Consider the following 243,793-nt stretch of genomic DNA (forward strand, 5'->3'; position numbering starts at 1 on the left):
TTAGCCACAGAGAGGCACAGGCCTAATTAATATTTTGACTAAAACATGAGTAAAATATATACTCTCTTTTATTAGGTGTTGATGCATTTGAAATTTAAGTAATGTCAGTGCCCAGAAAGAGACTTTATGACGATAAACTTGTGATAATATTTTTGGAATATTGCTTGTTTTCCCCCCAACAGCAACCATGCCGGCTGCCATAAGAGTTGTTGAATCAGTGAATCCTCCATCTGATCAGTGGGTTGAGTGTGTGCCTGCAGTTGATTCACATCAGCCCGATTATCCCGAGGTTTGTACTATAATGGTTAAATAAGATTGTATAGTGTCTTGTGCCAGTAGATTCTAAAATTCATGTTCAGCAAGCAAAATATTCAAACATTTCTGGCAAGAAATACTTTTCTATTTGGGATATAATTTGAAAATGGAGTAAAATCTGTCAGTAATGAAGTTGTATATGCTAACTTTCCTTCCTTAAAGAAATAATTTACAGGCCCTGTTACTCAATAAACATATTTATTTATTGCTGATATAAAGTTTCAGAATTTCTTATATAAAAAATTCTGTGTCCCTTGCATAATGTTTCATTTGCATAGCGTGTGTGTGCATACTGTCTATGGTACCATACACTTGAAACAGAAGGACTTCTATGCTGTACTACTGAGGTTTACCACCTTATCTGGGGTGGAAAAACTGACCTGTGCCAACAAAAAATTAATTTTTTGAGATTCTTTTGGAATAGACCTGACTAAGCACCACAATGCATTTGAGATTTCACATTTTTCTGGGGGACAACCACCAGACCCCGCCAGGGCCTTTTCAAGATCTTTCAAGTTTTTTTTTTTTTTTTTTTTTTTTTTTTCTCCATAGCTCACTTTCATCACTCAGTTCATTCACAGATTTGTCCGTGCTCATGATGAAAGGGCAACAGCATTGGCTTAATCATTTGTGAAGCATAGGATTTAATAAAAAAGTAGGAACTTCTGTATTAAGGTTGTAACATGTGGATCTATATACATTTTGTGTTCCAGGAGAAGCAGAATGATATCATTCACAGTATCGAACAGCTGAATGACAAAGTTGATGCAGTCCATCCTTGGACCATCCCTGAAAGTGTCGGTTCCCAGACATACCAAGAGAGAGAACAATGTGGACACTGCTTCACGATTATCCGAAGGTTGGCCAGCTAAACCAGAAGTGTGTGTGCTTGAACCAATTACAAGCAGTGCCTGGAAGTAATGGGGCTTCCAGTAAAGTCACTCAAAGAAGTGAGTTAATGTTTTCTGTTTATTAGAGCCTCTTCACTTCAATAAAGTTTTGCCTTTTTACATAGTGTATTATAAACATGCTGTATTTATGGAAACTAGTAACTAAAGGGCCTTTCACATTGCATGCTTTATACACGTCAGGCAACAACTCCCAGTGTGTCATCAGTCATGTTGTGTCAACGCCTCCCTACACCCTGACGCGACGCATGCAGCAGGGGGGTGGAGATTTTCACTCTGATTTTTTTTGTTTTTTTTCCAGAGGAAAGCTGAATGATCGCCATGTTGTATATGTGTTGATGAACCAAGAAAAAGCTTTAATATAGCAATTTGATTTCACAATCAAATTAATTTTTGGGTTAAACATTTGCAAGGATTTTTCTTCAGAAAACTGCTCTATATAAATGAGCAGTCCTGTGACACGTTTCTGTTTTGTAGAGATCAGTGGTTTCTTCCACGAGTCTTCCATGTTTGGACCCAACACGTTTCTAATGGACAGTGCAAAGCTTTGTCACATTTCAGAGCGCCAAAAGTTGGATTGGGTTGCACTTTGAATGTCATTCTGTTGACAAGCAGGAATGCGCACACTCCTGGTAGAAGCATCTGTTTAGCTCAGCTTTTGACGCGGCACTTCTCACGCCTGTAAAAAGCTACGTGTTTCATTGAAAATAATGCTTTTTAGACCGATTTGTGATGCCTCTGACACTTCCAAGCATGCGGTGTGAAAGGCCCTTTACACAAATAGCGGTGCGTGGGTACAGAGGATTAATCATTTTTGTCTGATCTGCTTTCACCAGTGTGGTATACCTCGCTGATAACTAACCTGAGAAAAATTCTGCAAGCAAATAAACAGCTTGTTAAAAATATAGGGCCTGTCCAATAAGGAGTTGAGTTGAATACCAGTTATGACCATGCCGCTCAAATTATACAGTATATGAACAGGAAAGTATATATAATTGCTTATGACTAACAATGGAAATGTTCAACTTGCAGCTCAAGAGTGCTAATGACAGACTTGATGGCGAGGACAAGTGAACCAGGCACCAGAGGAATGCCCTAATCAATGCCTTGACTGCATACACCCCTGGAATGGAACAAGGGAAGAATACGGTAACGAGCATTGTCAGGGGCTGCTTGTACGCTACAGCTCCCGTTTATCTTTGGCAGTGCTTCAGCAGTCAGGGCAAGTCAGGAACCGTCAAAGGCAGCCTTGCCAGGGACGTGCAATAAATATCACAATCATCATTTCTACAATTGTGCCATAATCCAAAGATTTCCTATCCAAGCAGAAGAATTATAGATGGGACCATCCTGAACTTCTTCCTGACCCAGATTACAGGTTTGAGAAACTAACAATCTTGCAAATCTGTCTTTTTTTGGGGGGGGGGGGTGACACCCAGTCACAGTAGAGAGGCACCGTGACATCTGGTCTCTCTCTGGCTGCTAATGCAACATGGCAGAATCCCCTACAAAACAGATTAATTTCCATGTAAATCTAACATGTCTATCATATATTATGTAAAAACTACTGAAAAACACTTCGAAAACGGAAAACGCTGTTTTCACAACCTGATAACACAAGACATCTCGCAGACATCAGTGTGCACACACATCCTGCAGTCGATGGTAACTTCCACATTTTTCAGAAACTCATGCATGTGCACACACATGATCTCCTTTGGATGCCATTAAAATGTCATTGAGTTTATCCTACAACACCAATATAAACATACAGAGGCGAATATATTAGAGATACACAGATAACACAATAAAGGGCATATATATATATATACACACACACTTTGCACTGGGATACCAATTAAGTAATTATTATGAAGATAATGCTCATACTGCTGAGGGTACTTTAGCATTGTGTTTATATTTCATAATATCAAAGCTTATGAGCAGATTAGCAGCAGCATTTAATTTGCCTTGTACATGGAATATTTTTGATAAAATTTTATTTTACTTCTGGAGAAATTTTTCTCTGGTGATCAAACATTAATTTAAATTAATAATTTTTTTTATTATTTTTGTATTTTTTTTTAACATGAATTTCCTCAGGAAATTTTATTGTAATGTGTTTGTGTTAAAACTGTTCAATTTTGCTTTAAAAATTGTGTTCAATTATATTGTCGTATCTGACTGTCATACTTCTATGTGATAAAAAACTTAGTGTTTTGTCATGTGAATTTCCTCAGGAAATTTATTGATTGTAATGTGTTTGTGTTAAACTGTTCAGTTTCGCTCTTAAAAATGTGTTCAGCAAGTTGCATTGTCGTATCTGACTGTCATACTGAGTCTTCAAATCTGTGATTAAAAACTTTATATTAATATTTTTTCATAGGAATTTTCTCAGGGAATTTGAGTGTGTTTGTTTTAAAACTGTTCACAGTTTTGCTCTTAAATAAAAAGTATTATTAACTGTATGTAGATGTAAGCTGAATTTATTTTTGCTCCTAAAATGTGTAGTTGGTTGTACATCAATAGATGAATGTTTTTTAGGTTTCATTATTATTTCTCAAAGATTTATTCATTTGTCTGAACATCTTTTGGAGTAGTCGGTGGTATGCCATGTAAGAAATCTTTTGTAAAGTTGAACATTTTTCATTTTATGTGCTTTTTTTATTTTTGAGCATGATGTTTAATTCTGTAAAGATGAATTCCATCATTAAATCTGTCAGTGATTTCAAAAGTTTCTGCATTATTGATTTTATATGTGAGTTCCATGAATACATTGCAAGTTACTATTTGAATAAAACCTGTTGAATTTTAAAACATTTATAAAGTTTGTTTTACATCATTTTTAGTTCTCAATAGGAAAAATCACAAAAAAATTGTAGATATATTGAGCAGGAACATTGCACGCACATCATATGAACAAAGAATGAGGACAGGTAATGTTAGCATTCGAACATTCTACAAATGTTCATTTAATGTTCTGGTTCAACTGTTCACATGTTTGAACATCTGTATAATGTTCATTAAATGTTTGCATGCAAACATTACCTGTCATTCTTTTTTCATCAGATGTTCATGACATGTTTGCAAACGTTCAATGAACATTCAAAGAATGTTCAGTTTCCGGGTGGGGAGTGCTCTGGTCATGAGAGGGAGAGGTCATGATCCCCTGAGCTCCTGAAATTTTTGCTAAAACCTAGAAAATTTTTGCTATAAACTGGAAAAAGTACCTTGAAAGTGGAACAAACTTGAATATTTTTTCAAGGACCTGAAGAGGACTACAATATCCTTAACATATTCTAATCATACAACCAAAATAAGGAGTTATTAAGTAGTTAAGGATTATTTCCCCAATAGAGAAACAAAGCAAACATTTGGAAATAACCGTCGACCTGATTCAACTGCAACCTCTGGTAACCCTGAGGTGCAAATAAGTGAGGTGTGAAACCCTGAACAATGGATGATGCAGAGCACCTCAGCCTCCAGTATGCAAACACCTCTGACCTTCCTGTATTACTGGGGTTACAAAATGCAAAAAAGTGCATTAGGTGCTTTTTTTTTTTCTTCATAGCTACATGTTTACTGTCTATAGCCCTCCAACAATTGTGGTAGTTCCATCTTGAACTAAAACAGTCAGCAACTTCCTTCCATCCCTCTTCAGTTTTGGGACACCTGAGTACCTCCTTCTTGTACACCGCTACAATGGCTTTGCAAACCACTGGGAGGAACTTGTAGATTGTGCTACTTTTGACTCTGAAGCTGTACTGCAGATTTTGACAGGAATCCCCAGTGGCCAAAAAGTGAAGGCTAGTTGCCAGCTTCAGTCCCACATCCAGCGGTTGCCTTATGTATGTGACTTTCTTCTCAAGGTGAGGGGTTAACTTCTCCACCATCTTGTGGAATAGGTCTGGAGAAATTCTCAAATAATTCCGGTATCCTCTTGGATGCTCCTTATGAAGTTCGTTCAACAACTGTTCATCATGTCCAAAGTGTTCTGGTCAGCCAGTCTCTCACCCACACTGTCCTGGCTTTCCGTGTGTACGTGTGTGGTTATCAGTGTTGCCACAGTTACTTTGAAAAAGTAATCCAATTACTGATTACTGATTACTCCTTGAAAAAGTAACTTAGTTACTTTACTGATTACTCAATTGTAAAAGTAACTAAGTTAGATTACTAGTTACATTTTTAGTTACTTTTCCCAGCTGCCGACAACAACCCTCTGCCACCTCAACATGACAATGATATCTGTTTTGCCAAAACTCACTTTATAGTCACCCTTTCTTGACTTCAATGAAAATAAATACTTGTTTTATAAAAAGTAAAATAAAGACCTCTTTCTTGACCTCATATTTAACTGTTGACAGCACTGTAACAGTAGAACTTGCAATTTCGAACCTACATTGTTTATAAATGTAACTATTAAATTCTAACATTTTTCTGACATTTAAATTCTCTCAACATTTTACTTGTCGAAATTATTATTATTTTAAGCAATATTAGTAGTTGTAGTAAAAAACGGCTTCAAAACTGGACCTTTAATCTAGGGGTGTTGTGAGGGGGGCACATCCTTGCCCCACGCCCCCATTCCATCTGGATTCGCCCCTGCTTTGGTGTCACAAAGAATGGATAACATTTATTTATGCAGAAAACAGGACCAGATTTACAGGTAAGAAAGTTTTATTTTCACATCATGTGGTCCTCAGAAAGAGTGTTTAGGTGCATTTGAGCGGAAAATAGTGTTAGTTGTTGATGCGTCGCGGAGGATCAGCTGTTTTTAACGACCAGATACGGAGCGGCTCAGCTCAGAATTCTAAATAAAGGAGGAAAAAAAGTATAAAAATGTCTTTGTAAAGCTCAGTGCAGGTGTGCTGATCACCGTGCTTTAAGAGGTGAGGACGAGTCGAGCAGCTGCAAAAAACCGCCGATGAAAAGCTCACAGCTCGCTGAAAGTGGGCAGTTGAGTCGAACCCCGACCTCCTGCCCACGGACCAAGTTTAATGCTGCTATCAACCCACAATGAAAAATAATAGTAACGCACAGTGACATGGAGAAGTAACTTTAATCTGATTACTGATTTGGAAAGATTAACGCGTTAGATTACTCGTTACTAAAAAAAGTGGTCAGATTAGACGCGTTACTGGCATCACTGGTGGTTATGGCTTCAATCATGGAGAAGCTGACATTTGCTGTTTGGTATGCTTATGGATTTTGTGTCAAGGATGAACACTGCAAAAACAAAGTTGACAGAACTAATATTTTTTGGAGAAATTAGAAATATTAGTTAACAACAGTGAACAATGGATGTTGTGCAGCAATGTACCATGGGCGTTCAGAGTTTTGGTGTCTTAAATGTTATTGTGGTTCATGTTAGTTTAACAGTGTTAGTGTTATTGATTTATTGTGTTTTTGGTTTAGCCAGTTTAGTTAAGTGTCATGTTGCTGTTACCATGAGTGAGAGGGGTAGTGCATTTGATGACTCCAGTGTACCAAAATTGGAGCAAATTTAACTTTTGACCCCTGTACAAACTGAAATTGACCTTTGTTACCATTGTTTTCATTTTTACCCCATAATTCTATAATATAGTCACACATAGTCCAAACTATACCTTTTTTGAATCTTTGTGATGAGAGACATAATATGGTATAGTTTTCAATATGATTGAAGCATTTTTTAAGTTTGACCCCTGTGTAATTCTTCAATTGTCCCCTACCTGGCTGCCTATTGAAAATGTAGGTGGCTAACGTGCTTTTACAAAAGAGTAATGTCTAAGGAATATGTGTGCCAAATTTGGTGCTTGTTTCACCATTTGAAAGATTCCTCTGTAAATATTCTGTTATTTGCTTCACTATATCTTCGGGCAGTTTTGTCCATTCCTCTTTGCAGCATCATCAGGTTGGATGGGGAGCGTCAGTGCACAGTCATTTTCAGATGTCTACAGAGATGATCAATCAGATTCAGGTCTGGGCTCTGGCTGGGCCACTCAAGGACATTCACAGAGATGCACTGAAGCCACTCCTTTGATATCTTGGCTGTGTGCTGAGGGACATTGTCCTGCAGAAAGATGAACCATCGCCCCAGTCTTTAATAAATTTGCAATTATCGAAAAAAAAAAAATTTCACATTTTCATCATAGGGCTTCAGCTCCAGTTCTCGAGGACCGGTGTCCTGCACCTTTTAGATGTATTCCTGGCCCAACACACCTGAATCAAATGGTTGAATTACCTCCTCAGTATGCAGTCAGGTTCTTCAGTGTGCTGAAATGACCTCATGAATTGACTCAGGTGTTGAAGCAGTGACACATCTAAAAATTGCAGGACACTGGCCCTCAAGGACTGGAGTTGAAGACCACTGTAATAGGGTATTGTGTGTAGAATTTTTGAGGAAAAAATGAATTTCATCCATTGTGGAATAAGGCTGTAACATAACAAAATGTGAGAAAAGTGAAGCACTGTGAATACTATCTGGCCCCTTCACACATAACACGAAGCTGGATGAATGACACAGAAAATGTCTGCAAAAGCCCTTAAAAAAACGATTTATCAAACCTCGAAAAATTACAGCCACTGTCAGGAGGGACACACGGTCAGACAGATGTGTATGATCCCGCAGCGACAGTTTTGTGCATGCTCATGTGCATGTGCATGAACACAGTGCAACCATGTGAGAGGTGTGATACCACATCATTCTCACACAGCAGCGGAAGGACTCACATGTTGCACAAATGTACATAAATCAACGGAAATGTTTAAGGACAAAATTATGAGAGAGCACAGAACATTATAAGAACAATGACTGTACTGTTTAATGTACTGTGCAAGACAATCATGTTACTGGTAATGATGTGTAAGTGATGCCTGATGACCTGACAGTCTGTGTTGGAAATGAGGAAACAAATGGATTTAATTTTGTCTGTTAAAATATTTCATTCCTGTTATAAAGAGCAGACGATACAAGAATTAACGTCCTTCTGTTCCTTCATGTTCATGAACCATGCCCATTGATGTAGACAAGGAACTGACATGAACGAATGCTCATATCATGAACACATCAGCAGGCGCCGCGTGTCCAGTTGTCAAATGCACAGCAGACTATAACTCACATGGTGGATCTAACATTTGGATCACCAGCTGACCGTTCATATGACCAGACGGATATATTCACATGGGGCAGCCTGGCTGATAGCGTCTGCTGTGCGCAGTGAGGTGCTGCTGAACGCATTGCAATGGTGATGTGTTTTTATTTCTTACCATCTCAGGAGAGCATGCCGACACATGTGCATCATGATATGTGTTCTCCAGCTGTGAGTAGTGATGACACAGCGGCGAGCTGCAGCGGCTTGCCGGCGACATGCCCACATGTCCATGTTCCTGTTCATGTCAAATCGCTATATTTCCTTGCTTATATGTACTGTAAATTGTTGTTTCATTCCAAACTACGAATGGCGCTGCACATGGTTTTTAGCTGTGTGCAATCAGAGTTCAATCAGCACTATCCAACATGGTGGCGATCTGAAGCGGGGAGTTTTGTTGCTGTGTAAGTTCTTAAGCCCAAATAACTTTCAGGAATGTTTGTTGTGATTACTTTTGATGGTTCTGAAGAACCTGTGAGACCTACATCAGGTGGTAGAAGACGTCATTTAAACAAAGACAACCATGAACGAGAGAAAACAAAGAAAATTCGCTATTCTGGTGGCAGGCTGATCCCCTCCGTTGGATGTACACACACTGCTGCCAAAAAATTTTGCCATGCGGATACATTAACACTCGATGACATCGTAATGAATTTTCAGAAGTTTTATGATAAGCCTGGTAAGGTTGAAGAGGACAGGGCTCTACTTCATCTGATAACAATAACAGAAGTTAAACAGCAGCGTCAAAAGGTTACGATGAAGACCGAAGAAAGGATAGGAACATCTCCGTGAAATACAGTCTGCTGTGTAATTACCATCCACATAAAGTACCAGTTTGCAAGTCAACATTCCTTACAGTGTTGGGTAAGTACAATTTTGTACCTCTTTAGAATCAGGCAATCACAAAGAAAGCGACTATCAACTCCACTCTAAGCCAACCATCCACCACAAATGCCAATAACTAATAATTTGTCATATTAGAATTCATAATTTTCGCTTCTTACCTTGTCGTCTTTTGGAGCTTCAAAACACGTTGAATCCAGCCATAAGTGGGCTCATTTGTTTGTGACACTCCACAGAAAAATAATATCCAATTGTATTTCCCATAAAGTAATGTTGTATGTTGTTATAATCCATCAAAGTCCATTTCATTCCATGAAAAAGTAAAAATTTTACAATAAAAATGCGTCTTTCCCGTGTTTACGATACTTTCGGATCTTCCATGTGAATTGGGCTTATTCACTAACCTGTTTACTCTCTAAATCCAGCGTAAGCTTCGTTCCTGGTACGTGCATTCGTCTGGTGGACGCTTTGGAGTAAAACGTGCATTCTAAGGCACTTACACATTGAAGATTTTGGCCATTCAGAGCTAGCAAACCCAGTGACGTTTCAAACCCATGACTCATATTTTCTGTTAGACAATGAGATAAGCTTCCCAGCGCATCATGGGAATTGTAATCTTTAAAGCAGACCTGCACTGAAATAAATGTGGTCAGATCTCAGAAAGAAATAGCTGATATGCATTTATAAGACCCTTATGAATGCAGTAAAGTAAATCTGCAAGCCCAAATTTGTAATTCAGCGGAGAAATCTTCATTTAAAAATTTCAAAAATTTGGCCCTCCGCGAAAACTGTTTGTACATCCGGGACATTGCCGTGATGTGAGATAGAAGACAGAGCGCTATTTCTCAATTGAAACTGATTTTATCTGTTAGTAATGTTACTGTTATACACATCCTGGTTTCAACATCCAGAAGTAAGCTGCAATGAATGCGAGATACAGCTCTGCACGCTTAGATCAGCGGTGACATCGACAGCGGGCGACGTTCTAACCCTAACGCTAACCCTTACACCTTGCTCTCACTGCCTCCGATGCGCTTACCGAGTCTGCGGGCTCGGTAATGCTGCGTTTAGATTAGATTAGATTAGATGAGCCTTTATTCATCCCTCAATGGGGAAATTTCAGATTTCCACACTCACATTCCACATACAAACAGCAACTGATCTACAATTATTACTTGTTTACCGTAATAATGGCACACATCAGAATTAGGACAACACATATACATTTGATATTGTTTATGTGCACTAATCTTGAAACAGTCCATTTTCCAATTGAGGCGATGTGACTGTGTTGGTAGCCGCTGCAACTATCAAGTCATGCTGCCTGTCAGCTTGGGAAAGAATGGAGGCCAGCCACAGGAAGGGAGGGGCAGGAAAGAGGTGAGAGGAGAAAACTGGAGCATGCTTCAGTCCATGTGTAAGTCTGTCAGTTTATTGTCCTTGTGGGTTGAGATAAGAATGGATTTGACATGAACAGGAACATGGACATGTGGGCTTGTCGGCGTTTACATATAATGACGACAAGTCACGAATGCCACGAGTACACATTCTTGGCTGCTGATCATGAATGTGATGATTCGGGGCAGAGGCATCAGGTGTCCTCAGGAACTGCTGCAACCTGTTACCACACGTTACGATTAATGGCACATGTTGCTGGATAATTATCAGGAACCATTACGCACGGTCAAGAATAATGTTCCGCATTGTTGCGCGCTATTGCGCATAATAGCGCATCGTTAAGTCCTGTCACGTTGTGAACGAGGTGAATTGTCCACACACACACACCCATATTCATCCAACCGAATTCAGATCGCTCCAGTTTTTCAGAATAACTTTGTGACTACATGCGTAGTTGGGCTATGTGCCATGGAGTGGCACAGAGAGGAGGAGGAGGAGACGGACAGAGCCAGATGTGTGGCTTCATGCGGCTGTCGTCTCGCGCGTTTTCCCAAACATCAGGCACATGCAGCAGGTGGAACACCTGCAGGAGCGCGCTGAAGAGCACTGAAATGAGACTTTTAGCCGACTTGGTGTCAGCAATCAAACTGAATGCGTGCGCTTCTCCCTCCACCAGACTGGAGGAGGTGCAGAGAAGTCTGGCTGCACGTGAGTCTCCTCTCGCTCCTCTGGTTCCTCTGGCTTAGACCCGTTCTCCCGCTCATCGGTTACGACAGCAGGTGGAACACCTGCAGGAGCGTCCTGAGGAGCTTCAGGTGGAACTGTGGAACGACACTTGGCTGACTTTGCGTCACTGTTCCTCTTCATCATATTGCATCAAACTGAACGCTGTGGAGCCGAGTTTGTGTGCACATGACAGAAAACTGATTTGTCGTGGTGCGCAGTGAAATGTGACGCCGCATTACAAGTCGTGTCAAAACTTGACAGCTTCCGTGTCACTTTGTAATAATGCGTGACAGTTTGGGCTCCAAGAACAATCATAGGAACCACTACGAACGTTGTCACGTTCTAATAAGGATCACTACTCATCAAGATGGATCAACACGCTCAGTTGCGACCTCCACGACATGAGACGAAATGACAGGCAAAAACATGCTCCACGAATATCAAGTATATCACGCACCAACACGCCCTATTAAGAAACCTATTCAGATGTGTTAAGTCACGTTAAGAATGTCAGGAATGTGTCATGAATGACAGAAAAATGACATTCGTAACACGTCTTGCTTATGTGTAAACGCACCTTAAGCGCCGCAGCGGGCCACTCACATCGCCCCCGTGTCTGCTGTGCAGAGCTGCGGCCTACTCCGGCACTACCTCCCTGTCTACTGAATGAAGGTGCGGCAACTTGGCAACAAGTCCAGAGACTACGCTCGCTGTTTTGATGCAGAGCACTCCAGCAGCCTGCAAGGATAGACTTCTTGTGGAAAAATCTGCAGTGCTGCACGGTCTCGGTAACCACAGTCACAGAGCTCTGTGGCCACTGAGAGAGGTTTATATCTTTTTAATAACATGGATTCTTTGCGGGTCCCGAAACGGTAACACCGGAGGCTAAAGACAGTAGATTTTCAATGCGACACCACTCAATCAAATGGGCGTATGAAAAAGTCACCAAAAATAATTTTCAAGCAAAAATAAAAGAAATGTATACTCACCAAACATACCGCAAGACAATATGAAGTTTTAAAAAAGTCAATCCTTCCGTATAAGACAATAAGACATCTCTTTTGTAAAAGATGCAAACTGACGTAAATCCACAAATTACAGTTGGCGCGCAATGCATGCTGTGATAGGGTGTTCTCTCTTATGTCTCGGCAACGTCCCGGATGTGATGACAGTTTTGTGGAGGACCAAATTTTGGCTGTAAATTTGTCATTTTTTAAATGAAGATTTCTCAGTTGAATGACAGATCTGGGCTTGCAGATTTACTTTACTACATTCAGAAGGATCTTATGTGTAAATATGAGTCATTTTTTGTCTTTTATCATTTCACATGACTTATTTTCAACTTTTTTGGACTTATGGTCAAAATAGTCATAAAATATAAATAATCCTGTATGGCACATTTGGAGCTAATTTGGATAAACTGTGCCAAATGGCACTTTTACATATACACAAAGGCTCATAGTTTCACAGTGCTTATCAATCAATCAATCAATCAATTTTTTTTTCATATAGCGCCAAATCACAACAAACAGCTGCCCCAAGGCGCTCTATATTGCAAGGCAAGGCCATACAACAATTATGTAAAACCCCAACGGTCAAAACGACCCCCTGTGAGCAAGCACTTGGCTACAGTGGGAAGCCAAGTCTTATGACTAGAGATCTGATATTTTACACAGTTGCTGTCCAGAACATAAAGGTCTACTATGAAGTATAAAGATATACACTATAATATTGCTTTTTTTTTTCAAGGAGAAAAAAAAAGAAGAATTTTTAGACATGTTTGAAGTTACATTACTCAAGTTGTGTAGCACTTAGAGAGTTCATGCAGATATCCCCAGACACTAGAAGACAAGAGCTTTCAAATGAGATATATCACAAGCATGTGAGATTTATAACCCTATTTTACTGCCCAATGGCATTTGGGTACACAATACGTTTGTGCACAAGCCAGTAAGAGGTGGGTGTATATAGGTTAATCAAACGTTTAGCCTATTCTACTTTAGCCTGGATGTCCCTGAGTTTTCGTTATCTGTCCCCGGTAAAAACAAACTTTTTCCATGATTTTTGAAGCTAACATTATAATGTTTATTTACTGTAGAAATAGGAATGTTCCAAGTTTCCAAGAAAAATTCAGGCAAATTAGCTTTTTTTAATTAATTGTACTAGTAAGTTTCTTGTGTGGAAATGGTGTGTTTTGTATTGGTTTCAAAGTTGAAGTTAGTAAGTCTAAGCAAGGTAGATGACTGACATCCTAAATAATTTCCTTTTAATTTACTACAGGCATCAGGAAAGACCGTGCCTCCCGGGTTGCCCAGTATTATGCTGAGACTGCTGAGACACATCCAGAGAGAAGAGGTGGTGCATGAAATATTCAGGAGAACAAACAGCAAAGGCAATTCATTGTTGAACACATACAGTCCTTCACATGCAGGGCCAGCCACTATGGACGGAGAGGAGCACCAGGCCGCAGGTCGGACCCGGTGCCACGAGGGGGCGTTTGGGGGCGACGCCCCCTCACGTCATCAACCTTGCCCCCTCAGATATGAGAGTTATCAAAAATAAAAATAAAAAAGAAAGAAAAAGAAATACTGGAAAATATAGCGCCTTGCAGTTTCGTGGATTTTTTTAGTCCAATTTTGCATGCTTTTTTTTTTTTTGTAAACAGCGCATTGTGCTCTGCATCCTCATCAAGCAGGCCGGTGTTCTGTCGAGATGACGGGGACACCTGTTGCGGCAACCGTGAAGGGAGAGTACGCGCATTGTGTTCTGCGTGTCTGTTTATAAGAATCTTCTCGCCCAGAACAAAAAAGACCGCCAACAACTACCCATAACTGTGTTCTTCACTCGGAAAAAGATACCTGCAGCGCGGTGTGAGTGAAAAAAGGCACAACAGTGGCGCGGCGCCAGGACGAAGAGGCGCGATCAGAGGAACTGTGAAATACTGATCAGTCACTATTAATAATTTCTTATGTGTCCAACCTCGTAGGTTGATCGTTAAAATTAAATTCGTTAGTTCTAAAAGCCATCATAATTATTTATAGGAAAACGTTCTATTTTTATTTCTCAAACAAATGTTTGGGCCTGAAAACAGGTTGGTCTTATTTTTCTACTAAGGTTTGAACTTTGAGAGTGTTTACACACGAGAGAAAAGTGAGAAAATGTTAATGCCTGTTTGAGAAAAGTGCATAGTGTGTAGTGAGGGGTTTTACAGCCTTAAAACGTCTATAATAATTTTAAAAAAATAATGCTGACTACTTCATGGATTTCACCTATTGCGGGCTATTTTTAGAACGTAACTCCTGCGATAAACGAGGGACCACTGTACATCTACATGAAAGGTTTATGTGGGGTTAATCTACTGTCTTGTGTCGTTTCTCAGATCAGTTGTTGGTTTGGTTTTGTGGTGTGCAGGAGATCACTTGGCCGAGGGTCTATACGTTCAAATAATAATTAAAAAATACTGTCATCACTGTTTACTTTTACTCAGTCAGTCTTACAACGCTGTAGCCTAAATACACAAGCTTTCTAGGAGCGCACCCAATTCATTACGCATACTCACAGGCAGGTACCCTCCGGTACGCACTTTTTTTAGTGTGTGTGTGGGGGGGGTAAACTCATCTTGATAAACTCATTGCCCCCTTAATATTTTTTTTTTTGGCTCCGGGCCTGCCGCAGGTATCTCCCTTGTGATCTGAATGTACGCAAGATGCATGAGCTCTTTGAGGTTCTCAACCACACACACACACACCAGCTACTCCCTGTACTATTCTGTGTTTGCCAGTGATTTCAATCTTGGCTTGACTGAAAGAGAGAAGCAGATAGAATCTGTATCATGCATTTTGCATCGTCGCAGAGCTTGCATATTCTATGACCTTTTAAATAGGGTTGCTAATGTTTACATTTATGGCACAGACTGGAAGGCATGTGATTATAGGTCAGCCACAAAAGAATGTGTGAAGGCTCAGAGAAGCTTTAAGATCAGCACTGCACTCATGCTTGACTTGAATACCAACAAGGTTGGCTTCAAGACAGTATACAACAGGGAGTACTGTTTACACAGTGTGTTAAAACGGAGCAAGCGGCAGACTGACCTGAAACCTGCCATACTTCCAAAGCAGTCCACAGTGAAAGGCCCAAAGAAGCATGATATGCTGGCACTTCTGGAAGCAATAGGTGTGTCTGATGGAGTGAGGGCTTTTTATAATGAGGCATTATCTAATATGAATGAAAATGCATGCCAGAGTGATGAGGATGCAGAGTAAATGCAGAAACACACACACACACACACACACACACACACACACACACACACACACACACACACACACACACACACACACACACACACACACACACACACACACACACACACACACATACTGTGGTCTGTCAGACTTGTCAGACATCCTCCTTACCCCTCTGAGGATGGTGTACACACAAACACAAACAATCTCACTCAACTTTGGTCTGGCAGAGTTGTAAAATCATCCCTCTTACCTCTCTCAGAATAACACACACACACACACACACACACACACACACACACACACACACACACACACACACACACACACACACACACACACACACACACACACACACACACACACACACACACACACACACACACACCTGTGGTCTAGCAGAGTTGTCAAACATACAACTTACCTCTCAGGATGGCGCACACATATGTACATTTTCAACACTAAACTTACGACTGAATGTATTATCAATGATTATTGTTTTTAAGTGGTGTTTTTGTCATGCTATTTTGGTGGCACTTTAGTAGGTTCAAGATTTAAGAATTAATTTAATATTGAGCACTAAAATCATTTCTATGTGTGTTAATTTGACATTTGTTTTATGTAGCAGGTAAAAGATGCTACTTTTACAGGTTCAACACTTTACTGAATAACTTGACCACTGAATGTATTTTTTTTTATCAAAGTTGATAATAGCTTGGTGATACAGGTTCAACACTTTACTGAATAACTTGAATAACTTGATCATTGAATGTATTTTTTGTCAAAGTTGAAAATAGCTTGGCATTACAGGTTCGACACTTTACTGAATAACTTGAATAACTCGACTATTGAATGTATTTTTTGTCAAAGTTGATAATAGCTTGGTGATACAGGTTCAACACTTTACTGAATAAGTTGAATAACTTGATCATTGAATGTATTTTTTGTAAAAGTTGAAAATAGCTTGGCATTACAGGTTCGACACTTTACTGAATAACTTGAATAACTCGACTATTGAATGTATTTTTTGTCAAAGTTGATAATAGCTTGGTGATACAGGTTCGACACTTTACTGAATAAGTTGAATAACTTGATCATTGAATGTATTTTTTGTCAAAGTTGAAAATAGCTTGGCATTACAGGTTCGACACTTTACTGAATAACTTGAATAACTCGACTATTGAATGTATTTTTTGTCAAAGTTGATAATAGCTTGGTGATACAGGTTCAACACTTTACTGAATAACTTGAATAACTTGATCATTGAATGTATTTTTTGTCAAAGTTGAAAATAGCTTGGCATTACAGGTTCGACACTTTACTGAATAACTTGAATAACTCGACTATTGAATGTATTTTTTGTCAAAGTTGATAATAGCTTGGCGTTACAGATTCAACACTTTACTGAATAACTTGTATAACTTGACCATTGACAATACTTTTTGTCAAAGTTGATAATAGCTTGGCATTACAGGTTCAACACTTTACTGAATAACTTGAATAACTTGACCATTGAATGTAATTTTTGTCAAAGTTTATAATAGCTTGGTGTTACAGGTTCAACACTTTACTGAATAACCTGACTATTGAATGTACTCGTACTTTCTATCAATGTTGATTATTGTTATTTAACACACACACACACTTGAGAGTTGTCAAACATCCCCCTTACCTCTCTCAGGATGCCACACACACATACAGGTTCAGCACTTAACTTTCACCATTTTCACAATCAAGAACTTGTGTATTTGTAATTAGAAATGTGGTTTCAAAAATAATATTACAGCGATTAAACTCATGACTTACTACAAGACTGCGATCTGTTGTGTACGCAATGTTATAAAATTACTGTTTGAAATAACACGTACAAGTAATACAATGACAAGAGTTGTTTTTTTAAAAAATACATCTGGAAATATTGTTAGCAAAATAGTTCATAAGCAATAAGTGATGTGCAACACAGTTTAATATAAAATATTTTACCAGTGTTGAATAAAAAAGAATCAATTATTTCCACAGTACTGGTTTGTAACCTGAGTCAGTCCACTTATTTACTATCTGTAAAGAAGTGTTCAAGTTTCCTGAACTGGAGCATTTAAAACCCATTAAGCCAGACTGTTTTATTTTATGTTTATCTGAATTTTTTCAGAGAACATGGAAAACGTATACAGTTTCTTGAAAGTGACCGTACATAATAGTTTAGTAATTGCAAGGCACACCTGTATTGCATAATGTACATTTATTTAAACAACATACTTATGAAATAACCATGTGTACAAAATGTATTTAACCTTACAAAGTACAAATCAATATTGCAAAGTGACATGCAGTTACAAATTGGCCTGTGAGGTAGAAAATGAAAGAGTGTGGCCTAATGTAATAGTCCCCTTTTAAATAATCATTGTATGGCTTTTCAGAGGACAGTACAGCCTGTAGAAGACTATGGAACAAAAAATTGAAAAAATATTAATTAGCTTAACACATTGTGAAATTAGAGTTTTCATTCAGACAACCAAAGGAGGGAGAAGGTTACACAGAGCTGCACAGATGAGCAGTATGTCATCAAACAGATATGCCATAGTGATGGGGAGTTTTCTGCTGATGATTTTAAACCACTTTAATGGATTGATGGCCCGTTCAACATGTATGCGTGTGTTGGCTATTTTTTTGTTTTTTGCCACTGTTGGGTTTGCACCCTGTTTTTAAAGAAATGAGAGGCACAAACACTGAAAAGAAACCAGTCAGAGAGAGACAAATATATATATTTTTTGCTCTGCACAGAGGAGGAGAACAATGAAGCAGCTTGTAAGTGCTCAGCTATAAAGCTCTCCTAAAATCTCCTCCTCTGGCCCAGCCTTTTATTTAGTTCAACATGAGAAAAAACAAGGACAGTCGGGAGAGGTTACACATGAGTCATGTCTGCAAGAGGGAGATATTGGGACAAGGTGACTGCTGGAACCTTCCATTCCTGCGACATGAACCTTGCGGCTCCCACAGCAGGATAAGGCAAAATGAAAAATAGTTTGCTCAATCATGAAGAATGCAGACAACAAGTCTTTCTTTCTAAAACCTCCTCTTCTTACAAAGAGGAAAAATAATAAGCATAAACTATAAGAAAATAAATAATAATAATAATATAAGCATAAACTAAAGAAAATAAATGATAATAAGAGCATGAACTATATAAAATCCTTGACAGCCACATTTGTTTTGCACATCTGATCTTTTCCTGAACTGGATGGTGGTATTACAAGAGAAGCCCTCCTGAATAGCAAGTCTTCCTGTAAAGGAAAACCACGATCAGCCATGACCATATCATACGGTTCAATCAGGTCCAGAAATTTAGAATTTTGAACTATGAATCGATCTGTAGTTCTCCCTCCCCATGCCTGTGAAATGAATGAAATATGCCCATTAGGGGCTATGGCTACTAGGTATTTCAAAGTGTTACTGTGTTTGTAATCAGACCAAGTTGCAGACTGGAGTTTAAGGTCATGTGGTCTCTTGAGGAAGGTTTTGCTGCAGTCTATTATGCAGCGCAGGTTGGGGTATGCATGTGCAAGGGCTGCTGGCATCATCTGTTTGATGTGTTCTTTTTCAGGCCAGAATACGAGATTCTTCAACTCATGTGCCAGGAACCTAACCCATGTGTGTATCACTCGAGAACAAGTGGACTCTGTTGTGTTAAAAATGGCAGCTACCAACTTATTTTTTAGACCCACCCTCAACTTCATAAGCACCATTAGAAACTCTTCTTTAACAGACAATTTCCTTTTTGGTTCTGATTTTGTTGGGGTTTTCTTGTATCTCCTAATCTTACTTGCAAGAACTCTTTGCGGGCCCTCCCAATAACGCATACGACTAGCTTTGGGTGTCAAAAATTCAAACATTGTATTGAACATATCACAAGTTTCCAGCCCAGTGTGTCGCCGTACTTTAGAATCCGTGTTTATCAAACTATCACATCTGTTGTATTTTTGCTTAGACTTAATTGTCAAGACTTTAACTTTAGCAGCTAGTTGATCAATTTCAATTTGTTTCGTGGCACATGCTTGACATGCATCGTCCGTGGCACACTCAACCCCATGTTTAGGCTCACGCACTGATTCACACTTGGGCGTGCACTCAGGAGTTCGGACCCAGACGCAGGTTCATTCTCTTGCTGCGTGTAGTTGTGATCCATGAAAAACAAGTTCTCTGGCTCTTGCTGGATTTTCTGGAGTGTCGATTCTGGGAAAGAAAAGTTAGATTGGAAAAAGAAATTAATAATGAACATATGATGGACAGAAATGTTAACAACTTTAACGTATAGTTGTCCCCCCAGAGAAAAATCGGATACTGTCAATTCACCATAACTTGATGAGTAACAAATATAACATATAGTTGTGCCCAAGAGACAAAAAAGTCTGTCAATTCACCATAAATTTGTGGTGAAAACATTAACATGCTTGTTCCCCAGAGACAAAATGTTGTCAAGTAACTATTAGTTGTTGCTGAAAAACAGTTTCATGCATCCACCGGTAATAAAATTATATGACTAATAGTTAGAATGCGCATGTTATCAGTCAAAAAAAATTCTGTTACAGCTCTAACTTAAAAAATAAAAAGGAAATTTTTAAATTACACATTTTGATGCACTCACCAAGGTCTTGCAGCCGCTTGCTTTGAGGTGCTGGGGTTGGAGTTGTTCTGACTGTGGGTGCTTTTCGCTTCTTAGAGCTACTTAGACTGCAAATATTATGATAACCTGTAAAAAATGAGAAAATTATTCCTGTGTACATTTATGGGAATGTGACAAAACAAGTCCTAGGTCTGACTGCTTGCCTCAGATAACTTTTAAGAAATATTTAATGCATACCTAGATTCAAGCATGGATCTGGGTACTCCGTTGAAGGTGCTCCACCAAGGAAATGTTCTGAACAAATTCTGCTATTCTTTGTTGGCTCCCAAGGCTTGGCTGGTTTGCCTGTCTGGGGCATTTGGCGGTTGACCTGCAAAGTACGAGTTGTTAATCAGAAATCTGAACACTATAGGTACAGAGCCTGCCTGTGGACATGGTTATTAATTTTTATTTTTTTGGGACCAGATTCTTGCGTTCCCTCGCAATAACCCAATATCATATTAAAGCTCATGCCTATCAGAGCACACAGTGAGTGGAATCAGGTGGGGGAGGACTGAATGCATATGCGTGCACACACACGCAGCAGACAGCAACAGGATTCACGAGAGATGAGCTGTGTAAGTTGCTACAACTTGCACAGCTCTAAGCCTCCGTATGAAATATAGTTTATTTATACAACAGTGGTAGTAAGTAGCAACACCTGTTAGTGCCTCATGAACGTTTATGCTTTTCTTTTTTTTACCGTCCCCTTGTGAATCCTGTTGATGTCTGCCCGCGCACTGTGTTCCGTCTCACCCCGCACCTGATTTCACTCTCTGATAGACATGAGCTGTAATATGATATAAGGTTATTGCGAGGGAACACAAAAACTATTGCGAGGGAACGCAATAATATTGCGGGGGAACGCTATATTGCGCGGGAACGCAAGAATCTGGGCCAAAAAAAAATTACCGCCATGTCCCCAGGCAGGCTCCGTATATCGGTCTGCAGCTTAAATACATTTTATGTTTGAATGTTTTCCATTAGATCTATTTTAAACATATGCAGACCTACGTAGTCTGTGTCATTTTACAGTCAGTGGCGCGACATTGCAGTCATAAGCCGATCATGAAAACGGCACCATTAACCACATTAATTTGGCAGTTTCATGATATTAACAAAATAGATGTGTGCAAGAAACTTACAGTTTTAGTCCATATTTTACATCCCTCTGGATCTTTCTTTTCTGTGGGGAAATTGTAGAGAATGAAAGGAGGTTTACAGCCACATTTCTTCTTCATTCCGTCTTTGGGTGGACTCGACGGGGTCTTGCATTCGTGTGTTTTCAGCCACCTTTCAAGTCGATAAAATCCGTTTGAGCAGTTGAAAATAGCACAGTGCGCACCAGTCATTATTATATGCGTCGCTTAAAGCCTTTGAAACAATCCCTGTAAGCCTTAACTTTTATAGTCCACTAATGCTACTGTATACGAAATCCAGTGGGAGGGGTCTGAGTGTGGTAGCTGGAATTTCTGACCGCATGTGGCCCACGCATGCGCAGATGTGTTGCGCACTTCACTTATTATTGCTGAAAATGTTCAGACTGAACCAACCATCTATTTCAACAGGATAAACTAAACATTTGCAAAATCTGTGGGTCTGGATAAATAAAAGTCATTTTTCTCAAAACAATCAAAATGGATTTATAGTATTTTGGAAAAGAACTCTTCATATATTGTCTCTGCTGCTTCCAGATCGAGATCTCTGCTCGCACTGCTCGATCTGGAAACAGAAGCATGCGGTCCAATCTTCTGAAAAGATCTACCTGCTCTCATTGTCGTCCAGAACAATAGAGGCTTCATTGTCAAATCATTGTATTCTGCTTTTATTTACATTTTACACAATGTCCCAACTTCATGGGGTTGGGGTTGTATTAACATTTTATAATCAACCCAGTCTCTTGGCATGTCATGATTCAGCAGCACAAAATATACATTAATCTATTGGTTTGTCATATTGTCACGAAAAGTGCAAAATTTTCGTCATGGGAGCACAAATTTATTCTAATTCATTCCGTGACAGGTGTACATAATTAAGGAATGTATGGTATCTCTGTACCATACGTCCATTGTTCTCCTGGGGGATTTCAACGCCCATGTGGGCGGCGACAGTGAGACCTGGAGGGGGTGATCGGGAAGCACAGCCTCCCTGATCTGAACCCGAGTGGTGTTCAGTTGTTGGAATTCTGTCCTAGTCACAGTTTGTCCATCACGAACACCATGTTCGAGCACAAGAGTGTCCATAAGTGCACATGGCACCAGGACACCCTGAGTCAGAGGTCGATGATCGACTTTGTAGTCGTATCATCTGACCTTCGGCCACGTAACTTGGACACTCGAGTGAAGAGAGGGGCAGAGCTGTCGACTGATCACCACCTGGTGGTGAGTTGGATCCACTGGAAGGGGAGGAAGCCGGTCAGACGTGGCAGGCCCAAACGTATCATGAGGGTCTGCTGGGAATGAGTGGTGGAACCCTGACGCCTCAGGACACGGAAGCAGCTCTCCACCCGCAATGTTTACGGTGCAGGTGGGGAGCTGTTGACCCTGACAGGGGATGTTGTCCTGCGGTGGAAGGAGTACTTTGAGGATCTCCTCAATCCCATTGTCACGTCTTCCGAAGAGGAAGCAGAGACTGGGGACTCAGAGGCGGACTCATCCATTACCTAGGCCGAAGTCACTGAGGTGGCTAGAAAGCTCCTCGGTGGCAAGGCTCCTGGGGTGGATGAAATCCATCCTGAGTACCTTAAGTCTCTGGATGTTGTGGGACTGTCTTGGCTGACACACCTCTGCAACATCGCATGGCGATCAGGGACAGTGCCTCTGGATTGGCAGACCGGGGTGGTGGTCCCTCTGTTTAAGAAGGGGGACCGGAGGGTGTGTTCCAACTATAGGGGGATCACACTCCTCAGCCTCCCCAGTAAGGTCTATTCCAGAGTACTGGAGAGGAGAATTCGACCGATGGTCGAACCTCAGATTCAGGAGGAGCAGTGTGGTTTTCGTCCTGGTCGCAGCACACTGGACCAGCTCTACACACTCCATCGGGTGCTCGAGGGTTCATGGGAGTTCGCCCAACCAGTCCACATATGTTTTGTGGATCTGGAGAAGGCGTTCTGGTTTGGGAACCACAGAATCTCGTCTCTGCTGTTTGCGGATGATGTGGTTCTGTTGGCTTCGTCAAATCAGGACCTTCAGCATGCACTGGGGCGGTTTGCAGCCCAGTGTGAAGCATCCGGGATGAAAATCAGCACCTCCAAATCTGAGGAATTGGTTCTCGACCAGAAAAAGGTGCTTTGCCCTCTTCAGGTTGGTGGAGTGTCCTTGCCTCAAGTGGAGGAGTTTAAGTATCTTGCGGACTTGTTCACGAGTGAGGGACGGATGGAGCGTGAGATCGATAGACGGATCGGTGCAGCATCTGCAGTGATGCGGTCGCTGTATCGGACCATCGTGGTGAAGAGAGAGCTGAGTAGGGGGGGCAAAGCTCTCGATTTACCGATCGATCTACGTTCCGATCCTCACCTATCGTCATGAGATTTGGCTCATGACCGAAAGAACGAGATCGTGAGTACAAGCGGCCGAGATGAGTTTCCTCCGCAGGGTGGCTGGGCGCTCCCTTAGAGATAGGGTGAGGAGCTCGGTCACTCGGGAGGAGCTCGGAGTCGAGCCGCTGCTCCTCCATGTTGAAAGGAGTCAGTTGAGGTGGCTCGGGCATCTTTTCCGGATGCCCGGGCACGTCCCATTCGGAGGAGGCCCCGGGAAAGACCCAGGATACGCTGTAGTGACTACATCTCTCAGCTGGCTTGTGAACGCCTTGGGGTTCCCCCGTAGGAGCTGGGGGAGGTGTGTGTGGATTGGGAGGTCTGGGCGACTTTGCTTGAGCTGCTGCCCACGCGACCCGACTCCGGATAAAGCGGAAGAAAATGGATGGATGGATGGATGCATGGTATCTCTGTCCTGCAAAGGAAGCAGACTGTAGCAGTTCCTTGGTCATTGCTAAATTAGCTACACCATCTACATTATGTAAGTAATCTACTATTACCTGCTGACTAATCAGGGTTCTCTCCTTCATGTCTGTGGCTGTGATGTTCTTATTAACCCTCTGGGGTACAGGAGCATTTTTTGGACAGTTCACTCGCCTGGCATAAATGTTTTATTATTGCTGTTAACAGCTCTCCCTGCAATCACAATCAACTTTTATGTCTCTTTTTCAGGACAACCTGTACTTTCAAAATATATATGCTATAGTTGTGTTTTATAAGTGTAATAAAGGTTTACAATCAGAAATAAGAAAGGAACAAGTAAAGCAGGAAATAATTTTCCACACACATTTGTGCAAAACTCACAGCAAACTATAGTAAACAACTGTTTTGACACTTTATAAAGGTAATTGGGGCTCTTGTGTGAAAGACTGTACAACAAAAAGGTTCAAACAATAAACACAAATGCACATTTTGAACAATACATACAAAATGGTCTATATGTTTTGTTTGTCTTCATCTCAAAGCAATTTATGTCTGCTATTACACAAAGGTCACATCACAAACTTCTGCTATGAAGTTCTCTCCTGCTCCTGTGGCAGTCAGTCACCAAGCAGAGGGAAAAAAATATGGACTCACTCAATTCTGAGGAATAAATTATGGAATCACCCTGTAAATTTTCATCCCCAAAACTAACACCTGCATCAAATCAGATGTGCTCGTTAGTCTGCATCTAAAAAGGAGTGATCACACCTTGGAGAGCTGTTGCACCAAGTGGACTGACATGAATCATGGCTCCAACATGAGAGATGTCAATTGAAACAAAGGAGAGGATTATCAAACTCTTAAAAGAGGGTAAATCATCACGCAATGTTGCAAAAGATGTTGGTTGTTCACAGTCAGCTGTGTCTAAACTGTGGACCAAATACAAACAACATGGGAAGGTTGTTAAAGGCAAACATACTGGTAGACCAAGGAAGACATCAAAGTGTCAAGACAGAAAACTTAAAGCAATATGTCTCAAAAATCGAAAATACACAACAAAAAAATGAGGAACAAATGGGAGGAAACTGGAGTCAACGTCTGTGACCGAACTGTAAGAAACCACCTAAAGGAAATGGGATTTACATACAGAAAAGCTAAACGAAAGCCATCATTAACACCTAAACAGAAAAAAAAAAACAACGTTACAATGGGCTAAGGAAAAGCAATCGTGGACTGTGGATGACTGGATGAAAGTCATATTCAGTGATGAATCTCGAATCTGCATTGGGCAAGGTGATGATGCTGGAACTTTTGTTTGGTGCTGTTCCAATGAGATTTATAAAGATGACTGCCTGAAGAGAACACATAAATTTACACAGTCATTGATGATATGGGGCTGCATGTCAGGTAAAGGCACTGGGGATGGCTGTCATTACATCATCAATAAATGCACAAGTTTACATTGATATTTTGGACACTTTTCTTATCCCATCAATTGAAAGGATGTTTGGGGGTGATGAAATCATTTTTCAAGATGATAATGCATCTTGCCATAGAGCAAAAACTGTGAAAACATTCCTTGCAAAAAGACACATAGGGTCAATGTCATGGCCTGCAAATAGTCCGGATCTTAATCCAATTGAAAATCTTTGGTGGAAGTTGAAGAAAATGGTCCATGACAAGGCTCCAACCTGCAAAGCTGATCTGGCAACAGCAATCAGAGAAAGTTGGAGCCAGATTGATGAAGAGTACTTTGTCACTCATTAAGTCCATGCCTCAGAGACTGCAAACTGTTATAAAAGCCAGAGGTGGTGCAATAAAATACTAGTGATGTGTTGGAGCGTTCTTTTGTTTTTCATGATTCCACAATTTTTTTCCTCAGAACTGAGTGATTCCATATTTTTTCCCTCTGCTTGGTCTAAAAAAGTAACCGTTACAGACTGCCACAATATTTTTTTTCCTGATTTCTTATAGTGTTTCTTAAAGCCAGAAAGTTGCCATTTGAAATGACTTTAATTTTGTGTCATGTCTGTGATCTGCTTTTTTCTACAAAATTAAACAACTGAATGAACATCCTCCGAGGCCGGTGATTCCATAATTTTTGCCAGGGGTTGTAGTAAACAGTGCTTTACGTCGGAGCGAGAGAGCTTGCCACAGGTTTATCCAGTAACATTCACAGGAAAACTAGTTGAGCAATCCTGTTACTCACACACTGTTTGAGCACGTGAGATTGTATGAGAGGCTCTCCGTCTGCTCACTTTCATTTTTGCTGTGCGTAATCATGCAGGGCGCATTTTTTGCAGCCAGGGTGCTATTCGAATGGGCCAACTTGTAACACATCACTCCTAAAAAGAATCTTTGGTGTGTCACATGAGGTGAATCTGTCCAAAGATTGGATTTTGGAAAACCATGTGATGGTGAACCAAGTCTGATTGGACACTCACATTGCTCACGTCATCACACAGCTTCTATGAGGAGTACAAAGATGGTGGACGGTGGCTCGAAAGTCCGCCTGTAATGCCTGACCTGGGTCTAGGTCTTAGTCCTTATGTTGGTTCCCCTTTTGGCTCATCTCCGGCCCCAGCTTTGATGTGTTAGTTTTTTATTTTCATCATGAGTTATTCGGCTATGTTTTTCTTATCATTTTGTTACTTTTCATACTTTAACCAATGTCCAGTTCTGTTCTAGTTCTGTTCAGCCGGTTTGTGTTTTCATTATCATTTAGCTTTGTTCTGTATATGTTGGCTGTGTACTTTTATATCTGGTTTTGATTTTTGTTTATTAGTTTGTTCCTGTTTAATTTTGCTTTTGTATTGATTCCCTGTTCAGTTCTACTTGCTTTTGTTCTCATGCTCATGTTTGATTATGGTTCCTGTTGTTGCATTATATTCTGACCATGATTTCCAATTTAGCTCTGTTCTGTTTTTGTCATTTTGTTTCCACTCCGCACCTCCCATCATGTCTTTGTTCCTTGTCTCACGCCCGGTTACTTATGTTCACTCCACACCCTGCACCTGCCCCATTTCTTTGTTTCCCACCTTGTTTATGTCTGCTTTGTGTTTTCATTCACTCCCACTCTTGCTCCAGCTCACGTCTTTGTCTGTTACTTCACTTCACTCTGTGCTTTCCTTCCTTCACTATCTTGTACTCTGCACAACCTTTGGCTCCCCCGGTCACGCCCCCTTCCAGAGACTTCCATGCACCTGCTTCACATCACCCTAATTTGTTTGCACCTTATTTAAACCATCACAGTCTCACAGCTCACTGCCAGTTTGTCATCGTTAGTACACATCCTAGCTCTCGTATCAAGTCCTGTTTTGCCTAGCCGTGTGTTTTGAAATCTGCTCTGTTTTTTGATGACGCTTTTTGCCTCATCCCTGATGTCCATGTTTGCTTGTGCTTCTGAACCCTGCCTGAATATGACTGCGTTTTTTCCTGACCCTGCTTGTACCTCCGCTCCACTGACTGATCACCTGTGTACCATACCTCAGCCTGAAATAAAGACGACGTTTGCTTTTACACGTGAACCTGATGTGGGAGTCTGCATTGCGGGTCCAGCCGCTTCGGGTGCCCGGCACCCGCCCGCTCTGACACCGCTGATTTAACTTTTCAACAAAAAAATGTAAGTTTCTATCTCATATCATTAAAAAGTTATTTATAATTTAGTAAAGCTTGGTCTCAGCCATCGTATACGACGGCATTGGCCCCAGAAGGTTAAACCCTTAGATCTTCAGAAAATGTATTTATAAAGAGAAACTGTATGAACTACACAAGTTTTTATTTTCTAGTAACAAGTTTATTCAGTGAGGAGAACCAAATACTAAATTATTGTTGTGTTGTAACTTAATTTTTGTTCAGCCTTTGTGACCCGTCTTGATGAAGTTTAATGCAAAAATGTTGAAATTGGCCCTATCCTGCAATGATAAAGAATCCTTTAAAAATTACTGGATCCAGATCGTGGTCTGGATCATTACCAAAATTTAATGACTTCTAAGTTAGCCCAAGCTACACCTTTGGTAAAAATTTCATTGAAATCCAGTGAGGATTTTTTGAGTAATCCTGCTAACAAACCAACCAACCAACCAACCAACAAACAAATGGACACGACTGAAAACATAATCTCCTTGGCGGAGTTAATAAATGTTTGTAACTATAAAGCTTTGTTCACCATGCCTCCAAAAATATGTTAGCAGTCTAAAAATTATCAGACCAAAACTTATTGGAAAACTAGAAGCACTCAGAGAGCGCAGACCTCCGCCAAGGCCATAGGGTCACTGACGTCACATGGAATACCCTTTGGCAAAGAGACTTATTCCATGTCGTTTCACACATCTACCATCATGTTTCAGATTCAGTGGTTAACCCTATGGGATCTGAGGGAATTTTTTTGGACAGTTCACAGGCCTGGCATAAATGTTTTATTATTGGTGTTAACAGCTCTCCCTGTATCCCACAATCAAGTTTTATGTCTCTTGTTTTCAGGACAACCTGTAATTTCAGTATATATATGCTATAGTTGTGTTTTATAAGTGTAATACAGGGTTACACTCAGAAATAAGAAAGGAAAAAGTAAAGCGGAAAATAATTTTCCACACATTTATTCAAAACACACAGCAAACTATAATAAACAACTGTTTTGACACTTTATAAATGTAATTTGGGCTCTTGTGTGAAAAACTGTACAACAAAAAGGTTCAAACAATAAACACAAATGCATATTTTGAACAATATATACAAAATGGTCTATGCATTTGTTTGTCTTCATCTCAAAGCAATTTCTGTCTGCTATTACACAAAGGTCACATCACAAACTTCTGCTATGTAGTTGACTGTGTGTTTGTTCTCACCTGCTCTGAAAGCAACATTCACACTTCGAAGCTTATTCAGTTTGAAGAGCGGCCCCTCCCCCCTCACTTCATTGATATGGTAAACAGTGCTTTACGCTGGAGCGAGAGAGCTTGCCACATGCTTATCCAGTAACATTCACAGGAAAACTAGTTGAGCAATCCTGATAGTCACACACTGTTTGAGCATGTGAGATTGTATGAGAGGCTCTCCGTCTGCTCCATCTGCTCACTTTCGCTCTGCATAATAGCGCAGGGCGCATTGGAGCAGCCAGGGGGCTATTTAAACAGGCCAACTAGTAACACATTACTTGTGTCATGTGAGGTGAATCTGTCCTACGATTGGATTTTGGAAAACCATGTGACGGTGAACGAATTCCGATTGGACACTCACATTGCTTACATCATCACACAGCTTCTGTGAGGAGAACAAAGATGGTGGATGGTGGCTCGAAAGTCCGCAGAGTTAACTTTTCAGCAAAAAAAGAGTACATTTCTATCTCATATCATTAAAAAGTTATTTATAATTTAGTAAAGCTTGGTTTCAACCGTCGTATACGATAGCGTCGGCCCCAGAGGGTTAAACCCTTAGATCTTCAGCAAATATATTTATAAAGAGAAACTGCATGAACGACAAGTTTTTTTTTTATTTTCTAATAACAAGTTTATTGAGTGAGGAGAACCAAATGCTAAATTATTGTTGTGTTGTAACTTAATTTTTGTTCAGCCTTTGTGACCCGTTTTCATGAAGTTAGAAGCAAAAATATTGAAATTGGCCCTATCGTGCAATGATAAAGAATCCTTAAAAATTTGCTGGATCCAGATCATGTTCTGGATCATTACCAAAGTTTAATGACTTTTAAGTAAGGCCAAGATACACCCCTGGTAAAAATTTCATTGAAATCCGTTGAGGATTTTTCTGTCAGTCGTGGTCATTGTAAAGGGCCCCTTCACACATAGTACGAATAAATACAAATCAGGGAAAATCCCGGCGGAACAGCTTGTATGAGCGAACCACAAAAACATTGAGCCGACGGGCAGGCGTGAACAATGCAACAGTTTTGTGCACACGGGAACACAGTGTGAGCAGCTGTAGATGTAGATATACAGTGAGCAGGTGTGAGGCCAGGTAAACCCTGGACAGGATGCCAGTCTATCGCAGGGCCACATATAGACAGACAAACTCATTCACACTCACCTATACTCAATTTAAAGATTCTAGTTCACCTAACATGCATGTCTTTGGAGGTGGGAGGAAGCCAGAGGATCCAGAGGGAACCCAAATGAAAACAGGGAGAACATGCAAACTCCACACAAGACAGATCAGATGGGAAACAATCCCACCACCTTCTTGCTGTCAGGCAACAGTGCTAACCACTAAGCTACTGTGCCACAAAGACCCTTAATCATTTTCATATTCATGGCTTTCCTTGTGCTAACTGACCTGATTTTAAAGTTAGAACCCCAAACAGGCCCAGTTATGCCTTGGCTTAAATGTTCCTTAAAAAAAAAAATCATATCACTTTCTTAATGGCTCATCATTTCCCCTTTGTGTCCTAGCTTTACTGCAGTTCAAAGTACAAGGTATTCGTGATTAAATATTGTAGTTAAAATATATATTTGTTGTTGGTGGTATTATTATTATTATTATTATTATTATTATTATATGCAAAAAAAGTCTTCAAAAGTGGACCTTTACTCAGAAAGAGTTAGTGGTGGTGGTGTGTGGTGGTTCTCCTATCGGTTTGCTTTGGTGTGGACAGTAAAAGTTATGGGTCATGTATTTTCTTAGTAATCGTGCATTAAGCATATGTGAAAAGTGCTAACACTGTTAGCATACAACATTAAATAAGAGGAAAGTTTCACTCAGCATCAATATTACAACAGGGACATTTGAGATGATGCGTTAGGAAGTTTCACCACACAAGCCATACTATTCCAGGTGTTTGAAATAAAATAGTCCAAACAAATGGACACAGCAACAGCCAAAGTCAGTGGGCGCTGCCAGTTGACTGTGAGTTCTCAGCAGCTGTCACTCAAAGCAACCACTCCCACAATTATACAGAACTTTATTGCTTAAAAAATGTATTAAACTAAAAACAGTTAGAAAATGATTCACCTCCCATACAACTGTTACTGAGGTGGCAACTATAAAGACCAAAACCGTTTTTTTTTTTGTTTTGTTTTTTACCAGGCTGTAAACACATTTATTATATGTCTGCGATGCTACGCACGCTCTGATTGGTTGATTACCGATTGGCTATTTTCCCATATTGGACCGGTTTCCATGACAATCAGTCCAAAATGCATATTTTCTTTACAAACCAGAAGCTAAAAACACTCTTAGAAAAAGCAAGTCGGACATGAACATACTCCATAAATATATCTAAACAGCATCTGAAAAAACACAGATTGAGAGCTTACCACCTAAGGACAGGACCATCTGTTAGTAAGTTCTTCATGGAGGTGAAGCGAAAAGTTGGACTACGAGCCATCTGCAACTTTAATATCCAGGTGATACTGTAGGTTTGCGTGTTTATATATAAAATAGCCATATAATAAACTAATTATTAACCTCACTCTGTACAGGGTTATCAGACCTCCATGTTTTTTGCACGGACCTCGCTGACGCTTGGTCCATACTGACAACACGTCAGTCTGATATTTCTCCGTACAGACCTCACAGTTGGTTAATAATCCGTTATTATTTCTGCTCTAAAGTTGGACATTTTAACAGAGACTCCTATAGGAAAGTGCTCTGTTTTGGTGCCAGCCTCAAGCAACCAGTCAAAGAACTACATGAAAAAAAGACTTCCATTTTGGGGACAAAATTCAGGCTCGAGTGTTGCCGCTTGCCTGACATCCAGTGCTGGTTTATCAAAAACAAGGGGATGGGACTTCTTATACTGTGTTTGGTTGATGACATGAACTGCTGCAGGCCCTTTGCGCAAGTCGATCTCCTACTTTTCTCCTTCACTGGCTTTTCTTTTGTTTGTGGTATCAAATAGAGCACATTCCCCTTGTCTGTGCTGAACAGATCTTTTCGTTGCTGTGTTTGTGAGGGCGTGTCTGCATTCAGTCACAGAAAAAGATGGGAGTGAAAAGCAGTCTTGTGCACTTACGAATGTGCACTTCCATGACCACTGAGATTTCAAAATTCATGAGGAATCATGTATACACGCAGCATCACAACTCTGGCTAAAAGAACATGTATGCATATATCCAAGAGTTTTATAAATGATGAAAAATTAAAAAGACCTGGTAAGTGTGGGTGTGAGCTCAGTGTGCGCTCACTGACACAAATGCCTCCATCACTTTGTCTGTAATAGCACACATAGTGATAATGAAGTCTGTGTTAAAACTGGCTGACAACTGCTCACCACTTTCATTTTCTTGTACCTTTCACTCACAGTGCCTGCAGGGTTTCACGCTGAACACTATATCAGGGTTTTCTCACATACATGTGTTTTTTTTAATGACAGACTAGAATAATGCCTCCTCATTGTCTTTGGGGTGCTGCACAATGATTTATTACCTTGAAAAGATGAGCTAACTAATGAATAGGCTGTTTAATTATTTTTAATTTGCATATTAGCCTTTGCAATTAATGCAGTGAAATAATGAGCTTGAGATGAGGAGCCTGACTGTGCTGTGCCCGCTGGAGCAGAAAGCCGTACTAGCTGAGGTGCTCTTTGTGACAGCATGTTAGGGATAAACCCACAGAACAGTTAGTTGGACCCAAAATGTTGTGTGGGCCGCCAGAAGAGGAGGTACTGCTGGCCCACCATCAGAGGGCGCCCTGCCTGAAGTGCGGGCTTCAGGCACGAGAGGGCGCTGCCGCCACAGACACGGCCGGGGGTGACAGCTGTCACTCATTATCTCTTGACAGCTGTCACCCATCTACACTTCATCATCTCACTCCATAAAACCCGGACGTCATCTCCACCTCATTGCCGAGATATCGTCGACCTGTTAAGGTAACATTCTCAGCCTTAATCTGTGCCGTACTGACTTTGTTTAGTAAACTCATTTTTGCAGCTGTTTTCCTGCGGAGTGTTTTATCTGGAGATTGGCGTGACCGGCGACAGCTTTGCTTTACACCCCCACCAGATAAGTGTTGAGACAGGAGCTGCACGAGTGTGTGTTAGAGGTGGAGGTGGACTCTCCATCATTGTTGTTACTGGGTGTGCACACACCCATATTTTATTGTCTCTGCTCCTTGCCAGCAGTACCAGATCCGACATTCGGAGACGGTGGCCACCTGGGGACTCGGGACTTGGCGGCTCCAGTATTCTCCGGGTTCGGTGGCGGAGGAAATCGTGTGGTTCCGGTTCTTCTCAGGACAGACGTCTTCTATCCTCGAGCCTGCTCACACGTCACCCTTGTGATTGACTGTTTGCAAAATTTCACATTCCTCTGTATTGTGGTTGTGCTCATTCACAACAGTAAAGTGTTCATATTCGACTTTCATTGTCCGTTCATTTACGCCACCTGTTGTGGGTCCGTGTCACTACACTTTCCCAACACAAAATGCAGGAAACAGGACAAAGTACAAAAATATAATGATTAATTGATATGAATGGTACGAGTTTAAACCAGGAAGCCAGGCACTGCAGAAAGGAGAGACCGCTGGAGCACACGGGAGGCAGGAACGTCACACCCAAACACAGATTGTCCAAAACCAATTCAGAACTGGACCAGGTGGCTCAGTTAAGCTGATGGAGCACTGAGGACGCAAGAGACAGAATTAGTTTACAACTTATAAACATGGGATGAAAGAATGCTGCAGAGACGAGGCTGAAGAAACCTGGAGGTAACTGTAGTTTTCCGGCATCTGAGAGTGTGAAGAGAAGCAGTATTTGTACAGGAGGTTGATGAGTGTGAACAGGTGAATGCAATCAGTTCCATAGATGGCTCCAGCAGACACAGGAAGGGAGGGGGAGTGAAGCAGATCCAGCAGCAAGGTGCAGAAAACAAAGGCAGCACAACAGGACCCCCCTTCAACGGGAGCCTCCAGGCGACCTACCAGGCCGACCCGGATGAGCCTGATAGAAGTCAGAGATGAGGGAGGGGTCCAAAATAAGGGCCCACGAGACCCCTCCCAGTCCACCAGATACTGGAAGCCCCGGCGACGAACGTCAAGGATGCGGCTCACCGTCCAGGCCGGATAGCCGTCCACAGTCCGGGAGGGAGGAGGGGGAACAGCAGGCAGGCACAAGGTGCTGGAACAGACTGGTTTAAGATGAGAGACGTGGAAGACAGGATGGATCCTGAGGGTCCGAGGCAATGTGAGCCTAACAGCTGCAGGGTTGACAATCTTATCAACGACAAACGGACCCAGGAATCGAGGAGCCAGCTTCTTGGTGGCTCCCTTAAGAGGCACATCCTTGGCGGATAACCAAACCTTCTGGCCAGCACAGTAGTGGGGGGCTGGGCACGACGCCGGTCTGCATGGTGAATTGTCCTCTCCCTCGGTTGGGCCGAGTCCGCCAGACTCGTTGACAATGCCGTAGATGGACCTGGACTGAAGGCACTGAGAGATTTAATTCCTGAGGAGGGAACAGAGGTGGTTGATAACCCACAGAGCACTCAAAAGGCGTCAGGCCGGTGGCCGAGCTCACCTGGGAATTGTGTGCGTATTCCACCCATGGTAGGTGGGTAGTCCAGGAAGATGGGTGGGACGATGTGACACAGCGAAAGTCGGCTTCCACTTCCTGATTAGCCCGCTCCGCCTGCCCGTTGGTCTGGGGATGGAATCCAGACGAGAGACTGACCGAAGCCCCGAAGGCTGTGCAGAAGGCCTTCCAGACCTGAGATGTAAACTGGGGACCTCGATCTGACACGATGTCCAGGGGAATGCCATGCAGATGGAACATATGGTGGACCCAGGAGGCTTGCAGTTTCCAGCGCCGATGGTAACTTGGACAGGGCCAGGAAGTGTGCTGCCTTTGAAAACCGGTCGAGGATGGTGAGGATGACTGTATTTCCACTTGAGGGAGGCAATCCAGTGACGAAATCCAGGCAGATGTGGGACCATGGTCGACCAGGTGTGGGAAGCGGATGCAGAAGACCAGAAGGCTGTTGGTGAGAAGATTTATTTCGGGCGCAGATGGTGCAGGCATTGACAAACTCACGGGTGTCAGCTTGGAGAGATAGCCACCAGAAATGCTGCTGAACAAGGTGTATGGTTCTATGAATGCCGGGATGACAGGAGAATTTGGAGGAATGAACAAATTGTAGGACATCAGATCTGGCTGAGGGAGGCACAAACAGGCGGCCGGGAGGTCCCCCTCTAGGGTCAGGATGAGTTCTCTGGGCCTCCCGGATGACTCGCTCGATGTCCCAGGAGAGGGCGCCTACCACCATGTGGCTGGAAAGGATGCACTCTGGTGTAGGGGAGCAGTCCTCAGGAGCAAAGTCGCAAGACAAGGCATCGGGTTTGACATTTATGGAACCAGGTCTGTAGGTGAGGGTGAAGTTAAATCGACCAAAGAATAAAGACCACCTGGCCTGTCTGTAATCGAGTCTCTTGGCATTTTGAATGTAAGCCAGGTTTTTATGATCTGTCCAAACAACAAATGGAATTGACGTATCTTCCAGCCAGCGTCTCCACTCCTCCAATGCCTCCTTCACGGCCAAGAGTTCCCGGTCACCAACATCGTAATTGCACTCAGCGGGAGAGAGCTGCCAGGAAAAAAAGCACATGGGTGCAATAGATTGTCGCCCTCAGCCCGCTGAGAGAGAACGGCCCCGATCCCGGAGTTGTCGACCTCCATGATGAACTGGTGGTCCGGATCGGGTTGAATGAGGACAGGAGCAGTGGTAAACCTACGTTTAAGGGACTGAAAGGCTTGTTCGGATTCAGTCAATCAACTTTTTTCTTATATAGCGCCAAATCACAACAAACAGTTGCCCCAAGGCGCTCCACATTGCAAGGCAAGGCCATACAATAATTATGAAAAACCCCAACGGTCAAAACGACCCCCTATGAGCAAGCACTTGGCCACAGTGGGAAGGAAAAACTCCCTTTTAACAGGAAGAAACCTCCAGCAGAACCAGGCTCAGGGAGGGGCAGTCTTCTGCTGAGACTGGTTGGGGCTGAGGGAAAGAACCAGGAAAAAGAGATCGATCACTAATGATTAAATGCAGAGTGATGCATACGGAGCAAAAAGAGAAAGAAACAGTGCATCATGGGAACCCCCCCACAGTCTACGTCTAAAGCAACATAACCAAGGGATGGTCCAGGGTCACCCGATCCAGCCCTAACTATAAGCCTTAGCGAAAAGGAAAGTTTTAAGCCTAATCTTAAAAGTAGAGAGGGTATCTGTCTCCCTGATCTGAATTGGGAGCTGGTTCCACAGGAGAGGAGCCTGAAAGCTGAAGGCTCTGCCTCCCATTCTACTCTTACAAACCCTAGGAACTACAAGTAAGCCCGCAGTCTGAGAGCGAAGCGCTCTAATGGGGTAATATGGTACTACGAGGTCCCTAAGATAAGATGGGACCTGATTATTCAAAACCTTATAAGTAAGAAGAAGAATTTTAAATTCTATTCTAGCATTAACAGGAAGCCAATGAAGGGAGGCCAACACGGGTGAGATATGCTCTCTCCTGCTAGTCCCCGTCAGTACTCTAGCTGCAGCATTCTGAACCAACTGAAGGCTTTTTAGGGAACTTTTAGGACAACCTGATAATAATGAATTACAATAGTCCAGCCTAGAGGAAACAAATGCATTAATTAGTTTTTCAGCATCACTCTGAGACAAGACCTTTCTGATTTTAGAGATATTGCGTAAATGCAAAAAGGCAGTCCTACATATTTGTTTAATATGCGCTTTGAATGACATATCCTGATCAAAAATAACTCCAAGATTTCTCACAGTATTACTAGAGATCAGGGAAATGCCATCCAGAGTAACGATCTGGTTAGACACCATGTTTCTAAGATTTGTGGGGCCAAGTACAATAACTTCAGTTTTATCTGAGTTTAAAAGCAGGAAATTAGAGGTCATCCATGTCTTTATGTCTGTAAGACAATCCTGCAGTTTAGCTAATTGGTGTGTATCCTCTGGCTTCATGGATAGATAAAGCTGGGTATCATCTGCGTAACAATGAAAATTTAAGCAATACCGTCTAATAATACTGCCCAAGGGAAGCATGTATAAAGTGAATAAAATTGGTCCTAGCACAGAACCTTGTGGAACTCCATAATTAACTTTAGTCTGTGAAGAAGATTCCCCATTTACATGAACAAACTGTAATCTATTAGACAAATATGATTCAAACCACCGCAGCGCAATGCCTTTAATACCTATGACATGCTCTAATCTCTGTAATAAAATTTTATGGTCAACAGTATCAAAAGCAGCACTGAGGTCCAACAGAACAAGCACAGAGATAAGTCCACTGTCCGAAGCCATAAGAAGATCATTTGTAACCTTCACTAATGCTGTTTCTGTACTATGATGAGTTCTAAAACCTGACTGAAACTCTTCAAATAGACCATTCCTCTGCAGGTGATCAGTTAGCTGTTTTACAACTACCCTCTCAAGAATCTTTGAGAGAAAAGGAAGGTTGGAGATTGGCCTATAATTAGCTAAGATAGCTGGGTCAAGTGATGGCTTTTTAAGTAATGGTTTAATTACTGCCACCTTAAAGGCCTGTGGTACATAACCAACTAACAAAGATAGATTGATCATATTTAAGATTGAAGCATTAAATAATGGTAGGACTTCCTTGAGCAGCCTGGCAGGAATGGGGTCTAATAAGCATGTTGATGGTTTGGATGAAGTAACTAATGAAAATAACTCAGACAGAACAATCGGAGAGAAAGAGTCTAACCAAATACCGGCATCACTGAAAGCAGCCAAAGATAACGATACATCTTTGGGATGGTTATGAGTAATTTTTTCTCTAATAGTCAAAATTTTGTTAGCAAAGAAAGTCATGAAGTCATTACTAGTTAAAGTTAATGGAATACTCAGCTCAATAGAGCTCTGACTCTTTGTCAGCCTGGCTACAGTGCTGAAAAGAAACCTGGGGTTGTTCTTATTTTCTTCAATTAGTGATGAGTAGAAAGATGTCCTAGCTTCACGAAGGGCTTTCTTATAGAGCAACAAACTCTTTTTCCAGGCTAAGTGAAGATCTTCTAAATTAGTGAGACGCCATTTCCTCTCCAACTTACGGGTTATCTGCTTTAAGCTACGAGTTTGTGAGTTATACCACGGAGTCAGACACTTCTGATTTAAAGCTCTCTTTTTCAGAGGAGCTACAGCATCCAAAGTTGTCTTCAATGAGGATGTAAAATTATTGACAAGATACTCTAACTCCCTTACAGAGTTTAGGTAGCTACTCTGCTCTGTGTTGGTATATGACATTAGAGAACATAAAGAAGGAATCATATCCTTAAACCTAGTTACAGCGCTTTCTGAAAGACTTCTAGTGTAATGAAACTTATTCCCCTCTGCAGGGTAGTCCATCAGGGTAAATGTAAATGTTATTAAAAAATGATCAGACAAAAGGGAGTTTTCAGGGAATACTGTTAAGTCTTCTATTTCCATACCATAAGTCAGAACAAGATCTAAAATATGATTAAAGTGGTGGGTGGACTCATTTACTTTTTGAGCAAAGCCGATAGAGTCTAATAATAGATTAAATGCAGTGTTGAGGCTGTCATTCTCAGCATCTGTATGGATGTTAAAATCGCCCACTATAATTATCTTATCTGAGCTAAGCACTAAGTCAGACAAAAGGTCTGAAAATTCACAGAGAAACTCACAGTAACGACCAGGTGGACGATAGATAATAACAAATAAAACTGGTTTTTGGGACTTCCAGTTTGGATGGACAAGACTAAGAGACAAGCTTTCAAATGAATTAAAGCTCTGTCTAGGTTTTTGATTAATTAATAAGCTGGAATGGAAAATTGCTGCTAATCCTCCGCCCCGGCCCGTGCTATGAGCATTCTGACAGTTAGTGTGACTCGGGGGTGTTGACTCATTTAAACTAACATATTCATCCTGCTGTAACCAAGTTTCTGTTAGGCAGAATAAATCAATACGTTGATCAATTATTATATCATTTACCAACAGGGACTTAGAAGAAAGAGACCTAATGTTTAATAGACCACATTTAACTGTTTTAGTCTGTGGTGCAATTGAAGGTGCTATATTATTTTTTCTTTTTGAATTTTTATGCTTAAATAGATTTTTGCTAGTTATTGGTGGTCTGGGAGCAGGCACCGTCTCTACGGGGATGGGGTAATAAGGGGATGGCAGGGGGAGAGAAGCTGCAGAGAGGTGTATAAGACCACAGCTCTGCCTCCTGGTCCCAACGCTAGACAGTCACAGTTTGGAGGATCCCAAAAAATTGGCCAGATTTCTAGAAATGAGAGCTGCTCCCTCTAAAGTGGGATGGATGCCGTCTCTCCTAACAAGACCAGGTTTTCCCCAGAAGCTTTGGCAATTATCAATGAAGCCCACCTCATTTTTTGGACACCACTCAGACAGCCAGCAATTCAAGGAGAACATGCGGCTAAACATGTCACTCCCGGTGTGATTGGGGAGGGGACCAGAGACATTCAGTGGACCAATGAAAACTGGACGTGGAGGAAGTGAGTTTATGGAGAGGGGCAGCTACTTGACTAAAGTTACATATGAAACGACGGTAAAAATTTGCAAATCCTAGGAACTGTTGTAGTTTGTGATTGCAGGGAGTTGGCCATTTCACTACGGCAGACACTTTGGCTGGATCTGGTCTAATCTGACTGAGTTCAAATATGAACCCTAGGAATGACACAGAGGTCTGATGGAAGGCACATTTCTCAGCTTTGACGAAGAGGCTATTTTCAAGGAGGCATTTTAACACTAGACGGACATGTTGGATGTGTTCTGGCAGGTTCTTAGAAAAGATAAGAATGTCATTTAAGTAGACAAAAACAAAACAATTGAGAAAATCATGGAGGACATCGTTAACCAAAGCTTGAAAGACGGCGGGAGCATTAGTGAGACCGAAGGGCATGATGAGATATTCAAAATGCCCTAAGGGCGTGTTAAACGCAGTCTTCCACTCATCTCCCTCTTTGATACGAACTAGGTGTAAGCATTTCTGAGATCAAGTTTTGAAAAGATGGCTGCACCCTGTAGAGAGTCAAATGCAGAGTCTAAAAGAGGCAAAGTATACCAGTTACAAACTGTTATGGCATTTAACCCACGGAAATCAATACAGGGACAGAGGATCCCGTCCTTCTTCCCCACAAAAAAGAAGCCTGCCCCTAAGGGTGAGGAGGAGGGACGAATAAGACCTGCTGCCAGGGAGTCTTGAATATACTGCTCCATCGCTCCCCTCTCTGGGCGCGACAGATTGTACAGACAGCTGGAGGGAAGCTCTGCGCCAGGAAGCAAATCGATGGAGCAGTCATATGGTCAATGAGGAGGCAGTGATAGTGCATGGCTCTTACTAAAGACTTCTTGGAGGTCAAGGTACTCCTTGGGAACTATAGAGAGGTCTATGGGAGGAATGAAAGACTCCCTGGAATCTTGGGTGGGTGGAACTGACGAATGGAGACAACGAAGGTGACAAGCTTCGCTCCACCGGGAAATGGACCCGGTCGGCCAATCAACGTTCGGCTTGTGTAAGATTAACCAAGGGTGCCCTAAAACAATCGGAGTGGATGTGTAAACAAAAAATTGAATTGACTCACGATGATTACCAGAAACTAACAATGAGACAGGAACAGTCTGATGAGTTATAGTGGGGAGAGGAGTTCCGTTAAGCGCCGAGACCTGGATAGGGGAGGGTAATTCAATCACAGGAATGTGGGCCTGGTTGATCACGCTGGGATCCAAGAAATTGGCATCAGCACCAGAATCTAAAAGGGCCTGGAGTTTAAATGACTGATTGGAAAAGAACAGTGTGACTGGGATTTGGGTACGTGACGCATTACTCACTAAAAAACAAGTGCGGCTCACCAATAGCCCGGGTCTATTGGTGAGCATTCTCTTTTGGGCCAAACCGGGCATTCACGAATAATATGTTCCTGGGCACTGCAATACAGGCACTCCCCGGCTGACAAGTGCCGTCTACGCTCTTCTGGTGTCAGTCGAGCCCTACCAAGCTGCATAGGTTCCTCGGCAGGGGGCGCTGTGAGCGCGGGAGTGCATTCCCGGTGGAACGCAAGGAAGAAGGAAGAGGATCCGCCTGCGGAGGGATCTGAGGGGAAGATACACGTGCCACCCTTCGGCTTCTCTCCCACCGTCTTTCCCTTAAACGATTATCAATTTTAATGGTTAAAGAGATGAAGTCGTCGTGGGACGAGGGAAGATCGCGGACCGCCAGCTCGTCTTTAAGCGTCTCGGATAATCCATTGACAAAAACGCTCTGTAGTGCGCGGCGGCGTTCCAGCCCGATTCAGCCGCCAAGATGCGGAACTCAATGGAGTATACGCCACACTACGGTTCTCCTGCTAAAGGGCCAACAATCACTGGGAGGTCGCTTGGCCCCGCATCGGATGATCGAAGACCGTCTGGAACTCCTGCTTAAACCAACTAAAAGAAGCTAACACTGGTGACTGCTGCTCCCATAAAGCGGTTGCCCACTCCAGGGCCTCCCCCTGAAGCAAGCTAACCAGGTAAGCTATCTTATCTTTATCTGTGGTGTACATGGATGGTCTTTGAGAAAAAACAAGCGAACATTGAAGCAAGAATGAAGCACATTTATCTCCTGAACCGGTGTAAGGGTCGGGGTGACAAAGAAAAGGTTCTTGATGCTGAGGTGTTAACGCTACTGTGGGGGCGCTATCGGCAGCTTGCTCGGCTGATGGAGCTGTTGCTGGGGTGGTTAAAGCTAAGCTATCTGGTAAACATTGAGAGAGTACCGAAATGCTGGTGCATAGCTGAGATACCTGTGACTTGGGGGATTGCTGCTGATTAGATAAGGTGGACAGAAGTTGCTGTTGCAGACCGAGTAATTGTTCCTGCGAGCTGAGGGACAGGCGAAGTTGCTCTGCTTCCGCTGAGTCCATTTGGTGGCCAGAAACTCCTGTTAGGGATAAACCCACAGAACAGTTAGTTGGACCCAAAATGCAGGAAACAGGCCAAAGTATAAAAATATAATGATTAATTGATATGAATGGTAAGAGTTTAAACCAGGAAGCCAGGCACTGGAGGAAGGAGAGACCGCTGGAACACGCGGGAGGCAGGAACGTCACACCCAAACACAGATTGTCCAAAACCAGCTCAGAACTGGACCAGGTGGCTCAGTTAAGCTGACGGAGCACTGAGGATGCAAGAGACAGAATTAGTTTACAACGTATAAACATGGGATGAAAGAATGCTGCAGAGACGAGGCTGAAGAAACCTGGAGGTAACTGTAGTTTCCGGCATCTGAGAGCGTGAAGAGAAGCAATATTTGTACAGGAGGTTGATGAGTGTGAACAGGATAATGCAATCAGTTCCAGAGATGGCTCCAGCAGACACAGGAAGGGAGGGGGAGTGAAGCAGATCCAGCAGCAAGGTGCAGAAAACAAAGGCAGCACAACACAGCATCTCTATTGCTGTGCACGTGACATCACCTTTTTGCTTATACTCGTAGTGTGCTTTTTTTTCTTTTTTCTTTTTTTTTTACTGTCGGAGACCAAAAGCAGAATCTGAAGGGCAGTCTATAGGGTACATGCATTTGCTAAGGCATGCAATTGACTATATATCAATGACTATTTGATTAATGAAATAAACCTGGAACTACATTCAAACCTCTCTTTCTCCAGAGCCAAAAACAGAACATTTCCCCCCCCAAAAAAATAAATAAAATAATAATAATAATAATTTAGTGAGTTCATATATGTAATAATCCTTTGCAGATGCAGAAACATTTTTGTGTTTTTGACTTTTCATGCTCAAGTGTCTTGGGTTTTGTGCCCCAACAATGAGCAATTTGGGGTTCAGTGTCTTGGATAAAGATTCTTGGATAGTCAACAGCAAACAGTGATTAAGTAAAAGATTTTATTTAACAGAATACCTGACATTTCAGCTATAGTTTGCCAAAAGGCACATGGTAGACTGCAGCTGTTTTTTGTTTTTTTTAGAACATCTTTCTTTTCTTCTGTCAGTTACAGCCTCATAGTCGAGTGGAGTAAAGAAGAATGTTCATCCAAAAAAACAAAAAAACAAAACAAAAAACAACATTTAATCAATACATGACAGTTGACCTGCATGTTGCCAATGTAACACAGTGATACTTTCTGTATACTTAAATACTGTAAGAACAAATCCATTACTTCACAAGATCATGTGACTAATTACATCCTGACAGTTGCACAGCATCCCAGCGCACACACACAGAAAGAGAGAGAGAGAGATGGAAAAGGATCGCATCCTTCCAGATCTCGATGATGTCAGCAGCAGATGGCATCAACGTCTTTACTGTTGGAAGAAGACAGACAACAAGAAAAGACAGAGGAGGAGAAAGTCTGTTTGAGTGCGAGAGCTTCTGGAGGACGACCTGTGGAATTTAACAAACCTTGGTAAGAAACCCATTGAATTATCACTCACTTAGGAGACATGAATAACAGTCTAGAAGATGGTTTACTGCAGACTGTAATGATGTGTGATTTTTTTATTATGTTCTCTGCTTTTATCTCAGAATCAATGGGCACTGATTACTTCTTATTACAGCAGTTCTATTACTATAAGTTCTATTGTTATTATTCTACTATTTAAGTACAAAAAAAGTTTTCACATTTTCCAAAATTGAAAAATGATTTCTTCCAATGCTCTTTGTCCATCTCTGAAAGCCTCTGAAAATTAAGTAAAAAAAAAAAAAAAAATCTAAATAGATCTGAATGACCAACAATTTGATTTATTAAAGTCATAAATTTGTCCACTGGCTAAACAAATAATAATAATATAGTTTGATCAGCAGACGGTTCTCACTGAGATAACAAGGCTTAAATCTTTGGGATAGATGTGAATAAATCATTCAGTTTTAATATATTTACAAGATGCTTGATTACAGTTCCGATGAATTGCCATTAGTCATATATTAATAATTTGAATAACTTTTCTTCTGTTTTCTACAGATTTACTTTGTTGATGATATTTGATTACTAATGTTGAATGTTGATTATTGATTGTTTGCTTTGTAAGGTTGAGAATTTATTCATGTAGATGATAGTTATTTTTTCACTTTTACTGTGAAAATAAAAGCAATAATAGGCTCATAAAGGTGGAATCTATGACTAATAACAAGAGGAATATTTTAATACAATAATTACTACTACCAATATAATAATACATACATACATCTTCAGCCACTTATCCATGATCGGCTTGCAGGGGACCAATAGAATATCAATAATGACAACAATAATTAATAATAATAATAATAATAATAATAATAATGGCTTTTCCAACAATTTTAAACCAACATTCTGTGTTTTGTTTGTGCTCTTCCATATTCTGTCGCACTATCATTTCATCACCCACTGCAGAGGACCACCATGTTGACATCACGATTTGAGGACCTTTCCTCCACACAGACTTGCAACTGGGTCAGTAGCCAAAGAGTTAAACCAGAACCTTGCAGGTCCCTGAGGGACTCGCTTCACTCTAGGAGAGAGAACATATCGAGGGGTGGTGAAGGTGAGGATGAAGAGGAAGAGGGTGATGGACTTCAACAGAGGGGTTCTGGTACAAAGAAGCTGAGCCAGGCCCGCCTGGACCGGGTTAGAATGCAGCGCATTGAGGCCAATGCCCGTGAAAGGAACCGGATGCATGGTTTGAACAATGCCCTGGACAGCCTGAGGAGGGTGGTTCCATGTTACTCCAAGACCCAAAAGCTGTCTAAAATAGAAACGCTCCGCCTGGCCAAGAACTACATCTGGGCCCTCAGTGAGATCCTGAGCACAGGGAAAAGGCCCGACTTGCTCACGTTTGTACACACGCTGTGTAAGGGACTCTCTCAGCCTACCAGCAGCCTGTTGGCCAGATGTCTGCAGCTCCATGCTCACAGGTTCTGCTCTGAACCCAGCATGGATTCATTATCCCTGTATCAACCTCAGCAGCAGCAGCATGGAGCAGTAACGGGCTCTGGGTCGTTGGACTGCATCAGGCCCCTGCAGTCCTTCCACTCATTATGTGACCCCTACAATGCTCTGTTTGGCAGCCCGTCTCCAGACTGCTCCACTCCTGTAGACCTGGGAATCCTCAGTCCCTCTATCAGCTTCAGGGGGATTTTCTCTGTCAAACATGAGGACCTGGACTACCGCAGCTGTCACTACCCCATCAGCCAGGCCCAACCCAGTGAACCATATGGGCTGCTCCTGAGGGGACACGTTGACCAGGTGCACAACCAGCTGAACACACAATTCTTGAATGAATGAAAGACTGAAACAATCCACATAAAAGGTGAAGTTGTCAGGAGGACCACAGTGTGATTTACATGTTTGGACTACAGCCATCTCATTAAATTACATGTTAATTGTCTTGGACCAGATGCTTTTTGGTGCAGTGCTGTGCACGGTAAAGGACAGCATGCACAACTATGGATGTGTGCCTGTAAGTAATCTCCTATCCATTGCATTAAAATGATCTATGCAATAATGAGTCACACACCTGCCAACACTCCTAAATCTCAAAATGATGATTGTATCAGTATTATTGAAGATGAAGTCAAGTTCTTTTTGCAGTGTCTATTTTAAATTCTTTGATCTGACTTAAAATATCCACATAAAATTCTATGTATGTATGTATGAATTCAGTGTTAATGTCATCAGATGAGACCAAATATATTCAACGACCATTTTTTTCATGACGAAAACAAGATGACAACACTACCTCATTGTTCTAAAAGCTAAGACAAAATTAATATCCATTATTGCTGACGAAAAAGACGAGACTAAAATGTTTTGCATGAAATAAAAACTGAAATAAAATCTCTCTCCATTTTAGACTAACCATGCATTCAAAACGTTCAAAAAACATTTTTTTTTAAATAATGGTGTCTCAGTTTTATTGTTGTTTTCATGTTCCGTTTGCAGGAGGGGGCAGTGGGTCATCCTGCCATGTGTTTGAGCATAGATCTGTAAAGGCCACTAGAGTGGACACCACCAGAAAGTTAACTTACATTTTTTTTCTTACAAACTAGGAATCTAAAAGCCAAAATGTTTATTAACTGCGCATTAATACCTTACACACCACGTGACTAGTCAAATAAATTAATAATAAACGTGCTGCAGAGTAAATTCATCAGACACCAATGACAATCATTTTATGATAAAAACTTTACATTTGCTCTCTGTCTCATGGTGTTAAAGTGTCTGATCAGCTCTCTGAGGCTCAGATTAAAGATACTGTGTGTAGATTTTTGAACACAGCAGCAAACACTACATCCAATATCAATTAGTTTTCAACATTATTTCTGACTAGTGTGTATATATATATATATATATATATATATATATAAAAAACATGAAATATGACAAAATAATGAAATGTGAAGTGTGTGTAATATTTAAATTAAATTGACTCAAGTTTGGTGCTCTTACGATAGCTGCAAACATTCCAAGTCTTGAATGATTTATTTTATTTTAATCTGCTTTGAGAAATTTCCAGCCAATTCTGAATGTGCAAATAGAATAACTGGATCCAACAAATATTTCATTGCAAAAGATCTGCACCCTACAGCACTGTGGATTTATAAGAAAACCGAGTTTCTAATTGTATGTGATTGGAAGTCTTGTGGATTTAAATTATTGGGGAAAACAACACAAATCTTCAATAATTCCACAAGTGTATTTTGTCAGGAAATGATAACATTTGTTATTTCACAAGTGTGAAACCCTATATTGACTGAAGTGGTCATCAGAAATAATTTAATGTGTTTTTTTTTATCAAAAAGACTAAAATGTCTCAACTAAAACAAGGCTAAAATACATTGAGTTCTCTTTTGACTAAAACTAACAGACTTTTAGTCGACTAAAATGTGACTAAATAAAAATGGTATTTGAATGACTAAATATGACTAAAATTATAAAGGACATTTGACAAAAGACTAAGACTAAATAAAAAAAAAAAAACAAAAACAGGTGACAAAATTAACACTAGTATGAATGCAATTATTCCAGGCAGTAGTAACATTTTGTTTTGTTTTTTCCACATGTTCAGGCATTGAAATATGTAATAAAATAAAGGTGAAATCACATAACTGCATTCAAAATAAGTATATATTTTATCAAAGTTACTTAATGAGTTTTGGACTGCTGGAATAGTTTGGTGAATTCAGATTTTAGTGTGGGAATCATATAAATTTATTTTGTGTATACTGTGAATAATTCTTAAGCAATCCTGTGTTTCATAATATATATGTGGGTTTTGATGTTTTTCTTCAGTAGTGTGTCATCAAAAGACAAAATTTTAAATTTTCACGTTAATAAAATAAAAATCTGTTTTTTTGTCTGCTTTTTTATGAAAGTGCTGTAGTATATAAATGTACAACTTTTCAGATGATTAAAAATCTAAAGTTGAAAGTTTACAGCTCAGTGTGATTCCATAGGTAAGAAAATAATCAGTGACAAATGAATGACATAATGCCATTGTTCAGCTGAGGCCACACGCTCACTTTTGCGAAAAGATTTCAAACTTAATTTCCCCAATTCCACGCATTTCACTGTTAAGAACTAATATGTCTTATGCGGTAGTTAACAAGTTAAGATGTCTACTTAATTTCTATCTAATAATAATAATCATAATAATGTTACTTAATCTTTCATTCACTATGATTTTTCAGAGGTTCAGAGGCTTATGTAGGTCACTTCTGACTCTTTTCGTTGTGCTACATTTTGGAGGGAAAACAATACATTTGCCACGTTTTTAAGGTCATATCAGTTAAATGACATGTTCATATGTAGAAAGTTATTTTGGTAAAGCTTAAGTATTTAAATAATATATAGACATGTATTTTCAGCAAAACATAGGATTTCTTACACTTTATGTGTTTCTAATTCCTAATGAATCCCTAATAAAACAAGAATTGCTGAGGTGATGATGTGATCATTATATAGAACCACCACATTTTTGCAAACAATTTGCCCTAAATGGTAAATAAGAGAACTTATCACAAAAATATATGCTTTTATTTGTTTGCAACTGTGCAAACAAAAATAAAACCATTTAACATATGTGATGTTATTTTTTAAAGTGACTTACTGTGGAAAGTAGGCTAAAAGGGTGGAATTACCAACAGATCATTGAGTTTCAATAGTAATGGTTTTAATTTACAGAACACTTCACATTTGCTGAAAATACATCTTAAAACATATTACCAAATAGAAAAATGCCTGTCGTCACAAAAAAAAAAAAAAAAAGAACAATTACACCAACTTACTGACAAACATTTTCTTTATGGATCAAGAATTTATTTGATAGAATTTCATTTTGTTGTTAATTTCAGTCCATTTTAGAATGTCCAGGAAATGGTTTTGTAACCCTTGCTAAATCTGTCAGTGATACTTATGGAACCAGTACCCAGACTGGTAATGATTTTTTTACTGAAAATAAAATATGACATGAAAAGATAAATCCCTCACTGAAAAATGAAATACATATATTGAAACATAAATTTCACATAATTGAATAAAAACATTATTAGCACTGAGATGCTTGCACTAAAAAAAAAAATTTAAAAGAGAAAAATATTTTAAGTTTAATATGTTTTACAGTCACAGTCCTCATTTTTCTTGATGCCAGTGTTTTTATGCTGACAGTGTTTTTTTTTTTTTTTTTTTTAAGTGCTGCATTTATCAGTTTCATTTATCAGTTTTGTGGTGAAGGAACGGGCTTGACGGGCAGGCCTGCAGGTTGCATTTTTCGTAAATGTGGATTCTTCCTGGCTTCAGAAAAATAATAGGATGTAGAAGGCTGACTTAATGCTGTATTCCTTCTCAATTCAATATTATTATTACCATGATTTTTTTCTCACATTTATTGTATTTTCCACATTTTCTGCAAGTTTAACTGTAAGATAATTAATGATGAAGACATATTTTACTAAAATGAGGACGTTTGATACATTTAAACTTTAATTCCCATACACTGTAGAGGTAAAAAGTAATTTGGGTGTTTCCCTTTTTGCCTGGTGTCATCACAGTGGACCTGATATGGATCTGCATGTTGACATGGCAGAAGATTTACAATGGATGCCCTTCCAAACGCAACTTCACACACACACAGGCAGGGGTGGTCTTGAACTGTAAATCTTGTACTAGTAACCTTTTGGAATTCTTTGACACGCACAAAAAAGAACATGTTTTTATAGCACAGCATGTTGCACATGAAAAACTCATGCAAACCGTATATATAATCAGGAAAACTAGATTTTATTCATTGCAGAAATTGTGATGAATGAAGCAGAGACAATTTCCCCATTTTGAAAACGCATCGGCGTGTATTTCTCTCATTATTTCTACATTTCTCTTTTCGCCCTTCTTCACACAATTCCTGGCCATGAGCAACACAAGGGTCCCAACAGGAAAACATTAAAGAGTCAGCATTTTGTCACATGCCTGACAGGAGCAAACATTAAAGGGGTTGAGAGGCTTGATATGCTCTTCATACATGTCAACGTGTGACCAGAACAGTCAAGCAATCTCAATCTATTTCATTTATACTGCGCCAAATCACAACAAAGCTGCCTCAAGGCGCTTGACACAAGTAAGGTCTAACCTTACCAACCTGTAGAACAAGCACACAGGTGACAGTGGTAAGGAAAAACTCCATCTGATGATTTGAGGAAGAAACCTCAAGCAGACCAGAATCAAAGGAGTGACGCTATGCTTAGGTCATGCTACCGACATAATTGACAATACAAATATACAGGAAATGTTGGGAGTCCATGCTGGTGTACAGGACAGGATGCCTGCAGAAGAAAACACCCACTCCTAGACATTAGATAAAATTGAGGGTGTGACCTGCTCTGTTAACTAATAAAATTAATTTAAAAGGGTAGAAAGCATAGTACTATACTATGCCAGAATGCTAGCCATACGAAAGGGAAAATAATTGCATCTTAAGTCTGGACTTGAAAGTCTCTGCAGAATCTGACTGTTTTATTGACGCAGGGAGATCATTCCACAGAACAGGGGCACAATAAGAGAAAGCTCTGTGACCCACAAACTTTGTCCAAAGTAGGACAAACTAGTCCTGCACCCTGAGAATGCAGAACCCGGGCTGGTATGTAGGGGTAATTAGGTCAGCTAAGTAGGGAGGTGCCAGACCGTGAACAATTTTATAGGTTAGTAGCAGAACTTTGATCTCACAGGGACAGGAAGCCAGAAGCACAGTGGATTAGTGGTTCGCACTGCTGCCTCACAGTGAGAAGGTCATGAATTCAATTCCCACCTGTGGTTTTTCTGTGTGGAGTTTGCATGTTCTCCTCGTGTTTGCATGGGTTTCCTCCGGGTGCTCCGGTTTCCTCCCACATCCAAAGACATGTGGGTTAGGTGGATTGGAATCTTTAAATTGTCCGTAGGTGTGCAAGTGGATGTGAATGTATTTGTTTGTGGGTGTCCTGTCCTGTCCTGGATGTATCCCGCCTTGCGCTTTATGACTGCTGGAATAGGCTCCAGCCCCCACGACCCTTGACTGGACTAAGCAGTTGAAGATGAGTGTATGTGTGAGGGACAGGAAGCCATTGAAGAGACACAAAAATGGGTGTAATGTGGTCAAACTTTCTGCTTTGTGTCAAAAGTCTGGCAGCAGCATTTTGAACCAATTGGACACCCCTAATGCTGGACTGCGGTAAACGAGAAAACAGAACATTGCAGTAGTCCAATCTAGAAGAAACAAATGCATGAATCAGGGTCTCAGCATCAGCCATAGACAGGATGGGATGAATTGTCACTATATTTCGCAGGTGGAAGAAAGCAGTCCTTGCAATATCTGTAATGTAGAGCTCAAAGGACAATGTAGGATCAAAAATTACCCCAAGGTTCCTCACTTTATCAGTGTGATGTACGACACATGAGCCTAGGCTAAGTGTTAGCTGGCCAAATTGATGCTGATGTCTCATTGGAACAAGAACCTCTATTTCAGTCTTGTCACGGTTTAAAAGTAGGAAATTGCTAGACATCCAGCTTGTCACTGATCTTCTAAGGATTTTATGTGGATCACATTACCAGCAGTTATCGGCATGTATAACTGAGTATCACCAGCATAACAATGAAAGGTAATCCCACAATGCCGCAATATGTGCCCAAGGTGTGCTATATAATGGGAGAAAAGCAGGGGGCATAAGACAGACCCCTGTGGAACCCCAAATTTCATGTCACTAAGGTTAGAGGTAGTGTTATTGTACAAAACATAGTGAGAACGACTGGTCAGGTATGGTGTCAACAATGCAAGGGCATTCTCAGTAATCCCAAAATGATTCTCCAGCCTATCGAGTAGAATATGGTGATCCATGGTATCAAATGCAGCACGAAGATCCAACAGCACCAGAACCGTAGTGGTGTCCGAATCCATTGCAAGCAGAAGATCATTCACCACTTTCGTGAGAGCTGTCTCTGTTGAATGATATTTTCTAAAAGCAGACTGCAGTGGCTCAAAAAGATAATTCTCAGTAAGGCAGTCCACGAGCTGCAGTGAAACCACCTTTTCCAAAATTTATGAGCAAAATGACAGATTTGATATCGGCCTATACTTTTTCAATATACTAGGATCAATATTAGATTTTCTTAAGTAATTGTTATGTGTCGGACGCAGCTCGGAGAACCGACCAGCTTTTGAAGGACCCAGTATGAAATAAGCAGAGCACGGTACAAAGGCTAACTGAATTTAATACATAACAGTGATGTGATACAAAACAACAAAAGAGTGTGCGGTCTGGCGTGGTGGTGATACGGTGCGCTCCCAGCAGCGCTAACGGTCCGGAGCCAGAAGCCGTTCGGACCCAAGGACCCCGCCGACACCCCCCAGGTGGCCGCAACAAACCGAGTCTGTGAAAGAAGGAACCATTATGTGAGTCCACACTCTACACACAGAGAGACCACTCAAAGGTGTACAAACAGCAAACACTTCCTGGCTTAATTACTAATCAGCTTCCCAACCTACAGGCACGGAACATCCAGTTCACAAAACTCCACTGCAGTGGAAGCCGATACATGACTAACGTACAGCTCAATATAATAAGGTGTGAGGGACACCACATTTACTGACTGTATAAATGTTAGTCACAAAATCTAACGTACCTCAGGAAGTGTGCTGACGAGCGTGAGACCTCACCCTCTCCTCTTTCACAGACCGTGCATCAAACCCTGGACGTTCTCTGCATCCACTGATGATGAGATGGCTCCCGAGACGACGATCTCACCCGTCTGGTCACAAGGTCGAGTCTCTGGCAAATACACACTGTATACTCCAGTCTTAAATGCCACCATGTTCCAATCCATATAGATGCACCTCAGCTGTGAGTCCTGACGAGCCGCAGGTGATCAGGGTGAGGTCCTGATAACCTCAGCAACACAGCCACTCAGTCCCAAATGCAAACCACCTGGAAGGAGAAACAGAGGACAGAAACAAATGGGCAGCCAGGCCCCCCCAGCCATATAACAGTAATGGTTTAATCACGGGCAGCACGGTGGCTTAGTGGTTAGCACTGTTGCCTCACAGCGAGAAGGTCATGGGTTCAATTCCCGCCTGTGACCTTTCTGTGTGGAGTTTGCATGTTCTCCCCGTGTTTGCGTGGATTTTCTTCTGGTGCTCTCGTTTCCTCCCACATCCAAAGACATGCGGGTTAGGTGGATTGGAATCATTAAATTGTCCATAGGTGTGCGAGTGGGTGTGAATGTGTTTGTTTGTTTGTGTTTGTGGCCCTGCGACAGATTGGCATCCTGCCCTGGGTGTTGAGAACTTCGAGATAAACTCACCAAATTCATCTAAGAATTCAGAGTATGGGTCAGGGGGCCTATGTACAGTGACAAAGTAATACGGCTGATTTTTTCTTGTGACCTTGGCAATACATAGCAACGTGGGCAGAGCAGAGAAACAGATGTTCAAGGGAATTATATTTATGACCCCCAACAGCTAATAAAGGAAACCTAGATTTATAAAGAGGCAACACCCCTGCCTTGGTTCGCATCACGGGGGAATAAATGTGTACACTGGTGGGCAGGTCTCATTTTAGGGGAGGACAGCTGTAAGTTTAAGCCAGGTTTCACATAACCAGGGGTAGAAAAATCCACTGGTCCAAGGACATGGACCAGTAATTTTTGACCCATGTCTGGTAGCTATTTTCCCCTGCTAGACCGATGTCTAGTTAAAAATCTTGTCAGTCTTGTGATTAAAACTGCTCACAAGTCCGACGATTTTTTTTTTTTCAAACTTGTGCCTTAAATAGCTGAGCCATTCAGAGATAACAGAGTTTTGGACAGCCAGCCATCCATCCTTGATTTGGACAGTCAATTTTCGAAAAGACAGCGGAAAAAGCCATGGACTGGTTGCTGAAAGCTGTCTAAAATGTGGAGTTTTTCAAACAAGCTCTCTGTGTGTGCAGAGCTGCTCAGTCAGCTGACTCACACAGGCAGGGAGAGTGCAAGGGCGAGGGGTTGAACGGAGCAGTGTCTCAATGCGCAGGTTCTCACATTAATTGGGTGAGAACTCTGAACTTTAATAGGCTTTTATTTTTTTAAGTATTTATATTAGATCATGAGTTAATGTAGTTGTTTTATGTTCAAGCACAAAATGTGACTGAGGAAGAGGAAAAAAAAGAAAAAAAACAGGATGAATTCCATCATCACACTAAAATGTACTCCTGTCAGAAGAAAAATACAAGCTGCTAATTTATGTTATTTTTCAAATTTATTAGGCTGCACCTATATGTTTTATTTATTTCAAAGTAAGTTACCTCTTATTTTATTCTTATTTAAAAAAATGGGGTCTAATCAGCCTGCTTTGTACTGTTCAGTTTATATCAAAGTTTTCTCCACGTGTCCAGGTATTTTTTACTTCTTTATAAGAGTTTGGTATGATGGGGTTTTAGGGCCACACTGAGTTGTTTTTGTTTTTTGTTTTTTTGGGGGGTTTTTAGACTTCAAGAATAAAGTCATAATATTACGAGAATAAAGTTGTCATTTTACAAGAAAAAAATCATAATATTACGAGAATAAAGTCAGAATATTATGAGAAAAAAAAGCTTGATTCTGGAAATTAAACATTGTCATCACACAAAACAGCCTCCGTGACAATTCTCCCCTATGGCACCACACATCATCAGCAGTTACTAGGGTGGTTCAAAAAAATAAAAGTTGGAAATTCATTACTCTCACCCCTTCATTTTATGATGCTTTGGGAAAAAAGAAAGCCTGCCAAATATTTTTGTCATACATTAATATTTAGAGGTAGCACATCATAGCTGAAGGTTGTAAATATATCAATTATCGCTGCCCGAGTGCCCGTGCAATAGGTTATCCATTATCCAGTATCTAATCACATCACTTATAAAGAGGATAGAAGTTAACCACCTGAGTGTAACTAAAGTATAATTTTATATTCAATTTAAAACTATACCTGGGTTTAAATATTTCTCACAAACAACATACCTTCAAAAATGTTATTTTAGGCTACAAGCTGAAAATTTTGCTTCAATTCACAGCTTCTTTTCTTTCACATCTTTGGTGATGGTGAATCTAACATGAGATAAATGAAAAAGAGACACTTGCTGACTTAACATGCTTAACCATTAACTGGAAACTTCAGGAAAACATGTCAGCTACTAGAAGTAGAACATTTGTATACCTTATTGGTTCCACCGACTGAAATAAAGGGAAACAAATTGCCCTCAAATGGGCAAATACTCAAGGTATTTTTCTTCAAACACACTGATTTGAAGAAAACTGTCCATGATGCTGCTGTGACCTCTATAGACATGGCAATTCCTTTTTGGGAGAGAGCTAGAATCCCACTGAGGGCAAAGCAGCATCTGATCACAAAGTTAGAAAGGGTGTTCGGAAAATGAAAAACATTGAAAAAGACCAAGAATCGCAATACAGACAAGCAGAAGAAAGATGAAACAGTGTTTTGTGAATCTTTGGAGGACTTGTTTGACATGGCACATCAGGATGTCCTAACAATGATAAAGTTTGAAGATGACAGACAGTTCCTACTTGCTCAGTGAGAGAAAGGTAGAAGGGGATGCATGACAGGCATAGATAAAATACAAACTGCCAAAGAACAAAGAGCAGAAAAAAGGAAAGCTGCAGAAGCAAAATACAAAGAGAAACTGGAGGAGCCTGGACCATCTAATGTCTCACGACCTGACACTGTCTCCAGCCAGAGTGAAGAGAACACAGAAAGTCCAGATAAAGAATTTGTTATGCCAGTGCCACAAAAAGCCAGTAAAATTAAAGCTGTTGTAACACCAGGACTTGCAGCAGCATTGGATCGGACCAAAACAACAGACAGAAGTGCCACCTATATTCTCACTGAAACGGCAGCAAGTCTTGGTCATGATGTAAGCAACTTAAATATCATTATCATGTAAAGGATGTTCTCTTATGTTACACAGCTGTATAATTGGTTCTTGTGCTGATTCATACATTTTTGAATATTAAGTACTGCAAGGCATAAAGAATATTATTGTTTGGAGCTAGATCAAAATATATGTGGAAATATATAAAGCATAGACTTATTTAAATTTATCAATAATGAAACAGTATTTCATCAATAAAATGAAAATGCAATGTTTGATTGTTACAAAATCGTCGCTACCCCAGTATGTAGGTATTGTAGGAGCATGATACATGTACGAGAAGAACTGCATCTCACAATTCATGTTTTAGTGTTAACTATTTTATGGGATATGAAAAGATTTGATTTTCCAATGTATTGCCATAATTTCTGTCCTGACATATCAATATTAAACTGACAGAAATAATTTGGAAATATCTGGAAATGACCATACTATATGACAAAGTTACCAGTAAAAATTATTAGAGTTTTATGAAATTGTACATGATGTGTTTTTATGTTAGGTACAACAAATTTAGAGGGTGAGACTTGAGGTTTTTTGAAAAAAAAAAATTTGACCATTTTTATGGACCACCCTAGCAGGTACGTAACGTCATGTCATCCACGTCAGACTTCTATAAAACGGTTTTGCTTGTTCATAAACCCAAGTTTGAGGCACTGTTTAGTTAACTACTTCTAAGGCTGTTTAAAAAAAAAACTTCTAAGGCTGCTTCCACATAGTGTTAGCCTATGTTAGCTGTGCTGATGTGTGTTGAACGGGAACCTTATTAGGCCAGACTTGATTTGTTTGATGTAAGGTTAAATATTTGTCTGTGATTTTTCAAAGTGATCCATGTAGATTGGAAGCAGTGTTGAGTTCCAGTGGGGAAAATAAGTATTTGACCCACTGTCAGTTTTGCAGGTTTTCCCACCTACAAAGAATGTAGAGGTCTGTAATTTTTATCGTACGTACACTTCAACTGTGAGAGACAGAATCTAAAAAAAAAAACAGTAAATCACATTGTATGATTTTTAAATAATTAATTTGCATTTTATTGCATAAAATAAGTATTTGACCCCCTAGAAAAACAGAACTTAACAATTGGTACAGAAACATTTGTTTGCCATTACAGAGGTCAGACATTTCCTGTAGTTCTTGATGAAGTTTTCACACACTGCAGCAGGGATTTTGGTCCACTCCTCCATACAGATCTTCTCCAAATCTTTCAGGTTTGGAGTTTCAGCTCCCTCCAAAGATTTTCTATTGAGTTCAGGTCTGGAGACTGGCCAGGCCACTCCAGGACCTTGAAATGCTTCTTACGGAGCCCCTCCTTAGTTGCCCTGGCTGTGTGTTTGGGGTCATTGTCATGCTGGAAGACCCAGCCATGACCCATCTTCAATGCTCTTACTGAGGGAAGGAGGTTGTTTGCCAAAATCTCGCAATACATGACCCCTTCCATCCTCCCTTCAATACGGTGCAGTTGTCCTGTCCCCATTTGCAGAAGAGCACCCCCAGAGTATGATGTTTCCACCCCCATGCTTCACGGTTGGGATGGTTTTCTTGGGGTTGTTCTCATCCTCTAAACATGATAAGTGGAGTTGATTCCAAAAAGCTCTATTTTGGTCTCTTCTGACCACATGACCTTCTCCCATGCCTCCTCTGGATCATCCAGATGGTCACTGGTGAACTTCAAACGGGCCTGGACATGTGCTGGCTTGAGCAGGGGGTCCTTGCTGCCCTGCGGGATTTCAAACCATGACAGCATCATGTGTTACTAGTGTAATCTTTGTGACTGTGGTCCCAGCTCTCTTCAGGTCATTGACCAGGTCCTCCTGTGTGGATTCCAGACCGAGGGAGATTGACAGTCATCTTGTGTTTCTTCACTTTCTAATAAATAATCATAACAGTTGTTGTTTTCTACCAAGCTGCTTGCCTGTTGTCCTGTACTCCATCCCAACCTTGTGCAGGTCTACAGTTTTGTCCCTGGTGTCCTTAGACAGCTCTTTGGTCTTGGCTATGGTGGACAGGTTGGAGTGTGATTGATTATGTGAACAGGTGTCTTTTATACAGGTAACAAGTTCAAACAGATGCAATTAATACAGGTAAAGAGTGCAGAATAAGAGGGCTTCTGTTGTGAAAGTGTCGTGACACGGACCCACAACAGGGGGGCGTTAATGAACGGACAATGGATAAGCCAAAAAGTAACAATTTAATGTTGTGAATCGCACAACGAAGTACAGACAAAAACAATATGGTGGATTGTCAATTATACACAAGGTGATGTGTGGGCAGGCTCGAAGATAGAAGACATCTGGCAAGAGAAGAGCCGGATCCCACACAGCTTCCACCACCAACAGACCTGAAGAACACCGGAGCCGCCAAGCCCTGCGCCCCAGGTGGCCACTGTCTTCAGCAGTCATACCCGGTACTGCTGGCAGAGAACAGAAACAGTATTGATGAGTGTGAGTTCGCACACTCAGTAATCCCACAGTCTGTGTTCTTTAAGGAGGGAGCACCTCCACCTCCAATCACACACTCGTGCAGCTCCTGTTTAACCACTTATCTGGTTTGGGGTGTGAGGCGAAGCCGTCGCAGTCCACACCAAACGCCAATCCCACAGATAAGGACACACCACAGGAAAACGGCTGCAAAGAAGTTCAGATTATTACTTAGTGTAAGTCAGCAGAGAAGTTACCTGAATGGTAGTTGATTTCTCTGCGAGGAGGTGGAGTCGCAGTCCGGCCTTTATGGAGATGGTGATGAGTTGACTGAGTGACAGCTGGTGCTGATGAAGAGCGACAGCTGTCACTCCCAGTGGCTCCGGCGCCCTCTCGTGCTTGAAGCCCGCACTCCAAGCAGGGCGCCATCTGGTGGTGGTGGGCCAGCAGTACCTCCTCTTCAGCGGCCCACACAACAGCTTCTTAAAGAAAAATGAACAGGTCTGTGAGAGCCAAAATTCTTGCTGGTTGGTAGGGGATCAAATACTTATTATATGCAAAAAAAAAAAAAAAAAACCAAAATGCAAATTAATTATTTAAAAATCATACAATTGTTGTGTGTTGGGGGGTTTGGCTGGATGTTTTTGTGTTGTTTTCTTTTCTTTGCTCTCCAGGTGGTATGCAAACTGGTTTTTGTCTGTGGAGAAGGTGCTGGCAGAAGAGTCCTTCACCCTTATCAGCATTATTAGCTGCACCTGTGGATGATGCTCACGTGTAAACTTAAAGACTTTCAGCTGAAGCAGATAATGAGATGGCGTTCTACATTTAAGCCATGAGTGGTTCAAGCAGAATTGCCGGGAACTCGACCTTGTGACGTTCGTTTGTGAGACGCTGAGGACCGCGCCTGGGTTTGACATATCGTGCCTGTGAAGGAGGACGGGTGAGGGACACATGCTGTCAGCACACATCAGAGGTGATGATTGTCTGAATAAGTGTTAACAGTAATTTGGTATTTTGTTACGCAGTATATTTGAACATTGATGAGAATTGTGCAGCTCGCTTCTCACTGCTGTGGCATACGGAATGATGATCCTCCACCTGTTGTGAGAGGCTGCTCATTTACATAAAGCTTAAATTCAGACCTGAATGTGTTGCTGATAGTGTGTGCCTTTGAAGGATATTTGTTGTAGCTGTTGACTTACCTCACCTTTTCCATCCTTCACAGAGTCAGTTTGTTGTGTCCACCTGGGGGGTGTTCGGCGGTGAGTCTGGGTCCAGAAGCGTCGGGCTTCGATCCATTTGGGCGCTGGAGAGCGCGCCGTCCTTCACCTCGCCAGATAATTGCACATTTATGTTGTACACAGTTATTGCACAGAAGGAAAATAAATTTGTTTTGTTTTTGGAACCGCTTTCTGGTTATTTTAGCGCTGGGTTCAGTCAGACGCTGGTCGCGCTCCTCAACTCGCGTCTGCACATAACAACAATGTGATTTTCTGGATTGTTTTTAGATTCTGTCTCTCACAGTTGAAGTGTACCTACAATAGAAATTACAGACCTCTCCATTTTTTGTAGGTGGGAAAACCTCCAAAACTGACAGGGGATCAAATACTTATTTCCCCACTGTAACTACTTCAAAGGCTATTTCAAAAAACAAACAACAACAACAACAAAAATTATTAGGCTGCTTCCAAATAGCGTTAGCTGTACTGATGTGTAGCCCAGACTTTATTTTTTGATGTAAGGTTAAATATTGGTCTGTGATTTTTCAAAGTGATCCACGTAATAATTCTACAAGCCAGGTCTGTGAGTATGCCACTTCTTTTTGGACAATTACCTGCAATTTTTGTATAAAACTTTGGATAAATGTTTAGCTAATGTGTAGCTGCCCATAGTTTTTCTGTCTCCTCCGTCCAACTAGGGAACCTCAGGAGCTGACAACCCCAATTCCAATGAAGTTGGGACGTTGTGTAAAATGTAAATAAAAACAGAATACAGTGATTTGCAAATTTCAACCTATATATTCAACTGAATACACCACAAAGACATTTAATGTTGAAACTGAGAAACTTTACTGTTTTTGTGCAAATATTTGCTCATTTTGAAACGGATGCCTGCAACACATTTAATAAAAGCTGGGAAAGTGGTATGTTTACCACTGTGTTACATCACCTTTCCTTCTAACAACACGCAATAAGCATTTGGGAACTGAGGTCATTAATTGTCAAAGCTTTGTAGGTGGAATTCTTTCCCATTGTTGCTTAATGTAGGACTTCAGTTGTTCAACAGTCCGGGGTCTCTGTTGTAGTATTTTGCGATTCATAATGCACCTCATATTTTCAATGGGCAACAGGTTTGGACTGCAGGCAGGCCAGTCTAGTACCCGCACTCTTTTACTATGAAGCCACGTTGTTGTAACACGTGCAGAATGTGGCTTGGCATTGTCTTGCTGAAATAAGCAGGGACATCCCTGAAAAAGACATTGCTTGGATGGCAGCATGTGTTGCTCTAAAACCCTCTATGTACCTTTCAGCATTGATGGTGCCATCACTGATGTGTAAGTTGCCCATGCCATGGGCAATAACACACCCCTATACCATCACAGATGCTGCCTTGGAACTTTGCGCTGGTAACAATCTGGATGGTCCTTTTCCTCTTTTGTCCAGAGGACACATTTTTCTTCAGCTAAACTGAAGAACTCTGATAACTCTGATACAAGATGGCGCCAGTGTGCACGGCATGCCGTCTGTTTCTCTCATTTTTTTGTGTGTTTTTGGTGTTTCTCAGTTTTAACACTTCACAAATCGAGTCTCTGCTGGTATATGATCGCCAGTCTGTCTTGGATCTACAACAAAATGTTGGAGTTTTAAGTGTTTTTAACCGTTATGGATCGAAACCTCTACCCCCGCTCCTATCGGAAATACCATCTCACCTGCTCCGGGCCCCAGCTCCGTCTTCCCGGCGGAGGCGTCATCGGCGCCATGGTAAACGCAGCGGCCGGATGGTTAAGTTAAGGATTCTTCTGGCACACTCATTTCGGGGATTACATCCTGTGCAGGGTTTGTCACGCTCCTTTACGGTGCCCTGGCGTCTCTTCGACCCTATTGATAGCTGTCTGGTAGCTGTTGTCGGCGTGGATGATGTCAATTTCATGTTACGCAATTCGGTGTCCCCGCGGCTCCGCCGGCGTGGGAGAAATCTCTGTAACCTGAGGACGCCGCTCTGTGTTCGGTGATCCGCTGGGCTACAAGCTCCAGTTTCTCCCAGAATTTGCCATGTGAATGCCAGATCGCTGGCAAACAAAAGTTTTATTCTCAGGGACTTATTCAATACCCGTGATCTGGATTTCCTTTGCGTTATGGAGACGTGGATGAAAGCCGGTGAGTACAGCCCTGTCGTGGAACTTTTATCGGCCGATTGCTCCTTTTTTAACTCTCCACGGACACTGGGCCAGGGTGGAGGAACCTTGACTGTTTTTAAAAGTTCTTTTACCTGCAAACAGTATCCTGCTTCCTTCTCCAGTTTTGAACTGACTGTTTTTGAGGTTGGTCACAAAGACCCGGTGCTCTGCGCCGTTATCTACCGGCCTCCAAAATACAACAAGGAGTTCATAAATGAGTTTGCAAACTTCCTTGCAGAACTGTTGCCCAACTATGATCATCTTCTTCTTCTTGTCAATTTTAATATCCATGTCTGCTGCCCTGACAAGCCCATGGTGGAGGATTTTTTAAACTTAGTGGACTCTTTTAATTTGAAGCAGTGGGTGTCTGGCTCCACACACCAACATGGACATACATTAGACTTGGTTTTTTCCCCATGGTCTGCTTGTGTCAAACGTAGAAGTCGGTGACTTTGTTTTTTCTGATCATGCACCAGTCTTTTTTAGTGTTGAACTCTCTTGTGTACCTGAGAAGTGCTGCGCATCTGTCAGACTCCGCCGGGCTTTTAACCCCCTCACTGCCAAACGTTTTTCTGCTGCCTTCTCTGCTGCCTGTGTGCTCCCCGTTTCACCCGCGGCTGATACGGAGGAGCTGTGCTGTCGGTTTAACTTCTCCTGCCTTTCTATAATGGACTCTGTGGCTCCTCTAAAACCCAGGCGGTTTAAGTCTAGATCTGAACCCTGGCTTAATGAGAGAACCCATGCTGCCAGATGGGAATGTCGCAGAGCTAAACGCAGGTGGAAGAAGGACAAGCTGCAGGTTTCATTTCTAATTTTAAAGAACTGTTGGGGCCACTATCAAAGCACTGTCAAAGAGTCCAAAAGAGAGTATTTGTCACACATTGTAACGGAAAATTACAAGAATCCCCGTGTATTGTTCAGAACAATTGACTCTGTCCTGAATGTACCACAGCCTGTTTGTCTGGAAACATCCACTGACTTATGTAACAGTTTTCTACATTTTTTATTGACAAGGTTGCTTCTGCAAGAGCTCTCATTTCTCCACCCACCTTTGACCCCTCTGTCTCTGCTCCCTGCCCTGCGGTTTTTAACAGATTTGAACCTGCGACTCTGTCACAGTTAGAGGATGTGGTGGCTCATTTAAAATCATCGGGTTCCCATTGTGATGTGGTCCCCCCCCCCCACACTTTTTTAAAGACCTTTTTCCTACCTTAGGGCAGTCTGTTCTGACCATTATAAACAGCAGCCTATCCTCCGGTGTTGTCGCTGTTAGTTTTGCCTGGCCTCGACAACACTGAACTATCAAACTTTAGGCCTATCTCCAAGCTGCCATTTGTCTCCAAGATCCTGGAGAAAATTGTCTATGCACAACTTTTAACTTACCTTACCTTAATGAACATAACATTTCAGAGGTTTTTCAGTCTGCTTTTAAAATGTTGCATAGCACAGAAACTGCCCTTTTAAAGGTTTTTAATGACGTTTTACTGGCAAATGATAGCGGCAACCATATCATTCTTGTCCTGCTTGACCTGACTGCTGCTTTTGATACAATTGACCACAACATACTGATAAATCGTTTGCAGCAGCTTGTGGGCATTGGTGGTAGTGTCCTGGACTGGTTCAGGTCCTACTTAACTGGTAGGACTATGTGCGTTGGCCTCGGGGTTTGTGAGTCCTCTTCCGCTCCACTTTTATATGGGGTCCCACAGGGTTCAATTCTTGGACCCCTAATCTTCTCCCTGTATTTGCTTCCCCTGGGGTCCATTCTCAGAAAGCATGGCATCAGCTTTCACTGCTATGCTGATGATAGCCAGCTATATGTCCCCCTAAAGAAAAATGATGCCTCTTCTCTTCAGCCCCTTTTGTCCTGCCTTGAGGATGTTAAAGCCTGGATGGCATTGAATTTTCTTAATTTTAATGAAAAGAAAACGGAGGTGATTGTTTTTGGCTCTAGCAGCTCCTGTTCTTCCTCACTTGTTGATCTGGGGCCTTTGTCAGCCTTTTTGAAATCTACTCTCACAAACTTGGGTTTTAAGATGGACATCGATTTTAAACTGGACCACCAAATCAGTGCAGTAGTCAGATCGAGTTTCTTTCACTTAAGGCAGCTTGCTAAGGTTAAGCCTTTTCTTGCACAGCAGCACTTTGAAACAGCAATCCATGCTTTTATTACCTCCTGGCTGGATTACTGTAATGCACTTTATTATGGAATTAGCCAGTCCTCCCTTGCACGTCTCCAGCTAGTTCAGAATGCTGCTGCCCATCTGCTAACTGGTGCACGTAAGAGGGAGCGCATTACACCTGTCCTGGCCTCCCTCCACTGGCTGCCTGTGCATTTTAGAATTCATTTTAAGATTCTTTTATTTGTTTTTAAATCTTTAAATGGCCTTGCCCCGCCCTACCTCTCTAAGCTGCTTCATTGTTACGCACCTGCTGGCCACCTTCGATCAGCTGATCAGCTCCTCCTGGAGGTGCCGAGGTGCAAGCGTATGCTCAGAGGGGACCGAGCTTTTTCTGTTGTGGCTCCTAAGATGTGGAACGAGTTACCGCTCCACATCAGGCAGGCCTCTTCACTTTCTGTTTTTAAAACCAATCTTAAAACCCACTTTTATGTACTGGCTTTTAACCCAGAATGAGATTCTCGATCTGTTTTGGCTGTTTTAACTGTTTTTATTTGTTTTTTGTTTTTATTTGTTCTTTGTGGTTTATTGCCTTTTATATGTCTCTTCGTGTACAGCACTTTGTTTCAGCTGCAACTGATTTTAAAGTGCTTTATAAATAAAGTTGAGTTAAGTTGAGTTGAGCTAAAAACTGAAAATGGGTCCCACAGACCCGAAGATCTTATGTTGTTGTTGTCGTCCATTCGGCTGCTCCCGTTGTGTTTGGGGTCGCCATAGCGGATACAGCCCCATCCGCATTCATATTTGGCACAAGTTTTATACTGGATGCCCTTCCTGACGCAACTCGTGTTACCTGGAGAAACACACAGCCGCTGGTGTTCCAGAAAGGTCTCCCATTCACGTACTAACCAGGTACTGCACTGCTTAGCTTCTGAGATTTGATGGAATCAGGCTTACACAGAGCAGATCGGCTGCACCTGAAGACCTCATAAGGTTTAAAAATTATGCAATGTGGTTTTCTGGATTTTGTTTTAGAGTTTGTCTGGAATTTTTATTTATTTATTTATTTACGGTGTCATAGAACCAAAAATCTAGCATAACCTCAAGTGATGCAAGTCAGCCCAGTTCAAGGATACTGCAAGATTTCAAAGACAGATGTGACGTGGATGTATAATTGTTGTCACTGGAAAGACAACTGAATAGGCTGTTACACACCCGACCCATCAAACAACCCCAAAACACAGGCTTATCTAACTGCCCTATTTTTTTTTATTATTATTTTTTTTTTATTATTTTCAAAGGACCCACAATCTGCCAGGTTTGGATCTCTGTTTAAATAAAGACCAAATTGTCTGTTTTTTTTTTTCTGTTCAGAAAGTCCTGATGCTTTCCAGTCTTTAATCAGAGCTCTATTAATCAACTCTATCTGCATCAATCACAATCTGTATTTGATAATTGTCTAGTCTCTGGTGGTTACATCTACATATTTTTTAAAATGCACATATTTATTCATTTTAATTACAAGAACATTTAATTTATAGCAAAGCTGCAGCAGATAAATGTTTACTTTATGGTCCTGTCACACCTTGACAATTTTGCCAGCGTAGTCACCAAATTTTTAACACATCAGTGTGTGCTGATGTACGTCTAATAAGTTAGATGTACACTTTGAAGCACACTGATATGCCATAGTACGGTGAAGTTACGGAAGAATTTTGTACATGCACAAAATTTTCGACCTATACTAGTGTAAGCCTCATACGGCCCACATACACAGGCCACAAGTTGTAGGTAAGTTATGCGATTGTTGACACGTTACTTGTAAATGACTCATAAGTCTAAATAGGTTGAGATAATGTATGGCATACCAATAACTTATTTGTAGCCTAGGAGTAACGTGCTTTGAACCTATGTGTGACTTATATTGAAGTTGTCTCCAACACATATTGATGTATTCTGGACGAACACAGAACTTTCTAATTGTGTCAGCTGCCATGTGATGGTGTATTGCGATATTTTTTTTTAAAACATCAGCAGATGCTGGTTCAATTGTCCTAGTGTTACAACTGCATACATTTTTTTAGGTACACAGAATGGCAGCACAATAATTTTATGAATTTTGACTAAATAAATCATTAATTTTGAACTGAACGCATGAATATACATTCTCCAATAACACTTTAAAGTACATGATGCCTTCAGTTGATTTGTCTTGCATTATACTTGACCATTTGTCAGCGTCCTGCTCCCAGTCAGTATTTCTTGTCATGCAGTGACACTCTGTGGTGGGTGTCTGTGCTGCACTTCAAAATGTATGCTGGTTTTGCAGAGTTCTGTTTTGTGCAGTTAACAGTTTCTTTCATTTCATCACTGGTATAGAGGAGGATTTGATTTTCTTTCACCACAACATCTAGGCTAAAATCTAAAATCTAGGCTTGCATCTCAGATGTACCTTCTGGCAAATTGTAGCTGAAGTTTCAGGTCTTTAAGAAAATCCTTTATAACACTTCATCATAACTGGAGATACAAAATATGCACAATTTCTCCAATCACACCCAGAGAAGCCTGTTACTTCTTTTGGGTTGTCTGGGTGTCTTTCCTCCTCTCCTCTTTCTTGCACAGTCACTCAGCTTTTGAGACAGTCTGCTCCATATAAATTCACCACAAAGTGTCTTCATAATTGATGTAAATAAATCCGAGACTTATTCAATGACATGGAAATGTTCATGTATCCATCTCCTGACTTGTCTGAAGAAAACTGGCAGTAAAACTGATTTACATGTATTAAACCAAAACGGTCCATTACTTGATTGCAGGTATTATACTAAAGGGGCCCATTACTTATGCAACCCATCATCTTGGATTTTATATTATTAATTAATTTATATCAAGCTGCAGAGATTTGCTGTCAGTTTAAGGAAGATGTGTGTGTGTGTGTGTGTGTGTGTGTGTGTGTGTGTGTGTATATATATATATATATATATATATATATATATATATATATATATATATATATATATATATATATATATATATATATATATACAGTGAGGAAAATAAGTATTTGAACACCCTGTGATTTTGCAAGTTCTCCCACTTAGAAATCATGGAGGGGTCTGAAATTTTCATCTTAGGTGCATGTCCACTGTGAGAGACATAATCTAAAAAGAAAAAAATCTGGAAATCACAATGTATGATTTTTACTAATTTATTGGCATGTTACTGCTGCAAATAAGTATTTCAACACCTGCCAATCAGCAGAAATTCTGGCCCTCAAAGACCTGTTAGTCCGCCTCTAAAAAGTCCACCTCCACTCCACTTATTATTCCAAATTAGAAGCACCTATTTGAGGTCGTTAGCTGCATAAAGACACCTGTCCACCCCACACAATCAGTAAGACTCCAACTATTAACATGGCTAAGACCAAAGAGCTGTCCAAAGACACCAGAGACAAAATTGTAGACCTCCACAAGGCTGGAAAGGGCTACAGGGCAATTGCCAAGCAGCTTGGTGAAAAAAGATCAACTGTTGGAGAAATTATTAGAAAATGGAAGAAGCTCAACATGACTGTCAAGCTACCTCAGACTGGGGCTCCATGCAAGATCCCACCTCGTGGCTTATCAATAATCCTAAGAAAGGTGAGGAATCCACCCAGAACTGCACGGGAGGAGCTGGTCAATGACCTGAAGAGAGCTGGCACCACTTTTTCCAAGGTTACTGTGGGTAATACACTAAGATGTCATGGGTTAAAATCATGCATGACACGGAAGGTTCCCCTGCTTAAATCAGCACATGTCCAGGCCCGTCTTAAGTTTGCCCATGACCATTTGGATGATCCAGAGGAGTCATGGGAAAAAGTTATGTGGTCAGATGAGACCAAAATAGAACTTTTTGGTCTTAATTCCACTCGCCGTGTTTGGAGGAAGAAGAATGCTGAGTACCATCCCAAAAACACCGTGCCTACTGTGAAGCATGGGGGTGGAAGCATCATGCTTTGGGGGTGTTTTTCTGAACATGGGACAGGACGACTGCACTGTATTAAGGAGAGGATGACCGGGGCCATGTATTGCGAGATTTTGGGGAACAACCTCCTTCCCTCAGTTAGAGCATTGAAGATGGGTCGTGGATGGGTCTTCCAACATGACAATGACCCGAAGCACACAGCCAGGATAACCAAGGAGTGGCTCAGTAAGAAGCATATCAAGGTTCTGGAGTGGCTGAGCCAGTCTCCAGACCTAAACCCAATAGAAAATCTTTGGAGGGAGCTCAAACTCCGTGTTTCTCAGTGACAGCCCAGTAACCTGGATGATCTAGAGAAGATCTGTGCGGAGGAATGGACCAAAATCCCTGCTGCAGTGTGTGCAAACCTCGTGAGAAACTACAGGAAATGTTTGACCTCTGTAACTGCAAACAAAGGCTACAATACCAAATATTAACATTGATTTTCACAGGTGTTGAAATACTTATTTGCAGCAGTAACATACAAATAAATTATTTAAAAAATCATACATTGTGATTTCCGGATTTTTTTTTTTTTTTTAGATTATGTCTCTCACAGTGGACATGCACCTAAGATGAAAATTTCAGACCCCTCCATGATTTCTAAGTGGGAGAACTTGCAAAATCACAGGGTGTTCAAATACTTATTTTCCTCACTATATATATATATATATATATATATATATATATATATATATATATATATATATATATATATATATATATATATACACGAGGTCTGTGATTAAAAAAAAGCGTTCCTTTTTATTTTTTCAAAAAATAAATGGATTTGATTCATATGTTTTTACGTCAGACAAGCTTGAACCCTCGTGCGCATGCGTGAGTTTTGTCATGCCTGTCGGTGACGTCATTCGCCTGTGGGCAGGCTTTGAGTGAGGTGTGGACTCCCCCTCCCTTCGGAATCTCTTTGTCTGAGAAGCTGCAGGGAGACGGCGCGCGTTGCTTTATCAAATTTTTTCAGGACCGGTGAGGGATATCCGTGTGGACACTATTCTAGAAATTTAGCTGGTTTTCGGTGTAAAGTTTAACGGCTGATGAGAGATTGTGGAGTTTCTTTCGCTTTAAGCACAGCCCATAAAGCGGATCGGCGCGGCGCTGTCGGAGGTGGCGTCCGTCTGGCTGTTTCGAGCTGAAAACATCCTAATTTAAAGCTCTGTTCACCCAGGACGTCGTCAGAGAACAGAGAAGTTTCAGAAGAAGCCGGCATCAGGAGTTTACCCGGACATTCCACTGTTAAAGGAGATTTTGTAATGAAAGAACATGCGGCCAAATTTGCCGAGTCGGATCCGTGACGACGTGGCAAATCCGGCTGCGCCACGACATGAAAAACACCTCCGTGTTGAAAACCATTTGTAAAATTAAGGCGGCTTTTGATGGCTTTCAACAAGTGAGTATCTGAGAAATTGTTTAACAGCTTGGGCATGTTCCAACTTGTCTGTTAAGGTTTCAAACGGAGGTGTTTTTCCTGTGGCAACCCCCCGCGGTCGGGTACGGCCCGACATGCGAATCTGCCCGCACGTTCTTTCATTACAAAATCTCCTTTAACAGTGGAATGTCTGGATAAACTCCTGATCCCGAATTCTTCTGAAAGTTCTCTGTTATCTCACGACGTCTTGGGTCCACAGAGCCTGAAATTAGGAAGTTTTCAGCTTGAAACAGCGGGACGACGACGCCTCGGAGCGCAGATCGCCGTCAAGCGCCGTGGACCATCCTTACGGTGACAGTAAAACTCCAAAATCTCTCATCAGCCGTTAAAATTTTCACCGAAAACCAGCTGAATTTATCGAATGGTGTCCACTCAGTTGTGCCTTACAGTTTTTGAAAAAATTTTGATCAAACAAAGCAGCAGTCTCTGAGCCATTCCTAAACAATGAAAAAATCGACGAGAGGGTGGGCGACTCCTCACTCAAAGACTGCCCACAGGCGAATGATGTAACCGACAGGCGTGAAAAAACTCTCGCATGCCCACGAGGGTTCAAGCATGTCTGATGTAATCACACGTGATTCAAATCCATATGGTTTTTGAAAAAAATAATAAGGTCCGTTACTTTTCTCACAGACCTCGTATATATATATATATATATATATATATATATATATATATATATATATATATATATATATATATATATATACATAGTTAAAAAAAAAAATAAAAGGGTCGGTTTATTATCTAAGAGACCTCGTATATATATATATATATATATATATATATATATATATATATATATATATATATATATATATATATATATATATATATATATATATATATATATATATATATATGTATGTGTGTATATACATATATATATACACAATCCCCTTACAGTCCCCTGTGTGTGCTACAGTTAGCTCCGTTCATGTATACATGAACATTTCTGTGTGTCTAGCCCCTTTCACACCAGGGCTGCTCCCAGTTGCTCCCTATTGCGCCATGACGACGCAGAAAAAACGCTTTGTTTGGAGTTAATTGCCGGTTAATTACTGTGTCGGCTTGCGCCTGATGACATCTCATTGCGCTGCGAGTTTGGCTGCCAGGTGCTCCCCCTCACTCTAAACTTTAAATAGCCTAATTTTCTGTCTCTCATCCAGTCTGTTTTCTGAACACAGTACACACGTCGCTGCCCTTGGAAGTAGTGAACTGTTTTTGCTGTCTTTTCTTTCCTCCTTTGACTGCGAGATGCACGCGCGCGCGAACGAACTTTCAAGCAAATGTTGAGATGTCTGGATTTCTATTTGATGTTAACATGTCCTGTCTCAGGACTTATGTCCTTTTTTGTCCCTTTTTTAACTGTAATGTGAGAGTTTGAGCAGAGAACAAGGAACTAATGCCTGGAGCCACACTTTTTTTTCTTTTAATTGTTCACATGTGCGCGCGTGAACGAACGTCCATGAGTGGACTAGAGATGTCCGAACTTTTTACTGGATATTTCTGGCAATCATTCTGCTTTTTTTTTTTCTTCAGCATGTAGTTTTTACTGCATTAAGTACACAGTATAACAACAATCCTGCGTGATTTATACTGCGGGAACAACGAAACACAGCAGGAATCATAAATTGGCTCCGAGTCACGTCGGGTAATGCCTCTTTGCCCCGACTTGCGCTGGAACCACTTCCTTTCTGCGCCGAGCACAGGACGGCAAAAAAAATTAAACAGGTGGTTTAATTTTTCGGCGCCTGACTTGCTTCATCCTTTGCGCCCTCGCGCTGTTGTGGTGCCGAGCTGCATCATCTTGGCACTGAGTTGCTTCCACATGGCGTCGTCATAATGACGCACGGCGCAACTGGGAGCAACCGGGAGCACCCCCGGTGTGAAAGGGGCTTATGGTTGTGACCTTATCTGTAAGTTTAATGCCAAATGAAGTGAAACAGCCCAGAGCATCACTGAAACACTACCTTACTTCACTGTAGGCTGGGTGTCATTTTCACAGTCCAGTCTAACTGGGGTGGGGGGTTGTTCTCCTGTCCCAAAATGCGTCAGATTTTAGTGACTTGTTTATTTTACCATTTCTAACCCTACTACTAAGCATAACCTAACCCTAACTCCTTCCCCTAACCATAACACCCCCCCCCCCAGCATTGCCCCACATTTTGTGATACTGTCATGAAAGACTGGATTTGGCAACTGGAGGCATACATGCCATCAGTACAGTTCAGACTCAGAGAATGTATTTCCATCAGACACTGAGGGAGACTGCAACCTGGTTACCACAGACGACACTGACGCCTTTGACCTCTGTAATATCGCCACAGTTTTTTTTTTTTTTTTTTTTTTTACAATCCGGGACATGTACCGTGACTACACTGACACCCAAATCCTCACCGACAGAAATAGAATATTGGATTCCATAGACAACAGTGTTGTGAACTACACCTGAACATTGTGCAATCTACTCAAATTAAATAAATAAATAATCAATGAGTCAGTGCAGTACAGCTCATCTGAACAATTATGACAACATGTTAAATCTACAATAAACATAATTTTACAGATACTCATAAGAAGGAATTTAAGAAGTGATTAAAGGTGGTTTCATCAGCCGATTTCTGAGAACAAATGATTAATCCACTACAAAATAGTTTATATAATGCAGCATCCAGCAGCACAAAGCGCAACATCCAGTGGAACAAAGCGAGTTGCACTGGCACAACGAACTGCATGGCAGTGTGGGGGTTAAATGTGTGTAAAGTGTCAAGGTGCCTTTGCCCTGACCTGAGCCACATAAGAACCCTATTTATTCAAGGACGGATTCGACCTTACATCAACAATCCCATGGACTTTCTGGATTCCACAGAGCCACACGACTTTTTCTTTGACCTCTGACACTAGAGCACAGACGCAAATAAGTAATGCTCACTTAAAAAAAATGCAAGCTAATATAAATATAAAGTATATATGTAAACCTCTCAAGTATTACTTTTGTAACCCACTTAAAGGAACACAGGCATCAAAAGGTTAATTCATCGCATTGTGTGTGCTTGCGGTTTTTTTTGGCTGGTGTCCCCACAAGATGAGCTACCCGTTGAGAGCTGCTCCACTGCGGAAGTGCAGTTCCCTCTATCCGGACTTTAATACCCCCCGTCAAGTTTAGATGCCTCTCTTGACTGCGTAAGCGCATCTCTTTCTACCCTGGACTTTAACACGTACATGCTGTCTTAAAAGCAGAATATTGTTGTTAAATTATGGGGAGCTCATCTTGACAGAAAACACCTGTGGAGTTGAGCTCCCTCTTTGTCAATTTAGACTTTAGGAGCTCATCTCGACAGAACACCAGACCTACCTGCAGTGCAGACCCTATGTGGAGAGAGAGGAAGAGAGCAGAGTAGGATTAGTTATTTGAAAAATGGAGAAATAAGGTTATCAAAGTTGAGTATCTGCTAAGTACAGAGGAGTTTGCTTTGAGACTGCTTGGGAGCTCAGTGTTGCCATGTGTGGCGTCCTTCCCTTTTGCTGACTAATGCCTGGTTCACAAGGCAGGATAATTAGGCCGATATTGGCCCTGAGCTTCCCCTTCCGATAATCTTAAAGACGCCTCGACAATCGTGATGACACCAAAGATAATCTTATCAGATATTCCTGCCGTGTGTGGTGTGTTAAGAGCACTCTGATCTGCTCGGAAGGACATCAGGGGCGCTCCGATCACAAATCGGGGATATTCAACATGTTGGATTGTCTTGGCCCGATATCACAGCATGTGGTGTCCTCCGACCACAAACAAGCACGCAGCCTACTGAATGTGACGTGCAGCCAATCAGAAACCGAGGTGACGGATGCACGGAGCGGAAAATAAAATCAAAACAGCTGTTCTGACTTACCAGAAAGTCTGGTCGTCAGAGCACCTTTTCTTTTTCTTTGTGTTGTTTTTTCCCTCTGTTTTAAATAGTCCACAAACTATGTCTGTTTATTTACTCTGAAGTCATGTTTAATCTCAAGAGAATTTGCGAGATTTCCTGTCTGACCTGGAAATGTTCATGTGTGAAATCTGTTTGTGTGTGGCGTGTTGACTTCACCGTGTGGCTGAACACCACACACTGTACGACCAAACCTGTTAGATGTATGATTTTTTTTATCTCCACGTGTGTGGGCTCTCAGATTTTGGAAAGCTACAGATAATTTTAAAATCCTGCCATGTGAACCAGGCTTAAGTCAGACTTTGCAATGCGTTAAAACAAAAGGGGGGTGCAGTCAGAATATGATCTGTAGGTGCAGATGTATTTCATGCAATTAATTAAAAATAAAAGTTTGGTAGAAACAAAGTTCTGTTAAAACTAATGTTAATTTCAATTCATGGTTTAATTTCTATGATGCATATTTGGATACAATAGTGTTAAAACAAACAAACAAACAAGGATTATTAAAACTGATGAGATGTCATTTGAATGGATAAAGAAGAGCACTTTGTAATAATGTGTTGTGGTTGTCCTGTACAGGCTGTTTTTTTTTTTTTTTGGATTGAATTGATGCTTGGATCAAGCTTCTACATAAGGAGTTGGCGAGCTGTCCCAATGAACACCTGGAAAGTTTGAAGTGGAGTAGCCAACTGTTTCAAACTTTGTCCAGTCTTTGTTCAAGCCCATCACGACAGTGATAAGAGAAAGAACTCTGATTAAGGAGAAGCCCATTAGATGCACACAGATATTAAGGGAATTCCACCAAGAAGAGGAAAGGATATGAAGGACTTTTGCCACTTTATTGAAAGAGCCCCTCTATTTTATATATTTTCAGGGGTTTATAAATTTAGGTTTTGTAAAAACAATTATGATGTTAATGCTGTTCACTTATAATAAATTTGCCAACTGTTAGCAGCTGCAATCTGACGCTATGATTAATTTACTCCTAAGAACCTAGTTATACGTTATCACATTGGAACTGAACATTCAATACAAGTAGTATGCTTACGCAGAATAACCAAGCTGTACTAATTTATAATTAAGTCCATTGAACTTATTTATTTTAAGGCAGTGAGTTTGCGTACTTTAGGGAAGATTAACTTGTTAGTTTTTTACAGTGTGGAGTGGCAGAGAAGTATGTGAGGGTGGTACAGGGATATGTACCAATGTGGGACATGGTAGGACAATGTATGAAGCACAGTAGGAATGACAGATGGAAGGTGGAAGTTGGAATATATTAAGGATAAATGCTGAGCCCTTTTCTTGTTCACAGGTTAACGAAAAAGATCAGACAGGAGTCAACATGGACTATAATGTTTGCACAAGACATTGTGATCTATAGTGATAGCAGAGAGCAGGTTGATATGAGCCTGGAAATGTGGAGATATGCTCTGGAGAGAAGAGGAAAAAAAATCAGTAGTGTCACAGTGGGAGGATGGTTTAGACCACAACACAAAGAGTATACAAAAAAGAGTCTTTATTGACTCCCTCGGGAACCATGAAAAGGTCCCAACACAGGAGCTCAGATGATGGTGACAGTGTCTGAGGGAGGTGACTGGGGGATTGTCAGAGAGGGAGAAAAGGGTACAAAACACAAGAACCAATTCATTGGCAAACGTGTCCAAATACAACAATAAGCAAGATCAAAAACACTCAGAGAAATAAAGATGGGCAACAAGAAATCAAACACAAGAAAACACTAGAAATTAGTGGCAAGAACAAGGAAACATGGCACAAACATTCAAGCAGAGAGACACACAGGGGTTTAAATAACTGGGAGGTGATTACAAACAGGAGGCAAGTGAGGGCACTCAGAGGGATAAGACACAGATGGAGATAGACACAGGAAGAAAGCCACAAATACACAATAGAAAGAAGAGTGTCAAAACAAAACAGGAAGTGGGCCAAAGACACTGGGAGTTAATAAATACATAAACACAAAGCCAACAAGTAGCTGAGCAGGCACAGGAAAATAGTTTATGATAAGCTACACACAGGAAGGAAAAAAATTGTAAGTAGCAGGAGGTGGTAATGGTGGAATTTTTTTTTTTTTTTTTTTTTTTAAATATGCTTACATCTACTTCAGAGACTCTGCATTGTGTAATTTGGGAGATATTTCATATAGGAGGTGGGTGTCTACCATGACAAAAAAAAAAACAACAAAAAAAACACCCTGCAATATATACTGTAATTGTAACATCTTCCGAAATATTAGAATGTAATTGTTTTGACTTCATGATTAGTTTTGATGAACGCTGCATTGAACACAACATTCAAGTTTATGATATATAATGCTCCTGGCTTGGTAGTTATAGAGAAGTCACAAAAGCTACATAAGTACTGATATTATTACAGTGATCATGCAATTACACATGTAATTTCAAGTCACAGCATGGCAAGTTGTAGTAAATCAAGTGTCATGGCCAAGCCAAAAACAAGATCTGAGGCTAACAGTGTGACTGAAATAAAACCATTGACAATGGTTTATGTTTTTAAAGTTTTTGAAGAGCATGCCCTCCTCCTAAGTTATTCACACAGTGTTACTGAAATAAAACCTTTGTGAAAGAATTGTGTTTATAAAGTTTTTGAAGAGCATGGACAAACTTTACACATAGTGGAATAGCCAGATAATTGAAAATCATACTTTGTTACATTCAAGGGGGGGTATTTTCAAGATATAGGATTAATTTTGTATTGTAAGAAATAAAAAATCCAGACGAAAGATAGACCAAAACTTGGAATAGACACTAGAGCACACTTGGGCATTCTACGGTATTTAAACCTGTGTGTCTGTCTCTGCTTGAATGTTGTGCCATGTTGCCTTGTTCTTGGCTGACTTGGACTGGCCCGCAAATACCTGGAAATTAAAGAATAAAATCAGGGTTCTCCCCAGATAATGGAACAACGGCGGAGGTGGGGGAAGAAGGAAAAAAAAACCTGAACAGTCATCCACTTATGATTTCTAAAGTCCACTCCACCACACAACAGCATAATGGAGACATTCTTTGTGCACGCTCCCAGTGGGGCTAAAATAGTGTCCAGCAGCATCACCACATGTTAGAAAATCCAACAGACTCTGAAAAAATTAAGAGTTTTGGGGTGGAGTGTGTCACCTCCTGCCTCTCTGTACAGCCTCTGTAAATCTGAACCTTCACTTTCGAATGAAAGCTCAGAAGCTTCATTATCGGATGAAGCAGTGTTTGTTTCACTGTCAGCCAGTCATTGGGATGTTTTCTGCTTTTCCTAAAATGTACATCACATGCTAAGAACTGCCGACAAATGCTGAGTAAAATGCAGAGTAATAAGACGATTTCTAAAAATGCACCTGCTGACTCTGGGAGGAAAGCTGGACCTTTTGTATTTTTATTTTATTTTTTGACAATATAGACAAGTGTCAAAATCTAAATCACAAGAACAAGGTGAGATTTTCACAGTAAATGCCCCCAGCCTGGTGATTTGTGACTTGGGAATTCAAACTTTTCAAATTGAAAGTTATGCAGAGAAATGTCTTTAAAAAAGTCTGGAATCTCCCACATTTTAAATAGTCTTTCTGTACATTCTTTTTTCTTTCAAATAATATAATAATGGCAAGCACAACAATAATAGTAATAATAACTAATCTAATGATTATATACAATTTTAGAGAATGAGACAATGTTGTGTTTTTATTCAGGTCCTGAATAAAAAAACACAACAGAAAATATAAAACCAACTAACAATGAGCATAAATAAATAAATACATACATACATGCAGAAATACATGTTTCCTGTGAACACCTAGTGACTCTTACACCTCCATTTCATCCCTGTCTTATTTAAGTTTAATGACAGTTTGTTTCGGACAAACCATATTTTCAATTTGTTCATTTCTTCAGTGATTTCCTCCAGAACTATCTGCCAAGCTAGAAAACTGCTGCATCCTAGTAAGAGCAGAATACTACTGGAATGAATTTGAATAAGGAAAGTTGTGTTTTTTCTCATCAAAATGGATGCTGCACTCACTGCAGTTTATTGTTTGGAATAGTCCCAGATTGCATTTCAGAGCTTCTAGAATTCAAACATTTTCATGCACGTGGTGTTGGGGGGTAACTTTGGGTTTCAGCTTTTTTTGTTTTTCACCACTTTCATCCCTGAATATGTGAAATCGTGAGTCACTTTTGTGCGGATTAAAGTTACTAACTGGGCAGGCCCGGCGCCAGAAAAAAAATATTAAGGGGGCGATGAGTTTATCACAGGGGGAGGGTTCGCCCCCCCCCCCCAAAAAAAAATTGCGCACCGGAGGGGACGTGCCTCTGAGCGTACATAATGAATTGGGTGCGCTCCTAGAAAGCTCGTGTATTTAGGCTACACCGTTGTAAGAGAATGACTGAGTAAGAGTAAAGAGTGATGACAGTATTTTTTTAATTATTATTTGAACGTATAGACCCTCGGTCAAGTGATCTCCTGCATACCACAAAACCAAACCAACAACTGATCAATCAATCAATCAATCAATTTTTTTTATATAGCGCCAAATCACAACAAACAGTTGCCCCAATGCGCTTTATATTGTAAGGCAAGGCCATACAATAATTATGTAAAACCCCAACGGTCAAAACGACCCCCTGTGAGCAAGCACTTGGCTACAGTGGGAAGGAAAAACTCCCTTTTAACAGGAAGAAACCTCCAGCAGAACCAGGCTCAGGGAGGGGCAGTCTTCTGCTGGGACTGGTTGGGGCTGAGGGAGAGAACCAGGAAAAAGACATGCTGTGGAGGGGAGCAGAGATCAATCACTAATGATTAAATGCAGAGTGGTGCATACAGAGCAAAAAGAGAAAGAAACAGTGCATCATGGGAACCCCCAGCAGTCTACATCTATAGCAGCATAACTAAGGGATGGTTCAGGGTCACCTGATCCAGCCCTAACTATAAGCTTTAGCAAAAAGGAAAGTTTTAAGCCTAATCTTAAAAGTAGAGAGGGTGTCTGTCTCCCTGATCTGAATTGGGAGCTGGTTCCACAGGAGAGGAGCCTGAAAGCTGAAGGCTCTGCCTCCCATTCTACTCTTACAAACCCTAGGAACTACAAGTAAGCCTGCAGTCTGAGGCCAACTCTGATCTGAGAAACAACACGAGACAGTAGATTAACCCCACATACAGCCCTCCATCACAAGCGCAAACACAGTGCAATTGGGCATGACAGTCACACAATGGGTCAAAGATAAACCTTTCATGTACAGTGGTCCCTCATTTATCTCATTTATCGCGGGAGTTACGTTCTAAAAATAGCCCGCAATAGGCAAAATCCGCGAAGTAGACAGCGTTATTTTTTACAATTATTATAGACGTTTTAAGGCTGTAAAACCCCTCACTACACACTTTATACACTTTTCTCAAACAGGCATTAACATTTTCTCACTTTTCTCTCGTGTGTAAACACTCTCAAAGTTCAAACCTTAGTAGAAAAATAACACCAACCTGTTTTCAGGCCCAAACATTTGTTTGAGAAATAAAAATAGAACGTTTCCTACAAATAATTATCATGGCTTTTAGAACTAACGAATTTAATTTTAACGATCAACCTATGAGGTTGGACACATAAGAAATTATTAATAGTGACTGACCAGTATTTCACAGTTCCTCTGATCGCGCCTCTTTGTCGTGGCGCCACTCCACTGAAGGCCTAGCTGCAGGTGTCTTTTTCAGAGTGAAGAACACAGTTATGGGTAGTTGTTGGCGCTTTTTTCTTCTGGGCGAGAAGATTCTTATAAACAGACACGCAGAACACAATACGCGTACTCTCCCTTTGCGGTGCCGCAACAGGTGTCCCGTCATCTCGACAGAACACTGGCCTGCTTGATGAGGACACAGAGCACAATGCGCTGTAAAAAAAAAAAAAGCATGCAAAATTGGACTAAAAAATCAGCAAAACTGCGAGGTGCTATATTTTCCAGTATTTCTTTTTCTTTCTTTTTTCTTTTTATTTTGATAACTCACATCTGAGGGGGCGAGGTTGATGACGTGAGGGGGCGTCGCTCCCAAACACCCCCTCGTGGCGCCAGGTCCGTAACTGGGACTCCTGTCTTGTTGTGAGAAAGAAACGAGAATCATCCTCCATTCTGTTCACACAGCTCCAAACGCTGCGCGGCTCTCTGCCGAGTCAAGTTAGAACCATAGAATCCAGTCGGAATTAATAACTTCAAAGTGAAACACCGTTTTGTTTATTTTTATGTCCAGAGATCAAGGATACAGTGACCAATTTCATATTTATTTACTTTAAGACTCAATGAAATACACAGAAAACCTGTAAAGCCTACTTTTAGTACAAAATTCACAAGAGGTATCGATAAGGGAATTGATAAGGAATTGGATCGATAAGCAAAATCGATAATGGCATCGATATCGATAAAATCTTATCAATACCCAGCCCTACCTATGAACAATTTAAAGTTTCCAACCCACCTAACCTGCATGTCTTTAGATGTGGGAGGAAGCCGGAGCACTGGGAGGGAACCCACGCAAACACGGGAAAAACATGCAAACTCCACACAGAAAGGCTGAGGATTTGGGGTGCCATGTCATCTCTGCTAGTGTTGGTCCACTGTGTTTTATCAAGTCCAAAGTGAACACAGCCATCTTTCAGGAGATTATAGAGCACTTCATGCCTCCATCTGCTGACAAGCTTTATGGAGATGCTGATTTGCTTTTCCAGCAAGGCTTGGCACCTACCTGCAAGACCAAAACTACTGGTAACCAGTTTACTGAGCAAGGTATTACTCTGCTTGATTGGCCCCATAGACAATACCCCACAGAGAATGCATGGGGTATTGCCGAGAAGATATGAGAAACCAGACCCAACAATACAGACAAGCTGAAAGATGTTATCAAAGCAACCCAGGCTTCCATAACACCTCAGCAGTGCCACAGGCTGACCGCCTCTATGCCACATCATGTTAATGCAGTAATTCACTCAAAAGGTGCCCCAACCAAGTACAGTGAGGAAAATAAGTATTTCAACACCCTGCAATTTTGCAAGTTCTCCCGCTTAGAAATCATGGAGGGGTCTAAAACTTTCATCTTAGGTGCATGTCCACTGTGAGAGACATACTCTAAAAAAACAAAAAACAAAAAAAAACATCCGGAAATCACAATGTATGACTTTTTAATAATTTATTTGTATGTTACTGCTGCAAATAAGTATTTGAACACCTGTGAAAATCAATGTTAATATTTGGTAAAGTAGCCTTTGTTTGCAATTACAGAGGTCAAACGTTTCCTGTAGTTTTTCACCAGGTTTGCACACACTGCAGCAGGGATTTTGGTCCAATCCTCCATACAGTGTTGTATGGTTGGGGGTGCCTGGCTGTCTTTTGTTTCTGTCTTCTGTTTCTGTCTTTTGTTTTTCCTTCCAGGTGGCACGTGTTTAGGACTGAGTGGCTGTGTGGCTGAGTTATCAGGACCTCACCCTGATTACCTGAGGCTGATCATGTGCAGCTCGTCAGGACTCACAGCTGTGGTGCATCTACACGGATTGGAGCATGGTGGCATTTAAGTCTGGAGTACACAGTGTGTATTTGCCAGAGACTCAACCTTGTGACCAGATGGGTGAGATCGTCGTCTTGAGAGCCATCTCATCATTATGGATGCAGAGACCGTCAAGGTTTGATGCCATGGTCTGTGAAAGAGGAGGGGGTGAGGTCTCACGCTCGTCAGCACACTTCCTGAGGTACGTTAGGTTTTGTGACTAACATAAGTACAGTCAGTAAATGTGGTGTCCCTCACACCTTATTATATTGAGCTGTTATGTTAGTCGTTTAATCAGCTTCCACTGCAGTGATAATGTGAACTGGGTGTTCCATGCCTGCAGGGTGGGAAGCTGATTAGTGATTAAGCCAGGAAGTGTTTGCTGTTTATGTACACCTTTGAGTGGTCTCTCTGTGTGTGGAGTGTGGACTCACATGATGGTTTCTTCTTTCACAGACTCGGTTTGTCGCAGCCACCTGGGGGGTGTCGGCGGGGTCCTTGGGTCCGAACTGTTTCTGGCTCCGGACCGTTAGTGCTGCTGGGAGCACACCGGCATTCCACCACGCCAGACTGCGCACTTATTTGTTTGTATTTTGCACATCACTGTTATGTTATTAAATTCAGTTATCCTTTGTACCGTGCTCTGCTTATTTTATACTGGGTCCTTCAAACGCTGGTCGGTTCTCCGTCCTGCGTCCGACACATAACATACAGATCTTCTCCAAATCTTTCAGGTTTGGAGTTTCAGGTCCCTCCAAAGATTTTCTATTGAGTTCAGGTCTGGAGACTGGCCAGGACACTCCAGGACCTTGAAATGCTTCTTACAGAGCCCCTTCTTAGTTGCCCTGGCTGTGTGCTTGGGGTCATTGTCATGCTGGAAGATCAAGCCATGACCCATCTTCAATGCTCTTACTGAGGGAAGGAGGTTGTTTGCCAAAATCTCACAATACATGACCCCATCCATCCTCCCTTCAATACTGTACAGTCGTCCTGTCCCCTTTGCAGAAGAGCACCCCCAGAGTATGATGTTTCCACCCCCATTCTTCACGGTTGGGATGGTTTTCTTGGGGTAGTTCTCATCCTCTAAACATGGTAAGTGGAGTTGATTCCAAAAAGCTCTATTTTGGTCTCATCTGACCACATGACCTTCTCCCATGCCTCCTCTGGATCATCCAGATGGTCACTGGTGAACTTCAAACAGGCCTGGACATGTGCTGGCTTGAGCAGGGGGACCTTCCTGCCCTGTAGGATTTTAAACCATGACAGCATCATGTGTTACTAATGTAATCTTTGTGACTGTGGTCCCAGCTCTCTTCAGGTCATTGACCAGGTCCTCTACTGGTGGTTGGCTCTCACTGCGGTATTGTATCACTTCCTGTTCCGGAGCACAGCGGTGTTTTTCTGTATCTGTTAGCTGTTTAATCTGCGCAGTTAGATTGATCTAGTTATCTAGATTACGATTTGTTTCCCAGTGTAATCTTTACGTGCCTTAACTAAAGCACTCCTTCTGCTGAATCACCTCTAAATTATTTACACATTATTCACTTTGCGTGTTTTTAGGAATCCGCTAGCTTAGCGTAGCTACTAGCTCTTAGCCGATTTAGCATGGCGGCTTCTCCTGTCTCTCCCGCACTTTTCTGCTCTGGGTGTGAAATGTTTAGTTATTCCTCGGCCTCCTTTAGCAGTAATGGTACTTGTAATAAGTGTAGCTTATTCGTAGCTTTGGAGGCCAGGCTGGGCGAATTGGAGACTCGGCTCCGCACCGTGGAAAATTCTACAGCTAGCCAGGCCCCTGTAGTCGGTGCGGACCAAGGTAGCTTAGCCGCCGTTAGTTCCCCCCTGGCAGATCCCGAGCAGCCGGGAAAGCAGGCTGACTGGGTGACTGTGAGGAGGAAGCGTAGCCCTAAACAGAAGCCCCGTGTACACCGCCAACCCGTTCACATTTCTAACCGTTTTTCCCCACTCGACGACACACCCGCCGAGGATCAAACTCTGGTTATTGGCGACTCTGTTTTGAGAAATGTGAAGTTAGCGACACCAGCAACCATAGTCAATTGTCTTCCGGGGGCCAGAGCAGGCGACATTGAAGGAAATTTGAAACTGCTGGTTAAGGCTAAGCGTAAATTTGGTAAGATTGTAATTCACGTCGGCAGTAATGACACCCGGTTACGCCAATCGGAGGTCACTAAAATTAACATTAAATCGGTGTGTAACTTTGCAAAAACAATGTCGGACTCTGTAGTTTTCTCTGGGCCCCTCCCCAATCAGACCGGGAGTGACATGTTTAGCCGCATGTTCTCCTTGAATTGCTGGCTGTCTGAGTGGTGTCCAAAAAATGAGGTGGGCTTCATAGATAATTGGCAAAGCTTCTGGGGAAAACCTGGTCTTGTTAGGAGAGACGGCATCCATCCCACTTTGGATGGAGCAGCTCTCATTTCTAGAAATCTGGCTAATTTTCTTAAATCCTCCAAACCGTGACTATCCAGGGTTGGGACCAGGAAGCAGAGTTGTAGTCTTACACACCTCTCTGCAGCTTCACTCCCCCTGCCATCCCCTCATTACCCCATCCCCGTAGAGACGGTGCCTGCTCCCAGACTACCAATAACCAGCAAAAATCTATTTAAGCATAAAAATTCAAAAAGAAAAAATAATATAGCACCTTCAACTGCACCACAGACTAAAACAGTTAAATGTGGTCTATTAAACATTAGGTCTCTCTCTTCTAAGTCCCTGTTGGTAAATGATATAATAATTGATCAACATATTGATTTATTCTGCCTAACAGAAACCTGGTTACAGCAGGATGAATATGTTAGTTTAAATGAGTCAACACCCCCGAGTCACACTAACTGTCAGAATGCTCGTAGCACGGGCCGGGGCGGTGGATTAGCAGCAATCTTCCATTCCAGCTTATTAATTAATCAAAAACCCAGACAGAGCTTTAATTCATTTGAAAGCTTGTATCTTAGTCTTGTCCATCCAAATTGGAAGTCCCAAAAACCAGTTTTATTTGTTATTATCTATCGTCCACCTGGTCGTTACTGTGAGTTTCTCTGTGAATTTTCAGACCTTTTGTCTGACTTAGTGCTTAGCTCAGATAAGATAATTATAGTGGGCGATTTTAACATCCACACAGATGCTGAGAATGACAGCCTCAACACTGCATTTAATCTATTATTAGACTCTATTGGCTTTGCTCAAAAAGTAAATGAGTCCACCCACCACTTTAATCATATCTTAGATCTTGTTCTGACTTATGGTATGGAAATAGAAGACTTAACAGTATTCCCTGAAAACTCCCTTCTGTCTGATCATTTTTAATAACATTTACATTTACTCTGATGGACTACCCAGCAGTAGGGAATAAGTTTCATTACACTAGAAGTCTTTCAGAAAGCGCTGTAACTAGGTTTAAGGATATGATTCCTTCTTTATGTTCTCTAATGCCATATAACAACACAGTGCAGAATAGCTACCTAAACTCTGTAAGGGAGATAGAGTATCTCGTCAATAGTTTTACATCCTCATTGAAGACAGCTTTGGATGCTGTAGCTCCTCTGAAAAAGAGAGCTTTAAATCAGAAGTGTCTGACTCCATGGTATAACTCTCAAACTCGTAGCTTAAAGCAGATAACCCGTAAGTTGGAGAGGAAATGGCGTCTCACTAATTTAGAAGATCTTCACTTAGCCTGGAAAAAGAGTCTGTTGCTCTATAAAAAAGCCCTCTGTAAAGCTAGGACATCTTTCTACTCATCACTAATTGAAGAAAATAAGAACAACCCCAGGTTTCTTTTCAGCACTGTAGCCAGGCTGACAAAGAGTCAGAGCTCTATTGAGCTGAGGATTCCATTAACTTTAACTAGTAATGAGTTCATGACTTTCTTTGCTAACAAAATTTTAACTATTAGAGAAAAAATTACTCATAACCATCCCAAAGACGTATCGTTATCTTTGGCTGCTTTCAGTGATGCCGGTATTTGGTTAGACTCTTTCTCTCCGATTGTTCTGTCTGAGTTATTTTCATTAGTTACTTCATCCAAACCATCAACATGTTTATTAGACCCCATTCCTACCAGGCTGCTCAAGGAAGCCCTACCATTATTTAATGCTTCGATCTTAAATATGATCAATCTATCTTTGTTAGTTGGCTATGTACCACAGGCTTTTAAGGTGGCAGTAATTAAACCATTACTTAAAAAGCCATCACTTGACCCAGCTATCTTAGCTAATTATAGGCCAATCTCCAACCTTCCTTTTCTCTCAAAAATTCTTGAAAGGGTAGTTGTAAAACAGCTAACTGATCATCTGCAGAGGAATGGTCTATTTGAAGAGTTTCAGTCAGGTTTTAGAATTCATCATAGTACAGAAACAGCATTAGTGAAGGTTACAAATGATCTTCTTATGGCCTCGGACAGTGGACTCATCTCTGTGCTTGTTCTGTTAGACCTCAGTGCTGCTTTTGATACTGTTGACCATAAAATTTTATTACAGAGATTAGAGCATGCCATAGGTATTAAAGGCACTGCGCTGCGGTGGTTTGAATCATATTTGTCTAATAGATTACAATTTGTTCATGTAAATGGGGAATCTTCTTCACAGACTAAAGTTAATTATGGAGTTCCACAAGGTTCTGTGCTAGGACCAATTTTATTCACTTTATATATGCTTCCCTTAGGCAGTATTATTAGACGGTATTGCTTAAATTTTCATTGTTACGCAGATGATACCCAGCTTTATCTATCCATGAAGCCAGACGACACACACCAATTAGCTAAACTGCAGGATTGTCTTACAGACATAAAGACATGGATGACCTCTAATTTCCTGCTTTTAAACTCAGATAAAACTGAAGTTATTGTACTTGGCCCCACAAATCTTAGAAACATGGTGTCTAACCAGATCCTTACTCTGGATGGCATTACCCTGACCTCTAGTAATACTGTGAGAAATCTTGGAGTCATTTTTGATCAGGATATGTCATTCAAAGCGCATATTAAACAAATATGTAGGACTGCTTTTTTGCATTTACGCAATATCTCTAAAATCAGAAAGGTCTTGTCTCAGAGTGATGCTGAAAAACTAATTCATGCATTTATTTCCTCTAGGCTGGACTATTGTAATTCATTATTATCAGGTTGTCCTAAAAGTTCCCTAAAAAGCCTTCAGTTAATTCAAAATGCTGCAGCTAGAGTGCTGACGGGGACTAGAAGGAGAGAGCATATCTCACCCATATTGGCCTCTCTTCATTGGCTTCCTGTTAATTCTAGAATAGAATTTAAAATTCTTCTTCTTACTTATAAGGTTTTGAATAATCAGGTCCCATCTTATCTTAGGGACCTCGTAGTACCATATCACCCCAATAGAGTGCTTCGCTCTCAGACTGCAGGCTTACTTGTAGTTCCTAGGGTTTGTAAGAGTAGAATGGGAGGCAGAGCCTTCAGCTTTCAGGCTCCTCTCCTGTGGAACCTGCTCCCAATTCAGATCAGGGAGACAGACACCCTCTCTACTTTTAAGATTAGGCTTAAAACTTTCCTTTTTGCTAAAGCTTATAGTTAGGGCTGGATCAGGTGACCCTGAACCATCCCTTAGTTATGCTGCTATAGACGTAGACTGCTGGGGGGTTCCCATGATGCACTGTTTCTTTCTCTTTTTGCTCTGTATGCACCACTCTGCATTTAATCATTAGTGATCGATCTCTGCTCCCCTCCACAGCATGTCTTTTTCCTGGTTCTCTCCCTCAGCCCCAACCAGTCCCAGCAGAAGACTGCCCCTCCCTGAGCCTGGTTCTGCTGGAGGTTTCTTCCTGTTAAAAGGGAGTTTTTCCTTCCCACTGTAGCCAAGTGCTTGCTCACAGGGGGTCGTTTTGACCGTTGGGATTTTACATCATTATTGTATGGCCTTGCCTTACAATATAAAGCGCCTTGGGGCAACTGTTTGTTGTGATTTGGCGCTATATAAAAAAAAATTGATTGATTGATTGATAGTTCTGAGCTTTCTCAGAATCATCCTTACCCCACAAAGTGAGATCTTGCATGGAATCCCAGACCGAGGGAGATTGACAGTCATCTTGTGTTTCTTCCTCTTTCTAATAAATAATCATAACAGTTGTTGTTTTCTACCAAGCTGCTTGCCTGTTGTCCTGTAGTCCATCCCAGCCTTGTGCAGGTCTACAGTTTTGTCCCTGGTGTCCTTAGACAGCTCTTTGGTCTTGGCTATGTGTGAACAGGTGTCTTTTATACAGGTAACAAGTTCAAACAGGTGCAGTTAATACAGGTAAAGAGTGCAGAATAAGAGGGCTTCTTAAAGAAAAATTAACAGGTCTGTGTGAGCCTTAATTCTTGCTGGTTGGTAGGGGTTCAAATACTTATTTGCAGCAGTAACATACAAATAAATTAAAAAAATCATACATTGTGATTTCTGGATTTTTTATTTTTTTTTTTTAGATTATGTGTCTCACAGTGGACATGCACATAAGATGAAAATTTCAGACCACTCCATGATTTCTAAGTGGAAGAACTTGCAAAATCGCATTGTGTTCAAATAGTTATTTTCCTCACTGTATTCTGGAGCTGTATGCCATAATTATCAAAACTGAAAAGAAAACCTTTTTCATTTATCTGTAACGAGCGTAGAATACATAAAAAAAAAAAAAAAAATCACTTTTTGAAATACCTGACAAAAAATATTGAACTTTTTCATTACCCTGTAACTTTCTGAGATGCCCCCGTATAGGTCCTGACACACATTAATACTGGTGTGTATCCCCATAATCCTTCTACCACACCCACCGGATGAAATGCCAGTCTGACACAGGTTACTACTCCCAGCCAAGGTTTGTACCTGTTTACAGCTGAGTGGACTATGAATATGGGTATGCAGTTTTTTACTGTGGGTAGACAATGCATATGAAGTGACTTGTCCAAGTACACAGACAGGTAGTGTGACTGACAAACAAACCCAGGCCTACATATTGTTAATCTGTCATGTTGTATAAGAAGAGCTACTTGAAAGCACATTTTTGGGCCAGCACTTGGCCTTGATTCAAACAGAAATGGGCCATTTGCAAGAGGGAGGAGGGAGATTTTGACCACTGGTTTTTCCTGTTTTTTTTTTTTGTTTTTTTTTTTTGTTTGTTTAGGGCTTTGGTTGAAACTGATAAATCTTCCAGTGAAAGATTAAAGATTTGCATTTGAAAAGCAGCCTGTCACACTGCTGTCTGTCCTTCACCCAATGCAAAGTGTTTCAGGTCTGCACACACACACACAACATGCACTCTGTGAAATCATGTTTTATTACATTACATTGCTAAAGATATCGTGGAGTTTTTCATGGAACATTCATAATTTGCATACAAATAACTCATTTTCACATTAAAAGAAATAAAATAAAGTATGCATGAATAAAATCTTCACTGAAATGACATTTGACTTAACTGTTAAAATTTTTTCTGCTTTCTCTATTGAAATGACATTGCAGGACCTACTACAGAGAATACAAAAGTCATACTTTTTAAGCTTTTGGATGTGTTCTGATGTGTGTATGGAAAACAGAGATGTTTCCAGAAAATATTTCCCTCACTCTCTCCTGACAAAAGAGCAGGAGAGACATGAACATGTTGAGCAGGAAGCAATATTTCCTTGTAGGGCTAAGGTGTCTGAGCAAGTTATTTGCATCCCCCTCCTTTGCTCTGACATGTTTACTGAGTGATAGCTGCCGTTTGCCTGCGTGCTGCTGCTCTGGACACATTTCAGCTCAAAGCACTTGTTTCTTTGATAGACGCCTGGTGACTTGGATCCAGACAAAACACATGTAAGTGCAGAGTGTGTTTCACTGTGGCTGTGAAGGTGTTCCTCTGTGAGCTCTGGTTATCTGTGTTTTCAGGGTCATTGCATGGCGTCTGAAGAAGCTGCGGCCAAACGGGCCAAACCTCTGGCCTCTAGGGTCCACTGGAGCAACAGAGAACGGTTTTCCAATGCACAGGACCCGGAGGCTCAAAGTATGAAACTATAAACACAACTTTATTACCACCCTTGCTGACATTTAAGAACATTATCACTTCATTCTTAGCATAAATTGTTTTTTTTACCTCCGCCATGGAGGTTATGTTTTCGGTCGCGTTTGTTTGTTTGTTTGTCTGTCTGTCAGCAGGATAACTCAAAAAGTTTTGAACGGATTTTGATGAAGTTTTGTGGAGTGGTTGGAAATGATAAGAGGAACAAGTGATTAAATTTTAGTGGTGATCCGGATCACGATGCTAACGTGTTAGCATGTCTATGGCATTTTCAATGTTAAAAGTTAGCATTAAGCAGTTGCAGCTGTCATCACGTTCGGGTGCATTTGTTTTCACATTGTAATATTTCTTAAATTTATTTTTGTTTATACATTAATAATCTAATGATTATTATATACAATTTTAGAGAAAGAGATAAAAAGAAATAGATCACTGTGCCAAGGAGGGAAGCTCTTTAGGGTCAGTGACCCTATGGCCTTGTTTAGAGAAGTGTTTCTTAAATGTTAAAAAATTCATATATTTGCAGTTTAGTTGAATAATAAATTGAATTTTGTCTCTTATTTGTTTTTGTCTATAAGCACATGCAATATCAATATCAGTGCTCAGATGACAGTAGCTTCTGGGAAAGGTGCAAGTTGCAATAAACTGTGATGCCAAGCGCTAAGGATACATGCTATCCAGTCACAGCAGATGAAACATCATTGTTAGACTTTTTTAGGTTCAATGATTCCACGGCGTGTAGATGTTATGGCGTCAGTGACCCCATGGCCGTGGCAGAGGTTTGCACTCTCTGAGTGCTTCTAGTTTTTACTGTTTATGGTTGGGGGCCAGTCATCATTCTTGACCGGTTACAACCAAATAAAATCTGACTTAATACCATTCCATGTACGGCTGTGTGATATAAGATATATGTTTTTGAATGTTGCAAAAAAGTCAGTTGATACAGGCTATATTAAAGTCAACTGTTAACGCTGCAGTTACCAAGTTAGGCTACACTGGGCATGTTGTTTAGCCTAACATGAACTAGCTTACCATTTGTGTAATAAATTCTCTTCACATGTTAGACTGTCCATCAGACAGTGATAAATTTGATGTGTAAAGAGCCTGCGTGGAGTTGCATTGTGCTGTGTATCTATTACGCAGGAATGGCTGCGTATGTTGCACGTAGGTGGAGAAGCATTGGCCTGCCTCTCCTTCTTCTGTGGCTTTGGCCCTCCTCTTCGTCTTCTGTGGTTTTTTAAGCTTCACTGCTAGCAAAGTTCAGCAGAGTACAGCAGGATGAATAAAAACTAGCAATGTACTGTAGATATGTACTGAAAAAATCTAAAAGGATTTTTTGCTGGAGTGGCGTAGGGTAGTGTAATTGCAGAGGCATGGTATACAGTAGCGCAGTGTTACGTAGACGTGCATACAGTAGTGGAGTGTTGCATAGACTTGCCTAGAGCACTACAAAAAAATGAAACATGTTTAAGTTTTTGCGTTCATTTCCCGGATCCCTTTGCGTCCCTCAGTGTATTGCCGCATAGGGCTGCCTAAGCTCGGTGTAGTTGGTACACTGCATTACACAACCTTGTTGGCCCGGTGTGAAAGGGGCTTAAGATCAACATTCATCAGGTTGCTTGCAGGTGGCCATTGAAGTTGATGATGACATCTCTCTCTCTCTCACTCTCTCTGGGAAATTCAGAAAGCTAAGGGGAGGGGGTATCTTTGGTGTCTCCTTTGATGGCTTCAGAGCCAAAAGTTGAAACCACAGTGTTTCCCACAGGTCAGACACAGGATACCATCCCCAGGTGGGATAGGTCCACAGCCCAAATGCTCATGACGGCAATGGTGTTGATCTTTTTGATGTTGAGTGTGGTTGGCCTCAAAGATCTGCACAGCCCAGTGGTACAGTGAGCACCACTCAGCCCAGAGGGATGCCGTACTTCTTTAAGGTAGCCTTGAGGTGATCTTTAATAAAACAACAACACACGGGTTAAGCATTTACCAATACTTCAAATTAACATTTCTGTTCTGAAACATTCAAAGATTTTGTTTGGTTTTGTTTGTGTTCATTGAACCAGTTCAAAGACTTGTTGTAAATTCACATTTAACGCGTGCTGTCAGTCATTTTTAAAATGACCTTAATAAAGTACGCTGCAGTTACCCCTCTTTACGGAGCCCTAAATGTGTCATCGCAAAATGTTTTGCATGTGGAGAGAATGTGCGCATGTTTTACTACAACGTGCACACATTTTACTACAGTGTTTGCAGATTTTACTATATTGCGCACTCGTTTTACTACACAGTAAAATCACCAGTGTAAAAGTAACACTGACAGTGTTAAATTAAGACTGCCAGTGTACATATGGCCTTACTCTGGTCAAAGTGGGAGCACATGTTCACTGGCAGTCTTAATTTAACACTGGTGAGTTTACTGTGTATACTGTGCGCTCATTTTACTGTATTGTGCTCTCATTTTACTAAATTGTGCATTTGTTTTACTATATTGTGTTCTTGTTTTACTATACTGTGTGCTCATTTTAAGCATTGCAAAATGAACGCACAGTTTCTAAAATGAGCAGTGTTCATTTTACCAACTGACCAACACTGTTTTCCCCCAAAATGAGAGGTCCTCCATTCTTTATTAATTAACTTGACATGCAGCCAGCTGCGAGACTGGAGTTTAGGGACAGTTAACAAATTACCACGGCGAAAGGAAATGCTTTTATAAAAAACTCCGTGACATACATTTATGGTTTGTTGGGCCACCAAACTCATATTATACATCAATGAGCTCCCTTTGGTTGTACTACAGTACTTAGATTGGAAAAAAAAATGTACAATTTTATTTTATATATTTTTTACATTTGTTGCTGTCATAAATATGAATACAATCTCAATAGATTTTATTTAAAGCTGGAGTTTATTTATGTGTGATGTGACTTTGGTGGCACTACAAGCTATAAATAAAAAGTTATTGTGATTTTATTCAAATTTATTTCAGCAAAAAAATCTTCAAAATTGTATAATCACACATATTTTCCAATCTAAGTACTGTAGTACAACCAGAAGGAGCTCACTGATGAGTGACGTCAGTTTGGTGTGACTTCAAACCATAAATGAACATTACTGAGTTTATATCAAAGCATTTCCTTTCACCATGGTAATTTGTTGAAGGTCCCTGACCTCGGTTCTCACAGCCAGCTGCACGTCAAGTTCACTGTAATTCATAAAGAATGGAGGATGTCTCATTTTGTGGGAAAACAGTGTTGGTTGGTTGTAGTTTGTTGTTTGTATTCAACATTTGGAAAGAGGTGTTATTTGATTTAAAACAGTGATTCACTTTGAAGTTACTGATTCTGCAGAAATCTCCGTACAACAGCTTGCGACAGCGAACGATGAGAAAATGTCAGAAACGACTTAATGTGAGCATGAAATGCATATTTTGAGAGCTCAATTTAGGCCTGTAATGTGCCCACCTTTATTGGACATCATTTTGACATAATTTTGAAAAGTTTGGACCCGGTCTTAAATAGTGATTAAATTTAAATTTTATAGAGATAAATGGGTAGATTAAAATCTTCTCAAATTCCCTGCCATTTGCAAGAAATGTATAGGATTAATGGCATTAGTCAGTCAGCGAATCATTGAGTCAGTGGAACCATGATATTTTCATAAACAACTCCAGCAAAAAAAAATAGTTTGAATAATAATAATAAAAAAAACTAAAAATAAAGTCTGCATTAAAAGGAAATACACTTACACAGTGCTTTGCTTGATAAGCCTTGTGGTGATCAAATAGTGTGTGCCTGTCTCACTGTTTGACAGCACAGAGTTGTGGAACCAGTAACAGCGATTAAACACTGCTTCCTCTTCTGTTCTCCACCGCACTCCAAGCAGGGGTGGAGCCACAGGGGTGAGGGATGGAAAATATTATTATTATTATTATTATTATTATTGATGATGATAATAATAATAATAATAATAATAATATAATAACAACAACAACAACTATAGCTGTAACTCGACGGTGCAATCAAGTGGTCTCATAGTAATAAATAACTCTTTGAAGTTACAAACTCAGATCAGTTTTACTACTATTACTTTTAATTATTTTGAAAAATGCAGGGTTTTTTTTTATTCCCTGACACTGTTAATATTGCAATTTAATGCAACAGTTAAACATTTTATTTTAAAATGCGCTGTAAAACACTGGACACTTTGTTTTCATTCAGGACCACAGGCAAACATTACTTATTACATTATTATTATTACATTAAGATACCAGTCCCCATCAGATGTACTTTCACATCAGAGTCTCCAGTAACACCAGGAAAATTCCCTAGATTTCGCACTAGTAGCTTTTTTGAAAAAAAAAAAAAAAGAATTTGCCAAAGGGGTCTGAATAGTCACTAAATTTAGAAACAAAGTTGCATAGTTGGCAACACAGCTTCTGCTGTTTGTCTGAGATGCACTTTAATAAACATCAACTTCCTCCTCAAAATACTGTCTTTGGAAAATCTGTCCACCAAATAAGCAACACTTGTTGTTTTAGTGCATGCTCGTAAAACAGAGATTGTATTCACTGTCAAAGTCCACAAAAAACACTGATTTCACACTGCAAAAAAAAAAAAAAAAATCTGTATTTTCCCTTTCATTCCCACTGGGGAATGAATGGGAAAAATGAAGCGGTACCTTCACAGCTATGAATGAGCTGTAGGTTTCTGTGGCTGTGATTGGAGAATCTGTGCATGGTCATAGTGTCACCAGTAATATAGGTGGTGAAATGAAACTGAAACATTTTCTTCTAACAAACACACACACACACACACGCACACACAGTGGTGTGTATTTTCAGATGCAGCTTGCCAGAAGGCACACTGGAGGCTTGAGCGTAGATGTGGTCTGTTTTCTTCAACATACTGTGTATCTGGAAAGTATTCACAGCACTTCACTATTTCCAAATTTTGTTATGTTACAGCCTTATTCCAAAATGAATGGAATTCATTTTATTCCTCAAAATTCTACACACAATACTCCATAATAACAATGTGAAAAAGTTTGTTTTTTTTCCCTTTTTTTTTTAGATTATTGCAAATTCATTTAAAAAAAAATGTCCACGGTACATAAGTGTTCACAGCCTTTGTCATGAAGCTAGAATTGAGCTCAGGTGCATCCTGTTTCTGTCAGTTGAGCAGGAACAGTGCCAGGTGCACATGGCGCCGCTTATGCGGAAGAAATAAAAACCAGTTGGTACGTGTTGAACCATATTGTGCCACTTATGTGGAATAATAACCCCCCCCCCCCCCAAAAAAAAACAAAACATACCACCCAGGACCCTTTCAAAGCCTCTGATTGCCAGTCAGAGACTTTACCACTGAGCTACGGAGCTGTTCTTTGGAATGTGAGGGAAGCTGCCTCATGTCAGGAAGGACATGGTAGTATTACAAAAAAAAAAAACAATTACAATCCCACACCATATAAAAACACTGCATTTATCAAGCAAGCAATCCAAATATGATTCGTCTGTTCCTCTGGTGATGACCCATGGCCACAGACATACAGTCATGAAATGACATGAATGACAAGCAATGTGCTCTGATGTCCACATCTACTGGTCAGGTACGTCCATTCGGCTGTGCGCGTGTTCTGCCCAACACGTGTTTTGTGGACAGCGCACCACAGCACAGACACTGCATCCTGTGGAACAGAGCTCACATGGTGACGTGACGGTCAGATTGCCCGCAGCATGTTCTGATCTGACAGTCCATTTCAACCTGTGGGGCTGTCAATGTCTGCTCCATGCACGCGTGCGCTTGCTGCAGCTTGTCGCCACCACAGCAATGTTTTTATTTATGTCCACGTAAATACAGCAATCAGACACATGCGCCTCACAGTGGACAGTTGTTATTCCATGACTGTCCAAACACAGTAGGTGTTGTGTAGCTGGAATGTCCAGAATGACAGATCACCACAGCTGCTTCTGTCGGAAGCCACGCCTCCCATGAGTGGAGCGCACATACCCACGTGTTAGTGTGTGTGTTTGCAAAGTGACACTCATGGAGAACTTAGACAAATTTCACAGCAGTACGACAGTTATTGTCTGCAGTCTCTTGTCATGCCAAGAGTGTGACTGGCCACACATTTTCTAAGTGCCATGTGAGCGGTGTTCAGTGTTCGTGCGTGCCACCTGGACTTTGGCCGGCACCTGCCACGAGAGGGTGCGATGGGTTCGCGCAGAGCACACTTTGTCTTTCAGGTGCTTGTGTGCACAAATAGTTGTAGCAACAGGTGTACGAGGTGTTGGCGGCAGGAACAACATTACACGGTTTGCACACGATTCCTGTGTCATGCACACTAAGTGTGCACTTCATCCTAACTTCGCACTATGTGTGAAGGGGCCCTTAGTTTTTTTTATTTTTAATAAATTTACACAAATTTCAAAAAAGGTTTTTTCATGTTGTCATTACAGGGTGTTGTGAGTAGAATTTTGAGGGGAAAAAATTAATTTACTCCATTTTGGAATAAGGCTGTAACAAACAAAATGTGGAAAAAGTGAATTCTGTGAATACTTTCTGGATGCACTGTAATAAGTCACTGATCGTAATTGAAAATGTGGCATACGAAATACCCTGCATACTTTGTGTATGTGATCAACAAGTATGTTTTTTCTAAAATACGTGAAATTTGACTCTGATATTGGTGTCTTATAAGTGGATCCTGTCATATGAGAAGATTCTGTAGGTAATGTTCAGCTTTCAGGGTCCTGCTAATGTGATGTTTCGTGTTGACTGCAGGAGCGTGGAAGCAGGACAATGTGAGGGAATGGTTAACCATCACTGTCACAGAGTGAGTATCACATTGTGTCACTGTGAATATAATTGTGTTACCTGTTATTGCTCCCTCATATCACTGCAGATTCTGACTATGATATATGACAATAATAGCTGTTGATTTTGACCAAAAGAAGATATTCTCTGTCACCCTATGGTGGAAACCCTGAGCAAGACAAGTTGATTTCTCACTTAGATTTCAGAAGAGTATCTCCATGTTAGCTTAGTAATGTTTCCACCCCAGTTGTTTGTGGCCCATAGTTGGCCTTGGTCACACTGATGGATCCTCAAATACTGTTTTTGTCTACTAAATGTTGGGTTTCTTGAGACTTGTTTCTCAACTAAGGGTGTATCAAAATATGGGTCTTGTTAAAAATGTGTAAAAAAACAAAACCAAGTACAGGAGGTACCTGTACTTGGTTTTGTTTTTCTGTAACATGCATATGTCACAGACATGAATTTAGGTCCTTCAGACTTTATCTAACAACTGGATATGATTCATGCAGACATGAATGTGCGAAGCTCATCAGCATCTCACCATGTCATTTAGGTCCTTCAGACTTTATTTTGAGTAAATGCTTCAGCAGAGCATTAGCAGACACAGTAAAATCACAAGTGTAAAACTAACACCGACAGTGTTAAATTAACACAGCCAGTGTACATATGGTCCCACTCTGGCCAGAGTGGGACCATATGTTCACTGTCAGTGTTAATTTAACACTGGTGAATTTACTGTGTAGCAAAAACCTTTCACTCTGTCCCCCCAGACCCCCCCGGCTTTTTAAGCATTTTTCTTTATTTGCCTCTCACATGCCTGGAAAAGTTCCTCGGCATCTAACCATGTCCTTTAGATCCTTCAGACTTGTTTCAGTAAAACTGTTCTTGGGAGCATGAGCATGACTAAAACTTTTCAGACCTCCCACCTTTTTAAGCATTTTCCTTATTTTGCCTTTCAGCTTCTGGGGGAGAGGGGCTCTGCCCCCATACTACTCACCTTTTTAAGCATTTTTCTTTTTTGCTTTTCAGCTGAACCCACTAATTACAGCCCCCTTAACCCCTTGCCACTTTAAGCATTTTTTAAATGTAGATGTAAATTAATATTCAAAGATTTCAGCTAGTTGACAGTAGGGCTGTACAATATGGCCAAATTATCGTATCTCAATATTGTCATATAAATTGTCATGTAAATGTCACTTATATGCATGCTGTCCATATTCTTGGGCAACGGGCAACGATGTTCAATCGGATTCATGTCTCAGCTCTGGCTGGGCCACTAAAGGACATTGACAGAGTTGTCCTGAAGCCACTCCTTTGGCTGTGTGGTTAGGGTCATTTTCCTGCTGAAAGATGAACTGTCACCCCAGTCTGAGGTCAAGAGTGCTTTGGAGCAGGTTTTCATCCAGGATGCCTCTATACATTGTTGCATTCACTCATCCCTCAATCCTGACTAGTCTCCAGGTTTCTGCTGCTGAAAAACATCCCTACAGCATGATGGTGCCACCACCATGCTTCACAGTAGGGATGGTGCCTGGTTTCCTCCAAACATGATGCCTTGCATTCATGGCAAAGAGTTCAATCTTTGTCTCATCAGACCAGAGAATTTTGTTTTTCATGGTCTGAAATCAGGTGCCTTTAGGCAAACACGAGGTGGGCAGCCACATGCCTTTTACTAAGGAGTGGCTTCCATCTGGTCACTCTACACGTAAAAAAAAAAAGAACCAACTTAAAAAAAGTGTTTCAATTGGTAAAATCTGAATGAATTAAGTTGTATGAATTTAAGTTTGTAAGTTAAATCAAAATCTAACTTACAGACTTAAGTAAGTTTGTAAGTTAGCCACAGTTCTCATTGTGTTCACAATATTTCATGCTCTAATTAGTCTAAAACCGAAGGTTACGTACTAACTAGATGTACTATAAACAAAGACAATAATTGATCTAATCACAGTATTCTTCAGACTTAAGAGGAAAACAATGAAATTAATTGTGATCAGTCATAGAAAAAAATGTGTTTAATGTGATTAATTTTTTTTATTCAACTGATGGCACAAGTAGGAAGGCATGATATAATTTCTTCGACTATGCATGAAGCTGTTATTGTTGTCTTTGCAGGCATTTGTTTGTGTGATTGAGTGAGAGACAAAAACCTAGAAAAATGAATTGTAGTTAGTGGTAAAGTTTACATACACTCCTAGTCAAACGTTTGGACACACGTTCCCATTGGGGAACTGTGTCTAAACGTTTGAGTTGGACTGTACATTAACATTAAGCAGAGGTTCATCAAATCTGGGCCAAATGTACACATCCCTCCATAAAGGATCCAATGTGGACAGGACACCCTGAATAAAACTGGGAGAAGCAGAAACCACCTTCATCAACAAATTATGAGGTCCCATGTGTTAAGATTCATTAGACTGAGCCAAAACTGCAGGCATAAACCAGTACAGCAATGAAATACGTGACTTAATTTACTATAAAATAAGGGTCAAGTCCAAAAATAGGGAGCAGTCCAAAACATCAGGTATAGTCAGATGGCAGCGCAGAGAGGAGGGGAGATGAAGATAAGAAGTGACAAATGAGAAAGCACATGAAACAGTGACAAGCCAAATCCCAGTTATTTGTCTTTTGGCTGTCCCCATTTGTTCAGGGTCACCACAGTGGATCCAGCACGGTTCCACACTGGAATATGGCACAAGTTTTACACCAGATCCCCCTCTTGATCCAACTCCAGTTTTACCTGGAGGAACTAACACAGCCCCTCAGAGGTCATCCAAGTAATAGCGAGGACCCACTTAGCTTAGCTCCTGAGGTCTGGATCAGACATATATATTTATGGGTGTGTGTGCTGGACTGTGTGGGTGTGTGTGTTCATGCCATGTCCCTAATTTTAATAAAGTGTGTCCTGTTGTTGCAGGGAGGATGCAAAGCATGTGCCACTGAACGAAGCTGCAGGTACAACCACTGCATATACTTCACTTTCTGCTTCACCTGTAGACATGTTCTAGACAGCCATTGTGCATTACTTATGTATGAACAGTGCTGTGGTTTTCACTGAATTACACATGTGACCATGCTGGTGAGTACAATGCTTACCTCTGAATGTTTTGTAGTTGCAGACTGAGTGGGGGTCTTTGAGGAACAAGTGAAATGATAAACGGATGAATACTGTGGTTGTGACTGATAGAGGGTGTGTTGGCTAACACCTTGCTATTCAAACTGAGCTGTTATATGCATTGTACCTTACCAGTCAAAATTTGGACACACTTTCCCAAGTGTGTCCAAATTTTTGACTGGTACTGTATGTCTGTTGGAGTCCTCACAGACTACGATGTAAGTGATGATAAATAGTTTATACATACACACACACACACACACACACACACATACACACACACATCAACTCCACTTACCATGTTTAGAGGATAAGAACAACCCCAAGAAAACCATCCCAACCGTAAAGCATGGGGGTGGAAACAAAATACTCTGGGGGTGCTCTTCTGCAAAGGGGACAGGACGACTGCACCGTATTGAAGGGAGGATGGATGGGGTCATGTATTGCGAGATTTTGGCAAACAACCTCCTTCCCTCAGTAAGAGCATTGAAGATGGGTCATGGCTGGGTCTTCCAGCATGACGATGACCCCACACAGCCAGGGCAACTAAGGAGGAGCTCCATAAGAAGTTCTTCACCTGTGTAGTGAACCCCACAGGTGAATAACTGCCAGTGCTCTTGACTATTTCACTGAGATTTCTTCAACAAAACTTTCACAGAATTCTATTTAAAACTTGCTGAAATGTTTTAACACAATAATTACTTATACATTTATTATTGGAGAAATATAAAATGTTTTATAATACCTGCATCAGAGTGAATTTTAAAGCAGTTTTAATAAGACTGAAAATAAACCAGTCTTGGTACAATCACTGATTGGGATGAATTTACTCATACTGTTGTTGGGCAGTATTGGTCGCCAAATCTACATGTGCCTGCAGCTCCCTGTTTGAAGCTAATCCATTCAAACAGCATGCAAATGATGCTGAGAAAACCATGGAAACGATAAAGTGTGCCTCACACCTCTGGTCAGTTCAAACTTTACATACAAATGAGTCAATCCTGCCCAAGCCTGCATCATGTTGGGCATCTATCATGTTTTCTGGGTTTATCTGTGATACATACTGCATTCTGCTGGTTTTAGGAGACCTTAGTGCAGATATAGGCAAATCAAAAACAACTATCCCTGGCACCTGAGAGGTGTCTGGGAGTTATGTGGCTACTGGTGTGTGTCTCAAACATAATTGGCTCATGAATTAGGATCTAATATGGCGGAGTGATGATTCCCTCTGTCACGGATGATTTTGGTGATGATCAGTATCTGCCAATAAAGTGTGCCTGTTTCGATTTCTTCAAGTCTTTTAACATTCTCTATTAAGTTTTCCTTTCATCTCACTTTTGCATTGTCACCATAAGACATCAAAAATTAGACTGGGATAAAAAATAACTTTTGTGTACCCTGTTCTCTGTAATTTAGCAAAGATAACAATGGTTGTACATGTGAGCCATTATGGCAGAGTGATACATTGTTCCTACAGTGGCAATACAAATGTCTATATACACTTGGACTTTAAAGCTTTTTAACATTTTCTTGAATTAGTTTTATTATATAAAATCAAGACAAACAAAATTCATTACTCTATAAAAAATATATATATATTTCTACAACATCATATAAAAAATAATAAAAATGTACAACTCAAAACAAATGTAGAAGTACTCATCCAAAATACAACACATCTAAATAATCACTATTACATTTTTCTATAGGCTGTGGCCAAGTGGTTAAGTGTGCTTATTTCCACACTGTAAAAAAGAAAAAGCTGAGAAAACGCAAAATATCAAGGCAACATGATGCAAGACATTTTTGAGTTTTCTCAACTTTTACCTACTGTTGTTGACTTAACTAAGGTTTACAAGTTCTGACAAGAGTTCTGCCAACTTGGATCTTCTTGTTCACCTAATTAGGATAATCCTGGAAGGCTAACGAAGAAATTCTAGTTTCAATGCCATGTATTTCTGCCTTCACCAAATGCAGATATTCTTGTTGAATAAACATACAATTATTCCTTCAATGCCATGTACTCCTAAATTCATCAAACACAGATATTCTTGTTGAATAATCATACAATTATTCCTTCAAGCACATGTTCAGCTCTCCACAATTTCTCTGATACTTACTGGACTGGTAAGCATTGAAAGCCGAGATAGGCATGTCCAAACTTGTCCTCTGACACGCCGAAACGGAGGTGTTCCATTGTCTCACTTCCAAAGCGAATCGGTCTTTACACGTGAAGCCTCCGCGTGGCTTTCCATGACAAAATCTCTTGTTAAAAGTGAAATCTGCCGGAAAATGGCTGATGTCCAGCTCTTGTGATAACCAGAGAAAGAGCACATGACGGTCTTGTATCCACAGAGCCTTCCGTTTAGAAATGGTCCGGTGGCTTGTGCCACGTCGTCGCAGCTTGGAGCGCGGCGCGCTGAGCGTCCTTAAAGGGGTCCTTAAAGCTGTACTAACAGACCTTATTCTCTGTGAAGCCCGTAAAATTTTCACCGAAAGCCAGATAAATTTTTGAAATGGTTTCCAGGTGCCAGTTTCTAACAGCTTCTGAAAAAATTCTGATGGAAAAAAGTCCTTTTCATTCCGCCATTTCCAGACAATGAAAATCCGATGAGGGGGCGGGACCACTCCTTCCCAAGGCCTGCTCACAGGCGAATGACGTAACCGACAGGCGTGGAAAAACTCACGCATGCGCACGAGGGTTCAAGCATGTCTGACGTAAAAACATATGAATGAAATCCATATAGTTTTTGAAAAAAATAAAAAGGACCATTACTTTATTGACAGACCTCGTAAAACTCGTGCCACATGAACAGGCAGATCCACCGCAAAAGGCTAAGGAGCATTCATTTTTCTTTAGATAAGATAAATATCATCTTGTTCCTCCAGTAGTCCAAAGGATGAAGATATCTACCATCTGCTATCACTGTCATTTTGCTCTGTTCCGTGGACCATCCAATAGCGCATCCAACCATCGGTACATCAGCTCGTCCAGTGCTGGTGTGGTACTACGATCTCTCTAACTTGTCATATTTACCCATTTAATTCCACAGATGAGGAAAACACCATCAAGGATATGCATTGATTCCATTTTTTGATTTTTGTGATTTTACGGGCTTATGCAAAGCGTTACTGTTGAACAGGCAAATTGGGAGATTGGGAAATTCTCTCTAAAAATTTCACTTCAATAGTTACTGACCAACACAAAAAATCACCCAGAATCAACAAACGTGTGAAGTGTTGCTCAGATTTCTTCCTCTTTCTCATGTTTGGTCTGCACATTTATTCAAGCTTCTGCTCAGATTTGTATTCTTTTCTTTGCTGAGGTTTTTTTTTTTTGTACACCATTGGTCAGCTGGATATTTCCATGAACAAGTGTGTGTAATGGATGACTTTAAGTGGCTGGGAATTTGTTCTGAACATCTGCATTTGTGATGTGGTCCCATTGTATACTACATCCAGTGCTATGAGAATTCAGATTTGCTTTTTCTTTCAAGAGTCTGAAATTTGTAGCCCCTCCCCCATGCCTCCAGAACAGTCTATTTCTTGGGTGCCAAAATGTGACTTAAAAAAAAAATAGCTTTTGACATTTAACTATTTCACTGCGCCATATGTAGGGGAATTGGTTTAGGGAACTAGAATTTTGGAGTTTTTCCAATTTACCCATAAACCTTCCACTACAGTATATAATAAATAAATAAATAAATCTGGTAAATCTGAAATGGTCATATATTTATTATCCATGTCATGTTGTCATGTTGAGTTGCACCAGGAATGACATCTGGGTCTGTTCCATAAAACAGGATTATCAAATAAACCAGGCTTATTTCTTTAGTTTGGTTTATTTTCCACTGACTTATTTAACAGACTAACAAAATAAGACTGGTTTATTTGGTAATCCTGTTTTATGGAACGACCCCCTGGTGTAAAACCTGTGTGAGATCATCATGCTGTGGTGACGCCTAGTGAAAAGAGAGAAGAAATGTTGAGATGGTCATATATCATTCACTGTCTCAATCTTAAAAAAAAAAGAAAAAGAAAAAAGACTCTTCTGGTTTTTCCCTCAGATATCCTTGACCCTTGTTTTATCTTTTTGTTTGACTTTGAGCTCAGGCTCCAGAATGTTGTTACTGTCTGATGGGGCATTTTTTTTACTATGTCTTATATAGCATTATGTCTTATGCTGTTGTGTCCCCTGCAGAGCCTTTGAGCAGAAACTCTAGCAGTGATGATGACCTCGCTCTGGGTGTAGAAGGTAAACAAACTCTCAGCCTGGACTTGTAAGGTGCCGTTCTCACCAGGGATTCTTTATAAAGGCAGAGTATCACAGGGAACACAATGGTTGTCGGCAGAGTCTTTTGTGTATTTATATTGCAGAGGATGCTCCTTCGTCATCACAGTCCTCTGTCACTGTTAATCTTATGCTCATGGCAAAGTCACTGACAGATCATTAACACAAGAGTTCAGAACAGTGTCTGCAACAATCAAAGTTATGTTACGACAATAACCACAAATGTGTCTTTGAATTCAGTCTAACCAACAGTACCATGAAATGAAAATATAACCCAATTATGTCAGATGATATTCTTATGAAAAGGTTTTTTGGAATTGTTAATTAGGGCTCCTTCACACCAAGCATGAATGAGTAGTAATCAGGGTGAATCACGACGAATCACAGCGAAACAGCCTGCATGAAAACATTGAGCTGACGTCAGGAGGGCACGCATGAACGATCCCGCTGCAACGCTTTCATGTACGTGCACGAGAATGCATGAAACTGTTGCAATGGGAACACAGTGTGAGCAGCTGGTGCATGTGGAACCACATCATGCAGCTGCTGTGGGAAAAAAAATACATGCCACCCACGGGATTCGAACCTGCAATTTACAAAAGCTCTGATTGTCAGCCAGAAACTTTACCACTGCACTACCATTGCTGCCCTATAAAAGGTGTGTAAAATCCCTGAAATCAACATGGAGATAAATGCATTATATGCAAGATATTTAGGCGTACCTTATTAAACACTAGTAGAGTTCCACTTTAGATTTGGAATGTATAATAGAAGATATATCTTACAGAATTTTCATATCAATATGATATATGATATGACTATGATTTCAGAATCAGAGAATCATAATTGACTTTATTGACATTGTAATTTGCATTACAACGAGATTTGAGTGCAACTCCAAAAAGGTGCTTTCTGTGGTGCGAGTAATTTTTAGCCAATATAAGAGATAGTGAAATTTAACAGTAAATTATTCAGAGTATATGTACAACTAATATAAACATAAGGTAAAATAAAATAAAATAAAATGTGGACCAAGTAAAATGTAAAACGAGAATTATATACAACTGTGTAATCATATTGCACGGGAAAATTGCACATGGTTTACAGATATTGCACAAGAAACTTGAAAGGTGCGGATTAGAGTGATTTGTTATTGTTCAGTGCAGTGATCGCTCTGGGGAGAAAGCTGTCCCTGAGTCTGTCTGTCCTACTTTTGATTGACCTATACCGTCGGCTGGAGGGTAGTAGGTCAAACAGGTGGTTGCTGGGGTGGGATGTGTCTTTGCTGATGCTGGGAGCTCTGCTGAGGTAGCAAGAGCTGGCAATGTCTTCCAGGCTGGGCAGAGAGCAACCAGTGATCCTCTGGGCCGTTTTGATCACCCTCTGCAAAGATCACCCTTTGACACAAAGTGAGATTCCATGGGATCTCGTCTGTCAATCCAGGAAGTGTTTAACATTTGAACATTTCCTGTTTTACTGTGGACTTGAATTTTGGCATTTCCACATAAAAGTAAATGGCAAAGTAGAAAACCATCCCTTCTGCTGTTTAAAATTGGAATACAGTCACATTTTGCTTCCTTGTCACATTTAAAAGACGCAAGTAAAGACTCACAAATGCTTTGTGAAAATGTCTCCACATATTTGTTTTGAATGTTAATTATTACAAACATGTAATGAATGTAAATGGCTTATGCAAAAGAAATGCCTTGTAAATACTTTCCTATGTATTTTTACCTTTTGTTTTCTACCTTTTATTTGTATGTTACTGGGCATTGTTGTGAAATGTTCAAATGCGCTTATCTCCCAACGAGAGTTTTGTACATTACATTGTGTAAAAAAAGAAAAAAAAAAAAGGGGCACTTCCTGTGATGCTTCATTCATATTATTATTATTATTATTACGTCTATTTTGTCATTTGAATTTTAAATGGACCACAATGGAAATAAGTGTTTTAACTTTCTTGTGTCATCCATGTATTTTTAAAGAATTTACAATTATATTATGTGCTTACATTGAAGTTACTAAATAAAATGCTTTTAATACATAGATGATTTCTTCCACCTGCAAAGTATAACGAAGAATCATCCCATCCTGTCTGTGGCTGAAGCTGAGACCCTGATTCATGGATTTGTCTCTTCTAGATTGGACTACTGCAATATTCTATTTTCTGGTTTCCTGCAGTCCAGCATTAGGGCTCGTCAATTCATTCAAAATGCTGCTGCTAGACTTTGACATGAAGCAGAAGGTTTGACCACATTACACCCATTTGGCATCTCTTCACTGGCTTCCTGTCCCTGTGAGATCGGATTTTAAGGTTCTGCTACTAGCCTATAAAATTGTTCATGGACTGGCGCCTCCCTACGTAGCTGACTTAATTAAACCCTAAGTACCGGCCCTAAGTTCTGTGTTCTCAGGGTGCAGGACTACTTTGTGTCCCTAGGGTGAATAAAAAGTCTGCGGGTCACAGAGCTTTCTCTTATCACGCCCCTGTTCTGTGGAATGATCTCCCTGCATCAATAAAACAGTCAGATTCTGTAGAGACTTTCAAGTCTTTCAAGTTTTCTTTTTTGTATGGCAAGCAAACTGGTATAGTATAGTACAATGTTTTTTACTCTTTTAATTCATTTTATTAGGAAATAGAGCTGGCCGCGACCTCAACTTTATCTAAATTATGGGTCTTTTAATGAAGCTTAGGGCTAGTGGCCGGCGATCATCTTAGTATTTCTCTTGTTTTTCTTGTTGTTTAATGCTGACAAATTATACTGTATTTGTTGTCTTTCTGATGCCTGATTCTGTTTTTTTTTTTCTTCTCTCTCTGTTTGAGGTGTGGCTCCATCCAGAGATGGGTGTGCATCTGTTCCGGAAACCCTCCTGTCCTGTGCACCAGCAACATTTCCTGTATATTTGTTTTGTGAATTGTTTTATAAATTGTGTCAGTAGCATGGCCCAAGCAGAAGGTCACCCTTTGGAGTCTGGTCTGCTTGAGGTTTCTTCCTCAAAGGGAGTTTTTCCTTACCACTGTCACCTGTGTGCTTGCTCTGGGGGTTGGGAAGGTCAGACCTTATTTGTGTGAAGCGACTTGAGGCAACTTTGTTGTGATTTGATGCCATATAAATGAAAATAAATGGAAACCTTTGGACTCAAATGACTGATATGACTGGGTAACTCATTCCAGGCAGTGATACCAGTGTATTTAAAAGAAGAATGACCAAAATACTTTACTTGGGGAATAGAAAGGGACAGGGGGCCGGAACTGGTATTGTCGCCGGAATTGTGAGCACTAAAAGAGGAAGAAAGATACTGTGGGGCATTACCATGTGTAACGGTATGTACAATGTTGACTTTTAATTGCTTTACTCGAAGAGCCACCGGCAGCATATTAACCTGTCTGAACTCAACATGCCCAATATTGGTCCGGGGGAAACACTCAGAAGAAGGTGAATAACTTTATTCTGAGTTATTTGAAGATGATTCTTATGTCCCTTAGGGCCCATTCACACATAGTACGAATAAGTACAACTCAGGGCGACTCATGGAGAAACAACTCGTATGAGCGAACCATGAAAACATTCTGCCGACAGGCAGATGTGCATGATCCCGGTGCGAAGATTGGAGAACAATAAAATGAAAACCAGCTGTATAATTATTGAATATCACTGGGTGGATATAAATAATAAATTAAAGAAACATATTCAGCTTGGGACTCCCTTATCTCTCTGCCTTTAACCTTCAAGTCCCTACTTCACCCAACTGTGAATTCCTCAAAACTATATTGGATTCTGGATCTATTGGACTACTATTAGATTAACCATGGAATTGATCAGCTGGTCTCTGAACGCTATTGACACCATTTTTTCTACAAGAAGGTCAGGACTGGGGGATCCTACCTGCCCAGATGGAACGTATCCTGCGGGCTATCAATCAATCAATCAATCAATCAATCAATTTTATTTATATAGCGCCAAATCACAGCAAACAGTTGCCCCAAGGCGCTTTATATTGTAAGGCAAGGCCATACAATAATTACATAAAAACCCCAACGGACAAAACGACCCCCTGTGAGCAAGCACTTGGCGACAGTGGGAAGGAAAAACTCCCTTTTAACAGGAAGAAACCTCCAGCAGAACCAGGCTCAGGGAGGGGCAGTCTTCTGCTGGGACTGGTTGGGGCTGAGGGGAGAGAATCAAGAAAAAGACATGCTATGGAGGGGAGCAGAGATCAATCACTAATGATTAAATGCAGAGTGGTGCATACAGAGCAAAAAAAGAAAGAAACACTTAGTGCATCATGGGAACCCCCCAGCAGTCTAAGTCTATAGCAGCATAACTAAGGGATGGTTCAGGGTCACCTGATCCAGCCCTAACTATAAGCTTTAGCAAAAAGGAAAGTTTTAAGCCTAATCTTTTGGGGTGATATGGTACTATGAGGTCCCTAAGATAAGATGGGACCTGATTATTCAAAACCTTATAAGTAAGAAGAAGAATTTTAAATTCTATTCTAGAATTAACAGGAAGCCAATGAAGAGAGGCCAATATGGGTGAGATATGCTCTCTCCTTCTAGTCCCCGTTAGTACTCTAGCTGCAGCATTTTGAATTAACTGAAGGCTTTTCAGGGAACTTTTAGGACAACCTGATAATAATGAATTACAATAGTCCAGCCTAGAGGAAATAAATGCATGAATTAGTTTTTCAGCATCACTCTGAGACAAGACCTTTCTAATTTTAGAGATATTGCGTAAATGCAAAAAAGTAGTCCTACATATTTGTTTAATATGCACATTGAATGACATATCCTGATCAAAAATGACTCCAAGATTTCTCGCAGTATTACTAGAGGTCAGGGTAATGCCATCCAGAGTAAGAATCTGGTTAGACACCATGTTTCTAAGATTTGTGGGGCCAAGTACAATAACTTCAGTTTTATCTGAGTTTAAAAGCAGGAAATTAGAGGTCATCCATGCCTTTATGTCTGTAAGACAATCCTGCAGTTTAGCTAATTGGTGTGTGTCCTCTGGCTTCATGGATAGATAAAGCTGGGTATCATCTGCGTAACAATGAAAATTTAAGCAATGCCGTCTAATAATACTGCCTAAGGGAAGCATGTATAAAGTGAATAAAATTGGTCCTAGCACAGAACCTTGTGGAACTCCATAATTAACCTTAGTCTGTGAAGAAGATTCCCCATTTACATGAAAAAAATTGTAATCTATTAGATAAATATGATTCAAACCACCGCAGCGCAGTGCCTTTAATACCTATGGCATGCTCTAATCTCTGTAATAAAATTTTATGGTCAACAGTATCAAAAGCAGCACTGAGGTCTAAAAGAACAAGCACAGAGATGAGTCCACTGTCTGAGGCCATAAGAAGATCATTTGTAACCTTCACTAATGCTGTTTCTGTACTATGATGAATTCTAAAACCTGACTGAAACTCTTCAAATAGACCATTCCTCTGCAGATGATCAGTTAGCTGTTTTACAACTACCCTTTCAAGAATTTTTGAGAGAAAAGGAAGGTTGGAGATTAGCCTATAATTAGCTAAGATAGCTGGGTCAAGTGATGGCTTTTTAAGTAATGGTTTAATTACTGCCACCTTAAAAGCCTGTGGTACATAGCCAACTAATAAAGATAGATTGATCATATTTAAGATCGAAGCATTAAATAATGGTAGGGCTTCCTTGAGCAGCCTGGTAGGAATGGGGTCTAATAGACATGTTGATGGTTTGGATGAAGTAACTAATGAAAATAACAATCAGAGAGAAAGAGTCTAACCAAATACCGGCATCACTGAAAGCAGCCAAAGATAACGATATGTCTTTGGGATGGTTATGAGTAATTTTTTCTCTAATAGTTAAAATTTTATTAGCAAAGAAACTCATGAAGTCATTACTAGTTAAAGTTAAAGGAATACTCGGCTCAATAGAGCTCTGACTCTTTGTCAGCCTGTCTACAGTGCTGAAAAGAAACCTGGGGTTGTTCTTATTTTCTTCAATTAGTGATGAGTAGTAAGATGTCCTAGCTTTACGGAGGGCTTTTTTATAGAGCAACAGACTCTTTTTCCAGGCTAAGTGAAGATCTTCTAAATTAGTGAGACGCCATTTCCTCTCCAACTTACGGGTTATCTGCTTTAAGCTGCGAGTTTGTGAGTTATACCACAGAGTCAGGCACTTCTGATTTAAAGCTCTCTTTTTCAGAGGAGCTACAGCATCCAAAGTTGTCTTCAATGAAGATGTAAAACTATTGACGAGATACTCTATCTCACTTACAGAGTTTAGGTAGCTACTCTGCACTGTGTTGGTATATGGCATTAGAGAACATAAAGAAGGAATCATATCCTTAAACCTAGTTACAGTGCTTTCTGAAAGACTTCTAGTGTAATGAAACTTATTCCCCACTGCTGGGTAGTCCATCAGAGTAAATGTAAATGTTATTAAGAAATGATCAGACAGAAGGGAGTTTTCAGGGAATACTGTTAAGTCTTCAATTTCCATACCATAAGTCAGAACAAGATCTAAGATATGATTAAAGTGGTGGGTGGACTCATTTACATTTTGAGCAAAGCCAATTGAGTCTAATAATAGATTAAATGCAGTGTTGAGGCTGTCATTCTCAGCATCTGTGTGGATGTTAAAATCACCCACTATAATTATCTTATCTGAGCTAAGCACTAAGTCAGACAAAAGGTCCGAAAATTCACAGAGAAACTCACAGTAACGACCAGGTGGACAATAGATAACAACAAATAAAACTGGTTTTTGGGACTTCCAATTTGGATGGACAAGACTAAGAGTCAAGCTTTCAAATGAATTAAAGCTCTGTCTGGGTTTTTGATTAATTAATAAGCTGGAATGGAAGATTGCTGCTAATCCTCCGCCTCGGCCCGTGCTACGAGCATTCTGGCAGTTAGTGTGACTCGGGGGTGTTGACTCATTTAAACTAACATATTCATCCTGCTGTAACCAGGTTTCTGGTAGGCAGAATAAATCAATATGTTGATCAATTATTATATCATTTACTAACAGGGACTTAGAAGAGAGAGACCTAATGATTAATAGACCACATTTAACTGTTTTAGTCTGTGGTGCAGTTGAAGGTGCTATATTATTTTTTCTTTTTGAATTTTTATGCTTAAATAGATTTTTACTGGTTGTTGGTGTCTGGGAGCAGGCACCGTCTCTACGGGGATGGGGTAATGAGGGGATGGCAGGGGGAGAGAAGCTGCAGAGAGGTGTGTAAGACTACAACTCTGCTTCCTGGTCCCAACCCTGGATAGTCACGGTTTGGAGGATTTAAGAAAATTGGCCAGATTTCTAGAAATGAGAGCTGCTCCATCCAAAGTGGGATGGATGCCGTCTCTCCTAACAAGACCAGGTTTTCCCCAGAAGCTTTGCCAATTATCTATGAAGCCCACCTCATTTTTTGGACACCACTCAGACAGCCAGCAATTCAAGGAGAACATGCGGCTAAACATGTCACTCCCGGTCCGATTGGGGAGGGGCCCAGAGAAAACTACAGAGTCCGACATTGTTTTTGCAAAGTTACACACCGATTCAATGTTAATTTTAGTGACCTCCGATTGGCGTAACCGGGTGTCATTACTGCCGACGTGAATTACAATCTTACCAAATTTACGCTTAGCCTTAGCCAGCAGTTTCAAATTTCCTTCAATGTCGCCTGCTCTGGCCCCCGGAAGACAATTGACTATGGTTGCTGGTGTCGCTAACTTCATATTTCTCAAAACAGAGTCGCCAATAACCAGAGTTTGATCCTCGGCGGGTGTGTCGTCGAGTGGGGAAAAACGGTTAGAAATGTGAACGGGTTGGCGGTGTACACGGGGCTTCTGTTTGGAACTACGCTTCCTCCTCACAGTCACCCAGTCGGCCTGCTTTCCCGGCTGCTCGGGATCTGCCAGAGGGAAACTAACGGCGGCTAAGCTACCTTGGTCCGCACCGACTACAGGGGCCTGGCTAGCTGTAGAATTTTCCACAGTGCGGAGCCGAGTCTCCAATTCGCCCAGTCTGGCCTCCAAAGCTACGAATAAGCTACACTTATTACAAGTACCATTACTGCTAAAGAAGGTTGAGGAATAACTAAACATTTCACACCCAGAGCAGAAAAGTGCAGGAGAGACAGGAGAAGCTGCCATGCTAAACCGGCTAAGAGCTAGTAGCTGCGCTAAGCTAGCGGATTCCTAAAAATACACAAAGTGAATAATGTGTAAATAATTTAGAGGTGATTTAGCAGAGGGAGTGCTTTAGTTAAGGCATGTGAAGATTACACTGTGAAACAAATCGTTATCTAGTTAACTAGAGCAATCTAACTGCACAGATTAAACAGCTAACAGATACAGCAAAACACCGCTGTGCTCCGGAACAGGAAGTGATACAATACCGCAGTGAGAGCCAACCACCAGTAGAGGCAAGCAAGAGCTCGCAATCCCTCCGTTTCGGCGTGTCATGGGACAAGTTGGGACATGCCTATCTTGGCTTTCAATGCTTACCAGTCCAGTAAGTATCAGAGAAATTGTGGAGAGCTGGGCTTGTCCTAACTTGTCCTCTGACACGCCGAAACGGAGGTGTTCCTTTGTCTCGCTCAAACAGCGAATCGGTCATTACGCACGAAGCCTCCGCGCAGCTTTCCATGACAAAATCTCTTGTTAATAGTGAAATCTGCCGGAAAATGGCTGATGTCCAGCTCTTGTGATAACCAGAGAAAGTGCACATGACGGTCTCGTATCCACAGAGCCATCAGCTTAGAAATGATCTGGCGTTTTCTGCCTCGTCGTCGCAGTTCGGAGCGCGGCGTGCCGAGCATCCTTAAAGCCCTCCTTAAAGCTGTAGTAATAGTCCTTATTTTCTGTGAAGCCTGTAAAATTTTCACCGAAAGCCAGATAAATTTTTCAAATGGTTTCCAGGTTCCAGTCTCTAACAGCTTCTGAAAAAATTCTGATGGAAAAAAAGTCCAAATCATTCCGCCATTTCCAGACAATGAAAATCCGACGAGGGGGCGGGACCACTCCTTCCACAAGGCGTGCTCACAGGCGAATGATGTCACCGACAGGCGTGGAAAAACTCACGCATGCGCACGAGGGTTCAAGCTTGTCTGATGTAAAAACATATCAATCAAATCCATATAGTTTTTAAAAAAAATAAAAAGGACTGTTACTTTATTGACAGACCTCGTAGATGTAGCGACAAACTGTGTTCACTGACAATGGTTTTCTGACGTGTTCCTGAGCCGATGCGGTAAGATCGTTTAGACCATGATGTCGGTTTTTAATGCAGTGCTGCCTGAGGATCAAAGGTCATGGGCATTCAATGTTGGTTTTCAGCCTTGTCGCTTACGTGTAGAATGTTCTCCAGATTCTCTGAATTTTCTGATTACATTATGGACTGTAGATGATAGAATCCCTAAATCCCTTGCAATTGAATGTTTAGAAACATTGTTCTTAAACTGTTGGACTATTTTTTCACGCAGTTGTTCATAAAGTGGTGATCCTTGCCCCATCTTTGCTTTTTAACTGCTGAGCCTTTTGGGGGATGCTCCTTTTATAACCAATCATGACACTCACCTGTTTCCAGTTAACCTGTTCACCTGTGGAATGTTCCAAACAGGTGTTCTTTGAGCATTCATCAACTTTCCTTGTCTTTTTGTTGCCCCTGTCCCAGCTTTTTTGAAATGTGTTGCAGGCATCCATTTCAAAATGAGCAAATATTTGCACAAAACCAAAAAAAGTCTATCAATTTGAACATCAAATATCTTGTCTATGTGGTGTATTCGATTGAATATAAGTTGAAGGGGATTTGCAAATCAGTGTATTCTGTTTTTATTTACATTTCACACAACGTTCAAACTTCATTGGAATTGGGGTTGTGCAAACAATGGAAAGGTCTGTAATTTTTGTTGTAAGCAGACTTCAACTGTGAGATACAGAATCTAAAAAAATTCTGAAAATCACATTGCATGATTTTTTAAATAATTAATTTGCATTTTATTGCATGAAATACATATTTGATCACCTACCAACCAGCAAGAATTCTAACAGACCTGTTAGTTTTTCCTTTCAGAAGACCTTCTCTTCGGCACTCTTTATGTGCATTAATTGCACCTGGTTAAACTTGTTACCTGTATAAAAGACACCTGTCCATGCACTCAATCAGTCACACTCCAACCTATCCACCATGGCCAAGACCATAGAGCTGTCAAAGGACACCATGGACAAAATTGTAGACCTGCACAAGGCTGGGATGGCCGACAGGTCAATATGCAAGCAGCTCACTGAGAAGGCAACAACTGTTGGCAAAATTATTAGAAAATGGAAGAAACGCAAGATCAATCTTCCTCGGTCTGGAGCTCCATGCAAGATGTCACCTCGTGTGGTAAGGATGATTCTGAGAAAGCCCAGAACTACACTGGAGGACCTGGTCAATGACCTGAATAGAGCTAGGACCACAGTCACAAAGATTACATTTGTAACACACTATGGCAACATGGTTTAAAATACTGCAGGGCATGCAAGGTTCTGCTCAAGCTAGCACATGTCCAGGCTGTTTGAAGTTTGCCAGGGACCAAGTGGATGATCCAGAGGAGGCATGGGGGAAGGTCATGTTGTCAGATGAGACCAAAATACAGCTTTTGTTATGAACTCCACTCTCCATGTTTGGAGGATGAGAACAACCCCAAGAACATTGGCCAACTGTGAAGTATGTGGGTGGAAACATCACTTTTGTTGGTGCCTTTCAGCAAAGGGGACAGGATGACTGCACCGTATTGAAGGGAGGACAGATGGGGTCATGTATCCTACGATTTTGGCAAATAACCTCCTTCACTCAGGAAGCATTGAAGATGGGTTGTGGCTGGGTCTTCCAGCATGACAGGATTGGCTCCGTAAGAATCATTGGAAGGTCATTTAGTGGCCTAGCCAGTCCTTAGACCTGAATTCAGCAGAAAATCTTTGGAGCTGAAACTCAAAACCTGACAAATCTGGAGAAGCTCTGTATGGAGGAGGGACCAAAATCCCCACTGCAGTGTGTGAAAATGTGGTCAAGAAATACAGGAAACATCTGACCTCTGTAATTGTAAACAAAGGTTTCTGTACCAAATATTCTGGATGGATTATGTACAACGGATTTTTTGCTCACATTGGTAAAATGTCCCGTCCGATCGCAGTGTATTTCCAGTAAAATCTCAAGCAGTCTGGACGTGCACAGTAACAGTTGTACAAATTAATGTTCAGCTCTGACACTTGCCCATTCGAGTTAAGTGGGACCGGAATCCCTGATTAAAAGCCTGACCGTTTATTTTTTCACACCGTGCTCAGGCTCAGAGCTGCATTCTGGATGTGCATCAAATCATACACAAAAGGCTGTGATTTGACACTTTTCTGCTTTCACTACTTCGTCTGCCATCATATTATTTTAATAGCTTTTGCAGTGTACATACTGATAAAAAATGGATCAGAAAAGTCCACAAGTTTACAGCACAAAGTTGGAAAAATAGGAAGTTGTTCAGATGACCTTTGAATTGGAAGTGATAATTGTAGAAAGAAAAGCTTGTCGAGTGTTAAATTAGTCCAAAAAAAGCATAATCCAGAGACAGAGAACTTTAAAATTGTCATGCACGTCATTGCATGACATGGAGTTACAGAGTTGCAGAAGCATAAATCAGGCTTTAAATTAATTATAAGAGTGAAGCATCGGTACAGGGTGTCTTAAACAGAAAGTGCCAATTTTCAAATCCACAGTAAAACAGGAAATGTTCAAATGTCAAACACTTCCTGGATCGACACTTCCTGGATTGACAGACGAGATCCCATGGAATCTCGTGGGAACTCAGTGGCAAGCTCACACTCAAACAGGAAGTACTAATCTATCAGTCACAGTGAAACAGAAAATGTGAAATGTTGAACACTTCCTGGCATGGGTGGAGCTAGAGTGGAGGCCGGGGTTTCACTGGACTCCCCTGAAATGTGATTGGGCACAGATGATTAGATAGATAGATAGATAGATAGATAGATAGATAGATAGATAGATAGATAGATAGATAGATAGATAGATAGATAGATAGATAGATAGATAGATAGATAGATAGATAGATAGATAGATAGATAGATAGATAGATAGATAGATAGATAGATAGATAGATAGATAGATAGATAGATAGATAGATAGATAGATAGATAGATAGATAGATAGATAGATAGATAGATAGATAGATAGATAGATAGATAGATAGATAGATAGATAGATAGATAGATAGATAGATAGATAGATAGATAGATAGATAGATAGATAGATAGATAGATAGATAGATAGATAGATAGATAGATAGATAGATAGATAGATAGATAGATAGATAGATAGATAGATAGATAGATAGATAGATAGATAGATAGATAGATAGATAGATAGATAGATAGATAGATAGATAGATAGATAGATAGATAGATAGATAGATAGATAGATAGATAGATAGATAGATAGATAGATAGATAGATAGATAGATAGATAGATAGATAGATAGATAGATAGATAGATAGATAGATAGATAGATAGATAGATAGATAGATAGATAGATAGATAGATAGATAGATAGATAGATAGATAGATAGATAGATAGATAGATAGATAGATAGATAGATAGATAGATAGATAGATAGATAGATAGATAGATAGATAGATAGATAGATAGATAGATAGATAGATAGATAGATAGATAGATAGATAGATAGATAGATAGATAGATAGATAGATAGATAGATAGATAGATAGATAGATAGATAGATAGATAGATAGATAGATAGATAGATAGATAGATAGATAGATAGATAGATAGATAGATAGATAGATAGATAGATAGATAGATAGATAGATAGATAGATAGATAGATAGATAGATAGATAGATAGATAGATAGATAGATAGATAGATAGATAGATAGATAGATAGATAGATAGATAGATAGATAGATAGATAGATAGATAGATAGATAGATAGATAGATAGATAGATAGATAGATAGATAGATAGATAGATAGATAGATAGATAGATAGATAGATAGATAGATAGATAGATAGATAGATAGATAGATAGATAGATAGATAGATAGATAGATAGATAGATAGATAGATAGATAGATAGATAGATAGATAGATAGATAGATAGATAGATAGATAGATAGATAGATAGATAGATAGATAGATAGATAGATAGATAGATAGATAGATAGATAGATAGATAGATAGATAGATAGATAGATAGATAGATAGATAGATAGATAGATAGATAGATAGATAGATAGATAGATAGATAGATAGATAGATAGATAGATAGATAGATAGATAGATAGATAGATAGATAGATAGATAGATAGATAGATAGATAGATAGATAGATAGATAGATAGATAGATAGATAGATAGATAGATAGATAGATAGATAGATAGATAGATAGATAGATAGATAGATAGATAGATAGATAGATAGATAGATAGATAGATAGATAGATAGATAGATAGATAGATAGATAGATAGATAGATAGATAGATAGATAGATAGATAGATAGATAGATAGATAGATAGATAGATAGATAGATAGATAGATAGATAGATAGATAGATAGATAGATAGATAGATAGATAGATAGATAGATAGATAGATAGATAGATAGATAGATAGATAGATAGATAGATAGATAGATAGATAGATAGATAGATAGATAGATAGATAGATAGATAGATAGATAGATAGATAGATAGATAGATAGATAGATAGATAGATAGATAGATAGATAGATAGATAGATAGATAGATAGATAGATAGATAGATAGATAGATAGATAGATAGATAGATAGATAGATAGATAGATAGATAGATAGATAGATAGATAGATAGATAGATAGATAGATAGATAGATAGATAGATAGATAGATAGATAGATAGATAGATAGATAGATAGATAGATAGATAGATAGATAGATAGATAGATAGATAGATAGATAGATAGATAGATAGATAGATAGATAGATAGATAGATAGATAGATAGATAGATAGATAGATAGATAGATAGATAGATAGATAGATAGATAGATAGATAGATAGATAGATAGATAGATAGATAGATAGATAGATAGATAGATAGATAGATAGATAGATAGATAGATAGATAGATAGATAGATAGATAGATAGATAGATAGATAGATAGATAGATAGATAGATAGATAGATAGATAGATAGATAGATAGATAGATAGATAGATAGATAGATAGATAGATAGATAGATAGATAGATAGATAGATAGATAGATAGATAGATAGATAGATAGATAGATAGATAGATAGATAGATAGATAGATAGATAGATAGATAGATAGATAGATAGATAGATAGATAGATAGATAGATAGATAGATAGATAGATAGATAGATAGATAGATAGATAGGATAGATAGATAGATAGATAGATAGATAGATAGATAGATAGATAGATAGATAGATAGATAGATAGATAGATAGATAGATAGATAGATAGATAGATAGATAGATAGATAGATAGATAGATAGATAGATAGATAGATAGATAGATAGATAGATAGATAGATAGATAGATAGATAGATAGATAGATAGATAGATAGATAGATAGATAGATAGATAGATAGATAGATAGATAGATAGATAGATAGATAGATAGATAGATAGATAGATAGATAGATAGATAGATAGATAGATAGATAGATAGATAGATAGATAGATAGATAGATAGATAGATAGATAGATAGATAGATAGATAGATAGATAGATAGATAGATAGATAGATAGATAGATAGATAGATAGATAGATAGATAGATAGATAGATAGATAGATAGATAGATAGATAGATAGATAGATAGATAGATAGATAGATAGATAGATAGATAGATAGATAGATAGATAGATAGATAGATAGATAGATAGATAGATAGATAGATAGATAGATAGATAGATAGATAGATAGATAGATAGATAGATAGATAGATAGATAGATAGATAGATAGATAGATAGATAGATAGATAGATAGATAGATAGATAGATAGATAGATAGATAGATAGATAGATAGATAGATAGATAGATAGATAGATAGATAGATAGATAGATAGATAGATAGATAGATAGATAGATAGATAGATAGATAGATAGATAGATAGATAGATAGATAGATAGATAGATAGATAGATAGATAGATAGATAGATAGATAGATAGATAGATAGATAGATAGGAATTTTATTATTGATCCCGAAGGAAATTACATTTGGCCCGCTGCTCACAAACACATCAGTCACACAACTAAATTACTAAAATACAGTAACATTACATTTAAAACAGTCTGTCAGTTTGTTAAACATATAAAGATGATTGACATGTCACGGCACCACACGTCTGGTTGAAAGACCTGCATTTTCAAATTAGTGAGTCACATTGACTGTTGGGTTCTTCCTGTCCAGTAGTTGGTGCTGTGTACCACAAAAAGTTCTAATCCACCTTAGTAGAAGAAGAAAAAATGTTTGCTCCAGATTTGAACTGAACATGCTGTTTGAACTATGGACTTCTAATCACACCAAACTTATATTGTGAGTAAATGACCGTATTTTATGCCAGAAATGAGGTCCCAGTTGTTAAAAGCAGCATTTCTCCTTTAATTTGGGTTGGCTTATGTACACATGTTTAAGCTAACATACAGCAGCTGGTTTATGCTCTGTTGGCTTATTAGTGCAGCAGATAACTGAAACAATCCTTCGAATGGTAATACAAGCATCAAATTCAGCACAAATACAGCTGGAGCTAAATTAATGGAGCAACTTTAACTTTTGACCCCTGTACAAACTGAAACTGACCTTTGTCACCATTCTTGCTGCTTTTACCTCATAACTCCGTAACATTCAGTCACAGATTTTTGGAATCTTTATGATCAGGCAAATAATGTCGTGTAGTTTTCTATATGATTGGAGCATCTTTTAATTTAGACCGGGGTGGGCAACTTGTTCCAGAAAGGGCCAAGAGGGTGCAGGTTTTCTTTGCAGCCACTGATTCCACCAGGTGATTTCACTGATTAACTGTTTCCATCTGGTGGAGTCAGTGGCTGCAAAGAAAACCTGCACCCTCTTGGCCCTTTCTGGAACAAGTTGCCCATCCCTGATTTAGACCCCTGTGTAATTCTTCAATTGACCCCTACCTGGCTACCTATTGAAAATTTGAGAAAAATCCTTTTCTCTCAAAAATTCTTGAAAGGGTAGTTGTAAAACAGCTAACTGATCATCTGCAGAGGAATGGTCTATTTGAAGAGTTTCAGTCAGGTTTTAGAATTCATCATAGTACAGAAACAGCATTAGTGAAGGTTGCAAATGATCTTCTTATGGCCTTGGACAGTGGACTCATCTCTGTGCTTGTCCTGTTAGACCTCAGTGCTGCTTTTGATACTGTTGACCATAAAATTTTATTACAGAGATTAGAGCATGCCATAGGTATTAAAGGCACTGCGCTGCGGTGGTTTGAATCATATTTGTCTAATAGATTACAATTTGTTCATGTAAATGGGGAATCTTCTTCACAGACTAAAGTTAATTATGGAGTTCCACAAGGTTCTGTGCTAGGACCAATTTTATTCACTTTATACATGCTTCCCTTAGGCAGTATTATTAGACGGTATTGCTTAAATTTTCATTGTTACGCAGATGATACCCAGCTTTATCTATCCATGAAGCCAGAGGACACACACCAATTAGCTAAACTGCAGGATTGTCTTACAGACATAAAGACATGGATGACCTCTAATTTCCTGCTTCTAAACTCAGATAAAACTGAAGTTATTGTACTTGGCCCCACAAATCTTAGAAACATGGTGTCTAACCAGATCCTTACTCTGGATGGCATTACCCTGACCTCTAGTAATACTGTGAGAAATCTTGGAGTCATTTTTGATCAGGATATGTCATTCAAAGCGCATATTAAACAAATATGTAGGACTGCTTTTTTGCATTTACGCAATATCTCTAAAATTAGAAAGGTCTTGTCTCAGAGTGATGCTGAAAAACTAATTCATGCATTTATTTCCTCTAGGCTGGACTATTGTAATTCATTATTATCAGGTTGTCCTAAAAGTTCCCTAAAAAGCCTTCAGTTAATTCAAAATGCTGCAGCTAGAGTACTAACGGGGACTAGAAGGAGAGAGCATATCTCACCCATATTGGCCTCTCTTCATTGGCTTCCTGTTAATTCTAGAATAGAATTTAAAATTCTTCTTCTTACTTATAAGGTTTTGAATAATCAGGTCCCATCTTATCTTAGGGACCTCGTAGTACCATATCACCCCAATAGAGCGCTTCGCTCTCAGACTGCAGGCTTACTTGTAGTTCCTAGGGTTTGTAAGAGTAGAATGGGAGGCAGAGCCTTCAGCTTTCAGGCTCCTCTCCTGTGGAACCAGCTCCCAATTCAGATCAGGGAGACAGACACCCTCTCTACTTTTGAGATTAGGCTTAAAACTTTCCTTTTTGCTAAAGCTTATAGTTAGGGCTGGATCAGGTGACCCTGAACCATCCCTTAGTTATGCTGCTATAGACGTAGACTGCTGGGGGGTTCCCATGATGCACTGTTTCTTTCTCTTTTTGCTCTGTATGCACCACTCTGCATTTAATCATTAGTGATCGATCTCTGCTCCCCTCCACAGCATGTCTTTTTCCTGGTTCTCTCCCTCAGCCCCAACCAGTCCCAGCAGAAGACTGCCCCTCCCTGAGCCTGGTTCTGCTGGAGGTTTCTTCCTGTTAAAAAAGGGAGTTTTTCCTTCCCACTGTAGCCAAGTGGTTGCTCACAGGGGGTCGTTTTGACCGTTGGGGTTTTACATAATTATTGTATGGCCTTGCCTTACAATATAAAGCGCCTTGGGGCAACTGTTTGTTGTGATTTGGCGCTATATAAAAAAAAAAATTGAATTTAATTGAATTGAAATTCAAGTGGCCAATCAGTTTTTTTTTTTTCTTTTGTTTTTTAAGCGTTAATGTCTATGGATTATTTGTGACAAATTTGATGTTTGTATCACCATTTGTAGGATTCCACTCTAAATATTCTCTTATCTGCTGCACTATATATGAGATGTAAGATGCTGCTCCTCAGTGTTTCTCAGTTGCCCTCAAAAGTATTGTTACAATTGGTATTTCACACATTTTAAATGGTTTATTCCATTTCAAATACTTTTTTTTTCTAAAATTATCTTCCTTAACTCAAACTGAAAGCAAATCTGTACAACTTGATATAAATTAATTAAAAATAGAAAGTCCAGCTTCTAGATGAAGTGGAGGAGGATTTTCTTAAAAAGAGGACCTGAAAGTTCAGCTACAATTTGACAGAAAGTACATTTGAGATGAAAGCCTCGATTTGATGCTTTGGTGAAAGAAAATTTGTATTGCTTCATAACTGATGTAAATAAAGTCCAAGACATATTCGGCGACTTGGAAATGTTCATGTTTCCATCTCCTGACTTGTCTAAAGAAAACTGGCAATAAAACTGATTATTATTTACAGGTTTTATCAAGTTTTAGACATTTGCTTTCAGTTTGAGTTTGTGGAAGATAATTTTAGAATTTTTAATTGTTTATTTTTTTCTATTTCTTGTATTAAAATGGTATAAACAAATTAAAATGTGTGAAATTCCAAGTGTTCCAGTACTTTTGGAGGGCACAGTATCCTAACCTTATGATGAGTGCAAAATGAGTGTGGTATTGTTACTGTTGTTTTGTTTAAGAATGTTTAATTTTCACTGTTGCTGCAGTTTGTGTCAAATCATAGTCATTTCGTATATCATATTGATATGAAAATTCAGTAAGGTATATCTTCTATTATACATTACAAATCTAAGGTGGAATTCTACTAGTGTTTAGTAAGGTCCACCTAAATATTGTAGCGATCGCCAGGGCGGTCGCTGAAACTGAGTATTGTAATGCCACAGAGCATCATGGGAGTACAGGGTTTGGGGGTTTTAAAGCACTGTTTTTGTCTTTCATAGTTAGTTTAATAGTGCAGTTGGAGTTATTGATTTAGTGTGTTCAACTGCCCAGTTAGTTTAGTCAACTTTAGTTAAGTGTTTTGTTGTCACCATAAGCAAAAAGTGTATTACGTTTGATGTTTTCCTCTATTTCCATGTTGTGAGTTGAAAATAAAGCAGCACCTCCTGGTGGCAGAGTGCAGCAAAAGCTCCAAGAGTCTCATTCTTACACACTGCTCACCACATTGGTGTCAGAAGTGGGGATACAGCCTTGGGAAGAATGGAGAGAGAAATTGAGGAGCATGGCATTTCTGCAGAGGCTGGAGGTAGAGAGAGCTATACTTCCTACTGATGTTCCTGATGGCTCCAGCGCACCACGCTCTTGTCGCCCCCTGTTGACGGGGAGGGGTACTGCCACCAATGGAAGCAGTGCAGCAAACGTCATGTTGCCTGCTGAGGGCTCCAGCACTCCACTCTCTCGTCCCCCCCGTCGATGAGGAGGGCTACTGCTGACAACGCCGTGATGGCCATGGATCATAGCTCACCAGAGGGTGCTATTGTAGCTGCAGACGAGCCTCTCCCGCCAATGATGATTGCAAGCCTGTCACAGCTGGTGGTGGTGCCAAAATCATCAGTCAAGCTGTCCAAATACAATGGAACAGCGCCGCTGGCGCCATACCTTTCTCAAGTCTAGCTAGCGTCACTGCACAATGGCTGGAGCGATGTGGAGACTGCCACTCATCTGGCCCTAGCATTGGAGGGGAAGGCAGTCCAGGTGCTCCTTGACCTCTCCCCGGCAGAGCAGCAAGATCTCCACAACCTGAAAAGAGCTCTGCAGAGGCAGTTTGGGCAGCGACGCTCCACAGATCATAGCCGAGAGAGCTGGCCAGTCGACACAGGCAGGAAGGGGAAAATCTGGGCACCTTCACCGCTGATGTGCAGCTCTGTATCCAACAAGGTTACCCCCACTTCGATGCAGCTGCCCAAGAGGAGCTGGCTCTCCATGCATTCCTATGGGGGCTTGCACCTGAGAAGTTGCAGCAGCATGTCCACCTGGGTATGCCTCAGTCCCTCACCAAGGCACTGCATGAAGCTGAACGGGCTGAGGTGGTGCTCAGCACCCGTCCTACACAGACTGCAAGGGCACCTGCTCCACGACCACTCATCAGAATGGCAGACTGCAATGAGGAAGAAGAGACTGGAGGGGCCCACTAAGTCAAGCCACTGCCACTACAGTCCCAGAGAAGACCTCCACGCTCCCTGCGGCAGGCCCACTCAGTGGATCGCTGCTACCGGTGTGACGAGCCTGGTCACATTTCACGAAACTGCCCTGCCCCTGCCCCAAAAGCCAAGGCGGTGGGAAACTACCACGGAGTGGCCCAGAGAGGGGACCGCCACTCCAGCCTCCATCCCCCCTCCAAGGCAGATGTATGTTGGTGGGCCGTTGTGGCCACAAAAAAGGACTGTACCTGAACTGCCAACTGGAGGGCCAAAACTGCCAGGTCCTGATAGACACAGGGTCCACCATCTCCTTGGTGAGAACAGGCACCCTCCCTGACACTTCTGACCTGCCTTCCACATCTTGGGCCCCTACCAACACCCAGCTGATGATGGTAACTGGAGAAAAACTTAGCATGGGGGGAAGGAGGCTGCTGACAGTCAAAGCTGGAGATCAGGAGGTGGTGCACAAGTTCTGGCTCGCCAATATCCAGGACCCGTGTATCATCGGCCTGGACCTGCTGAACTGCTGGGGAGCCCGTGTTGATACGCTGGAGAGGACTGTCACCCTGGGCGGCGAGACTGTGGAGCTTCAGTCTGAGCAGGGGGTGGAAAACTGGCCAAATAGACAGTCAGTCAGCCACAGCCAAGCAGGTGCCAAGATCACATGCCCCAACACTTGGCACCGGCAACATGACACAGCCAACAGTCACTGCATCTGCTGAGACAACTGAGGCTATACACCAGCTATGGCAACGCAGCATCAATGGCCTTGACCCCGGGCAGCGCCACCAGCTGAAATGTCTCCTCGATGACTACGGGGATATTTTCGCAGCCAGAGACGAGGACTGCAAGCAGACTGGACTGGTTCAGCACACCATTGACACTGGTAATGCCCAACCCATCCATCTGCGCCCCCATCGTCTGGCCCTTTCCAAACAACAGGTGGCAGAGGAAAAGATCCATGAGATGCTCACTGCTGGGGTGATTGAGCCTTCAGACAGCCCATGGGCAGCCCCAGTTGTACTGGTGAGGAAGAAGAATGGCACCTGGCAGTTTTGTGTGGACTACCGTCGCCTCAATGCAGTCACCAAGAAGGACTCCTATCCACTCCCTTGGATCGATGATGCCCTTGACTACATTGCTGGGTCCAGCTGGTTCAGCTCCCTGGATCTCTGCAGCGGCTACTGGCAGGTAGAACTGGCCTCAGGGGTGAGGCCCAAGACTGCCTTCACTCTCGAACAAGGGCTGTGGCAGTTCCGTGTCATGCCGTTTGGGCTCTGCAATACACCGGCTACATTCAAGCGACTGATGGAGAGGGTGCTGGCCAACATTCCCCGGAGTCATTGTGTGGTGTACCTCAATGACCTCCTGGTGCATGCCACTGACTTTGACAGAGCTCTGTTGAACCTGGGTGAGGTCTTTGCTACCATCTGCCAGGCCGGGTTGCGACTGAACCCAGCAAAGTGTCGTCTACTATCCAGGGAGATGGAGTTCCTGGGCTATGTTGTCAGCGCTCAAGGCATTGCTACAAACCCAGCAAAGGTGGTTGCAGTCTGAGATTGGCCGACATGTACAAATGTCAGCGAGTTGCGGAGTTTCCTGGGACTGGCTTCGTACTACCGGCAGTTCGTTCGAGACTTTCAGTCCACTACACCGCATCACTGACAAGGGCCAGCCCTTCCACTGGGATGGCAACTGTGCAGCAGCCTACACCCGACTCAAAACAGCCCTCAATGAAGCTCCGGTCTTGGCATAACCCCAGTGCTCAGCAGCCATTCATTGTGGACACAGATGCCAGCAACGTGGGCATTGGAGCTGTCCTCTCTCAGCAGGGGGAAGGTGGAGAACGTGTGGTGGCCTACTTCAGTCGAGCACTAAGCCGGGCTGAAAAGAACTACTGTGTCACCCCCCGTGAGCTACTGGCGGTAGTCCTGGCACTGCGGCAGTTTCGGCCATATCTGCATGGGAGCCATTTCCTCCTCCACACCAACCATGCCTCACTCACCTGGCTCCTGACCTTCAAGAACCCCGAAGGCCAGGTGGCCCACTGGCTGGAAGCCCTCCAGGGTTATGACTGTGAGATCCAGCATCGGGCCGGACAGCTTCATGGTAACGTTGATCTTTCTCATGCTGTCCATGTGCAGCCATGGAGTGTCAGTACTGCAGCCGGCAGGAAGAATGGAGCCAGCTGGCGCAGAGGGTGGTGACCGCCTCTCCCATCAATGACAGGGAGGAATGGCTCACACTGACCACTGAGCAACTGAAGGAACAGCAGGAAGCTGATGTGACCCTAGCACTGGTGAAGGGCTGGTTGGAGGCAGTGCGGTGCCCTGAGTGGGCAGAGGTGTCAGCCCTGGCTCCTGAAGTGAAAGCTTATCACTCCCAGTGGGGCACCTTTGAAGTCCATAGTGGAGTGATGTATCGCAGGTGGCAGGCACCCGGGAGAGGGAATGACCTTCTGCAGCTGCTGATCCCTCAGGCCCTACGTCCCCAAGTTCTTCAAGTTGTCCATGGCTCAGTGGGGACGGGACACTGTGGGAATGCCAAAATGCTCCACCGCCTTTGGTGCAGGTTTTATTGGCCTGGGTGTCGGCGAGACGTGGAGTTGCAAGTACACTGCTGTGATGCCTGCACTGCCTAGAAGGGACCAACCCAGCGCTCCCATGCCCCATTGCAACAGTACTTGGTGGGGGCCCCGATGGAGAAGGTAGGAGTGGACATTCTTGGCCCCTTTCCAGTCACTGACTCTGGCAACCGCTATATTCTAGTGGCCATCGACTACTTCACAAAGTGGCCAGAGGCATATGCGGTCCCAAATCAGAGTGCCACTACCACGGCAGCAAAACTGGTGGAGGAGATGTTCGCCCGTTTTGGGGTTCCTGACGAGCTCCACAGCAACCAGGGACGGAACCTTGAGTCCCAGGTTTTCGGCGAGGTCTGCCGGAGGTTAGGAGTGAGCAAAACAAGGACAACTCCACTCCACCCGCAAAGTGACAGGTTGGTGGAGTGGTTCAACCGCACCTTAGCCACCCAGCTCGCCATTCTCACCAGCCAACATCAGAAGGACTGGGATTGCCACTTGCCCCTGCTCTTATGGTCTTACCGGTCCACTGTCCAGGAATCTAGCCAGTGTACGCCTGCTGCTGTCATATTTGGGAGAGAGCTCAGAACACCGGTGGATTTGGTGTTTGGTGCCCCACCGGAATCTGAGGTCGCAGGGGGGAAGGAGATGGACTACTTTTGCAGACTGAGGGAGCGTCTGCACGCGGTGCATGGCTACACCTGCCAGGTCCAAGCAAACTCCGGAATCTGGCAGAAGAGAGCCTGTGACACTTGTTGCAGAGGACGGGCCTTCGCACCAGGAGACAAGGTGTGGGTGTACTATCCTGTCCGCAAAAAGGGGATTTCCCCCAAGCTTCGCAGCAACTGGCAGGGGCCGGGTGAGGTGGTGGACCGCTTGCCCGAAGTGGTGTACCGGGTACGGATGGCTGGCAAGGGACGCCTAGTGGTGCTGCACCAGGACAGGCTCTCCCCATATCGCCCCCTTGTGTCACCCACCATGAATAAGGAGGATGATGGCAGCACTCCATGCCCTGACCAATGTGACCCCTCACCAGTTGCGATTATGCATGGACCTGGCCGGCCCGCTCGCCGTCGGAGGTGGCCTGGACACTTGCGGGACTTTGTATTGGGTGATGGGGTCACCGAGGATGACTGACCCCTCAGATGGGGGCAATGTAGCGATCGCCAGGCCGGTCGCTGAATCTGAGCACTGTAATGCCGCAGAGCATCATGGGAGTATGGGTTTTGGGGTTTTAAAGCACTGTTTTTGTCTTTCATAGTTAGGTTAATAGTGTGGTTGGAGTTATTGATTTAGTGTGTTCAATTGCCCAGTTAGGTTAGTCAAGTTTAGTTAAGTGTTCTGTTGTCACCATAAGCAAAAAGTGTATTATGTTTGATGTTTTCCTCTATTTCCATGTTGTGAGTTGAAAATAAAAAAAATCTGAAAAAATCTGATGGAAAAAAAGCCCAAATCATTCCGCCATTTCCTGACAATGAAAATCCGACGAGGGGGCTGGACCACTCCTCCCACAAGGCGTGCTCACAGGCGAATGACGCAACCGACAGGCGTGGAAAAACTCATGCATGTGCACTAAAGTTCAAGCTTGGCTGATGTAAAAACATATGAATCAAATCCATATGGTTTTTGAAAAAAAATAATAAGGTCGGATACTTTTCTAATAGACCTTGTATATATATATACATATATATACGAGGTCTGTCAATAAAGTATAGGTCCTTTTTATTTTTTTCAAAAACTATATGGATTTCATTCATATGTTTTTACGTCAGACATGCTTGAACCCTCGTGCGCATGCGTGAGTTTTTCCACGCCTGTCGGTGACATCATCCGCCTGTGAGCACTCCTTGTGGGAGGAGTCGTCCAGCCCCTCGTCGGAATTCCTTTGTCTAAGAAGTTGCTGAGAGACTGGCGCTTTGTTTGATCAGAATTTTTTCTAAACCTGTGAGGCACATCGAAGTGGACACGGTTCGAAAAATTAAGCTGGTTTTCGGTGAAAATTTTAATGGCTGATGAGAGATTTTGAGGTGATACTGTCGCTTTAAGGACTTACCACGCAGTGGGACGTCGCGCAGCGCTCCCAGGCACCATTGTCAGCCTGTTTCAAGCTGAAAACGTCCACATTTCAGGCTCTATTGATCCAGGACGTCGTGAGAGAACAGAGAAGTTTCAGAAGAAGTCGGTTTCAGCATTTTATCCGGATATTCCACTGTTAAAGGAGATTTTTTTAATGAAAGACGTGCGGACGGGTCCGCGCGTCGGGACGCAGCCGCCGCGATGCTCCGCCACAGGAAAAACACCTCTGTTGAAAGCCTTAAGGACAAGTTGGAACATGTCCTGCCTGTTAAACAATTTCTCATATACTCATTCCACTGAAAGCCATCAAAAGCCGCCTGGATTTTACAAATGGTTATCAAAACGGAGGTGTTTTTCCTGTGCCGCCGCACCGCGTCGGCTGCGTCCCGACGCGCGGATCCGTCCGCACGTCTTTCATTAAAAAAATCTCCTTTAACAGTGGAATATCCGGATAAAATGCTGAAACCGACTTCTTCTGAAACTTCTCTGTTCTCTCACGACGTCCTGGATCAATAGAGCCTGAAATGTGGAGGTTTTCAGCTTGAACAGGCTGATGACGCCGCCTGAGAGCGCTGCGCGACGTCTCATACCGTGAAAAGTCCTTAAAGCGACAGAATCACCTCAAAATCTCTCATCAGCTGTTAAAATTTTCACTGAAAACCAGCTTAATTTTTCGAACCGTGTCCACTTCGATGTGTCTCACAGGTTTAGAAAAAATTTTGATCAAACAATGCGCCAGTCTCTCAGCAACTTCTCAGACAAAGGAATTCCGACGAGGGGCTGGACGACTCCTCCCACAAGGAGTGCTCACAGGCGAATGACGTCACCGACAGGCGTGGAAAAACTCACGCATGCGCACGAGGGTTCAAGCATGTCTGACGTAAAAACATATGAATGAAATCCATATAGTTTTTGAAAAAAATAAAAAGGACCGTTACTTTATTGACAGCCCTCGTATATATATATATATATATATATATATATATATATATATATATATATATATATATATATATATAGTATAGTTATAGTTATGGCCATCAGTCCTTTTCAAACATTTTTAAATTGGGTAGTCCTCATGAGTACAGCTTGAACTGTGTTTGATTGTGTTCCATCAGGGTAAAAATTTGAAGCAAAAGCAGACGGACATAAGATTTTCCTTTATCCAAGTGCTTATACACAGAGTTCAGCGTGAAGGAGATGGCATCTTCGACACTCCTGTTGCGTCTATAAGCAAATTGGAGCGGGTCCACAGACACTGGTATTTGACTTTTAATATAGTCCAACACCAGACGCTCAAAAGTCTTCATTAAAACAGAGGTTAAGGCCACAGGCCGATAGTCATTAAAACAGGTCACAGGCATCTTCTTAGGTACTGGTATTATGTCTGACTTTTTAAAAGATAAAGGGACAGTACAGTACCGCAGTGACAAGTTAAAAAGGTCTGTTAAAACAGGAGCTAGTTGCTCTGCACACAGTTTGAGCACCCGGGATGGAATTCTGTCCGGTCCAGGGGCCTTCCTCACCTTGGTCCTGGACAAAACCCTTTGGACTTCTTCCAGAGTGATGGTAAGTCCACTCTGCTCAAATGAAAAGACAACAAGCTCAGTGTTCCCAGTTTCAAATCTACAATAAAACTGATTAAGATCATTTGGCAATGAGGGATCAAAGTTAGTAATGTTCGCTCCTTTAGGTTTCCATGTGGTTGCAGCATTCAGTCCGTCCCACATTAGATGTGGGTCATCTACATTGAGGTAACCTTCCATTTTGTCACCCCAGGAGCGTTTTGCGGCTCTAATAGACCGCTCCAAAGAGTATCTGGCTTGCTTGCAAGCAGCATGGTCACCAGATTTAAAAGCCCCAGCACGCTCCTTTAATTTTTGTCTCACATCAGCATTAATCCAAGGTTTCTGACTAGGATGATGTGTGATAACCCTCTGCGAGACACATATATCAAATATATATATATATATATCAAAAATTAATATATCCAATAATAGCATCGCAGTATTCGTCCAGATCCTCTGACTGGAGGACAGACCAATCTGTCGCATCAAAGCAGCCTTGGAGTTGAACCTCACTGTCCCTGGTCCAACACTGTACAGTGCGGGTTATTGGCTTCAGTTGTCTACTCCTCTGAATGTATGAAGGAAGCAGAAGAATGGAGGAGTGATCTGACTTGCCGAAGGGGGGTCTAAGTAGGGACTTATAAGCTGATTTAACGTTACTGTAACAGTGGTCTAAAATATGTGCCCCCCTTGTGGGGAGTTTCACATGCTGATAATAGTTAGGTGAGACCGTTTTAAAGTTAATTTTATTAAAGTCCCCAGCCACAATAATCACTGAGTTTGGGTGAGAGTTTTCATAAGTATGTATGATGTCACTCAAATCACTAAGAGCATCAGAAGTGTCAGCCCCTGGATGAATGTAGACAGCGCATAAAAACATTACAGAAAACTCTCGGGGGAGATAAAAGGGGCGACATTTGATGACAAGGCACTCCAGGTTAGCTGTGCAAGTTTGATTCATTATAACAGTGTCCGTGCACCAGCGTTCATTAATAAAAAAAACACACACCTCCTCCTTTTGACTTCCCGGTGCGTTCTCTCACTCTGTCGGAGCGATAAATAGAGAAGCCCAGCGGCTGAATGGCAGAGACTGGCACCTCACTGCAGAGCCATGTCTCCGACAGGCAGTACACGGAGCAATCTCTGGCCTCGTGCTGGGTCTGGATGCAGCTCAGCAGGTCATCCGTCTTGTTTGGCAGAGACTGGACGTTCACCAAATAAATAGACGGCAGCGGGACTTTGCAGGGGCATCCGTGGAGTTTAACGAGCAGACCTCCTCGCTTTCCCCTGTGCTTACACTTCCTACGCTGATGGCTGTAGGCGTCCCCATCGTGGAGCTCAGGTCGGCGGCGTACACGGCGTTGGCTCCGCCCGGTCCCCTCGCTCTGCTCTCGGAACCCCTGACTTGACTCTTGGCCCCTGTAGCCTCGCATGGGGCAAACATTAAAGTCAACACACTTCAGTTCAGGGATTACATGGGATAGGCCACCAACTTTATCCCGGATCTGAATAAGTAATTCACGATCATACGTGACAGTGGCAAGTGTTCCAAAAACGAATAAAAACAACATAAAACACATAGCACACAAGTGAGCTCTTGCTCTTGCGACGGCGCCTTCCCTCGGCGCCATCTTGCCACAGTCTGTGATCTGCTTTTTTCTACAAAATTAAACAACTCAATGAACATCCTCCGAGGCCGGTGATTCCATAATTTTTGCCAGGGGTTGTAGGCGCAGCTTTTCTTTTGTTTCCAAGTGCATTGCCAGGTATGCGCTTTATAATCCAGTCTGATAGGAGGGATGCCAGAGTAAACCATTTCATCCTATTTTTACACTTTTTCTGGATCATGGGGGATCGTAATAGAATGGTGTCCTGTGGAATAGGGGTGTAAGACCATCATCAGTACTGCACAAACTGGGTGTCAGATGTCACGTAATCATCATGGGATTAAGTTTACTCCCACTCACAATATCTAGGCAGCCACTAGCGGCACTGCTCCATTCCAGTGATCAGGTTTTCTAGTAAGCTCAGTCCTGTAACAACCACACCTCACTGACACATGTATAGCTCATTGAACATCTCATAGGTTAAGCGGGAGTCCAGATGAAACAGTGGAGTGTCTCTTTGCACACACAAAGAACTGTGGGACTGTGGGAGTATTTAATATCAAAGCCCATACAGATGGAACTGTACTGACAGGGTAGACAGAATACACATTTGCACAGTCTGACCTGTTGTTTCTTTTTGTCTCATGAGCAAATTTTTAAAATAAAGTTGATTTAAAATATATCATGTTAATGTGGTGCTAATCATGTCTAACATTTCATATATTACATGACATAATCTAGTAAAATTATTAACTGGATAGCAGATTAATATTGCCTGATGAACACATTTTAGCATAATGCTTTTTTTTGGAAAATATTGAAAGAATTTAAAATACAACCTTAAATCTGACTGCCTTAATGCTGGTGTGTGTGGCTCTTTCATCTTCCTAACCAACATTTCTGTAGCTCATCCCAATAACCTGTATGCTACAAATAAATATATAAATAATGAATAATAATAATAAAACTATTTCATGTCTGTAAGAAACATCCTACTTCTCTGCTGTTGCTTTTAAACAGAAAGCGGAAAAATCTTTTTTTGCACAATATGACCCTTTTCATTTTAATAAGGAAAACACAAGGAATATTGTCCAGACGCAACCCAGTCTCAGACCAAGGCCATCGCATTTTGATGCAAATGGTATCATTTTGACCAAACTTCAGTCTGTGATGGGTCAGATACCCCGTTGGTGACTCTGATGACTTCTCCCACATGATATACATCCCCTAATTATTTCACTGCTGATACGCTCTCTCTCTCTCTCTCTCTCTCTCTCTCTCTCTCTCTCTCTCTCTCTCTCTCTCTCTCTCTCTCTCTCTCTCTCTCTCTCTCTCTCTCTCTCTATATATATATATATATATATGGACTGTGTATATAATGCTTTTCCTTCTGCATCAGATGCTCAAAGCACTTTAAAATGATGCCTCACATTCACACTCACACAATGTCAGGGTGCTGCCACGCAAGGTGTTCAATACACACCAGGAGCAACTAGGGTATTAAGGACCTTGCCCAAGGGCCCTTATTGATTTTTCAGTCAGGCTGGGATTTGAAGCAAGGATACTCTGGTCTCAAGCTCAATGCTTAACCACTAGACCATCACCTCTCCAGTAGGTGCAGTAGTATGTAAAAGTTTGGGCAGGTGCATAAATTTGGGCACCCTTTTCATTTTATTGATTTGAATACATTTAACGCTAATTATTGGAACACAAAATTGGTTTGGTAAGCTCACTGACCCTTGACTTCCTTATACAGGTGAATCCAATCATGAGAAAGGGTATTTAAGGTGGCCATTTACAAATGTTTCTCCTCTTTGCATCTCTTCTAATGAGTGGCAACATGGGTGTTGTGAAAGTGGCGTGACACGGACCCACAACAGGGGGCGTTAATGAACGGACAATGGATAAGCCAAAAAGTAACAATTTAATGTTGTGAATCGCACAACAACGTACAGACAATAACAATATGGTGGACTGTCAATCATACACCAGGTGACGTGTGGGCAGGCTCGACGATAGAAGACGCCTGGAGAGAGAAGAGCCGGATTCCCACACAGCTTCCAACACCAACGGAGCTGAAGAACACCGGAGCCGCCAAGCCCTGCGCCCCAGGTGGCCGCTGTCTTCAGCAGTCAGACCCGGTACTGCTGGCAGAGAACAGAGACAGTCCAGATGAGTGTGAGTTCACACACTCAGTGGTCCACGATCTGTACACAGTTAGGAGGGAGAACCTCCACCTCCAAATTACACACTCGTGCAGCTCCTGATTAACTACTTATCTGTTTGGAGTGTGAGGCGCAGTCGTCGCAGTCACACCAAATGCCAAAATCCCAGATAAGGGAACAACCACAGGACAACGGCTGCAAATGAGATTAGATTGTTACACAACGTGTCAGTCAGCAGAGAAATTACCTGAATGGTAGTTGATTTCTCGGCAAGGAGGTGCAGTTGCAGTCCGGTCTTTGTAGTGGTGGTGATGGGTGACAGCTTGTGTTGATTGATGACAGCTGTCACCTCCAGCAAAGTCCACGCCCTCTCGTGCTTGAAGCCCGCACTTCAAGCAGGGCGCCATCTTGTGGTGGTGGGCCAGCAGTACCTCCTCTTCAGCGGCCCACACAACAATGGGGGCCTCTAAACACCTTTCAAATGACCTGAAAACAAAGATTGTTCAACATTATGGTTTAGGGGAAGGATATAAAAAGCTATCTCAGAGATTTCAGCTGTCAGTTTCCACTGTGAGGAACATAGTGAGGAAATGGAAGACCACAGGCACAGTACTAGTTAAGGCCCAAAGTGGCAGGCCAAGAAAAATCTGAGATAAGGTGAAGTGAAGGATGATGAGAACAGTCACAGTCAACCTACAGACCTGCTCCTAAGACCTACAACATGATCTTGCTGTAGATAGTGTCTCTGTGCATTGTTCAACTATACAGGGCACTTTGCACATGGAAATGCTGTATGGGAGAGTAATGCAGAGGAAGCTTTTTCTGCATACACACCACAAACAGAGTCACTTGAGGTATGCTAAAGCACATTTGGACAACCCGGCTTCATTTTGGAATAAGGTCCTGGACTGATGAAACTAAAATTGAGTTATTTGGACATAACAAGAGGTGGTATGCATGGCAGAAAAAGAACACAGCATTCCAAGAAAAATGTTTGCTACCTACAGTAAAATTTGGAGGTGGTTCCATCATGCTGTGTGGCTGTGTGGCCAGTGCAGGTACTGGGAATCTTGTTAAAGTTGAGGGTCACATGGATTCCAGTCCATATCAGCAGATTCTTGAGAAAAATGTTCAAGCATCAGTGACAAAGTTGAAGTTGCACCGGGGCTGGATCTTTCAACAATACAATGACCATAAACACTGCTCAAAATCTACTAAGGCATTCATGCAGAGGAACAAGTACAACGTTCTGGAAGGGCCATCTCAGTCCCCAGACCTGAATATGATTGAAAATCTGTTTTCTGATTTTAAGCAGGCTGTCCTTGCTTAGAAACCAACAAACCTGACTGAAATAGGGATGTTTTGTAAAAGAAAAATGGTCCGAAATACCTTCAACTAGAATCCAGACTCTCACTGTAAGCTATTGGAAGTGTTTAGAGGCTGTTATTTCTGCAAAAGGAGGATCTACTAAATATTGATGTATTTTTTTTTTTTTTTCTGTTAGGGTGCCCAAATTTATGGACCTGCCTAATTTTGTTTAAATAATTGTTGCACACTTTCTGTAAATAGTAGAAACTCCATTTTACTTCTCAAATATCACTGTGTTTGTCTGCTATATGATATATTTAACTGAAATTGCTGATCCAAATAACCAATGATTTATAAAGAAAAATTAAGGAAATCATCACTGTAGGTGGGTAGGTGGTGTTCGAATGACTTGAAGATTTGGAATTACAACTTCAGGGGTGTTCAGTTGGAAACTACCACTTCAGAGTGTAACTGGAACCCATAAGTACAACACAGTGTGTAGTGACAATAAAATAACTTTAGTTAAGTTTAACTAGCTATTAAAAATCTATGCAAATTGCTACATCACCTTTTCTTGTTGAGACAGCGGTTCAGTTTTTGTAGTGTGTGTGTGTGTGTGCGTGTGTGTGTGCTTTCAGCTTTAATTATTGCTTTTACTTCATTGGTTTCTCTATGATCTTGGTCATCATATGTAAAAGAAAACAGAAAATTTTAAAAGCTTTAAGTCTCATGAACAATGGAGGACAAATCTCTGTCAGGTATGTTACCTCTTGATGGCTAAGTATAAGTGCAGCTTCAACATGTTCTGTTTATACAATCTGAGTCTTATCTTTTATCAATCTCTCTTTGTGTCCTCCACCTTTTCATCTGTGTCCAAGCAAATATTACGCCACTTAAAGAACATTAATGTGCAGTGTACCGGATGTGGCACCAGACATTACTGGAACTGTTTTTTTTTTTTTTTTTACTTTCACTAAGGCAGACAAACCTGTGGGATAAATGTGTTTCGGCAGCTTTTGACAGAAGTGGCCTTGTTTTGTTTTTTTTTTTCTTTTTTTCCAAATGAAAAAAAAAGTATCCAAAGTATCTTAGTACAGAGTGAGAAAGAGCACTTTGTTCTTGATCTGATGCCAAATGGAGTCCCAGCCTGAGACTGAGAGAGTCAACAGCCAAAAGCCATTCACCATGTGAAACAAAAATCCAGAGGGAGGGAGAGACAGAGAAACACTTGCCTAATATAGCTCGAGGAGTCTGGACAGCATGTTCTGACTTTATCCTTTAAATAAAAACATCAAAAAGCCTTTAGTCTGCACACTAACATCTTCCTTTCCTCAGTGATGTTTCTGTCCTTCTGACGTTTCCGTCATTTATGGCTTTAAACGTGCACTCTGCGCTTTCTCATTCAAATGAAGTATCTTTTGTCTTCTGCAGCATCTTTATATGGTAAACACGGAGTGAAGACCGTCCAGGACTTTTTGCGGTAAGTCATCTCCTCCGACTTCACACAGCAGCTCAGTAAATAACAAACTGCAGCAGTTCTGCAGATCACAAGCACAGGAGTTAATTCTGAAGGTGTTAATGCTCTTGAGTGGATGTGAGCACAGTTCCTTTATATCAAAGCAGCAACTGGTTTAATCACTACTTTTATCAGTCTGAGAAAATCTTTGAAATGTCAGAATATCTTGTTGATTAAAGTAGTGTATTTCTTCCACTTCAGGTTTGATTTGTTGTTTTGAACAGATGTAATTAGATGAGCAGGTACTGCTGACACTTTATAGCATCTGCATATATTAGCACTGCATACAAACAGAAACTGTGTTTGAACATGCTTAAGTAAAATATATTATTGATCAATTTGTGCTTATATTTGAATATGTGCATAGCATTTAAGCACACATCGTACCCACCTTGTCCACCAAATGGAAAAAAAAATTGACACACTGGACTGAATCATAAACTGTGAAGTGTTAGAAGAATACAAGTATTTATTTATTTTATAGACAGGTACTAAGCTACTAACTCTCCCCGCTGGGTGTTATCAACTTCATAATCACATAGCCATTTAACCTTAATAGAATAATAAATTCAATTTCACAGACACTGGAATGTAAAGCTGGAGAGAACTGAGTTAAATTAGATTATTTGTTGGTTTGTGGAATATAGGCACAGAGATCCGTGTGCACAGAGATGCGTGTGCACAGTTCTCTGTGCGTTCCGTCCACTAAATGCACCGCAACGACTCACCAGACTGCCAGAAGAGCTGGGACAAAACAATAACCAACATTTTGATATATTTGTTTGTTTGTTGGTGGATTAGTGGTTATCACTGTTGCCTCGCAGCAAGAAGGTCAAGGGATTGATTCCCACCTGTGGCCTTTCTGTGTGGAGTTTGCACACATCAAAAGACATGCAGGTTAGGTGAAATGGAAACTTTAAATTGACTGTAGGTGTGTGTAAGGGTGTGAATGTGTTTGTTTGGCCCTGCGACAGATTGATGTCCTGTCCAGGGTGAGATGTCACATCCTATGACTGTGGGATAAGCTCCATTCCCCCATGACCTGATCTTGGATAAGTGGTTGAAGATGAGTATGTATGTGTGTTTGTGCTTGTTTGTTGTAATAGCCAGTGCATGAGCATCTTCAAGTGCTGTATGTCCTTTGCACACAACCATAATGTCCTACATAGACTCTGATATTGCATCTGTTTTTGGTCTACCTGTCAGAGATGGGAGTAAGTCACTCTCAAGTCAAGAATCAGCAAGTCCCAAGTTAAGAGACACACTAGACCCAAATAGAGACATTTATTGTTTAAGAAACAAGCACAGAATGAAGTTAAATATACCCAATGTTTACAACGAATGCATGATTTTTTTTTTTTTTTTTTAATTCTATGCAGCCTGTGCAATCATCATTCTGGAGTAGCAATCGGTCAAGTTCAGTCAGTTAAGATTTACTTTAAACTTGAAAATCCAGACACTGTCAGCACCAACTGAATTTCTTTTGACCTTGATAAATCATGTCGCATGTACAACCTTTCACAATTCCTCCCACAATTTTGTGCTCTTAGGTAGACAAACCCCAAACTCCGTATTTGTGAAGGCAATCTCGTTGCATTGACAATACTCACTATTTTGCTCATTTGTCAGATGCAGTCCTCATTGAGCACTGTTACTTCTTCAGCATACAGGTGTATTTGTAAGTCCAATGGTATTTCTGCACATTTGAACACAGGCAAACCTTTAGTGAATTAGGCTCTTATGGTTTTGTCAGTGTAGAAAACTCACAGGTGTATATGCAGTGTTCCAATATTTTGGAGGGTATGAACGTTCCAAATTTTCTTTGCACAAAATTTGCTTTGTAGCTTTATTACACAATCTTGATGAATGAGGGCCCTTGTTCCTGAGTCCAAACTGCTTCCTGAAGCTCTCTGAGACTCTGGATTGTGTTTGTGTGGCATTTTTGACTACACACTTTAATATCTGTTTGAAGACTCCTGGCAAGTCATAGTGGTGTCTGAATCTATTGCAAGCAGAAGATCATTCACCACTTCAGTGAGAGCTGTCTTTGTGGAATGATATTTTCTAAAAGCAGACAGCAATGGCTCAAAAAGATTATTCTCACTAAGGTGGTCCACAAGCTGCTGTGAAACCACCTTTTCCAGAATTTTAGAGCAAAATAATAGATTCGATATTGGCCTACAGTTTTTCAGTATAATAGGGTCAAGATTGGTTTAATCACTGCAGATCTGAAACATTTAGGAACCGATCCAGAGGTTAATGAGAGATTAATAGTTTCCAGCACAGTCATCCCAAGAGTGGGCCACAGGTCCTTAAACAGTTTTGTTGGTATGGGATCAAATAAGCAGGTTGTGCTTTTTGTTGATGTTACAAGTTTCGTCAGCACACCCAGGGAGATACTATCAAATTCTGTCAATCTCGGTAATACCTCAGTGATGGCACAAACCCCCCTCCCTCCACTGCATCTCTAGTTTCACTGTCAATAAAAAAAAAAAATGAATGTGCACATGCCTAAATGTGCCTGCGCTGGTTTTCATTCAGAACAATTGCACGAATAAACTATATACTCACTAAGCAGCCACCCATCATGCACCATGCCAACCTCTAGCCTGTTCTCAACCCAACCCAATGCATTTGCACATCACATATGATTCAACCATTGATGGAATGATTTTTTTTCTTATTAATAACAACAAATTAATCATTCAATGGCACGTTTATAGCAATATGTGTCCAGTCAATAGCTGTGATTACATTAGGGAAATTGGCTGTTGCTGCAAATTGGGCTTTAATGTTGGAATGTGATGTACCTTGATGACATTCGGACGATTCCATCCCGCACAGCTGGCATGGCTCGGCTCAAGGTTGACTAGCACACTCCAGACCGATCAGCCAGCTCCCGCTACAATGCCTCTGTTGCCAGGAAGCCCAATGTGGGCAGCACCTGTGTGGGCACAGACAACCCCTGGCTCCTTGCCGTATTGTGCTCTAGGGCCAGCCGCAGTACTGTGCACAACTCCAGTAACAGTGGCCTTGGTAATCGAAATCAGCTTATGAGCCAGTTATCATCATTTGCAAATAAATGCTCACATTCCCTGAATACACGCTCACCTTGGATTTCCCCATTTGCAAGGTCTTCTGACAGCACTAATGCAGCCATTGTTAGTGCCATTTTATGCATCACTTTGCTCATGCTTTTATATTCACCCATATAATTGCCAACATGTGGGTATTTTAATTGTTCATAAGTGTGTCTCTGATTTGCACATCACTCTGATGACTTATTGTTTTCACACTATTAACAGTTTCCCAGCATCACCTCTATGTGTTGCCAGTGCACCCATAGCTGTAGAAATGTACGTATGCCAGCCATCAACTTGGCATGGTACACCGCACATTTCCATGGTCCTTTGACTTTTGCTACATCTGACCGTTAGCGCGAAGAAGGATGTGTGCTACATTTTTGTGCATATGCAGCCTTTCTACATGAGGCCCCTGGTCATCTCTGACACCAACAGCACTGAGACAACTCATACACTCTCTTGCTTAATCACAAACTCTGGCTTTTTATCCCCCGCGGACTGAAGGCCCGAAGGACGATTATGTTGTGGTGGTTTCCATCCATCTCTTAGTCTGTCCATCCCAAAAAAGGTATAAGCATTCTGCAATCAACTTTGCTCACACATTTAGGAGGAAATTGTGAAATGAACATTTTCATATCAGTCCAGTTGGGCTCATTTTACCAGAATTATGGCCCTTGATTAACAAATCTTGATTAACAAATCGAAATCATCAGTTTCATACTTGGGTGCCTGCATTCTGAAATCAACCATTCTCACATATTTAGTAAGAATTTCATGTAACTTGGTACAAGTCCTTGTTGAAGGTTGGTAATATGTATATTTTCATATTCCAGTTGGGCTCATTTTACCAGAGTTATAGACCTTGATTAACAAAGCTAGGCTCCATCAGTTTAATGCTTGGATGCCTACAATCTGAAATGAACTCTCACATTTTTAGTAGGCATTTCATGTAACTTGGTACAAATCATTGTTATAGGTTGATAATATGCATATTGTAATATTGTACAAGACTGACACATTTAGGCAGAGGTATGGCCATTCATTAACAAACATAGACACTGCCAGTTTCATGAGTTGGTGTTTGCATTCTGAAATCAACTATTCTCACATTTTTAGGAACAATTTCAGGAAACTTTATACAATTCCTTGAAATGTTATCTGAATGTTACAAGCAATTGTACCAAATCAGCAGTTGCCAGCAGGGAATATTGTGGTCTCAGAGCATTCTAATTATACTTGGTGAAAAATTAATTATTCATGTCAACCATTGTTGTTTTATTTCAGACTGATCAGACATCACTCTCATTTAGAGTGGCTGCACACAGCTGTCTATATTGTTATATGCTGCATCTGGAAAGTATTCACAGCACTTCACTTTTTCCACATTTTGTTATGTTACAGCCTTATTCCAAAATTGAGCAAATTCATTTTTTTCCCCTTAAAATTCTACTCACAACACCCCATAACGACAACATGATTTTTTTTTTTTTGCAAATTTATTAAAAATATAAAACTAAGAATTCACATCTACGAAAGTATTCATAGCCTTTGCCATGAGGCTCAAAATTGAGCTCAGGTGCATCCTGTTTCCACTGATCATACTTGAGATGTTTCTACAGCTTAATTGGCATCCACCTGGGGTAAATTCAGTTGATTGGACATGATTTGGAAGAGACACACCTGTCTGTATATAAGGTCCCACAGTTGACAGTGCATATACAAATCAAGCACAAACTGTATACTCAACAAACCAAAAATATGAGAAGAAAATAACAGAAATTCTGTGGAGCTGCAGACAAACAGAAAAACTATGTTGAAACAGGCCCTAAATGTCTTTGCTCCTCTGTAGTGTAGAGATTCAAATCTAAATCTTCACATTTTATTTTGTTTTGAGAAACAACAATGGCTATTGGAAAAGTAGTGGAGAAACAGATTACTTTTTTTGGAAATAGAGTGAAGTAAAAAGTGAAAGCTGACAAAAACATAAAAACTCCAGTAAAGGACAGATTTACCCAAAATACAACCCCAGTTCCAATGAAGTTGGGATGTTATGTAAAATGCAAATAAAAACAGAATACAGTGATTTTCCCAAATACTTACTGAGTGTTGTTAGAAGGAAAGGTGATGTAACACAGTGGTAAACATACCACTGTCCCAGCTTTTTTGAAACGTGTTGCAGGCATCTATTTCAAAATGAGCAAATATTTGCACAAAAACAATAAAATTTATCAGTTTGAACATTAAATATCTCGTCTTTGTGGTGTATCCAATTGAATATAGGTTGAAGAGGATTTGCAAATCATTGTATTCTGTTTTTATTTACATTTTACACAACGTCCCAACTTCATTGGAATTGGGGTTGTACTTAAGTTGTGTATTGAAGTACTTTTACCTCATTACATTGCAGCACTAGTCATTTTGGGGTGCACCAGACCAAAAAAATGCATAGTTCAGCTGGGATCACTACTTTTAGTCACAGATCAGGTAATTTGTTCAATGAACAAAGAAAGGAGACATACATAGCTTTGTTTTCCACTTTTTAAACAACGTAAGGAACAACTGAAAACAAGGAACTTTTTCCCAGGGTCTTGAATGAAAACAAGGTGTCTAATGTTGAAATGATATTTGAAAAACAAAAAAGTTATTTTTGTTATATTAAATTGCAATGTGAACAGTGCTAGGGATTAAAAATAGCATTTGTTTCCATCATTAAAAAGCAATAAAACATAATGCCAAGCAGACCTGCATTTATTACTTCATATTCTTTTTCAAAAACATGAGGATGTCTGGTCTGTTGAGAGGGTAGACCTCACTGCAGTCACTATGTCTCCTGCTGTGGAGAGCACCCTATCAATAGGTACTGAAGGGCCAAGGCCTCCTGAGCAGTCATACAGCACTCATTTTTTTCCCCAAAGCTCAGTGAACCCCTATCCACTTTCACATTGAAATGACACAGGGAACACTACACATACTGAGTCCTTAACTGCTGATAACTTTCCGTGCTTGGCATGAAAACTTGACACAGACATGCAGTGAGCCTGCGCCAGGCTGCCTCAAGCTGAGTGCAAGGCACAAGAAGCTGTCTTTTTGCTGTTGTAAGGCCTGATATCCGTGACACAGGTAATGAAGGTCATAACATCATATTTACCAGGCAAATAAGCACATCCCCTCGGTGCAGCCCACAGGGTTTGCATAGAAAGTGTCAGGATCACATCAAAATCATGACATGTTCAGAAACTATGAGTCAACAGACAGAAGTTTCATTAAACAGCCACGTAACTGGAATAGCCATTTATATCTTTTTGAAAATTTTGTGGGGCCTCTCAGGTGGAGCCTGTCATATTCGGATCTCAGCAGGATCAACATCTTCAACTCAGCAAATTCTGACCACCCTGGACTACTCAGGTAATACATACACGTATTCTGACACACAGCACAATGAAACATATATGCAGTGGTGGGCACAGTTCAACTAACTGCTACTTAGTGAACCTACACTCACCAGCCACTTTGTTAGCTTCACCTTGCTTGTATCAGGTTGGACCCCTTTTGCCTTCAGAGCTGTCTTAGTTCTTCATGTCATAGATTCAACAAGATGTTGGAAACATTCCTCAGAGATGTTGGTCCATCTTGACATGATGGCATCATAAAGTCACCCATTCAACCACTCTGCCCATTCTCCTCTGACCTCTGATATCAACTAGGCATTTTCGTCCACACACCTACTGCTCACTGGATATTGTCTCTTTATCAGACCCAATCACTGTAAAGCCTAGAGATGGTTGCCATTCTGATGCTCAATTTGAACTTCAGCAAGTTGTTTTCACCACATCTAGATGCTGACAAAAGTGACAAAAGAAAAAAATAAAGACAAATCAAACTCAAAACACAACCTACTTTATTGCTGCCCAACACCATTCAGACACACTACTTGAACAGAAATTTTACCCTCCTTTCTCTCTGGACTGCAAATTTCTCAATGTCCCTCTGATTAAAGTCCATCATCTCTGTCACCAGTTTCTTTTCTGTTGACAGCATGGTCAGTACATTCAACCTATCCTGGTTCATGGTGCTTCTGAGAAACATTTTGATTCTTTTCAAGGTGGAGAAGCACCTCTCAGCTCCTGCAGTGGTCATGGGTGTGGTGATGAGGATCTATAGTGGAGTAACAGTCTCTGAAAAGACATCTCCAAAATTATTTTCCATGAACAACTGGAAAAGGTCCACAGCACCACAGCAGGTCTTGCACTCCTTGCTGTAGATCAGACTGAGTTCTGTCTTCAGCTTGCTTCCTCTGAACATCAGATCGACCTTTAATGTACTGCTAAGGGCATATCTTCTGGAAATGTGGTGTTGTACTGTGTGACCCCACCTCCCAGGAGCAAAGTAGCACTGATGAGATGGTTGGTGAAGGAGAATTGTTCCCTTGTGTGTTCTAATATGGTGTTGCAGACCTACAGAGAGAAGAATAAAAAAAAAAAAAACACTGAGTAAAGAACAGAGCAGCTTTTAGTACCAAAACAACCAAAGTTTAACCTGTTCCCATCAAATAAAGCTTTACTTTGTCATTTTCACCATTTTAAAGTCATTTCTTGTGTCAGCTGAACAGTGTCCTATTTTATACGTGATGTCTAATGGATCAAGAATCTAAGCACAAATATAAATTAAGCAATGCATTGTTTTTTTGTTTTTTTTTTTGGTATAGATTTACAGTAAAAAAGTGCAAACAAAACAAAAACAAAGGAAAAAAATTGCAAGCATGCACCACAAGAGGGCAGATGGCTTGCATCAGCTGACCTGTTCTCACAACTAAAATGGAGGCTATCAACCTGAGAAAATTTCTTCCTTTCTTCAATAAAATCTTACATCTTCTGTGATTCTCTGATCTGATTTGAAGAATATTTATTTTGAACCTAACAAAAGAAAAAATAAAAGAACAACAGACAACGTAAAATGAAAGTTAGTTCAAAAAGGAGTGAGAAGAAGTCGAAACTTATCTAATCCCACCCCTTCTCCCTGTATAATGATTTTTATATAACGGCTGAGTGGATCCTTGTCATTTGATTGGTGCTTTGTATGTCACATGACATCGACTAATTCATCCCATTTGTGTTGCATTGTATTTAGAGTGCGGCTTGGTTCCATTTAGAGTGCAAATATGGTTCCATATGTTTGGTACCATTGCACTCTGCACACACACGTGCGCCCACATGTGCTTGCGCACACATGATCATGCATGTGCGCACATCCTCGTGCAAGCACGCACACCTGTGCTCGTGCGCACGCATACACGTGCTTGTGCACCCACATGCACACGCGCACACACAAAACAAATCCACTGTGCTGTCTGGAGGCTGTTGGCAGGAAGTTGGAATGAAAAGCTGGTCTAATTTCTGACGTGATTTTTTTTTTTTCTTGCTGCACTGAGGATGTACACAGTCTTTTTTTTTTGGTAGTACACGCGTGTGTGTGTGCGTGCGCGGGGGACAATGACATGATGATTTGATTGAGCTAACTGATGCTGCTAATTCTTGTAACACACACATACACACACTCCGCTGTAAGCCGTCTGTATGCATGAAGACCTGTTCACATGAAACACCAGGGTTGGGAGGGTTACTTTAAAAATGTATTCCGATACAGTTACTAGTTACCTGTTGAAAAATGTAATCAGTAACGTAATCCAAGTACCATAATATTAAAGTAATGTAATTTGATTACTTTCAATTACTTCTGGATTACTCTAATATCAAATATGCTAATACAGACAAAAGAAACTAAATAGAAATAGTCTTGACTACATAGTACAGTTTATTAAGCAAAAATAAAACTGTTTCTTTTACATGGCATGCTTTGTTTTACTTCACATTATGAATTAAGAGCGCCACAATATTGTTTTAAACACACCCAGTGTTCACCTGCAAAATTTCCAACAAAAAATGCCAAACAAATGAAGGATAATGAAAACTCAGGCATGTGCGGATGAATTTGTTATTAAAAGTTGGTTGCAGAACAATATACAAAACAAAAAAAGTCTACTACTTGTTCAGTAAATGTTTAACATATCAGTCCACTTATTGAACTTTCAAAATAAGAACAACAGCATAATGAAAACCATTAAGTAAATACTGTCAGTAAGGAGGCGTGATCGCCATTTTAATTCTGGGCAAGTTAGTGATTTGCGTGCATAGAAGTTCAAGAAAGAGGTGGAATATGCCGGAACGCTGCACATGTTGGCAAAGCCACAAACAGAGGAACAAGGGAGACAATATTTCCTTCCATAAGTAAGTGGTTTTGGTTCTTCTTGTCACTTTTTCCATCATATTTGGATGATAAACAGCTGTATATCTCCTGCCGTACCTGTGTCGCCCGCTGACACGGACCATTAACTCTTCACTTATGTCTAGTTGATATTTTCCACTGCTAGACCAATGTGTAGTTAAAATACTTGTCGTTAGTGATTAAAATGGTTCGACAAGACTGGGGATTTTTTTTAATTTGCACCTTAAAATAATGAGATTATAATGACCCGTGCTGTGCTGCTCACAGTCACACCCACATAGAGATGTGTACACACACCACTGACTTCATGAATGAAACTTGGTCAATAAAGGATAATTGTGTAAAAATATAATATATGTATATATATATATATATATATATATATATATATATATATTGTAATGGTTTTAGGAGCTGCGCTGAACAGAAGCTGCAGCAGGATGCCTCAGCTCAGCAGCTTGAACAGCGCAGATCTGTGTAACTTTCAACACTAATATTTGAGAATGTGTGTGTGTCAGAGTAAGTTTAATACTTTCCTGACATACTTTAATGTAATTTAATTTTACTGGCTCAATATCGAGGTCAAAATGGCATTTTAACACGTATTTTGCAAGCATTTTTCTGAATGTGTCCAGTTGCGAATCTCCATTGAAAATGCATTAACATCCATGAACTTCATCAATATTTTGCCCGGTTAGGAGGCGTCATGTTGCTGTCCATGAAGGGATGTTTTCGTTTCAAAGAAAAAATATATATATATACAGATAATATCATAAAATGCATTAAAATTGTAATCCTGCGAAGTAATCCCCATTTTTACTAAATATACCTGTAATCTGAATACGTCTTTTTTTCTGTAACTGTAGCGGAATACAGTTACCTTTTTTGTATCCTAATTACGTAACGCCATTACTCCCCAAGCCTGTGAAACACTGACATGATTTTTGGCTGGACTGAGGAACTACACAGCCACAGTCAGTGCACAGCATCACTGGACTACAGGTTACAATTTGGACTTTAGCAGCAGTGGAAAAACCAAAATGTAAGTCCGTTTTCTGTTGTTTATAAATTAATAAAATATCAAATGACAAGGATCTATTTTAGCCGTTATATAAAACAAATAATGAATGTTTTTACATTCTTTCAATGGAATGAATATTTCATGAGGTGAAAACTGGAACAAACCATTCAACAAGGCGAATATATCAATCCTTGTTTCCTTAAAAATCATAATATTGACAATCATGATAATAATAATAGTAATAATAATAATAATAACAACAATAATAATACTAACAGTAACAGTAGTAACAATAATAATAATAATAATACAGAAGACAAAGACATAAGGAACCTGACAAAACAAAACACAACAGAAAAGATAGACTCAACTAACAATGAACATAAATAATTCCATAAAACAAATATAGAAATAAATAATCAATAACAGTTTCCTGTGAACACCTAGTGACTCTCACACCCCCACTTCCTCCCTGTATACCATGAAAACACATTCTTTATATTTTGTTTTAAACTGTTGAAAGTTTGGACACTGCTTTAACTCCTCATTCATATCATTCCATAGTCTCACCCCACAGAAAGAAATGCATAATCGTTTCTTGTTTGTGCGGATTTTGTTCATTTTGAAGTTGTATTTCCCTCATATTACCCTATTGAAAAGGCAAAGTGTCCGCTTTCAATAGGCAGCCAGAGAGGGGTCAATTGAATAATTACATAGGGGTCAAAATTAAAAGACGCTCCAATCATATTGAAAACTATGCCACATTATTTGTCTGATCGCAGGATTTCCAAAAAGATATATTTTGGCTATCTGTGATGGAGTGTTATGGAGTTATGGGGTTAAAACAGTGGAGATGGTGACAAAGGTCAATTTTAGTATGTACAGGGGTCAAAAGTTAAAGGTGTCCTAACTTTAGAAAGAAGTTATGCAAATTATTGGTTGAGTTAATAGGGTTTTAAAATGGAACAGTTTGTATCGTATCATGCTTAGTATATTATGGGTAACATACAGTATGTCACATGTCATAGAATCCAATGGATGTCGACATTGTTTGACCTTTACTTTGCAGACCAACACTCAACACAGTCACATCTATCCCAGTTACTGATCCTGTTAACTCAACCAATAATTTGCACCACTTTTTTTACCCAAATTGAAGTAACTACACCTTTTGACGCCTCTACAAACTGAAATTGACCTTTCTCACATTTTTGCTATTATTTACCTCATAATGCCATATAATTCAATCATAGATGGTCCAAAATATACCTTTTTGAAATCTTTATGATCAGAAAAATGATATGGAATACCTTTCAATATGATTGGAGCATTTTTAAATTTTGACCCCTGTGTAATTCTTCAAATGGCCCCAACCTGGCCGCCTATTGAACATTTAAATGGACACACTCGGCTTTTTCAAAAGAGTAATGTCTCAAGAGTATTTGTGCCAAATTTGGTGCTTGCATCACCATTTGAAGGATAAATATTCTCTTTTATTATATGGTTGCAACGTTACACGCGCTATGATTGGCTGATTTCTGGTATAATATTTTCTCACATCTGACCGGTTACGATGACAACCAGGCCAAAATGTGTATCCCATTTGTTACAAACCAGAAAACTAAAAATTAGAAAAACTCAGACATGAACATACTCCATAAATATTAAAAACAGCAACAGAAAAAAAGCACACGGATTGAAAGCTTACAAGCTAACAACCAGACCATCTGTTAGCAAGTTCTTCACAGAGGTAAACAGGTCTGACTACAAGCCTAAAACCATCAGCAGCTTTCATATTCGGTCGATACCATACGTTTGTCTGTTTATATATATATATATATATATATATATATATATATATATACATACAATGAGGAAAATAAGTATTTGAACACCCTGGGATTTTGCAAGTTCTCCCACTTAGAAATCATGGAGGGGTCTGAAATTTTCATCTTAGGTGCATGTCCACTGTGAGAGACATAATCTAAAAAAAAAAAAAAAAATCCGGAAATCACAATGTATGATTTTTTAATAATTTATTTGTATGTTACTGCTGCAAATAAGTATTTGAACACCTGTGAAAATCAATGTTAATATTTGGTACAGTAGCCTTTGCTTGCAATTACAGAGGTCAAACATTTCCTGAGGTTCCATGAGGTTTTTTCACTCATGGTTAGTGGTTGGGTGAAGCCATTTATTGTCAAACAACTGTGTTTCCTCTTTATAAATCAAAATGACAAGAGAACTACCCAAATGACCCTGATCCAAAGTTTACATACCCCTGTTCTTAATAGTGTGTATTGCCCTTTAAGATCAATGACAGCTTGGAGTCTTTTGTGGTGGTTGTGGATGAAGCTCTCTGATGATAAAGCTGCCACTGAATATGTCTTCGACTTCATTTACATTAATTACAAAGAAATACAAACAGTATGGCACTTTACGGTAAATCTGCATGGAGTAGAGAGTTCTCAAAAACTGAATGACTGTGCAAGAAGGAGAAGAGTGAGGAAAGCCACCAAGACAGCCAGACAACCCAGGAGAGGTTATGGGCTTACATGGCTGTGATTGGAGAAATTGTGCACTGTGCAAGCTTTGCATTTTGAATCACTACTCTTAGCTTCATAGTGGAGTAGAGCAGAGAAGGATTTTCTTTCACCAAAACAGATCAAATCCAGGCTTCCATCTCAGCAATTTGGCAATTTGTAGCTAAACTTTCAGGTCTTCTTTTTAAGAAAATCCTCCTCTATACCACTTCATCATGAAGATGGATAACTGGTGATACAAAATTTTGGTGATACAAAATCCATCATCGGACCAATTATCTTCCGATAAATTTAGTTCCAATAACTTTCAGTCCGATAATATTTTTTAATGTTTGTAAACCCTAAAATCAAACGTTTTAGTCCATTTATGGTGTGTTTATAGCCACTGAGCAGACTGCCACTATTGCTTGCTGATGACATCATCATTAAGCGCAAAACGTGACTGGCCGGTCGATGCAGGGAGCATTGTGGGTAGTGTAGTTCAGGTTCACTTTGGACATTACAGTGACTTGTCCACTCGACACACACACACACACACACACACACACACACACACACACACACACACACACACACACACACACACACACACACACACACACACACAAAAAGACTAATTTTAACATTATTTTATTTTATTTCTTTGTGGCTGTAATTTAATCGCCAAGACTCGGTGGGGGAGAGGAGCTCTCACTGCGCAGCTGTGTGTACAGAGGGACTTTTCTTCACATTTATACACTGTTTTGGATTTTAAAAAAAGGACACTTTGTGTATTATTTATTCAGATTAATCCCACTGAAACTAAAAGGTAAGAATTTATATTTACTACGTGTATTTTACTCTGCCAATTAATCCATTAATGGATGTATTTCGGTTGTTTAAGCCGCAGGGTTGAAAGTGTGTGAAAAAAGCGGCAGCTTTTAGCTCATAAATGATGGTGTATCTAATACCGAGATAAACTGTGACTTCTAATGCTGTATTTCACTGCTTTTGAAAGATGATGACAGTGTTTGGGGTTTTAGTTTTTTGTTTATTCACTTTTTGTGCGTTCTTTGTGTTTGTGATCCTTGAATTTACCCTGCGGTGCTTAAAGTGACACTGGTTTGTCGGAAGCCAACAGTGTAATCTGATGTGGCCGCATCCAAATCAATACTAATAGTTATCGGTTATCTGTAATAAACATAATTTTTTTTTGCAGTTTATCAGTTTATCATCATAAAAGATAACTTTCCAGATATGTCATTAATGGTTATCAAAGTTAACTTTTTGGTTAGCCACCACTGTATATATGTATGCAGTACTATATTCTGATTTCCATCACTGTTTTTCTGTTTGAAGTGTGATGGACATCATTAAACTGTGGAACGATGACCCAGAAGAAGTTTTGCTGGACTTGGGTTTTGGCTGCAATGAGCCAGATCTTTCCGGACGCATCCCGGCTCGATTCATCAACTACCCATCTCAAGCAAGAGGAATAAATCTGCAAGTGTTTCTGGAGGCACAACAGCAACGACTGGACCTGGAGTCTCCAGATGTTAGCAGTGAGTCAGAGATTTCAGTGTGTGACAAGCACTTTTAAAATTTCTGGATTCTGCCTTCCTACAAGAGTTCTGAGCTCTTAATGTTTTTATTACTAGCCCAGTGTTAGTAGGTGTTGGATGCCAATAGCAGTGGTGAGCACAATTCCACTAATCTGCTAACCACTAATTATTGAAGGTAACTTTGTTGTTAACGGATTTGCTTTTCAGCTAACTTAAAAACCATCAGTGGACCAATTAGCTTCTGCTTAATTTAGTTTTGCTCATTTTTAGTCCGCTAACATTTTATTTGCTGGCATAGTAAGTAAAACCGAACGGTCAAAACCATTTGTAAACCCTAAAATTATTAGTCCTTCTCTGTTGTGTTTTGCTGCATATAAGCAGCTGTGAGGAGCTGGCTGAGCTCAACACAACCCCAGCAGAAGGGACCTGGCTGCTACAATAATAAAAAAGTCATTTTCCTTGACAGCATACAGAGCCCCTGACGGCTGCCATTCGGTGCGCTGTATCAGTCAGACTTAAAACAGAATTTTCAGTTTTGCAGATGCCTTTCTTTTTACAAATGAAAAAAAAAAACATATTTATAAATACAGAGTTATTTGTAAAAACCAACACACAACTTAACTAGTGTGTTTTTTTAACAACCAACCAGTGATTAGGAGGCTCAATTTCCCATAATGCCTCTGGGCATCTGCAAGTTTTAATGCTCAAACAATCAGAATTAGTGCATTACTTTAAAACTAAAAGGTATTTGTGATATTTCACTTTGTAAAAAATAACAGTTAATGTTAATATAAATAAACCATCCGGAATTAGTTTGGTTTTTAAATCAAACCACAAGTCAAACCTGCTTTGCTTTGCTGACTTATTGTTTGTGTTGGGTTTCCGATCGGAAGCATCGGTGGTGCTTAAACTCATAACTGGCTTGTCAGTAGCTGATAGTGTACTGAAGTCAATACAGAAAGTTAGCAGTTATCGGTTAGCTGCAGCTTCTGCTAAATTTTTTTTTTTTTATCAGTTTATTGTTATAAAAGCTAACTTTTTGGTTAGCAGATTAGCAGTTATTGAAGCTAACTTTTTGGTTAGCTGTGCCCACCACTGGCCAATAGACATAAAAAAATTAAAATGTTATCGGAGCCCCACAGCCTCCATAGTGACTCACATAAGCAAATATATATATATATATATATATATATATATATATATATATATATATATATATATATATATATATATATATATTTTTTTTTTTTTTTTTTTTTTTTTCAGCACTATAACAACTTTTAATACAGTTACAGTAACTACACATATGCAGCCAGTCCACTCTGTGCGCTCCTGATCCTGTAAGTTCTCAGCTGCTAAGCATGTCCTGGTTAGGACTTGGATTGGAGACCTTTTAGGAATACCAGGCTATGTGTGTTTCTCTAGGTTGGAGTTGCATCAGGAGGGGAACACAGTTTAAAACATGCCAAATCCCAGTGTGGCTCTTTACTGTATCCACTGTGGTGCATCCAGAAAGTATTCACAGAACTATGCCTGGGCAGGGCAAAACCAGAGGAAACTTTGGTGGAGGCCCACAGTGGTCCTGACGTGCAAATCGGTCATCCAACCTAGATATAGGGATGAAAGACTAATCGAACCATCTAGAAGCTGGTTCCCTCAGGATAGTTGGCGCTCCCTGCTCACAGTTACAGTATATCTGCTAAAGTAAATGGCTAGAGGCCTTGGGGCCGAAACAGTCTCAACCTGTTTTCTTTCCACATTTTACCAACTTTTTTCACATTTTTTGTTAGTCTTATTCCAAAATGGGTTAAATTTATTTTTTACCTCAAATTTTACACACAATATACCCCATAACGGCAATGTGAAAAAAAGGTTTTTTGAGCTTTTTGTAAATTTCTTAAAAAAAAAACAAAAAAACAACAACAACAGCAACAAAAAAAGAAATCACGTTGGTGGGTGTCATAATTAAATTCATCGCCGGAATAGTAGTGGGTGCAATGTGAAGAACAAGGCAGGACTTCCTTTCTGTTTGCACTGCCGCTGTTCCTGTAGAGTCTATGGTTCCTGGTCATCCACTCCCCATTTTCTGTCCCACAATGAGCTCCACTTCTTTATACAATCATCAACCTTGAAACCAACATTGCAGTACGTGCATTCTCCCTTCATGAATTGTGGGTCATTTGAGCGTCTTTCTCGTTTTTCAACTTTGTGTTGTAAAGTTGGTAATATTTGCAGACTTTTCTGCAAAACATTTCTCTATTTGATCCATGATCGAAATGTAGGCAGCGTGCACACTGCAAAAACTTAAAAAATATGATGGGAGGGGGAGTGAAACTGGATACGTTAACAATCACAGGCCTTGCAGTTTTTCGACAGGGCTCAGAGACGGTACGCAGTGATACAGAGAGCTCTGATCTAATGCAGTTGTCTTTGGTTCACCACACCCAGCGCTATGTGTGAAATTTAACACCATATTACAGTGCAGGCAGCATTTTGTTAATAATCACTGGCCTTGAATAAAGGCCTGCCATGTTTAGATGATGGGTCGGAGCACGGTTTGAAAAAAAATAAACACCTGGGTGTTTAATCAAGGAAATTCAGTGCATATGTATTCACAGCCTTTGTCATGAAGCTCAAAATTGAGTTCAGATGCCTTCAATTTCCAGTGATTATCATACCATCCAATACCAGGCATAGCAGTCAGAAAGACGCAGGAAAAACAAGACAAAAGCGAGCAGAGCAAAGCAGCAGTGGCTTCCTGCAACGAATCAGTCCGCTGCACTGCTGCTATCAACTGCAAACCGGCCAGGCTGTCTCAGACAACACCGCTTAGAACAGAGGAATCACGCTACATTGGAACAACCAGTAGAAAACGGCCAAATGGCATAAAGTGCGACAAGCAGTGTGCAGCCAGCAGTGATGCTCAAAGAAGTCTCTGTCACCACAGGAACACGGAAATGAAAGTGCCAGACGAAGATGTGAATCCAGTCTCCAGCAAGCGAGAGAGAGACAGATGCTCTCTGCTCATTTTTATGCAGCATTCTCCCGCAGTGACTGGCTGGAATCAGACATGAGCTGGAAATCACCACGACCAATTACTCCTACTACATGTTCAACTGTTTGTTTGTTTTTTACTTTTCTTTTGGCACTTTTGATTGCTGGCCTGATTTTTAAAGATGCATTTTTTCAGTGTCTTTATTGTTATCATTAATATTTGGGCTCACCAAGGCTTTCGTAGAACTTTCTATATGTGAAAGCAAGTTGTAAAGTGCTTTGTACAAGCAGTTCCTTTGCCATTCAACCTGGTCTCACGGCATGTCGTGCTTCAGCAGCACAAAATATACATTAATCTATTAGTTCATGATATTGTGACTAAAAGCGCCTCATTTTCGTCATGGCAGCACAAATTCATTCTCATTCATTCCGTGATAGCTAAATTAAAAGTGAAGCGTTGGGGGGGGGGGGGGGGGGGTCTGGGTGGTTATGATTAGGGTGGGGGGAAGGAGTAAGATTAGGTTATGGTTAAGGTTAGGTCTGGGGGTGGGAGTAGGGTTAGGAATAATGAGTTAAAAAAAGCTCTGTCACAAAAATTTGACTCATTTCCTCACGGGAGCACAAAAAACATTAGACTGGGCTGTTATTTTAAGCTTTTAAATGAATATCTCTGCCATGGAGATAAGTGGCTGTCTGCCACCCTGTACAAAGCAGCACATGGCAAAATGCAAGTTTTTTTGGTGGCTTCCACCCACAATGGTTGTATGTCCCACATTCTTGTCCTTTAAATAATCAAGTCTGCTTATGCTTGTTTGTGCCCTTATGGGTATGTTGGTCTCAAAATGTGTTAAAAGTGTTTTCAGGGTCAGTGCAGGTGGCTTTCCTGTTATGTAGAACCAGAAACTGATTGCTCTGTAGACCAAGAAAACCTACCTGGTGTAAAGTCTAGTGCAGTACAGTAGTGTGGGTGAAAACCAAAGGCATTTGTCAAAAATTACGTGCATGTAATGCCCTCTGATATTGAGTCCTTTTTTGTGCCAGAGGTTACTATGATATCAGACACTCATAGGCGGGGGTACCTTACTTTCATTCATGCAGAACTATGAATAAGAGGAAGCAGACCCTACAAACTACATTCCAAGACAAATATTTATGGGCAGTTCAACAATTATGACTGTGTATCTACTTTGGCTTCTGCAATGATAATATGACGTTTTCCTTTTTAATTTTGTAGGATGGTTCACCTTCATGACTTTTAGATTCAGAAGTTACTGAATTCTGGAGAGAGGCTGTCAAATTTCTCTAAATTCCAGAGAGATTTATTGGATTGAATTTCAACTGTCATGAATTGCTATTACACAATACACAAGGATGGATATTTTTTTTTTTTTTTTTTTTTTGGTTCACCTTGTCATAACATGCTTTTCAATAAACATTTTACATCAAAATTGTTCACTGATTCACTTCATTAAACATTTGGCAGATCTATAGATAGGTGTGGTCGGCTGCTTGAAATAATGTTTGAATACTTGCAGTTGCGTTCCTATCTGTCAGCCAAAGTTCAGGTCTCTGCCAGATTATTGGTGCCAGAACCTACTATCAACTACAAATTTATCAAAATCTCCGTTCCCAGTAAATATATTTTTCAATGCTGTTAACATATATGTTTAACATGTTAACATGAATATAAGTTGGTTTTGAGCACAAACATGAAAACAATCCAGCAAACACCTGAATTTACAGATGGCAGGACCTTAAATATGATTTTATAAAATCCTGAAATTTGTGAGAAAGTAAATTCTGGTTCTCACCCACTCATTTCTGCTATTTAAATGGAACATAATTACCTCTGCCAATGATGTTGGAGGAGGTTATGTTTTCACCCCTTTTTGTTTGTATGTTTGTATGTATATATATATATATATATATATATATTTTTTTTTTTTTTAAATTTCTATTGAAGATTCATATCCTGATAGGCAAGAACTGATTACATTTTTAAGGTCATAGGTCAGAGATAAAATCTTATAATATTCGGTAAATCCCTTTCTTTAACATTGAACTAAAATTCAAAAATTCATACCTCTATCAAAAAAGATCAAATTTCGTTAATATTGTAGAATATTATGTAGGATGTTATCCTTTATCGACTGAGGTGCAGACTGGCACTCATTATTGCCTGACAAAGTTGGGTCAAATGTGCCAATCTGGAACTGATCCGTATTGTGGATTTTGTGGACATTTGAATTTAATATTGAAAAGCCCATTTGGTGCACATTTTTCATTATATCTCAATCAAAAGTGCCTCAATTACTCTCATTTTCTGTTAAGGAATTACCTACACCAGTTCCAGTTATCAGCCAGAAACCAAATGCCAAAAAAGCAATGACAAATTGTACTTAGCAGAGATAATCAATGCTCTGTGAAAATGAATTCAGAAACTGAAAAAGCTGAAAAACAAGCAAACCCGATAACACCACAAAAACTTTGATTCAAGTGCATGAACTAAAATACATACTCCTGACACTGATCACATCTAATTTAGCTTAAGAAAAGCCACTTTCATAAAGCAGTCTATTCTTGTGTAGTCATCTAAACTCAGTTGACTAATCTTTTGACATTAGTCATTGCACAAAGTGCTTAGTTGGTTAAAGTTCTGCGTCAACCAACTAAAGATTTTAGCTTGCTACAGAGGAGGCTAATTTTATTTTTGTCAACAAAATGTCAGTGTCTTACCTCAAAATGGTGGCTATCACGTACCACCACTTGATGGAGCAGGAAGGAAGAACAGTCATGTGGTGGGAGCGAGTGTTCCAGGACCAGAATAATCCATTGGAGATGTTTATGGATGCCAAGGTTCAATAGCAATACCGCTTCCATCTGCCTACAATCCTCTTCTTTGTGGACATGATAGCTCCAGCCATCAACCACCAAACGATGAGGAACAATGCCCTGATAGTGGAGCAGATAACGGGAAAAATCTTTCAAATCTGTAAGCAAGCACCAAAATTTGCATGGGTATACTTCTTGGGCCACTTATTTGAGAAAAAAAAAAAAACGTTGACTATCCAAACTGTGACTATCCAGGGTTGGGACCAGGAAGCAGAGTTGTAGTCTTACACACCTCTCTGCAGCTTCTCTCCCCCTGCCATCCCCTCATTACCCCATCCCCGTAGAGACGGTGCCTGCTCCCAGACCACCAATAACCAGCAAAAATCTATTTAAGCATAAAAATTCAAAAGAAAAAATAATATAGCACCTTCAACTGCACCACAGACTAAAACAGTTAAATGTGGTCTATTAAACATTAGGTCTCTCTCTTCTAAGTCCCTGTTGGTAAATGATATAATAATTGATCAACATATTGATTTATTCTGCCTAACAGAAACCTGGTTACAGCAGGATGAATATGTTAGTTTAAATGAGTCAACACCCCCGAGTCACACTGTCAGAATGCTCGTAGCACGGGCCGGGGCGGAGGATTAGCAGCAATCTTCCATTCCAGCTTATTAATTAATCAAAAACCCAGACAGAGCTTTATTTCATTTGAAAGCTTGTCTCTTAGTCTTGTCCATCCAAATTGGAAGTCCCAAAAACCAGTTTTATTTGTTATTATCTATCGTCCACCTGGTCGTTACTGTGAGTTTCTCTGTGAATTTTCAGACCTTTTGTCTGACTTAGTGCTTAGCTCAGATAAGATAATTATAGTGGGCGATTTTAACATCCACACAGATGCTGAGAATGACAGCCTCAACACTGCATTTAATCTATTATTAGACTCTATTGGCTTTGCTCAAAAAGTAAATGAGTCCACCCACCACTTTAATCATATCTTAGATCTTGTTCTGACTTATGGTATGGAAATAGAAGACTTAACAGTATTCCCTGAAAACTCCCTTCTGTCTGATCATTTCTTAATAACATTTACATTTACTCTGATGGACTACCCAGCAGTGGGGAATAAGTTTCATTACACTAGAAGTCTTTCAGAAAGCGCTGTAACTAGGTTTAAGGATATGATTCCTTCTTTATGTTCTCTAATGCCATATACCAACACAGTGCAGAGTAGCTACCTAAACTCTGTAAGGGAGATAGAGTATCTCGTCAATAGTTTTACATCCTCATTGAAGACAACTTTGGATGCTGTAGCTCCTCTGAAAAAGCGAGCTTTAAATCAGAAGTGTCTAACTCCGTGGTATAACTCACAAACTCGTAGCTTAAAGCAGATAACCCGTAAGTTGGAGAGGAAATGGCGTCTCACTAATTTAGAAGATCTTCACTTAGCCTGGAAAAGAGTCTGTTGCTCTATAAAAAAGCCCTCCGTAAAGCTAGGACATCTTTCTACTCATCACTAATTGAAGAAAATAAGAACAACCCCAGGTTTCTTTTCAGCACTGTAGCCAGGCTGACAAGGAGTCAGAGCTCTATTGAGCTGAATATTCCATTAACTTTAACTAGTAATGACTTCATGACTTTCTTTGCTAACAAAATTTTAACTATTAGAGAAAAAATTGCTCATAACCATCCCAAAGACGTATCGTTATCTTTGGCTGCTTTCAGTGATGCCGGTATTTGGTTAGACTCTTTCTCTCCAATTGTTCTGTCTGAGTTATTTTCATTAGTTACTTCATCCAAACCATCAACATGTTTATTAGACCCCATTCCTACCAGGCTGCTCAAGGAAGCCCTACCATTATTTAATGCTTCGATCTTAAATATGATCAATCTATCTTTGTTAGTTGGCTATGTACCACAGGCTTTTAAGGTGGCAGTAATTAAACCATTACTTAAAAAGCCATCACTTGACCCAGCTATCTTAGCTAATTATAGGCCAATCTCCAACCTTCCTTTTCTCTCAAAAATTCTTGAAAGGGTAGTTGTAAAACAGCTAACTGATCATCTGCAGAGGAATGGTCTGTTTGAAGAGTTTCAGTCAGGTTTTAGAATTCATCATAGTACAGAAACAGCATTAGTGAAGGTTACAAATGATCTTCTTATGGCCTCGGACAGTGGACTCATCTCTGTGCTTGTTCTGTTAGACCTCAGTGCTGCTTTTGATACTGTTGACCATAAAATTTTATTACAGAGATTAGAGCATGCCATAGGTATTAAAGGCACTGTGCTGCAGTGGTTTGAATCATATTTGTCTAATAGATTACAATTTGTTCATGTAAATGGGGAATCTTCTTCACAGACTAAAGTTAATTATGGAGTTCCACAAGGTTCTGTGCTAGGACCAATTTTATTCACTTTATACATGCTTCCCTTAGGCAGTATTATTAGACGGTATTGCTTAAATTTTCATTGTTACGCAGATGATACCCAGCTTTATCTATCCATGAAGCCAGAGGACACACACCAATTAGCTAAACTGCAGGATTGTCTTACAGACATAAAGACATGGATGACCTCTAATTTCCTGCTTTTAAACTCAGATAAATCTTAAGTTATTGTACTTGGCCCCACAAATCTTAGAAACATGGTGTCTAACCAGATCCTTACTCTGGATGGCATTACCCTGACCTCTAGTAATACTGTGAGAAATCTTGGAGTCATTTTTGATCAGGATATGTCATTCAAAGCGCATATTAAACAAATATGTAGGACTGCTTTTTTGCATTTACGCAATATCTCTAAAATCAGAAAGGTCTTGTCTCAGAGTGATGCTGAAAAACTAATTCATGTTAATTCTAGAATAGAATTTAAAATTCTTCTTCTTACTTATAAGGTTTTGAATAATCAGGTCCCATCTTATCTTAGGGACCTCGTAGTACCATATCACCCAAATAGAGCGCTTCGCTCTCAGACTGCAGGCTTACTTGTAGTTCCTAGGGTTTGTAAGAGTAGAATGGGAGGCAGAGCCTTCAGCTTTCAGGCTCCTCTCCTGTGGAACCAGCTCCCAATTCAGATCAGGGAGACAGACACCCTCTCTACTTTTAAGATTAGGCTTAAAACTTTCCTTTTTGCTAAAGCTTATAGTTAGGGCTGGATCAGGTGACCCTGAACCATCCCTTAGTTATGCTGCTATAGACGTAGACTGCTGGGGGGTTCCCATGATGCACTGTTTCTTTCTCTTTTTGCTCTGTATGCACCACTCTGCATTTAATCATTAGTGATCGATCACTGCTCCCCTCCACAGCATGTCTTTTTCCTGGTTCTCTCCCTCAGCCCCAACCAGTCCCAGCAGAAGACTGCCCCTCCCTGAGCCTGGTTCTGCTGGAGGTTTCTTCCTGTTAAAAGGGAGTTTTTCCTTCCCACTGTAGCCAAGTGCTTGCTCACAGGGGGTCGTTTTGACCGTTGGGGTTTTACATAATTATTGTATGGCCTTGCCTTACAATATAAAGCGCCTTGGGGCAACTGTTTGTTGTGATTTGGCGCTATATAAAAAAATTGATTGATTGATTGATTGACTTGAAATTTCAAAATGACCACCATTTTTCAAGATGGCCGCCATGTCGGGTATACAAAACACATTTTTTGCTATATAATTAGAATCCCTGGACTGATTTGTATGATTTTAGTATCAAATCCTATGTTTTTGACCATGGGGAATTTGATTTCATAGCTCTAAATTCATTTGAGGGCTTCAATGTACCAATTTTAACCAAAAAGCTGAAAAAATACAGACAAACCATAGAATAATTTCAACAAAACATTTATTATGTAACATATGCCAATACAAAAAGTATGTTCACATTTGGTATGAACTATGAGGAATGTTTGGATATTAAATTCTAATTCTAATTGAAAAACATGACAAAGGATACTTTCCATGTGTCATCAGTCCAAATCACAGCATGTTCAATGCAAGGTGCGTTCAATAAGTTTTGAGACTTTTTTCTTAGAGACACTTTTTCCCAGGACAAGCACAAAACTTCAGCTGCAATTAACTTGTTGCATCATTCCAACAATTTCTGGAGGTCCTCGTGTGTGAACATGTCGATGACCCTCACCACATCCTCTTTTATCCACTCATTGGTTTCAAAACTGCCTTTGAGGATTTCCTTAAGCTTGGGAAACAACCAAAAGTCACACAGAGCTAGGTTTTGACTGTAGAGAGGGTGCAGAACTGTCTTGATGCCAATCCCAGTCAAATATTTGGAAATGGATGGAATTATGGACTGGTGCATTGTCATGGTGGAAATGCCACTGGCTGGATTTTGAAGAGTGCTGGCCATTTGTGATGAATTCTCTTTTGGAACTCCCTCAAGAACTTGCATAGTACTCGTTGTTGACTGTTTGTCCAGAGGGAAACCATTCGAGTCAAATGCCTCCACTGGAACTAATAAAGACAGCTGTGATGAGCATGGTTTAGTAGGATCCAATTAACATCCATGTATAGGCATATCTTTAAACGTAGATTGACAAAAAATGGAATGGCATCTCATTATGCATCTGTTAATAACATATATCTAAATTACCATAGTATGGGATGATTATAACTTCTCCTGTGAAAAAAGTCTCAAACCTTATTGAATACACCTCGTATATGTGCTAATGCAAGTCTACTTGGAACTCTTGGAATTACTGGAACTCTTACACATCACATCTACAACTGCACAGTCCAGTGCAGGTCAGACCAAAGCGGTAGCATTTGCATCGCCTAAGGCATTCTGATTTGCATTCACACTTAGTCGGTTGCTGACAGCTCTCTGCAATAGGTGGAAGCTCAGTCCAGAAGATCTGTCAGAGATCAGCTTCCTTAGTCCAGCCCAAGTTGGCAGGACTCTGTGTTTCTGGCTGGCATACCAATGACTGACCCCATATGCAACCATGCCTGGTAGGCAGCGCGCTTCACATGCTGCAGTAGAGTTGCTCGAGTAGGAGGAATTGCCTCATATGGTGTCTGCGTCCGAGCAAACATGTCTAACCTAGCATCATCTACACCATCAGCTGTACTGGATCTGTCATACATCATGACCACAAACCTCTCCAAGGTCTTGAGGTCAGCATCCTCTACTGCTGGTGGGTACTGGCTGAGTTTCCTGAAGACATCAGAAGCCTTATCACACACACCCCAGGTTTGCCAAGCAGTCTTCTTCCCCTTCCCACGGAATGCCGAGACAACATCGCAGCCAGTGAAGGCATAGAAGAAGAGAATTCCTTTGGTCTTCTCCTGTGCAAGGGAGTGGCAGAGGTCATGTACTGGAATCCACCTAGTTTTCTGTCCTTGGCCAAAGGCAATCCACAGCTGCTGAAGACGAATCTCCTGGAAGGTTGACAGAATACTCACTGCTATGACCAGAACATTTGTATCACTGGCTTTGACTACGAGGACTTTGCTGCCTTCTACTGCTGCGTGCTTGGCATGCACAAATATCTGGGTGTCGGCTTCTTCATGGCTACATGGAGCCATCTCAGCCAGGTTGATGGGGTGGTTGCTGACAGCATCTTCTTCTTTGGTCACAATGACCAGGTTTGGAGCTGCCATCTGTGCAATCTTGTCAGCCAGGAAGTTGAACAACTCGGTTTTGTTGTCATTGTCTCGGAGGACGTTCTGCCAGTTTGAGGGGACTTGGCCATTCTCTGTCACCCTGCGTCTGACTCCCCGTCCTCGCTTTGACCTAGCTTCAGCTTCAGACTCGATGACTGGTGTTATGTGTCGGACGCAGCTCGGAGAACCGACCAGCGTTTGAAGGACCCAGTATGAAATAAGCAGAGCACGGTACAAAGGCTAACTGAATTTAATACATAACAGTGATACAAAATACAACAAAAGAAAGTGCGGTCTGGCGTGGTGCGCTCCCAGCAGCGCTAACGGTCCGGAGCCAGAAGCTGTTCGGACCCAAGGACCCCGCCGACACCCCCCAGGTGGCCGCAACAAACCGAGTCTGTGAAAGAAGGAACCATTATGTGAGTCCACACTCTACACACAGAGAGAACACTTAAAGGTGTACAAACAGCAAACACTTCCTGGCTTGATTACTAATCAGCTTCCCAACCTGCAGGCATGGAACATCCAGTTCACAAAACTCCACTGCAGTGGAAGCCGATACATGACTAACATACAGCTCAATATAATAAAGGTGTGAGGGACACCACATTTACTGACTGTATAAATGTTAGTCACAAAATCTAACGTACCTCAGGAAGTGTGCTGACGAGCGTGAGACCTCACCCCCCTCCTCTTTCACAGACCGTGCATCAAACCCTGGACGTTCTCTGCATCCACTGATGATGAGATGGCTCCCGAGACGACGATCTCACCCGTCTGGTCACAAGGTCGAGTCTCTGGCCAATACACACTGTATACTCCAGTCTTAAATGCCACCATGTTCCAATCCATATAGATGCACCTCAGCTGTGAGTCCTGACGAGCCGCAGGTGATCAGGGTGAGGTCCTGATAACCTCAGCAACACAGCCACTCAGTCCCAAATGCAAGCCACCTGGAAGGAAAAACAAAAGACAGAAACAAAAAGGCAGCCAGGCCCCCCAGCCATACAACAGTACCCCACCCTCATGGGAAGCCTCCCGGTGACCACACAAACCTGGCCCAGGAGAAACACCCCCCTCCAGGGACCATGGCTGGAAACCGCATCTGCATTCGTCTTCCAATAGAATGGTTGATGTCCTCTCCTCTGGCTGCATCCTTGCCTTTGTTTCAGTCAGTCACTTAGCACAGGTGTGGCCAGGAGTTCTTAAACCTGTGCAGTCAGCCTTTATCCAACATGTGCGGTCATTAGTCATAAAACAAAAAAGACAAACACAAACAACCAAACCACCACCCCCCCCCCCCCTCCCCAGGGGACCGTCCTATCACACCCCGGGATGAGGAGAAAAGAAAAACCCCAAACTTAAGCTTACAAATAAAAGCGCTAAAACACCCCCCCCCCCCCAAACGACATGTAGGGACCAACACCCCCCAGAGGACTTCCCGCCAGCTCCAGGAGTAATAACCACAGCCGAGGTCCCTCTGGGATCCAACGTCACCCACGGGGACTCCCAGCGCCTCCCAGAGGACCACTCGTCAACCCCAGGAGACGCCTCCCCTCATGACCAACGGACCCAGCCCCGGCCGCCTATGGCTAGATGGACCCACAGTCCTTTCCCCCCAGAGGACACCACAGTCAAACCCTGAGGGCGGAAACTGGGGGGAAAACACCCCCCCCCCAGGTGCAGAGGTTACCTGGGAAACGCCCAGCATAACCACACTGCACCACTCCAGCAACGCCGACACTACGGCTCACACGGCTGGAGCCAGAGGAGAAGAGAGGGAACAAAAAGAAAATACCCCAAACCCCCCCCTCCCCTCCCGGGTGCAGAGGTTACCTGGGAAACGCCCAGCACAACCTAACTGCACCACTCCAGCAACGCCGACACTACGGCTCACACGGCTGGAGTCAGAGGAGAAGAGAGGGCATTACCAAAAACAAAACAAAAAAAAAAGAAAGAAAAAACAACAACCCAAATACCCCCCCCCCCCATGACCCCACAGGGGACCGTCCCATCAAACCCTGGGAGGTGAAACTGAAAAAAAAAATAAAAAGAAAGACTAACAGACTGACATAAGGTTGCTTGGGTCCTTTTTTTTTTTTTTTTTTTTTTTTTTGGCAGAACTGCAGGGTCACGACCCCAGACACTAAATAGTGAAAAACAAAAAATAAAATCCCACACAAAAACCAACTCAAAAAACACCCACACAAAATGAACTAACACAAAACAAATCAGTGACGTATACCGTTAAGCTCAAACAAATCGAACACACCTGTTCTAACTTAAGAGCTTAACGATAATGTGACTAAGTCACCAAAAGAGGGAGCCAAAGTGCTAAAAATGAAAAAAAAAAAAACCCTTTGGTGACAGAAAACAAACGAGCTGCATCTCCGTGCGCAGCTGTGTGCAACACACAACCAAAATGTGCTCAACTACATAACGCCGGAGCTGATACAACAGACGCAGTAGTTATCTTTATCCGGGGAAACGGGGCTACAACTGTAACACAGGAAGCTCAGCGACCCGTGCCACAGAGCTCCGCCGTGCGCGTGCACCCATTACAGACACACTCTTGCAGCTCCCGTTTAAACCTCTTATCCGGTCGGAGCGTGACGCGAAGCCGTCGCCAGTCACACTCCACCACGAACCCACGGATAAGGCACAAACACAGGAACACGGCTGCAAGAGCACAAATCAGTATTCAGCAATGGGTCTCAAACACGCACCATCCGGGCGGAGAGCACCCGCAACTGATCCGGATAACTACTGAACGTCTGCTGCCGCCTTCCCGGCACGTTACCGTCTCTGCTACCGCTGGGTCCGTGATGTTTGGCCAGAGACTACTGTTATGTGTCGGACGCAGCTCGGAGAACCGACCAGCGTTTGAAGGACCCCAGTATGAAATAAGCAGAGCACGGTACAAAGGCTACTGAATTAATACATAACAGTGATACAAAATACAACAAAAGAAAGTGCGGTCTGGCGTGGTGCGCTCCCAGCAGCACTAACGGTCCGGAGCCAGAAGCTGTTCGGACCCAAGGACCCCGCCGACACCCCCCAGGTGGCCGCAACAAACCGAGTCTGTGAAAGAAGGAACCATTATGTGAGTCCACACTCTACACACAGAGAGAACACTTAAAGGTGTACAAACAGCAAACACTTCCTGGCTTGATTACTAATCAGCTTCCCAACCTGCAGGCATGGAACATCCAGTTCACAAAACTCCACTGCAGTGGAAGCCGATACATGACTAACATACAGCTCAATATAATAAAGGTGTGAGGGACACCACATTTACTGACTGTATAAATGTTAGTCACAAAATCTAACGTACCTCAGGAAGTGTGCTGACGAGCGTGAGACCTCACCCCAACCGAGTCTCAGGAAGTGTGCTGACGAGCGTGAGACCTCACCCCCTCCTCTTTCACAGACCGTGCATCAAACCCTGGATGTTCTCTGCATCCACTGATGATGAGATGGCTCCCGAGACGACGATCTCACCCGTCTGGTCACAAGGTCGAGTCTCTGGCCAATACACACTGTATACTCCAGTCTTAAATGCCACCATGTTCCAATCCATATAGATGCACCTCAGCTGTGAGTCCTGACGAGCCGCAGGTGATCAGGGTGAGGTCCTGATAACCTCAGCAACACAGCCACTCAGTCCCAAATGCAAGCCACCTGGAAGGAAAAACAAAGGACAGAAACAAAAAGGCAGCCAGGCCCCCCAGCCATACAACAGGCTGGTACACATCAAACACAATGTCTGTCCTGCTGTACTTGGTCAAGTAGCTTTGTATGGTTGGAAGAACATCAAGTACTGCATACTGCTCAAAGGTCTTCGAGGTCCTTGGTGGCAGACTATACACTAGTGCTGAACCATTGATGATGATGGTGTCAGCCTTTGGTTCTGTATCGGGGATGGTAACATGGGTCTCAAGAATAGTAGTAAGCTGGGATTTCTGACAGGTGCGAAGCTTTCCACCATCACTTAGAGCAGCAGGGAATGCCTGGTTCTCATGCTGAAAGAATGCATTAAGGTCACATTCTCGGCTCTGGCAGGAGATGAAGAGCTTTGAAAAGATTTGGCAGTCCTCCTTCAATGCCTTTTCCTTTGATGCACCAACTGAGGATGGTTCCTGTTTGAAAAAGTCTATCTTGTTCTTCTTGATTGGCTCATAGAATGTGGATTCTCCCCCCTCTAGTCTGTTCATGAACTGCTACCACCTACATGGATTTCAGCTGACCTAGACCTCTATTTTGTAAAGTATTTTTATTATATCTAGGGGATATGATAGAAGAAAGCTTCTGAGTTATTCCAGAGTTCTAAATTCAGCTTCTACATGGTCAAAAATGTATAATTTGACACCAAGATCAATATTGTAGAGCAAATATCAGCAATGATATCGCTACAAAGGGATTTTTGGTAGAGAGATGGTGGCCATCTTGACAAACGGCCACCATCTTGAATTTTCAAGTGGCTAACGTTTTTTTTCAAAAGAGTAACCCCCAATGAGTATTTGTACCAATTTTGATGCTTGCTTCCGGAAGTGAAAGAATCCTGTGAAAAAAATGCCCTTATCTGCTCCACTATGACAGCCCTTCTTCAGGTTGTGATTGTGCTGATGTTTTAAGCCTGTGGGACCTTTCAGCAGGTTATCTGTGACACCAACCACATCTTCAAGTTGACCGTGTGCGGAACTCGGCCATGGTTGTAGCAGATAACCAACCCGGAAGTTAACAAAACTCTTGTGCATTGGTTGCGTTTCTTAGCAATGGCACTCCCGAGGCTGCTTATGCCCATGAAATTCAACTAATGGGGATCATGGGCACTGCTCTTGTGGTGACCGGTAGCAGGTGTCTGTGTTTGTGTGTTTGGCTGTAGTTTTGTTGGTTGTGTTTTATTTTTAAACTACTGAGTTTTATTTTTAAATTACTGAGTTTTTAGTTTGTGTTCGGGTGCTTTTCTGTGCGTATCAAGACTAACGATGGAGATATTTTCTTTCCTACTCCTGGCAACTATGCTGAACATCGCTCAAGGTTTGTTTTTCAAGCCGGACAGGATCCAGTATATGAGAGATTTTCTTCTTGGAATTAAATCAAGCAAGTATGTGGCGGACTTAGACCCCCCAACTCAATTATTTAGTCCAACTGTTCTGATTTTCTAGTCGATGTCAGTGCTCCGATACAAAGTTTTTGGCATCCGGCTACTTCTGGTAAACAAACCAAGAAGAGAGAGCAATGCGGTGGCATGCGGCAACAACTGAGAAAAATGGTAAGAAAGAAACGTCTCCCTTTACCAACAATACTGCTGGCTAATGTGCAATCCCTAAAGAATAAGACTGATGAACTGCAGATATGTGTGGCCTTGATGCACAAGTTCAGGGACGCTTGTGTGATGGCTTTCACTGACACGTGGCTGACAGACACTGACCTGGATACTAATGTGAACATTGATGGTTTTGGGGTTCTGATCCATTTGGATTGGGACCCAGAGGTGATGGGGAAGCACCAACGTTGGGGTGTTTTTCTATATATAAATCCTAAGTGGTGCAACGGTGCCACTGTACGAGAACGGATTTGCTCATCGTACACTGAGCTGCTGGCAGTGTCTGTTAGACCATTTTATCTGCCAGGGGAACTTCCCCAAATATTCTGAAACAGTTGTGTACATCCATCCCAGGATGGACATCAGAACTCCTTCTGATGTCATTTTCTCAGTAGCTCAAAGACTACCCTCTGTCTCTCTAGATGCCCCCTGTTTCTTCCTTGGCAGTTTCAATCGTCAATTGTAAAAAGACACTGAGCAGTTTCACCCAGTATGTCACCTGCCCCACTCAGGGGAACACAATATTGGATTTCTGCTATGGGAGCCTATAGGTCTGCTGCTGGTCTGCCTATAGGATTTTCTGATCACAACGTGTTGCATCTTCTCCCCACATACAGACCTGTGCTGCATAGAGACAAACTGCAGGCTCCAGTGATTCAGCTGTGGAACGAGGAGAGCGCTTGGCCCTACAGGGCTGTTTTGACTGTACTGACTGGTCCATCTTTCAGGAATCATCCAGCAGCATTGATGAACTGACAGATGCTGTATGCAGTTAAATTGAGTAAAATTGAAGCCAGATTTGGTGAATCTGATCTCAGATCTGTGTGGGATGGTATGAAACTAATGATTGGCTGGTAAATGTGGCATCTAAAGTGGCCGGGGTACTGCTACCACAGCTACAACATATTTATGATAAACGGGTCAGAGGAAAGACTAACCAAATTTTGAACTGCCCTGAGCACCCACTCTTTAGGGAGTTTAATTTGCTCACCTTTGGCCGCCGTTTTAGGCTTCCTAAGCTGAGGACTATAGACGTGCCAGGTATTCTTTTATTCCTGTGGAAATCAGGAATTTGAATGTATTGAATTGACTTTTTAAATTTTTTACAGGATTTTTGCAGATTGTACTATTTTATTTATTTATTTATTTTATCCCTATTCATGTTTATGATGACAGTTTTTAGTTGTGTATTGTGTATTGTTTTTTTTTAATTGGAGCAAGATGGAACGCGCAGTGCCTCGTCAGAGTCTGAACAAGACAGTGAGGATTCTGATGATGGAGGAGATGATCCCTCTTTTGTTCTGGACAAGCAACCAGAGCAGGTGGATCCACAGATGTGCACACAGATGCACAGTGGATCAGATCATGCGCTTCTCTTTCCATCTTCTCCAGGACTCAGGCACTGCAGAGCGCCACCCCAGTGCAGAGTCCTGGAACGCACAGCAGGATGCAGATACACAGTGCCGCAGCAGTAAGTAGCAATGGTGGTTTTTAGTACGGGCCATACAGGCTGCTGTCTGGGGCACCACCGCAAAATAGCTTTCTTGTCACTCTGTGTGGAATTGGCAAATTGGCACCCCCTGCAGGCAGCTGCAGGCATACTGCTTGCTGTCAGAGTTCACAGAAGCAGTAAGATGGTGAAAGAAACGGGGAAGGGCGCGCAGTGGACAGTTCACCTCTTTGTAATAGAAGAGACAAGGCGGGGTGCTTCGTAGGCTAAGGTCAGTTATACCTCGACTTTCTTCCAAATAACGCACATCTAAATTCATAATATTAAAAATACAGGTCTACAATTCCTGCACATTTTTCTGAATTGTGTGAAATGTCCTGCCACACACAGAGAGGATTTGGTGGCATCCCAAGCTGGGGACAGCCGAATCCTCTCGGTGTGCGGCAGGAACGGGGACAGGCACTCTCCTGCCGTGTGGTCTGCAGATCATCCGGCAAAAACGAGGCAGGCAGCCTTTGAAAGCAGACAGACAAGGTGTAAGAATGGGTTTGAATGTCACCGGAGAGAACAAACTGCCCACTTGTGGAAAAAAAAAAGTTTGCAGAAAGGAGAGCCAAAGACGGCTTAGAACTTATGCTGTGTTCACATTACTAGCTGAAGTGACTGAATCTGGCCCTTTTTTGTGTGCCTGCAAGAGTGTGTGTTTTTTAAAAAAATTCCAGCACCTGGCAACTCTTTTTAATGTCACGTACACTGACAGTAATAATAATAACAATAATAACATTTAAAATGAGGCTTATCTTCATAATTAACTGGTTTATTTGAGGGAGAAAAGAATCACATTTGATTTCATTGGCATGAGAATGCTAATAACATTTTAGTTTAGAATTTCTTTTGACCCACAGATGAGAAAAAAAAGGCAAATATTACATTATCAAATTTCTGTCAAACCTACAACTTTAGCAGATTAGTTATTACTAAGTATTTACACATTTAGCCTAATACTTACAAACATCAAGCTAAATATTTAGCTAAATTTTGAGACAAATATGCACCTTAATTAAGGAGGTAATTGTTCCTCCCTGAAAGACAGATTTAAATAAAGTGTCTAATGACAGACATTTAACATACATGTAAGGGCGTGTTTATTCAAATTTGCAACTCATGGATGTTTTGAGCTATTTTGTAGCCTGCAGTCTTTTGATATCAATTTCAGTTGAAGGGGTACTTGTAAAATATTAATAATAAAATTATATATATATATATATATATATATATATATATATATATATATATATATATATTTATTTTTTTTTTTTTATTTTTAATGACTGTGCAAAAACTTTGGGGGTGGGGGTGGGGGGGAGGTCTCTGAGGGGGTCTTGCCCGGGGAGTAATTCAGTGTAGAACCGCCACTGGTAAGCAGGCTCCAGCAACGGAGAACACAGGAGTCCAGGTAGAGACCCCCCTCCACCCCCAAAAGTCAAAAACACCTTTTTCCATTGTTTTGTTGTTTGTTTTGCCACTAACACAGTCAGGACAGTCTGTACCATCACCAATAAAAATGTTACAAAACAAGGAATTAGGGAAAAATACATATTGATATTGAGGTGGAATATATGTCCAAATTCTTGGAGCTTCTGATGTGCATTGGACAGGAATTGTTTTTCTGACTGGGACAAATGTAATTTATGTGGCATCTTATTATATGTACGAGGTCTGTCCATAAAGTAACGGTCCTTTTTATTTTTTTCAAAAACTATGTGGCTTTCATTCATATGTTTTTACGTCAGACATGCTTGAACCCTTGTGCGCATGCGTGAGTTCTTGTTGTGTGGGCAGCTGAAGAGGAGGTACTGCTGGCCCACCACCACCAGATGGCGCCCTGCTTGGAGTGCAGGCTCCAAGCATGAGAGGGCTGTCACCTATCAACACCAGCTGTCACCCATCACCACCACTACAAAGGCCGGACTGCAACTCCACCTCCTCGCCGAGAAATCTTCTACCATACAGGTAATTAATTCTCTGCTGAACCTTAATCCGAGCATTAGTCTGATCTCTTTGCAGCAGTTTTGCTGGGACGGATACCCTGTCTGCTGAGTTGGCGTTTGGTGTGGACTGCGATGGCTTCGCCTCCCACCCCACCCAGATAAGTGGTTATCTCGGGAGCTGCACGAGTGTGTGATTCGGAGGTGGAGGTTCTCCCTCATAACTGTATACAGACTGTGGGATTACTGAGTGTGCGAACTCACACTCATCCAGAACTGTTTCTGTTTTCTGCCAGCAGTACCGGGTCTGACTGCTGAAGACAGTGGCCACCTGGGGCGCAGGGCTTGGCGGCTCCGGTGTTCTTCAGATCCGTTGGTGGTGGAAGCTGTGTGGGATCTGGCTCTTCTCGCACCGGACGTCTCCTATCTTCGAGCCTGCCACACGTCACCTTGTGTCAGATTGATATACCGCATATTTGTATTTGTCTGTACTACGTTGTGCACCTTCACAACATTAAATTGTTACTTGTTGGCTATTCCATTGTCCCTTCATTAATGCCCCCTGTTGTGGGTCCGTGTCACGACACTTCCCCAACAGTTCTTCAACGCCTGTCGTTGACGTCATTCGCCTGTGAACACGCCTTGTGGAAGGAGTGGTCCCGCCCCCTCGTCGGATTTTCATTGTCTGGAAATGGCGGAATGAAAAGGACTTTTTTTTCCATCAGAATTTTTTCAGAAGCTGTTAGAGACTGGCACCTGGAAACCATTCGAAAAATTTATCTGGCTTTCAGTGAAAATTTTACGGGCTTCACGGAGAATAAGGACTTTAACTACAGCTTTAAGGACCCCTTTAAGGACGGTCGGTGCGCCGCGCTCTGAGCTGCGACGATGAGGCACAAACCACTGGGTCATTTCTAAACGGATGGCTCTGTGGATACAAGACCGTCGTGTGCTCTTTCTCTGGTTATCACAAAAGCTGGACATCAGCCATTTTCCGGCAGATTTCACTTTTAACAAGAGATTTTGTCATCAAAGCCGTGCAGAGGCTTCGTGCGTCACGACCGATTCGCTGATGAAGCGAGACAAAGGAACACCTCCGTTTCGGAGTGTTAGAGGACAAGTTGGGACATGTCCAGCTCTCCACAATTTCTCTTATACTCACTCGACTGGTAAGCATTGAAAGCCGAGATAGGCATGTCCCAACTTGTCCTCTAACACGCCGAAATGGAGGTGTTCCTTTGTCTCACTTCCAAAGCGAATCGGTCGTGATGCGCGAAGCCTCCGCGCGGATTTCCATGACAAAATCTCTTGTTAAAAGTGAAATCTGCCGGAAAATGGCTGATGTCCAGCTCTTCTGATAACCAGAGAAAGAACACACGACGGTCTCGTATCCACAGAGCCATCCGTTTAGAAATGATCCAGTGGTTTGTGCCTCGTCATCGCAGCTCGGAGCGCGGTGCACCGACCGTCCTTAAAGGGGTCCTTAAAGCTGCAGTTCAAATCCTTATTCTCTGTGAAGCCCATAAAATTTTCACCGAAAGCCAGATAAATTTTTTGAATGGTTTCCAGGTGCCAGTCTCTAACAGCTTCTGAAAAAATTCAGATGGAAAAAAAGTCATTTTCATTCCGCCATTTCCAGACAATGAAAATCCGACGAGGGGGCGGGACCACTCCTTCCCAAGGCGTGCTCACAGGCGAATGACGTCACCGACAGGCGCGGAAAAACTCACGCATGCGCACGAGGGTTCAAGCATGTCTGACGTAAAAACATACACTCAACAAAAATATGAACGCAACTCTTTTGGTTTTGCTCCCATTTTGTATGAGATGAACTCAAAGATCTAAAACTTTTTCCACATACACAATATCACCATTTCCCTCAAATATTGTTCACAAACCAGTCTAAATCTGTGTGATAGTGAGCACTTCTCCTTTGCTGAGATAATCCATCCCACCTCACAGATGTGCCATACAAAGATGCTGATTAGACACCATGATTAGTGCACAGGTGTGCCTTAGACTGCCCACAATAAAAGGCCACTCTGAAAGGTGCAGTTTTATCACACAGCACAATGCCACAGATGTTGCAAGATTTGAAGGAGCATGCAATTGGCATGCTGACAGCAGGAATGTCAACCAGAGCTGTTGTTCGTGTATTGAATGTTCATTTCTCTACCATAAGCCGTCTCCAAAGGCGTTTCAGAGAATTTGGCAGTACATCCAACCAGCCTCACAACCGCAGACCACGTGTAACCACACCAGCCCAGGACCTCCACATCCAGCATGTTCACCTCCAAGATCGTCTGAGACCAGCCACTCGGACAGCTGCTGAAACAATCGGTTTGCATAACCAAAGAATTTCTGCACAAACTGTCAGAAACCGTCTCAGGGAAGCTCATCTGCATGCTCGTCGTCCTCATCGGGGTCTCGACCTGACTCCAGTTCATCGTCGTAACCGACTTGAGTGGGCAAATGCTCACATTCGCTGGTGTTTGGCACGTTGGAGAGGTGTTCTCTTCACGGATGAATCCCAGTTCACACTGTCCAGGGCAGATGGCAGATGGCAGACAGCGTGTGTGGCGTCATGTGGGTGAGCGGTTTTCTGATGTCAGTGTTGTGGATCGAGTGGCCCATGGTGGCGGTTTGGTTATGGTATGGGCAGGCGTCTGTTATGGACGAAGAACACAGGTGCATTTTATTGATGGCATTTTGAATGCATAGAGATACCGTGACGAGATCTTGAGGCCCATTGTTGTGCCATACATCCAAGAACATCACCTCATGTTGCAGCAGGATAATGCACAGCCCCATGTTGCAAGGATCTGTACACAATTCTTGGAAGCTGAAAATGTCCCAGTTCTTGCATGGCTGGCATACTCACCGGACATGTCACCCATTGAGCATGTTTGGGATGCTCTGGACCGGCGTATACGACAGCGTGTACCAGTTCCTGCCAATATCCAACAACTTCACACAGCCATTGAAGAGGAGTGGACCAACATTCCACAGGCCACAATTGACAACCTGATCAACTCTATGCGAAGGACATGTGTTGCACTGCATGAGGCAAATGGTGGTCACACCAGATACTGACTGGTATCCCCCCCCCCAATAAAACAAAACTGCACCTTTCAGAGTGGCCTTTTATTGTGGGCAGTCTAAGGCACACCTGTGCACTAATCATGGTGTCTAATCAGCATCTTGGTATGGCACACCTGTGAGGTGGGATGGATTATCTCAGCAAAGGAGAAGTGCTCACTATCACAGATTTAGACTGGTTTGTGAACAATATTTGAGGGAAATGGTGATATTGTGTATGTGGAAAAAGTTTTAGATCTTTGAGTTCATCTCATACAAAATGGGAGCAAAACCAAAAGTGTTGCGTTTATATTTTTGTTGAGTGTATGAATGAAATCCATATAGTTTTTGAAAAAAATAAAAAGGTACATTACTTTATGGACAGACCTCGTATGTAAATAGCCACAAACACATCTGAAGCATGTCCTGCATTTTAATGTGAATTGTTGTATATAACTTTGTTTATGCTACACTTTTACATATATTTTTGAAATTTACAATTTATATTTGCCTTGTAAGTTATAAAAATGTTTTGTTAAACATATTTCTGGTTTTCACAGTAAAAAACTAACTTTTTTTCTGATTCAAATTTTAGGTTTTGTGGTGAATATTGGGTCACTGTTTAATGCAGTATATCAGAACGAAAGAAAAACTGTAAAGTCACACAGGTGAGGTTGTGCTGAAAAAATGACAACAAACAAGACAAGGTAAACAGTGTTTTAAGGTAAATTATGAAGGTAAAACCAAAAGAAGTAAAAAATGCCCAATTATACCCAAGACTCCAGAGGGTTAATAATCACAATATTCCCTTTGATAGCTTTGAGTGTAGAGACTCAGTCTCAGACGAGCTGCTGTGGTCCCAAATGACGCATGCGCAGTGAAGGCAGGTACGGACCAATTTTTAGAGGCAGGAACTGTTCGGCCTGCGACACCGGGTTAATCACTGCCATCAATGATGTCGTCCAAAGTGCTGTCAGAAACTGGCTACTGTTGGGACAAGAAGAGCCGGAGAATGTATCCAAAGACGTGGGACAAAGAGGAAAGTTAGAAGTGTGGGAGTGAGGGTTGGGACTTTGAATTCAATTGAGTTCATTTATATCGCTTCAAAGCTCCACATAAGTTGCTCCAAGGTGCTTCATAATTGCAAGGTCTGGTGTTAGATAATATCTGTGCTAATTCCTTATTTTATGTTAGTGATCAAGTATTTGCCTTTGTTATCTGTTTGGAGTTTTTGAAACCTGGTTTAAAGTATAAATATAAGAGTTAAGTTTCACTTCCATCATATGTGCAAGTGTCAGGCACAGGGAGACCTCACCCTGTTGGTGAGAGCCAGTAAGAGTAGAAATGTGACTAAACCACACCCTGTGATGTCCACATGGTATAAAAAAATGTTGTATAACTAATTTTAGGGGTCTTTCACAAGATGGACACTGTCTGTGAGGGTCCCAGGCCTGGTTTCTAATGTGACCTTTAATAAACTCAAAATGAGGAAAATAATGGTGTGGTTCTTGGAAAGGGGCAGTAAATTACATAAAGGACCGGGAGAAATTACACTGGTAAGGTTGAATGTTGGCAGTATGACTGTTAATGGGAGAGAGGTGGAAAAAGGCAGACAAACTGAGATTTCAAGAGACCAAAGGGAAGGGGAGTAAGGCCAGGTGCAACAGAGGTGGGCTGAAGCTGTTGTTTCATGGTGTGGACAGTAGATGCGCTGCACCATGCCCACAAATGAGGTTGAACCGAAACCAAGTTATATGCTTATTGTTATTTCTTGTGGTAGATGTGCTACTAAAATAATGTGCAGATAAAGACAACAAAAATGACACTCAAAATACCAGAAGCCCAATGCACTGGCATTTAGATAAGGTTTGTGCTCGTTTATACGCTTTCTCCTTCAGCATGATAGCAATCCACCTGCACTGCATCTGACCACACATCACTTTTAAGAGACCAACATGCCCATTGGTATTCTCCAATGTGCTTAGAATGAGTGGGTGATGGGTATGAAAGCCACTATTGTAGCGCATGGAAACTACAAATGGTGCTTGAATTGTGCCAAATGCTCTTTTTCATTCTGTGGAAGATAGGACCAAGACAGCCAATGAAACTCATGAAATCTAGTAATGGACAGCACACTGTTACAGATCACACTGGTACAGTTACATAATGCAAAGGTAAAACCATCAACAGCTCTCTATTAATGTGCACATGGCAGAAACATTGATATATTCCTATTTATATCTTGGATTAGGTGTAATGCCCACTGGAAAGAGCCTGAAATAACTTTCACCTCTTTTTACTTGCATCACTTAGTTATTTGTCAAAATTGAACAAATGTTCTTTGTCTGTCAGATCGTTTTAGACAGCTGGAGGTTCTCCACGAGGTCACTGCAGCTTTTTCTTCCTTAATGGGAACATCGTCCTCCTCACCTCTCAGGCCAACGGTACCAAGAAAGGACCTTCCTCCAGATGCCCACGAGAGGAGAAAACGCATGGGCATGCTATTACGACGAGTATCAAAGAAGTCTCTCAACCAAATCCACAATAATAATGCCCAGGATATAAGCACACATGCCAGTCCTGCACCCGAGTCTGCGCTGCCTCCTCCTGACCTTAGAGGCAAGACAGCCCCTGTGAAAAGAGTCAAACAACTGTTCCAGGAATCAAGCTTGAGTCCTCTAGAGGAGGAGAAGGGAGATTTTCCAGACATTCAGTGTCAGGCGGTTTCGTTTATAACACAAGAAGCAGCACTCAGACCCGGGCAACTGAAGGACAGTGACACCAGGACAACACATGGCATTCTGCAGAAGATCAGGTGCCAAGCCAGAGACTCATTTGAAATGGAAGAGGCAAGTATAACTCCACCTACTGCAAAAAGGCTACAAGTAACAGTGGCAGCAGTGAATTTAAGCAAAAGCTTTAAGGGCCTGACATCAATCTGTGTTATTTTTGCACACACAGTTAAAAGTACAGGGTTTCTGTCAACAATACTATTTAGAATTTCAGTTCATCAATTTTAATTTTTGCATTATTACTTACAACAAACAACCCCATAATATGTATATGTCGCAGACATGACTGACCGAAGCTCTTCAGCATCTTACCATGTCATTTAGGTCCTTCAGACTTTTTTCAGTAAATGCTTCTGGTGAGCATTAGCATAGCTAAAAACCTTCAGCCCCCAGACCCCCCTAAGTACAGCCCTCTGCCATTTTAAGCATTTTTCTGTATTTGCTTCTCACATGCCTGGAAAGTTTTCACCATCTCATTTAGGTCCTTAACATTTTATTTTCAGTAAATGCTTCTGGGGAGCATTAGCATAGTTAAAAACCTTCAGTTTCGCCTCCCAGACCCCCCAACTATGTCCCTCTTAACTCACTGCCATTTTAAGTATTTGTTTTTATTTGCATCTCACATGCTTAGAAAGTCCTCACCATCTCTGAGTTCTGTTTTTGCCTGATCTGTGCCTGATTTGATTTTCATTCCAAATAAGTCATATATTTTGTCCCCCTGTCTTTTCATTCTCAACTGAGCCTATGAAAAAAAAAAAAGCCAGTCTTGTTACTCCGAGCATCACTTACAATTACACAATGCTATTAAATCCCTACTTTCAACCAAATAGACCCATGTAGATGTAAATTAATATTCAAACTTTTCAACTAGTTGACAGTGGGGCTGCATGACATGGCCAAATTATCCTATCTCAATATTGAAGCCAAATATTATATCTCTCTCAATATGATATACAATATGACTATGATTTCACACAAAGTGCAACAACAGTGAAAATTAAGCGTTCTTAAACAAAACAGTAATAATACAACACTCATTTTGCACTCATCATAAGGTTAGGATACAGTGCTCTCTAAAAGTATTGGACCACTTGGTATTTCACACATTTTAATATGTTTATGCCATTTCAAATACAATAAATACAAAAAACAAAAAATAAAAATTTTGACAATTATCTTTCTTAAACTCAAACTGAAAGCAAAGCTCTACAATTTGATATAAATAAAATAAAAGTTGCCTTGGTTTCTTTATATGTGTGGGATCTAGTGAAACGTTCATGTCAAAAGCACCTTTAGAAATATATTTATTGAGGAAAAATGGTGACATGTTAAATACTTATTTGTTGCGAATTAACACTAGTGGTTAATTCTACCTTGAAACTTGGGTCACCACCTATGACTGAATGATTTTATAAAATGTTATAATATCGATATTTTTAGGATCAGTCAATAGGAAATATTAAATCAGTCTCTTATCTTCCAGTCGAAGGTTCTACAGGTCAAGACCCGATACCTCTGTTCAAACCACATAAACGACAGACAACTGCATACATTTAAAACATTTATTTAACTCAGTCAGGGGTTAAACAGAACAGGACATATCACAGTATTGCAATTTTATGATATTGAAGTTCAGTGGATCATTATTATATGACGGTTGTTTAATATGACTTAGTTGCAGGAATTTAAGAATGAATTACGTCCTAGTCAGCAGGGGATTTATTTTGGTGTTTATTAACGTGTGATATTATGAATGACAGGGAACAGAATTAAATAAAGCCACTCCACTCAGATTCTGACAAAACCGCAGCTTACTTTGCTGATGTTCAGGGTGTGTCTCTCTGAGATCAGATGCTGGCAGCTGCCTTCTTCCACAGTCAATGACCCGTCCATCAATCAACTTCAATCAACTTTTTTCTTATATAGCGCCAAATCACAACAAACAGTTGCCCCAAGGCGCTCCACATTGCAAGGCAAGGCCATACAATAATTATGAAACACAGTCTACGTCTAAAGCAACATAACCAAGGGATGGTCCAGGGTCACCCGATCCAGCCCTAACTATAAGCCTTAGCGAAAAGGAAAGTTTTAAGCCTAATCTTAAAAGTAGAGAGGGTATCTGTCTCCCTGATCTGAATTGGGAGCTGGTTCCACAGGAGAGGAGCCTGAAAGCTGAAGGCTCTGCCTCCCATTCTACTCTTACAAACCCTAGGAACTACAAGTAAGCCCGCAGTCTGAGAGCGAAGCGCTCTAATGGGGTAATATGGTACTATGAGGTCCCTAAGATAAGATGGGACCTGATTATTCAAAACCTTATAAGTAAGAAGAAGAATTTTAAATTCTATTCTAGCATTAACAGGAAGCCAATGAAGGGAGGCCAACACGGGTGAGATATGCTCTCTCCTGCTAGTCCCCGTCAGTACTCTAGCTGTAGCATTCTGAACCAACTGAAGGCTTTTTAGGGAACTTTTAGGACAACCTGATAATAATGAATTACAATAGTCCAGCCTAGAGGAAACAAATGCATGAATTAGTTTTTCAGCATCACTCTGAGACAAGACCTTTCTGATTTTAGAGATATTGCGTAAATGCAAAAAGGCATCTCAACAGCTCGTTTGATGGACCCTGACAGAGGAACTCTGCCGGTCACCACATGGCTGGTTTAGCTGGTCACCAGGAGTAGTTTATGCTGTCAAAGCTTGTTGATCTTCTGATGGACTTTGAATCGTTGCGCAGCTCAAGCTGACCTGGATGGACATATATGCGGTGATGTTGCTGTCTCGGATTGTGAGAATAAAGATTTGAGTGTCTTTATTCTTTATTCACCAAAAACAAAGCTGCGTCTTCCTATTGTCAACAAAATCAAAAACTTGAAACAAAATTATTGACTTTATAACAAAAGTGTTCACGGGGTATATTTGGAGTTTAATAAGAAAAAGATGTTTAATTTGAAAAGTCGTCAAAAGGAAGTAACATTTGCTAGTGAACGTCAGCTTCACAAAAGGTTAAGGTTAAGAAAAGAAACTTTGTAAGAAAAAGCAATTTCTTGTTGCATGCACAGACAATAAATAAAAAAAAAATACACAAGGACGTGTTTGGAAGAACAAAGCGCAATAAAGGAGACGCCAAAAAGGCTAGGCATCTCCAAGGAAAAATAAAAACCAAGAGAGAAGAGAAGGCTAAGCAAAGATCTCACTTGGGAAAGTGTAACCTCATGTGACAATATATTTTGACAAAATATTAACAAACTTTTAGTGAGGCAGAAAAAGACAGATGCAAATGATTTGGAATTGAAACTTAATAACCAGCTTGTGAATGATCCTATGATTTTAGTAAAAGAACTGAATTTATCATTCCTACGCTCTGTTGAAGAGATGGCAGCATGTTTCAAGTGACCTGAAATAACCTACAACAATCCAGGATACAGTCAAACCTTTAATATAGAACCAATATCAGAGGTTGAAATCAGAGGTTATAATCTAAAGATTATAAATGCCATGGAGTCCAAAGCTAAAGACCATCATGGCTTTGATGTTGGATTCCTAAAAACACATAAACTGGCTCTAGCACATCCAACTATGCATTTAATAAATTTGTCAGTTGAGCATACCATTGTACCACAGGCATGGAAAATGGCCACAGTTACCCTGATCTTTAAGGTTGGTGACAAAAATAATATTAATAATAACTACAGACCAGTTAGCATACTGTCAGTCTTTTCTAAAGTCCTTGAAAAGTGTGTCGCCAAGCAATTGATTCAACATCTACAAAGTGGCCAAACTACTCTGCATACCATGCAATTCGGTTTTCATACTTATCATTCAGCTGAGACTGCCATAACAATGGTCATGTAAAAAGTGAAAAGTCGTCTGGATAAAAACAATCGTGTAGGAGCAGTTTCCTTAGATATGCGTAAAGCGTTTGATCTAGTGAATTATAATATTTTATTATCAAAGTTGCAATCCTTTAATTTTTCTGAGCATGCTAAAATAAGATGCCATAGAGAATGGCATCTTATTTATCAAATAGAAAACAAGCCACCGTGGTTAATGGTATTAAATCCCTCTACTTAGATTGTGCACTAGGAGTCCCCCAAGGATCTATGTTGGAGCCCATTCTATTTTCCTTATTCATTAATGACCTACCAAATGTTTGTGAGTATGTGGACATACAACTTTATGCTGATGACGCGGTAAGCTACAAAAGTGCAAGATCACCTGAGGCAGCAGCTCAAACTCTTACGTCAGCCCTAAAGTATATTTTAGATTGGCTTAACGGATCGTGTCTGAAATTAAACATACAGAAAACTGTATTTTTCAAAAAAGGGTTCCAATATTGAGCACGAACTGCAGTTGGTTAAAAATTTTAAATATTTGGGAGTGTTGCTGGACTCGACACTTAAAATGATAACTAAAATAATTGGAATAACACGGGATTCTCTTTTCTTTTTTATTGCAATTTCAGCTTGGATGAAACACAACCTTAAGGAATGTGTCCATTCCCAATTCATCCACTGGGGGTCACTCTTGTTCCATGTATCTCATAAGCCTGGTTCTGTCATTTAATTATAAAACATGAATTTCGTTAATCTGAGGTCAATTTCGGCTGGAGAAACTGCATTGTGGTTTCCAAGTTGAGAGAAGTTCATATGTGGGATGAACTTAGTGAAATTTTGTTGTTAAGACAGAGTTCTGGGACTTTGGGGAAAAGTTTGTTCATAGCATCAAACTGTTGGGCTTTGTGTGTTCCATGTGGAGGGGTTCTCTGGCCATCTGGCTGGTAAGCTGATAACAAACCAAACTCCTTACAAACAATGCACTTTGAAGGTCATAAATCCGATAAATTTGTTGGATGGGAGAATTCCCCATCCTCTGTTGGGCTATACTTGCCTATGTTTTGGCATGTGGACAAGTTCCAGACCTTGGGAACAACATTTGTGTTCCCTTTGAAGAAACATTTATGATCTTTGCATCATGCAAACTCAGGACGTTGAAAGTTGAACACAGACTTCTCGCTACATATTTTTTCCGCTCTATTTGCAGTTTCTTTTCCCGCTTATTCCAATTAACAATCACGGGGGGAGGGGGGGTGCTGGAGCCTTTCCCAGCAGTCATAGGGCGCGAGGCAGGGTACACTCTGGACAGGACCCCTCTCTTGCAGTAGCTCAAATTTCTGGCAGTCAAATAACATTAAAGTGTAAGAGAAAGAGAGAGGAATAAATAAGACCGAATATCACAGTTATAGTGTTCATTTTAACATTTTGCATTAAAAAGATTCCACATATCTGAGGAATCCAAAGAATGGGACTACCTGCCAAAGAGCTGGAAAGAATATAGTACTGTAATAGAGTTCTAATAAAGAGTTGAATGTACAGTATTTTAAGTAGTTTCAGGTCTTGGTTGCACCTGGATATGAAAGTGTCCTTATTGAAGATGCTGAACCCCAAACTAATCAACCTGGGGCCACAAACAGGTAAAAAAAAAAACCCAAATAAAATAAAAATCATGGGAGAAGACTATGAGGTCGATCAGAGGTTTAAAATTTAATTTTGTGTTGGCCTGGAGTAGCAATAGAGACGAGAGCGACAGAGAGAGATCTTTAAATACTATTGTATGCACACAACAAAGAATATATTTACACAGTTTGATTCATTTGTGCAAACTAGATAAACAGTTGCACACAGCCAACATCTTCATTCTTGCTTCCAGAGAAAAGCTGGTCTGTTCTGTACTGTAATGTCTGTACTGGCTCACATGCACAAATTTCTTTGAGCAAACAAAACCTATTCTGTACTTAATAAATATATTCCTGTGTTTCCACTGTTAACCATGTGGACACACAGTGACACCATATGTTACTCCGGGTTAAGGTGCCCTGAGACTTGCATGACTTTGAACCACGCACTTGCATGCACTCTGCTGTGCAGGACAGTAAACTTGTCGCAAACCGCTATAAAACGTTGTAAACTGTGCGAGGCTTTGTGTAAGTGCACAAAAAAAAAAAACTGAAATTCTAAGAGAAAATGATTGATCTGCTACGAAATAATTATTTTATACAACCCCAATTCCAATGAAGTTGGGACATTGTGTAAAATGTAAATAAAAACAGAATACAATGATTACCAAATCCTTTTCAACTTGTATTCAATTGAATACACAACAAAGACAAGATATTTAATGTTCAAACTGATAAACTTTATTGTTTTTGTGCAAATATTTGCTCATTTTGAAATGGATGCCTGTAACACATTTCAAAAAAGCTGGGACAGTGGTATGTTTACCACAGTGATACATCACCTTTCCTTCTGACAACACTCAATAAGCGTTTGGGAACTGAGGACACTCTTGGCCTCTACTGGTGGTTGGCTCTCACTGCGGTATTGTATCACTTCCTGTTCCGGAGCACAGCGGTGTTTTGCTGCATCTGTTAGCTAATCTGCGCAGTTAGATTGCTCTAAGTTACCTAGATAATGATTTGCTTCACAGTGTAATCTTCACGTGCCTTAACTAAAGCACTCCCTCTGCTGAATCACCTCTAAATTATTTACACATTATTCACGTTGTGTGTTTTTAGGAATCCGCTAGCTTAGCGCAGCTACTAGCTCTTAGCCGGTTTAGCATGGTGGCTTCTCCTGTCTCTCCTGCACTTTTCTGCTCTGGGTGTGAAATGTTTAGTTATTCCTCGGCCTCCTTTAGCAGTAATGGTACTTGTAATAAGTGTAGCTTATTCGTAGCTTTGGAGGCCAGGCTGGGCGAATTGGAGACTCGACTCCACACCGTGGAAAATTCTACAGCTAGCCAGGCCCCTGTAGTCGGTGCGGACCAAGGTAGCTTAGCCGCCATTAGTTTCCCTCTGGCAGATCTTTATGTTCTCTAATGCCATATACCAACACAGTGCAGAGTAGCTACCTAAACTCTGTAAGTGAGATAGAGTATCTCGTCAGTAGTTTTACATCCTCATTGAAGACAACTTTGGATGCTGTAGCTCCTCTGAAAAAGAGAGCTTTAAATCAGAAGTGCCTGACTCCGTGGTATAACTCACAAACTCGCAGCTTAAAGCAGATAACCCGTAAGTTGGAGAGGAAATGGCATCTCACTAATTTAGAAGATCTTCACTTAGCCTGGAAAAAGAGTCTGTTGCTCTATAAAAAAGCCCTCCGTAAAGCTAGGACATCTTACTACTCATCACTAATTGAAGAAAATAAGAACAACCCCAGGTTTCTTTTCAGCACTGTAGCCAGGCTGACAAAGAGTCAGAGCTCTATTGAGCCGAGTATTCCTTTAACTTTAACTAGTAATGACTTCATGACTTTCTTTGCTAATAAAATTTTAACTATTAGAGAAAAAATTACTCATAACCATCCCAAAGACGTATCGTTATCTTTGGCTGCTTTCAGTGATGCCGGTATTTGGTTAGACTCTTTCTCTCCGATTGTTCTGTCTGAGTTATTTTCATTAGTTACTTCATCCAAACCATCAACATGTCTATTAGACCCCATTCCTACCAGGCTGCTCAAGGAAGCCCTACCATTATTTAATGCCTCGATCTTAAATATGATCAATCTATCTTTTTTAGTTGGCTATGTACCACAGGCTTTTAAGGTGGCAGTAATTAAACCATTACTTAAAAAGCCATCACTTGACCCAGCTATCTTAGCTAATTATAGGCCAATCTCCAACCTTCCTTTTCTCTCAAACATTCTTGAAAGGGTAGTTGTAAAACAGCTAACTGGTCATCTGCAGAGGAATGGTCTATTTGAAGAGTTTCAGTCAGGTTTTAGAATTCATCATAGTACAGAAACAGCATTAGTGAAGGTTACAAATGATCTTCTTATGGCCTCAGACAGTGGACTCATCTCTGCTTGTTCTGTTAGACCTCAGTGCTGCTTTTGATACTGTTGACCATAAAATTTTATTACAGAGATTAGAGCATGCCATAGGTATTAAAGGCACTGCGCTGTGGTGGTTTGAATCATATTTATCTAATAGATTACAATTTGTTCATGTAAATGGGGAATCTTCTTCACAGACTAAGGTTAATTATGGAGTTCCACAAGGTTCTGTGCTAGGACCAATTTTATTAACTTTATACATGCTTCCCTTAGGCAGTATTATTAGACAGCATTGCTTAAATTTTCATTGTTACGCAGATGATACCCAGCTTTATCTAGCCATGAAGCCAGAGGACACACACCAATTAGCTAAACTGCAGGATTGTCTTACAGACATAAAGACATGGATGACCTCTAATTTCCTGCTTTTAAACTCAGATAAAACTGAAGTTATTGTACTTGGCCCCACAAATCTTAGAAACATGGTGTCTAACCAGATCCTTACACTGGATGGCATTACCCTGACCTCTAGTAATACTGTGAGAAATCTTGGAGTCATTTTTGATCAGGATATGTCATTCAAAGCACATATTAAACAAATATGTAGGACTGCTTTTTTCATTTACACAATATCTCTAAAATCAGAAAGGTCTTGTCTCAGAGTGATGCTGAAAAACTAATTCATGCATTTATTTCCTCTAGGCTGGACTATTGTAATTCATTATTATCAGGTTGTCCTAAAAGTTCCCTGAAAAGCCTTCAGTTAATTCAAAATGCTGCAGCTAGAGTACTAACGGGGACTAGAAGGAGAGAGAATATCTCACCCATATTGGCCTCTCTTCATTGGCTTCCTGTTAATTCTAGAATAGAATTTAAAATTCTTCTTCTTACTTATAAGGTTTTGAATAATCAGGTCCCATCTTATCTTAGGGACCTCGTAGTACCATATCACCCCAATAGAGCGCTTCGCTCTTTGACTGCAGGCTTACTTGTAGTTCCTAGGGTTTGTAAGAGTAGAATGGGAGGCAGAGCCTTCAGCTTTCAGGCTCCTCTCCTGTGGAACCAGCTCCCAATTCAGATCAGGGAGACAGACACCCTCTCTACTTTTAAGATTAGGCTTAAAACTTTCCTTTTTGCTAAAGCTTATAGTTAGGGCTGGATCAGGTGACCCTGAACCATCCCTTAGTTATGCTGCTATAGACTTAGACTGCTGGGGGGTTCCCATGATGCACTGAGTGTTTCTTTCTCTTTTTGCTCTGTATGCACCACTCTGCATTTAATCATTAGTGATTGATCTCTGCTCCCCTCCACAGCATGTCTTTTTCTTGGTTCTCTCCCTCAGCCCCAACCAGTCCCAGCAGAAGACTGCCCCTCCCTGAGCCTGGTTCTGCTGGAGGTTTCTTCCTGTTAAAAGGGAGTTTTTCCTTCCCACTGTCGCCAAGTGCTTGCTCACAGGGGGTCGTTTTGACCGTTGGGGTTTTGACGTAATTATTGTATGGCCTTGCCTTACAATATAAAGCACCTTGGGGCAACTGTTTGTTCTGATTTGGCGCTATATAAATAAAAATTGATGATGATGATGATGAAATTCTTTCCCATTCTTGCTTGATGTACGACATCAGTTGTTCAACAGTCCGAAGTCTCCATTGTCGTATTTTGCACTTCATAATGCTCCATACATTTTCAATGGGTGACAGGTCTGGACTGCAGTCAGGCCAGTCTAGTACCTGCACTCTGTTACGACGAAGCCACGGTGTTGTAACACGTGCAGAATGTGACTTGGCATTGTCTTGCTGAAATAAGCAGGGACGTCCCTGAAAAAGACGTTGCTTGGATGGCAGCATGTGTTGCTCCAAAACCTGAATGTACCTTTCAGCATTGGTGGTGCCATCACAGATGTGTAAATTGCCCATGCCATGGGCACTAACACACCCCCATACCATCACAGATGCTGGCTTTTGAAGTTTGCGCTGGTAACAATGTGGATGGTCCTATTCCTCTTTTGTCCAGAGGACACGACATCCATGATTTCCAAAAACAATTTGAAATGTGGACTCATCAGACCACAGCACACTTTTCCATTTAGTGTCCGTCCATTTCAAATGAGCTCGGGCCCAGAGAAGGCGGTGGTGTTTCTGGATGTTGTTGATGTATGGCTTTCACTTTGCATGGTACAGTTTTAACTTGCACTTGTAGATGTAGCGACAAACTGTGTTAACTGACAATGGTTTTCTGAAGTGTTCCTGAGCCCATGTAGCAAGATCCTTTACACAGTGATGTTGGTTTTTAATGCAGTGCTGCCTGAGGAATCGAAGGTCATGGGCATTCAATATTGGTTTTCAGCCTTGCTGCTTATGTGTTCTCCACATTCTCTGACTCTTTTGATTATATTATGGACTGTAGATGATGGAATCCCTAAATTCCTTGCAAATGAACATTGAGAAACATTGTTGTTAAACTGTTGGACTATTTTTTCACGCAGTTGTTCACAAAGTTGTGATCCTTGCCCCATCTTTGCTTGTGAATGGCTGAGCCTTTTGGGGATGCTCCTTTTATACCCAATCATGACACTCACTTGTTTCCAGTTAACCTGTTCACCTGTGGAATGGTCGAAACAGGTGTTCTTTGAGCAATCATCAACTTTCCCAGTCTTTTGCTGCTCCTGTCCCAGCTTTTTTGAAATGTGTTGCAGGCATTCATTTTAAAATGAGCACATATTTGCATAAAAACAAAAAAAGTCTCAGTTTGAACATTAAATATCTTGTCTTTGTGGTGTATTCAATTAAATATAGCTTGAAGAGGATTTGCAGCGACCCTTAATTGGACTAAGCGGTTGAAGATGAGTGCATGTGTGTGTATTCTGTTTTTATTTACATTTCATACAACGTCCCAACTTCATTGGAATTGGGGTTGTATACGCAGCCTGCAGTGCACAAGGCAAAACATCCAGTGGAACAAATCACAGTGTCCAGCTGGGAACACCGCGGGTGGGATTGTGACGATGAAGTGCGCAACAGTGTGGAACCAAAGTGCGTGCAAGTGCCAGGGCACCTTTACTTACTCTCGTAACATTAGTGCTCTGTTACTTGACACAGCGCACAGACCAGAGATCCACTTGTCATGTTAATTTGCAGGTCTCCCATTCTTGCTTGATGTACGACTTCACAATCTGGATGGTCTTCTTCCTCTTTTGCCAGGAGGACACAACGTCCATGATTTCCAAAAACAATTTGAAATGTGCACTCATCAGACCACAGCACACTTTTCCACTTTGTGTATGTCCATTAAATAGCTTGTCTTTGTGGTGTATTCAGTTGTTTGAAGAGGCTTTGCAAATTATTGTATTCTGTTTTATTTACATTTCACACAATGTCCCAACTTCAATGGAAATGGGGTTGCAATGTAACATCGGTTTTTAAGTCCGTCTCCTGTCAGTTTTTGAGCTCGCTCACCACATAAAACTACCGGGTGGGGTTCAGCAGGCAGAAAAACCCCTACATATATTTCCGCTTACTGCGTGCATGTTTAACGCAGATACGTGAGCATATTTTAAAGACTGCTTTATACAGTCCTCTCCAAAAGTATTGAGCCACATGTATTTCACACATTTTAATTTGTTTATGCCATTTCAAATACAAAAAGTAATTCAGGCTTCTCAATATAATAACTTCTAAAATTATCTTCCTTAAACACAAACTCAAAGCAAATCTCTACAACTTGACATAAATTAAACATATAAAAGCCAAGATGATGGGTTGCATAAGTTATGGGCTACTTTGGTATATTCCTTGTAAATAATCAGTTGTATTGCCAGTTTTCTCCAGACAAGACAGGGAATGGATACATGAACATTTCGAAATCACTGAATATATATCTTGGACTTTATTTACATCAGTTATGAAGAAATGCAAACAGTATTGCACTCTTTGGTAAATCTGTGTGGAGTAGACAGTTCTGTGCAAGAAGGAGAAGAGTGAGGAAAGCCACCAAGACACTCAGACAACCCAGAAGAAGTTATAGGCTTGTCTGGCTGTGATTGCAGAAATTGTGCATAGGGCATGTTTTGTATTTTGTATCCCCAGTTACACAGCCTCAAGAAGTGGCAAAGAGGACGGTTTTATTAAAAAGAAGAGCTGAAAGTTCAGCTACAATTTGCCAGAAGGTACATCTGAGATGCAGCCTCGATTTGAGGTTTTGGTGAAAGAAAATCCTCCTCAATACCCAACCTGGTCTCACGGCAAGTCGTGATTCAGCAGCATGAAATATATGTAACACGGCACACGCCCCAGTTTAGAAGCCTCCAGTCCAAGGGGAGTAATCTTTATTAAACGTCAAACATTTAAGAAAAAATGGAAAATTTTATTAACAATAAAAGAGCAAAAAAAGGAAAAAAATAAAATTCAAAAGATAACACAAAAAACCCAATACTAAAAATTCTTATCTAAAAAGTCAATTTAAAATAGTCCAGAATATGACTGCAAAGCCGGTCAGATGTGGGTGTGGTTCCCTCTCAGACACAACCTGGGCAGACAAACAGGAACGTCAGGAAACAGGAAGACAGAGATAACGTGACTTCCACAATGAGGGCAAAATACGCCCAACATTCAGAGAGGAGAGGCACTTAGCTAAGAGGAGGGGGATTATCACACACACCCCCACCCCCCCACTGTTCCAAAGGCGCACGCCCACTCTCTCTCTCTCCCGCTTATCCGCGCTCTCTGCTCTCCCAAACTCCCAGGGGAAAAGGGGGTGGGCTGCGTAATGGCCAAACTGTGAATGAATTGGTCGACGACTGGTAAGAAACTCAGGCTCGTCACTTAAGGCAGGATTACTGCTTAACTTCACAGCAATCACGCCAAACAGTAGCAACAAATAGCGCAAACTCCAGCCAGATAAAGCATTAAAGAGGCACTTAGCTGAGAGGAGGGGGATTGGCAAACGCTCCCCCTCCACCGTTCCCACAACGTGTCCTATCACTTGTTCCAGCGGTGTCCAACCGTGCACGCTCAATCCGGTCCACTATCCTTCTGCCCTTGTGCCGCTCGGTGCCTGAAGACTTGTCACCTCGCTGCTGCTCCTCCACACTCTCTCTGAACCTGCCCCACACACACCTATCCCTAATATCCATAATTATCAAGGCAGGGTCGCAGTCACACACACATTCCCACATCAGCCCCTCCCCACTCTCACCAACACACACACAGGTGAAATTAATGACCCCGTGACATCCCCCCTGACCAATATGTTCTAGTCTCTGGAACATCTTGCACAATGTCTTAGTACATATACCTTTGGGGTGGGACCCCCAAGTTAGTCCTTTGGAACCGCCTTGGCTCAGGGGAAAGTGCGGGCCCTCCTCGGTCGCCCCCTCCCACTGGAAGCAAAGGTCTCCACATCTGCGCGGGTGGCCCACTTGCGTGCCCAGTCAGATCAGGCAGAGAAGATGCATAGTGAAGACATGGCCGCAGATTATTGTGATGGATAACCCGCTCAGGATGATCTTTGCCTTCAGGACGTACCTTGTAGACGGGACGTTCTGGGTGAAGTCTGCCAACAATAACATAGGGTCTCTTTTCCCAACGATCACTCAGTTTACCCATCTGCCGTCTTCTATGGTCTTGCAACAGGACCCTCTCTCCAGGCAGCAGTGCAATCTCCCTCGCAGTACGATCATAGAGTCTTTTATTCTTCTGACCTGCTTTCTGGAGACTGTCAGCTGCTCTCTTATAGCCATAAGCCAGCTGCTCCTGATGTTTGGCCACCCAATCTGTAAATTCCATAGGGGCCTCCACTCCCAAGCCTCCTGTCAACAAATCCACTGGTGTCCTCATGTGGTGACCAAACATCAGGAAAGCAGGTGCATATCCTGTAGATGCATGAACAGTATTATTATAGGCCTGAATGAGTCCAGGTAAATGCTCTACCCACCTCTGATGTTTTTCTACTTCCAGTGACCCAAGGAGGTTCAACACAGTCTGGTTTAACCGTTCACAAGCTCCATTCCCCATTGGATGATATGGGGTCGTTCGACTTTTCCGACACCCATATACCTGATAAAGTTCTTGTATTAGTCGAGACTCAAAATTGGGGCCTTGATCAGAATGCAATACTTCCGGGCAACCAAATGGCTGAATGACACAAGTCCATAGGGCGCGTGCTGTCGTAAGAGCAGTCTGATCAAATGTGGGTACTGCCCATGCAAACTTTGTGAACAAGTCGGTTATAACCAGTATGTTCTGGTATTGGTCAGTAGGGCGGCTCAAAGTCAAGAAATCTATAGCTATCATATGCATTGGTGCTTTAGCAATGAGTGGTACCAAAGGGGCTTTACCTTGAGGTCCAGCCTTACACAGCGTGGGCAAGCTTGAAGCCAAGCGGCAATCGTATCCTCCATTTGGGGCCAATAGAAATTCCTCCGCAGGAGAGCCAATGATTTCTCCAGCCCTGGGTGTCCCATCTGCTCATGGTACATAGTCCACAATGATTTCGCTTGTGACAGAGGGACAACAATCTGATGGAGAGTTTCTAATATTTGTGGGTCTAAGACAGTTCTGCACACAACCCCATCTCTCAATTCTGGCTTATTCCAGTGTTGTAACAAAGTTTTAGCTGTGTGACCCAATAATTGCCTTTGTGTAGCATCTGGTAACATACCTCTTTTGATATATCCCCTGATCTTACACAGATCCATGTCCTCCCCCTGCAAACTCCTCCATCGCTCTATATCCCATCCCCAGTCACTCACCACGGCTTGTGGGAAAATGGCAGTCTCCACTGTTCCAACCAGCTGCTCCCATCCTTCTGAATCTTGAGCTGGAATGCTACAGGAAATCTAGAAAGGACGTCAGCATTGGTATTCTCTCTCCCATGACGATATCTGATGTGGTAGTCAAACCTGGCCAACTGCGCAACCCACCTTTGTTCAACAGCCCCCAACTTAGCAGTCTGCAGATGTACAAGTGGGTTATTATCTGTTACAACCACAAATTTAGCTCCCCAAAGATAGTCTTTAAATTTCTCTACAACTGCCCATTTCATGGCGAGGAGCTCAAGTTTGAAGGAGCTATAATTTGCATCATTACGCTCAGCTGGATGCAGACTTCTGCTAGCATAAGCTATTACCCGCTCAACACCTCCCTGTTCTTGGGTCAATACAGCCCCAAGTCTGTGTTACTAGCATTGGTGTAGAGGACAAATGGTAGGGTGTAATCTGCATAGGCTAAGATGGGAGCCTGCACTAATTCTGCCTTCAACTGCTGAAAGGCTGCTTCACACTGCTCAACAGTAGGGGAATGACGACCCCTGTTGCGACTGGTACCTTTTAGGAGTCCATTTATAGGTTTAGCAATCTTCGCAAAATCTTTTATAAATCGCCTATAGTAGCCTACAAACCCCAGAAATCAATGGACTTGCCTGACAGTAGTAGGGGGTTGCCAATCTGCCACAGCTGCCACATTTTCTGGGTCCGGTGAAACTCCCTGACCACTGACCACATGCCCCAGAAACTTCACCTGTCTGTGGAACAACTGGCACTTCTCAGGATGGAGCTTAAGACCATAATGACCCAGTGCCTGAAAAACTGACTCCAAGTGCTGAAGATGTTCTGAAAAATGTCTAGACAAAACAAACACATCATCAAGGTAAACCATTACGGACTCTGCTATCTGGTCCCCCAGACACCTCTGCATTAACCTTTGAAAGGTTGCAGGTGCATTACACAATCCGAATGGCATTCTTTCATACTCAAATAGCACAAATGGAGTTGTAAATGCAGTCTTCTCCATGTCCCTTTCCGCTACCTCCACTTGCCAATAACCGCTGGCTAAATCCAAGGTGGAATACCACTCTGCATTAGTCAGACTGGTTAATGAGTCTTCAATTCTAGGCAGTGGGTAGGCATCTTTATGTGTGACACTGTTCAGCTTGCGATAATCCACACAGAATCGCCAAGATCCATCTTTTTTTTTAACAAGGACAATGGGGGCTGCCCAAGGGCTACAGCTTTCCCTAATCACCCCACCATCCAACATGTCTTTTAAGAGGCTACGTATCTCCTTATAAAGGGTTGGGGGTACCGGCCTAAACCTCTCGCAAATAGGATTAGAATCACCTGTTGGTATGGTGTGTTTTACAGCACCTGTCCATCCATAATCCTCCTCATATGTGGAAAAGACAGTTGATTGAGCTTTATCAGCACATCAGTTGTATCTTTTAAATATGCTGGAAGCCTCTGTACAACAGGTTTTATAAAATAATCAATAAACTTTGAGGCAGGTTCAGTAATTGTGTCATTGCCACTAATGATTGGTCTGTCATGGGGGTCGTGCAAATTCTTGTGGATTTTGGGCAACATATAAATACAAATAGCGCAAAGTCCAGGCAGATAAAGCATTAAAGAGGCACTTAGCTGAGTGGAGGGAGATTGGCAAACGCTCCCCCTCCACCGTTCCCACGACGTGTCCTATCGCTTGTTCCAGCGGTGTCCAACCGTGCACGCTCAATCCGGTCCACTGTCCTTCCGCCCTCATGCCGCTCGGTGCCTGAAGACATGCCACCTCGCTGCTGCTCCTCCACACTCTCTCTAAACCTGCCCCACACACACGTATCCCTAATATCCCTAATTATCAAGGCGGGGTCGCAGTCACACACACACTCCCACATCAGCCCCTCCCCGCTCTCACCAACACACACACAGGTGAAATTAATGACCCCGTGACATATACATTAATCTATTGGTTCGTGATATTGTGACGAAAAGTGCCTCATTTTCATCACAGCACAACAAATTCATTCTAATTCATTCCGTGATGGCTGCACGAAATTAAAGGTGAAGCGGGGGGGGAGGCGTCAGGGTGGTTAGGGTTATGGTTGGGGGAAGGAGTAGGGTTAGGTTATGGTTAAGGTTCGGGTTAGGGGTAGGATTAGGGTTAGTAATAGTGAGTTAAAAAAGCCCGTCACGAAAATTTGGCTCATTTTGTGATGGGAGGACGAAAAAAAAATGTGAGACTGGGCTGCAATACCACTTCATCATGAAGCTGTATAACTGGGGATACAAAATGAAAATGAGAGCACCGCCCTCATAGAGTGCAAACCTCCGCCAAGAGTTGTTCCAAAAATTCCAAAAATGTTTTTCTTGGAAAAAAGTTTGAAGGTCAAAGGCCTGTTAGAAGTGGCTTTTCATAAGCTAAAATATAATACAAAAAATATAGATCAAAAGGGCTTTTCAATGTTAAAAACAATAAAACATCTGCTAAATCTGCAATCCAGATCAGATGCGGATCAAACTTAGTCTGTTCACTGAGAGTGCCAGTTTGCACCTCATGGTCACACGAGAGTGACTGAGGCACTTTTGATTGAGATATAATGCAAAATGTACATCAAATGAGATTTTCAATATTAAATTCAAATGTCCACAAAATCCACAATCTGGCGATCGTGAGTGCCAGTCTGCCCCTCACTTTCAAATATGAGAGTGAGTGGGGCATGTAAGATTAAGATATAATGTAATATATATTATCAAATGGGATTTTAAATGTTAAATTTAAATGGCCACAAAATATGTAGTATGGGTCAGATTTGGATCAAACTTTGTCAACACGAAGGAGCAGTGGCTCTACTCTGAGCTCCCCACGGATGACTGAGCTTCTCACCTTATCTCTAAGGGAGACACCAGCCAATCTCCGTAGGAAACCCATTTTTGGCCGCTTGTACCCATGATCTTGTTCTTTTGGTCATGACTCAACCCTCATGACCATAGGTGAGAGTAGGAACGAAGATTGACCAGTAGATCAGCTCAATTTTCATCACAACAGTACGTCAGAGCAAATGCAATACTGCCCCTACTGCACCAATTCTTTGGCCAATCTCACATTCCATTGTCCTCTCAGTTGTGAATAAGACCCCAAGGTACCTGAACTCCTTCACTTCGGGCAAGACCTCATTCCCTACCCGGAGAAGGCAATCCATCGGTTTCCTGCTGAGAACCATGGCCTCAGATTTAGACGTGCTGATCCTCATTCCAGCTGCTTCACACTCATCTGCAAACCGATACAGTGAGTGTTGGAGGTCACAGGCTGATGAAGCCTACAGGACCACATCATCTGCAAAAAGCAGTGATGAGACCCTGAGCCCACCAAAGTGGAAACCCTCCTCCCCCCGACTATGCCTCGATATCCTGTCCATGAATATCACAAACAAGATTGGTGACAAGACGCAGTCCTGGCGGAGGCCAACCCCCACTGGAGTCCGACTTGCCGAGCACCCGAACACAGCTCTCGCTTTGTGAGTACAGAGATTGGATCGGACTTTTACATTTTTAATTAATTTATATCACGTTGTAGAGATTTGCTTTCAGTTTGAGTTTAAGGAAAATAATTTTACTGTTTTTTTTTTTTTTTGGAGAAGCCTGAATTACTTCTTGTATTTGAAATGGCATAAACAAATTAAAATGGGTTGAATATCAGTGGCCCAATAATTTTGGAGGGCACTGTATACTGTATCAGTGTCAGTGTCCTCTTCTACAGTTCATAACCAAATGTTTTGTCATCTGTCCTTTTAGATTCAGAGTTGCGATGAAGGCAGTGTCACTGGGAATGTGACAGGGGGAGAAGAAAATTCAGGTAGGTCACATAGTTTGCATTTATTTCTTAAAATTATAGTGGTGCCAGTGAAAATTCTTTTTATGCCTTAAATCTTATAAACCTCAGTTGCCCTCGACTTTTATTTCTTAGCCTTTAAGTAGGGGAGCCATAAAATGACATTATTAACATGATCAAAAGTTGCAGTTTACAAAAAATTAATAAAAAGTTCCCCTGAAGGGAAACATTTTGAACAGACAGACTTGAACTACTTACTATAGCAACACATACAGGTTATGATAGAGACCATAGCAATGTCCTAGATCATGTAGGGGCTTCCCCAGACTTGCAAAGCATTATGGGAAGCACATGGTGGCATACAATCAGAGTAGAGAGGTACAGTGGAGTGTGCTGGATTGTCTCATTCTGGCTTCTCCTCCAACAATGTGGAAATGTTCAGAATCTGCGGCATTTATGTGTAAATCTAAGATCTTTCTCATATATTATGTAAATGCTAGCAAGAAATAAACACTTCTAAAACTAAAAACGCAATTTTTGTAAGCCAATAACACCTCTGGAGTGATTTACAAGACATTTCATATATGTCAGTGTTACGCATCGCATCAAGGTAACTTCTGTTCTGTTCAAAAGCTTATGCAAGCACACACGTGTTACGGCACATATTCTCACAGGGCATATATTGTCACCACGACGATATATGCCAATGTTCAAAGGCACCGGCATATACTGTCGCCAGCACGTATCGTCTCAAGCGACAATATATACCGACAATCAAGGCACATATCATTGCCGTCATAAGAGCAAGAAGTAAAACTTGATGTTTAACTATTAATTGTTTTGGTTTTTTTTTGCCTCTGTCTCACACACGCAGACCCACACTCACTCGCTCTCATTACATTAGCCAAAGACGAAATAAAATCATCTGTATTTATTTATTTCATCCATCCATCCATCCATCCATCCATCCATCCATCCATCCATCCATCCATCCATCCATCCATCCATCCATCCATCCATCCATCCATTTTCTTCCGCTTTATCCGGAGTCGGGTCGTGGGGGCAGCAGCTCAAGCAAAGCTGCCCAGACCTCCTGATCCACACACACCTCCCCCAGCTCCTCCGGGGGAACCCCAAGGCGTTCCCAAGCCAGCCGAGAGATGTAGTCCCTCCAGCGTGTCCTGGGTCTTCCCCGGGGCCTCCGGGACGTGCCTGGAACACCTCTCCAGCGAGGCGTCCAGGGGGCATCCAGAAAAGATGCCCGAGCCACCTCAACTGACTCCTCTCGACGTGGAGGAGCAGCGGCTCGACTCCGAGCTCCTCCCGAGTGACCGAGCTCCTCACCCTATCTCTAAGGGAGTGCCCAGCCACCCTGCGGAGGAAACTCATCTTGGCCGCTTGTACTCGCGATCTCGTTCTTTCGGTCATGAGCCAAATCTCATGACCATAGGTGAGGATTGGAAGCATATTTATTTCATATGCTGCTTAAATTCAGCGGGTGGCATCATCTGATCAGAGGTTGTAGCCCAAAGGTGTGTTTTTTTGTGAGCAAACCCCGGGGGTGCTTGCGGCGCTCTCAGGATAGTAAGGCAGCAAACCCATCGCCAGAGACAGTTGTACGTCGACTGTTCACCCACGACATGAACGTTTTATTGCTATGAGAGCATGAAAAGTGTCACATTTATTTTCGTACAAGCCTTCTCAACAGCACCAGGACTTTTCACAACCAGTGCGCACAGGGCCGAGGAAGATGGTTTGATACATCCTGTACTGACTGGCGATGCGTAACGCAGAGATGCTTCTGTGCAGCAGGCTGCAGAATGCCACATCATTTCAGCATGACTTTTAGCACTCAGGTGTTGGTGAATTATTCAAAGCGCTCGAGTGATATTGGTTCAATAATAATAAAAATGCCAGCGCTACTTTTGCTTCTGCTGCTGATGGCGGTAACAGAACAGCGTACATGCCAGAGACCCTGAACCATTACACTGTGCATAAGCATGGTATGAAATGACACTTGCAAGGAAATCCTCCTATACCTTGCCTTCTGATTTATATATTTTTATAATATTCACTTTATATTCAGTATTGTAGTCTTTGGAGAAAACAGAAGGCAACGACTGGCTCAATTCCAAATGAGAAATACATGAAATAGCCCCTGCTAGTAACAGCACAAATTTATATAAGTGCTTTTTGCTGTGAAGTTCTAATAAGCCTGCACAATATTATATTGTCGTGTACGTGCAGATGAGGATAATTCGGGCTGCTGCCAGCGGAACAATCACACTGCACTGACAGTTCTTGCGCAGATCCACAGATTTACTCGCAAATCCAATGAGCTATTACACACAAGGTGCACGGGTCTAATTCGAACAAGTCTCTCTCACTCTCTTTCTCTCTGACTGATTGATTGATTTGGCAAAATACATTATATGAAATAATAATGACAATATACATACACATACTTGCAGAGGATGGCACAGAAAAGCACAGACTTATTTCCATTGTGGTCCCCATGACAACACAGAAAAACAAACAAAGATAAACCAAAACAAAACAAAAGTCAGAAATACTTAAGAATGGCAACAAAGCCATCTATATACACAAATTAATAAAATACAAAATGATTATGATTTTTCATTCTCTCTCTCTCTCTCACACACACACACACACACACACACACACACACACACACACACACACACACACACACACACACACACAGTAGTGTTCAGAATAATAGTATTGCTATGTGACTAAAAAGATTAATCCAGGTTTTGATTATATTTCTTATTGTTACATGGGAAACAAGGTACCAGTAGATTCAGTAGATTCTCACAAATCCAACAAGACCAAGCACTCATGATATGCACACTCTTAAGGCTATGAAATTGGGCTATTAGTAAAAAAAAAAAGTAGAAAAGAGGGTGTTCACAATAATAGTAGTGTGGCATTCAGTCAGTGAGTTCGTCAGTTTTGTGGAACAAACAGGTGTGAATCAGGTGTCCCCTATCAAGACATTGTTCAAAAGAACAGCGTAGTTTGATTAAAAAGTTGATTGGAGAGGGCAAAACGCAGGTGCAAAAAAATTATACGTTGTTCATCTACAATAATGTCCAATGCTTTAAAATGGACCAAAAAACACATGGAAGAAAATGGAAAACAACCATCAAAATGGATAGATGAATAACCAGAATGGCAAAGGCTCACCCATTGATCAGATCCAGGATGATCAAAGACAGTCTGGAGTTACCTGTAAGTGCTGTGACAGTTAGAAGACGCCTGTGTGAAGCTAATTTATTTGCAAGAATCCCCCACAAAGTCCCTGACTGATGAGAGTAAAATTGTTCTTTTTGGGTCCAAGGGCCGCAGACAGTTTGTGAGACGACCCCCAAACTCTGAATTCAAGCCACAGTTCACAGTGAAGACAGTGAAGCATGGTTGTGCAAGCATCATGATATGGACATGTTTCTCCTACTATGGTGTTGGGCCTACATATCACATACCAGGTATCATGGATCAGTTTGGATATGTCAAAATACTTGAAGAGGTCATGTTGCCTTATGCTGAAGAGGACATACCCTTGAAATGGGTGTTTCAACAAGACAATGACCCCAAGCACACTAGTAAACAAGCAAAATCTTGGTTCCAAAGCAACAAAATTAACATGAAGAAATCAAGAAAAACTGTGGTTATACAACTAAATACTAGTTTAGTGATTCACAGGATTGCTAAAAAAGCAGTTTGAACATAATAGTTTTGAGTTTGTAGCATCAACAGCAGATGCTACTATTATTGTGAACACCCCTTTTCTACTTTTTTTTTTACTAATAGCCCAATTTCATAGCCTTAAGAGTGTGCATATCATGAAAGCTTGGTCTTGTTGGATTTGTGAGAATCTACTCAATCTACTGGTACCTTGTTTCCCATGTAACAATAAGAAATCTACTCAAAACCTGGATTAATCTTTTTAGTCACATAGCACTACTACTATTCTGAACACTACTGTATATAACTGTTGCAGCATATCGGAGACAATATGTACAATGTTCATGGTGCATATTGTTGCTGGTGCAGTGGATTGTATGTAGTAACACATTTGGCACATATTATCCCTGGTGACAATGTGTTGCAATGGGGCCATGGATGTCGGCATATATTGTCCTGGTGACAATATATGCCTTACGACAATATGTGCTGTAACAACACGTCCTCCTGCAGACACTGTTAAAAGAAAATACTCATTATGGAATTCCCCCCAGATAAATATGTTCTCTTGACTAAAATGAGCTGTAATTTTACAAGACGTTTGAAAAAATAAATTGACAAAATTTTGTTTGTCCTGAAATCCAAGCATTATAGTATCCATTTTGTGAAATGTGGGTAGCCTATAGGTTTAATGTTCACCGTTTTCCTTAAATTGTTCTTTGTTTTTAGTAAAGTTGCTGTTTTAGGAACCAATAGAACCAACTGATATTTTAGACAGTAGTAAAATGATTCACTGCACATTTCAAAGTGTTCTAGAGTTGATGCAACACTCAATCACCAGGCACTCTGATCTGGAAATAAAAGGACATTCCCTCTCAACCCTCAGCACTACAGTATCTTTTACTGCCATAACTGATCCAGACTTCTCATGTAAAGTGTACATGATGGTTCTTCAGAATCTATCTGAGGACACGATAACCCCCCACCCCATCCCCCAAATTACTTTTGACGCAGCAACTGGTGGTGAGAAAAACTGGTGAGATTTTGGGAATAATATAGACCGTTCAACAACACAACATCAAAGTATTCATGATTGTAAGTCTATGCACACACACATGGTCACAGTTAGTGTTCACTGACGTACTTTATTGCTAATTAAACCTCTCACTCAGCAAGTCAACAAGTGAATTTCTGGAAAACCTTTTACTCTGCATTTCTCTAAATTTCTCTGCAGTTGACGTCAGACTGTGTAAACACAGAAAGCTAACATAGAGAGTGAAACGAATGTTGTGACATCAGATCATGAAACTACTAACCATTCATGAGAAAATGATGGCTCTGGATTCATTCCAATCAGTGGACCTGCAAACATATGATTGGAAAAAGTCAGGAATACATTATTTCCTGGAGATAGTGGACTTCCTACCAGCTTCTGGATGTGCACAAGCATTGTACGAGTGTGGTGCTTGCTGCGCGGGTTCACCGCTCTGTACAAAGGAGACAACACACTTCACCCAAAGCTCTTATTTTTTTTTTTTTTGAGAGAGAATCTGTCAAATTGTAGATCCTGACATGTGCTGAGTCTGCAATCTGTACTGTTTTCAGTGCCACCATGAACACAGCTGTGAAAATCTCCATGTTGTGCTTGCTGCGTGGGTTTAGCGCTCTGTACAAAGGCGACAACACACTTCACCCAAAGCTCTTATTTTTTTGAGATAATCTGTTAAAGTTTGAATCCTGATGTGTGCTGAGTCTGCAATCTGTACCGTTTTCAGTGCCACCATGAACACAGCTGTGAAAATCTCCATGACACTCTTTTAACCAACTGTTTGGACGTGTATCTGAAGCTCCACCAGAACACTGTTTTTATAGGCTGCCTGAAATTGTAGTTGTATTTCTTACATTGGAAAAAACCAGGAATACGAGGTCTGTCCATAAAGTATCGTACCTTTTTATTTTTTTCAAAAACTATATGGATTTCATTCATATGTTTTTACGTCAGACATGCTTGAACCCTCGTGCGCATGCGTGAGTTTTTCCACGCCTGTCGGTGACGTCATTCGCCTGTGAGCACGCCTTGTGGAAGGAGTGGTCCCGCCCCCTCATCGGATTTTCATTGTCTGAAAATGGCGGAATGAAAAGGACTTTTTTTCCATCAGAATTTTTTCAGAAGCTGTTAGAGACTGGCACCTGGAAACCATTCGAAAAATTTATCTGGCTTTCAGTGAAAATTTTACGGGCTTCACAGAGAATAAGGACTTTAACTACAGGTTTAAGGACCCCTTTAAAGGACGGTCGGTGCGCCGCGCTGCGAGCTGCGACGATGCGGCACAAACCACTGGATCATTTCTAAGCTGATGGCTCTGTGGATACGAGACCGTCGTGTGCTCTTTCTCTGGTTATCACAAGACCTGGACATCAGCCTTTTTCCGGCAGATTTCACTTTTAACAAGAGATTTTGTCATGGAAAGCCGCGCGGAGGCTTCGCGCGTCACGACCGATTCGCTGATGAAGCGAGACAAAGGAACACCTCCGTTTCGGAGTGTTAGAGGACAAGTTGGGACGTGTCCAGCTCTCCACAATTTCTTTTATACTCACTCGACTGGTAAGCACTGAAAGCCGAGATAGACATGTCCCAACTTGTCCTCTAACACTCCGAAACGGAGGTGTTCCTTTGTCTCGCTTCATCAGCGAATCGGTCGTGACGCGCGAAGCCTCCGCGCGGCTTTCCATGACAAAATCTCTTGTTAAAAGTGAAATCTGCCGGAAAATTGCTGATGTCCAGGTCTTGTGATAACCAGAGAAAGAGCACACGACGGTCTCGTATCCACAGAGCCATCAGCTTAGAAATGATCCAGTGGTTTGTGCCGCATCGTCGCAGCTCGCAGCGCGGCGCACCGACCGTCCTTTAAAGGGGTCCTTAAACCTGTAGTTAAAGTCCTTATTCTCTGTGAAGCCCGTAAAATTTTCACTGAAAGCCAGATAAATTTTTCGAATGGTTTCCAGGTGCCAGTCTCTAACAGCTTCTGAAAAAATTCTGATGGAAAAAAAGTCCTTTTCATTCCGCCATTTCCAGACAATGAAAATCCGACGAGGGGGCGAGACCACTCCTTCCACAAGGCGTGCTCACAGGCGAATGACGTCACCGACAGGCGTGGAAAAACTCACGCATGCGCACGAGGGTTCAAGCATGTCTGACGTAAAAACATATGAATGAAATCCATATAGTTTTTGAAAAAAATAAAAAGGTACGATACTTTATGGACAGACCTCGTACATTATTTTCAGCAGATAATGGACTTTCTACCAGGATGTGGATTAGGGTGGCCCTCTACAGTATGCTAAAAATAAAAATGTGACTTTCTTTAGGTGCTTCCTGACAAAATTGTTCATCTTGATGAGAAAACGTTTTGTGCAAAAAATTTTTTCAATACAACTATTCTAACCACTGCTGCACACGGCGTAGAAATTGCAGTTGTTGAGCATATGAGAGCAAACTATCGAGTAATGTACCTGTTCACAAATGAAATATAAATTGAAACAACAATCCTTTCTCCTTTAACTGACCATACAGGAGAGATAAACAAGTACGACATGTCACTGTCCAGTGTTGCCACAGTTACTTTGAAAAAGTAATCCAATTACTGATTACTCTTTGAAAAAGTAACTTAGTTACTTTACTGATTACTCAATTGTAAAAGTAACTAAGTTAGATTACTAGTTACTGTTTCAGTTACTTTCCCCAGCTGCCGACAGCAACCCTCTGCCACCTCAACATGACAGTGATACTTGTTTTGCCAAAACTCACTTTATAGTCACCCTTTCTTGACTTCAGTGAAAATAAATACTTGTTTTATAAAAAGTAAAATAAAGACCTCTTTCTTGACCTCATATTTAACTGTTGACAGCACTGTAACAGTAAAACTTGCCATTTCTAACCTACATTGTTTATAAATGTAACTATTAAATTCTTTCTAATATTTTTCTAACATTTAAATTCTCTCTAAACATTTTACTTGTCGAAATTATTATTATTATAAGTAGTATTAGTAGTTGTAGTAAAAAAAAAAGGCTTCAAAACTGGACCTTTAATCTAGGGGTGTTGTGGGGGGTTAACGCGTCACTGTCACTGTCCACCTATTTGGTGAAAACAAACAGTCATGGGGAGTGGCGTTTGGTTCCAGTTTTCTTCACCTCCGTGAATTGACCTCGATGCTACTCAACAACTTGCAGAAGGTATTGGCACTGCTGTTCATCTTCGTTAGGATCTGATTATAATCCTGGATAGGTGCAACTCCTCGCTCAGCAAAATGTTATCCAGGACCTGTTGTGATGAATGGAATGATGGGTCATCCTCCCCCTCTGAGGGGTCCTTGATGAGGACGTCCATGTTGACGTTGAATGTCTCAAGAATGCGACCTGAGGCAGATGTAACAAAATCTTCTGTTAACGAACTAATGGATCTAGTCCATAGCTCAAAATGTCACTCACACATCACAAAAAAAAAAAAAAAAAAAAACAAGGGCCAGGCGGCAGTGGCTAATATTTTTCAAATCTTGTGAAATTGCACTCAATTTATGTTTACCCCTAAAGGAACCAAAACATGAACTAGCACCTTGAAAAAGTTGAAGTTTGTTTTTCGGGACCACCCTAATGTGGATGTGCACGAGCATCACTCATTCAGTGCATTCTTTATAGAGAGGACAGATGACACACGTCACCCCAAACAATTTTTTTTGAGAGAGTCTGTTTGGTTTCTGCTCCAGATATGTGCTGAGTGTGCTCTCTGTACCAGACAATGACACTGTTTTAATCCCATTATAATGCACATAGGAATGCACCATGAAACCCCCTTTTTTTGTGCTCCCGTGACGAAATGAGTCAAATTTTCGTGACAAGGTTATTTTTAACTCACTATTCCTAACCCTCCTCCTACCCCAACCCTAACCTTAACCATAACCTAATCGTACTCCTTCGCCCACCCTAATCATAACCCCCCCTTCACTTTTAATTTTGTGCAGCCATCACGGAATGAATTAGAATGAATTTGTGATTTGTGCTGCTGTGCCGAAAATGAGGCGCTTTTCGTCACAATATCACGAACCAATAGATTGTGTATTTCTTGGTGCTGAATCGCAAAATCTGCTGGGTTGCCCCACAACACTGTTTTAACTCGATTCTGTGTACGTGTATATGAAACTCCACCATGAGGCTGTCTTTACAGGCTGCCTGAAAATGCAGCTGTATTTATTACATTGGAAAAAGTCAGAATATGTTATTTTCAGCAGGTAACAGGTAAAATTCCACAATGGTAAAATTTGTTCATTGTTCAACCAAGATAATATAGTGCTTCTAACAGCTTGGTCTGCACTGTTGTCTCAAAGGAACCTTTTGTTTTTACATGAGTATTTCACTGTTTCAATACTTTTCTGCAATTCTAAAAGAAACTACAAGTATATCTTGAAAAATGTGGATAATAACATGAGGATCTACTGAATATCTGCTGGATATTGTTCAGTAAGACATTTTGTGAAGTGCCGTGTCACCGACTGAACGGTCCCCCCTAAAAATCGGTCCACCCTGCCTTCACTGTGCATGCGTCATTCTGGAGCTCAGCAGCGTCATTTCTGAGCGTCAGCAATGATTCACTGATTATCACCTTGTTTCTGCTTCAAACTGCACTCCAGTCATCATCTATCTCAGTGACAGATATCTGAAGTTTTGTACACCAATCATTTCCACATAAATTCAGCATTATTTCATCATAAAAGACAGCAGTCTGACCAGACCGCTGCAGTAGCATGGCAGACATCTGACGTCATTTTGGTGTGTCAGTAGCGAAATGAGGCGATTATCACCTCATTTCTGCTTAAACAACCTCATTTCTGATTAAAACTAACTTTAGAATGATTTAAGAGGTTTTACTTTGTCATCTGATGGTTAATAATCACATTATTCCCTTTGGTCACTTTGGGTGTAGAGAGTCAGACTCAGACATGCTCTGAAATGATGCATGTGTAGTGAAGGCAGGGTGGGCCAATTTTTAGGGGGACCATTCAGTCTGAGACAACTTTTTCTGAGTTCTCTGTCCCTCCCCTCAATAGTTCGAGGTGTGGTACGGACCAACAGCTGCCAGTCTGACAGCAGTGGTTTCCTGGAGGAGCCCTTCATCCCTTCCGCCCCCCAACAGGCATCACTTGGACCTGATCTCATCAAGGTCTCATTTACTCTTTTTTGTTTCTTTGTCTGTCCTCACAAATATGAAGCTTGTTGTATGCAACAAAATCCTCATAAAAATGATGTCAACATGCTCCATGTTTGCTGTCTAATTGTGTGAAGTTCTTAAACATGTCTGCATGTTTGTTTTCAGGCTCTGTACGGTTTGTCAGGAGAGAGCACTGAGAGCCAGTTTAGTGACAGAGCAGCCTCTTCTTCACCTCCATGCACCTCCTCATCTCCTCCCATCGGCTCACCTGTTGCTGTACTTTCTACTGAGAAACCACTTCTTCCCTCATCCTGTGCTTCACCACAGCACCTATTCATCTCTCCCACATCTCCTATTCCCGCTTTAACCTCTCCCATGTCTCCTGTCACAAAATCTGATATGCACTGTTCAGACTCCACACGACCAAATCAACAGGAGGCTCACCATTTTCTGTCTTCCATATCCCCATCAGTGGGTGAGTTAGTTTCTCCTCCCTTGATGACACAGAAGTTAGAAATCACAAGTGAGTTGGAACCTGTGGTTGTCCCTTCAGCAACATGTGCCGGTGCCCTCCCTGCCACGTCCTGTCTAATTAAACCCACTGCACTCACTGGAGGGTCAGAGGACATGCAAACAGAGAACAAAGACGCTCCACCCCCCTGTCTCCCTACTTACGATCATGTCTCTGAAGTTCCAGCACACACTGTGCTTTCAGATGTTCCTTCTGTCACCTCATTTTTCTCTCCACTGGAAACATTTGATCCATCCTGTTTTGCAACATTTTCTGTGGATTCTGTCCAAACTGACTCTTTATGGCAGTCCAGGGGCACTCAGTCAGAAAGCAATAAGCAGACCTCAAAAGTAGAAGACCTCTCTCTATTTGGTGACATACTATCTCCATATTATTCCTCACTGTCTTTAGATCAAAAAGATGCTCATTCTCCACCTTCATATACTGCAGCAGCTATGTCTCTCACAGCAGAGGATCTAATGCACAATGTAGATACGAGCTGTGAAGAGAACTCTCCAAAAAATAAGGACGTCACAGCCTTCTCTGATTCAAATATGGGTGAACAAACAGAAGATGAACCAAACCCCTCTCCACTGTCTTTGAACAAGGGAACTTTGTCTCCTCCATCGTCCTTCTTTTCTGACACCTCTAAATTAGAGAAAGATTGTCCACTATCTCACCTCTCTTTTGACACTCCTAATTCAATTTCATCATCACCATCATCATCCTCTTATATCACAGGTGATTCTATTGGTCCAGATGTTGGAAGACTTTCAGAAGTTGCAGATCCAAAGTTTTCTCATAGTGATGATATCATAAAGTTAACTTCAGTTGCTTCAATCCAAGATACTACTCATATTCAGAATCTCTCCTCTTTGGGTACAGAGGGTATCCTTCAAAAGACTGAAAAGGAAGAGGGAGAGAGACAATCAAACATGATGCAGACTGATGAGTTTCACTTTGACAAGTCCAGTGTTACAATTCTGGCAGGAGCTTCTGAATTTGATTCTGAGGAAGTATGTTGTGAAGCTGAAGCAGATCTGCAGGTCTGCTCTCCTAGTTTCTATGATGACCTGGAGTACAATAAACCAGATTTAGATGCCAAATCTTTCTCTGATCCTAAACAGGGGAAACAAATAGAAGAGGAAGCAACAATGTGTGTTCTTTCCTCGAACAACAAAGATCCTTCACCTACATTGCTTTTCTTTTCTGACTCTTCTAAATCAGAGGACAGTTCTACACTGCCCTGCCTGTCTTTTTATCCTCCCGAGTTTATGGATTCAGCTTTTGGAAGAATTTCAGAACTGGCTGAGCAGAGCTTTTCCCATCAGGACAGATCTTCTGATCATCATGATAGCATAAACATCAATTCAGTTAGTCCTATCCAAAATATTGCATCTCACCAGATGGATAACTCATCTTTGGAATCAGAGAATACCCTTCAGAAGACTGGAAATGGAAGGAGGAAGAGCCATACTAACATCGTGCAGACTCATGAGTCTGTCAATAACATATCTACTACCAAATTTTTCACAGTTCTGACAGAAGGTTCTGATATAGTGTCTGAGGAAGTATGTTATGAAACTGATGAAGATCTGCAGTTCAGTTTACACGATGACAATTCACCTCAATCCAAACAGGAAGTATATGGTAATGTTTTAAAACTGGAAATTGATGCCACAGAAAGTCAAACACCCAACAGTCCTTTTTTTGTTTTTGATGGGGTACCTGAAGCACACAGCAGGACACACCAGCAACTAAATATTCCAGAGCTCATTGAGGTAGAGAGCTTGGATTTGGTGTTTGAAACCTCAGTTGATGGCTCGGAATTTGATGGTGAAGATGTGGATGCCATTTTTCAAGAGCTTGACACTGAAGGACTTGTCTGCTGGGCAGAGCCAATACAGATTTCCAATTCAACCCCTGTGTTTGAAGAACCAGCCAGTTTTAAGACCATAGAAGGGTCTCATGAGAATTATTCTTTACCGAGGAATTCTGCTACGCCAAAAGATCCAACTACTTTCAGTTCATTTTCATCCACAAACAAACTTCAGTCAGTAAATGCAGATGTACCCCTTATAGAAAATGACTCCACAGATAGACCCAGCTCCTTGACCCAAGAGCACAGGCTTTCACTCAGCTCTGTTTCTGTCCAGATGTCCTCATGTCCTTCTTCTCATATTGTCCACAGGAAGGATGTTCCCTACACCACTGATTCCAAACAGACTCTAATCCCAGGTGTTGTCACTTTGGACACCTCCACACCATTTTGTGCTGTTCAGTCCTGGACAGATCAGCAAATTCAACGAAACACTGTGAACCAGAAGATATCACATGGAAGTAAAAATAATTTCTCATGTGCAGAGACCAGACTGACACATGCCTCTGAAATGGCACACAGAACTCCAGAAATATTTTCCTTAACACCATCATTTGATCGAATGTCTAATGACTGCCAGTCACATGACTGTCTTCCAGGATTGTCTCAAAATTTCAGTACATTATCAGAATCTGTCAATACAGGTTTGTCGCCTGATGAAGAGGTAGACAGAATTTACAAAGAGGACATGGGCAAAGTCAGGGAAAGCAATCAAGTAACCTCCATGCCATGCTGCTGCTCCTGTGGTGGTCGTTGTTGCAGTTGTACTCGGGAAAGTGTCACCAAACAACACAGCCTCCCTGTGAGTAATATAGTAATCTCTATACATTATTCTTATTTGCATCAGTGGATTTAGGGATGTTTAGATTTACTAGAATTAATCATTCACATTGAGAGCTTACCACTGTTGCCTGTGTGCTGAAAGGATTTCTAGCACATTAAAGGATTAACATCAATATGGCAGAGCATACAGTAGACAGCACTCATCAAAGCTTCCTGGAGTGAAGCATCATGTTTCTGTCATGAGTGCTTACTCTTATCTTATTTTATTAGATGTTTTCAATTCATTTATGTATTTCGCACATATAATGTCATCTGTCCCAATTTTAACTGGTACAGTGCATGCAGAAAGTATTCACAGCGCTTCACTTTTTCCGCATTTTGTTATGTTATGTTACAGCCAGTGGTGGGCACAGTTCTGCTAATCCGCTAACTGCTAATTAGCGAAGCAAACTTTTTTGTTAGCGGATTAGCTTTTCAGCTAACTTTGAAAACTATTAGCAGATTAATTAGCTTCCGCTAAATTTTGTTCTGCTAATTTTCAGTCCTCTAACATTTATTTGCTGGCATAGTTAAGGCCGAATGGTCAAAAACATTTGTAAACCCTAAAGTCAAACATTAACTCCTGTCTGCTGCGTGTTTTGCAACAGCCAGGCTACCGCAAGGAACTCAGCCCTCCCCCAGCAGAACGGGGCAGGGCGGGCCAGCTGCCAGGTGTTGCTGTTGCTGGAAAAAAAAAATGTGATTTGCTTTCAACATACAGCAGCCCAGACAGTGACAGAAGAGATTATGATAATACGGATACATTATATAACTCATAAGAAGGAATGAAAATGCAGCTGTTTTACCAATTCATTATAATACATATATTATAAATAATTAGTTTTGAGTCAAGATTCCGAATGCATTCTCCACCACACAACGAGCACGAGACAACCAGTAGCTGTAGATCATTTCTCTGTGATTCTGGGAGTGATGAGAGAAAGATTTTATCAACCATGTTCTCAGAGCAAATGCGTCATCGGCTGCGAAATTATTCTTTTATACAGTATGGTGTCAAATGGGACAAAGTCTGGTGTCCAGCAGGACAAAGAGGTATGCATTGACATGACAAATGGCGCAGCAGTGCAGGGATAAAATCTGTGCAAGTGTCAAGGTGCCTTTAGTCAGAGAAGCGACCAAGAAACTGATGGTCACTCTGTCAGAGCTCCAGCAATCCTCTGTGGAGAGAAGAGAACCTTTCAGAAGGTCAACCATCTCTGCAGCAATCTACCAATCAGGCCTTTTTGTTTGAGTGGCCAGACGGAAGCCACTTCTTAGTTAAAAGGCACATGGCAGCTCACCTGGAGTTTGTTAAAAGACACCTTAACAAAATTCTCTGGTCTGATGAGACAAAGATTGAACTCATGTTTGGAGGAAACCAGGCACCATCCATGATGATGCCTGACTACAGTGAAGCATGGTGGTGGTAGCATCATGCTGTGGGGATGCTTTTCAGTGGCAGGAAATGTTAGACTCATCAGGATTGAGGGAAAGATGAATGCAGCAATGTACAGAGACATCCTGGATGAAAACCTGCTCAAGAGCGCTCTTAACCCCAGACTGGGGTGGCAATTCATCTTTCAGCAGGACAATGACTCTAAGCACACAGCCAAGATATCAAAGGAGTGGCTTCCGGACAACTCTGTGAATGTCCTTGAGTGGCCCAGCCAGAGCCCAGATCTGAATACAATTGAACATCTCTGGAGAGATGTGAAAATGGCTGTGCACCAACACTCCCCATCCAACCTGATGTAGCATGAGAGGTGCTCCCTAAAACTCCCTAAAAATAGGTGCGCCAAGCTTGTGGCATCATATTCAAGAATACTTGAGGCTGTAATTGCTACCAAGGGTGCGTCATCAAAGAATTGAGCAAAGGGTGTGAATACTTAGGTACATGTGATTTCTTAGTTTTTTATTTTTAATAAATTTGCAAAAAAAAACCAAAACAAAACAACAACAACAACGAAAGACAAACTTTTTTACATGTTGTCATTATGGGGTGTTGTGAGTACAATTTTGAGAAAAAAAAAACTCAATTTTGGAATAAGGCTGTAGCATAATGAAATGTGGAAAAGGTGAAGCGCTGTGAATACTTTCCGAATGCACTATAACAGATAAGTGAAGTCATGCCTCCTGTTTTGATTGTAAGATGAGACATCTCACAATAGACATAGCACCAAGAATGTCTTTGCACATTTAGGTATTTTTGAAATGAAATCATGATTTTTATACGATATTATGCAGATATTATAACAGTGATGATGAAGTGATCTTGCACATTTAGAGCTAGATAACTAACCCAGCAGAAAGGACTTTGGATGAATTTAACTGAAACACAAACTTGTGACCGCCCTGTCTTTTTCCTTCAACATATTCTTAAGCTTCATTGAGATTGTCAGTTTCTGTCATTTCGAAAAACTAGGACTGATGGGCACCATGATCACTATGGCAGACTGCAATGTATACTGTAAATAGTATTTCAGTACTTCGGTGAATGTTGCTTGCAAAGGCAAACTGTGAGTGCACATAAACTATGTCAAATTAAGTCATGTAAAGCCCTTATCACACCTAATAATGACCCATGTAGCGTCTTTTTTTTCTTTTTTTTTTTGGTACGAGTTATTCGAGAATAGTGGCTCTTAGAGGCTAACGAGGCTCATCTCTGAGCATGGCGCTAATTTCAAGAAGTTCAAAATTTAGCAACAATAGTGTGGGGCGATGTGTGTATGAGGTACTACGAGGACATTAGAGGCATGTTAGTGGTATGAGGCTGTTAGAAGCCCATTATCCGAGTGACTGGTGGCTACGAGGACAGGACAGGCTACTGCAACAGAGCAGGTTCCACTCTGAGAAATTCCTTCTAGCCTTTTTTAACATCTGTTTCCTGCAATTCCTTCAGAAGAACATCATATTCGTGGCTCATTATTCGAAAAATCACTGAAATTTCTCACAAATCCATACGTGGCTCATTATTCATGGCTTTATTATTCAGTGTGACCATGGCTTAAGCCCCTTTCACACCGGGCCCACTTCAAGTTTCTTCCTGTTGCGTCATAACGACGCAAGAATGTCTGCTTCAGGTGTGCGCAGCAAGGGGCAGAGAAGAGCTGAGAACGCAGCCTGCAGATTCTCTGCAGCCAGACTGTGCACTCTGATTTCTCTTCTAGTTTATATTTGTTCTTGTGCTGAGCTGCAGGTCTGCGCTCTGAGTTCTGTTATAGTTTATCTTTCCTCCTTTGACCGCAAGATGCACATGCGCGTGCGTGCGAATGCACTGTCCTGGATGTCTGGAGTTATACTTGATGTAGACATGTCCTCTCTCTGGCAATCAGTGTGTGAGCAGGACTTATGCCCTTTTTTGTCCTTTTTTTAACACAGTGATGAGAGTTTGAGGGAGAACAAGGAACTAACTGCTTGCAGCCAGCCAGTTTTTTTTTTTTTCTTTTAATTGTTCACATGTACGCGTGAACGAATCGTCCATGAGTGGACTGGAGATGTCCGGACTTTTTACTGGATGTGGACATGTCCTGTCTCTGGCAATCTTTCTGTGAGCAGGACTTTTTGGACTTTATTTAAACACATAGTCCAATGGCTGATGGGGTCCCCCATGTGCCCGCCCCACAGGTCTACTTCCTAGGTATTTTCTAGTAGCCATGGGTTTCCTCTTCAGGAAGAAACATGTTAACATTGAAAAAACTTGTTCGCGAGGCACTTACTTAAAGCATTTTTAATGCTGCGTGACACCAAGTTTTGGGGGTAGGGGAACAAATGTGGTAATATCTCCTCACCCTGAAGGTCCACAGCAACAAACTACCACTCAAAATGTTGGTATTTAAATGCTCTTTCCGATGATATATAATAAATGCAAATTAGGTACATAAGTAGGTCACCAGAGGTCAAAAGGTCACAGAATTTAGTCAGTGCCCAAAATTTAACCCATGCCTCATGTCAGTGTCCTCATGCTAAATGAGGAATTTTGTCAAGTTAACACCCCAAGAAGTGACCCATGGTTTCCCTGCAACAAATCAAAAGGTCTAATGCCGTGTTCACACCGGGCGCGACCAGACACTACAAATTCGCGGGGGTCGCATGGCGACGGACGCGCCTCCTTCGCCCGGTGTGTCGCTCTGCTTTTGCTGAGAAAATTTGCCCCGGTGCGTCATCAAATAGGAGGAGCTTCCATTCCGCTCGCCGGCTCCGGTTGTCACTCAAGTTAACATGACGAACCTTGATCACACGGAGCGAGTTGTTGTGGAAAGCTGACAAACGTCATGAGACGTTCCCAATTCAGGGAGTATCATTATTTGCTGCATGAGCTGCGTCTGGATGACGGCTGCTTTCACCGGTCCTTCCGCCTCTGCGGGACCCAGTTTGAGAACCTCCTGTCCCGTTCACACGCACACATGTAAACAATTAAAAAAAAAAAAAAAAGAAACTCTGCTGCTTGCTGCAGGGCTCCTCCTCGCTCTTTCCCAAAAAAACTCTGTCATAATTGTGTTTAGAAACCAGTCACCATTTGTTTTATTATACATCTGTGTAGTTAATAAGTACAATAATCTCCATGGACGATTCGCTCGCGTGTGCACGTAAAATAACAAGAAAAAGAAACTCCAATCCCCCTGGTGCGGGGCTGCTGCTCACTCCAAAAACTCTGTCATAATTGTGAAATAAAGGACAAAAGAGACATAAGTCCTGCTCACAGGCTGCTACCAGATACAGGACAGGTTCACATCTTCAGTCAAACTCCAGACATCTCCACGTCACTACATATTCAGTCCCTGATTGGTCATCATGGCGCAACGAGACGAAAAATTTCAGATTTTTCAACTTGGGTAGGAGGGCAGCACGACGTGACGCGACGCAACGCAATATTGCGCCACAAATGCACCAAACGCTCAAAATTGCTTCACTCGCGTCGCTTCAGTCGCGTACATCGCGTCGCGCTGCGCCAAAACGCGTCCTTACATAGGGATTATATGGCAACCTGTCGCTGCAGTCGCTCGCGTCGCGCCCAGTGTGAACGCGGCATAATATTCAATTATTTGCCAATTGTTGCTTCTATTACAAGTGATGTAAAGGTATTTGCCAAAGGTGATGAAAACCTGCTATTTTGCAGTAGGGGTAATGCAATGTAGTCATGTCTTTTTACCCAATAAGCCAATTGCAATACATCACCACTCAAAATATTTGTGCTGAACAATGCTTTTGACAAATGGGTTGTGATGATGATATACCACCATGCAGGAGAAGTTATGGCAATTTGCAGGCGTGTCAAGTCTAAAGTGCTAACATAAACCAAAATGTACATGTGACTAACATGTGGTCAAATTTATTCATCATCAGAGCTCTCACTTTCCTCACTAGACACATATTCTTCATTTGAAGAGTTGTCCTCCTCCTCCTCATCATCATCACTTCTATCTACTTCAGCAACAGTCTCTTCCAAAATGTCCACCAACTGTTGAGGAAGGATGCCTCCATCTGTCCACTTCAGCCGCATGAAACCATTCTCGCATGTCCAGCCACGACCATCCATGGGATCAGGTAGAATCGGATCTGGAATATGTGCTTGCCTCCATATCAACACCTGATAATTCACATGATTCACATGTTGTATCAAACAGCTTTGACAGGGAGGTAGAGAACGCATTTCGAAGTTCATCTTCGGGTTCAGTTTGGACTTCTTTCCAATGCCACACTTTGCCTGCAATTTCTTATACCGCAATCTATCAACATGCATTTTGTCGAGAATCACCATACAAAGCACAGGTATACTCCTCAAGTATTCCCATCACATGGCTAGACACATATGCACATTTTCCTAATTCACGAAATGCCCCTTGATAGCGGCGGTTTCTTGTTAGAGTTTTAATGGAGTTGACCATACCCTTGCCTTTGAAGGCACTGCAACTGTCACACCCACTGAAAGCGTGTAAGCTCAGTAGAGAACAATGGTAAGTTGGTGCCAATGTGTTTGCTATAGCTGTGATATCTAGACAGTGTCTCTTGTTGCCCTTCCCAGTCTCAAATATCACAGTTATGTTTGGGAGATCTGTGTGGTAAAGTAAAATGAAGAATATGTCCGTATCAGGACTCCACACCCAGGCATACTTGTACCCGGCTTCCTGTGCATAAAGACAGTATAGGATAACCCTCGAATCTGTTTCCTCCTGTGTGGACTTGAGAGTTACAATCTCCTCTGCGGACGTTGTCGTCCCATCAGACGTTAGCTTGTAGGCCATTCCTTCCATCACAAGTATCACACTTCTTTCTTTGAGTGAAGAGTTGTAGTCACCACTACTCCATGAAGAAAACAATACTTCTACCAGCTGTTTCTTGTTCTCATCATTTGTCAGGAAGTATGGCCAATTCTGTGGTCTTCTCGTTTTCTCACTACTCATGATGAGCTTTTCACCGCATCCCCTTCTTTTCCTCTCAGCTCCTTTGACAGAATTTTCTTACACATGTCAGTGCTGAAGACAACATCCGAACTTTTATTCATGCACTTGAAGATTTTCTCGGCTATTCCTTGGAATGTAGCTAGTATGTCTCTGATGTAATGGAAACAGGCATTCCCATTTTCAGTGACTAATGTGTCCTTCACATTTTCAGAGACAAGTACAGCAGTGTCTTCAATGTCTTTGGTCAGATAGTGTAAGCCTTTTGACTTGTCTGTCTTCACCATAAAACCATTTGCTTCAGCCAAACTGAATGGCACTGTTGTCAGAGGGTACGTCATGAGCTGACGAAGGTTTAGTGTTTGACCTTCAAGTGTCTGAGATTTAACAAGGAGCTGTAGAGCAATGTTACCTTGTTGTTTATATTCCACCACTTTATTTTGAGATGACTTTAGTTTCACCGATTTGTTCATGTCTGCCATTGTCTTCAGTATGAGCCTCTTGATTGGTTCAAATAAGTTCTCCTTCTTTTCTAGCCTATCTTGGATGAAGCAGCCCTTGCTCTGCTCCAATGGAATACGCCTGTAGTATGTCATTCTCAACATCAGAACTGGCCGGTGCACCAGATGAGAGGCTGTATACATTACTTTTCTCTGCAGTTTTGAATGGACTGTCGACTGTCTTTGACACACACCTTTCCCCTTTCAGTACTTCAGCCCTGCGAACATCTCTGTGCCTTTCTCCGACCTCCGATTCAGGTAACATGTCTGCCATGCTATATGCTGACTGTAGGTACTGTGCACGTTCCTTGCATGATTGTCCCCACCTCTGATATGTACCATAGTTGGTTAGGATGCCGGAGAACCCAGCACCACTTTTACTTCCTCTTTGTGACTTAGCATTCTTCATGAAGGTCTCCTCAATAGTCTTGTCAACTGCACACATATTTCCTGGTATGAAGGATCTCGCTACACTTATTGCTCCAGGTTTTAACAGTTCTGTAGCACCAGGGTGTGATTCTTCTATATTTGCAATAAACATTGTAAAAAAGCTCAAGTATCTTGCATAATTATGTCCGTCAAAAGCAAAAAACAGATCAGGCATCATGCCAAGACATTCTGCATAGGTGTGATAGTCATTGGTCGTTTAAGCACCAACCAGACATGGTCCATGTATGAGAGCCAGAGCTGATCAGTTTTACCTCGTTCTCCTTCTCGTGCACCATTGCGGAAGTTGAGATGTTCACTCAGTATCCTATTATGGCATCATCCTGCAGTGCTTCCTTCTCGCCTTCACTAGTTATGGTAACTTTCATTGCCTGAAGATGATCTTTGGACTCCTGAGGTAAACCTGATAGTGGACCCCCATCACCTAGAATCTGAAGATGCAGGATTCTCTTCAAGCTGTCTCTTCTTTCCTCTGGGTTGGCTATCCATCCCTGAAAGCAAAAGTGAATAGTTAAATTTTTGGATAAAAGACAGCAGATCTATTACAGCAGCAATGGGTATCTAAATTCTATGACCTTTTGACCTCTGGTGACTTACTTATTGACCAAATTTGCATTTATTATATATCATCTCAAAGAGCATTTAAATACCAACATTTTGAGTGGTAGTTTGTTGCTGTGAACCTTCAGGGTGAGGAGATATTACCACATTTGTTTCCCCTACCCCCAAAACTTAGGTAAAAAATTTGTGTCACGTAACATTAAAACTGCTTGAAGTAAGTGCCTCGGGAACAAGTTTTTTCAATGTTATGTTTTTTTTTTTTCTGAAGAGGAGACCCATGGCTATTAGAAGATACACAGGAAGTAGATCTGTGGGGCGGCCACATGGGAGACCCCATCAGCCAATGGACTAACATTTGTGAGAGAAGAGCGAGGAGCTGCAGCAGCTGCAATCAGCAGCATTTTTTTTTCTGTGCTCTTTTTGAGTGTGTAGTTTCACTGCATTGTGTACACAGTATAAGAACAATCCTGCATGATTTATATTTCGGGAACAAGGGAACACAGCAGGAATCATAAATTAGCGGTGGGTAATGCTGTATTGTGAGGGTGTGGCTTCCAATCACGTCGCGTACCATCGCGTTGCTCTGACTTGCGCTAAAACCACGTAATTTCTGCATCGAGCACAGGATGCAAAAAAAAATAAACATGTTTAGTTTTTGGCATCCGATTTGCTTCGTCGTTTGCATCCCTCGTGCTGTTGTGGTGTTGAGCTGCATTGTCTCGGCACTGGGTTGCTTCCACGTGGCGTCATCATGACGCTGCCCGACGCAACTTGAAGCAGCCCTGGTGTGAAAGGGGCTTTAAAGCTTTACCACCACTATAGCTTTGTTCTGGCTACTCATCACGATTTTTTGTATTCATCAACATGACAAAGAGCAGCCAATGGATTTTTTCTTTATTCTGCAAATGACTCAGTGTTTGCAAGCAGTGGATTTGTTGTCCTGTTACCATAGTTACTGACCCTTGAGTACTCTAACAGCCAGTCCAACATTTCCATATGAATCTCTAATTTACATATATGCAGTTCATGCTTTATTCAGTCTTCTGTGCTCTGTGTTTGGGATAGGGTTAGAGTTCCTTCCTGTGAAATAATTTCAGCAGTATCCAACATAAATTTTGTGCTTGAATTGTGTTCACCAAGCCACACTATGACAGACAGAGCAAAAGGATATTTAAAATATTTAAATATTTTGTCCATTGGCAAATATGTCAGTCTCCCGTGGAGTTGGGGAGCTAATGGACAGAAGGTGTTGCATTTCCACAGAGCAAAACTGAAGCACAGACAGTTAAAACTAAAAAGAGACAGAACAATTACAGCCCTTTGTTAAGTCAAGCAGCGCATTTGTGCCCTTCAAGTTCTCAGTGGTACAGGAGGTCTGTCTGAGAAAATGGTCTGGCAGGTCATCATTGAGATACTGCTGTCAGCATCAACCTCTCTGACTCTCCAAACCGTCCCATCTGAGCTGTCCCTCTGATATGTTCATTCCTAATCTTGTCCATTCTCGTCACTCCCAAAGAGAATCTCAACATCTACAGCTCTGCCACCTCCAGCTCTGCCTCCTGTCTTTTTGTTAGTGCCACAGTCTCTAAACCATACAACATAGCTGGTCTCACTACTGTCTTGTAAACTTTCCCCTTTACTCTTGCTGATATTCTTCGGTCACAAATCATTCCTGCCACCTTTCTCCACACACTAAACCCTGCCTGCACTCTCTTCTTCACCTCTTTACCACACTCTCCATTACTTTGAACATTTGACCCTAAATATTTAAAGTCACCTACTTTCACCACTTCTACTCTTTGTAACTGCACTATTCCACTGGGCTCCCTCCCATTCACACACATGTACTCAGTCTTGCTTCTACTGACTTTCATTCCCCTTCTCTCCAAAGCATATCTCCACCTCTCCAGACTAGACTCAACTTGCTCTCTACTCTCACTACAGATCACAATGTCATCTGCAAGCATCATAGTCCATGGGGACTCCTATCTGATCTCATCCGTCAACCTGTTCATCACCACTGCGAACAAGAAAGGACTCAGAGCTGATCCTTGGTGTAATCCTACCTCCACCTTGAATGAGTCTGTCATTTCTACTGCGCATCTCACCACTGTCACATTATTCTTGTACATGTCCTGCACTACCCTAACATACTTCTCTGCAACTCCAGTCTTCCTCATACAATACCACAGCTCTTCTCTTGGCACCCTATCATAAGCTTTTTCCTAAGTCCACAAACACACATTGTAACTCTTTCTGGCCTTCTCTGTACTTCTCCAACAGTATTCTCAGAGTAAACATTACATCTGTAGTGCTCTTTCTCTGCATGAAACCATATTGCTGCTCACAGATCTTCACCTGTTTTCTAAGCCGAGCTTCTACTACTCTTTCCCATAACTTCATGCTGTGGCTGATCAACTTTATACCTCTGTAGCTACTGCAGCTCTGCACATCACCCTTGTTCTTGAAAATAGGAATCAACACACTTTGTCTCCACTCCTCACGCATCCTCTCACTTTCCAAGAATTTATTAAACAATCTGGTTAGAAACCCCACTGCCATCTCTCCTAGACATTTCTATGCCTCCACTGGAATGTCATCTGGAGCAACGGCCTTTCCACTCTTCATCCTCTTCATAGCAGCCCTCACTTCTTCCTTACTAATCTCTTGTACTTCCTGACTTACTCTCACCACATCATCCAGGCTTTTCTCTCGCTCATTTACTTCATTCATCAGCTCTTCAAAATATTCCCTCCACCTTCTCAGCACACACTCCTCACTTGTCAGCACATTACCATGAGCATCTTTTACCACCCTAACCTGCTGCACATTCTTTCCAGCTCTGTCCCTTTGTCTGGCCAATCGGTACAAGTCCTTTTCTCCTTCCTTACTATTCAACTTCTTGTACAGCTCGCAATATGCCTTTTCCTTCGCTTTTGCCACTTCTCTTTTTGCCTTATGCCGCATCTCCTTGTACTCCTGTCTTCTTTCTTCATCTCTCTGACTATCCCAAAACTTTTTCGCCAACCTCTTTCTCGTTATGCTTTCCTGGACCTCTTCATTCCACCACCAAGTCTCCTTGTCTTCCTTCCACTGTCGAGATGTCATACCCAGTACTGTCCTAGCTGTCTCCCTCACCACATCTGCAGTACTTTTCCAGTTGTCCAAAATTGCTTTGCCCCAACCAGTGCTTCTCTCACTTGCTTGCTAAATTTCACACAACAGTCTTCCTCCTTCAGCTTCCACCATCTGATCCTTTGTTGAGCTCTCACTCTCTTCTTCTTCTTTACCTCTAAAATCATCCTACAAACAACCATCCTATGCTGTCTAACAACACTCTCTCCTGCCACTATCTTACAGTCTCTGCTTTCTTTTAGCTTGCATCTCCAATAAAGAATGTAGTCCACCTGTGTGCACCTTCCTTCACTATTAGATGTTACCCTGTGCTCCTCCCTTTTCTTAAAGTAGGTATTCACCACAGCCATTTCCATCCTTTTTGCAAAATCAACTACCATCTGTCCTTCCCCATCCCTATCCTTGATACCATATCTACCCATTACTTCCTCATCATCTCTGTTCCCTTCACCAACATGCCCATTGAAGTCTGCTCCTATCACCACTCTTTCATGCGTGGGCATACTCTCCACCACCTCATCTAACACACTCCAGAAATCTTTCTCCTTCATCTCACAACCTACCTGTGGGGCATATGCACTGATGATATTCATCATCACCCTTTCAATTTCCAACTTCACACTCATCACCCTGTCAGACATTCACTTAACCTCCAACACACTTTTAACATACTCTTCCTTTATAATGACCCAACACCATTTCTCATCCTATCCTCACCATGGTATAACAACTTGTACCCACCGCCGATGCTCCTGCTCTTACTTCCCTTCCACTTGGTCTCTTGCACAGACAATATGTATACCTTTCTCCTCTCCATCATATCAGCCAGCTCTCTCCCTTTACCAGTCATACTACCAACATTCAAAGTCCCCACTCTCCTTTCCACCCTTCTAGTTTTGTTCTTCTTCTACTGTTTGTGGAAACGTTCTCCTCCTCTTCTTCATCGTCTTCACCCACCAGTAGCCCAATTTCCACCGGCACCCTGTTGGGCAACAGCACCGGTGGCAGACGTTGTTAACCCAGGCCTTGACTGATCCGGTATGGAAGTTCGATTCTTAGTCTGCATGGTTGGGTTGGCTAGTTTTACGCAGGATGCCCCTTCCTGATGCAACCCTCCTCATTTACCCGGACTTGGGACTGGCACTCAGAATGTACTGGCTGCACACCCCATGTGGCTGAGTTGTGAGAGACAGAATCTAAAAAAAAAAAAAGAGAAAATCACATTGTATGATTTTTTAAATAATTAATCTGCATTTTATTGCATGAAATAAGTATTTGAATTTGAATAGATCAACAGACCTTAATATTGGTACAGAAACCTTTGTTTGCCATTACAGAGGTCAGACGTTTCCTGTAGTTCTTGATCAAGTTTGCACACTGCAGCAGGGATTTTGGCCCACTTTTCAATACAGATCTTCTCCAGATCTTTCAGGTTTTGAGTGTCAGCTCCCTCCAAAGATTTTCTATTGAATTCAAGTCTGGAGACTGCCTAGGCCACACGAGGACCTTGAAATGCTTCATACGGAGCCACTCCTTAGTTGCCCTACCTGTGAGTTTTGGATCATTGTCATGCTGGAAGACCCAGCCACGACCCATCATCACTGCTCTTACTGAGGGAAGGAGGTTGTTTTCCAAAATCTCGCAATACATGATCCCATCCATCCTCCCTTCAATACGGTGCAGTCATCCTGTCCCCTTTGCAGAAAACCACCCCCAAAAATGATGTTTCCCCCACCATGCTTCACAGTTGGGACAGGGTTCTTGGGGTTGTTCTCATCCTCCAAACACAGCAAGTGGGGTTGATACCAAAAATCTCTATTTTGGTCTCATCTGACCACATAATCTTTTCCCATGCCTCCTCTGGATCATTCAGATGGTCATTGGCAAACTTCAAATGCGCCTGGACATGTGCTGTCTTGAGCAGGGGGACCTTGCATGCCCTGCAGGATTTTAAAACATGACGGCATCATGTGTTACTAATGTAATCTTTGCAACTGTGGTCCCAGCTCTCTTCGGCTCATTGACCAGGTCTTCCCGTGTAGTTCTGGGCTTTCTCAGAATCATCCTTACCTGACGAGGCATCGATGTCGATGCATGAAAACTCCAGACCGAGGAAAATTGACAGTCATCTTGTGTTTCTTCCATCTTCTAAAAATTATGCCAACAGTTGTTGCCTTCTCACCAAGCTGCTTGCCTATTGTCTTGTACCCCATCCCAGCCTTGTGCAAGGTGTACAATTTTGTCCCTGGTGTCCTTTGACAGCGCTTTGGTCTTGGCCATGGTGGATAGGTTGGAGTCTGATTGGTTGAGTGTGTGGACAGATGTCTTTCATACAGGTAACGAGTTCAAACAGGTGCCATGAATACAGGTAAAGAGTGCGGAATAGGTGGGCTAACAGGTCTGTGAGAGCCACAATTCTTGTTGGTTGGTAGGTGATCAAACACTTATTTCATGCAATAAAATGCAAATTCATTATTTAAAAATCATATAATGTGATTTTCAAATTTTTTTTAAGATTCTGTCTCTCACAGTTGAAGTGTACCTATGATAAAAATTACAGACCTCTACATTCATTGTAGGTGGGAAAACTTGCTAAATCAACAGTGGATCAAATACTTGGGCAGGTCTGAGTAGGTCTGGGATTAGGATCAGCACCTCTAAAACTGATGAAAAAGGTGGATTGTCCCCTCTGGGCCAGTGGAGAGGTAATGCCACAGGTGGATGAGTTGAAGTACTGTATTTTTGGGTCTTGATCACAAGTTGGGGTAAGATGAACATAAGATCAATAGATGCATAGTTGCTGCTCTGAAGTCCAATGGACAGTGTCATGGCAATGAAAGAGCTGAGCCAGACGGTGAGGGTTTCCAGTTGATTTACGGTCCTATCCTCACCTATGGTCATGAGGTTTGGATAGTGACTGAAAGAACAAGGTCATAGATACAAGTGGTGGAAATAAGGTTCCTCTGTAGGTTATCTGGTCTAACACTGAGGGGTAGGGTGAGAAGTTTAAAAATCCGGAGGGATGTGGAGTACAGCTGCTGCTAATTCTAACTGAAAGGGACCAGCTGAGGTAGTCCAACATCTGGTGAGGATGCCTCCTGATTATCTCCTAAAGGATATCTTCCAGGCATGGCCAACTGGGAGGAGGCCTTCGGGAACACTCAATACTCTTTGGAAGGATTACATCTCCCATTTGGCTTGGGAATGCTGCAGACAAGGAGAGAAAGTGGAAAAAGGACAAACTACAGTTGTCTCTGGGTATTCTCAAGAATGGTCTAACTGACAACCAGAAGGCTGTGAAGGAGGCAAAAGCTCAGTAGCTTTCTCATATATTTCCAGCAGTTGTTATCATCCCAGAGTGTTATTTCAGACTATAAACTCAGTTGTAAACCCACGTACCTCTGTTTTGATGGACGGTACAACCACAACCTGTGAGCAGTTTCTTCAGGTTTTTCATTGACAAAGTCTCATCAGTCAGACAGAATGCCGATCACAAATGTAATGTTGAACTGTCTGTTACTTGTGCACATTCTGTGGTACTTATGAACTTTGAGCCCATCTCTCTTTTGTCCCTTAGTGAGGTTGTGAAACATACAAAACCTATTGTTTGTTCTTTAGATGTTGTTCCAGCTAAGGTGCGGAAAAAGGCTTTTAATAATGTCAGGGCGGGTCTCCTAACTTTTATTAACTCTTGTCTTAGTTCAGAGTGTGTTCCAGCTGTTTTTAAACATGCTGTGGTTCAACCCCTTCTTAAAATCCTAACCTCAACTTGTTAATTTTAGTCCAGTTTTAGACCTGTGTCACATCTGCCATTTTTCGCTAAGGTTTTAGAAAAGGTTGTTTTTATATAGTTACAATCATTTTTCAAAGACAATCACATCTTTGAAAAATTCCAGTCTGAATTAGATCATAGATCAATTTAGAATTTAGATTAATTTAGACACAACACTGAGTCAGCACTTTTAAAAGTTCATAATGACATCACTCTGTCTGTGGATGCAGGGAATCCTGCTGTGACCTCTCCTCATCAATTTGTTCTCTGTGTCATGGAGTGTCACAGGGTTCTATTGTTGGCCCTATTTTTTTTTTTTTTTTGTACATTTTGCTCTTGGGGTCAGTTTTAGCCCAGCACAACCTGTCCTTTCATTGTTATGCGGATGATCTGCAAATCTATCTTCCTATGAGGACTAATGGGAGCGATGCTCTGTCATCATTATTTAATTGTATTCATGATGTAAAGCAGTGGCTGTCCCAAAACTTCCTTTACCTGAATGATGGTAAAACAAACACCAATGTGTTTGGACATTCTGGGATGCCAAATGAGGCACCATTAAACTTTGGTGCTCTAGCTAATTATGTAGAACCAGCTGTCAAGAATCTGGGAGTGATATTTCACAGCTGTTTGAGGTTCGAACAACAGAAACTCTGTTGTCAAAGCAAGTTTTTTTTTCCCAGATAGATATTCTGGCTAAAGTAAAGCACTCTCTTAGTAGACATGATCTTGAGATGGCCATTCATGCTTTGATCAGGCCCCTCCAGACATGATTATTGTAATGCAATTTATACTGGGATTAACCAGTTGTCTCTTGCACACCTCCAACTGGTGCAGAATGCTGCTGCTCATCTTTTAAATCAAATCAAATCAAATCAGTTTTATTTATATAGCACCAAATCACAACAAACAGTTGCCCCAAGGCACTTTATATTGTAAGGCAAAGCCATACAATAATTACGGAAAAACCCCAACGGTCAAAACGACCCCCTGTGAGCAAGCACTTGGCGACAGTGGGAAGGAAAAACTCCCTTTTAACAGGAAGAAACCTCCAGCAGAACCAGGCTCAGGGAGGGGCAGTCATCTGCTGGGACTGGTTGGGGCTGAGGGAGAGAATCAGGAAAAAGACATGCTGTGGAGGGGAGCAGAGATCAATCACTAATGATTAAATGCAGAGTGGTGCATACAGAGCAAAAAGAGAAAGAAACACTCAGTGCATCATGGGAACCCCCCCCAGCAGTCTAAGTCTATAGCAGCATAACTAAGGGATGGTTCAGGGTCACCTGATCCAGCCCTAACTATAAGCTTTAGCAAAAAGGAAAGTTTTAAGCCTAATCTTAAAAGTAGAGAGGGTGTCTGTCTCCCTGATCTGAATTGGGAGCTGGTTCCAGAGGAGAGGAGCCTGAAAGCTGAAGGCTCTGCCTCCCATTCTACTCTTAAAAACCCTAGGAACTACAAGTAAGCCTGTAGTCTGAGAGCGAAGCGCTCTATTGGGGTGATATGGTACTATGAGGTCCCTAAGATAAGATGGGACCTGATTATTCAAAACCTTATAAGTAAGAAGAAGAATTTTAAATTCTATTCTAGAATTAACAGGAAGCCAATGAAGAGAAGCCAATATGGGTGAGATATGCTCTCTCCTTCTAGTCCCTGTCAGTACTCTAGCTGCAGCATTTTGAATTAACTGAAGGCTTTTCAGGGAACTTTTAGGACAACCTGATAATAATGAATTACAATAGTCCAGCCTAGAGGAAATAAATGCATGAATTAGTTTTTCAGCGTCACTCTTGGACAAGACCTTTCTAATTTTAGAGATATTGCACAAATGCAAAAAAGCAGTCCTACATATTTGTTTAATATGCGCATTGAATGACATATCCTGATCAAAAATAACTCCCAAGATTTCTCACAGTATTACTAGAGGTCAGGTTAATGCCATCCACAGTAAGGATCTGGTTAGACACCATGTTTCTAAGATTTGTGGGGCCAAGTACAATAACTTCAGTTTTATCTGAGTTTAAAAGCAGGAAATTAGAGGTCATCCATGTCTTTATGTCTGTAAGACAATCCTGCAGTTTAGCTAATTGGTATGTGTCCTCTGGCTTCATGGATAGATAAAGCTGGGTATCATCTGCGTAACAATGAAAATTTAAGCAATGCTGTCTAATAATACTGCCTAAGGGAAGCATGTATAAAGTGAATAAAATTGGTCTTAGCACAGAACCTTGTGGAACTCCATAATTAACCTTAGTCTGTGAAGAAGATTCCCCATTTGCATGAACAAATTGTAATCTATTAGATAAATATGATTCAAACCACTGCAGCGCAGTGCCTTTAATACCTATGGCATGCTCTAATCTCTGTAATAAAATTTTATGGTCAACAGTATCAAAAGCAGCACTGAGGTCTAACAGAACAAGCACAGAGATGAGTCCACTGTCCGAGGCCATAAGAAGATCATTTGTAACCTTCACTAATGCTGTTTCTGTACTATTCCTAAACCCTGACTGAAACTCTTCAAATAGACCATTCCTCTGCAGATGATCAGTTAGCTGTTTTACAACTACCCTTTCAAGAATTTTAGAGAGAAAAGGAAGGTTGGAGATTGGCCTATAATTAGCTAAGATAGCTGGGCCAAGTGATGGCTTTTTAAGTAATGGTTTAATTACTGCCACCTTAAAAGCCTGTGGTACATAGCCAACTAATAAAGATAGATTGATCATATTTAAGACCGAAGCATTAATTAATGGTAGAGCTTCCTTGAGCAGCCTGGTAGGAATGGGGTCTAATAGACATGTTGATGGTTTGGAGGAAGTAACTATGAAAATAACTCAGACAGAACAATCGGAGAGAAAGAGTCTAACCCAAATACCGGCATCACTGAAAGCAGCCAAAGAGAACGATATGTCTTTGGGATGGATTTTTCTCTAATAGTTAAAATTTTATTAGCAAAGAAAGTCATGAAGTCATTACTAGTTAAAGTTAAAGGAATACTCAGCTCAATAGAGCTCTGACTCTTTGTCAGCCTGGCTACAGTGCTGAAAAGAAACCTGGGTTGTTCTTATTTTCTTCAATTAGTGATGAGTAGTAAGATGTCCTAGCTTTACGGAGGGCTTTTTTATAGAGCAACAGACTCTTTTTCCAGGCTAAGTGAAGATCTTCTAAATTAGTGAGACGCCATTTCCTCTCCAACTTACGGGTTATTTGCTTTAAGCTGCGAGTTTGTGAGTTATACCACGGAGTCAGGCACTTCTGATTTAAGGCTCTCTTTTTCAGAGAAGCTACATCATCCAAGTTGTCCTCAAAGAGGATATAAAACTACTGACGAGATAATCTATCTCACTCACAGAGTTTAGGTAGCTACTCTGCCCTGTGTTGGTATATGGCATTGGAGAACATAAAGAAGGAATCATATCCTTAAACCTAGTTACAGCGCTTTCTGAAAGACGTCTAGTGTAATGAAACTTATTCCCCACTGCTGGGTAGTCCATCAGAGTAAATGTAAATGTTATTAAGAAAGGATCAGATAGAAGGGGGTTTTCAGGGAATACTGTTAAGTCTTCAATTTCCATACCATAAGTCAGAACAATATCTAAGCATTCATGATATGCACACTCTTAAGGCTTAAACCAAGATTTTGCTTGTTTACTAGTGTGCTTGGGGTCATTGTCTTGTTGAAACACCTATTTCAAGGGCATGTCCTCTTCAGCATAAGGCAACATGACCTCTTCAAGTATTCTGACATATCCAAACTGATCCATGATACCTGGTATGCGATATATAGGCCCAATACCATAGTAGGAGAAACATGCCCATATCATGATGCTTGCACCACCATGCTTCACCGTCTTCACTGTGAGCTGTGGCTTGAATTCAGAGTTTGAGGGTCATCTCACAAACTGCGGCCCTTGGACCCAAAATATTCCTCCATATGTCTTTCGGCCAGTTGATGTGTTCTTTGGCAAATTGTAACCTCGTCTTCTAACTGGCGTCTTCTAACTGTCATAGCACTTACACATAATTCCAGGACTGTCTTTGATCATCCTGGAGCTGATCATGGTTGAGCCTTTGCCATTCTGGTTATTCTTCTATCCATTTTGATGGTTGTTGTCCATTTCCTTCTATGCATCTCTGGGTTTTTTTGGTCCATTTTAAAGCATTAGAAATCATTGTAGATGAACAGCCTAGAATTTTTTGCACCTGCGTATAAGTTTTCCCCTCTCCAATCAACATTTTATCAAACTACGCTGTTCTTCTGACAATGTCTTGAATGTCCCATTTTCCTCAGGCTTTCAAAAGAGAAAAGCATGTTCAACAGTGCTGGCTTCATCCTTAAATAGGGGACACCTGATTCACACCTGTTTATATTCCACAAAATTGATGAACTCACTGACTGAAAGCCACACTACTATTATTGTGAACACCCCCTTTTCTACCTTTTTTACTAATAGCCCAATTTCATAGCATTAAGAGTGTGCATATCATGAATGCTTGGTGTTGTTGGATTTGTGAGAATCTACTGAATCTACTGGTACCTTGTTTCCCATGTAACAATAAGAAATATACTCAAAACCTGGATTAATCTTTTTAGTCACATAGCACTACTATTATTCTGAACACTACTGTATAATCTCTCCACCTATTCCTGGGTTTTCTCCAAAGTCTCCTCCCAGCTGGATGTGCCCGGAACACTTTCCTAGGGAGGCACCCAGTGAGCATCCTTACCAGATGCCCAATCCACCTCAGATGGCTCCTTTCAATGCGAAGGAGCAGTGGCTGTACTCTGAGCTCCTCACGGATGGTCGAGCTTCTCATGTTATCTCTAAGGGAGACACCAGCCACCCTACTGAGGAAACCCATTTCAGCCACTTGTACCCACGTACAAGGCTGATGAAGCCAAGAGGACCACATCATCTGCAAAAAACAATGATGAGACCTTGAGCCCACCAAACAGAAGACCCTCATCTCCCTGACAATTCCTCAATATCCTGTCCATGAATATCACAAACAGGATTGTTGACAAGGCACAGCCCTGGCGGAGGCCAACCGGCACAGCAAATGAGTCCAACTTACTGCTGATCACCCAAACACAGCTCTCACTTTGTAAGTACACAGATTGGATGGCCCTGAGACGGGACCCCCTCACTCCATACTATTGCAGCATGTTCCACAGTATCTCCTGGGGTACCTGATCATACGCCATCTCCAAGTCAAAAAACAAATGTACACCAATTCCAATGAAATTGAGACATTGTGAAAAATATAAATAAAACAAAATACGACTTGCAAATCCTCTTCAACTTACGAGGTCTATTAGAAAAGAAACCGACAGTTTTATAAAAAAAAAAAAACTATATGGATTTGAATCACGTGCAATTACACCAGACATGCTTGAACCCTCGTGTGCATGCGTAACTTTTTTCACGCGTGTCGGTGACGTCATTCACCTGTGGGCAGGCTTTGAGTGAGCACTGGTCCAGCCCTCTCGGCTGAAATCCTTTGTCTGAGACGTTGCTGGAGACGGCGCGCATTGCTTTATCAAAATTTTTTCAGGACCTGTGAGGGATATCCAAGTGGACACTATTCGAGAAATTCTGCTGGTTTTCGGTGAAAAGTTTAACGGCTGATGAGAGGTTGTGGAGTTTCTTTCGCTTTAAGGACAACTCACAAAGTGGATCGGCGCGGCGTGGTCGGAGGTGGCGTCTGTCTGGCTGTTTCGAGCTGAAAACATCCTAATTTAAGGCTCTGTTCACCCAGAACATCGTCAGAGAACAGAGAAGTTTCAGAAGAAGTCGGCATGAGGAGTTTATGCGGACATTCCACTGTTAAAGGAGATTTGTAATGAAAGAACGTGCGGGCAAATTCACCGAGTCGGTTCCCTGACGACGACGCAAATCCGTCTGCGCCGCGACAGGAAAAACACCTCCGTGTTGAAAACCATTTGTAAAATTCAGGTGGCTTTTGATGGCTTTCAACAAGTGAGTATCTGAGAAATTGTTTAACAGCTGGGCATGTTCCAACTTGTCCGTTAAGGTTTCCAATGGAGGTGTTTTTCCTGTCATGAACCCCCGCGGTCAGGTCCGGCCCGACATGCGAATCTGCCCGCACGTTCTTTCATTACAAAATCTCCTTTAACAGTGGAATGTCCGCATAAACTCCTCATGCCGACCTCTTCTGAAACTTGAAATGTGGAAGTTTTCAGCTTGAAACAGCGAGACGACGCCGCCTCGGAGCGCAGATCGCCGTCAGGCGCCGTGGGCCATCCTTAAAGCGACACTTACACACCAAAATCTCTCATCAGCCATTAAAATTTTCACTGAAAACCAGCTGAATTTATCGAATGGTGTCCACTCAGTTATGCCTTACAGTTTTTGAAAAAATTTTTATCAAACAAAGCAGCAGTCTCTGAGCCATTCCTGAACAATGAAAAAAACGACGAGAGGGTGGGCCACTCCTCACTCAAAGACTGCCCACAGGTGAATGACGTAACCGACAGGCGTGAAAAAACTCTTGCATGCCCACGAGGGTTCACGCATGTCTGATGTAATCACACGTGATTCAAATCCATATGGTTTTTGAAAAAAAATAAGGTCGGATACTTTTCTAACAGACCTCGTATATTCAATTCAGTACACCACAAAGACAAGATATTTAATGTTCAAACTGATAAACGTTATTGTTTCATGCAAATATTTGCTCATTTTGAAATGTATGCCTGCAACACGTTTCAAAAAAGCTGGGACAGTGGTATGTTTACCACTGTGTTACATCACCTTTCCTTGTAACAACACTCAATAAGCATTTGGGAACTGAGGACACTTATTGTTGAAGCTTTGTAGGTGGAATTCTTTCCCATTCGTATTTGATGTATGACTTTCTGTCAGTCTGGGGTCTCCGTTGTCGTATTTTGCGCTTCATAATGCGCCACACATTTTCAATGGGCAACAGGTCTGGACTGCAGGCAGGCCAGTCTAGTACCCGCACTCTTTTACTATGAAGCCACACTACTGTAACACATGCAGAATGTGGCATAGCATTGTCTTACTGAAATAAGCAGGGTTCTCCCTGAAAAAGACGTTGCTTGGATGGCAGCATTGTGTGCATGTGTTGCTTCAAAACCTGGATGTACCTTTCAGAACTGTTGGTGCCATCACAGATGTGAAAGTCGCCCATACTATGGGCGACTTACACACCCCCATACCATCACAGATGCTGGCTTTTGAACTTTGCACTATTAACAATCTGGATGGTCACTTTCATCTTTTGTCCGGAGGACACAATGTCCATGATTTCCAAAATCAATTTGAAACATGGACTCATTAGACCACAGCACACTTTCCCACTTTGCATCTGTCCATTTCAAATGAGCTCGAGCCCAGAGAAGGTGGTGGCATTTCTGGGTGTTGTTGATGTATGGCTTTCGCTTTGCATGGTAGAGTTTTAACTTGCACTTGTTGATGTAGCAATGAACTGTGTTAACTGACAATGGTTTTCTGAAGTGTTCCTGTGCCCACGCTGTAAGATCCTTTACATAATGATGTTAGTGTTTAATGTAGTGCCGCCTGAGGGATCGAAGGTCACAGACATTCAATGTTGGCTTTTGGCCTTGCTGCTTACGTGCAGAAAGTTCTCCAGATTCTTTGAATCTTCTGATTATATTATGGACTGTAGATGATGGATTCCCTAAATTCTTTGCAATTGAAAGTTGAGAAACATTGTTCTTAAACTGTTGGAATATTTTTTTCATGCAGTTGTTCACAAAGTGGTGATCCTCACCCCATCTTTGCTTGCGAATGGCTGAGCATTTAGGGGATGCTCCTTTTGTACCCAATCATGACACTCACCTGTTTCAGATTAGGTGTTCTTTGAGCATTTATCAACTTTCCCAGTCTTTTCTTGCCCCATCCCAACTTTTTTGAAATGTGTTGCAGGCATCCCTTTCAAAATTAGCAAATATTTGCATGAAAACAACTAAGTTTATCAGTTTGAACATTAAATATCTTGTCTTTGTGGTGTATTCAATTGAATATAGGTTGAAGAGGATTTGCAAATCATTGTATTATGTTTTTATTTACATTTTACACAATGTCCCAACTTCATTGGAATTGGGGTTGTAGAGTGGACGGGCATACTCCCAGGCCCCCACCAGGATCCTTGTGAGAGTGAAGAGCTGGTTGGTTGCTCCACGGCCAGGATGGAACCCGCATTGTTCCTCTTCAATCCGAAGTTGCACTCTCGGCCTAACCCTCCTTTCCAACACCCTGGAGTAGACTTTAGCAGGGAGGCTGAGTAGAGTGATTCTCCATAATTGGCACCCATTCTCTGGCCTTTTGGTACCTTGCAATGGCCTCTAGAGTCCTTCAAAATAACATATCCCGGAAGGACTCCTTCGTCTGTTGGATGGCTTCCCTGACCACCGGTGTTCTGCTTTTGTGATAGTTGGCCCTCGGCTGTGTGGAACAAACTGCCTCCTGATTTACACTCTATTCCTGACCTAGACATTTTAAATAAAAGCTTAAGACTTCAGATGTTTGTTTTATTTTTTTGAATCTTTGATTTTACTGTAAGCACTTTGGACACTGTGTGTCTGCTGTAAAGTGCTTTGTAAGGTGGTTGGCTCTCACTGCGGTATTGTATCACTTCCTGTTCCGGAGTACAGCGATGTTTTGCTGTATCTGTTAGCTGTTTAATCTGCACAGTTAGATTGATCTAGTTAACTAGATAACGATTTGTTTCACAGTGTAATCTTCACGTGCCTTAACTAAAGCACTCCCTCTGCTGAATCACCTCTAAATTATTTACACATTATTCACTTTGTGTGTTTTTTGGAATCCGCTAGCTTAGCGCAGCTACTAGCTCTTAGCATGGTTTAGCATGGCGGCTTCTCTTGTCTCTCCCGCACTTTTCTGCTCTGGGTGTGAAATGTTTAGTTATTCCTCGGCCTCCTTTAGTAGTAATGGTACTTGTAATAAGTGTAGCTTATTCGTAGCTTTGGAGGCCAGGCTGGGCGAATTGGAGACTCGGCTCCGCACCTTGGAAAATCCTACAGTTAGCCAGGCCCCTGTAGTCGGTGTGGACCAAGGTAGCTTAGCCGCCGTTAGTTCCCCTCCGGCAGATCCCGAGCAGCCGGGAAAGCAGGCCGACTGGGTGACTGTGAGGAGGAAGCGTAGTCCTAAACAGAAGCCCCGTGTACACCACCAACCCGTTCACATCTCTAACCGTTTTTCCCCACTCGGCAACACACCCGCCGAGGATCAAACTCTGGTTATTGGCGACTCTGTTTTGAGAAATGTGAAGTTAGCGACACCAGAAACCATAGTCAGTTGTCTTCCGGGGGCCAGAGCAGGCGACATTGAAGGAAATTTGAAACTGCTGGCTAAGGCTAAGCGTAAATTTGGTAAGATTGTAATTCACGTCGGCAGTAATGACACCCAGTTACGCCAATTGGAGGTCACTAAAATTAACATTGAATCGGTGTGTAACTTTGCAAAAACAACATCGGACTCTGTAGTTTTCTCTGGGCCCCTCCCAAGTCGGACCGGGAGTGACATGTTTAGCCGCATGTTCTCCTTGAATTGCTGGCTGTCTGAGTGGTGTCCAAAAAATGAGGTGGGCTTCATAGATAATTGGCAAAGCTTCTGGGGAAAACCTGGTCTTGTTAGGAGAGACGGCATCCATCCCACTTTGGATGGAGCAGCTGTCATTTCTAGAAATCTGGCCAATTTTCTTAAATCCTCCAAACCGTGACTATCCAGGGTTGGGACCAGGAAGCAGAGTTGTAGTCTTACACACCTCTCTGCAGCTTCTCTCCCCTGCCTTCCCCTCATTACCCCATCCCTGTAGAGACGGTGCCTGCTCCCAGACCACCAATAACCAGCACAAATCTATTTATGCATAAAAATTCAAACAGAAAAAAGAATATACTGCACCACAGACTAAAACAGTTAAATGTGGTCTATTAAACATTAGATCTCTCTCTTCTAAGTCCCTGTTAGTAAATGATATAATAATTGATCAACATATTGATTTATTCTGCCTTACAGAAACCTGGTTACAGCAGGATGAATATGTTAGTTTAAATGAGTCAACACCCCCGAGTCACACTAACTGCCAGAACGCTCGTAGCACGGGCCGAGGCGGAGGATTAGCAGCAATCTTCCACTCCAGCTTAGTAATTAATCAAAAACCCAGACAGAGCTTTAATTCATTTGAAAGCTTGTCTCTTAGTCTTGTCCATCCAAATTGGAAGTCCCAAAAACCAGTTTTATTTGTTGTTATCTATCGTCCACCTGCTCGTTACTGTGAGTTTCTCTGTGAATTTTCGGACCTTTTGTCTGACTTAGTGCTTAGCTCAGATAAGATAATTACAGTGGGCGATTTTAACATCCACACAGATGCTGAGAATGACAGCCTCAACACTGCATTTAATCTATTGTTAGTCTCGATTGGCTTTGCTCAAAATGTAAATGAGTCCACCCACCACTTTAATCATACCTTAGATCTTGTTCTGATTTATGGTATGGAAATTGAAGACTTAACAGTATTCCCTGAAAACCCCCTTCTGTCTGATCATTTCTTAATAACATTTACATTTATTCTGATGGACTACCCAGCAGTGGGGAATAAGTTTCATTACAGTAGAAGTCTTTCAGAAAGCGCTGTAACTACGTTTAAGGATATGATTCCTTCTTTATCTTCTCCAATGCCATATACCAACACAGGGCAGAGTAGCTACCTAAACTCTGTGAGTGAGATAGATTATCTCGTCAATAGTTTTATATCCTCATTGAGGACAACTTTGGATGCTGTAGCTCCTCTGAAAAAGAGAGCCTTAAATCAGAAGTGCCTGACTCCGTGGTATAACTCACAAACTTGCAGCTTAAAGCAGATAACCCGTAAGTTGGAGAGGAAATGGCGTCTCACTAATTTAGAAGATCTTCACTTAGCCTGGAAAAAAGAGTCTGTTGCTCTATAAAAAAGCCCTCCGTAAAGCTAGGACATCTTACTACTCATCACTAATTGAAGAAATAAGAACAACCCCAGGTTTCTTTTCAGCACTGTAGCCAGGCTGACAAAGAGTCAGAGCTCTATTGAGCTGAGTATTCCTTTAACTTTAACTAGTAATGACTTCATGACTTTCTTTGCTAATAAAATTTTAACTATTAGAGAAAAAATTACTCATAACCATCCCAAAGACATATCGTTCTCTTTGGCTGCTTTCAGTGATGCAGGTATTTGGTTAGACTCTTTCTCTCCGATTGTTCTGTCTGAGTTATTTTCATTAGTTACTTCCTCCAAACCATCAACATGTCTATTAGACCCCATTCCTACCAGGCTGCTCAAGGAAGCCCTACCATTAATTAATGCTTCGATCTTAAATATGATCAGTCTGTCTTTATTAGTTGGCTATGTACCACAGGCTTTTAAGGTGGCAGTAATTAAACCATTGCTTAAAAAGCCATCACTTGACCCAGCTATCTTAGCTAATTATAGGCCAATCTCCAACCTTCCTTTTCTCTCTAAAATTCTTGAAAGGGTAGTTGTAACACAGCTAACTGATCATCTGCAGAGGAATGGTCTATTTGAAGAGTTTCAATCAGGGTTTAGAGTTCATCATAGTACAGAAACAGCATTAGTGAAGGTTACAAATGATCTTCTTATGGCCTCAGACAGTGGACTCATCTCTGTGCTTGTCCTGTTAGACCTCAGTGCTAGCTTTTGATACTGTGGACCATAAATTTTATTACAGAGATTAGAGCATGCCTAGGTATTAAAGGCACTGCGCTGCAGTTAGTTTGAATCATATTTATCTAATAGATTACAATTTGTTCATGTAAATGGGGAATCTTCTTCACAGACTAAGGTTAATTATGGAGGTTCCACAAGGTTCTGTGCTAGGACCAATTTTATTCACTTTATACATGCTTCCCTTAGGCAGTATTATAGACAGCATTGCTTAAATTTACATTGTTACGCAGATGATACCCAGCTTTATCTATCCATGAAGCCAGAGGACACACACCAATTAGCTAAACTGCAGGATTGTCTTACAGACATAAAGACATGGATGACCTCTAATTTCCTGCTTTTAAACTCAGATAAAACTGAAGTTATTGTATTTGGCCCCACAAATCTTAGAAACATGGTGTCTAACCAGATCCTTACTCTGGATGGCATTACCCTGACCTCTAGTAATACTGTGAGAAATCTGGAGTCATTTTTGATCAGGATGTGTCATTCAATGCGCATATTAACAAATATGTAGGACTGCTTTCATGCATTTATTTCCTCTAGGCTGGACTATTGTAATTCATTATTATCAGGTTGTCCTAAAAGTTCCCTGAAAAGCCTCCAGTTAATTCAAAATGCTGCAGCTAGAGTACTGACAGGGACTAGAAGGAGAGAGCATATTTCACCCATATTGGCTTCTCTTCATTGGCTTCCTGTTAATTCTAGAATGGAATTTAAAATTCTTTCTTACTTATAAGGTTTTGAATAATCAGGTCCCATCTTATCTTAGGGACCTCATAGTACCATATATCCCAATAGAGCACTTCGCTCTCAGACTGCAGGCTTACTTGTAGTTCCTAGGGTTTTTAAGAGTAGAATGGGAGGCAGAGCCTTCAGCTTTCAGGCTCCTCTCCTCTGGAACCAGCTCCCAATTCAGATCAGGGAGACAGCACCCTCTCTACTTTTAAGATTAGGCTTAAAACTTTCCTTTTTGCTAAAGCTTATAGTTAGGGCTGGATCAGGTGACCCTGAACAATCCCTTAGTTTGCTGCTATAGACTTAGACTGCTGGCGGGTTCCATGATGCACTGGAGGTTTCTTCCTGTTAAAAGGGAGTTTTCTTCCCACTGTCGCAAGTGCTTGCTCACAGGGGGTCATTTGACAGTTGGGGTTTTTCCGTCATTATTGTATGGCTTTGTGTTGTGGCTGGCATGCCTGGCTGGCTTTTGTTTTGTCTTCTGTTTCTGTCTTTTGGTTTTCCTTCCAGGTGGTGCGCATTTGGGACTGAGTGGCTGGTGTGGAGTTACCAGGACCTTACCCTGATCACCTGAGGCTGATCATGTGCAGCTCATCAGGACTCGCAGCTGTGGTGCATCTACACAGATTGGAGCATGGTGGCATTTAAGTCTGGAGTACACAGTGTGTATTTGCCAGAGACTCAACCTTGTGACCAGACGGGTGAGATCGTCGTCTCGAGAGCCATCTCATCATCAGTGGATGCAGAGAACATCCAGGTTTGATGCATGGTCTGTGAAAGAGGAGGGGGTGAGGTCTCACGCTCGTCAGCACACTTCCTGAGGTACGTTAGGTTTTGTGACTAACATTTATACAGTCAGTAAATGTGTGTCCCTCACACCTTATTGTATTGAGCTGTTATGTTAGTCATTTAATCAGCTTCCACTGCAGTTGAGTTTGTGAACAGGGTGTTCCATGCCTGCAGGGTGGGAAGCTGATTAGTAATTAAGCCAGGAAGTGTTTGCTGTTTGTGTACACCTTTGAGCGGTCTCTCTGTGTGTAGAGTGTGGACTCACATGATGATTTCTTCTTTCACAGACTCGGTTTGTCACGGCCACCTGGGGGGTGTCGGGGGGTCCTTGGGTCCGAACAGTTTCTGGCTCCGGACCGTTTGTGCTGCTAGGAGCGCACCGTAATCCACCACGCCAGACCGCGCACTCATTTGTTGTATTTTCCACTTCACTGTTATGTCATTAAATTTAGTTATCCTTTGTACCGTGCTCTGCTTATTCATACTGGGTCCTTCAAACGCTGGTCGGTTCTCCGGGCTGCGTCCGACACATAACAGCTTTGCCTTGCAATATAAAGCGTCTTGGGGCAACTGTTTGTTGTGATTTGGCGCTATATAAATAAAATTGATTTGATTTGATTTGTAAATGAATATTGATTGATCGACTGATTGCATGACCAGTCCTGAATGCCTTATCACATGCTGTTTGAAGAGATTTGACATCTCCAGTCAGCCAGGATTTCTGGTTGGGGTGGGTCGTTATTCTCCTGGTGGTGTTAACATCATCACAAATTTTAATAGATATAATAACAAAAAATAATTAAAATGACATAGAAGATTGCACAATGTTTCAAAGAATGCACTGTATGGTAGTGTGGTGTTGTGCTTAAAAAGTGATGTGGTATGGTTACTAGAACCATTTTTATTTAACATTTTGCATTAGAATACAAATAACCTTGCAAAAGAAATAGTTGGTCTGAGTTTTTAAAAGACCAATAGCACATGCCTGAGGGTAGGAGGTCAAACAGATGGTGATATAATGTTTATTGTGGCCAGCCTGAGGCACACCTGTGCAATAATCATGCTATCTCATCGGCATCTTGATATGCCACACCTGTGAGGTGGGATATGGATTATCTTGGCAAAGGAGAAGTGGTCACTAACACAGATTTAGACAGATTTGTGAAACAGGTCTTTTGTGTAGATAGGAAATGTTTTACATCTTTGAGTTCAGCTCATGAATAATGCAGATTTCTGGAGCATGCAGAATAAAAATATAAAACAAACACATTAACTACAAAGCCAATGAGCTAGGACACATTTACCTCCTGTTTGGATGAGATGTCTCTGGACCATCTCTTCTGCTTGGGCACACACAGTGCAAACAGCAAAAGAAAAAAAAAAAAAAAAAAAAATGAAGCTGACACAGCACAGAAGTCTGGATGATTTTTGTGTGTGTGTGTGTGTGGACATTGGTGCTGTTGTCAGCTCTGTGTGATAAGTAATAGGCTGGCATTTCATTTCATTTTATGGAGTGATCACAGTGTACATGTTTATTGTTTCATGTCTTAATAATGATTTCTTTAACAGTGTTTATGTGGTTTTGAAGGGGACTCTTCCTCTTGTTTTATGCAGTACTCTGTGGATGAGCTTGAGGAGATGGTGATTTGCCTGCAGAGGTTTCGCTCTGTGCTTAGCAACATGGAGGAGCAGCTGTCTGAAGACCAAGCTTCAGTTTACAGTGTTCTCTCAGACCATGACAGGTACAGTGCTCTACTTTTTCATGCTCCATTTGGACCCTGTCTGTACAATCATTCATCCATTAATTTTCTCAACCAGTTTATTTCCAGTAAGGGTCATGGGGGGGAGGGGGGAGCTGGAATCTATCCCAGCAGTCAGTGCATGAGAGGTGTGGTACACCCTGGATAGGCTGTCTAATGCAGGATTGACCCATGGGACCTTCTTGCTGTGAGGCAACAGTGCTAAGGGTCCCTTCACACATAGTACGAATGTGATTGTATTATGCATAAAGTGTGCATAAAGCAGGAATCGTATGCAGTACGTGTGAAATTGTAGCTGTAGAGTGTGTGCTGTGACAGCCCGTCGAACCCTCTTGGGGCAGGTGTGAGCCAAATTCCAGCTGACACACATGAACATCTTACACTGCTCACTTGGCACTTAGAAAATGTGTGGACATTCGCACTGTTAGCACGACAACAGTCAGCAGACGATCACTTTCGAGCTAGATGTGAAATTTGTCTAAGTACCCCCATGAGTGTGGCTTTGCAAACAGACACAGTGGCATGTTGGTGTGTGCGCTGAACTGACGGGGTGTGGCCACTGACAGGAGCAGCTGTGGTGATCTGTGGTTCTGGATGTCATGGCTGGGGAACACGAACCGTATTTGGACGGACATGAACTAACAATTGTACGCTGTGACGCATATGTGTCTGCTTGCTGTCCTCACGTGTGCATGCATAAAAACATATATTGCTGTTGTGACGGGCTGCAGTGCATGCTACGCACATCGACAGGCTGTCCCAGGTGAAACGAACTGTCAGATCATAACAAGCCGCGGGTGATCTGAATGTCACATCACCCATGTGAGCTCTGTTCCATATGACGTGGGGTCAGTCCTGTGGCGTACCATCCACAAGACATGGCTGGCTGGACACACCGCCAGCAGATGTGGACATGATGAGAGCACCCTGTCTCATTCATGTCATTTCATGACTTTATGTCTGTGCCCATGTGTCATCTACAGACGGATCATACTTGTATTGTCCAGGGATTCAATAAAATGCAGTGTTTTTATATGGTTTGTGGTTGTATTTTTTTTAAATACATCCATGTCCTTCTTGATATCAGACATTTTCCCGCACCTTTTACAGGACAGCGATGGTAGCTCAGTGGTAAAGTTTCTGGCTGGGAATCACATCTTTTGGAAATTGCAGGATCAAATCCCATGGGTGGCATATATATATATATATATATACACAAGGTCTGTCCATAAAGTATCGTACTTTTTTTTTTTAAACTATATGGATTTGATTCATGTGTTTTCACGTTAGACAAGCTTGAACCCTCGTGTGCATGCATGAGTTTTTCCACGCCTGTCGGTGACGTCATTCGCCTGTGAGCACGCCTTGTGGAAGGAGTGGTCCCGCCCATCGTTGGATTTTCATTGTCTGGAAATGGCAGAATGATTTGGGTTTTTTTTCCATCAGAATTTTTTCAGAAGCTGTTAGAGACTGGCACCTGGAAACCATTCGAAAAATTTATCTGGCTTTCGGTGAAAATTTTACGGGCTTCACAGAGATTAAGGACTGTTACTACAGCTTTAAGGACGGCCCACAATGGCACTCGGCGTGCCGCGTCCGAGTCGCGACGACAGGCACGAACCACCGGATTATTTCTAAACGGATGGCTGTGTGGAGCTGGGACCGTCGTGTGCACTTTCTCTGGTTATCACAAGAGCTGGACATGAACCATTTTCCGGCATTGTTCACACCTGTCTGTCGGCTCAATGTTTTTGTGGTTTGCTCATACGAGCTGTTCTACCATGATTCACCCTGAGTTGTACTTATTCATACTATGTGTGAAGGGGCCCTAACCACCAAACCATCGTGCTGTCCACGCCTAGACATGTGTTTATTTATTATGTCCTCATGACAGTGACAGACAGATTTCTCTTCAGTACTGAAGTACTTCATATTTGATAGGGATCACACTGTTAGTCTGCATATAAATGACATTAAGTGTACAACTACAACATGTCTAGAGAGTAATTTCAATGTAAGTTTGGATGTAATTTGGAGCCCCAAGATCATCTGAGACCAGCCACCCAGACAGCTGCTGCAACAGTCGGTTTTCAGAACGAAAGAATTTCTGCACAAACTGTCAGAAACTGTCTCAGGGAAGCTCATCTACATGCCCGTCATCCTCATGAGGGTCTCGACCTGACTGCACTTCATTGTCATAACCGATCTGAGTGGGCAAATGTGCACATACAATGGCATCTGACTGCTGATCAACTCTATGCGAAGGAGATGTGTTGCACTGCGTGAGGCAAATGGTGGAGACACCAGATACTGATTGGTTTTCTGAACCCCCCACCAGACCCCCTCAATAAAGCAAAGGTGCACATTTTAGAGTGGCCTTTTATTGTGGCCAGCCTAAGGCACACCTGTGCAATAATCATGCTGTCTAAACAGCATTTTATATTCCACACCTGTGAGGTGGGATGGATCATCTCAGCAAAGGAGAAGTGCTCATGCTCATTAACACAGATTTAGACAGATTCCTGAGCAATATTTGACAGAAAAAGGTCTTTTTGTATACAGAAAATGTTTTCGATCTTTGAGTTCAGCTCATGAAAAATGGGAGCAAAAACAAGTGTTGCATTTATATTTTTATTCAGTGTAATTACCTACACATCTTGTTTACCAACAATTTTGCATCAAGTAAATATTCAGGAAGCAATTTCTTTTACTCTCATTTGAATATATGATCATAAATGTAATACTGTCAGCTTTCCTTAACTTCTATTTAACATCTTAACAGTGTATATGCATGTGTATAACTGAGATGAAACACTATTTTCAATTGACCCTAATCAAATTTACAGTCTCAGCACATTATGTAAAATGTATCACAAATCTCTTTCTTTTTTCCACTCTTACTTTTTAACATTTATATGGGTTTTCCCTTTCAGCCCTGAACCTCCTCTCCACTTAGTCGCTTTTCCTTCAAGTTCTTATGCTCACTCTTGTAGGCCCCCTTTACACAGGACAGTGGCAGTTGTGAGTCTAAAATGTGCCCTATTCACAGAGGTGACATGAAAACACCTTTCTGTGTAACTGCTTCAGCAGCCCTTGTGTAGTGGTATTGTTTCATGTGGCATTTGTGAAATAAAGAAGATGTCATATTTTCATTGAGATCTGACACTTTTTTTACATATATTTTGGATTTTGAGCGGTTTGCCATCATATTTACTCACTGTTCGTGCGCACTCAGAGATGGCGAGAGCAAGACAGAGAGAGAGAGAACAAACCAGCTAAATATTAAATAGTATAATTTTTCACACTCGTCAGTTTGGATTTATCTTATGTGCACGTGCTTTTTTCAGTCATACATGAGCGGCGTTAGATAAATCGATAGAAAAATGACATGATTTGACAAATAACACCTTTCACTGGACTTTCTAAGGCTGGAAAAAAACTGACAGCCATTAAAAATAAGATTAGATTTAAAAAAAAAAAAAAAAAACATTGCAGGGAGTGAAAAAAGTCACATGGCTGTTGTCCTGTTTTCACTTTGTCCTCCTCTAAGCAGACTGGAGTGCCACACTGAGCTCTGTGAGTCAAACTGTGGACTATACAATTGATGGAAAAAAAGGAGAAAACTGGTGAATCCACAGTGAACTTAAAGTACCTACATAGATATCAAAAAGTTCCACACGAGATGTTTTCATGCAGATGCTGTCAGGCGCATGGCAGTGGAAATAAAACATGCACATGCACGCATAATCCAAACCGAAAGCGCATGAACAGAAATGTGTAAAACGGGATTCATTTCATATTTAGCTTGTTTTATCTCCCATGGTGACAGGTTTTTAGTTAGTGCTGCAGGTTGTCATCAAAAACAGTAACCAGAGCGCAGATTACTTGTCTAACATATCTGACATGACATGCGCTTTCAGTGCCAGTCAAGCTGTATGTCTGTTTGTGCAGAATTGACACCAGAGCTTTCAGAAGCCCAGAATGAAACAACAGCCACAGGAAGCATATAGGACAAATCTCTTCACCTGATGTCCACTCAGATCTGAACACACAAGTTTCTGATGAACTCAACAGACATGAGCTGACAAGAAACTCATTTTGCATTTTATAACAGTGATTTATAAAATAAGGTTTATTCATAAAAATCACAGCACACAGCCCTGATCATTATGCACCCATTGGCTGTGGCTTGATGATCTGCTGTTGCCACAGCGTTTTCACCACCATGATTGCATGCCTGTGCCTATGTTCAGTGCCATGCTTCATTTCTGGGAATACCCCTGCTGTTCTTTTGGCCATCAATTGGTCATGGTCATGTGAAGCCTCATGAAGCAATTGGTGTTTGTTTCTTAGCCAACTAGATGGCAATGTCTGTCCGAAAGAGTTCAAAACACAATGCATTTTACTTTCCTTCCAAACATCTTTTTTTGAGGAGGAGGAGGAGGCACGCCCATATAAGCTCAGATAAATGCCAAATGCTTCAGGAGGCCTTGTTTGTCCATCTCGATGAATTGTTCAGTCTGTTATATAAAAATAAAAGTAGCGGTTCACCTTTCGCGGCCTCGCAGTTTCGCAGATTTTTAGTGCAATTTGCATGCTTCTTCTTTTTTTTTTTTAACAGCGCATTGTGTTCTGCGACCTTATCAGGCGGGCCGGTCGCGGCACCGGTTGGCATCACTGTGATTGCTCTCACTGCCTCCGATGCGCTTACTGAGTCTGCGGGCTCAGCAGCGGGCCACTCACACCGCCCCCTGTCTGCTGTGCGGAGCTGCGGACAAGTCTGGCAACAGGTCCAGAGACTACGCTCGCTGTTTTGATGCGGAGCGCTCTGCCAGCCCACAAGGATAGACTTCTTGTGGAAAAATCCGTAGCACCCGCTGCATGGTCTCAGTAACTGCAGCCGCAGAGCTCCGTGGCCATGACTTGGATTCTTTGCGGGTCCCGCATCTGTACCCCTGGAGGCAGTGAGCGAAGGGAGAGCACGCGCATTGTGTTCTGCGTGTGTCTGTTTATAATCTTCTCACCCAGAAGAAAAAAGAGAGTGTTTACACAGGAGAGAAAAGTGAGAAAATGTTAATGCCTGTTTGAGAAAAGTGTATAAAGTGTGTAGTGAGGGGTTTTACAGCCTTAAAACATCTATAATAATTGTAAAAAAATAACGCTGACTACTTCGTGGATTTTGCCTATTGCAGGTTATTTTTAGAACATAACTCCCGCGATAAATGAGGGACCACTGTACTCCAAACCTTTTGGAGCAAAGATCACTTTTTTATCAGACCAAAAGCAAAGATCTACTAGCTCTGAAGGTTTAGAGCAAACCTACAGCTGGAGGGCTCCTGTCCTGCATATTTTCTATGTCTACCTGCTCTAGTCACACCTGGTCATGTAACACTGATGAAAGCTTGAAAATGTCCTGATCTTTGACTGTACATGTGCAGGGAGAAGGTGCAGAACATTGAGAAGCTGAGAGGAGAGGTGAAAAAGGAAGCTGGAGAACTGGAGCTGCATCTGGAAGAACTGGTCAATCACTGTGATGAGAGCTTTAAAATGGTAACAAAGTCACACAACTCATTGTGTCTCAGTGTGACAAATGAAGACATCTGTTCGAACATAACATTTAGCAGAATTAAAATGGTATGTCCAACACATAAGTTTAAAAGAAAAATTTATATATATATATATATATATATATATAAGTATGTATGTAGCAATAAAAAACATTTTTATAACAGCCAGTCCAACATTTCCATATGAACTCTAATTTACATATATGCAGTTCATGCTTTATTCAGTCTTCTGTGCTCTGTGTTTGGGATAGGGTTAGAGTTCCTTCCTGTGAAATAATTTCAGCAGTATCCAACATAAATTTTGTGCTTGAATTGTGTTCACCAAGCCACACTATGACAGACAGAGCAAAAGGATATTTAAAATATTTAAATATTTTGTCCATTGGCAAATATGTCAGTCTCCCGTGGAGTTGGGGAGCTAATGGACAGAAGGTGTTGCATTTCCACAGAGCAAAACTGAAGCACAGACAGTTAAACTAAAAAGAGACAGAACAATTACAGCCCTTGTTAAGTCAAGCAGCGCATTTGTGCCCTTCAAGTTCTCAGTGGTACAGGAGGTCTGTCTGAGAAAATGGTCTGGCAGGTCATCATTGAGATACTGTCAGCATCAACCTCTCTGACTCTCCA

At 41.4% G+C, this 243,793-nt stretch overlaps 2 protein-coding genes and 1 long non-coding RNA gene across 3 annotated transcripts; all 3 read left to right on the forward strand.

The window, feature by feature from the left end:
- Window positions 1-20,230: 20,230 nt before the first annotated feature.
- Window positions 20,231-34,124, forward strand: LOC117519915. The gene is made up of 3 exons (XR_004563484.1): window positions 20,231-20,241; window positions 23,203-23,212; window positions 34,006-34,124. It is a non-coding gene; the product is annotated as an uncharacterized LOC117519915 (long non-coding RNA).
- A 7,136-nt stretch (window positions 34,125-41,260) lies between these two features.
- Window positions 41,261-46,399, forward strand: LOC117512582 (neurogenic differentiation factor 6-A-like). Its single transcript, XM_034172721.1, has 3 exons — window positions 41,261-41,651; window positions 43,331-43,541; window positions 44,508-46,399. Exon 3 carries the CDS (start codon window positions 44,517-44,519, stop codon window positions 45,396-45,398), a length of 882 nt encoding a protein of 293 aa, XP_034028612.1. The 5' UTR covers window positions 41,261-41,651; window positions 43,331-43,541; window positions 44,508-44,516; the 3' UTR covers window positions 45,399-46,399.
- Window positions 46,400-88,075: 41,676 nt separating this feature from the next.
- On the forward strand, window positions 88,076-243,423 carry LOC117509307. The gene is made up of 16 exons (XM_034168997.1): window positions 88,076-88,193; window positions 88,266-88,380; window positions 95,175-95,226; window positions 98,122-98,159; window positions 102,521-102,574; window positions 135,581-135,629; window positions 142,076-142,153; window positions 149,933-150,135; window positions 175,761-176,257; window positions 194,590-194,650; window positions 204,439-204,551; window positions 204,705-204,891; window positions 204,928-207,731; window positions 237,454-237,581; window positions 243,038-243,233; window positions 243,418-243,423. Exons 2-16 carry the CDS (start codon window positions 88,275-88,277, stop codon window positions 243,421-243,423), a joined length of 4,572 nt encoding a protein of 1,523 aa, XP_034024888.1. The 5' UTR covers window positions 88,076-88,193; window positions 88,266-88,274.
- Window positions 243,424-243,793: the final 370 nt, after the last annotated feature.

This window comes from Thalassophryne amazonica, chromosome 1 (genome assembly GCF_902500255.1).
Source record: "Thalassophryne amazonica chromosome 1, fThaAma1.1, whole genome shotgun sequence".
In the NCBI taxonomy this organism is placed as follows: Eukaryota; Metazoa; Chordata; class Actinopteri; order Batrachoidiformes; family Batrachoididae; genus Thalassophryne; species Thalassophryne amazonica.

Bases quoted from the DNA above. Each gene is read 5' to 3' on its own strand.
- LOC117512582 (XM_034172721.1), top strand. From the start codon at position 44,517: ATGTTGACATCACGATTTGAGGACCTTTCCTCCACACAGACTTGCAAC.
- LOC117509307 (XM_034168997.1), top strand. From the start codon at position 88,275: ATGGCGTCTGAAGAAGCTGCGGCCAAACGGGCCAAACCTCTGGCCTCT. The intron at 88,381-95,174 runs GTATGAAACTAT...TGTTGACTGCAG, and splicing joins ACAGGACCCGGAGGCTCAAA to GAGCGTGGAAGCAGGACAAT. The intron at 102,575-135,580 runs GTAAACAAACTC...TGTCTTCTGCAG, and splicing joins CCTCGCTCTGGGTGTAGAAG to CATCTTTATATGGTAAACAC.